This window comes from Oncorhynchus kisutch, unplaced genomic scaffold, assembly GCF_002021735.2.
Source record: "Oncorhynchus kisutch isolate 150728-3 unplaced genomic scaffold, Okis_V2 Okis01b-Okis20b_hom, whole genome shotgun sequence".
Taxonomy (NCBI): Eukaryota; Metazoa; Chordata; class Actinopteri; order Salmoniformes; family Salmonidae; genus Oncorhynchus; species Oncorhynchus kisutch.
In genome coordinates this window covers 8,014,404-8,302,761 of record NW_022261978.1, presented here as the reverse complement: position 1 = coordinate 8,302,761, position 288,358 = coordinate 8,014,404, and the positions used below count along the sequence as shown (strand labels likewise).

At 43.2% G+C, this 288,358-nt stretch overlaps 6 protein-coding genes and 2 long non-coding RNA genes across 15 annotated transcripts; 5 read left to right on the top strand and 3 right to left on the bottom strand.

Moving 5' to 3' along the window:
• Positions 1-17,155: 17,155 nt before the first annotated feature.
• Positions 17,156-99,412, top strand: LOC109877622 (myosin heavy chain, fast skeletal muscle). Of its 3 annotated transcripts, none has more exons than XM_031811339.1 (41): positions 17,156-17,195; positions 17,726-17,771; positions 17,905-18,132; positions 18,847-18,993; positions 19,202-19,358; positions 19,641-19,668; positions 19,933-20,041; positions 20,193-20,285; positions 20,736-20,796; positions 20,952-21,050; positions 21,628-21,731; positions 22,121-22,259; positions 22,516-22,634; positions 22,782-22,931; positions 23,026-23,196; positions 24,588-24,891; positions 25,228-25,292; positions 25,379-25,466; positions 25,583-25,700; positions 25,841-25,964; positions 26,355-26,491; positions 26,951-27,206; positions 27,385-27,627; positions 27,969-28,145; positions 28,240-28,385; positions 28,557-28,647; positions 29,040-29,429; positions 29,517-29,643; positions 29,831-29,949; positions 32,149-32,345; positions 32,481-32,664; positions 32,801-32,966; positions 33,151-33,275; positions 33,455-33,763; positions 33,983-34,186; positions 34,344-34,469; positions 34,608-34,778; positions 36,461-36,565; positions 36,668-36,763; positions 37,175-37,306; positions 37,780-37,906. In XM_031811339.1, exons 3-41 carry the CDS (start codon positions 17,917-17,919, stop codon positions 37,798-37,800), a joined length of 5,814 nt encoding a protein of 1,937 aa, XP_031667199.1. In that variant the 5' UTR covers positions 17,156-17,195; positions 17,726-17,771; positions 17,905-17,916; the 3' UTR covers positions 37,801-37,906. The 3 variants fall into 3 exon arrangements, with proteins under 3 accessions (XP_031667199.1, XP_031667196.1, XP_031667197.1); XM_031811336.1 differs by lacking the exons at positions 18,847-18,993; positions 19,202-19,358; positions 19,641-19,668; ... (33 more) ...; positions 37,175-37,306; positions 37,780-37,906 and adding exons at positions 82,243-82,389; positions 82,636-82,792; positions 83,307-83,334; ... (33 more) ...; positions 98,513-98,644; positions 99,392-99,412 and having other exon boundaries at positions 17,165-17,195; XM_031811337.1 differs by lacking the exons at positions 17,156-17,195; positions 17,726-17,771; positions 17,905-18,132; ... (36 more) ...; positions 37,175-37,306; positions 37,780-37,906 and adding exons at positions 81,641-81,868; positions 82,243-82,389; positions 82,636-82,792; ... (34 more) ...; positions 98,513-98,644; positions 99,392-99,412.
• Positions 99,413-143,190: 43,778 nt separating this feature from the next.
• On the bottom strand, positions 143,191-147,806 carry LOC116358922 (uncharacterized). The gene is made up of 2 exons (XR_004206533.1): positions 147,753-147,806; positions 143,191-143,300 (listed from the first exon to the last, which is right to left on the bottom strand). It is a non-coding gene; the product is annotated as an uncharacterized LOC116358922 (long non-coding RNA).
• On the top strand, positions 147,085-226,886 carry LOC109877501 (myosin heavy chain, fast skeletal muscle-like). Of its 4 annotated transcripts, XM_031811333.1 has the most exons (41): positions 206,457-206,478; positions 206,900-206,944; positions 207,078-207,305; positions 207,623-207,769; positions 207,980-208,136; positions 209,092-209,119; positions 209,373-209,481; positions 209,648-209,740; positions 209,913-209,973; positions 210,142-210,240; positions 210,577-210,680; positions 211,925-212,063; positions 213,428-213,546; positions 214,241-214,390; positions 214,485-214,655; positions 214,875-215,178; positions 215,537-215,601; positions 215,695-215,782; positions 215,899-216,016; positions 217,002-217,125; positions 217,590-217,726; positions 218,033-218,288; positions 218,489-218,731; positions 219,064-219,240; positions 219,335-219,480; positions 219,660-219,750; positions 220,059-220,448; positions 220,570-220,696; positions 220,885-221,003; positions 221,160-221,356; positions 221,500-221,683; positions 221,794-221,959; positions 222,273-222,397; positions 222,550-222,858; positions 223,074-223,277; positions 223,419-223,544; positions 223,673-223,843; positions 224,833-224,937; positions 225,034-225,129; positions 225,500-225,631; positions 226,754-226,774. In XM_031811333.1, the coding sequence occupies exons 3-41, from the start codon at positions 207,090-207,092 to the stop codon at positions 226,772-226,774; spliced, it is 5,814 nt and encodes a 1,937-aa protein (XP_031667193.1). In that variant the 5' UTR covers positions 206,457-206,478; positions 206,900-206,944; positions 207,078-207,089. The 4 variants fall into 4 exon arrangements, with proteins under 4 accessions (XP_031667194.1, XP_031667195.1, XP_031667193.1 ...); XM_031811334.1 differs by lacking the exons at positions 206,457-206,478; positions 206,900-206,944; positions 207,078-207,305; positions 207,623-207,769; positions 207,980-208,136 and adding exons at positions 147,085-147,312; positions 147,639-147,785; positions 147,994-148,150; XM_031811335.1 differs by lacking the exons at positions 206,457-206,478; positions 206,900-206,944; positions 207,078-207,305; ... (36 more) ...; positions 225,500-225,631; positions 226,754-226,774 and adding exons at positions 147,097-147,312; positions 147,639-147,785; positions 147,994-148,150; ... (34 more) ...; positions 166,038-166,169; positions 166,682-166,814.
• Positions 226,887-230,260: 3,374 nt separating this feature from the next.
• On the bottom strand, positions 230,261-241,326 carry LOC109876455 (zinc finger protein 883-like). 2 transcript variants are annotated; one of them, XM_020468872.2, is made up of 4 exons: positions 240,941-241,326; positions 237,948-238,654; positions 237,702-237,827; positions 232,094-234,222 (listed from the first exon to the last, which is right to left on the bottom strand). In XM_020468872.2, the coding sequence occupies exons 2-4, from the start codon at positions 238,582-238,584 to the stop codon at positions 232,952-232,954; spliced, it is 2,034 nt and encodes a 677-aa protein (XP_020324461.2). In that variant the 5' UTR covers positions 238,585-238,654; positions 240,941-241,326; the 3' UTR covers positions 232,094-232,951. The 2 variants fall into 2 exon arrangements, with proteins under 2 accessions (XP_031667040.1, XP_020324461.2); XM_031811180.1 differs by having other exon boundaries at positions 230,261-234,222; positions 237,702-238,654; positions 240,941-241,323.
• Positions 239,281-240,945, top strand: LOC109876456 (uncharacterized). Its single transcript, XR_002253010.2, has 3 exons — positions 239,281-239,671; positions 240,338-240,400; positions 240,514-240,945. It is a non-coding gene; the product is annotated as an uncharacterized LOC109876456 (long non-coding RNA).
• Positions 241,327-246,085: 4,759 nt separating the features above from the next.
• On the bottom strand, positions 246,086-250,357 carry LOC109876453 (zinc finger protein 2-like). Of its 2 annotated transcripts, none has more exons than XM_031811181.1 (2): positions 250,338-250,357; positions 246,086-249,137 (listed from the first exon to the last, which is right to left on the bottom strand). In XM_031811181.1, the coding sequence occupies exon 2, from the start codon at positions 249,025-249,027 to the stop codon at positions 247,192-247,194; it is 1,836 nt and encodes a 611-aa protein (XP_031667041.1). In that variant the 5' UTR covers positions 249,028-249,137; positions 250,338-250,357; the 3' UTR covers positions 246,086-247,191. The 2 variants fall into 2 exon arrangements, with proteins under 2 accessions (XP_031667041.1, XP_020324459.1); XM_020468870.2 differs by lacking the exon at positions 250,338-250,357 and adding an exon at positions 249,574-249,721.
• On the top strand, positions 249,680-268,717 carry LOC116358887 (gastrula zinc finger protein XlCGF17.1-like). Its single transcript, XM_031811182.1, has 4 exons — positions 249,680-249,788; positions 251,056-251,242; positions 252,020-252,133; positions 266,086-268,717. Exons 2-4 carry the CDS (start codon positions 251,110-251,112, stop codon positions 266,952-266,954), a joined length of 1,116 nt encoding a protein of 371 aa, XP_031667042.1. The 5' UTR covers positions 249,680-249,788; positions 251,056-251,109; the 3' UTR covers positions 266,955-268,717.
• Positions 268,718-273,320: 4,603 nt separating this feature from the next.
• On the top strand, positions 273,321-285,873 carry LOC116358994 (zinc finger protein 135-like). The gene is made up of 3 exons (XM_031811579.1): positions 273,321-273,555; positions 276,203-277,311; positions 281,542-285,873. Exons 2-3 carry the CDS (start codon positions 276,273-276,275, stop codon positions 282,927-282,929), a joined length of 2,427 nt encoding a protein of 808 aa, XP_031667439.1. The 5' UTR covers positions 273,321-273,555; positions 276,203-276,272; the 3' UTR covers positions 282,930-285,873.
• Positions 285,874-288,358: the final 2,485 nt, after the last annotated feature.

The following is a 288,358-nucleotide window of genomic DNA, read 5'->3' as shown; positions in this document are numbered from 1 at the left end:
ATGTGAGAAACTCCACAAATACAGGTGTACCAAGCTTGTAGTGTCATACCCAAGAAGACTCAAGGCTGTAATCGCTGCCAAAGGTGCTTCAACAAAGTACTGAGTAAAAGGTCTGAATACTTATGTAAATGTGATATTTCAGTTGTTGTTTTTTTAAATGTGAAAAACTTTTCTAAAATCCAGTTTTTGCTTTGTCATTATGGGGTATTGTGTGTAGATTGATGAAGAAAAACATGATTTAATACATTTGTAATAAGGCTGTAATGTTACAAAATGTGAAAAAGTGAAGGGGTCTGAATACTTTCTGAATGCACTGCATTATCTGTTTGATATGCATGCATATAATTAAATTGGACATTCTCCTTTATAATATGCCAGTGTTTGTTTTGTATCCAATGCCAAAATTATGTTATGGCCTTGGAAGCTTCTGATAGGCTAATTGACATCATTTGAGTCCATTGGAGATGTCCCTGTGGATGTATTTCAAGGCCTACCTTCAAACTCAGTGCCTCTTTGCTTGACATCATGGGAAAATCCAAAAGAAATCAGCCAAGATCTCATAAAAACAATTGTAGACGTCCACAAGTCTGGTTCATACTTGGGAGCAATTTCCAAACACCTGAAGGTACCACATTCATCTGTACAAACAATAGTACGCAATAATGAACACCATGAGACCATGCAGCCGTCATACCGCTCAGGAAGGAGACGTGTTCTGTCTCCTAGTGATGAATTACTTTGGAAAGTGCAAATCAATCCCAGAACAACAGCAAAGGACCTTGTCAAGATGCTGGAGGAAACAGGTACAAATTATCTTTATCCACAGTAAAACAAGTATCTCCACAGTAAAACTAGTCCTAAATGAACAGAACCTGAAAGGCCGCTCAGCAAGGAAGAAGCCACTGCTCCAAAACCGCCTTCAAAAAGCCAGTCTACGGTTTGCAACTGCACATAGGGACAAAGATTATACTTTTTCGAGAAATGTCCTCTGGTCTGATGAAACAAAAATAGAACTGTTTGGCCATAATTACCTTTGTTATGTTTGGAGGAAAAAGGGGGAGGCTTGCAAGCCTGAAGAACACCATCCCAACCGTGAAGCACGGGGGTGGCAGCATCATGTTGGGGGGGGTGCTTTGCTGAAGGAGGGACTGGTGCACTTCACAAAGTAGATTAAATCATGAGGATGATTTATGTGGATATATTAAAGCAACATCTCAAGACATCAGTCAGGAAGTTGAAGCTTGGTCGCAAATGAGTCTTCCAAATGGACAATGACCCCAAGCATACTTCCAAAGTTGTGGCAAAATGGCTTAAGGAAAACAAAGTCAAGGTATTGGAGTGGCCATCACAAAGCCCTGACCTCAATCCGATAGAGAATGTGTGGGCAGAACTGAAAAAGCGTGTGTGAGCAAGGAGGCCTACAGATCTGACTCAGTTACACCAGCTCTGTCAGGAGGAAGGGGCCAAAATTCACCCAACTTAATATGGGAAGCTTGTGGAAGGCTACCCGAAACGTTTGACAGAAGTTAAACAATTTAAAAGCAATGCTACCAAATACTAATTGAGTGTGTGTAAACTTCTGACCCACTGGGAATGTGATGAAAGAAATAAAAGCTGAAAGAAATAATTCTCTCTACTATTATTCTGACATTTCACATTCTTAAAATAAAGTGGTGATCCTAACTGACCTAAGACAGGGAATTTTTACTGGGATTAAATGTCAGGAATTGGATGAACAAACGTACAGTCAATAACACAATAGAATAATCTGTATACAGTGTGTGCAAATGAAGTAAGGAGGTAAGGCAATAAATAGGCCAATAGTGGCGAAGTAATTACAATTTAGCAATTTACACTGGAGTGATATACAGTGCCTTGCGAAAGTATTCGGCCCCCTTGAACTTTGCGACCTTTTGCCACATTTCAGGCTTCAAACACAAAGATATAAAACTGTATTTTTTTGTGAAGAATCAACAACAAGTGGGACACAATCATGAAGTGGAACGACATTTATTGGATATTTCAAACTTTTTTTAACAAATCAAAAACTGAAAAATTGGGCGTGCAATTCAGCCCCTTTACTTTCAGTGCAGCAAACTCTCTCCAGAAGTTCAGTGAGGATCTCTGAATAATCCAATGTTGACCTAAATGACTAATGATGATAAATACAATCCACCTGTGTGTAATCAAGTCTCCGTATAAATGCACCTGCACTGTGATAGTCTCAGAGGTCCGTTAAAAGCGCAGAGAGCATCATGAAGAACAAGGAACACACCAGGCAGGTCCGAGATACTGTTGTGAAGAAGTTTAAAGCCGGAATTGGATACAAAAAGATTTCCCAAGCTTTAAACATCCCAAGGAGCACTGTGCAAGCGATAATATTGAAATGGAAGGAGTATCAGACCACTGCAAATCTACCAAGACCTGGCCATCCCTCTAAACTTTCAGCTCATACAAGGAGAAGACTGATCAGAGATGCAGCCAAGAGGCCCATGATCACTCTGGATGAACTGCAGAGATCTACAGCTGAGGTGGGAGACTCTGTCCATAGGACAACAATCAGTCGTATATTGCACAAATCTGGCCTTTATGGAAGAGTGGCAAGAAGAAAGCCATTTCTTAAAGATATCCATAAAAAGTGTTGTTTAAAGTTTGCCACAAGCCACCTGGGAGACACACCAAACATGTGGAAGAAGGTGCTCTGGTCAGATGAAACCAAAATTGAACTTTTTGTCAACAATGCAAAACGTTATGTTTGGCGTAAAAGCAACACAGCTCATCACCCTGACCACACCATCCCCACTGTCAAACATGGTGGTGGCAGCATCATGGTTTGGGCCTGCTTTTCTTCAGCAGGGACAGGGAAGATGGTTAAAATTGATGGGAAGATGGATGGAGCCAAATACAGGACCATTCTGGAAGAAAACCTGATGGAGTCTGCAAAAGACCTGAGACTGGGACGGAGATTTGTCTTCCAACAAGACAATGATCCAAAACATAAAGCAAAATCTACAATGGAATGGTTCAAAAATAAACATATCCCGGTGTTAGAATGGCCAAGTCAAAGTCCAGACCTGAATCCAATCGAGAATCTGTGGAAAGAACTGAAAACTGCTGTTCACATATGCTCTCCATCCAACCTCACTGAGCTCGAGCTGTTTTGCAAGGAGGAATGGGAAAAAATTTCAGTCTCTCGATGTGCAAAACTGATAGAGACATACCCCAAGCGACTTACAGCTGTAATAGCAGCAAAAGGTGGCGCTACAAAGTATTAACTTAAGGGGGCTGAATAATTTTGCACGCCCAATTTTTCTGTTTTTGATTTGTTAAAAAAGTTTGAAATATCCAATAAATGTCGTTCCACTTCATGATTGTGTCCCACTTGTTGTTGATTCTTCACAAAAAAATACAGTTTTATATCTTTATGTTTGAAGCCTGAAATGTGGCAAAAGGTCGCAAAGTTCAAGGGGGCCGAATACTTTCGCAAGGCACTGTATGTGCAGATGAGGATGTGCAAGTAGAAATACTGGTGTGCAAAAGAGCAGAAAAAACAAAAACAAATATGGGGATGAGGTAGGTAGTTGGTTGGATGGGCTATTTACAGATGGGCTGTGTACAGCTGCAGCGATCAGTAAGCTGCTCTGACAGCTGATGCTTAAAGTGAGTGAGGGAGATATAAGTCTCCAACTTCAGTGCTTTTTGCAATTCGTTCCAGTCATTGGCAGCAGAGAAGTGGAAGGAAAGGCGGCCAAAAGTGGTTTTGGCTTTGCGGATGACCAGTGAAATATACCTGCTGGAGCGTGTGCTACGGGTGGGTGTTGCTATGGTGACCAGTGAGCTGTGATAAGGCGGAGCTTTACCTAGCAAAGACTTATAGATGACCTGGAGCCAGTGGGTTTGGCGACGAATATGTAGCTGGGTTTTTATAGCCGAGAATTCAGAGGTCAAAACAGCAAGTGCGGTAGGTAGAGAGGGAGAAGGGGGCTAGAGAGAGAGAGGGAGGAAACAGCAGGCCCCAGACAAGGTAACACATATAGTGAACCGGTCAGCGTTCCATAGCAGGCAGAACAGTAGAAAATGGATCAGCAGCACGACCAGGTGGACTGGGAACAGTGACTGCTGTAGTCCTGAGGCATGGTCCTAGGGCTCAGGTCCTCCAGGAGGGGAGAGAGTGAGAGGAGAATTAGAGGGGGCATACCTAAGATCACACAGGACACAGTTTATATCTTATTTACCATGAGCAGTGAGTAGACTAGCTATATCGAGCTAGTTCAACAAATAGAGGCCAAGTCCTTGAGTGCATGCATCCTCCAAAGACAGATAATGGCTTGATTAGAGGAATGTGATCAGAGAGATGGTTGATGAAAAGTGTAGTGACGATCTTGTAGAGGGCTAGTCTGGGAACCACCCTGAGTCATGCAGCCCCTGGACTTCTCCTCCTTCACAATGTGTAGCACCCACTTGGGTGATTCTTCAGCAGCTCTGGGCGCCAGAAAGTTCTCCACACACAGTTCAGATTCAGGGTAATAGCCAGTCATCCTCAGTATGAGCCCTCTGCCTCAGCACTGCATCCCTGTACTGCATCTCCCATTCCTCTCAAGCTTCAAATTATGTCCTCCCCTCCCTACGTGCCATCTTCCAGCACCCCCGCTCCGGTGCCCATGAAGTTGGGAGGTGCTGCACATAGGGAGGCTGTAGGAGGGGCCATCACGTACACCATCTGTGGCCGCAGAGGGCACACTGCCAGTCGGTGCCATGTCGGTCCCTCTGGGAGTTGAGGCAACAGGCAGGGCACTCTGGCGTCACCCCAGGTGAGTCTGCACCACACTCATCCAGAGTCCTCTGTTGACCACCTGTTTGTATCTGTTTGTTTCCCTGAGTTTTCCCCGCATTCCCAGCATTAGGCGCTTGTCGATATAGGTGCAGCTGGGAATTTTATCGACAGAGTGTTAGCCCTTAGTTTAGGGATCCCCATTATTCCTGTGGTTAGACCTTTCCCTGTTCATGCTCTGGATAGTCAACCATTAGGGTCCGGGCTAATCAGGGAAGCTACCATTTCCCTGGCCATGAGACGCAGGGCGTTCACAAGGAGAAGATCAGTCTCTTCCTCGTTGACTGTCCTGCGTTTCCCGTGGTACTAGGCCCTCCCTGGTTAGCTCGTCATGACCCCACCATTTCATGGCAACAAGAGGGCTCTCACAGGGTGGTCGCGAGAGTGCTCTGGGAGGTGTGTAGGTGTTTCCGTTGGTGCTACCACGGTGGATAGTCCAGACCAGGTCTCCACCATGTGCATATGGTTGCAGTGGTCGGCTGAGGCGGACAAGGTTTTTGGGCAGCCTTAGCTGCTCTGTTTAGCTCTGTTTACTTCGGCTCCCGGGCTAGCCCATCCGCATCCCTCTTTAGCGTTCATAGTGGAGGTGGACGCATCCGAGGCTGGGATAGGAGCCGTGCTCTCAGGGCGCTCGGGTACGCCACCGAAACTCCGACCTGTGCTTTCTTCTCGAAGAAGCTTAGCCCGGCGGAGCTTAACTATGATGTGGGGGACCGGGAGCTGTTGGCTGTGGTTAAAGCGTTGAAGGCGTGGAGACATTGCCTTGAGGGGGCTAAACACCCTTTCCTCATCTCGACTGACCACTGCAACCTGAGGACATCCGGGCAGCGAGGAGACTGAATACTCGTCTCGGCAAGGTGGGCCATGTTCTTTAGCTATTTTGTGTCCTACAGACCAGGTTCCCAGAATATGAAGGCAGACGCACGATCCTGGTCGTTGCAGATAGTTTCTCTAAGTCCTGTCGTCTCCTCCCTCTGCCCGGTCTTCCTACGGCCCTACAGACTGCGGAAGCCCTGTTTACTCACGTCTTCTGGCACTACAGGGTGCCTGAGGATATAGTGTCTGATCGGGGTCCCCAGTTCACATCGTGAGTCTGGAAGGCGTTCATGGAACGTCTGGGGGTTTCGGTCAGCCTCACCTCAGGTTTTCACCCCAAGAGTACCGGGCAGGTAGAGAGAGTCAACCAGGATGTGGGTAGGTTTCTGCAGTTCTATTGCCAGGACCGGCCGAGGGAGTGGGCGGCGTTCGTGCCCTGGGCCAAGATGGCGCAGAACTCGCTTTGCCACTCCTCCACTAACCTCTCCCCTTTCAGTGCGTATTGGGGTACCAGCCAGTTCTGGCGACGTGGCATCAGGGTCAGACCGAGGCTCCTGTGATGGACGACTGGTTCAGGCGCGTGGAGAAGACATGGGAGGCCGCCCATGTTCACCATCAGCAAGCCGCGCTTCGCCAAAAGACCAGCGCGGACTGTCACCGCAGTGAGACCTCGGTGATCGCACCAGGGGACTGGGTCTGGCTCTCGACCCGAAACCGGCAACTCCGCCTGCCCTGCTTGAAGCTGGGTCTGCAGTTTGTGGGGTCAATCAAAGTCCTGAGGAGGGTGAACGAGGTGTGTCACAGATTACAGCTTCCCTCTGAATACCTTATTAACCCCTCGTTCCATGTGTCTCTCCTCAGGCCGGTGGTGGCTGGTCCGCCCCAGGAAACTGAGGTGCGGGACGTTCCTCCTCCCCCTCTGGACATCGAGGGGGCCCCGGCGTACTTCGTTCGTTCCATCCTAGATTCGAGGCATCGGGCAGGGGACCTTCAGTAGTACCTCGTGGAGTGGGAGGGGTATGGTCCGGAGGAGAGGTGCTGGGTCCCGGTTGCGGATGTGTTGGACCCCAAACTGCTGTGGGAGTTTCACCGTCGCCGGCCGGATCACCCTGCGCCTTGCCCTCCAGACTTTTGTTCCTGTTCCGTGTTTTGGGCACGTTTATGTACTTAATGCTAATTAATTACTTAAAAATCATACAATGTGATTTGCTGGATTTTTGTTTTAGATTCCGTCTCTCACAGCTGAAGTGTACCTATGATAAGAATTATAGACCTCTACATGCTTTGTAAGTAGGAAAACCTGCAAAATTGGCAGTGTATCAAATACTTGTTCTCCCCACTGTATGTGCTTTAGTTTTGGACCGGAATAAAAAGTGTGCCTGTTACCACACTCTGCCCTCCTGCACGTGACTTTGCCTCCCGTACACACCCGCAACAAAAAACACTTGAAAATAACGAAATACCCACTGTATGCTTTTCCAACAGTCTAGAAAAATTACTGCTTTTCCTTCACTCTGCGGTCCAACTCATCCCACATATTTCAGGAACTTGCACCAGCATTCAATTCAAAAAGAAAATGTACATTTCATTCTATGTATAACATTATTCAGTGTTTAAATTAATAAATCCGTGTCGACTACACCATTTCCCCCATGTGAATAGGGCAACGTAAATATCTTTGCTAACACTCTGCAGTCACCACCAGACTAGCTAGCTATGTAAACAACCCATTATGCGAACCATTGGTGTATTAAAAGGAGCAGAGAGCATGTGACGCAGTGGCAGCAGCAGGACTTTCTCACAGAGGGTGGCTTGGTTGTTGGGTCGTGGTGCTTGCAATAATTCAATAATATATTATTAGACAAGCAGTAGCAAGTCCATACCCGTTTAGGAAAAAAGCATTTAATGTATTCGGTAATGTTACACTTATCCACATTTACCAGAGGGTTCAAATTGCAATGAGTTAGATGCCAGATATCTTTGTCAGCATAGGTCTACCAAACACATAACGGAGGCTTCACAGTTTTATGAGAAGGCTATAAATAGAATCCACAGTGGCGGGAGAGGTTGGAATGAAGGCCCAACAGTCAGCCAACACAGACTAGATACATGGTGTCAGAAGGCAGGTTTTGGAGCAGTGAGCAGTTACTCACTCTGTAAGCTAACATTAGTTGCAGGCTAGGTGGGATACAGCTTTGAGTTTTAATATTTTGCATTTTAGCTAACCCTAACCCTTTTCCTAACCTTAACCTAATTCTCCTAACCTGCTGTGTAAATTCTAAAAATTAAAATTCTGACATAGAGCTGTATACCATCTAGTCCAAACCAAAGAGAAAGGTCCAGGACCATGGAGTGCGAGGGGAAGTTGATTAGACACATTGGTCCCACACTAATGTCACTTCAATGTGATTTTGAACATATTTAGTGTTCAACATGTAAAAATGAAGTGGATTATGAACAGGTTCTGAAAGAGGAAACATTAACTACTGGAGAAAGGAAGGTTAGCTAGAAAATCACAGTCTGTTTGCCACATTAGTGTAAACTAGAAAAAATGTCACATTTAATCCATAGACGGGTCCTTTGGAGGAAGGATTGTTGACATATATTGGACATTTATATCTTAAAGCACAATTGAGAAATAAACCATTTAAGTTGGAACATTTGTGACATTTAACGACCCCGTTTATAAATCAGGTATGTGGTTCTCGTTAACGGCTGAACAGAACATGACGAGAGGAGCTGAGTGTGTTGTGCACCTCCATACAAGTTAATTTGCTGAGTTTCATTGAAATTGTTGACATATTGGCTTAGATGTGATGGTATAAAGATGTTTTATTTAACATTGATCAATTGAACCGGTGGCCACGAGCTTCTTAATGTTTTGTAACACTGTACCTAATGAACACAACCCTGATTCTGATCCAACAAGTTGACTACAACATTATTTATATAATTGCGATACTAAAGTTGACTGTTATTATGACTGTTTGACATGTTATGACTTTTTGGTTCATAAATTGATGGGAGTAAAAAGCAGAGGCTCCTATCATCAGGTATTCAGTCATCCCAGATATAACAGCTGCCATAGATGTCAAGGCTATTACCAAGTCAGCAGTTAAACTAGACAACTTCCCATTCAACACCTTCTATTCAACTCATTCACAGGCAGACAAGAACACTTCCCATTTCCCCCATGATTTAAATCAGTCTTCCAATTGTGCGACTGGATGTGAAGGGTTTAACTTCTAAACAGTGATCCTTGGTGGGGTCATCTAGTGGATTAGACTGTCACTTGTCCTGACTCTTCCAAAAGGCTTGGCTAGGACGAGTCCCCTGCTCTCTCAGAAAGGCTTGTGTTCCAACAGCTGCAGCTGAAGGGAGGGTGTGGGATTTCCAGTTTTATTGATTTCTCTGTTATGGACTTTTCTTATATTCTCCTTGACTGGTTATTATTACGATCTCTGTTGTGTTTACATTTTAAAGTCTAAAATATAGCTGTCCAAAAAGAAGCAGGTATTTGACTGGTCTGTTTAATGGACATATCAGTTATATGTCTGTTTCATATATGGTCATATCCTCTGGTGCACAGCTCAAATGGCAGATCTGCCAATGAACCAGCACCAAATGACCTTAGATATATTGCTGTGGAAGCTGGATGTATTTCTGATACACCCATTTCTGAACATGGCCATATTGGGATTGTAAATGATCTGTTGCTTTGGTACGTTTCTTGTAACTTTGCCATGGACTGTATGGGAGTTTCAAGAACAGCTCAGCAGGTATCATGAAGCAATGCCAGAGGGTCATAAAGCAATCCCAACTGACTTCAGGCTGCATGTATTTCTCACACACAGTTTCATATCATGGCCATGGTTGGAGGTCATTGAGAGGGGGTAATAATTTGAATAGTTTGGACTAAAGATCTATGTAAAGATCAGTACAGCTTGCTGAGAACACAACAGCTCCCCATTTGATCCAAGTGTTTCTCCTTGTAAATGCATTAGATTCATATTACATTTAGTCCTCCATTGACTTCACACTGCATGCTGAAAGGTGAAGACCTCATACCTTTACTGTGGACCACAGAGAGATCTGATACAGGCCAGCACATTATTTTGACCTTATTAGTCAACCATAAGGTTCTCACATTGCTGACACCGTAATAGATTTACAGCGAGATATGTGACCTGGAAAATAAGATCTCAATTAACCGAGCCAAGACTGGTGGTTTTGTGGATACATGCCACAAGCATCTGACCTTTCATGTCCAGATTTAGATTTTTACTGTCTGTGACATTTTAATGGATTGATTCATGTAGAAAGAAATGCTGACTTGAGCCAAGGCTCTGGGGTGTCTCAGCCAAGCTCCTGTCTGTAGTGATAAAACAACCTTGCAAGCATAGACTGATCGTTTAAAGCACCCTTAAAATGTATTGGATCAACAGTAAGTATTTGATTCCCCCATGGGCCAATATGTACAAACAGTTTTATAATGACAGTTTACTCAACTGCTTAATGACATCTGGCAGTTAATACCAGAGGCCAGCAACTCTTGTCCTGGACAGCCCATCCACATGGTTTGCAGGCTCTTGTTCTGGACAGCCCATCCACATGGTTTGCAGGCTCTTGTTCTGGACAGCCCATCCACATGGTTTGCAGGCTCTTGTTCTGGACAGCCCATCCACATGGTTTGCAGGCTCTTGTTCCACCCAAAGCACGAACTCAGCAGGTTCAGCTAAATCAACTTGTTGTGAAGGGTCATCCCACTGGGCACACCACATCATTTAAACATGCATAATTGGGTAAAATTTGGTTGAGATGTTAATCAATGAGATTACAACCTATATCCGCCTATTCAAAAAGTCATCCAAAAGATAGTTGAATTTCCAATGTGTGATCATTATGCTTAAAGCATAACCAAATTCCAATTAAAAATATATATCTGGTTTATGGTTTAATGGTTTAATGGTTTAATGGTTTAATGTCACCCAAATGTCTATCACTGCACTTTCAATCAAAGTTCTCTGAGGGTCACTTCTGGCCAGAGCTAATTTGAAGCTCATGCCGGGTATACACGACAGGTCATATATCATGCAAGATCTTTGCACATTAAAATAACTTAATCTCATAAACATTTAGTTTGCATGGTGCTAATGTTCTCTCCACCCACAAACATGGCAAGAAAATATCTTGTCTAATAACAGTGGCATCAGTGCCAGAATTAGGCTGCGTTGGCAGAAATATCAAACAATAAATCTTGGCTGCAATGAAGATGAGAGCACAGTCCAAGAAATGAAAAGCCCTAGATGGGATCCTTCCAGATGGCCAGCTCCCTGCTCAGCTAGTGTATCCAGTAGCTCTCCCCCTTTGGAGCTTCTTGTGTCTCGTCCCGGGGAGACTGGGGTTGGTTGTTTGTCAGAGTGCTAATTATTCCCAATCTAAACGGGGCTGGAATATATTTAAGGTTTGAATGTGTGAATTCTCTGAGCTTTCGTAGCATTAAGATAATCTTTAGAACCTTCTTACGATGTCTCTTTCGTAGCATTAAGATATTCTTTAGAACCTTCTTACGATGTCTCTTTCGTAGCATTAAGATAATCTTTACAACCTTCTTACGATGTCTCTTTCGTAGCCAAGGTGTTTCCCAGAGCCTTTGTTAGTAACGTGTCTCTTAAAAACCAAATGGTCTAACGATGCAACGTTTTCTCTAAGTGCTTGTTTGGGAAACACTTGGCTCGTGTTTGGCTCGTAAAATAACGATGCATTTGGTGCGATCATCGCAATGCTTAAGTTACATCACAACTGGGAAACGAGGCCCTGGTCAATTCATGTGAGCATGACAAAACATTGATGTGAGGGGAATTTATGTTTTTTTGGTAAATGTTCGAACTATGAGAGAATCCATGAATTATGTTTGTTGAAAAGAAGAAAAGGAGAGCTATATTTCAAACCTATTTTCTTACTTCCTAGGTCAAGCCATGGGGGGTATACAGTATTGTATAGAGTATACTGCCAGTATACATTAAATGCCAAGATTAAAATGTCATATGCTTTTCTAAAAAGCATAAAATTCTGCATTTTGTTAGAAATATTGTTCATTCAAAGAAACACTTTGCTATTGCTAAGATTCTGTTTGCTCTATTGCATCACTTCCTCTTACCAAAAGAATAACCCCATATTGTATGACATCATCAGTATTGTGTAATAATACTGCCCCTGTGATGGGGCTGGTTGTCACAAGTGGACAGAGTGTGTTTGATGACTCATAACTCCATGTTGGAATGAGATATAAGGATAAAAAGGGTTCCCATTTCAACCTAAGACATTGGTTTCCTCATAAGATATTGTCACGTTGGTATGAAGGATCGGGAGACAGGCGCAGGAATGCGTAATAGTTTTTTTATTTATTTCCCAAATGACAGCGTGCCGTGTTTAAGTTACAGGGACAAAGACCAAACAAACACGTATACAAAACACAGGGTTGAGACCGTAATAAAAGAGCAAGGATACATCGAATAAATACACCGGGACGAGACCAGTAACACACACGCACACAATGATTCCACACGGGACGAAAACCGTAATCATCTGCACAATCCACAATGGCACGAAAGCAAACACAACATAGCACAGGTACTCACACGCACCAACGGACATTGTGACAATAATCGACAGGACACTGGTGAACAAAGGGCACATTTATACAATTACTAATCACTGGGAATAGGAACCAGGTGTGTGTAAGGACAGTTCTGGAGGGATCCGTGACAGATATACTGGTGATGCGAAATACACACCAGAGTAAAAAGTGACAACCAACCCCAGTCCCCCCTACTAATGTGCTGGGTGGACACAGCACCCCAAACACACAGACATTGGTTTCCTCATAAGATATACTGGTGATGAGAAATACACACCATAGTAAAAAGTGACAACCAACCCCGGTCCCCCCTATTAATGTGCTGGGTGGACACAGCACCCCAAACACACAGGGTGTATTCAGGTGGTGACAATGTAATGTAAATGTAAAGGAATCTGTTACTTTATTGTAACTAATCCCTATTCATTTTATAACAGTTTTACTGAAGCCAGTTCAGCTGCTAAGCAGTTAACTTCAGAGAGTAATAAATGTTTGAGGCAGTTATATCGCTGTCAGCAATATGAGTGGATAAGATTATTGAAATACTGTACTAGTGATGTGTCATAAGAATCCTACTGGACCGTTTTAGCCAACTGAAATGTGAGACAAATAAAAGCGCCTCGAGAATCTTTTTAATAGATCATACTGTAGATAAATAACACATTAGATTTAACGGTTTTATAAGCTGTTATTTAAAGCCTAAATGTGTCCGTTCAAGCTTTCAAATATTAAATATTTGAAATATTAGTTTTTTTAAATTTCCCAAATTACACCGTGCCGTGTAAAGGCATGGGGACGAAGACCAAGCAAACACGTATATAAAAAACACAGTGTTGAGAACCAAAACAAAAGAGAGAGGAGTACCTCAATGACACACAATGATTCTACACGGGACGAGACCCATAACACACACACAATGATTCTACACGGGACGAGACCCGTAACACACACACAATGATTCTACATGGGACGAGACCCGTAACACACACACAATGATTCTACATGGGACGAGACCCATAACACACACACAATGATTCTACATGGGACGAGACCCGTAACACACACACAATGATTCTACATGGGACGAGACCCGTAACACACACACAATGATTCTACATGGGACGAGACCCATAACACACACACAATGATTCTACATGGGACGAGACCCATAACACACACACAATGATTCTACATGGGACGAGACCCGTAACACACACACAATGATTCTACATGGGACGAGACCTATAACACACACACAATGATTCTACATGGGACGAGACCCGTAACACACACACAATGATTCTACATGGGACGAGACCTATAACACACACACAATGATTCTACATGGGACGAGACCCGTAACACACACACAATGATTCTACATGGGACGAGACCCATAACACACACACAATGATTCTACACGGGGCGAGACCTATAACACACACACAATGATTCTACATGGGACGAGACCCGTAACACACACACAATGATTCTACATGGGACGAGACCTATAACACACACACAATGATTCTACATGGGACGAGACCCGTAACACACACACAATGATTCAACATGGGACGAGACCCGCAACACACACACAATGATTCTACACGGGGCGAGACCCATAACACACACACAATGATTCTACACGGGGCGAGACCTATAACACACACACAATGATTCTACATGGGACGAGACCCGTAACACACACACAATGATTCTACATGGGACGAGACCCGTAACACACACACAATGATTCTACACGGGGCGAGACCCGTAACACACACACAATGATTCTACACGGGGCGAGACCCATAACACACACACAATGATTCTACATGGGACGAGACCCGTAACACACACACAATGATTCTACATGGGACGAGACCCGTAACACACACACAATGATTCTACATGGGACGAGACCCGTAACACACACACAATGATTCTACATGGGACGAGACCCGTAACACACACACAATGATTCTACATGGGACGAGACCCATAACACACACACAATGATTCTACACGGGGCGAGACCTATAACACACACACAATGATTCTACATGGGACGAGACCCGTAACACACACACAATGATTCTACATGGGACGAGACCTATAACACACACACAATGATTCTACATGGGACGAGACCCGTAACACACACACAATGATTCAACATGGGACGAGACCCGCAACACACACACAATGATTCTACACGGGGCGAGACCCATAACACACACACAATGATTCTACACGGGGCGAGACCTATAACACACACACAATGATTCTACATGGGACGAGACCCGTAACACACACACAATGATTCTACATGGGACGAGACCCGTAACACACACACAATGATTCTACACGGGGCGAGACCCGTAACACACACACAATGATTCTACACGGGGCGAGACCCATAACACACACACAATGATTCTACATGGGACGAGACCCGTAACACACACACAATGATTCTACATGGGACGAGACCCGTAACACACACACAATGATTCTACATGGGACGAGACCCATAACACACACACAATGATTCTACACGGGGCGAGACCTATAACACACACACAATGATTCTACATGGGACGAGACCCGTAACACACACACAATGATTCTACATGGGACGAGACCTATAACACACACACAATGATTCTACATGGGACGAGACCCGTAACACACACACAATGATTCAACATGGGACGAGACCCGCAACACACACACAATGATTCTACACGGGGCGAGACCCATAACACACACACAATGATTCTACACGGGGCGAGACCTATAACACACACACAATGATTCTACATGGGACGAGACCCGTAACACACACACAATGATTCTACATGGGACGAGACCCGTAACACACACACAATGATTCTACACGGGGCGAGACCCGTAACACACACACAATGATTCTACACGGGGCGAGACCCATAACACACACACAATGATTCTACATGGGACGAGACCCGTAACACACACACAATGATTCTACATGGGGCGAGACCCATAACACACACACAATGATTCTACATGGGACGAGACCCGTAACACACACACAATGATTCTACACAAGACGAGACCCGTAACACACACACAATGATACCACACGGGGCGAGACCCGTAACACACACACAATGATACCACACGGGACGAGACCCGTAACACACACACAATGATTCCACATGGGACGAGACCCGTAATCATCTGCACAATCCACTATGGCACAAAAGCCAACACAACATAGCACAGGTACTCATGATTCTACACGGGTGAGACCCGTAACAATAATCGACCGGACAATGGTGAACAAAGGGCACATTTATACAATTACTAATCACTGGGAATAGGAACCAGGGCTGCGTAATGACAGTTCTGGAGGGATCCGTGACAGATATACTGGTGATGAGAAATACACACCATAGTAAAAAGAGACAACCAACCCCAGTCCCCCCTACTAATGTGCTGGGTGGACACAGCACCCCAAACACAGAGGGTGTATTCAGGTGGTGACAATGTAATGTAAAGGAATCGGTTACTTTATTGTAACTATTCCCTATTCATTTTCTGACAGTTTTACTTAGCTCAGCTGCTAAGCAGTTAACTTCAGAGTGTAATAAATGTTTGAGGCAGCTATATCGCTGTCAGCAATATGAGTGGATAAGATGATTGAAATACTGGTATGGTGTTATGTAAGTCATAAGAATCCTACTGGACCGTTTTAGCCAACTGAAATGTGAGACAAATAAAAGCGTCTCGAGAATCTTTTTAATAGATCATACTGTAGATAAATAACACATTAGATTTAACGGTTTTATAAGCTGTTATTGAAAGCCTGAATGTGTCCCTTCAAGCTTTCAAATATTAATTTCATGTGGTTCCACAGGGGTGATAAATCAAATTAAGCAACGCACGAGGTAAAGGCCAACTCCGTCACAAGCATGAGGTGAGGAGACAGTTCAGATGTGTTTACAAGCATGAGGTGAGGAGACAGTTCAGATGTGTTTACAAGCATGAGGTGAGGAGACAGTTCAGATGTGTTTACAAGCATGAGGTGAGGAGACAGTTCAGATGTGTTTACAAGCATGAGGTGAGGAGACAGTTCAGATGTGTTTACAAGCATGAGGTGAGGAGACAGTTCAGATGTGTTTACAAGCATGAGGTGAGGAGACAGTTCAGATGTGTTTACAAGCATGAGGTGAGGAGACAGTTCAGATGTGTTTACAAGCATGAGGTGAGGAGACAGTTCAGATGTGTTTACAAGCATGAGGTGAGGAGACAGTTCAGATGTGTTTACAAGCATGAGGTGAGGAGACAGTTCAGATGTGTTTACAAGCATGAGGTGAGGAGACAGTTCAGATGTGTTTACAAGATAAACAATATAAATAACAGGTGAACATATATATTAAGTTGTTGATGAGGATTAATGCCACTAAAATGGAACTAAATCAGGTCAGATTAGATTTAATGAAAAGTATCTTAGTTGTAGTGGGGCAACGTGGACTCAGTCCATTACAGTATATGAGGTTCAGTAGAAGCAACATGGACTCAGTCCATTACAGTATATGAGGTTCAGTAGAAGTAACATTGGGATGAATCAAACTTTTGATATTGTCATAATTATTAATAATGACATCTCTCATTTATGTAAATTCAGTGAAATCCAATTCAGAGACAAATATGACATTAAAAAGTAATGTAATGGAAGTGTGGTGCTCCTGGAAGTGGGAGGTGCTAGTGAGACACAGACACACAGAAGTCTCTCATCCAATTCATGTCCTTTCCCAGAGTGGTCCATAATTAACTTTTGCCTGGTTGGCACTTCCAACCAGATATAAGGAGGCTGAGGCCCCAGCATCCATAAGTCAGATACCTTCTTCCTCTGTGGTAAGACTCTCTCCACCTCCTTAGATTTGTATATTTGTCTCCTCGTTGTACTCAGCAACTGAGGCAGTGGCTAACTGCACTGTTTGAATTGACTTCTGCATGTCTCTTAAGATTTTACAATATGCAATCAAGTGTAATCCAGTAAAAAGGGCTTTATAAATACTTAATATTTAATTAATTGATTGAGTGCCATTGGTTAAAAAAAGAAAGTATTTAATGAGTTTTCCTTTAAATGTATACTACTTCAAATCTGTCAGTTCCTTTTATGTCCAAAAGTTTTGCTCCTGCACTTGTTTGTAAATTAAGGGAGAGGTCTAGAATTTAACAGGGTTTTCAGGGGTATTTATTTCAATATATGACAATGTGTAGTAAAGTGCCACTAGGAAAATAAAAGTTGGCAGCTGCACCTGAAGTTGAATTTGATATGGTTTTAATTATATAGTTAAATGTAAGTTTTTTTTTTGACGTTTGGGCATTAAAATGGTAAGGCTTTAGACTTGTGCTTTTTCACAACACCTTATGTTTCACAGGGTCCTCCAAGAAGTACACATTCATCTGTAGGAGGGGAAAAAGAAGGTGAGACATGGTTTGAGTCTCCACATAAAAAGTGATGAGAATATTCTGAGAGAGATACTACTCACCTAACTCTGTTGACTGGGGAGGAAGCACCACAGAGTCAATCACGTTTCTTGTTTTATCTCTTTCCTAGTCATCCGTCACCATGAGTACGGACGCTGAGATGCAAATCTACGGCAAGGCTGCCATATACCTCCGTAAGCCTGAGAGGGAAAGGATTGAGGCACAAACTGCACCCTTTGATTCAAAGAACTCCTGCTATGTGACAGACAAGGCGGAGCTGTACCTTAAGGGTCTGGTCACTGCCAGGGCCGACGGGAAGTGTACTGTAACAGTCATTAAACCTGACGGCACTAAGGAGGTAAGTCTGATCTGAAAAGTAGTCAAGTTCAAGTTTGTGTAATTACTCTGTTTCATGAAAAATCATCAAAATTATCAAAAACAATAGACAATATGCCATCAGTAACAACAGATAGATTGACATGTATTTGTTTTGGTAAGCAGAATATTACCTTCAAACACATCATGTTTAAAACTGCTATTTAAAATTGGCATGAAACATTCATTCATGTCCACTTTGATCAAATCAAACTTTATTTTTCACATGCGCTGAATACAACAAGTGTTCACCTTGGCGTGAAATGCATACTTCCAAGCCCTTAACCAACAGTGCAGTTCAAGAAGAACTAAGAAAATATTTCCCAACTAAACTAAAGTAAAACAATTAATAAAAAGTAACACAGTAAAATAACAATAACAAGGCTATATAAGGGGGGAACCGGTAACGAGTCAATGTGCGGGAGTACAGGTTATTCGAGGTAATTTGTACATGTAGGTAGGGGTGAAGTGACTATGAATAGATAATAAACAGCGAGTAGCAGCAGAGTACAAGACAAATTGGGGGGAATAGACCGGTTGCCATTTGATTAATTGTTCAGCAGTCTTATGGGGTAGAAACTGTTAAGGGCTTTCCTCTGACACTTCCTATTATATAGGTCCAGGATGGCAGGAATCTTGGCCCCAGTGATGTACTGGGCCGTGATCTGTGTGTAATCTATATTCCCGACTATTTCAGGAAGGAAAAGAGTTCAAAGATGCAGACATCTATGAGATGAACCCCCCTAAGTACGACAAGATTGAGGACATGGCCATGATGACCTACCTGAATGAAGCCTCTGTGTTGTATAACCTCAAAGAGCGTTATGCAGCATGGATGATCTATGTAAGAAACCTGCACATACAAACTCACACATACATGAACAAAAGAAATTCACACATAGAGCACATAAATGAACGGTAGAAACCAAAACATATTGTATCAATACAGTAGACCCACATCAGTATACCAAAGTACACCCACATCCTCACATAAATCCAGGTAAAAGTCCATCTGACTTTACTAATACCCTAATTTAATTACTTTCATCCAGACCTACTCTGGGCTCTTCTGTGCCACGGTGAACCCCTACAAGTGGCTCCCTGTGTACGACGCAGAAGTTGTCAACGCCTACAGAGGGAAGAAGAGGATGGAGGCTCCACCCCATATCTTCTCTGTCTCTGACAACGCCTTTCAGTTCATGATGATTGGTACGAGCTCTCATGGATGGATGGATGGTTGGTTGGATGGATAGTTGGATGGATGTCCATTAAGTGCTGGATGAATGAACGGATGCATCAATGGAAATTGAAATATGCTTCAGAGAGGTATCTCCTATTTTCTAGTTTAGGTAATAACAGTTTGCTGGGAATATCTGATTTCACTACCCTTGAATGGAAAATGTTCCAAATAGAAATTCACGATGATGCTATGAATTAAATAATGTCCCCATGTGTTTTGAGTATGATAAGCAATATGTGTTTTGGTTCCAGATAAGGAGAACCAGTCCGTCCTGATTACGTAAGTTGTTTACTAAAATGTCACTTGAGAAAGTGTTTCTATTGTAATAAGTTGTGTCACTTGGTGTGATGAAATACATGACATTATGAATGGATTAGAGCATCAGGCTCTGTGTAATAACGAGTCGATGAGAAGGATTATTTGTTAAAGACTTATGTCAGAACACAGGTTAACAGTGTATTTTTCTATGCTATTTCTTAGTGAAAGCCAATCTGACACTCAAACATGTAACTAAAACCCCTCTTTCTCTGTCATATAAACCAGTGGAGAATCCGGTGCAGGAAAGACTGTCAACACCAAGCGTGTCATCCAGTACTTTGCCACCATTGCAGTGTCTGGGGCCAAGAAGGAAGCAGAACCTGGCAAAATGCAGGTAAGCTGTTCTTGTTTGCCTTTTTAACACATTTCAGTTTGGTTGGCTGTGTAAACTGTTTTTCCAGTGGTGAATCATGTTTCAAGCAATTGAGAAAAACAAACTTTACCAGCTTACCAGTTTTTGAGCAACTTGTGTTTGTCTCAATCAGGGGTCTCTTGAGGATCAGATCATTGCAGCTAACCCTCTGCTGGAGTCTTACGGTAATGCCAAGACAGTGAGGAACGACAACTCGTCTCGCTTTGTAAGTATGAAGGGCATACTGTGGAAGTTACCTTATATTGGAAAAATATAATTCAGATGTTCCCTTCTATTATACAGATATTAGATGTTATTTTTATCTCTGGTTTTGTTGCTGAAAATTTGAAATTCAAACTTGTGGCGTTTTTAACGTTTTAAAATGTGAATTTTTCTATTTAAAGTTTCAGACTTCATTCGCTGTAATATTATTGTTCCATCAACCCCTACAAAACAATGTCCATTATTTATAATCCACATTATAATTCACATTTACTGTTGCTGCAGGATTCCCCCCCCCCCCCCCCCCCTGCTGTAGCAAACTGGATCATACATCCTACAACTGTATCAATAGACCCAACATCTGTCCAACAAACTAACATTTACAGGGGTCTATCAAAGTAAAATGTTAAGATTAATTTGTTGACCTATTTATAACCCCCATAATCTTCAACAGGGTAAATTCATCAGGATTCACTTCCAAGGTGGCAAACTGGCTAAAGCTGACATTGAGACCTGTGAGTTGGTTTTGATTGTTTCTCAATGCTTTCCTAAATTCACACAGATAATTTTGGGAGATCAAATTGAAATGTATCTCATGTTCTCTTTCTTGCTCTCTCTCTCTCATTCTCGCTCTACTCTTCCTCTGTGTGTCATTCACTCTCTCTCTCAGACCTGCTGGAGAAGTCCAGAGTGTCCTTCCAGCTGCCCGATGAGAGAGGCTACCACATCTTCTTCCAGATGATGACAGGCCACAAACCTGAGCTAGTTGGTACGACAAAGTAGAGGTCCAGAGGAAATTATTCCCACCCCCCATCTATGGAATATATAAAAAATATGAATAATCCACACTAATAATAATATTACAATGATTACATCCAAGGTAACAAGGCATGGGACAGGTCTTTGGGAAATATCTATCAAGTAATGCACTGTGATCACACTAGTCTCAGTCTCCTCTTTTGATGCTATTTATTATATACTACATGTATCCTTGAGTCCATATTTTGAGTAAAGGAGGGAGAGATACAGTTTAATGTTTGTATTTAACCTTTATTTAACTAGGCAAGTCAGTTAAGAATAAATTCTTATTCACAATGTCAGCCTACCCAGGCCAAACACTAACCCCGGACGACGGTGGGCCAATTGTGTGCCGCCCTACGGGACTCCCAATCACGGCTGGTTGTGATAAAGCCTGGAATCGAACCAGGGTCTGTAGTGACGCCTCTAGCACCGAGATGCAGTACCTTAAACCGCTGCGCCACTCAGGAGCCCCCCAAAATACTGTAAAGGTGGGACAGCAGAATTCTAACATATTTAACTGACAAGCTGTTCTCTGTTGTCCACAGAAATGGCGCTCATCACCACTAACCCCTACGACTTCCCCATGTGCAGTCAGGGACAGATCACTGTGGCCAGCATCAACGACAATGAAGAGTTGGATGCCACAGATGTGAGTCAAACAAAGGATTAACCAAACTCTAGATATGGAATGGATAGGACCACCATACACACTGAATGTACTATGAAATTCCAACTTGGTGGCAGCTGGGAATGTTCATGTATGTTTAAGTTTGATTCTAAATGCCTTGTGTTAGTTAGGCATGTACCTCAAAGAACTCTTCATGCCTTCCACTATAGAGCACCACTAAGTGTCCTGTGGAACTGTGCTGCCATCTACTAATGTGTTTGCCAAGCGTAATCATGTGTAACAGAGAAGCCAGTCAAATCTATCTATCCAATTTATTCTGCAGTGAGCAGCAGTGAACAGCACAGAACTGTAGTGTAACTGAGCAAACTACCGTTCAGTTCATCTCTGTTGTACTTCCTCTTTAATGTCAGGATGCCATTACAGTCCTGGGCTTCAGTAACGATGAGAAGGTTGGGATCTACAAGCTGACAGGAGCTGTATTGCACCATGGAAACTTGAAATTCAAGCAGAAGCAGCGTGAGGAGCAGGCCGAGCCAGACGGCACAGAGGGTGAGTCCCACTCATAGATATACAATATGTAAAGCATTAGTCCCATTCCCCAACATAGAAATAGAACACCTAGGACAGACAGTGCCACATGAACGTCAGCTAGGAGATCATTTTTGGAGAACAAATTCTAACCTCCAAAATGTGGGTGAATCAAAACCTAACCTACAAAGAAGTTAACAAAACTATTTTGTCAGTGTGAAATCACAAACAAGTGATCTTGTGTCCCTGAGTCTGTTGTTGTTGGTTCTCTCTCCAGTGGCTGATAAAATTGCCTACCTGCTGGGTCTGAACTCAGCTGAGATGTTGAAAGCTCTGTGCTACCCCAGAGTGAAGGTCGGCAACGAGTATGTGACCAAGGGACAAACTGTGCCTCAGGTAAGGCGGCCAAACAAATCTACCATTTTCTGAGCACAGGAATTATTTTGGGGACGAGTGCATTGCTTTTGTTTTTCCCAAGCTTGTATCACCTTATCACTAGACATGTTCAATATCTCATGTATTAATGAGGTATTATCATTGCAGGTTAATAACTCAGTCAGTGCTCTGGCTAAGTCCATCTATGAGAGGATGTTCTTGTGGATGGTCATCCGTATCAATGAGATGTTGGACACCAAGAATCCAAGGCAGTTCTATATCGGTGTGCTCGACATTGCCGGGTTTGAGATCTTTGATGTGAGTATGAGACCAGAACAAGACAATTAGTTGTGATTGAGAGGGATTACAGTCTTGTATGATGAAATGATCCCTTTTAAAATTCCATAAACAGTACAACAGCATGGAGCAGCTGTGCATCAACTTCACCAATGAGAAACTGCAACAGTTTTTCAACCACACCATGTTCGTCCTGGAGCAAGAGGAGTACAAGAAGGAGGGAATCATCTGGGCCTTCATTGACTTCGGCATGGACTTGGCTGCCTGCATTGAGCTTATTGAGAAGGTAAGCTGTCTGTGAGGATTTTAATGGACCATTATAATGGACCATAACAGCAAAGCTCATATGGAGCGTTGTGTGAAATATTATCACAGTGGTACAACGTATACAGTATTAAAATCACTGGGGAAGCTAATCGAGTCAAAAAAATCCATATTACAACCTGTGTTGTGATAATTGCGTTGTTTGCTCTATAACCTGTTAGTTTATATGCCTTGCCACTGTGATATATAGGCCTAAGACCGAGACAATAAGAAGACACAGTGGCAGAATAAATTCAACCACATCTTTGTTTCATCACAAAACTGGAGGGCAACATCTGTCTTGTGGAGTCCACAAAGCATAATGAATGTAACAAACAGTTACATGACCTACAACATGGTCAGTCAAGTACATTTTTCTGCCATTTTCAGACCACTAAACATCTATTGATTTAGAAACACGGGGAGATACCGCAAATTGCGAAGAAAACAGGAGTTGCCTCCCTCCAATATTCCAGCGCCATTTCAACATCATCAAATCACCCATGCTTAGTCTAATACAGTGAAAACTAAAAGATTCCAAAAACGATTTTAGTCCAATCAACGTAAACTAAATATCATATGGCTGTCCATGGTACTAATTTATGTGTTTGTGTGAGTAAGTAGAAAATACATGGTAAAAAAACATCATTGGCCATTAAGGGGAATTAAGTAAAATTATGAGTATAAGTCCCTATCTCCATCCATGGCTAATTTAGGAACGGGCCCATTTTAGGTAGCTATTTTCAAATCCCTATCTCCATCAAAAGGAAAGGACCCATTTTAGCTAGGTATCCTCCAGGGGAAAACAACACAATGAGATGCAACAATTGAAGTTTTTTACTTTCTGTCAATGACGTTAGTCTTGATTTGATGTGAAGCCAAATCCAAACTGGCTTCACTTGACACGGTTTTTGGTGCACCAGGACCATTCACAGATGAGCTCACTCAGTTTAGCTCAACTCTGATTCGCTGTAATTGTACACGAAAAAAATATCAAGGGAAGCCAAATGATCGCTGGCTTCTCTTGCATTCAATGATACAATATCATACTCGTTTTGACCAGACAGCATCAGATAGAAGGGCTACACATACAGAGGGGGGTAGTTTTGCTCACTCAGATGCTTTACCCGGAGAGATACATTCAGCCTCTTGCTAAAAGTGACAAAATCGACTTTATTTTATATGTAAATTTTGGGGGGAAGCCTGGCCATTAATATACGCCACTGACAAGTTATATGACTGTTGAGAACTCAATATGTTTCCTATTATGTGTCCCTAAATTATTATAATCCTATAATAGCATGTTCGCTAAATGAATAAATGTGATCCTAAATGGAAATATCACTAATTTGATATACATCTCTTTTCGTAAAGCCATTGGGCATCTTCTCCATCCTTGAAGAGGAGTGCATGTTCCCCAAGTCTTCAGACACCACCTTCAAGGACAAGCTGTACGCCCAGCATCTTGGCAAAACAAATGCGTTTGAGAAACCCAAGCCTGCCAAAGGCAAGGCAGAGGCCCACTTCTCCCTGGTGCACTACGCCGGAACTGTGGACTACAACATCACTGGATGGCTGGAGAAGAACAAGGACCCCCTGAACGACTCAGTTTGTCAGCTGTACCAGAAGTCCTCTGTCAAAATTTTGGCTGCCCTGTATCCCCCTCCCCCTCCTGAGGGTAAGACTGGCATCACGTCACAATATTTAACTAAATACTAGTTATAACTCAGCCCCAAATGTTCTTTAAAGTCTTTCAATGTATGACAATTTCTCAGGGTTTATCACTGGGTTGATTTACTAATACACTTGGTTAATTTAATCATACAATAGATGTTATTTTAAACAATCTCATTGGCAGCATTTGCCTCTAGCTAAGTGTGAAGTTTAATTAGTGTGCATGCTGAAGACAAGACCACTCTAGATTTCTTACATACTCTTATAATTTTTCAATTATTCCACCCGCTCTAGGAAATGTACTTTTCTAGTTATCTTTTACTTTCCCCCATTTTAACAGATAAAGCCAAGAAAGGAGGCAAGAAGAAGGGTGGTTCCATGCAGACTGTGTCCTCCCAGTTCAGGGTGAGCTTTTGAAATGTGTAGATTCAGTCCTTCAAAAGGTGCATTGATTATCATAAATGAGAACATGGTTTGTAACCCCCTTACAGGAGAACTTACATAAGCTGATGACCAACTTGAGGAGCACTCATCCTCACTTTGTGCGCTGCCTGATCCCCAACGAGTCAAAGACTCCAGGTACAAGAAATATTGACTTAAATATGTCATCTTATCAGTCCAGTATCAGTAACCTTAACGATTCCAATCTATAACCTGTTTATTAGTATTAAAAGAGACTTGTTTTGATTTACCAGGTCTGATGGAGAACTTCCTGGTTATCCACCAACTCAGGTGTAATGGTGTACTGGAGGGTATCAGGATCTGCAGAAAGGGATTCCCCAGCAGAATCATCTATGCTGACTTCAAGCAAAGGTACACACACACACACAAGCACACACACACCACAGAAAGATCTGCTCCGAGGGTTTTCCCAGGATCAGAATAGGCTTACCTTTTACGAAATATAACCAACCTATTACAACTTGACATGTTAAAAATGTCTCCTCATTCAGGTACAAAGTACTGAATGCCAGTGTCATCCCTGAGGGCCAGTTCATGGACAACAAGAAAGCTTCTGAGAAGCTGCTTGGGTCCATTGATGTGAATCACGAGGATTACAAGTTTGGACACACCAAGGTCAGTCAAAACCCCTCAGTAAAAGCTGACAACAAAACACAACTTCAATGATAATTTAAATCTTTACCATATAAAATCTCTCCAGTTGATCTATCCATCCTTTGTTCTTTCTTCTTCAGTTGTTCATTGTTCTGTTTATTCATCACAACTATAGAAGAGAAACTAAACTCATTATAATTTGCATTGTGATAGAGTGGTATAGTTACAGGTATATGTATCTGTACATGATTAATCTACAACTGTACAATAACTAACATCTTAGAAACAACCCATCCCATGGTTTGTTTGTAACCGTTGCAAAGTTAATGTTGTTTAAATCAATCTAGTGGTTTGACCCTTTCTATCTGTCACCATCTATGGTTCCATTGACCATGTTAACCTGTGTCTCAGGTGTTCTTCAAAGCCGGTCTGCTGGGTGTCCTGGAGGAGATGAGAGATGAGAAGCTGGCCACTCTGGTCGGCATGGTCCAGGCTCTCAGCCGTGGATTCCTCATGAGGAGAGAGTTCACCAAGATGATGGAGAGGAGGTGAGGAATAGTAGACATCTTGGCAAAGCTTTCTGTCAACCACCTGTATCTAATGCATTATGATTACATACTGTATATGCTGTGAGTTGTTCAGAATGAGAAAGTACATCTTATAATGGTCTACTAAAGCTTTTGGGTTCATTAATTTAGTCCAGAAAGGGATGTAAAAAAGGGATGTAGCAACTAAAGGATTCTAGCTTTATAGTTGCAGTTTGGGATTTGGCTGTTCAATTGTCATTTACATTTGTGGAATTTACCCATTCATTCTTGAAGTATATAAAATGCTTATTGAGCTTAGAACGCACGAACTGTCAGTACTTGCATCTAGAGAGCTGTCTATGAATTTAAGAGGGGTTACATTTCCCAAGCCCCATTCCCCCATTTTGTTGTTCTTCGAGTCACAGAGTGTAGCTTTAATCATGTCACTCACCGTGACACTCTATTCTTTCTGTCGACCAGAGAATCAGTTTACGCCATCCAGTACAACATCCGCTCATTCATGAATGTCAAAACCTGGCCATGGATGAAGTTGTATTTCAAGATCAAGCCCCTGCTGCAGAGCGCTGAGACTGAGAAGGAGCTGGCCAACATGAAGGAGAATTATGAGAAGATGACGACAGACCTGGCCAAGGCTCTGGCCACAAAGAAGCAAATGGAGGAGAAGTTGGTAGCCCTGACACAAGAGAAGAACGACCTGGCGCTCCAAGTCGCATCTGTGGGTGAAAAAACAACCTTCATTACTGTCAAATTTACATTCACATAAATACACATACATATGAACACACCTTTCTATTGCCAATATTATATACTTTACATATCTCGTGAATTTAGATTGATTTACTCTCAATACACAAAGTGAGGCCTCTGATTTTTTCCCCTTGTTCTGAAACCAGGAAGGAGAGAGTCTGAACGATGCTGAGGAAAGGTGTGAGGGGCTCATCAAGAGCAAGATCCAGCTGGAGGCCAAACTCAAAGAGACGACCGAGAGGCTGGAGGATGAGGAGGAGATCAATGCTGAGTTGACTGCCAAGAAGAGGAAGCTGGAGGATGAGTGCTCTGAGCTGAAGAAGGACATTGATGACCTGGAGCTCACCCTGGCCAAAGTGGAGAAGGAGAAGCACGCCACTGAAAACAAGGTCTTGGGTCTTACAGTCTAACCAAACAATAATCAACTCAAAACATAGCTAAACAGAAATGGAATTCATGTTGTATTGTGGGTGCAGGAAATATTAAGACACAACGGAGGAATTTCAGTTGCGGGGAACTCCCAACATTCATTGCATGTTCTGCTACCCCTCATTTATGACTTCCACTCAGTACACTGGCATGGTGAACACTGACATCTAGTGTTGAATATATAGTACAGTAATTGTTGATGCTGTGCGAATCTAAATGAAATGAATGCAATATTTAACCAATTAAATCTCCCCTTTATGGTGGTGTGACCAAAGACTAATTTTGATGTTGCCGTTTTCAGGTTAAAAACCTGACAGAGGAGATGGCGTCTATGGATGAGAGTGTTGCCAAGCTGACCAAGGAGAAGAAAGCCCTCCAAGAGGCCCACCAGCAGACACTGGATGACCTGCAGGCAGAGGAGGACAAAGTCAACACTCTGACCAAGGCCAAGACCAAGCTGGAACAGCAAGTGGACGACGTGAGTGGAGTTTGACATTTTGGCCATGATAGTATGTAAGATGATATTATCTTCAGTTGTTTAGATTTTAATAATATGTGTTTTTATCTTCTAGCTTGAGGGTTCTCTGGAGCAAGAGAAGAAGCTCCGTATGGACCTTGAGAGAGCCAAGAGAAAGCTGGAGGGAGATCTGAAACTGGCCCAGGAGTCCATAATGGACCTGGAGAATGACAAGCAGCAAGCTGATGAGAAAATCAAGAAGTAAACACAAACAAATGACTACAGTATTACCTGCTATAATGGTTGTTCTTGACTAATTCTTGTAATTATGAATTAGCATTTACATGTGATTCTTAAAAGCAAAGTGAATACTCTCCCTTTACACTATCGAACCAAAACCAACTCTGCAATCAACGTGTTTGTGATTCTTAGGAAGGAGTTTGAGACCACCCAGCTCCTCAGCAAGATTGAGGATGAGCAGTCTCTGGGAGCTCAGCTGCAGAAGAAGATCAAGGAACTCCAGGTCCAGTACAGGATATAAGCTTCAGTACAGAAAAGCACAGACTTTAATCATTTCCTTTAAAATAAATTACACTTTTTCTGGCAGCAGACAGTTTTCCAGGTGGCTTCTGATGGCTCAGTAGGTTGGAAGATGGTGTTTCTTGTTGGTGCTTCTTACCATCCCCACTCAGCCCTCAATGACAATATACATGTTAAAATGGCTTATATCCATCTAGAGTCCTTTACCTTTGAGGGTTTGGCTCCTGCATGGGACACTGTCTACTGAATGTATTAGTGTAACTGGGTTTTTATTACACATTTATACAAAATATACATACTATTATTATTTTGTGAGATTCAATTGTTTCAACTGTATTGTAGTGTTCATCCCCCTGCTCCTGCCCCCTGTTCTAGGCCCGTATTGAGGAGCTGGAGGAGGAAATTGAGGCTGAGCGTGCTGCCAGGGCTAAGGTTGAGAAACAGAGGGCCGATCTCTCCAGGGAACTTGAGGAGATCAGCGAGAGGCTGGAAGAGGCCGGAGGTGCCACTGCTGCTCAGATTGAGATGAACAAGAAGCGTGAGGCTGAGTTCCAGAAGCTGCGTCGTGATCTTGAAGAGTCCACCCTGCAGCATGAGGCCACAGCCGCCGCTCTGCGCAAGAAGCAGGCCGACAGTGTGGCTGAGCTCGGGGAGCAGATCGACAACCTGCAGCGCGTCAAGCAGAAGCTGGAGAAGGAGAAGAGCGAATACAAGATGGAGATTGATGACCTCTCCAGCAACATGGAGGCCGTCGCCAAGGCTAAGGTCAGTAGTGATGTTTTGAATTCAAGTGAACTGAAGTTGACAGGAGTCACAAATATAAAGAAATAATGGAACATGTTTCACTAACAGGGCAATCTGGAGAAGATGTGCCGTACTCTTGAGGACCAGCTGAGTGAGCTCAAGACTAAGAATGATGAGAATGTTCGCCAGGTCAACGACATCAGCGGACAGAGGGCCAGACTCCTGACAGAAAATGGTACCTTCAACAATGATCAACAAGCCAATGCTTTCCTTCAGTAGAACACAACATGTATTAGGGGCGATATCCACAGAGTTTCTACTGTACTATTCACCACCTAACATTGCCCTATGATACCTCAGAATCCATTTTCAATCTTAGAAAACAGAGATCCTATTAACAAGATGTTCCTCTGTCCCTGCAGGTGAGTTTGGCCGCCAGCTGGAGGAGAAGGAAGCCCTGGTGTCTCAGCTGACCAGAGGAAAACAGGCCTTCACCCAGCAGGTGGAGGAGCTGAAGAGGGCGATTGAGGAGGAGGTCAAGGTAAGGGACCCAAGATGGAGAGTTTAGAGCCATATCTTTACATAGACAGTGACAACACCACCCTCAGACTCTTCTACTGTCTCTCCACCCTCAGACTCTCCTACTGTTTCTCCACCCTCAGATACTCCTACTGTCTCTCCACCCTCAGAGACTTCTACTGTCTCTCCACCCTCAGACTCCTACTATCTCTCCACCCTCATAGACTCCTACTGTCTCTCCACCCTCAGAGACTCCTACTGTCTCTCCACCCTCAGATACTCCTACTGTCTCTCCACCCTCAGATACTCCTACTATCCCTCCACCCTCAGAGACTTCTACTGTCTCTCCACCCTCAGAGACTCCTACTGTCTCTACACCCTCAGAGACTCCTACTGTCTCTCCACCCTCAGAGACTCCTACTGTCTCTCCACCCTCAGAGACTCCTACTGTCTCTCCACCCTCAGAGACTCCTACTGTCTCTCCAACCTCAGAGACTCCTACTGTCTCTCCACCCTAAGAGACTAGTGTAACTAGGAGGACTATCTGTACATATTGGTGGCACAGATGCTGTTTCATGATTTCCTACACTTAAATTACCCTTGCCTTACGATTGCGTCTGAAGCTGGGCTTGCAGCAAGGCTATCCTCACCACAAGGCGATCATTCTCCTGTATATTATGAGTACAGCGACTGCAATTTTTTTATTTCACCTTTATTTAACCAGGTAGGCTAGTTGAGAACAAGTTCTCATTTACAACTGCGACCTGGCCAAGATAAAACATAGCAGTGTGAACAGATAACAACACAGAGTTACACATGGAGTAAACAATTAACAAGTCAATAACACAGTAGAGAGAAAAAAAAAAGGAGAGTCTATATACATTGTGTGCAAAAGGCATGAGGAGGTAGGCGAATAATTACAATTTTGCAGATTAACACTGGAGTGATAAATGATCAGATGGTCATGTACAGGTAGAGATACTGGTGTGCAAATACGCAGAAAAGTAAATAAATATAAACAGTATGGGGATGATGTAGGTAAATTGGGTGGGCTATTTACCGATAGACTATATACAGCTGCAGCGATCGGTTAGCTGCTCAGATAGCAGATGTTTGAAGTTGGTGAGGGAGATAAAAGTCTCCAACTTCAGCGATTTTTGCAATTCGTTCCAGTCACAGGCAGCAGAGAACTGGAACGAAAGGCGGCCAAATGAGGTGTTGGCTTTAGGGATGATCAGTGAGATACACCTGCTGGAGCGCGTGCTATGGGTGCCATCGTGACCAGTGAACTGAGATAAGGCGGAGCTTTACCTAGCATGGACTTGTAGCTGACCTGGAGCCAGTGGGTCTGGCGACGAATATGTAGCGAGGGCCAGCCGACTAGAGCATACAGGTCGCAGTGGTGGGTGGTATAAGGTGCTTTAGTAACGGATGGCACTGTGATAAACTGCATCCAGTTTGCTGAGTAGAGTGTTGGAAGCAATTTTGTAGATGACATCGCCGAAGTTGAGGATCGGTAGGATAGTTAGTTTTACCAGGGTAAGTTTGGCGGCGTGAGTGAAGGAGGCTTTGTTGCGGAATAGAAAGCCGACTCTAGATTTGATTTTAGATTGGAGATGTTTGAAGTCTGGAAGGAGAGTTTACAGTCTAGCCAGACACCTAGGTACTTATAGATGTCCACATATTCTAGGTCGGAACCATCCAGGGTGGTGATGCTAGTCGGGCATGCGGGTGCAGGCAGCGATCGGTTGAAAAGCATGCATTTGGTTTTACTAGCGTTTAAGAGCAGCTGGAGGCCACGGAAGGAGTGTTGTATGGCGTTGAAACTCGTTTGGAGGTTAGATAGCACAGTGTCCAAGGAAGGGACGGAAGTATACAGAATGGTGTCGTCTGCGTAGAGGTGGATCAGGGAATCGCACGCAGCAAGAGCAACATCATTGATATATACAGAGAAAAGAGTTAGAAGGCATAATGTTAATGTTAATGCTGGTGGAGGTCGTGTAGAACCATGTCCAGATAAAGTGTCAGGGGTGAAAAAGTTGAATGTAAAAAGTTGAATGAGGGAAAAAATGTAAATACAAAACGGTAATTAAAAAGTAAAACCGGAATTTTGGCAGGTAGCAAAGTAACGTTAGCAACAAACTGCACAGCTTCACGTAAACAAGTCCACATCATTTGTTTGACTATCTCACTCATCTCTCCTTGTCTTTCATTCTCACAGGCTAAAAACGCATTGGCCCACGGTGTTCAGTCTGCCCGCCATGACTGTGACCTCCTGAGGGAGCAGTTTGAGGAGGAGCAGGAGGCCAAGGCAGAGCTGCAACGCGGCATGTCCAAGGCCAACAGTGAGGTGGCTCAGTGGAGGACTAAGTATGAAACTGATGCCATCCAGCGCACAGAGGAGCTGGAGGAGGCCAAGTGAGTCGCACGCAACAGAAAAACTCAAATATGGTGTGGATGGTGAGGGTGGTAGGGGGCTCTGAGAAAATGTTACATCAATATGTATTGTAACATTTCTTTCACACCATAAAACCGACCTCTGTTGTCCTATAGGAAGAAGCTGGCCCAGCGTCTGCAGGATGCTGAGGAGACCATTGAGGCAACAAACTCCAAGTGCGCCTCCCTGGAGAAGACCAAGCAGAGGCTGCAGGGAGAGGTGGAGGACCTCATGATTGATGTTGAGAGAGCCAACGCATTGGCCGCCAACCTTGACAAGAAGCAAAGGAACTTTGACAAGGTGAAAATGAATAAACCTTACCCTAGGCTGATATTTACTGTTTGAAATATGATGAATTGTAGTATAATTGTAGCATATTTCTGATTCAAAACTCTTCATCAATGACTTCTGATGAAAATCCCATTGATTCTCCTAGGTTCTGGCAGAGTGGAAGCAGAAGTATGAGGAGGGCCAGGCTGAGCTGGAAGGAGCTCAGAAGGAGGCTCGCTCTATGAGCACTGAACTCTTCAAGATGAAGAACTCCTACGAGGAAGCTCTGGATCATCTGGAGACTCTGAAGAGAGAGAACAAGAACCTGCAACGTGAGCATTTGACAGCAATTCTATTTGGCTCATGTTTCATTAGCAATATTAATTGCTGTTAATAAATTCACTGTTAATATGATTCAATGTCAACTTCAGTGCATTGGCGATATCCACTGAAAATCTCCCAAGTCTAAACTGCTCCTGTGTGTGTGTGTGTGTGTGTGTGTGTGTGTGTCTGCAGAGGAGATTTCTGACCTGACTGAGCAGATCGGAGAGACTGGCAAGAGCATCCATGAGCTGGAGAAGGCCAAGAAGACCGTGGAGACAGAGAAGTCTGAGATCCAGACCGCTCTGGAGGAGGCTGAGGTACAAACTACAGCTGTTTGATGGGGAAAGCAGTGTTACACTAGCCAACACCAGCTACAGTCCAGTGATCCCTATATTGGAGCTTATTGTAGTCATATATATATATATATTTACATCCTTGTGTTATATACATACAAATGTATTTAACACAATTCACATGACTGCTTCTGTTTGTCCAGGGAACACTGGAGCACGAGGAATCCAAGATTCTGCGTGTGCAGCTGGAGCTGAACCAGATCAAGGGTGAGGTGGACAGGAAGATCGCTGAGAAGGATGAGGAGATGGAGCAGATCAAGAGGAACAGCCAGAGGGTGGTTGACTCCATGCAGAGCACCCTGGACTCTGAGGTCAGGAGCAGGAATGACGCCCTGAGGGTGAAGAAGAAGATGGAGGGAGACCTGAACGAGATGGAGATCCAGCTGAGCCACTCCAACAGGCAGGCCGCTGAGGCCCAGAAACAGCTGAGGAATGTCCAGGGACAGCTCAAGGTAAAGGGACTGGGACATCAGGTTCAAAAACCTGAACATGGAGAGGGATTTGTTTTTGAATCTGTGGAAAATAATACAACAGAGGATTTGAATAGTGGTTTATGTACTAAAGGTAGCGATACTGGGGAAATTCTTACCAGTGAACATTTCTATCACTGATCGATCCTATCACCCCTACTTCCACAAGTCCTAATGAACGTATGTCATTGTGAACCCCAGGATGCCCAATTGCACCTTGATGACGCCGTCCGTGTCGCAGAAGACATGAAGGAGCAGGCAGCCATGGTGGAGCGCAGAAACGGTCTGATGGTGGCTGAAATCGAGGAGCTGAGAGTTGCTCTGGAGCAGACAGAGAGAGGCCGCAAAGTGGCTGAGACTGAGCTGGTAGACGCCAGCGAGCGTGTTGGACTGCTGCACTCCCAGGTATGGGTCAAAAGCCATTTCTAATGAAACTCAACCAAGCATACAGTTTAAACACACCTGTAATTGGACCGTGCTTGCCTTAGATTTTCATAATTTCAGTCTTGTGACTTGCAAGTTCTCTTGAGAGTAAAACAAATCATCTTGTTTCCTCCTTCAGAACACCAGCCTTCTGAACACCAAGAAGAAGCTGGAGACTGACCTGGTGCAGGTGCAGGGAGAGGTGGACGACATTGTCCAGGAGGCCAGGAATGCAGAGGAGAAGGCCAAGAAGGCAATCACTGACGTGAGTCCTTGAATTACATCAACTTGATTTGTCCCCAAGTGCCACTGGTAGCTGGGCTGGATAAGAACCACAAAGATCTCAGAGGGACCTTATGATTGGTGCCAATTGGTGCATAAATTAAACAAACTACTATTCCAGGCGGCCATGATGGCTGAGGAGCTGAAGAAGGAGCAGGACACCAGTTCTCACCTGGAGAGGATGAAGAAGAACCTGGAGGTCACAGTCAAGGACCTGCAGCACCGCCTGGATGAGGCTGAGAATCTGGCCATGAAGGGAGGCAAGAAGCAGCTCCAGAAACTGGAGTCCAGGGTGAGATACCTGCAGGGTGGATTAGGGTGGATTGAAAGACTGATTGCTGGACATTTATTTGATCATATAAAAATAAACAGGAACATTGTTTAATGACTTGTTCTCACAATAACCCACCTAGATCAGGGGTTCCCAAACTTCTTTGCATCGGGGACCACCCCTTTTGTGATAGCGAATTCATCAGGGACCCCCTTCATAATATCAGAACACAACCCCTACTTTAAAGTGTGATAAAAATAGCATCCACTCAGATTTCCTATGACTTCTTCAGTACATGACTGGACTAACCAAGTCTCGGGCCCTGGGAAATAACCTTTTTCGGTCCCCCCTCTTTGCATCAGAGAGAAAATGTTGCCATTTTGAAGGTCATTTACTGTCACTCTACACATTTTGCCTTTGGACAAAGAGAAAATGTTGCAGTTTAAAACTTCAATTACAGTGAATTTAAGTTCATAACAAAACAAATTATAATAATTGTACACTTATTTAGTGGAGTTGATGCAGGACCTTTAAATACATTTTAATGTATTAATCTAGTTGCTTCATTCAGGCTTAATTGTCTCAGCAGACTTCTTCTAATCTGCCATTTCATTCAAAATAATAATAATAATTCACAATAAATATCAACACAGAATATAATATACATTCATCGGTTTAATGTCATAGTAATAATTTCTCTGTTGTTACTTCTCAGTCACTTGCCGTTGCTAGGGAAGCTAGCGTTGCTATGCGGGGCTACCCGCTAGCAGGCTAATGGCTGAATTAGCTTGTTGGCTATCGGACGTTAATAAGTTCATAAAACCTAAAAACACAACATAACATCTCAACAAACATATGTATATACTCAAGAAACATTACCGTCTTGAATATAGTGATTTTACACTCGCTTACCTTCAAAATAAAGAAAAACATGTATTTATGTCGGTGCTTCTGTCTTGCTGTTGGCTCACTTGGCAAACTACTCTCAACTGCCAAAGCGCGAGCTCCATAATAGAAGCAATGTCACAACTGTAATATTTGTGTTTTGGAGAAATGACCAGGCAGGAGACGGGAGTACAGTTAGTTTTCGTTTAGTCAAAACCCCTCGTGCTCTACAGTTCCCGGCACCCCAGTGCGCATGTGCATTTCCTATTAGGTGTAGTAACGTAACACTGCCGTAATGCATTACTGCTTAGTAACAGCACAGTAACTAATATAAACAGATGTAGATCCCAGATACTACACCAACATTAAAACATGCGACTGGCGGCCTCTAGTTGCCGTACTGGTACTGCACCATACACCACAAAACTCATGAAAACATGGTTGAAAGTCATATTTCAAAAACAAGAAGAATTGAGTTGTGAGCCTCCCAGACCCGTTATTTAATCTAAGAGTTAATAACATAAATTGTGGATGAATAATATTATATTGTACAGTATTGCACCCTCTAATCTGTTCTTGCTATAAATCTGTTCTTGCTATAAATATACATAAACAATTTGAAATGTAAATTCCACTTTGTGAACCACTGACCTAGATAATGAAAAGTTGTTGTTATTATTACAGCCCCCTTCAATTAACATTTTAAAAGAGTACATGGGAACAGATTACAATTGTGCCCCTTGACTGGGTAGAAGACTATACCTCTTATACAAATATTTGTTACGATTTCACGACCTACGTTTATTTCTTCCACAAAGGTGCGTGAGCTCGAGACTGAGGTGGAGGCTGAGCAGAGAAGAGGTGTAGATGCAGTCAAGGGAGTCCGCAAGTATGAGCGCAGAGTCAAGGAGCTCACTTACCAGGTAAGAGATAGAGAAAGTGTATTCTTCACACACTTGACACTAACACAGACAGGTTTGTGTATAAAACTATTGTGACACTGATTCTTTGCTCTTCTCCCACAGACTGAGGAGGATAAGAAGAATGTTAACAGACTTCAGGACCTGGTAGATAAGCTGCAGATGAAAGTGAAGGCCTACAAGAGGCATTCTGAGGAATCGGTGAGTCACAGACTCTGAGAGCATACATTCGAAAATGTAGATTTTCTCTACAAAACGTAATGTGCATATGGTTTAGTTGAAGTGTTGCTACAGCACGCCAGTCAACAATGACAATTGATAGTGCAAGTACATGCTGGAGAAATTATACACATTTGTGAGTGTCCCCTATGCCAATGTGTTACCAACTTAAAGGAGAGGGGGTTGAATATTAATTTGCTGGTCGAGTGGTAGTGCTGGAGGCAGTGGCTTGTTCCCGTTCTGCCACTCACTTTCTCTGCAGTATCATATATCTCCCTGTATACATTGCTATCCTAAATCTGCTAATATGTGTTTTGTTGAAAATAGTATTTATATTTGCTACCTGAAGCTTCAAACGCTAATGTTCTGCTCTCCCTCCCTTTCCTCACCCAGGAGGAAGCAGCAAACCAGCACATGTCTAAGTTCAGGAAGGTTCAGCATGAGCTGGAGGAGGCTGAGGAGCGTGCTGACATCGCTGAGACTCAGGTCAACAAGCTCAGAGCCAAGACCCGTGATTCTGGAAAGGTACAGAACTGCTGCTAAACCTATACCTGACACATGTTCAAATCTGACCACATCATCACCACCTATGAATCAGTCTTCACAGAGGTCAATACTGATCTTTAACACTCACTCAAGAAGCACATTTCAGGGGAAAAATAATAAATATATATTTCAAGTTGGTAGTTCAAAATTGAAAATCCAAGCTGAGCACAGAGCATTAAATGCTCGATCCAAATATTTATCATGTTCATTGTTAACATTGATCCATTATATTCTATCCAAGTCTATCCATATATTTATCATTTTCATTATTATTACTGATCCATTATATTCTATCCATATATTTATCATGTTCATTATTATTACTGATCCATTATATTCTATCCATATATTTATCATGTTCATTATTATTACTGATCCATTATATTCTATCCATATATTTATCATGTTCATTATTATTACTGATCCATTATATTATTTATTTCTTCTTACAGGGAAAAGAAGTTGCTGAATAAACAAGACCAAAGTATTGAAGATCAAAGTCTTACCATTTTCCTGTGATGCATAAAATATGATTTTCATGGTGAAATGTTGAACATTGATTAAAAACATGTGGATCTACATACACTTCCTTTGTGACTGTGGATTTATTACTCAGCAAACAGCTTTTTAATACCATACAAATATTGTACTTTAAATACAGGAGCAATCTGGTATTCCAACAGCAAAAGTGGTCACCCCGAAAAAGCAGTCCGTTTTTATGGTAAATAGATGAGGGATGAGACTGGAGAAATGTAACCACTCTCAAATTCAGGATCCTTGGGACTTCCCTACCCTAAACACTAAACACTAACCCTGGCCTTGACCCCTACCATTACCCTGACCTTGACCCCAGCCCTAAACCCTGACCCCTACCTTTACCCTTAACCTCAACTTAAAGGGATACTTCAGAATTTTGACAATTAAGCACTTTGTCTACTTCCCCAGAGTCAAATGACTCATGGATACCATTCATATGTCTATACATCCAGTATAAAGGAACTTAGAGTTTCGCAAGACAATGCTAACTTGCGTTAGCGCAATGACTGGAAGTCTATGGTATCTACAAGTATGCAATTTATTGATATCTCCAAACTCTGTAGTATAACTATTCTCCAATAGAGGGCACTAAACACCAAGGTTAGAAGAAGCTATATGACGGGCCTTTTTTTGCCTGCCACTGCAAGGTGTCTGAAAGAGGTGTCTGAAAGAGATCCTGGAGGGGAATTAAAGGAGGAGCCTAAAGCATTGTGGAATGGGAGGAGCCTAAAGCATTGAGGAATGGGAGGAGCCTAAATCATTGCCAAAACAAACAGTTAATAATAACCACAGTTAACCTCTCTGTGCTGATCAGCATGTAGTGAGGGTTTTCCCTGACAGTTGGTTGGTTAGCATATTTATAGACAACGTGTGTGAGTGTTTTAGGAAGCTGGGGATCATGGCTATACTCAGCAAGGGCTTCCCCTAGGCTGGCTGACAGTATTTATGGTCTACCGGGGTGTGTGTGTGTGTGCTCTTTAAGAAACAGACGGGATCACCACTGTACATATGTGTACGTAGAAGGAAATTGAATTATTTTCCCACCCACTTTTTTAAAACCTTAATTAGCATGAGCAGTGCAAACGGGTAATAATTATTTATAATTATAATATATTAAACTTCTATAGCGATTTTTCAACAGAAAAAAATCTTAAGGTGCTTCAAGAGCAATAAACAAACAACCAATATATCATCATGAGTAGCTTAGCTATAGATAGCTAGGTCAACCAATTTATCATCATGAGTAGCTTAGCTATAGATAGCTAGGTCAATCAATACATAATCATGAGTAGCTTAGCTATAGATAGCTAGGTCAACCAATACATAATCATGAATAGCTTAGCTATAGATAGCTAGGTCAACCAATCATGAGTAGCTTAGCTATAGCTAGGTAGGTCAACCAATACATCATAATGGGTAGCTTTGCTATAGCTAGCTAGGTCAACTAATACATCAACATGAGTATCCTAGCTATAGCTAGCTAGGTCAACCAATAGAGGCCAAGTATTTTCGTGCATGCATGGAGAGGGACAGTTCCTGGCTTGATCAGAGGAAGGTGGTCAGAGAGATGGTTGATGAAGATGGGAGTCTAGTGACGATCTTGTAGAGGGCTACTCTGTGAACCAGCCTGAGTCATGTAGCCACTGGAATTCTCCTCCTTTGCAATGTGTAGCACCCACTTGGGTGATTCCTCAGCAGCTCTGGGTGCCAGAAAGCTCTCCACATATACAGTTCAGAGTAGTAGCCAGTCGTCCTCACTGAACCATCTGCCTCAGCAGCTCTGGGAGCCAGAAAGCTCTCCACATATACAGTTCAGAGTAGTAGCCAGTCGTCCTCACTGAACCATCTGCCTCAGCAGCTCTGGGAGCCAGAAAGCTCTCCACATATACAGTTCAGAGTAGTAACCAGTCGTCCTCACTGAACCATCTGCCACAGCAGCTCTGGGCGCCAGAAAGCTCTCCACATATACAGTTCAGAGTAGTAGCCAGTCATCCTCACTGAGCCCTCTGCCTCAGCAGCTCTGGGAGCCAGAAAGCTCTCCACATATACAGTTCAGAGTAGTAGCCAGTCGTCCTCAGTGAGCCCTCTGCCTCAGCCCTGCATTCCTACTGGATCTCCTATTCCTCTCAAGCTTCAGGTGACTCCTCAAATGAAGGAACCAGCAGCCAGGTGAAACAAGAAGCTGGTACTGTGTCCAGATGCATCATTCAAACAAAAACATAAGCCAGCTAGCTAGCAATGAAGAGTTACCCTGCCAGACAATCTGCAAACCTGTGGGTGAAAACCACCAGATATATGCAATAAAAACGACATGTTACCAAAAACAAAATACCTAAACATATAACTATTAAAAACACTTCAACATCCTGAGTGGTGTAGCGGTCTAAGGTGCTGCTCAGTCCAAGAGGTGTCACTGTAGTCCCTGGCTCAAATCCAGGCTGCATCACATCTGGCTGTGATTGGGAGTCCCATAGGACGGTGCACAATTGGCCCAGTGTTGTCTGGGCTAGGCTGTCATTGCAAATAAGAATGTGTTCTTTAACTGACTTGCCTAGTTAAATTAAGGTTACGCATGTAAATATTTACAGAGATTGTGCAATTCAATGAGAAAACATATATTTCATGATATGCATAACATTACTCAGTGTTTAAATTCACGAATCAGTGATGACGACACAATTCAGCACAGATATGGGGAAACCAGTAGCTCCGCTCACACCCTGCAGCCAGGTTTTCACACCAGTAGACTAGCCAGGTTTTCACACCAGTAGACTAGCCAGGTTTTCACACCAGTAGACTAGCCAGGTTTTCACACCAGTAGACTAGCCAGGTTTTCACACCAGTAGACTAGCCAGGTTTTCACACCAGTAGACTAGCTCGCTACGTAAGCAACGCCTCCTGCGGACATGTGATGATGGTTACAAGGCAGTGCATATTTAAATTGGTTAAGATAATATTTTTAATACGTTATGGTGTATTAAAAGGAGCAGTGTGTGACACAGTGGCGGCAGCAGGAATATTTCCCTGAGGGTGGCTTGGTCACTGAGTAGGAGTGCTTGCAATAACAAGTCCATACCACGTTTAGAAGATTTTTTTTTTAATGTAATGTTACACTTATCCACGTTTACCAGAGGGTTCAAATTGCAATGAGTTAGATGCCAGATATCTTTGTCAGCATTGATCTACCAAACACATAACTGGGGCTTCGCAGTTTTATGAGAAGGCTATATAGAGGTTGGAATGAAGGCCCAACAGTCAGCCAACACAGACTAGATACATGGTGTCAGAAGGCAGTCATGGAGCAGTGAGCAGTTACCAACTCTGTCAGATTACTTTAGTTGCAGGTTTTGTGAAATCTGTGGTTCTGAAACACAATGGCCACCCTCCATGCTGACTACAATGAAGACACATGCCAGATCTCACAATGCCTGGATTGATGTTCATTAACATGTCAGCTAACCACATCATATGGTGTAGCAATCTGACATGGCACACAACCAATTAGAGACTCTGGAATCATTATTCTATATGACCTAAAGAGAAAGGTCCAGGACCATGGAGTGCGAGGGGAAGTTGATCAGACACATTGGTTCCACACTAATGTCACTTCAATGTGATTTTGAACATATTTAGTGTTCAACATGTAAATAGGAAGTGGATTATGAACAGGTTCTGAAAGAGGAAACATTAACTACTGGAGAAAGGAAGGTTAGCTAGAGAATCACAGTATGTTTGCCATATTAGTGTAGCTATTAGAAAGCTATTGGGGTGGTTCCTCACCAAATTGGAACAACAAAATACAGATTTGGGAATTTTCAAATAATTTAATCCATAGACGGGTCCGTTGGAGGAAGGATTGTTGACATATATTGGACATTTATATCTTAAAACATAATTAATTAATTAAAGTTGGAACATTTGTGACTTTTAACAACCCTGTTCTAAACATTGATCATTGGTGGTGTCATCTAGTGGATTGGGCTGTCACTTGTCCTGACTCTTCTGAAAGCCTTGGCTAGGATGAGTCCCCTGCTCCCCCAGAGACGGTTGTGTTCCAACAGATGCAGCTGAAGGGAGGTTGTGGGATTCCCAGTATTTGACTGGTCTATTTAATGGCCATATCAGGTATAAGTCTGTTTTGTATATGGTCATATCCTCTGGTGCACAGCTCAAATGGCAGCAGATCTGCCAATAAAGCAAAGCCAAATTACCTGAGATATATTGCTGTGGAAGCTGGATGTATTTCGGACACACCCGTTTTTGAACATGGCCATATTGGGATTGTAAATAACGTGTTGCTTTGGCACTCTTCTTGTAACTTTACCATCGACTGTATGGGATCAAATTGGAGTTTCAAGATCAGTTCAGCAGATGAGGTTTGATACCGTCTTTATGACGCAGGGTCATGAATCAATCCCAAACTACTTCAGGCTGCATGTATTTCTGACACCCGGTTTAGAACAAGGCCATGTTAGGAGAAGGTCGCTGGCAGGGGGTAATACTTGTGGAGTTGATGTGTAGAGCTTTCTGTAAAACACAACAGCTCCCCATTTGATCCAAGTGTTTCTCCTTGTAAATGTATTAGATTAATATTACATTTATCCCTCCATTGACTTCACACTGCATGCTGAAAGGTGAAGACGACATACCTATACTGAGATATCTGATACAGGCCATCACATTATTTTGACCTTATTAGTCGACCATGATGTCCTCACATTGCTGACACCATAATAAATTTACAGCGAGATATGTGACCCTAGGAAATAAGATCTGAATTATCCGAGCCAAGCTTGGTTGTTTTGTGGATCCGTGGCACAGCATGTGACATTTCATTTCCAGATTTAGATTTTTACTGGCTGTGACATTTGAATGGATTGAATCATGAAAATAATTCTGATGTGAGCCAAGGCACTGGGGTGTCTCAGGTCAAACTCCTGTCTGTGGTGATAAAACTACTTTGTGAGTCGTGTCAAGCACCCTTAAAATGTATTGGATCAAGAGTTACTATCCAATCCTTCCAATAAAATATGTAAACAAGGTATAATACGTTTTATAATGACAGTTTACTCAACTGCTTAATGACATCTGAAACAAACTCCATCATGGCCACATAGTGAGTAGTGTGTCTGCCAACATTTTGGAGAACATTTGTGAGCAAGTTGGTAAATCTTCATGTATTTTTCAGTAGTGTCACTACCGAACATCTAATATATGAAAGAAATATGTAAAGTATGGTTTTGGGACTAAAATGTATGTTTTCTGTCCAGATAAAAGATAACCAGCCACATGTTAGCCAAGGGGATTTTTTAAAACAAAATGATAGTAGTTAAACACATAAATGACAACTTAATGTATTTTGATATTTTTTTTTACAAATGTTTTATGCCTCCCTGCCTTGTTGTCAATGATGTAACCCACATTGCCTTCAGAAAGTATTACCTGTTTCCACATTTTGAACGTTACAGCCGTATTCTAAAATGTATTAAATCGTTTTTTTTCCCTTCATCAATCTACACACAACACCCCAAAATGACAAAGCAAAAAAACTGTATTTTTTTAAATTGTAGAAAAATGTACACAATATTACAAACTGAAATATCACATTTATGTAAGTATTCAGACCGTTTACTCAGTACTTTGTTGAAGCACTTTTGGCAGTGATTACAGCCTCGAGTCTTCTTGGGTATGATTCTACAAGCTTAGCACATCTGTATTTGGGGAGTTTCTCCCATTCTTCTCCAGAGATCCTCACAAACTCTGTCAGATTGGATGGGGAGCGTCGCTGCACAGCTATTTTCAGGTCTCTCCAAAGATCTTTGCTCGGGTTCAAGTCCGGGCTCTTGCTGGGCCTCTCAAAGGCATTCAGAGACTTGTCCCGAAGCAACTCCTGCATTGTCTTAGCTGTGTGCTTAGGGCCGTTGTCCTGTTGGAAGGTGAATCTTTGCTCCAGTCTGACATCCTGAGCACTCTAGAGCAGGTTTTCATCTCTCTGTACTTTGCTCCGTTCATCTTTTCCTCGATCCCGACTAGTCTCCCAGTCCCTGCTGCTGAAAAACATCCCCACAGCATGATGGTGCCACCACCATGCTTCACCGTAGGGATGGTGCCAGGCTTCATCCAGACGTGACTCTTGACATTCAGGCCAAAGAGTTCAATCTTGGTTTCATCAGACCAGAGAATCTTGTTTCTCATGGTCTGAGAGTCTTTAGGTGCCTTTTGGCAAACTCCAAGCGGGCTGTCATGTGCCTTTTACTGAGGAGTGGCTTCCTTCTGGCCACTCTAGCATAAATGCTTGAGTGCTGCAGAGATGGTTTTCTTTCTGGAAGGTTCTCCCATCTCCACAGAGGAACACTAGAGCTCTGTCAGAGTGACCATCCCAGGGCGGCCAGCTCTAGGAAGAGTTTCGGTGGTTCCAAACTTCTTCCATTTAAGAATGATGGAGGCCAATGTGTTCTTGGGGACCTTTAATGCTGCTTTTTTTACCCTTCCCCAGATCTGTGCCTCAACAGAAACCTGTCAAGAAACTACGGACAGTTCCTTCGACCTCATGGCTTGGTTTTTGCTCTGTCATGCATTGTCAACGCTGGGACCTTATATAGACAGATGTGTGCCTTTCCAAATCATGTCCAATCAATTGAATTGGCCACAGGTGGACTCCAATCAAGTTGTAGAAACATCTCAAGGATGATCAATGGAAACAGGATGCAGCTGAGCTCAATTCAGAGTCTCATAGCGAAGGCTCAGAATTTTTTTTAGGCCTTGGCTCGGGTGACTGAGGCCCTTGATGATCTTCTTGGCCTTTCTGTGACACCGGGTACTGTAGATGTCCCGGAGGGCATGCAGTGTGCCTCCGGTGATGCGTTGGGTGGACTGCACCACCCTCTGGAGAGCCCTGTGCTTCCGGGCGGTGCAATTGCATTACCAAGTTGTAATATAGCCCAACAGAATAATCTCGATGGTGCAACTGTAGAAGTTTGTGAGGTTCTTAGGAACCAAGCCGAATTTTGGTGTCGCGGTAGAGGGACCATTTCCGATCCTCAGCGATGTGCATGTCAATTTGGAGGCGTGCTCTCTCTGCTGTCTCCTGTAGAGGTTATTTTCCAATTGCCACTCTGCCAGGGCGCTCACCTTGTCCCTGTACTCTTGTTGTTATTGGTATCAGGCCTACAACTGTTGTGTCGTATAGCAAACTTGATGATTGAGTTGGAGTCGTTCGTATCCACACAGTCATGTGAGGGTACAGGAGGGTGATGAGACCTCACCGTTGTGGTTTCCCTGTGTTGAGGATCAAAGTGGTGGAGGTTATTGCTTGCTACCTTCATCAGCTGGGGTTGGCCAATCAGGAAGTCTAGGACCCAGTTGCACAGGAAGGGGTTCAGACATATGACCTAATGGCGATTCCGCGGATCTGTTGGCGCGGTATGCAAATTGTAGTGGGTCTTGGGTGTCAGGTAAGGTGTAGGTGATATGATCTAGCCTCTCAAAGAACTTCATGATGACAGAATTGCTATGTGGTGATAGTCATTTAGTTCAGTTACTTTCGCTTTCTTGGACACAGGAACAATGGTGGACATCTTGAAGCAAGTGTGGACAACAGACTGGGATAGTATGTAAACTGAAATAAAAAATTTCACAAGGCTTTAAAAGAGAAATAATTTCAGTTCGCTTCCTGAATTGACCTGGATTGACCCCAGCCCAGATCTCAATACAGTGCTCACTGCATTGTGAGAAGACCATGGCTGTAAAGTCAGTTGAGGTCTTTGGGGAAAAATGCACAGTTGTCTAGTTGGGTATGACAGCTGTACATATTCCTCTGACACTGATCTAAGGTCAGTATTATCCGGGAGGGTAACGTCTGCCCAGAGAAAGTTTGGAGCTAAACATGTCCCTCGAATACAAAAACACAGGTCATATATCATGCAAGATCTTTGCACATTAAAATGACTTGAATGTCTGCATGGTGCTAATGTTCCCTCCACCCACAAACATGGCAAGTAAATATATTGTCTAATAACAGTGGTATCAGTGCCAGAATTAGGCTGTGTTGGCAGATATACCAAACAATAAATCTTGGCTGCAGTGAAGACGAGACCACAGTCCAAGAAATGAAAAGGCCTTGATGGGATCCTTCCAGATGGTCACCCTGCTCAACTAGTGTATCCAGCAGATATGGGGCTTCTTGTACTGATGTGCTGGGTGGACACGGACCCTGAACAAACAGGGTGTATTCAGTGAGGTGAAATGTTCTGAACATTGCTGATAGAAATGTATTGAATAGAGACAACATGATTTCCATGTATTTGATGCCATTCCATTTGCTCCGTTCCAGCCATTATTATGAGCCTTCCTCCCCTCAGCAGCCTCCCCTGATGCAAAGGAATGTGTTACTGTATTGTAACTAATCATTTTATATCAGTTTTATTGAAGCCAGCTCAGCTGTGAAGCGATTAACTTCAGAGTGTAATAAATGTTTGAGGCAGTTATATCGCTGTCAGCAATATAAGTGGATAAGATGATTGAAATACTGGTATGCTGTTAAGTCATAACAATCCTACTGGACCGTTTTAGCCAACTGAAATGTGAGACAAATAAAAGCCCCTCCAGAATTCATTAGATCATACTGTAGATAAATACACATTAGATTGAAAAGTGTTACTGAAAGCCTAAATGTTTCTGAGTTTATAAATATAAATTTATTATGGTTCCACCAGGATGATAAATCAAACTAAGCAAAGCACGAGGTAACGGATAACTCTGTCACAAGCATGAGGTGAGGAGACAGTTCAGATGTGTTTACAAGCATGAGGTGAGGAGACAGTTCAGATGTGTTTACAAGCATGAGGTGAGGAGACAGTTCAGATGTGTTTACAAGCATGAGGTGAGGAGACAGTTCAGATGTGTTTACAAGCATGAGGTGAGGAGACAGTTCAGATGTGTTTACAAGCATGAGGTGAGGAGACAGTTCAGATGTGTTTACAAGCATGAGGTGAGGAGACAGTTCAGATGTGTTTACAAGCATGAGGTGAGGAGACAGTTCAGATGTGTTTACAAGCATGAGGTGAGGAGACAGTTCAGATGTGTTTACAAGCATGAGGTGAGGAGACAGTTCAGATGTGTTTACAAGCATGAGGTGAGGAGACAGTTCAGATGTGTTTACAAGCATGAGGTGAGGAGACAGTTCAGATGTGTTTACAAGCATGAGGTGAGGAGACAGTTCAGATGTGTTTACAAGCATGAGGTGAGGAGACAGTTCAGATGTGTTTACAAGCATGAGGTGAGGAGACAGTTCAGATGTGTTTACAAGCATGAGGTGAGGAGACAGTTCAGATGTGTTTACAAGCATGAGGTGAGGAGACAGTTCAGATGTGTTTACAAGCATGAGGTGAGGAGACAGTTCAGATGTGTTTACAAGCATGAGGTGAGGAGACAGTTCAGATGTGTTTACAAGCATGAGGTGAGGAGACAGTTCAGATGTGTTTACAAGCATGAGGTGAGGAGACAGTTCAGATGTGTTTACAAGATAAACAATATAAATAACAGGTGAACATATATATTAAGTTGTTGATGAGGATTAATGCCACTAAAATGGAAATAAATCAGGTCAGATTAGACTTAATGAAAAGTATTTCAGGGTATTGGGGCAACATGGATTCCATTACAGTATGAGGTTCAATGGCTGTAACATTATACTCAATTTGATGAAACATCTTTTGATGTTGTCATAATGATTAGTAACGACATCTCTCATGTATGTAAATTCAGTTAAATTAAATTCAGAGACAAATATGACATTAAAAAGTAATGTCATGGGAGTGTGGTGCTCCTGAAAGTGGGAGGTGCTAGCGAGACACAGAAATAAACAGGTATCTCATCCAATTCATGTCCTTTCCCAGAGTGGTCCATAATTAACTTTTGTTGGTTGGCACTTCCAACAAGATATTTTTTATTTATTTCACCTTTATTTAACCAGGTAGGCAAGTTGAGACCAAGTTCTCATTTACAATTGCGACCTGGCCAAGATAAAGCAAAGCAGTTCGACACATACAATAACACAGAGTTACACATGGAGTAAAACAAACATACAGTCAATAATACAGTAGAAAAAATAAGTCTATATACAATGTGAGCAAATGAGGTGAGAAGGGAGGTAAAGGCAAAAAAAAGGCCATAGTGGCAAAGTAAATACAATATAGCAAGTAAAACACTGGAATGGTAGATTTGCAGTGGAAGAATGTGCAAGGTAGAGATGGAAATAATCGGGTGCAAAGGAGCAAAAATAAATAAATACAGTAGGGGGAGAGGTAGTTGTTTGGGCTAAATTATAGATGAGCTATGTACAGGTGCAGTAATCTGTGAGCTGCTCTGACAGATGGTGCTTAAAGCTAGTGAGGAAGATAAGTGTTTCCAGTTTCAGAGATTTTTGTAGTTCGTTCCAGTCATTGGCAGCAGAGAACTGGAAGGGGAGGCGGCCAAAGAAAGAATTGGTTTTGGGGGTGACCAGAGAGACATACCTGCTGGAGCGAGTGCTACAGGTGGGTGATGCTATGGTGACCAGCGAGCTGAGATAACGGGGGACTTTACCTAGCTGGGTCTTGTAGATGACATGGAGCCAGTGGGTTTGGCGACGAGTATGAAGCGAGGGCCAGCCAACGAGAGTGTACAGGTCGCAATGCTGGGTTGTATATGGGGCTTTGGTGATAAAACGGATGGCACTGTGATAGACTGCATCCAATTGATTGAGTAGAGTGTAAATGACATCGACAAAGTCGAGGATCGGTAGGATGGTCAGTTCTACGAGGGTATGTTTGGCAGCATGAGTGGAGGATGCTTTGTTGCGAAATAGGAAGCCAATTCTAGATTTAACTTTGGATTGGAGATATTTGTTGTGAGTCTGGAAGGAGAGTTTACAGTCTAACCAGACTTTGTAGTTGCCCACATATTCTAAGTCAGAACCGTCCAGATTAGTGATGTTGGATGGGCGGGCAGGTGCAGGCAGCGATCAGTTGAAGAGCATGCATTTAGTTTTACTTGTATTTAAGAGCCATTGGAGGTCACGGAAGGACAGTTGTATGGCATTGAAGCTCGTCTGGAAGGTTATTAACACAGTGTCCAAAGAAGGGCCAGAAGTATACAGAATGGTGTCGTCTGCGTAGAGGTGGATCAGAGACACCAGCAGCAAGAGCGACATCATTGATGTATACAGAGAAGAGAGTCGGTCCAAGAATTGAACCCTGTGGCACCCCCATAGAGACTGCCAGAGGCCCGGACAACAGGCCCGATTTGACACACTGAACTCTATCAGAGAAGTAGTTGGTGAACCAGGCGAGGCAATCATTTGAGAAACCAAGGCTACCGAGTCTGCCGATGAGGATGTGGGGATTGACAGAGTCGAAAGCCTTGGCTAGGTCAATGAATATGGCTGCACAGTAATGTTTCTTAACGATGGGGGTTAAGATATCGTTTAGGACCTTGAGCGTGACTGAGGTGCACCCATGACCAGCTCTGAAACCAGATTGCATAGCGGAGAAGGTATGGTGGGATTCGAAATGGTCGGTAATCTGATTGTTGACTTGGCTTTCGAAGACCTTAGAAAGGCAGGGTAGGATAGATATAGGTCTGTAGCAGTTTGGGTCAAGAGTGTCCCCCCTTTGAAGAGGGGGATGACCGCAGCTGCTTTCCAATTTTTGGGAATCTCAGACAACACGAAAGAGAGGTTGAACAGGCTAGTAATAGGGGTGGCAACAATTTTGGCAGATAATTTTAGAAAGAAAGGGTCCAGATGGTCTAGCCCGGCTGATTTCTAGGGGTCCAAATTTTGCAGCTCTTTCAGAACATCAGCTGACTGGATTTGGGAGAAGGAGAAATGGGGAAGGCTTGGGCGACTTGCTGTGGGGGGTGCAGTGCTGTTGACCAGGGTAGGGGTAGCCAGGTGGAAAGCATGGCCAGCCGTAGAAAAATGCTTATTGAAATTCTCAATTATAGTGTATTTATCGGTGGTGACAGTGTTTCCTATCTTCAGTGCAGTGGGCAGCTGGGAGCAGGTGTTCTTATTCTCCATGGACTTTACAGTGTCCCAGAACCTTTTTGAGTTTGTGTTGCAGGAAGCAAATTTCTGCTTGAAAAAGCTAGCCTTGGCTTTTCTAACTGCCTGTGTATATTGGTTTCTAGCTTCCCTTAAAAGTTGCATATCACGGTGGCTGTTCGATGCTAATGCAGAATGTCATAGGATGTTTTTGTGTTGGTTAAGGGCAGTCTGGACAGAACCAAGGGCTATATCTGTTCCTGGTTCTACATTTATTGAATGGGGCATGCTTATTTAAGATGTTGAGGAAGGCATTTAAAAAAAATAACCAGGCATCCTGTACTGACGGGATGAGATCAATATCCTTCCAGGTTACCCCGGCCAGGTCGATTAGAAAGGCCTGCTCGCTGAAGAGTTTCAGGGAGCGTTTGACAGTGATGAGTGGAGGTCGTTTGACTGCTGACCCATTACGGATGCAGGCAATGAGGCAGTGATCGCTGAGATTTGGACATTTTCACTTAGGGGTGTACTCACTTTTGTTGCCAGCGGTTTAGACATTAATGGCTGTGTGTTGAGTTATTTTGAGGGTTATTCAAGCTGTACACACTACTTTACATTGTAGCAAAGTGTCATTTCTTCAGTGTTGTCACATGAAAAGATATACTCAGATATTTACACAAATGTGAGGGGCGTTTTGTGATATACTGTATATATAAATATGTTGATGAGGATTAATGACACTAAAATGGAACGAAATAAAGTCAGATTAGATTTTCATGAAATTATTTTAGGATAGTGGGGCAACATGGATTCCAGTACAGTATTTGAGGTTCAGTGGTTGTAACAATATAATCAATTTAATGAATCAAACTTTTGATATTGTCATAATTATTAATAATAGTGAGACACAGACACACAGAGGTCTCTCATCCAATTCATGTCCTTTCCCAGAGTGGTCCATAATTAACTTTTGCCTGGTTGGCACTTCCAACCAGATATAAGGAGGCTGAGGCCCCAGCATCCATAAGTCAGATACCTTCTTCCTCTGTGGTAAGACTCTCTCCACCTCCTTAGATTTGTACATTTGTCTCATCTTTGCACTCAGCAACTGAAGCAGTAGCTAACTGCACTGTTTGATGTGACTTCTGCATGTCTCTTGTAAGAATTGACAATATGCAATCAAGTGGCGTTGGTTGAATATGTAAAAAAATATATACAAATGACTTAATATTTTTTACTTTAAATCAGGAACTTTCATTTACGGTCAAAAGTGCACTTGTTTGTAAATTGAGTTGGTGTTCTAGAATGTATCTGGGTTTCAGGGGAATTTATTTGAATTCTTGACAGAATGTGTAGTAAAGTGAGTTGCCACTAGGAAAATTAAAGTTACCAGTTGCACCTGTAGTTAAATTTGACATGTAATGATTGAGTTAAATGTTTTCTAGCCCTTTAGGGGTTCAATGATAAAGCTTTAGACTTGTATGTTTTCACAACACTCTCATGTTTCACAGGGTTGTCAGGGATTTCCTCCTCTTCTTCTGAAGAGGAGAGGCGAAAAGGATCAGAGGACCAATATGCGGCGTGGTAAGTGTCCATGGTTCTTTTAATACATAAATGTGCACATGAACAACTGACTACAAAAACAAGAAACGTGTGAAAACCTAAACAGTCCTATCTGGTGCAAACACAGAGACAGGAACAATCACCCACAAACACACAGTGAAACCCAGGCTACCTAAGTATGATTCTCAATCAGAGACAACTAATGACACCTGTCTCTAATTGAGAACCATACTAGGCCGAAACATAGAAATACCCAAATCATAGAAAAAACAAACATAGACTGCCCACCCCAACTCACGCCCTGACCATACTAAATAATGACAAAACAAAGGAAATAAAGGTCAGAACGTGACAAGGGTCCTCCAAGAAGTACACATTCATCTTTAGGAGGGGAAAAAGAAGGTGAGACATGGTTTGAGTCTCCACATAAAAAGTGATGAAAATATTCTGAGAGGGATACTACTCACCTAACTCTGTTGACTGGGGAGGAAGCACCACAGAGTCAATCATGTTTCTTGTTTCATCTCTTTCCTAGTTATCCGTCACCATGAGTACGGACGCGGAGATGCAAATCTACGGCAAGGCTGCCATATACCTCCGTAAGCCTGAGAAGGAGCGGATGGAGGCACAAGCCGCACCCTTTGATTCAAAGAACGCCTGCTATGTGGCAGACAAGGTGGAGCTGAACCTTAAGGGTTTGTCACTCCCAGGGCCGTCGGGAAGTGTACTGTAACAGTCACGAAACCTGAAGGCACTAAGGAGGTAAGACGGACCTGAAAAGTTTCAAGTTTGTGCAATTACTCTAATTCTTGAAAAACCATTGAAATGATCCAAACAATGTCAAAGGCAATTAGAAATCACTAACAAGAAATATATAAAGAAGCATTTCATTGTTTTTTGTAGACATTATATAACCTTCAAACACATCATTGTTATTGCTGCTATTTAAAATGACATGGAATGTTGACTCGACAAGAATCACCAGTTATGTGTCTGTGGGTGATAACTAAGTAGTTGGATTAAATGTGGATATGCATTTTGTATATGATTAAACTTGCATTTATTGAGCAAAAAACATTCAGTCATGTCCACTTTGATCTGTGTTGTAATCTAGATTTCTGACTGTTTCAGAAAGGAAAAGAGTTCAAAGATGCAGACATCTATGAGATGAACCCCCCTAAGTACGACAAGATTGAGGACATGGCCATGATGACCTACCTGAATGAAGCCTCTGTGTTGTATAACCTCAAAGAGCGTTATGCAGCATGGATGATCTATGTAAGAAACCAGCACATACAAACACACACACACACACATAGACAAATTCACACATACAGTACAACACATAAATTAATGGTAGATTCCAAAACAGTTTACCAAAGTACACCCACATTCTCACATAAATCCAGATAAAAGTCCATCTGACTTTGTTAATCTCCTAAATGAATTAATGGGGGCAGCAGCAGGGACAGGACACAGACCTACAGCCGGTGCTACAGTGGGTAGAGTCGCAGCTGAGGCCACGATGGGACGAGGTGGCAGCGCTCTCACTCGTGACCAAAGGGTTGTGGTCAAAGTTTGAGAGTCCGCGGCTGGCTGATGGCGTTCTACAGCGGGCTTGGAATGAGTCAGCTATGAGAGAGGAGAGGTGGTAGGTGGTGGTCCCAATAGCACTGCGGGAGGCTGTGCTTCAGAGCACTAATGGGGGGGTGGGGACTGGACACTTTGGGGTCACGTAAACACTGCGCCGCCTCCATCAGGGCTTTTACTGGGGGCAGAACAAGAGGGATGTTGGAGGACTTTTGCCGCAGCTGTGACAACTGCACAGCGAGAAAGAGCCCCCCAGGCCGCACTCATGCTCAGCTCCAACAGTTCCCAGTTGGGGCTCCCATGGAGAGGGTGGGAGTGCATGTAGTTGGGCCGTTCCTCACCACAGACAGTGGAAACCGCTGGGTGCTCATGGCCATGGACTATTTCACAAAATGGCACGAGGCCTATGCTCTGCCTGACCAGGAGGCAGAGACCATCGCCGATTTCCCTGACAGCGGGGATGTTCAGCAGGTTTGGAGCTGCGGAGTTCCTCCACAGCGACCAAGGCAGAAACTTTGAGTCCCGTGTGTTCGCCACCATGTGTGAAAGGCTGGGTGTGCACAAGACCCGCACTACTCCTCTCCATCCTCAACGTGATGGCCTTGTGGAGCGCTTCAACAAAACGCTTGGACAGCAGCTGGCCATTGTCTCTGCCAAACACCAGCATGACTGGGACAAGCACCTGCCTATGGTCCTCATGGCATGCCGCTCCGCTGTCCAAGACTCCACCTCCTGCACGCCTCCTCATGCTGGAGAGAGAGATCCGCACCCCTGCGGAGATGGCGTTTGGTCAGCCCCGGGATAGTCCTCCTGTTTCCCCGGGGCCGGAGTATGCCCGGAGATTTCCAGGACTGCCTGGAGAAGGCCCACACCTTTGCAGGAGAGCAGCTGGTGAATGCAGTTGTGAGGCAGAANGAAGGCTCAGAATTTTTTTTAGGCCTTGGCTCGGGTGACTGAGGCCCTTGATGATCTTCTTGGCCTTTCTGTGACACCGGGTACTGTAGATGTCCCGGAGGGCATGCAGTGTGCCTCCGGTGATGCGTTGGGTGGACTGCACCACCCTCTGGAGAGCCCTGTGCTTCCGGGCGGTGCAATTGCATTACCAAGGTGTAATATAGCCCAACAGAATAATCTCGATGGTGCAACTGTAGAAGTTTGTGAGGTTCTTAGGAACCAAGCCGAATTTTGGTGTCGCGGTAGAGGGACCATTTCCGATCCTCAGCGATGTGCATGTCAATTTGGAGGCGTGCTCTCTCTGCTGTCTCCTGTAGAGGTTATTTTCCAATTGCCACTCTGCCAGGGCGCTCACCTTGTCCCTGTACTCTTGTTGTTATTGGTATCAGGCCTACAACTGTTGTGTCGTATAGCAAACTTGATGATTGAGTTGGAGTCGTTCGTATCCACACAGTCATGTGAGGGTACAGGAGGGTGATGAGACCTCACCGTTGTGGTTTCCCTGTGTTGAGGATCAAAGTGGTGGAGGTTATTGCTTGCTACCTTCATCAGCTGGGGTTGGCCAATCAGGAAGTCTAGGACCCAGTTGCACAGGAAGGGGTTCAGACATATGACCTAATGGCGATTCCGCGGATCTGTTGGCGCGGTATGCAAATTGTAGTGGGTCTTGGGTGTCAGGTAAGGTGTAGGTGATATGATCTAGCCTCTCAAAGAACTTCATGATGACAGAATTGCTATGTGGTGATAGTCATTTAGTTCAGTTACTTTCGCTTTCTTGGACACAGGAACAATGGTGGACATCTTAAGGCAAGTGTGGACAACAGACTGGGATAGGGAAAGTTTAAAAATGTCTGTAAACAATCCAATGTATAAATCATAAATCAAAATGTGTCAATTTTGCAAGAAAATATTGTAATTTCACATAACTATACCACAAGGTAGCTACTCTACCTACTTCATTCATGACAAGAAAACTAACTGGAACTAGCTAGCTAGCCAAGTTACTAGTTAGTTAATTCACTGAGTAGCCAGCTAGTTAACCTATATTAAGCAGTAAAACAAAATACGCCTAAATGTTTTAAAACAAAACGTTAGCTGTCACCTTGAGGGTTGATAAAGGGTAAAAATGTTATTCCCTGAAGGAAATTTCGTTATTTGTTAACTAGCTAGGCTACCAGTTAGCTTTACCCCTCTATCAAGCCTAGCTAGCTAGCTAGCCCTTATCTACCATATCAAAATGCATATCAAGATCCTGATATGAACCTCAGCCAAGAGAATATGCATTGTACATGTGCTGAGAGAATATACAATGTAGACCTTTTTGATTTCATATTTGTCAAATTATTGAGCATGTGCTGAAAACTCAGAAATGCATCAGAAATTGTCCTTATTTCAGCATATCAAGATCCGGATATGAACCAGGAGATGCTCTGTGCTGAGAAAACACAGCTATGCTATGTATACAGTCAGTATCTTTCAACATGAAGAGAGGAAATAGGATATCACATATCTCAGGATATTGAATGAGTCCATATCCGGCCATAGGAAATGTCCATGTGTGATATTCTGAGTATTCCCAGTATTATACATGTTTAAAAGACATCTGTACACCAGAATTTGTCAGGATTCGTTGCAAATCCACAAAACTACAGTTAAACATTGGAAATGGTCTGTATTCTCTACAATATCAAAAATGGGTCATGTAAAGATATCCCCAAAATATGGACCCTTTTCGCCAAGTGGCGCAAAATTTTAGCAACCAGAAAATGGCAGAGCGATTTCTACATTGGCCGCTTGCCCCAGTCTGCCATTGTTCGTGGTGCTCGAGGAGGAGACGACCACGCCATTTAGTGATGCCGATGCAAAAGAGGGAGGGTGCAGTTTTCCCATCTAGAAGCCGGTCTAGCTTTTTGTTGTCAAATAGAACGTCTCCATTTTTGAGGGAGATTTTGTATTGGATCAAAACATTTTTGAGGTGAAAGAATATTGCGAAACACTATAATTTCACTATTACTGCACATAAATTATCGAACCAGGGACCCTCTGCACACAGTCAACAGTCACCCACGAAGCATCGTTACCCATCGCTCCACAAATGTCACATCCGTTACATAGGCAGAAGCTCAAAACAGGAAGGACCTGTGCAACAGACTATTCAACACTAGTCTGACCAATTGGAATCCATGCTTCTAGATTGTTTTGATCACACAGACTGGGATATTGTTCCGGGTAGCCTCAGAGTAATATCAACGATATATCGACAGGATAGAGTGACTGAGTTTATCAGGAAATGTATAGGAGATATGATACCCACCGTGACTATTAAACCTACCCACACCAGAAACCGTGGATAGATGGCAGCATTCACGCACAACTGAAAGTGTGAACCATCGCATTTAACCATGGCAAGGTGACTGTGAATATGGCCGAATACAAACAATGTAGTTATTCCCTCCTCAATGCAATCAAACAGGCAAAACGTCAGTACAGAGACAAAGTGGAGTCAGACACAAGACGTATGTGGTGGGGTCCATAGACAATCACGGACTACAAAGGGAAAACCAGCCACGTGAGGATAACACAGTGCCACCGGCCAGCTACCAAGGACTGTGGGCTCTCCTTCTCCGTGGCCAACGTGAGTAAGACATTTAAGCGTGTTAACCCTCAAGGCTGCCGGCCCAGAAGGCATCCATAGACGCGTCCTCAGAGCATGTGCAGGCCAGCTGGCTGGAGTGTTTACAGACATGTTCAATCTCTCCCTCTCCTTGTCGGCTATCGCATCTTTTAACATTGTTCCTGTACCCAATAAAGCAAAGGTAACTGAACTAAGCACTCACTTCTGTCATCATGAAGTGCTTTGAGAGACTAGTCAAGGATCATATCACCTCTACCTTACCTGACACGCTAGACCCACTTCAATTTGCTTACCGCCCCAATAGATCCACAGACGATGCCATCGCCTTCACACTGCCCTATCCCATCTGGACAAGAGGAATACCTGTGTAAGAATTCTGAAATGGTCCACCCACACAAACAGTGTGGTGAAGAAGATGCAACAGCGCCTCTTCAACCTCAGTAGGCTGAAGAATTTGGCGTGGCACATAAAACCCTCACAAACTTTTACAGATGCACAATTGAGAGCATCCTGTCAGGCTGTATTAGCACCTGGTATGGCAACTGCACCACCCGCAGCCGCAGGCTGCTGCCCGAAATACATAGACTTGAAATCACTGGCCACTTTAATAATAGAACACTAGTCACTTTAATAATGTTTACTTATTTTGCATTACTCATCTCATATGTATATACTGTATTCTGTTCTATTCTACTGTATCTTAGTCTATGCATTACTCATCTCATATGTATATACTGTATTCTGTTCTATTCTACTGTATCTTAGTCTATGCATTACTCATCTCATATGTATCTACTGTATTCTGTTCTATTCTACTGTATCTTAGTCTATGCATTACTCATCTCATATGTATATACTGTATTCTGTTCTATTCTACTGTATCTTAGTCTATGCATTACTCATCTCATATGTATATACTGTATTCTGTTCTATTCTACTGTATCTTAGTCTATGCATTACTCATCTCATATGTATATACTGTATTCCATTCTATTCTACTGTATCTTAGTCTATGCATTACTCATCTCATATGTATATACTGTATTCTGTTCTATTCTACTGTATCTTAGTCTATGCATTACTCATCTCATATGTATCTACTGTATTCTGTTCTATTCTACTGTATCTTAGTCTATGCATTACTCATCTCATATGTATCTACTGTATTCTGTTCTATTCTACTGTATCTTAGTCTATGCATTACTCATCTCATATGTATATACTGTATTCTGTTCTATTCTACTGTATCTTAGTCTATGCATTACTCATCTCATATGTATATACTGTATTCTGTTCTATTCTACTGTATCTTAGTCTATGCATTACTCATCTCATATGTATATACTGTATTCTGTTCTATTCTACTGTATCTTAGTCTATGCATTACTCATCTCATATGTATATACTGTATTCTGTTCTATTCTACTGTATCTTAGTCTATGCATTACTCATCTCATATGTATATACTGTATTCTGTTCTATTCTACTGTATCTTAGTCTATGCATTACTCATCTCATATGTATATACTGTATTCTGTTCTATTCTACTGTATCTTAGTCTATGCATTACTCATCTCATATGTATATACTGTATTCTGTTCTATTCTACTGTATCTTAGTCTATGCATTACTCATCTCATATGTATATACTGTATTCTGTTCTATTCTACTGTATCTTAGTCTATGCATTACTCATCTCATATGTATATACTGTATTCTATTCTATTCTAGTGTATTCTATTCTACTGTATTCTAATCTATTCTACTGTATTTTAGTCTATGCCACTCTGACATTGCTCGTCCAAATATTTGTATATTCTTAATTCCATTCCTTTACTTTAGATTTATGTGTATTGTTGTGAAATTGTTAGATATTACTGCACTGTTGGAGCAAGAAACGCAAGCATTTCACTACACCCGCAATAACATCTGCTAAACATGTGTATGTGACCAATAGAATTTGATTCGATTTGAAATGGCCGATTCCATTTTATAGGGTTACAGAGGTATTCATTCTGACCAATGGGCCATGGTGGCAGCAGAAATCCTAAACCAGCCAGTTCTATAGAAAACATCCTAATACTTCCTTCATTTTTACAACTGATCATAATCAAGTCGAGTATGTTAGTGCTGAAGTGGAAGAAACACAATTCAGTTAATTCAAGAAGTATGTCAACTGAAACAAAAAATGTTCACAAGGCTTTAAAAGATAAATAATTTCAGTTCGCTTCCTGAATTGACCTGGATTGACCCCAGCCCAGATCTCAATACAGTGCTCACTGCATTGTGAGAAGACCATGGCTGTAAAGTCAGTTGAGGTCTTTGGGGAAAAATGCACAGTTGTCTAGTTGGGTATGACAGCTGTACATATTCCTCTGACACTGATCTAAGGTCAGTATTATCCGGGAGGGTAACGTCTGCCCAGAGAAAGTTTGGAGCTAAACATGTCCCTCGAATACAAAAACACAGGTCATATATCATGCAAGATCTTTGCACATTAAAATGACTTGAATGTCTGCATGGTGCTAATGTTCCCTCCACCCACAAACATGGCAAGTAAATATATTGTCTAATAACAGTGGTATCAGTGCCAGAATTAGGCTGTGTTGGCAGATATACCAAACAATAAATCTTGGCTGCAGTGAAGACGAGACCACAGTCCAAGAAATGAAAAGGCCTTGATGGGATCCTTCCAGATGGTCACCCTGCTCAACTAGTGTATCCAGCAGATATGGGGCTTCTTGTACTGATGTGCTGGGTGGACACGGACCCTGAACAAACAGGGTGTATTCAGTGAGGTGAAATGTTCTGAACATTGCTGATAGAAATGTATTGAATAGAGACAACATGATTTCCATGTATTTGATGCCATTCCATTTGCTCCGTTCCAGCCATTATTATGAGCCTTCCTCCCCTCAGCAGCCTCCCCTGATGCAAAGGAATGTGTTACTGTATTGTAACTAATCATTTTATATCAGTTTTATTGAAGCCAGCTCAGCTGTGAAGCGATTAACTTCAGAGTGTAATAAATGTTTGAGGCAGCTATATCGCTGTCAGCAATATAAGTGGATAAGATGATTGAAATACTGGTATGCTGTTAAGTCATAACAATCCTACTGGACCGTTTTAGCCAACTGAAATGTGAGACAAATAAAAGCCCCTCCAGAATTCATTAGATCATACTGTAGATAAATACACATTAGATTGAAAAGTGTTACTGAAAGCCTAAATGTTTCTGAGTTTATAAATATAAATTTATTATGGTTCCACCAGGATGATAAATCAAACTAAGCAAAGCACGAGGTAACGGATAACTCTGTCACAAGCATGAGGTGAGGAGACAGTTCAGATGTGTTTACAAGCATGAGGTGAGGAGACAGTTCAGATGTGTTTACAAGCATGAGGTGAGGAGACAGTTCAGATGTGTTTACAAGCATGAGGTGAGGAGACAGTTCAGATGTGTTTACAAGCATGAGGTGAGGAGACAGTTGTTGATGAGGATTAATGCCACTAAAATGGAACTAAATCAGGTCAGATTAGACTTAATGAAAAGTATTTCAGGGTATTGGGGCAACATGGATTCCATTACAGTATGAGGTTCAATGGCTGTAACATTATACTCAATTTGATGAAACATCTTTTGATGTTGTCATAATGATTAGTAACGACATCTCTCATGTATGTAAATTCAGTTAAATTAAATTCAGAGACAAATATGACATTAAAAAGTAATGTCATGGGAGTGTGGTGCTCCTGAAAGTGGGAGGTGCTAGCGAGACACAGAAATAAACAGGTATCTCATCCAATTCATGTCCTTTCCCAGAGTGGTCCATAATTAACTTTTGTTGGTTGGCACTTCCAACAAGATATTTTTTATTTATTTCACCTTTATTTAACCAGGTAGGCAAGTTGAGACCAAGTTCTCATTTACAATTGCGACCTGGCCAAGATAAAGCAAAGCAGTTCGACACATACAATAACACAGAGTTACACATGGAGTAAAACAAACATACAGTCAATAATACAGTAGAAAAAATAAGTCTATATACAATGTGAGCAAATGAGGTGAGAAGGGAGGTAAAGGCAAAAAAAAGGCCATAGTGGCAAAGTAAATACAATATAGCAAGTAAAACACTGGAATGGTAGATTTGCAGTGGAAGAATGTGCAAGGTAGAGATGGAAATAATCGGGTGCAAAGGAGCAAAAATAAATAAATACAGTAGGGGGAGAGGTAGTTGTTTGGGCTAAATTATAGATGAGCTATGTACAGGTGCAGTAATCTGTGAGCTGCTCTGACAGATGGTGCTTAAAGCTAGTGATGAAGATAAGTGTTTCCAGTTTCAGAGATTTTTGTAGTTCGTTCCAGTCAATGGCAGCAGAGAACTGGAAGGGGAGGCGGCCAAAGAAAGAATTGGTTTTGGGGGTGACCAGAGAGACATACCTGCTGGAGCGCGTGCTACAGGTGGGTGATGCTATGGTGACCAGCGAGCTGAGATAACGGGGGACTTTACCTAGCTGGGTCTTGTAGATGACATGGAGCCAGTGGGTTTGGCGACGAGTATGAAGCGAGGTCCAGCCAACGAGAGTGTACAGGTCGCAATGCTGGGTAGTATATGGGGCTTTGGTGATAAAACGGATGGCACTGTGATAGACTGCATCCAATTGATTGAGTAGAGTGTAAATGACATCGACAAAGTCGAGGATCGGTAGGATGGTCAGTTCTACGAGGGTATGTTTGGCAGCATGAGTGGAGGATGCTTTGTTGCGAAATAGGAAGCCAATTCTAGATTTAACTTTGGATTGGAGATATTTGTTGTGAGTCTGGAAGGAGAGTTTACAGTCTAACCAGACTTTGTAGTTGCCCACATATTCTAAGTCAGAACCGTCCAGATTAGTGATGTTGGATGGGCGGGCAGGTGCAGGCAGCGATCAGTTGAAGAGCATGCATTTAGTTTTACTTGTATTTAAGAGCCATTGGAGGTCACGGAAGGACAGTTGTATGGCATTGAAGCTCGTCTGGAAGGTTATTAACACAGTGTCCAAAGAAGGGCCAGAAGTATACAGAATGGTGTCGTCTGCGTAGAGGTGGATCAGAGACACCAGCAGCAAGAGCGACATCATTGATGTATACAGAGAAGAGAGTCGGTCCAAGAATTGAACCCTGTGGCACCCCCATAGAGACTGCCAGAGGCCCGGACAACAGGCCCGATTTGACACACTGAACTCTATCAGAGAAGTAGTTGGTGAACCAGGCGAGGAAATCATTAGAGAAACCAAGGCTACCGAGTCTGCCGATGAGGATGTGGGGATTGACAGAGTCGAAAGCCTTGGCTAGGTCAATGAATATGGCTGCACAGTAATGTTTCTTAACGATGGGGGTTAAGATATCGTTTAGGACCTTGAGCGTGACTGAGGTGCACCCATGACCAGCTCTGAAACCAGATTGCATAGCGGAGAAGGTATGGTGGGATTCGAAATGGTCGGTAATCTGATTGTTGACTTGGCTTTCGAAGACCTTAGAAAGGCAGGGTAGGATAGATATAGGTCTGTAGCAGTTTGGGTCAAGAGTGTCCCCCCTTTGAAGAGGGGGATGACCGCAGCTGCTTTCCAATTTTTGGGAATCTCAGACAACACGAAAGAGAGGTTGAACAGGCTAGTAATAGGGGTGGCAACAATTTTGGCAGATAATTTTAGAAAGAAAGGGTCCAGATGGTCTAGCCCGGCTGATTTCTAGGGGTCCAAATTTTGCAGCTCTTTCAGAACATCAGCTGACTGGATTTGGGAGAAGGAGAAATGGGGAAGGCTTGGGCGACTTGCTGTGGGGGGTGCAGTGCTGTTGACCAGGGTAGGGGTAGCCAGGTGGAAAGCATGGCCAGCCGTAGAAAAATGCTTATTGAAATTCTCAATTATAGTGTATTTATCGGTGGTGACAGTGTTTCCTATCTTCAGTGCAGTGGGCAGCTGGGAGCAGGTGTTCTTATTCTCCATGGACTTTACAGTGTCCCAGAACCTTTTTGAGTTTGTGTTGCAGGAAGCAAATTTCTGCTTGAAAAAGCTAGCCTTGGCTTTTCTAACTGCCTGTGTATATTGGTTTCTAGCTTCCCTTAAAAGTTGCATATCACGGTGGCTGTTCGATGCTAATGCAGAACGTCATAGGATGTTTTTGTGTTGGTTAAGGGCAGTCTGGACAGAACCAAGGGCTATATCTGTTCCTGGTTCTACATTTATTGAATGGGGCATGCTTATTTAAGATGTTGAGGAAGGCATTTAAAAAAAATAACCAGGCATCCTGTACTGACGGGATGAGATCAATATCCTTCCAGGTTACCCCGGCCAGGTCGATTAGAAAGGCCTGCTCGCTGAAGAGTTTCAGGGAGCGTTTGACAGTGATGAGTGGAGGTCGTTTGACTGCTGACCCATTACGGATGCAGGCAATGAGGCAGTGATCGCTGAGATTTGGACATTTTCACTTAGGGGTGTACTCACTTTTGTTGCCAGCGGTTTAGACATTAATGGCTGTGTGTTGAGTTACTTTGAGGGTTATTCAAGCTGTACACACTACTTTACATTGTAGCAAAGTGTCATTTCTTCAGTGTTGTCACATGAAAAGATATACTCAGATATTTACACAAATGTGAGGGGCGTACTCACTTTTGTGATATACTGTATATATAAATATGTTGATGAGGATTAATGACACTAAAATGGAACGAAATAAAGTCAGATTAGATTTTCATGAAATTATTTTAGGATAGTGGGGCAACATGGATTCCAGTACAGTATTTGAGGTTCAGTGGTTGTAACAATATAATCAATTTAATGAATCAAACTTTTGATATTGTCATAATTATTAATAATAGTGAGACACAGACACACAGAGGTCTCTCATCCAATTCATGTCCTTTCCCAGAGTGGTCCATAATTAACTTTTGCCTGGTTGGCACTTCCAACCAGATATAAGGAGGCTGAGGCCCCAGCATCCATAAGTCAGATACCTTCTTCCTCTGTGGTAAGACTCTCTCCACCTCCTTAGATTTGTACATTTGTCTCATCTTTGCACTCAGCAACTGAGGCAGTAGCTAACTGCACTGTTTAATGTGACTTCTGCATGTCTCTTGTAAGAATTGACAATATGCAATCAAGTGGCGTTGGTTGAATATGTAAAAAAATATATACAAATGACTTAATATTTTTTACTTTAAATCAGGAACTTTCATTTACGGTCAAAAGTGCACTTGTTTGTAAATTGAGTTGGTGTTCTAGAATGTATCTGGGTTTCAGGGGAATTTATTTGAATTCTTGACAGAATGTGTAGTAAAGTGAGTTGCCACTAGGAAAATTAAAGTTACCAGTTGCACCTGTAGTTAAATTTGACATGTAATGATTGAGTTAAATGTTTTCTAGCCCTTTAGGGGTTCAATGATAAAGCTTTAGACTTGTATGTTTTCACAACACTCTCATGTTTCACAGGGTTGTCAGGGATTTCCTCCTCTTCTTCTGAAGAGGAGAGGCGAAAAGGATCAGAGGACCAATATGCGGCGTGGTAAGTGTCCATGGTTCTTTTAATACATAAATGTGCACATGAACAACTGACTACAAAAACAAGAAACGTGTGAAAACCTAAACAGTCCTATCTGGTGCAAACACAGAGACAGGAACAATCACCCACAAACACACAGTGAAACCCAGGCTACCTAAGTATGATTCTCAATCAGAGACAACTAATGACACCTGTCTCTAATTGAGAACCATACTAGGCCGAAACATAGAAATACCCAAATCATAGAAAAAACAAACATAGACTGCCCACCCCAACTCACGCCCTGACCATACTAAATAATGACAAAACAAAGGAAATAAAGGTCAGAACGTGACAAGGGTCCTCCAAGAAGTACACATTCATCTTTAGGAGGGGAAAAAGAAGGTGAGACATGGTTTGAGTCTCCACATAAAAAGTGATGAAAATATTCTGAGAGGGATACTACTCACCTAACTCTGTTGACTGGGGAGGAAGCACCACAGAGTCAATCATGTTTCTTGTTTCATCTCTTTCCTAGTTATCCGTCACCATGAGTACGGACGCGGAGATGCAAATCTACGGCAAGGCTGCCATATACCTCCGTAAGCCTGAGAAGGAGCGGATGGAGGCACAAGCCGCACCCTTTGATTCAAAGAACGCCTGCTATGTGGCAGACAAGGTGGAGCTGAACCTTAAGGGTTTGTCACTGCCAGGGCCGTCGGGAAGTGTACTGTAACAGTCACGAAACCTGAAGGCACTAAGGAGGTAAGACGGACCTGAAAAGTTTCAAGTTTGTGCAATTACTCTAATTCTTGAAAAACCATTGAAATGATCCAAACAATGTCAAAGGCAATTAGAAATCACTAACAAGAAATATATAAAGAAGCATTTCATTGTTTTTTGTAGACATTATATAACCTTCAAACACATCATTGTTATTGCTGCTATTTAAAATGACATGGAATGTTGACTCGACAAGAATCACCAGTTATGTGTCTGTGGGTGATAACTAAGTAGTTGGATTAAATGTGGATATGCATTTTGTATATGATTAAACTTGCATTTATTGAGCAAAAAACATTCAGTCATGTCCACTTTGATCTGTGTTGTAATCTAGATTTCTGACTGTTTCAGAAAGGAAAAGAGTTCAAAGATGCAGACATCTATGAGATGAACCCCCCTAAGTACGACAAGATTGAGGACATGGCCATGATGACCTACCTGAATGAAGCCTCTGTGTTGTATAACCTCAAAGAGCGTTATGCAGCATGGATGATCTATGTAAGAAACCAGCACATACAAACACACATACACACACATAGACAAATTCACACATACAGTACAACACATAAATTAATGGTAGATTCCAAAACAGTTTACCAAAGTACACCCACATTCTCACATAAATCCAGATAAAAGTCCATCTGACTTTGTTAATCTCCTAAATGAATTAATGGGGGCAGCAGCAGGGACAGGACACAGACCTACAGCCGGTGCTACAGTGGGTAGAGTCGCAGCTGAGGCCACGATGGGACGAGGTGGCAGCGCTCTCACTCGTGACCAAAGGGTTGTGGTCAAAGTTTGAGAGTCTGCGGCTGGCTGATGGCGTTCTACAGCGGGCTTGGAATGAGTCAGCTATGAGAGAGGAGAGGTGGTAGGTGGTGGTCCCAATAGCACTGCGGGAGGCTGTGCTTCAGAGCACTAATGGGGGGGTGGGGACTGGACACTTTGGGGTCACGTAAACACTGCGCCGCCTCCATCAGGGCTTTTACTGGGGGCAGAACAAGAGGGATGTTGGAGGACTTTTGCCGCAGCTGTGACAACTGCACAGTGAGAAAGAGCCCCCCAGGCCGCACTCATGCTCAGCTCCAACAGTTCCCAGTTGGGGCTCCCATGGAGAGGGTGGGAGTGCATGTAGTTGGGCCGTTCCTCACCACAGACAGTGGAAACCGCTGGGTGCTCATGGCCATGGACTATTTCACAAAATGGCACGAGGCCTATGCTCTGCCTGACCAGGAGGCAGAGACCATCGCCGATTTCCCTGACAGCGGGGATGTTCAGCAGGTTTGGAGCTGCGGAGTTCATCCACAGCGACCAAGGCAGAAACTTTGAGTCCCGTGTGTTCGCCACCATGTGTGAAAGGCTGGGTGTGCACAAGACCCGCACTACTCCTCTCCATCCTCAACGTGATGGCCTTGTGGAGCGCTTCAACAAAACGCTTGGACAGCAGCTGGCCATTGTCTCTGCCAAACACCAGCATGACTGGGACAAGCACCTGCCTATGGTCCTCATGGCATGCCGCTCCGCTGTCCAAGACTCCACCTCCTGCACGCCTCCTCATGCTGGAGAGAGAGATCCGCACCCCTGCGGAGATGGCGTTTGGTCAGCCCCGGGATAGTCCTCCTGTTTCCCCGGGGCCGGAGTATGCCCGGAGATTTCCAGGACTGCCTGGAGAAGGCCCACACCTTTGCAGGAGAGCAGCTGGTGAATGCAGTTGTGAGGCAGAAGAGGAACTATGACGTGTACACCCGGGGAAGGCACTTTGTGGCTGGGGAGCTGGTCTGGGTCTACAGCCCCTTGAGAAAGAAAGACAGAAGCCCCAAGTTGGACAGCCACTGGGTCAGGCCCTGCAGCATCCTGGAGAGGGTAGGGGAGGTTGTTTATCGGCTGCAGCTTTCTCCTATGGGGAGAGAGGTGGCACTCCACTGGGACCTGAAGCCCCATACAGAGGGTTCTCTTCTCCCCAAATACCAGGGACGCCCACAATGCCCCTCTCTGGCAATTCCCCTCTCTGGCAATTCTCTGGCAAGTTTATATGAGTATCTTTCATTTATTTGGCGTGGGCTATGACCAAACAGTAGCCTGTGAGGAGTTGGGTTAATAAACCGTGAATTCGTATACTTAATCAACTGTCTGGACAATTGCTCCTTTAACAATCTAGCCAGTCCATTACAATATATATTGCATGCCCTAATGAACATGACATAACTCATAGGCCTTATTTAGGTCAGTGCTATCTGGGATCCTTGGGACGTCCCTACCCTAAACCTTAACCCTGACCTTGACCCCTACCCTTACCCTGACCCTGAATTAAAGGCAAACTTCAGGATTTTGGCAATGAAGCCTTTTATCTACTTCCCCAGAGTAAGATGACTCATGGATACCATTTATGTCTCTGCATTTAGTATAAACTCTAGTTAGCCAAGGCTAACTAGTGTTAGTGCAATGACTAGAAGTCTATGGTATCTATTAGTATGCAATTTATTGCAAATCTCCAAACAACTCTATTCTCCAATAGAGGGCACTAAATACCAAGGTTAGAAGAAGGCCTTTTTTGCCTGCCACTGCAAAGTTTCTGGAGGTGCCTGAAAGAGATCCTGGAGCGGATTCGGAGGAGCCTAAAGCATTGCCTTAACAAATAATAACCACCCTGACTGTCTGTGAGTCAGCATGTAGTGAGGGCTTTCCCTGACGTTTTTTATTTTTATTTTTTACCTTTATTTGACTAGGCAAGTCAGTTAAGAACAAATTCTTATTTTCAATGACGGCCTTCATAGTTTTAATGTCTTCACTATTATTCTACAATGTAGAAAATTGTAAACAAATAACGTAAAACAGTTCAATGAGTCCAAACTTTTGACTGGTACTGTATATTTGTTGATATGCTTAAGATTACTCAGTGTTTATTAACTTAATTAATCAGTGATGACTACACCATTCACCACAGATAGGGGAAACCATACACGTATCTTTGCTATCTTTGTGAAGTATCTTTGCTAACACCCTACAGTCAGGTTTTCACACCAGTAGACTACAATACCTTAGTGATGATGGTTACAAGGTGGTGGAATTTTACATTTGGTAAGATCATATTTTTAATACGTTACCATTGGTGTATTGAAAGGAGTAGATAGCATGAGACGCAGTGGCAACACCAATACTTTTTCACAGAGGGTGGCTTGGTTGTTGGGTCGTGGTGCTTGAAATAATTCAATTATTAGACAAGCAGTAGCAAGTCCATACCCGTTTAGGAAAAAAGCATTTCATGTATTCGGTAATGTTGCACTTATCCACATTTACCAGAGGGTTCAAATTGCAATGAGTTAGATGCTAGATAGCTATTTCAGCATTGGCCTACCAAACACATAACTGGGGCTTCACAGTTTTATGAGAAGGCTATAAATAGAATCCACAGTGGCGGGAGAGGTTGGAATGAAGGCCCAACAGTCAGCCAACACAGACTAGATACATGGTGTCAGAAGGCAGTCATGGAGCAGTGAGCAGTTACCTACTCTGTCAGATTACTTTAGTTGCAGGTTTTGGCAAGTTGATCAGACACATTGGTTCCACACTGATGTAATTTCAATGTTGTGAATTTGAACAGACTTAGTGTTCAACAAGTAAATAGGAAGAGGGAAGTGGATTATGAACAGGTTCTGAAAGAGGAAACATTAAGTACTTGAGAAAGGAAGGTTATCTAAAAAGTCAGTCTGTGTCACACATTATTGTATTAGAGAAGCTATTAGGGTGATTCCTGAAGAAACTAGAGCAACAAAAAAACGTTATTTTGTGGATTTTCACCTCATTTAATCCATAGAAGGGTCCTTTGGAGGAAAGATTGTTGACATATATGTTACATTGTTTCCTTTCCATTCTCTAAGATGGTCAACATGCGATTTCCAAATTCGCTCCAATTCAGAGTTCCAAATGTCACTTCAATGTTGAGATTTTGAACAAATGTAGTGTTCATCATGTAAATAGGAAGAGGGAAGTGGATTATGAACAGGTTCTGAAAGAGGAAACTATGACTACTTGAGGAAGGAAGGTTAGCTAGAAAGTCAGTCTGTGTGCCACATTATTATAGCTATTAGAAAGCTGTTGGGGTGATTCCTCACCAAACTACAACAACAAAATACAGATTTGGGAGTTTTCAAATCATTGAAGGGTCCTTTGGAGGAAGGATTGTTGACATATATTTGACATTTATATCTTAAAGCATAATTGAGAAATAATGAATAAAAGTTCGAAAATTCTGACTTTTTATTTTAACAGGCAATTCAGTTAGGAACAAATTCTTATTTACAATGACGGCCTACCCTGACTAAACCCTATGAGTATCCCAATCACGTCCGGTTGTGATACAGCCTGGAATCTAACCAGGGTCTGTAGTGACACCTCTAGCACTGAGATGCAGTGCTGTAGAGCGCTGCGCCACTCGGGGGGCCCCCACAACAGGTTTTAACGACCCTGTTCTAAACATTGATCATTGGTGGGGTCATCTAGTGGATTGGGCTGTCACTTGTCCTGACTCTTCTGAAAGCCTTGGCTAGGATGAGTCCCCTGCTCCCCCAGAGACGGTTGTGTTCCAGCAGATGCAGCTGAAGGGAGGTTGTGGGATTCCCAGTATTTGACTGGTCTATTTAATGGCCATATCGGGTATAAGTCTGTTTTGTATATGGTCATATCCTCTGGTGCACAGCTCAAATGGCAATATATCTGCCAATAAAGCAAAGCCAAATTACCTGAGATATATTGCTGTGGAAGCTGGATGTATTTCGGACACACCCATTTTTGAACATGGCCATATTGGGATTGTAAATAACGTGTTGCTTTGGCACTCTTCTTGTAACGTCACCATCGACTGCATGGGATCAAATTGGAGTTTCAAGATCAGTTCAGCAGATGAGGTTTGATACCATCTCTATGATGGAGGGTCATAAAGCAATCATAAACTACTTCAGGCTGCATGTATTTCTGACACCCAGTTTTGGAACATGGCCACGGTTGGAGAAGGTCACTGGCAGGGGGTAATCATTTATGAGTTGTTTGTCTAAAGATCTGTAAAACACAATAGCTCTCCATTTGATCCAAGTGTTTCTTATTGTAAATGCATTAGATTAATATTACATTTAGCCCTCCATTGACTTCACTCTGCATGCTGAAAGGTGAACACCTCATACCTTTACTGTGGACCAGAGAGAGATCTGATACAGGCCAGCACATTATTTTGACCTTATTAGTCGACCAGAAGGTCCTCACATTGCTGACACCGTAATAGATTTATAGTGAGATATGTGACCTGGAAAATAAGATCTCAATTAACCGAGCCAAGATTGGTGGTTTTGTGGATCCATGGCACAAGTATCTGACCTTTCATATCCAGATTTAGATTTTTACTGGCTGTGACATTTGAATGGATTGAATCATGAAAATAATTCTGATGTGAGCCAAGGCTCTGGGGTGTCTCAGGTCAAACTCCTGTCTGTGGTGATAAAACTACTTTGCGAGCACAGACAGTCATTTAAAGCACCCTTAACATGTATTGGATCAAGAGTTACTCTCCAACTATCCAGGGCCCTGATAAAATACTTCAAATATGTACAATACAGTTTTATAATGACAGTTTACTCAACTGCTTAATGACATCTGGAATTTAATAACAGTATATCAGGGGCCTTCAACTCCTGCTCTGGACAGCCCATCCACATGGTGTGCAGGCTCTTGTTCTGGACAGCCCATCCACATGGTGTGCAGGCTCTTGTTCTGGACAGCCCATCCACATGGTGTGCAGGCTCTTGTTCTGGACAGCCCATCCACATGGTGTGCAGGCTCTTGTTCTGGACAGCCCATCCACATGGTGTGCAGGCTCTTGTTCTGGACAGCCCATCCACATGGTGTGCAGGCTCTTGTTCTGGACAGCCTATCCACATGGTGTGCAGGCTCTTGTTCTGGACAGCCCATCCACATGGTTTGCAGGCTCTTGTTCTGGACAGCCCATCCACATGGTGTGCAGGCTCTTGTTCTGGACAGCCCATCCACATGGTGTGCAGGCTCTTGTTCTGGACAGCCCATCCACATGGTGTGCAGGCTCTTGTTCTGGACAGCCCATCCACATGGTTTGCAGGCTCTTGTTCTGGACAGCCCATCCACATGGTGTGCAGGCTCTTGTTCTGGACAGCCCATCCACATGGTGTGCAGGCTCTTGTTCTGGACAGCCCATCCACATGGTTTGCAGGCTCTTGTTCTGGACAGCCCATCCACATGGTTTGCAGGCTCTTGTTCTGGACAGCCCATCCACATGGTGTGCAGGCTCTTGTTCTGGACAGCCCATCCACATGGTTTGCAGGCTCTTGTTCTGGACAGCCCATCCACATGGTGTGCAGGCTCTTGTTCTGGACAGCCCATCCACATGGTGTGCAGGCTCTTGTTCTGGACAGCCCATCCACATGGTGTGCAGGCTCTTGTTCTGGACAGCCCATCCACATGGTGTGCAGGCTCTTGTTCTGGACAGCCCATCCACATGGTTTGCAGGCTCTTGTTCTGGACAGCCCATCCACATGGTGTGCAGGCTCTTGTTCTGGACAGCCCATCCACATGGTTTGCAGGCTCTTGTTCTGGACAGCCCATCCACATGGTGTGCAGGCTCTTGTTCTGGACAGCCCATCCACATGGTTTGCAGGCTCTTGTTCTGGACAGCCCATCCACATGGTGTGCAGGCTCTTGTTCTGGACAGCCCATCCACATGGTGTGCAGGCTCTTGTTCTGGACAGCCCATCCACATGGTTTGCAGGCTCTTGTTCTGGACAGCCCATCCACATGGTGTGCAGGCTCTTGTTCTGGACAGCCCATCCACATGGTGTGCAGGCTCTTGTTCTGGACAGCCCATCCACATGGTGTGCAGGCTCTTGTTCTGGACAGCCCATCCACATGGTGTGCAGGCTCTTGTTCTGGACAGCCCATCCACATGGTGTGCAGGCTCTTGTTCTGGACAGCCCATCCACATGGTGTGCAGGCTCTTGTTCTGGACAGCCCATCCACATGGTGTGCAGGCTCTTGTTCTGGACAGCCCATCCACATGGTGTGCAGGCTCTTGTTCCACCCCAGCACAAACACAGCAGTTCCAGCTGAATCAATCTGTTGTGAAGGGTCATGCCACTCCCACAGGAATGTTATAATATTACATTGAAAGACACTAATCTTATTAATAGTTTTGTTTATTTAGTAACATATATATTTTTTAAATGCTGTCCCCTATTGATGTCACTACTGAAACAAACATTAAAAGACTGTCGAATGAATGTGCCTTAAGCCCCCCCACCCCCCCCACAAAAGGTGATGGGATTGGACCCCTCTCCAGCATGGCCACATCGTGTGTAGTCTGTCTGACAACATTTTGGAGAACATTTGTGAGCAAGTTGGTAAATCTTCATCTATTTTTAAGAAGTGTCACCACCGAACATCTAATATATAAAAAAAATATTTCAAGATTGGTTTTGGGACTAAAATGTATGTTTTCTGGGATGTTTAACTGTCCAAATGAAAGATAGCCAGCCGCATTTTAGCGAAATGTAAAGTGTCTGTGTGTAGCTGGTGAGATGAGTCAGGCGCAGGACAGCAGATATGAGTAATGAAAGCAATTTTACTCAAATATATCATAATACACTTCGCAGAAATAGAGCTCCAGCTGGAGTAGGAACCCCTGGCATCCGGCAGCAGTCCCATCGTACTCCCTCGGGAGCGCGAGCCGAATCCTGCTGGGACCAGGTGAAGGAGGGGTGGACAGTGGGACCTGCTTTAGTGGGGCTGGTGGGGGCGCTGGACGACCTCCTCCTCTCTCTCAACGATCCATCGTCTGCAGCACGCGATCCATGGCGATGCCCAGACGTTGCAACATGGTTGCGTGCTGCTGGACGCGCTCCTCTACCGCCACAGGGAGGGTGTCTGCTCCTGCTGACTCCATTCGGTGGTAAGTAATTTTGTAAAACGTCGGTGTGTAGCTGGTGAGATGAGTCAGGCGCAGGGCAGCAGATATGAGTAATGAAAGCAATTTTCTCAAATATATCATAATACACGTCATAGAAATACAAGGCCACACATACGGACCGCAATACAACAAACAATTACTCACAAACAAACATGGGGGAACAGAGGGTTAAATAATGAACAAGTAATTGGGGGATTGAAACCAGGTGTGTAAGACAAAGACAAAACAAATGGAAAATGAAAGTGGATCGGCGATGGCTAGAAGGCCAGTGACGTCGACCGCCGAAACGCCGCCCGAACAAGGAGAGGGACCGACTTCGGCGGTAGTCGTGACAGTACCACCCCATCCCCCCTTGTTGCGTGGGTCCAGCAGCGCGCCGACACCGGCACCGACCTCGAGACTGACCTCGACACCGACCCGGAGGACGAGGCGCAGGGCGATCTGGATGGAGATGGTGGAACTCCCGCAGCAACGAAGGGTCTCGGTCAGCCTCAGACTTAGAAAACCTATCCACAACGACCAGGATCGTGGTGTTGCCCTGTAAGGGAGGAAGATCCATCAAGAAGTCCACCAACAGGTGCGACCACGGTTGTAACTTCCCTCCGGGCAGGTGCCTGGGAGACTAGCACTGGGCCTTACACCGAGCAGGAGGAAACATAAACCCTCATGTCCTTGGCCAAGGTGGACTGACCAGTACTTCCCACTAAGGCAACGCACCGTCCGACCGATGCCAGGATGACCAGAGGAGGGTGACGTGTGGGCCCAATAGATCAAACAGTCGCGGACAACAGACGACACTGGGGCGGAGTGGGTTCTGTGCGTAACGCCCGCTTGATGTCCGCGTCCAGCTCCCACACCACCGGTGCCACCAGGATAGAAGCCGGAAGTATGGGAGTGTGATCCATGGACCGCTCCTCTGTGTCATACATCCGGGACAGTGCGTCCGCCTTAGCGTTCTGGGAACCTGGTCTGTAGGACAGAGTGAAAACAAAACGGTAAAGAATATGGCCCACCTTGCCTGGCGAGGGTTCAGTCTCCTCGCCGCCCGGATTTACTCCAGATTGTGGTAGTCAGTCCAGATGAGGAAAGGGTGTTTAGCCCCCTCAAGACAATGTCTCCACTTCTTCAGAGCCTTGACAACAGCCAACAGCTCCCGGTCCCCCACATCATAGTTTCGCTCCGCTGGGCTGAGCTTCTTCGAGAAGAAAGCACAGGGGTGAAGCTTTGGTGGCGTGCTCGAGCGCTGAGAGAGCAGGCTCCTATCCCAGCCTCGGACTAGCCACCTCCACTATGAACACTAAAGAGGGATCCGGATGAGCCAGCACGGGAGCCGAGGTAAACAGAGCCTTCAGGTGACCAACAGCCCTGTCCGCCTCAGCCGACCACTGCAGTCGCACCGGTCCCACCTTCAGCAGTGAGGTAATGGGAGCCTAGAAACCACTGCACTTCCTTTACCGTAGTGGGAGTCGGCCAATTACGCACAGCTGAAATGTGGTCACTCTCCATCTCCACCCTGACGTGGAAATGTGGTACCCTAGGAAGGAGACGGACTGTTGGAAGAACAGACATTTCTCAGCCTTGACGTACAGGACATGCTCCAACAGTCGACCAAGCACCTTATGCACCAGGGATACATGCTCGGCGCAAGTAGCGGAGTATATCACAATGTCATCAATATACACCACTACACCCTGCTCGTGCAGGTCCCGGAAAATCTCGTCAACAAAGGCCTGGAAGACTGATGGAGCATTCATCGACCCGTACGGCATGACGAGGTACTCATTGTGCGCTGAGGTGGTACTAAATGCCGCCTTCCACTTGTCCCCCTCCCTGATACGCACCAGGTTGTAAGCGCTCCTGAGATTCCATTTTGTGAAGAAGCGCGCCCCGTGCATTGACTCGATCGCACTGGAGCAGGAGAATCAATAAGGAAGAGACTGATTCTCTCATTGTGATCCTCCTGCGTAACCATGCTTAGTGGAGCGGTGGCCTCCCTAATCAGCCCTGACCCTAATGGTCTACTATCTAGGGCGTGCACATGGAAGGGCATATCTACAGGAACAATGGGAATCCCTAAACTATGAGCAAATGCAAGGTCAATAAAATTCCCAGCTGCGCCTGAATCTACAAGCGCCTTATGCTGGGAATGCGGCGAAAACTCAGGAAATTTAATAAACACATACATGTGAGCAACAGGGGGCTCTGGGTGAGCCTGGTGCCGACTCATCTGGGGTGACACGATAGTGCCCTGCCTGCTGCCTCGACTCCTTGAGGAACCCCACCAGCGCCGACCAGCAGTGTGCCCTCTGCGGCCACAGATGGTGCAGGAATGGCCCCTCCTCCGGTCGCCCTACATGCAGCACCTCCCAACTGCATGGGCGTCAGAGCGGAGGTGCTGGTGGATGGAACTGACAGGCCTCGATTCGGACATTACTTGGGTAGCCAGCAGGTTGTACAGCCGGATGGACAGGTCCACCAGCTGGTCCAACGTGAGGATGGTGTCTCGGCAGGCCAACTCCCGACGGACGTCCTCATCCAGACTGCACCGGTAGTGATCGATCAGGGCCCTGTCGTTCCATCCCGCGCTGGCGGCCAGGGTCCGGAAGTCCAAAGCAAAATCCTGTTCGCTCCTCGTCCCCTGCCTCAGGTGGAACAGACGTTCACCCGCCACTCGACCCTCAGGTGTGTGGTTGAAAACTGCCCGAAAGTGGCGGGTGAACTCTGCGTAATGGTCCAAAGCCGCGTCTGCTTCCCTCCATATGGTGTTGGCCCACTCCAGGGCTTTGCCTGAGAGGCAGGAGACAAGAGCGGACACGCTCTCACGTCCCGAAGGAGCCGACTGGACGGTCGCCAGGTAGAGCTCCAGCTGGAGTAGGAACCCCTGGCATCTGGCAGCAGTCCCATCATACGCCCTCGGGAGCGCGAGCCGAAGGAGTGGACAGTGGGACCTGCTGTACTGGGGCTGGTGGAGGCGCTGGACGACCTCCTCCTCTCTCCCAATGATCCTGCAGCACCCGATCCATGGCGATGCCCAGACGTTGCAACATGGTCGCGTGCTGCTGGACGCGCTCCTCTACCGCCACAGGGAGGGTGTCTGCTCCTGCTGACTCCATTCGGTGGTAAGTAATTCTGTAAAGCGTCTGTGTGTAGCTGGTGAGATGAGTCAGGCGTAGGGCAGCAGATATGAGTAATGAAAGCAATTTATCTCAAATATATCATAATACACATTGTAAAAATACAAGGCCGCACATACAGACCGCAATACAACAAACAATTACTCACAAACAAACATCAGGGAACAGAGGGTTAAATAATGAACAAGTAATTGGGGGATTGAAGCCAGGTGTGTAAGACAAAGACAAAAAAATGGAAAATGAAAGTGGGTCGGCGATGGCTAGAAGGATGGTGACGTCGACCGCCGCCCGAACAAAGAGAGGGACCGATTTCGGCGGATGTGGTGACACCAAGGGGATTCTTTATAAATTGATAGTAGTTGCTCACTTAGCATTAGAAAACAATATAAATGAAAGCATAATGCATTTATATTGTTTTGCATATGTTTTATGACTCCACTGCCTTGTTGTCACTGATGTAACCTACAGTTCCTTCGGGAAGTATTCAGACCTCTTGACTTTAAAAAAAATGTTACCTTACAGGCTTTTTCTAAAATTGATTAAATTGTTATTAACCTTCATCAATCTACACACAATACCACATAATGACAAAGCAAAAATGTTTTTTTTTAAACGAATACAATATAAAAATCTGAAATATCAAATGTACATAAGTATTCAGACCCTTTACTCAGTACTTTGTTGAAGCACCTTTGGCAGTGATTACAGTCTCGAGTCATCTTGGGTATGATTCTACAAGCTTAGCACACCTATATTTTGGGAATTTCTCCCATTCTTCTCTAGAGATCCTTGCAAGCTCTGTCAGGTTGGATGGGGAGTGTCGCTGCACAGCTATTTTCAGGTCTCTCCAGAGATGTTCGATCTGGTTCAAGTCCGGGCTCTGGCTGGGCCACTCAAGGACATTCAGAGACTTGTCCCGAAGACACTCCTGTGTTGCTTGACTGTGTGCTCAGGGTCATTGTCCTGTTGGAATGTGAACCTTTGCAACAGTCTGAGGTCCTGAGTGCTCTGGAGCAGGTTTTCATCAAGGATCTCTCTGTATTTTGCCATCACTATGCTTCACCGTAGGGATGGTGCCAGGTTTCCTCCAGACATGATGCTTGGCATTCAGGCCAAATAGTTCAATCCTGGTTTCGTCAGACATGAGAATCTTGTTTCTCATGGTCTAAGAGTCCTTTAGGTGTCTTTTGGCAAACTCCAAGCAGGCTGTCATGTGTCTTTTACTGAGGAGTGGCTTCTGTCTGGCCACTCTACCATAAAGGCCTGATTTGTGAAGTGCTGCAGAGATGGGTGTCCTATTGGAATGTTCTCCCATCTCCACAGAGGACCTCTGCCAACTCTAAGAAGTGTCTTAGTGGTTCCAAAACACTTCCATTTAAGAAGTCTCGGATTGTGTCGAGGCACAGATCTGGGAAACGGTACCAAAATATGTCTGCAGCATTTAAGCATTTAAGGTCCCCAAGAACACAGTGGCCTCCATCATTATTAAATGGAAGACAATTTAATCAATTTTAGAATAAGGCTGTAACGTAAAGGCACTGTATAATCAAAGACAGAAAAGGTTAATGATAATATTAAGAAAATGTTTTGATTAGCAATAATTTACTTTAAAGCAGGTACGTGTAAAGGTCTATTGTGTAACACCAGTGACGGTAACACTGGTGTCGCGTAAAACTATTTCAACCTCTTTTCGCCCAATCTAAAACACAGCCAGAATTTTGTTGAATTCCCAAAGTGTTATCACTATGCATCAAAAAGCACAACCAAATTCCAATGGAAAACAATGTATGTTTTGGTTTTGTTGTCTTCTTAAATCAAATCAAATGAAAATGCAGCGAAATGCTTTTGTTCCTAGCTCCAGCAGTGCAGTAAATAATTGTGGTCCTAGCAGTGAAGTAAATGATTGTGTTCCTAGCTCCAGCAGTGCAGTAAATGATTGTGTTCCTAGCTCCAGCAGTGCAGTAAATGATTGCGTTCCTAGCTCCAGCAGTGCAGTAAATGATTGTGTTCCTAGCAGTGAAGTAAATGATTGTGTTCCTAGCTCCAGCAGTGCAGTAAATGATTGTGTTCCTAGCTCCAGCAGTGCAGTAAATGATTGTGTTCCTAGCTCCAGCAGTGCAGTAAATGATTGTGTTTCTAGCTCCAGCAGTGCAGTAAATGATTGTGTTCCTAGCTCCAGCAGTGCAGTAAATGATTGTGTTCCTAGCTCAAGCAGTGCAGTAAATGCTTGTGTTCCTAGCTCCAGCAGTGCAGTAAATGATTGTGTTCCTAGCTCCAGCAGTGCAGTAAATGATTGTGTTCCTAGCTCCAGCAGTGCAGTAAATGATTGTGTTCCTAGCTCCAGCAGTGCAGTAAATGATTGGGTTCCTAGCAGTGAAGTAAATTATTATGTTCCTAGCTCCAGCAGTGCAGTAAATGATTGTGTTCCTAGCTCCAGCAGTGCAGTAAATGATTGTGTTCCTAGCAGTGAAGTAAATGATTGTGTTCCTAGCTCCAGCAGTGCAGTAAATGATTGTGTTCCTAGCTCCAGCAGTGCAGTAAATGATTGTGTTCCTAGCTCCAGCAGTGCAGTAAATGTTTATGTTCCTAGCTCCAGCAGTGCAGTAAATGATTGTGTTTGTCGCTCCAGCAGTGCAGTAAATGATTGTGTTCCTAGCTCCAGCAATGCAGTAAATTATTGTGTTCCTAGCTCCAGCAGTGCAGTAAATGATTGTGTTCCTAGCTCCAGCAGTGCAGTAAATGATTGTGTTCCTAGCTCCAGCAGTGCAGTAAATGATTGTGTTCCTAGCTCCAGCAGTGCAGTAAATGATTGTGTTCCTAGCTCCAGCAGTGCAGTAAATGATTGTGTTCCTAGCTCCAGCAGTGCAGTAAATGATTGTGTTCCTAGCTCCAGCAGTGCAGTAAATGATTGTGTTCCTAGCTCCAGCAGTGCAGTAAATGATTGTGTTCCTAGCTCCAGCAGTGCAGTAAATGATTGTGTTCCTAGCTCCAGCAGTGCAGTAAATGATTGTGTTCCTAGCTCCAGCAGTGCAGTAAATGATTGTGTTCCTAGCTCCAGCAGTGCAGTAAATGATTGTGTTCCTAGCTCCAGCAGTGCAGTAAATGATTGTGTTCCTAGCTCCAGCAGTGCAGTAAATGATTGCGTTTCTAGCTCCAGCAGTGCATGTGCACAATTTAAGTTTGGTTCCTGAATTGACCTGATTGACCCCAGCCCAGATCTCGATACTGCATTGTGAGTAGACCATGGCTGTAAAGTCAGTTGAGGTCTTTGGGGAAAAATGCACAGTTGTCTAGTTGGGTATGACAGCTGTACATATTCCTCTGACACTGATCTAAGGTCAGTTTTATCCCAGAGGGTAACTTCTGGCCAGAGCAAGTTTGGAGCGGAACATGTCCCTCGAATACAAAAACACAGGTCATATATCATGCAAGATCTTTGCACATTAAAATGACTTGAATGTCTGCATGGTGCTAATGTTCCCTCCACCCACAAACATGGCAAGTAAATATATTGTCTAATAACAGTGGTATTGGTGCCAGAATTAGGCTGTGTTGGCAGATATACCTAACAATAAACCTTGGCTGCAGTGAAGATCACAGTCCAAGAAATGAAAAGGCCTTGATGGGATCCTTCCAGATGGTCACCCTACTCAACTAGTGTATCCAGCAGGTATGGGGCTTCTTGTACTGATGTGCTGGGTGGACACTGACCCTGAACAAACAGGGTGTATTCAGTGAGGTGAAATGTTCTGAACATTGCTGATAGAAATGTATTAAATAGAGCTGACATAATTCCTTGTTCTATCTGACAGACAGTCATATCTGTTCTTCACAATACATTTCTATCTGAATGTTCCGTAATGATTCACCCTATTAAAGATGAATTTGGCTGCACCATATTAGACACAAATAACATTGAAACAATCATTTGAATGCAAAGGTAAACGTATTAAACGTGTTGTAAATGTAAAGGAATGACTTTATTGTAACTATTCATCTTATATCAGTTTTATTGAAGCCAGTTCAGCTGCTAAGTGGTTAACTTCAGAGTGTAATAAATGTTTTAGACAGCTATATCGCTGTCAGCAATATGAGTGGATAAGATGATTGAAATACTGTACTGGTGTTATGTAAGTCATAAGAATCCTACTGGACCGTTTTAGCCAACTGAAATGTGAGACAAATAAAAGCGTCTCGAGAATATTTTTAATAGATCATACTGTAGATAAATAACACATTAGATTTAACGGTTTTATAAGCTGTTATTGAAAGCCTAAATGTTTCTGTTCTAGATTTAAATATGAATTTAATATGGTTCCACCAGGGTGATAAATCAAAGTGAGCAAAGCACGAGGTAACGACCATCTACATCACAAGCATGAGGTGAGGAGACAGTTCAGATGTGTTTACAAGCTAAACAATATCAATAACAGGTGAACATATATATATAGTTGTTGATGAGGATTAATGCCACTAAAATGGAACTAAATCAGGTCAGATTAGACTTAATGAAAAGTATTTTAGTTGTAGTGGGGCAACATGGACTCACTCCATTACAGTATATGAGGTTCAGTAGAAGCAACATGGACTCAGTCCATTACAGTATATGAGGTTCAGTAGAAGTAACATGGACTCAGTCCATTACAGTATATGAGGTTCAGTAGAAGTAACATTGGGATGAATCAAACTTTTGATATTGTCATAATTATTAATAATGACATCTATCATTTACGTAAATTCAGCAAAATTCAATTCAGAGACAAATATGACATTAAAAAGTCATGTAATGGGAGTGTGGTGCTCCTGGAAGTGGGAGGTGCTAGTGAGACACAGACACACAGAAGTCTCTCATCCAATCCATGTCCTTTCCCAGAGGGGTCCATAATTAACTTTTGCTTGGTTGGCACTTCCAACCAGATATAAGGAGGCTGAGGCCCCAGCATCCATAAGTCAGATACCTTCTTCCTCTGTGGTAAGACCTCTCCACCTCCTTAGATTTGTTTATTTGTCTCATCTTTGCACTCAGCAACTGAGGCAGTAGCTAACTGCACTGTTTTAATTGACTTCTGCATTTCTCTTGTAAGATTTGACAATATGCAATCAAGTGGTATTGGTTTAATTAGTAAAAAATAAATAAAAATGACATCATATTTTTTACCTTATTAAATCTGTAACTTTCATTTACAGTCAAAAGTGGTGCTCCTGCACTTGAAAGGGTGTTCTAGAATGTATCTGGGTTTTCAGGGGAATTTATTTGAATTCTTGACAGAATGTGTAGTAAAGTGAGTTGCCAATAGAAAAATGAAGGTTGTCAGTTGCACCTGTAGTTGAATTTGACATGTAATGAGTTAGTTAAATGTTTTCTAGCCCTTCAGGGGATTAATGATAAGGCTTTAGACTTGTATGTTTTCACAAAAGTCTCATGTTTCACAGGGTCCTCCAAGAAGTACACATTCATCTGTAGGAGGGGAAAAATAAGGTGAGACATGGTTTGAGTCTCCACATAAAAAGTGATGAGATTATTCTGTGAGATACCGCTCAGGAGGAAGCATCACAGAGTCAATCATGTTTCTTGTTTCATATCTTTCCTAGTTATCCGTCACCATGAGTACGGACGCGGAGATGCAAATCTACGGCAAGGCTGCCATATACCTTCGTAAGTCTGAGAAGGAGCGGATGGAGGCACAAGCCGCACCCTTTGATTCAAAGAACGCCTGCTATGTGGCAGACAAGGTGGAGCTGTACCTTAAGGGTCTGGTCACTGCCAGGGCCGACGGGAAGTGTACTGTAACAGTCACGAAACCTGACGGCACAAAGGATGTAAGTCTGATCTGAAAAGTATTCAAGTTTGTGCAATTACACAATTTTTTGAAAACTCATTGAAATGATCCAAACAATGTCTACAGGCATTAAGAAATCACTAACAAAAAATATATACAGAAGCATTTCATAGTTTTTTGTAGACATTATATAACCTTCAAACACATTGTTATTGCTGCTATTTAAAATGACATGGAATGTCTTATGTTGACTCGACAAGAATCACCAGTTATGTGTCAGTGGGTGATAACTAAGTAGTTGGATTAAATGTGGATCTATATTTTTTAAATGATTCGACGTGTATTTAATGAGCAAAAAGCATTTTGTCATGTCCAGTTTGATCTGTATATAATCTAGATTTCTGACTGTTTCAGGAAGGAAAAGAGTTCAAAGATGCAGATATCTATGAGATGAACCCCCCTAAGTACGACAAGATTGAGGACATGGCCATGATGACCTACCTGAATGAAGCCTCTGTGTTGTATAACCTCAAAGAGCGTTATGCAGCATGGATGATCTATGTAAGAAACCTGCACATACAAACACACACATACATGAACATAATAAATACACACATACAGTACTACACACACATGAAGATAATAAATACACACATACAGTACTACATAAGTGAACGGTAGAAACCAAAACATATCAATACAGTAGACCCACATCAGTAAACCAAAGTACACCCACATCCTCACATAATTCCAGGTAAAAGTACATCTGATTTGTTAATCTCCTAATGTAATTATGCATTCATCCAGACCTACTCTGGGCTCTTCTGTGCCACGGTGAACCCCTACAAGTGGCTCCCCGTGTACGACGCAGAGGTTGTCAACGCCTACAGAGGGAAGAAGAGAGTGGAGGCTCCACCCCATATCTTCTCTGTCTCTGACAATGCCTTTCAGTTCATGATGATTGGTACGAGCTCTCATGGATGGATACATGGTTGGATGGAGGGACAGATGATTGGATGGATGAAGGGAGGGAGGGATGGATAGACAGATGATTGGAGGGAGGGAGGGAGGGAGGGGAGGGAGGGAGGGAGGGAGGGAGGGAGGGAGGGAGGGAGGGAGGGAGGGAGGGAGGGAGGGAGGGAGGGAGGGAGGGAGGGAGGGAGGGAGGGAGGGAGGGAGGGAGGGAGGGAGGGAGGGAGGGAGGGAGGGATGATTGGATGGATGGATGTCCATAAATGGGTATGGATCTCAAAGTCATAAGTGCTTATAGATGGATGGATGGATCAATAGAAGTTCAAATATGCTTCAGAGAGGTATCTACTGTTTTCTAGTCTAGGTTAGAACAGTTTGCTGGGAAAATCTGATCTCACTACCCTTGAATGGAAAATGCTCCAAAGTGAAATTCATGATGATGCTATGAATTACATAATGTCCCCATGTCTTTTGAGTATGATAAGCAATGTGTTTTTTGGTTCCAGATAAGGAGAACCAGTCTGTCCTGATTACGTAAGTTGTTTACTAAAATGTCACTTGAGAAAGTGTTTCTATTGTAATAAGTTGTGTCACTTGGTGTGATGAAATACATGACAATATGGATGGATTAGAGCATCAGGTTATGTGTAATAACGAGTCGATGAGAAGGATTATTTGTTAAAGACTTATGTCAGAACACAGGTTAACAGTGTATTTTTCTATGCTATTTCTTAGTGAAAGCCAATCTGACACTCAAACATGTAACTAAAACCCCTCTTTCTCTGTCATATAAACCAGCGGAGAATCCGGTGCAGGAAAGACTGTCAACACCAAGCGTGTCATCCAGTACTTTGCCACCATTGCAGTGTCTGGGGCCAAGAAGGAAGCAGAACCTGGCAAAATGCAGGTAGGTTATTCTTATGTTTGCCTTTTTAACACATTTCAGTTTGGTTGGTTGTGTAAACTGTTTTTCCAGTGGTGAATCCTGTTTCAAGCAATTGAGAAAAACGAACTTTACCAGCTTATCAGTTTCTGAGCAACTTGTGTTTGTCTCAATCAGGGGTCTCTTGAGGATCAGATCATTGCAGCTAACCCTCTGCTGGAGTCTTACGGTAATGCCAAGACTGTGAGGAACGACAACTCGTCTCGCTTTGTAAGTATGAAGGGCATAAACTTTTTCGGGAATTTTTTTATTCTGTAATTCCCTATTGTTATACACATTTAAGATATATATATAAGATATATATATATATATATATATATATATATATATATATGTCATTGCTGAAAATGTGAAATTCAAACTTGTCGTGTTTTCAAGGTTCTAAAGTTTAAAATTTCCTCTTTAAAATGTCAGACTTGATTTGCTGTATTATTTTTTGCTTCATCAAACCCTACAAAAAATAATAAATAAAATAATCAAATCCATTATTTATAATCCACATTTCCTGTTGCTGCAGGATTATTTCCCCTGCTGTAGCAAACTGGATCCTACATCAATAACCTACATCTGTATCAATAGATCCAACATCTGTCCAACAAACTGTAACTTTTAAAGGGGTCTATCAAAGTCAAATGTTAGATTAATTTGTTGGCCTATTTCTAACCCCCATGCTCTACTACAGGGTAAATTCATCAGGATTCACTTCCAAGCTGGTAAACTGGCTAAAGCTGACATTGAGACCTGTGAGTTGGTTTTGATTGTTTCTCAATGCTTTTCTAAACTCACAGAGATACATTTAAATGTAAAGATATCCAACAAATGATCTAATTTTCTCTTTCTCTCTCTACTCTTTCTTTGTGTCATTCTCTCTCTCTCTCTCTCTCTCTCTCTCTCTCTCTCTCTCCCTCAGACCTGCTGGAGAAGTCCAGAGTGTCCTTCCAGCTGCCCGATGAGAGAGGCTACCACATCTTCTTCCAGATGATGACAGGCCACAAACCTGAGCTAGTTGGTACGACAAAGTAGAGGTCCAGAGGAAATTATCCCCACCCCCCATCTGTGGAATATATAAAAAAATATTCATAGTCCACACTAATAATACTATTACAATGAGTACATCCAAGGTAACAAGGCATCTAGACATGGGACAGGTCTTTGGGAAATATCTATCAAGTAATGCACTGTGATGCACTAGTCCACAAGTCTCAGTCTCCTCTTTTTATGCTATTCATTATATACTACATGTATCATTAAGTCCATCTATTGAGTAAAGAAGGGATAGATAATGTAAAGTAGGAGAGCAGAATTCTAAGAGATTTAACTGACAAGCTGTTCTCCGTTTTCCACAGAATTGGCGCTTCTCACCACCAACCCCTACGACTTTCCCATGTGCAGTCAGGGTCAGATCACTGTGGCCAGCATCAACGACAATGAAGAGTTGGATGCCACAGATGTGAGTCAAACAAAGGGTTAACCAAACTCTAGATATGGAATGGATAGGACCACCATACACACTGAATGTACTGTGAAATTCCAAGTTTGATAGTTTGATACTAAATGCCTTGTTAGTTAGTGCCTCAAGGAACTATTCATGCCTTCCACAAGAGAGCACCACTAAGTGCCCTCTGGAACTGTGCTGCCATCTTCTAATGTGTTTGCCAAGCGCAATCATGTGGAACAGAGAAGCCAGTCAAATCTATCCATCCCATTTGTTCTGCAGTGAGCAGCACAGGACTGTAGTGTAACTGAGCAAACTTCCGTTCAGTTCATCACTGTTGTACTTCCTCTTTAATGCTAGGATGCCATTACAATCCTGGGCTTCACTAATGAAGAGAAGCTTGGCATCTACAAGCTGACAGGAGCTGTGTTGCACCATGGAAACTTGAAATTCAAGCAGAAGCAGCGTGAGGAGCAGGCCGAGCCAGACGGCACAGAGGGTGAGTCCCACTCATAGATATACAATATGTAAAGCATTAGTCCCATTCCCCAACATAGAAATAGAACACCTAGGACAGACAGTGCCACATGAACGTCAGGCAGGAGATCATTTTTAGAGGACAAATTCCAACCTCCACAAATGTGGGTGAAACAAAACCTAACCCACAAAGAAGTTACCCAAACTATTTTGTCAGTGTGAAATCAGAAACAAGTGATCTTGTGTCCCTGAGTCTGTTGTTGTTGGTTCTCTCTCCAGTGGCTGATAAAATCGCCTACTTGCTGGGCCTGAACTCAGCTGAGATGTTGAAGGCTTTGTGCTACCCAAGAGTGAAGGTCGGCAACGAGTATGTGACCAAGGGACAGACTGTGCCTCAGGTAAGGTGGCCAAACACAGAATCTACCATTTTCTGAGCACAGGAATTAAAATATCTTATTTTGGGGACGAGTGCATTGCTTTTGTTTTTCCCAAGCTTGTATCACCTTATCACTAGACATGGTCAATATCTCATGTATTAATATGAGGTATTATCATTGCAGGTTAATAACTCAGTCAGTGCTCTGGCCAAGTCCATCTATGAGAGGATGTTCTTGTGGATGGTCATCCGTATCAATGAGATGTTGGACACCAAGAATCCAAGACAGTTCTATATCGGTGTGCTTGACATTGCCGGGTTTGAGATCTTTGATGTGAGTATGAGACCAGAACAAGACAATTAGTTGTGATTGAGAGGGATTACAGTCTTGTATGATGAAATGATCCCTTTTAAAATTCCATCAACAGTACAACAGCATGGAGCAGCTGTGCATCAACTTCACCAATGAGAAACTGCAACAGTTTTTCAACCACACCATGTTCGTCCTGGAGCAAGAGGAGTACAAGAAGGAGGGAATCATCTGGGCCTTCATTGACTTCGGCATGGACTTGGCTGCCTGCATTGAGCTTATTGAGAAGGTAAGATGTCTGTGAGGATTATAATGGACAGTAACAGTAAAGCTCATATGGAGCGCTGTGTGTTGTTTAAATCACTGGGAAAGCCAAAACAGTCAAAACAAATCCATATTACAACCTGTGTTGTGATAATTGCGTTGTTTGCTCTATAACCTGTTAGTTTATATGCCTTGCCACCGTGATATATAGGTCTAAGACCGAGACAAAAAGAAGACAAGGCGGCAGAATAAATTCAACCACATCTTTGTTTCATCACAAAACCGGAGAGCAACATCTGTCTTGTGGAGTCCACAAAGCATAATGAATGTAACAACAGTTACATGACCTACAACATGGTCAGTCAAGTACATTTTTCTGCCATTTTCGAACCACTAAATATCTATTGACTTAGAACCACGGAGAGTTACTGCAATTCACAAAGATAACAGGAGCTGCCTCCCTCCACTATTCCAGCGCCATTTCAATTTCAACATTTCAACATCATCAAATCACCTATGCTTAGTCTACAGTGAAAACGAAATTATTCCAAAAACGATTTTAGTCCAATCAACGTAAGCTAAATGTGTTTGTCCATGTTACTAACGTGTGTGTTTGTGTGAGTAAGTAGAAAAACATGTTGACTCACCCTACTTGCAGAGAAACGCCAATACCATCCTCCTCTCTTTCATGTTGCAGAAACTTAAAAGATTTTAAAAATTGTTCTAAGCTACCTGGCTAAAATGCTTGCTTGCTATTCTAACTAGTCTAATACAGTGACAATTTAAAGATTCCAAAAACAAGTTTATTCCAATCAACGTCAGCTAAATATCACGTGGCTGTCCATGGTACTAATTTATGTGAGTAGAAAAAACATGTTGACTAACTCTACTTGTAGAGAAACGCCATCCTCCTGTCTTTCATGTTGCTGAAAGTCTCTGTCATACAGTACCACCTTTACATTTTTGTTGTCCTTGGCTACCTGGCTAAAACCATTGCTCGCTATTCTAACTTCCTTTCCTGGGCAACGATTAGCCAGCTAGTTAACATTAGCCTTCTACATCTAGCTACATGTTGAACTTCCATACTCTCAGACCAAAAGAACAATGTATGAACTTATGGTTGGATCAGAATTGCTGTTAGAATCATTGGCAAGGACGGCGAAATAAGTAATACTAAGAGGACAAATCCCTGTCTCTATCCATGACTAATTTAGGAAAGGGCCCATTTTAGCTAGCAAGCTATCCACCGGAGGACAACAACAATGAGATGCAACAATTTATGATGTTTGGATTGATGTGAAGCCAAATTCAAACTGGCTTCATTTCACACATTTTTTGGTGCACCAGGACCATTCACAGATTAGCTCACTCAGTTTAGCTCAACTCTGATTCACTGTTATTGTATAAAATAAATATCAACTGAGGCCAAATGTTCGTCATCTTCTTCCCATGTATTCAGTGTTACAATATCATATTAGTTTTGACAGCATCAGATAGAAGAGCTACACATACAGAGAAAGAGGGGCGAAGTTTTGCTCGCTCGCATTCTTTACCTGGAGAGATACATTCAGCCTCTTGCTAAGCAAGACGAAAGATATAAAATAATGACATTTTTGGGGGGGAAGCCTGGCTTCCTTTGGCACCCATTAATATACGCCACTGACATGTTATCTGACTGTTGAGAACTCAATATGTTTCCTATTATGTGTCCCTAAATTATTATAATCCTATAATAGCATGTTCGCTAAATGAATAAATGTGATCCTAAATGGAAATATCACTAATTTGATATACATCTCTTTTCGTAAAGCCATTGGGCATCTTCTCCATCCTTGAAGAGGAGTGCATGTTCCCCAAGTCTTCAGACACCACCTTCAAGGACAAGCTGTACGCCCAGCATCTTGGCAAAACGAAGGCGTTTGAGAAGCCCAAGCCTGCCAAAGGCAAGGCAGAGGCCCACTTCTCCCTGGTGCATTACGCCGGAACTGTGGACTACAACATCACTGGATGGCTGGAGAAGAACAAGGACCCCCTGAACGACTCAGTTTGTCAACTGTACCAGAAGTCCGCAGTCAAAATTCTGGCTGCCCTGTATCCTGCTCCACCACCTGAGGGTAAGACTGGCATCACATCAAAATATTTAAATAAGCACTACTTATAACTTAGACCGAATGTTCTTTAAAATCTTTGAATGTATAGCAATTTCTCAGGATATTTTCACCAGGTTAATTCAAATCACACATTAGGTGTTATTCTACACAATCTCATTGGCAGCATTTGCCTCTAGATACCTGTGAAGTTAACCAGAGATTCTCTGGTTTATAATTAGTGTGTTTGCTGAAGACAAGACCACTCTAGATTTCTTACATACTCTTATTATTATTCTATTTATTCCACCCGCTCTAGGAAATGTACTTTTCTAGTTATCTTTTACTTTTCCCCATTTTAACAGATAAAGCCAAGAAAGGAGGCAAGAAGAAGGGTGGTTCCATGCAGACTGTGTCCTCCCAGTTCAGGGTGAGCTTTTGAAATGTGTATATTCAGTCCTTCAAAAGGTGCATTGATTATCATAAATGATGTCTGAGAAAACGGTTTGTAACCCCCTTACAGGAGAACTTACATAAGCTGATGACCAACTTGAGGAGCACTCATCCTCACTTTGTGCGCTGCCTGATCCCCAACGAGTCAAAGACTCCAGGTACAGGAAATATTGATTTGAAATGTAATCTTATCAGTATAGTATCAGTAACCTTAACGATCCCAATCTATAATCTGTTTATGAGTATTAAAAGAGACTTGTTTTGTTTTACCAGGTCTGATGGAGAACTTCCTGGTTATCCACCAGCTCAGGTGTAATGGTGTACTGGAGGGTATCAGGATCTGCAGAAAGGGCTTCCCCAGCAGAATCATCTATGCTGACTTCAAGCAGAGGTACACACGCACAAGCACACACACACACACACACACACACGCACACACACCACATGAAATATCTGCTCCAAGGGTTTTCCCAGCATCAGAATAGGCTTACCTTTTACGAAATATAACCAACCTATTACAACTTGACATGTTAAAAATGTCTCCTCATTCAGGTACAAAGTACTGAATGCCAGCGTCATCCCTGAGGGCCAGTTCATGGACAACAAGAAGGCTTCTGAGAAGCTGCTTGGGTCCATTGATGTGAATCACGAGGATTACAAGTTTGGACACACCAAGGTCAGTCAAAAACCCCCAATAAAAGCTGACAACAAAACACAACTTGAATAATAATTTAAACCCGTACCGTATAAAATCTCTCCAGGTGATCTATCCATCCTTTTGTTCTTTCTTCTTCATTTAACTAATGGAAAAGGTGAAAAAACATTTTAGTGTTTTTTTTTCTTCAGTCATTCATCACAAGTATAGACGAGAAACTAAACTCATTATCATGTGCATTGTGTTATAGTGGTATGGCTGCAGTTATCTGTATCTGTGTAGATTTTTCATTTACAACTGTACAATAAGTAACAACTTAGACACAACCTCTCCCATGGTTTGTTTGTAACAGTTGCAAAGCTTATGTTGTTTAAATCAATCTAGTGGTGTTGTTCCCCTCTTTTGATTCAACCATTTCTATCTGACACCATCTGTGGTTCCATTGACCATGTTAACCTGTGTCTCAGGTGTTCTTCAAAGCCGGTCTGCTGGGTGTCCTGGAGGAGATGAGAGATGAGAAGCTGGCCTCTCTGGTCGGCATGGTCCAGGCTCTCAGCCGTGGATTCCTCATGAGGAGAGAGTTCAGCAAGATGATGGAGAGGAGGTGAGGAATAGTAGACATCTTGGCAAAGCTTTCTGTCAACCACCTGTATCTAATGCATTATGATTACATACTGTATATGCTGTGAGTTGTTCAGAATGAGAAAGTACATCTTATAATGGTCTACTAAAGATTTTGGGTTCATTAATTTAGTCCAGAAATGGATGTAGCAACTAAGGATTCTAGCTTTATAGCTGCAGTTTCGGGTTTGGCTGTTCAATTTGCTTTTACATTTGTGGTATTTATCCATTAATTCTGGAAGAAAATAAAATGTCTCATGAGCTTAGCATGACTGTCAGTCATTGCATCTAGGGCACTCACTATGAATTTAATAGGGGTTACATTTCCCTAGCCCCATTCCTCAGCTGTAAACAAACAGTGGTGTGGGGCCCCATTTTGTTGTTCTTCGAGTCACAGAATGTAGCTTTAAGCATGTCACTCACCATGACACTCTGTCCTTTCTGTCGACCAGAGAATCAGTTTACGCCATCCAGTACAACATCCGCTCATTCATGAATGTCAAAACCTGGCCATGGATGAAGTTGTACTTCAAGATCAAGCCCCTGCTGCAGAGCGCTGAGACTGAGAAGGAGCTGGCCAACATGAAGGAGAACTATGAGAAGATGACGACAGACCTGGCAAAGGCTCTGGCCACAAAGAAGCAAATGGAGGAGAAGTTGGTATCCCTGACGCAGGAGAAGAACGACCTGGCGCTCCAAGTAGCATCTGTGAGACAGCAACAAGCTTCATAAGGGCACATCCACACACACAAATACACACACAGACATACATACAAACCCACAAACACATATGAACACACTGTGAAGGTTTAACACGTTTTTATTGCCAATATTATATATTTCATGAATTTCTATTGATTTAATCTGACCTTCAATACACAAAGTGAGGCCTCTGATTTTTTTTTCTGCTGTTCTGAAACCAGGAAGGAGAGAGTCTGAACGATGCTGAGGAAAGGTGTGAGGGGCTCATCAAGAGCAAGATCCAGCAGGAGGCCAAACTCAAAGAGACGACCGAGAGGCTGGAGGATGAGGAGGAGATCAATGCTGAGTTGACTGCCAAGAAGAGGAAGCTGGAGGATGAGTGCTCTGAGCTGAAGAAGGACATTGATGACCTGGAGCTCACCCTGGCCAAAGTGGAGAAGGAGAAGCACGCCACTGAAAACAAGGTCTTGTGTCTTACAGTCTAACCAAACAATAATCCAAACATTAAACAACTCAAAACATAGCTTAACAGAAATGGAATTCAAGTTGTATTGTGGGTGCAGGAAATATTAAGACACAACAGTAGAACTTCAGCACTCCCCACATTCATTGTATGTTCTGCTCGACATCATTTTTTACTTCAATTCAGTACACTGGCATGGTAAACACTGCCATCTAGTGTTGAATCTATAGTACAGTAATTGTTGACACATTTCTAATTTAAAGTAAATGAATGCAAAGGTATATTAAACTTAAAGTGACCAAAGAGAAAATTTGCCGTTTTCAGGTTAAAAACCTGACAGAGGAGATGGCGTCTATGGATGAGAGTGTTGCCAAGCTGACCAAGGAGAAGAAAGCCCTCCAAGAGGCCCACCAGCAGACACTGGATGACCTGCAGGCAGAGGAGGACAAAGTCAACACTCTGACCAAGGCCAAGACCAAGCTGGAACAGCAAGTGGACGACGTGAGTGGAGTTTGACATTTTGGCCATGATAGTATGTAAGATGATATTATCTTCAGTTGTTTAGATTTTAACAATATATGTGTTTTCATCTTCTAGCTTGAGGGTTCTCTGGAGCAAGAGAAGAAGCTCCGTATGGACCTTGAGAGATCCAAGAGAAAGCTGGAGGGAGATCTGAAACTGGCCCAGGAGTCCATAATGGACCTGGAGAATGACAAGCAGCAAGCTGATGAGAAAATAAAGAAGTAAACACAAACAAATGACTACAGTATTATCTGCTATAATGGTTGTTTTTGACTAACTATTGTAATTATGAATTATTATTTGCATGTGATTCTTAAAAGCAAAGTGAATACTCTCCCTTTACACTATCGAACCAAAACCAACTCTGCAATCAACGTGTTTGTGTTTATTAGGAAGGAGTTTGAGACCACCCAGCTCCTCAGCAAGGTTGAGGATGAGCAGTCTCTGGGAGCTCAGCTGCAGAAGAAGATCAAGGAACTCCAGGTCCAGTACAGGATATAAGCTCCAGTACAGAAAAGCACAGACTTGAATCAAGTCTTGAAAAACATTATTCTGGTAGCAAACATTTTTCCAGGTGGCTTCTGACAGCTGAGTAGGTTGGAAGATGGTGTTTCTTAACATTGTGGTTTTGGTTCCTTAATGAGACACTGTCTACTGAATATATTAGTGTAACTGGCTTCATATTAAACACATTTATGTTAAATATATATACTATTATTATTTTGTGAGGTTCAATTGTTTCAACTGTATTGTAGTGTTCATCCCCCTGCTCCTGTCCCCTGTTCTAGGCCCGTATTGAGGAGCTGGAGGAGGAAATTGAGGCTGAGCGTGCTGCCAGGGCTAAGGTTGAGAAGCAGAGGGCCGATCTCTCCAGGGAACTTGAGGAGATCAGCGAGAGGCTGGAGGAGGCCGGAGGCGCCACTGCTGCTCAGATTGAGATGAACAAGAAGCGTGAGGCTGAGTTTCAGAAGCTGCGTCGTGATCTTGAAGAGTCCACCCTGCAGCATGAGGCCACAGCCGCCGCTCTGCGCAAGAAGCAGGCCGACAGTGTGGCTGAGCTCGGGGAGCAGATCGACAACCTGCAGCGCGTCAAGCAGAAGCTGGAGAAGGAGAAGAGCGAGTACAAGATGGAGATTGATGACCTCTCCAGCAACATGGAGGCCGTCGCCAAGGCAAAGGTGAGTAGTGATGTTTTGATCAAGCAGTGTTGAGGAGGGTCAACTACATCACCATTCAAGTGAACTGAAGTTGACAGGAGTCCCACATATAAAGTAATGATGGAACGTGTTTCACTAACAGGGCAATCTGGAGAAGATGTGCCGTACTCTTGAGGACCAGCTGAGTGAGCTCAAGACTAAGAATGATGAGAATGTTCGCCAGGTCAACGACATCAGCGGACAGAGGGCCAGACTCCTGACAGAAAATGGTACCATCAACAATGAACAATAAGCCAATGCTTTCCTTTAGTAGAAAACAAAATGTGTTGTGGGCACAATCCACACAGTTGCTACTGTACTATTCACTGCCCTATTGCCTACAATACCTCAAAATACATTTTCAATCTTAGAGAACAGAGACCCTATTTACAAGATGTCCCTCTGTCCCTGCAGGTGAGTTTGGCCGCCAGCTTGAGGAGAAGGAAGCCCTGGTGTCTCAGCTGACCAGAGGCAAACAGGCCTTCACCCAGCAGGTGGAGGAGCTGAAGAGGGCGATTGAGGAGGAGGTCAAGGTAAGGGACCCAAAATGGACTCCATGTCCACAGAGTTTAGAGCTTTTTCTTCATATAGACTGTGACTAAGCAAACCTCTGAGACTCCTACTATCTCACCATCCTCTGAGACTCCTACTGTCTCACCATCCTCAGAGACTCCTACTGTCTCTCCAACCTCAGACTCCTCTCTCCACCCTCAGAGACTCCTATTGTCTCTCCACCCTCAGAGACTCCTATTGTCTCTCCACCCTCAGAGACTTCGACCATAATTTGTTTGACTATCTCACTAATCTCTCCTTGTCTTTCATTCTCACAGGCTAAAAACGCACTGGCCCACGGTGTTCAGTCTGCCCGCCATGACTGTGACCTCCTGAGGGAGCAGTTTGAGGAGGAGCAGGAGGCCAAGGCAGAGCTGCAACGCGGCATGTCCAAGGCCAACAGTGAGGTGGCTCAGTGGAGGACTAAGTATGAAACTGATGCCATCCAGCGCACAGAGGAGCTGGAGGAGGCCAAGTGAGTCGCACACAACAGAAAAACTCAGATATGGTGTGGATGGTGAGGGTGGTAGGGGGCTCTGAGAAAATGTTACATCAATATGTATTGTAACATTTCTTTCACACTATCAAACCACCCTCTGTTGTCCAACAGGAAGAAGCTGGCCCAGCGTCTGCAGGATGCTGAGGAGACCATTGAGGCGACCAACTCCAAGTGCGCCTCCCTGGAGAAGACCAAGCAGAGGCTGCAGGGAGAGGTGGAGGACCTCATGATTGATGTTGAGAGAGCCAACGCATTGGCCGCCAACCTCGACAAGAAGCAGAGGAACTTTGACAAGGTGAAAATGAATAAAGCTACATTTTTTTATCAAGTTTATAATTGTTGCATATTTCTAATTTAAAACTATTAAACTCCACATCAATGACTTCTAATGAAAACTCCACGGATTCCCCTAGGTTCTGGCAGAGTGGAAGCAGAAGTATGAGGAGGGCCAGGCTGAGCTGGAAGGAGCTCAGAAGGAGGCTCGCTCTATGAGCACTGAACTCTTCAAGATGAAGAACTCCTACGAGGAAGCTCTGGATCATCTGGAGACTCTGAAGAGAGAGAACAAGAACCTGCAACGTGAGCATTTGACAGCGATTCTATTTGGCTCATGTTTCATTAGCAATATGAATTGCTGTTAATTAATTCACTGTTATTATGATTCAATATCAACTTCAGTACATTGACATATCCACTTAAAATCCCCCAAGTCTAAACTTCTTGTGTGTGTGTGTGTGTGTGTGTGTGCAGAGGAGATCTCTGACCTGACTGAGCAGATTGGAGAGACTGGCAAGAGCATCCATGAGCTGGAGAAGGCCAAGAAGACCGTGGAGACAGAGAAGTCTGAGATCCAGACCGCTCTGGAGGAGGCTGAGGTACAAACTACAGCTGTTTGTTGGGAAAAGCAGTGTTAACTAACCAATGCCAGCTACAGTGAAAGGCCCTGTGTATTGGTGTTTATTGTAGTCATATATATTTAATTCCTACATCCAAATATATTGAACACAATTGGCCTGACTGCTTCTGTTTGTCCAGGGCACACTGGAGCACGAGGAATCCAAGATTCTGCGTGTGCAGCTGGAGCTGAACCAGATCAAGGGTGAGGTGGACAGAAAGATCGCAGAGAAGGATGAGGAGATGGAGCAGATCAAGAGGAACAGCCAGAGGGTGGTTGACTCCATGCAGAGCACCCTGGACTCTGAGGTCAGGAGCAGGAATGATGCCCTGAGGGTGAAGAAGAAGATGGAGGGAGACCTGAACGAGATGGAGATCCAGCTGAGCCACTCCAACAGGCAGGCCGCTGAGGCCCAGAAACAGCTGAGGAACGTCCAGGGACAGCTCAAGGTAAAGGGACTGGGACATCAGGTTCAAACACCTGAACATGGCTAGGGATTTGTTTGTGAAACACCCCTACTTCCACAAGTCCTAATGAACGTATGTCATTGTGAACCACAGGATGCCCAATTGCACCTTGATGACGCCGTCCGTGTTGCAGAAGACATGAAGGAGCAGGCAGCTATGGTGGAGCGCAGAAACGGTCTGATGGTGGCTGAAATCGAGGAGCTGAGAGTTGCTCTGGAGCAGACAGAGAGAGGCCGCAAAGTGGCTGAGACTGAGCTGGTAGACGCCAGCGAGCGTGTTGGACTGCTGCACTCCCAGGTATGGGTCAAAAGCCATTTCTAATGAACCTCAAACAAACAAACAGTTTAAACACACCTGGAAATTGACCGTGCTTGCCTTAGATTTTCATAATTTCAGTCTTGTGACTTGCAAGTTTTCTTGAGAGTCAAACAAATCGTCTTCCTCCTTCAGAACACCAGCCTTCTGAACACCAAGAAGAAGCTGGAGACTGACCTGGTGCAGGTGCAGGGAGAGGTGGACGACATCGTCCAGGAGGCCAGGAATGCAGAGGAGAAGGCCAAGAAGGCAATTACTGATGTGAGTCCTTGAATTACATCAACTTGATTTGTCCCCATGTGCCAATGGTAGCTGGGCTGGTTAAGAACAACAAAGATCTGCAAGGGACATTATGATTGGTGCATAAATTAAACACACTACTATTCCAGGCGGCCATGATGGCTGAGGAGCTGAAGAAGGAGCAGGACACCAGTTCTCACCTGGAGAGGATGAAGAAGAACCTGGAGGTCACAGTCAAGGACCTGCAGCACCGCCTGGATGAGGCTGAGAATCTGGCCATGAAGGGAGGCAAGAAGCAGCTCCAGAAACTGGAGTCCAGGGTGAGATACCTGCAGGGTGGATTAGGGTGGATTGAAAGACTGATTGCTGGAAATGTATTTGATCATGTTAAAATACACAGGAGCATTTTGTAATGACTTTTTATCTCAATAACCCATCTAGATCAGGGGTTCCCAAACTGTTTTGTGGCAAGGACCACTTTTGTGTTAGCGAATTCATCAGAGACCCCCCTCATAATATATCAGAACACAACTCCTACTTTAATTAAAGTGAATTTATGATCACAACAAAACCAATTATAACAATTTTACATTTATTTAGTGGAGTTGACCAAAACCTTTAAATAAACGCAAACGTATTCATCTAGTTGCTTCCTTCAGCCTTAAACTGTTGTCTCAGCAGACTTCTTCTAATCTGCCATTTCATTCATAATAATAATAATAATAATAATTACCAACAAATATCAACACACAATATAATATACATTAATCGAATTGATGTCATAGTAATAATTTCTCTCTCCATTGTTACTGCTCATTCACTGGCCGTTGCTAGGGAAGCTAGCGTTGCTAATGCGGGGCTAGCAGCTAGCAGGCTAATGTCTGAATTAGCTTTTAGGCTAGCGGAGTATAATAAATTCATAAAACCTGAAATTACAACATAACATCTCAAACATATATACACACTCCTGAAACAGTACCGTTTGAATATGGTGATTTTTACACTCGCTTACCTTCAAAATAAAGACATAAAAATGTATTTATGTCGGTGCTTCTGTCTTGCTGTTGGCTCACTTGGCAAACTACTCTCAACTGCCAGAGCGCGAGCTCCATAATAGAAGCAATGTCACAACATTAAAACATGCGAGTGGCGGCCTCTAGTCGCCGTACTGGTACTGCACCATACACCGCTAAACTCATGAAAACATGGATAAATAGTCCTATTTCAAATACAAGAAGAATTTGGGTTGAGAGCCTCCCAGACCCGTTGTTTATCTAAGAGTTAATAACATACATTGTGGATAAATAATATTACATTGTACTGTATTGCACCCTCTCAACTTTTTTTCCCGGGCTGTTTAATCTACTATAAATATTCATAAATAAATTCAAATGTAAATTTCACTTTGGGAACCACTGACCCAGATAATGAAAAGGTGACGTTATTATTACAGACCACTTGAATTAAAATAATGAAATGACTTGACTGAGTAGAAGACTCTGTTTTACAAAACGTCAGATTTCACCACCTCAAACAAATGCCTAAATGTATTTCTTCCACAAAGGTGCGTGAGCTCGAGACTGAGGTGGAGGCCGAGCAGAGAAGAGGTGTAGACGCAGTCAAGGGAGTCCGCAAGTATGAGCGCAGAGTCAAGGAGCTCACTTACCAGGTAAGAGAAAGTGTCAAGTTTGTGAAGAATGAACTAACACAGACAGGTTTGTGTATATAACTATGGGATATTGATTCTTTGCTCTTCTCCCACAGACTGAGGAGGATAAGAAGAACGTTAACAGACTTCAGGACCTGGTAGATAAGCTGCAGATGAAAGTGAAGGCCTACAAGAGGCATTCTGAGGAATCGGTGAGTCACAGACTTAGTCAAATACTCTGATTTTTTACGCTACAAAACGTAACATCCATGTGGTTTAGTTGAAGTGTTGCTACAGCACACCTGTCATCAATGACTCAATTGATGTTACAAGTAATTGCTTAAGAAATGATCAACATTTCTGAGTGTTTGCTGCGCTGGGGGCTGGTCTAGTGATCGTGCTGGAGGCAGCAGATTGATCCCCCGTTCTGCCACTCACTTCCTCTGCTGTATCATCCAGCTTCCTGTATACATTGTTATTCTAAAGCTGTCTTTTTTTGTATTTCGTTTTTTTAAAACAGATTATTAATTTGCTTCCTGGTTTCAAACTTTAAATGCTGATGTTCTGCTCTCCCTCTCTTTTCCTCACCCAGGAGGAAGCAGCAAACCAGCACATGTCTAAGTTCAGGAAGGTTCAGCATGAGCTGGAGGAGGCTGAGGAGCGTGCTGACATTGCTGAGACTCAGGTCAACAAGCTCAGAGCCAAGACCCGTGACTCTGGAAAGGTACAGAACTGCTGCTAGACCTGTACCTGACTCATGTTCAGATATGACCACATCAACACCACCTATGATTCAGTCTTCTCAGAGGTCAATACAGACCTTTTACACTCAACTGTATTGAAGATCCCTAAGAAGAACATTTCAGGAAGGGCTAAACAATCTAATGAGAGTAATTCAGTTAGTACTTCAACATCAAATATCCAAGCTGAGTACTGAGCACTAAAGACTTGATCCATTATATTCTATCCATATATTTATCATATTCATTGTTATTACTGATCCATTATATTCTATCCAAGTCTATCCGTATATTTATCATGTTCATTATTATTACTGATCCATTATATTCTATCCATATATTTATCATATTCATTATTATTACTGATCCATTATATTCTATCCATATATTTATCATGTTCATTATTATTACTGATCCATTATATTCTATCCATATATTTATCATGTTCATTATTATTACTGATCCATTATATTCTATCCATATATTTATCATGTTCATTATTGTTACTGATCCATTATATTCTATCCATATATTTATCATGTTCATTATTATTACTGATCCATTATATTCTATCCATATATTTATCATGTTCATTATTGTTACTGATCCATTATATTCTATCCATATATTTATCATGTTCATTATTATTACTGATCCATTATATTCTATCCATATATTTATCATGTTCATTATTATTACTGATCCATTATATTATTTATTTCTTCTTACAGGGAAAAGAAGTTGCTGAATAAACAAGACCAAAGTATTGAAGATCAAAGTCTTACCATTTTCCTGTGATGCATAAAATATGATTTTCATGGTGAAATGTTGAGCATTGATTAAAAACATGTGGATCTACATACACTTCCTTTGTGACTGTGGATTTATTACTCAACAAACAGCTTTTCAAACCATAATAATATTGTACTTTAATTAAAGGAGCAATCTGGGATTCCTACAACAACAAAGTGGTACCACAACAAAGCAGACACCCCAACAAAGCAGACACCCCAACAAATTTTGGTAAACATCTGAGGGATGAGGATGGAGAAATGTAACCACTATCAAATTCTTAGACTGAGCTATGTATGTAAGGACTGACCATTGTAGTGGAGATTTCCGTACAGAGAAAGACTTGGACAATTATTCAAACAATCATCTTTATTCAACATCGATTAATTATTGCAATAATGAAACCGTCGACCGCACACTCCAAGTTGTGTTGCCGAGAGCATAGCTGATAATGAAAAAAACTGAGATCTTATATAGGCCCTAAATGCTCAGTCAGTCATTTGTACCGTTCCCATAAGCCACCTTGGTATATCTCCTGGTTATCTGCACGGGATGTTATTTAACTTCCAACCCGGTTTTTATTTATTTTACCTTTATTTAACCAGGTAGGCAAGTTGAGAACAAGTTCTCATTTACAATTGCGACCTGGCCAAGATAAAGCAAAGCAGTTCGACAGATAAAACGACACAGAGTTACACATGGAGTAAAAACAAACATACAGTCAATAATGCAGTATAAACAAGTCTATATACAATGTGAGCAAATGAGGTGAGAAGGGAGGTAAAGGCAAAAAAAAGGCCATGATGGCAAAGTAAATACAATATAGCAAGTAAAATACTGGAATGGTAGTTTTGCAATGGAAGAATGTGCAAAGTAGAAATAAAAAAATAATGGGGTGCAAAGGAGCAAAATAAATAAATAAATAAAAATTAAATACAGTTGGGAAAGAGGTAGTTGTTTGGGCTAAATTATAGGTGGGCTATGTACAGGTGCAGTAATCTGTGAGCTGCTCTGACAGTTGGTGCTTAAAGCTAGTGAGGGAGATAAGTGTTTCCAGTTTCAGAGATTTTTGTAGTTCGTTCCAGTCATTGGCAGCAGAGAACTGGAAGGAGAGGCGGCCAAAGAAAGAATTGGTCTTGGGGGTGACTAGAGAGATATACCTGCTGGAGCGTGTGCTACAGGTGGGAGATGCTATGGTGACCAGCGAGCTGAGATAAGGGGGGACTTTACCTAGCAGGGTCTTGTAGATGACATGGAGCCAGTGGGTTTGGCGACGAGTATGAAGCGAGGGCCAGCCAACGAGAGCGTACAGGTCGCAATGGTGGGTAGTATATGGGGCTTTGGTGATAAAACGGATTGCACTGTGATAGACTGCATCCAATTTGTTGAGTAGGGTATTGGAGGCTATTTTGTAAATGACATCGCCAAAGTCGAGGATTGGTAGGATGGTCAGTTTTACAAGGGTATGTTTGGCAGCATGAGTGAAGGATGCTTTGTTGCGAAATAGGAAGCCAATTCTAGATTTAACTTTGGATTGGAGATGTTTGATATGGGTCTGGAAGGAGAGTTTACAGTCTAACCAGACACCTAAGTATTTGTAGTTGTCCACGTATTCTAAGTCAGAGCCGTCCAGAGTAGTGATGTTGGACAGGCGGGTAGGTGCAGGTAGCGATCGGTTGAAGAGCATGCATTTAGTTTTACTTGTATTTAAGAGCAATTGGAGGCCACGGAAGGAGAGTTGTATGGCATTGAAGCTTGCCTGGAGGGTTGTTAACACAGTGTCCAAAGAAGGGCCGGAAGTATACAGAATGGTGTCGTCTGCGTAGAGGTGGATCAGGGACTCACCAGCAGCAAGAGCGACCTCATTGATGTATACAGAGAAGAGAGTCGGTCCAAGAATTGAACCCTGTGGCACCCCCATAGAGACTGCCAGAGGTCCGGACAGCAGACCCTCCGACTTGACACACTGAACTCTATCAGAGAAGTAGTTGGTGAACCAGGCGAGGCAATCATTTGAGAAACCAAGGCTGTCGAGTCTGCCGATGAGGATATGGTGATTGACAGAGTCGAAAGCCTTGGCCAGATCAATGAATACGGCAATGAAACAGTAATGTTTCTTATCGATGGCGGTTAAGATATCGTTTAGGACCTTGAGCGTGGCTGAGGTGCACCCATGACCAGCTCTGAAACCAGATTGCATAGCAGAGAAGGTATGGTGAGATTCGAAATGGTCGGTAATCTGTTTGTTGACTTGGCTTTCGAAGACCTTAGAAAGGCACGGTAGGATAGATATAGGTCTGTAGCAGTTTGGGTCAAGAGTGTCCCCCCCTTTGAAGAGGGGGATGACCGCAGCTGCTTTCCAATCTTTGGGAATCTCAGACGACACGAAAGAGAGGTTGAAAAGGCTAGTAATAGGGGTGGCAACAATTTCGGCAGATAATTTTAGAAAGAAAGGGTCCAGATTGTCTAGCCCGGCTGATTTGTAGGGGTCCAGATTTTGCAGCTCTTTCAGAACATCAGCTGAATGGATTTGGGAGAAGGAGAAATGGGGAAGGCTTGGGCGAGTTGCTGTTGGGGGTGCAGTGCTGTTGTCCGGGGTAGGAGTAGCCAGGTGGAAAGCATGGCCAGCCGTAGAAAAATGCTTATTGAAATTCTCAATTATGGTGGATTTATCAGTGGTGACAGTGTTTCCTATCTTCAGTGCAGTGGGCAGCTGGGAGGAGGTGTTCTTATTCTCCATGGACTTTACAGTGTCCCAGAACTTTTTTGAGTTAGTGTTGCAGGAAGCAAATTTCTGCTTGAAAAAGCTAGCCTTGGCTTTTCTAACTGCCTGTGTATAATGATTTCTAGCTTCCCTGAACAGCTGCATATCACGGGGGCTGTTCGATGCTAATGCAGAACGCCATAGGATGTTTTTGTGTTGGTTAAGGGCAGTCAGGTCTGGGGAGAACCAAGGGCTATATCTGTTCCTGGTTCTAAATTTCTTGAATGGGGCATGTTTATTTAAGATGGTTAGGAAGGCATTTTAAAAAAATATCCAGGCATCCTCTACTGACGGGATGAGATCAATATCCTTCCAGGATACCCCGGCCAGGTCGATTAGAAAGGCCTGCTCGCAGAAGTGTTTCAGGGAGCGTTTTACAGTGATGAGTGGAGGTCGTTTGACCGCTGACCCATTACGGATGCAGGCAATGAGGCAGTGATCGCTGAGATCTTGGTTGAAGACAGCAGAGGTGTATTTAGAGGGGAAGTTGGTTAGGATGATATCTATGAGGGTGCCCGTGTTTAAGGTTTTGGGGAGGTACCTGGTAGGTTCATTGATTATTTGTGTGAGATTGAGGGCATCAAGTTTAGATTGTAGGATGGCTGGGGTGTTAAGCATGTTCCAGTTTAGGTCGCCTAGCAGCACGAACTCTGAAGATAGATGGGGGGCAATCAGTTCACATATGGTGTCCAGAGCACAGCTGGGGGCAGAGGGTGGTCTATAGCAGGCGGCAGCGGTGAGAGACTTGTTTTTAGAGAGGTGGATTTTTAAAAGTAGAAGTTCAAATTGTTTGGGTACAGACCTGGATAGTAGGACAGAACTCTGCAGGCTATCTTTGCAGTAGATTGCAACACCGCCCCCTTTGGCAGTTCTATCTTGTCTGAAAATGTTGTAGTTTGGAATTAAAACTTCAGAATTTTTGGTGGTCTTCCTAAGCCAGGATTCAGACACAGCTAGAACATCCGGGTTGGCAGAGTGTGCTAAAGCAGTGAATAGAACAAACTTAGGGAGGAGGCTTCTAATGTTAACATGTATGAAACCAAGGCTATTACGGTTACAGAAGTCGTCAAAAGAGAGCGCCTGGGGAATAGGAGTGGAGCTAGGCACTGCAGGGCCTGGATTCACCTCTACATCGCCAGAGGAACATAGGAGGAGTAGAATAAGGGTACGGCTAAAAGCTATGAGAATTGGTCGTCTAGAACGTCTGGAACATAGAGTAAAAGGAGGTTTCTGGGGGCGATAAAATAGCATCAAGGTATAATGTACAGACAAATGTATGGTAGGATGTGAATACAGTGGAGGTAAACCTAGGTATTGAGTGATGAAGAGAGAGATATTGTCTCTAGAAACATCGTTGAAACCAGGAGATGTCATTGCATGTGTGGGTGGTGGAACTAATAGGTTGGATAAGGTATAGTGAGCAGGACTAGAGGCTCTACAGTGAAATAAGCCAATAAACACTAACCAGAACAGAAATGGACAAGACATATTGACATTAAGGATAGGCATGCTTAGTCGAGTGATTTAGACAGCTAGCCAGGGCATCGGTAGCAAGCTAGCATAGGATGGAGGTCTGTTAGCCACCCCTTACGTTCCGTCAGTAGATTAGTGGGGTTCCGTGTGGTAGAGGGGATTAATCCAAATCACACAACAACAACAAAAATAAAAACAATAGATATAGTTATAGAGGCCCAAGAAGAAAAGATAATAATAATTTAAAAATAAATAATTAAAAAATAATAATAATTAAAAAATTGTCCGATTGTCTATTCAGATAGCAGCCGGTAAGACAGCTAACGGTTAGCAGGCCGCAGATGGGCGTTCAGGTAACGTCGCGACGGAGGAGCCGGCCGAATAACTCCTTCGGGTAGATAACGTCGGCAGTCCAGTTGTGAAGGCCCGGTGGGGCTCCGCGAAGGCAGTAAAACGGGTCCGGATAGGTGACTGCAGCCCAGGTGTGATTGATGGAACTCAGGAGTGATTGACGGAGCTTGCTAGCTCCGGAATAATTTATGTTTGCACCGGAATCGACGAAGGCCGATGGTCACACGGATAGCAGCTAGCTAGCTATGAGATCCGGGTATGAATGTCCAGGGACATGGAGAGAAAAATTGGTCCGGTATGTTCCGTTCCGAGCCGCGCTGCGCCGTACAGAACTGGCGATAGATTTTCGAGCTAAAGGATAGCTGATGACCACAAACCGTGGTTAGCTGAATATTAACGATTTGCCAGTAAAGGAGCTAACTAGCTTCTGAACTAGCTTCTGGATTAGCTTCTGGCTAGTTTCAGGCTAGCTTCTTGGAGTTTCTGGCTAGCTTCTTGGAGGATTACAGATCTGAGGTAAATAATACTTTTTTATAAATATACATTGGTGAGGCGGGTTGCAGGAGAGTGTTTTGAAGATGAGTTGATGGAAAATAAAAATAAAATGTATGTGAAAAAGTTGTAAATATATATATATACAGGACACGACAAGACGAGGACAAAAGACGTCTGAACTGCTATGCCACCTTGGAGATAATGAAGTTTAGTTTCCCAGATGCCAGGAAGATGAGACAATGAGGCATTGCTATAAACTCTTCCAGGCTCTCTCTATCTCAGGTCACACACACCACATCTTGTCTATAGAATGCCAGCATTTAGGTGTTTATCACCATTATCAGCTCAAGCAAAACCCATTCCTTAACCAGAGGCCCAGACTAACTGCAGGAAGCTAGAGTGGACACCATAAAAACTCAGTATTAGCGGGCCAGTCTTAATCTTAGTTAAATATAGAACTGTTTACTATTAATATCAAACAAATCAAGTAAGTATGTCATTTTTCCCTGACACTATCCATAACATAAAAGTTATAGTTTTAACTCTTTACACTAAGTGGAAATGTAGGGATATTCTCAGAACAACGTTCTCAGAAAACAACAAACCAGATTTTTGCATTTGAAGTTTGTCACAGATTATGCAAATATGAATCTGTTGTGGACACACTGCATAAACATAAATGGTGATAGAGCATCTGACCAAATTACTGAAGATTTAATTCTGGGTTTTACTGATATTATATCCATATAAATGAGAAAATAAATCCCACATGTGATGTTGTTTTATCATTAGACAGTTTGCATTTGCAAAGAAGCTTTTCAGCAGATATACACTGCTGTAATGATTCGTGTTTTTATGGTAATAAAATTTCATTTAATTTCTAAGAGAAAGTATAGTAATACACATTATAAACACAATAATACACTAAATAAACACAGTAAACACTTATAAACACAGTAATTATAAACACAGTAAACACATTATAAACACAGTAATTATAAACACAGTAAACACATTATAAACACAGTAATTATAAACACAGTAAACACATTATAAACACAGTAATTATAAACACAGTAAACACATTATAAACACAGTAATTATAAACACAGTAAACACATTATAAACACAGTAAACACATTATAAACACAGTAATACACTAAATAAACACAGTAAACACTTATAAACACAGTAATTATAAACACAGTAAACACATTATAAACACAGTAAACACATTATAAACACAATAATACACTAAATAAACACAGTAAACACTTATAAACACAGTAATTATAAACACAGTAAACACATTATAAACACAGTAATTATAAACACAGTAAACACATTATAAACACAGTAATTATAAACACAGTAAACACATTATAAACACAGTAAACACATTATAAACACAGTAATTATAAACACAGTAATATATTATAAACACAGTAATATATTATAAACACAGTAAACACATTATAAACACAGTAATATATTATAAACACAGTAAACACATTATAAACACAGTAAACACATTATAAACACAGTAAACACATTATAAACACAGTAAACACATTATAAACACAGTAATTATAAACACAGTAATTATAAACACAGTAAACACATTATAAACACAGTAAACACATTATAAACACAGTAATATATTGTTAGATTTCTTCCGGTGCCGCAGAAATGATTTTGTTTTCCACTGCAAAATGTTTTGAATATGTTTTGTTGCCTGAATGAACATGACCTGCCACATGGGCCTTTCTATTTATATCAAAACGCCAAACAACATTTGGTATAACAACTTTCCACTAGAGGGCGCTGAACACCAAGGGTAGAAGGTTAGTGGAGGTGCCTGAAAGAGATCCTGGCTGGGAATCAGAGGAGTCTAAAGCATCGTCAAAACAGTAGTGAGGGCTTTCCCTGACAGTTGGTTGGCGAGCATATTTATAGACAACATGCGTGAGTGTTTTAGGAAACTGGGGATCAACGGCTGTACTCGGCAAGGGCTTCCCCTGGGCTGGCTGGCAGGAAGTATTTATGGATTACTGTGGTGTGTGTGCTCTGTAGAGGGATCACTGCAGTAGATACGTGTGTGTAGAAGGAAACACAATGGAACATCTTTCAAAAGGTTTACCTTAACTGTATGGTTATTGCCTTTTAACTGTGTCCCATGCCTGCCAGAAATGATTGCCTTTCAGAGCTGAATGACCTTTATTACATTACATGGAAATGGAATTGATTGTTTGAAATTTATGTTACATATGCAGTTATATTTTATAATGCCAGGATGTCATTCAGGCTTTTCATCTAGTAAGAATTCCCTGCACACTATTGAGAAAGAGAATAGTCTTTTCAGACTCAAAATATTGGCACATTGAACCATGTCACAGACTGTAGTATAAAACTCTGTGGATGGAGCTGAAACAATGATGTGACATCTGTTCTGCCATCTTGATGCACGTTCCCCATAGCCTTCATTAGATCATGCCTTCTCAGTATGGAAGAGCCTAGTGTGTTGGTATTTGCTACTTGATGCATGTTGTATATATGAATATACTGGTGGTATGGTAAGTACATAACTAATACATTGAGTGTACAAAACATTAGGAACACCTGCTCTTTCCACAACAGACTGACCAGGTGAAAGCTATAATCCCTTATTGATGTCACTTATGTCAATCAATCACATGTATTTATAAAGCCCTTTTTACCTCAGACGATGTCACAAAGTGCTGTACAGAAACCCAGCCTGAAACCCCAAACAGCAAGCAATGCAGATGTTCAAAGGTTCATAGATGACCAAAGATATCCACTTCAAACAGTGTAGATGAAGGGGAGGAGACAGGTTAAAGAATCATTTTTAAGCCTTCAGACAATTGAGACATGGAATGTGCCAAGACAACACAGGAGTGGCTTCGGTACAAGTCTCAATGTCCTTGAGTGACCCAGCCAGAGCCCGGACTTGAACCCAATCGAACATCTCTGGAGAGACCTGAAAATAGCTGTGCAGCCACACTCCCCATCCAAACTAACAGAGTTTGAGAGGATCTGCAGAGAGGAATGGGAGAAACTCCCCCAATACAGGTGTTCCATGAAGACTCGAGGCTGTAATCACAGCCAAAAGTGCTTCAACAAAGTACTGAGTAAAGGGTCTGAATACTTGTGTAAATGAGATATTTCCATGTTTTTGTTGAAATTTGAAAATATTTCTAAAAACACGTTTTTGATTTTTCATTATGGGGTAGTGTGTGTAGATTGATGAGGTGGGAAAAAATGTAATCCATTAAAGAATAAGGCTGTGACGTAACAAAATATGGAAAAAGTCAAGGGGTCTGAATACTATCAGACTGCACTGTACCGAGGCTCAAACCCAGGAAGTCTCTCACAAACACATGACCTCCTGAAGCATCTTAACCAGTCGCGCCACCAAAAAGCTAACCTATTCAGCAGCACAAGTGGAGACGCTGCAGGCTGAGGTTCACAGATCCCCATCTGCTACACAATCAATAACCAGTTTAGGAAAAAGCATTTGAATGTTTCGGTAATGCTATACTTTTCCAGATTTACCAAAGGGTTCAAATTGCAATGAGTTAGATGCTAAATAGCTTTGTCAGCATAGTGGAGGCTTCACACATAGCCGAGGCGTCACACTTTTATGAGAAGGCTATAAATAGAATCCACAGTGGCGGGAGAGGTTGGAATGAAGGCCCAACAGTCAGCCAACACAGACTAGATACATGGTGTCAGAAGGCAGTCATGGAGCAGTGAGCAGTTACCTACTCTGTCAGATTACTTTAGTTGTAGGTTTTGTGAAATCTGTGGTTCTGAAACACAATGGCCACCCTTCATGCTGACAACATTGAAGACACATGCCAGTTCTCAGAACGCCTAGATTGATGTTCATTAACATATCAGCTAACCACATCATATGGTGTAGCAATCTGACATGGCACACAACCAATAAGAGACTCTGGAATCATGATTCTATGTGACCTAAAGAGAAAGGTCCTGCCCCAAGGCCTTGGAGTGTGAGGGCAAGTTGATCAGACAAATTGGTTCCACACTGATGTCACTTCAATGTTGTGAATTTGAACAGATTTAGTGTTCAACAAGTAAATAGGAAGAGGGAAGTGGATTATGAACAGGTTCTGAAAGAGGAAACATTAAGTACTGGAGAAAGGAAGGTTATCTAGAAAGTTAGTCTGTGTGACACATGATTGTATTAGAGGAGCTATTAGGGTGATTCCTGAAGAAACTAGAGCAACAAAAAAAACGTTATTTTGTGGATTTTCACCTCATTTAATCCATAGAAGGGTCCTTTGGAGGAAAGATTGTTGACATATATGTTACATTGTTTCCTTTCCATTCTCTAAGATGGTCAACATGCGATTTCCAAATTCGCATCTTTGAGAAATAATTACTTGAAGTTGGAACATTTAACGACCCCGTTTATAAATCAGGTATGTGGTTCTGGGTAATGGCTGAACGGAACATGGCGAGAGTAGGGGAGGGTGTTGTGTACCTCCATGCAAGTTGATTTGCTAATTTGGGGCGGCAGGGTAGCCTAGTGGTTAGAGTGTTGGACTAGTAACCGGAAGGTTGCAAGTTCAAACCCCCGAGCTGACAAGGTACAAATCTGTCGTTCTGCCCCCGAACAGGCAGTTAACCCACTGTTCCTAGGCCGTCATTGAAAATAAGAATTTGTTCTTAACTGACTTGCCTAGTTAAATAAAGGTAAAATAAAAAATATGTTTCTTTGAAATTGTTGTCATATTGGCTTAGATGTGATGGTAGAAATATTTTAATTTAACATTGCACACTGATCAATGCCTAAGAAGCCGGTGCGTTATTGAGATGATCGCGATGTTAAAGTGTACCGTTGTTATGACTGTTTGACATAGTAGGACTTGTTGGTACATGGCCCTGTTCCTGGTATAAATTGCAGAACTATAAAGCAGAAGCTCCTATCATCAGGTCTTCAGTCATCCCAGATATAACAGCTGCCATAGAGGTCTAGCCTATTACCAAATCAGCAGTTAAAGGTAGACTGCCCTTAAAAACCAACTTCTCGTTTGGAAAACGGCCTATGATGCATGATATGAGTCAGAAAAATTTACTCTAGTGTCAACATTGACTACAAAGTGTGAATAGGATCATTTTGGTCATAAAAACGAAGTTTGGTAAGTGACTGAGTAACAACGGGTACATGAAGGTTTGGTTAGGATTACAATTATGGCAACAATTCATACAAACTAGGGTTGTGCAGATCTCATCTCAGTATTACTAATCGTATTCGTTTTATCACACTTGATACTTATAATCGTATTTACTCGTGATCAGAAACCCGGACGTGCGCCTTAAATGCTGGTAAATCACCTCACAGCGCATGTCCGAGCACATCCTTATGTTCCTTCACCTCACAGCGCATGTCAGAGCACATCCTTATGTTCCTTCACCTCAGAGCGCATGTCAGAGCACATCCTTATGTTCCTTCACCTCACAGCGCATGTCAGAGCACATCCTTATGTTCCTTCACCTCACAGCGCATGTCAGAGCACATCCTTATGTTCCTTCACCTCACAGCGCATGTCAGAGCACATCCTTATGTTCCTTCAAACACGTTGTCTATGGTTTACTTACTTAGTCCTATTCAATGATAAACTAAATAGGCTAATACATCGCCTAATGTATGGCTGCTTACCACTGCCTGCATGCATTCCAGACACAGAGGTTATTGTGAATTCTCTTGCCCCATGTATTGTTTCACTTTGGAGGGGAGCAAAACCTTTCCCTCCGGACATTTACGCCACAACATTTATACAACCCAAATAAATATACTGTAATTTTTTTTAATGATCTGTTTCTCGGTAAACATGCCTCGGCGAGAATAAACAATAATAGCAAGCAAGCATGGGTTTGGATCACGACATAACGTAACGTAACATAACTGACGTCATAACAGACGTCGGCAATGGAATAATTATACGGACAAAGTACAAAGTAGACGTACTAAACCAGGGTTTCCCAAACTCGGTCCTGGTAGACAGGCCGAGAAAAAAAAAAACATAAACGCTCAGCAAAGTCAATCAGGAAATAACTAGATTTAACAACATCTGAATAGCTATGGATTCTGATTCATACACGATGTTTGGAGAGACTTATAAACGTGAATGAAACAGAGCCGAGCGTGTGACTGGGGAATGAGAGCAGAGGGAGAGCGGCTTGTTCTAATCCAATCGTTGCAGCAGGCTCAACCGATGCCCCGCCCCATTTCTTTTCAAACAGAAGAACTAGCCAATAGTTGTTAAGAGCACACAGCACTTCACACTATTTGAGTTAAAGAGAGATACGTGCATCCCATCCCCTAGGGGGCAGTGGAGGCGGGGCCAAGCAATGAAGCTCTGGTCTGCATTAGAGGTCTGTGGTGTGCACAACTGGGAGGGATTACTGAGCTAATCTGCTGAACATTATGAATAGGTTCTGAAAGAGGAAACATTAACTACTGGAAGAAGGAAGATTATCTCGAAAGTCAGTCGGTGTGCCACATTATTGTATTAGAGAAGCTATTAGGGTGATTCCTGAAGAAACTAGAGCAACAAAAAAACATTATTTTATGGATTTTCACCTCATTTAATCCATAGAAGGGTCTGTTGAAGGAAGGATTGTTGACATATATTTTACATTTGTTTAACTTTTTTTTCAAGGGGGGTTAATAAATGTTTTGTTTTGTTGAGGGGGGTTAATAAATGTTTTTTTTGTTTGAGGGGGGTTAATAAATGTTAGTTTTTTTGAGGGGGGTTAATAAATGTTAGTTTTTTTGAGGGGGGTTAATAAATGTTTTGTTTCACAAATATTTTGTTCCACCAGCAGGGCTTTTATTTTGTATCTTTCTTTTGACATCCCCTTTTAGAGTTTTCTGTATTATTATGGACTGTTACAAAAGATACTCGTATCATAATGATATTTGGAAAACTCTCCATATCCTTTAAGATACCGTTTCGTCCGAGGACTCGGTACCCCCTTATTCTACAGTATTAATTGAAGAATGGTTTCATCCACATGGAACTGTTAGACTTGAAAGTTATCCGAAGACTTTGTTTGGAATATCTACATGAATTCAGCAATAGCATGCTTCTCATATTACTCTGTAGGCTACTCAGTCTGAGAAGTGCTTCTCATATTACTCTGTAGGCTACTCAGTCTGAGAAGTGTTCCATCCTCCTGAATCTCACATCTGCATGTAGTTATTGTACTCTGCTTGTAGTTATTGTACTCTGCTTGTAGTTATTGTACTCTGCTTGTAGTTATTGTACTCTGCTTGAGGTTATTGTACTCTGCTTGTAGTTATTGTACTCTGCATGTAGTTATTGTACTCTGCTTGTAGTTATTGAACTCTGCTTGTAGTTATTCTACTCTGCTTGTAGTTATTGGACTCTGCTTGTAGTTATTGTACTCTGCATGTAGTTATTGTACTCTACTTGTAGTTATTGTACTCTGCATGTAGTTATTGTAGTTATTGTACTCTGCTTGAGGTTATTGTACTCTGCTTGTAGTTATTGTACTCTGCATGTAGTTATTGTACTCTGCTTGTAGTTATTGTACTCTGCTTGTAGTTATTGTACTCTGCATGTAGTTATTGTACTCTACTTGTAGTTATTGTACTCTGCATGTAGTTATTGTACTCTGCTTGTAGTTATTGTAGTTATTGTACTCTGCTTGTAGTTATTGTACTATGCTTGTAGTTATTGTACTCTGCATGTAGTTATTGTACTCTGCTTGTAGTTATTGTACTCTGCATGTAGTTATTGTAGTTATTGTACTCTGCTTGTAGTTATTGTACTCTGCTTGTAGTTATTGTACTCTGCATGTAGTTATTGTACTCTGGTTGTAGTTATTGTACTCTGCATGTAGTTATTGTAGTTATTGTACTCTGCTTGTAGTTATTGTAGTTATTGTACTCTGCATGTAGTTATTGTAGTTATTGTACTCTGCTTGTAGTTATTGTACTCTGCTTGTAGTTATTGTAGTTATTGTACTCTGCATGTAGTTATTGTACTCTGCATGTAGTTATTGTAGTTATTGTACTCTGCATGTAGTTATTGTAGTTATTGTACTCTGCTTGTAGTTATTGTACTCTGCTTGTAGTTATTGTACTCTGCATGTAGTTATTGTACTCTGCATGTAGTTATTGTAGTTATTGTACTCTGCTTGTAGTTATTGTACTCTGCTTGTAGTTATTGTACTCTGCTTGTAGTTATTGTACTCTGCATGTAGTTATTGTACTCTGCATGTAGTTATTGTACTCTGCTTGTAGTTATTGTACTCTGCTTGTAGTTATTGTACTCTGCTTGTAGTTATTCAAATCAAATCAAATCAAATTTATTTATATAGCCCTTCGTACATCAGCTGATATCTCAAAGTGCTGTACAGAAACCCAGCCTAAAACCCCAAACAGCAAGCAATGCAGGTGTAGAAGCACGGTGGCTAGGAAAAACTCCCTAGAAAGGCCAATACCTAGGAAGAAACCTAGAGAGGAACCAGGCTATGTGGGGTGGCCAGTCCTCTTCTGGCTGTGCCGGGTGGAGATTATAACAGAACATGGCCAAGATGTTCAAATGTTCATAAATGACCAGCATGGTCGAATAATAATAAGGCAGAACAGTTGAAACTGGAGCAGCAAGCACAGTCAGGTGGAAGTTGAAACTGGAGCAGCAGCATGGCCAGGTGGACTGGGGACAGCAAGGAGTCATCATGTCAGGTAGTCCTGGGGCATGGTCCTAGGGCTCAGGTCAGTTGAAACTGGAACAGCAGCATGGCCAGGTGGACTGGGGACAGCAAGGAGTCATCATGTCAGGTAGTCCTGGGGCATGGTCCTAGGGCTCAGGTCCTCCGAGAGAGAGAAAGAAAGAGAGAAGGAGAGAATTAGAGAACGCACACTTAGATTCACACAGGACACCGAATAGGACAGGAGAAGTACTCCAGATATAACAAACTGACCCCAGCCCCCCGACACATAAACTACTGCAGCATAAATACTGGAGGCTGAGACAGGAGGGGTCAGGAGTCATTATTGTACTCTGCATGTAGTTATTGTACTCTGCTTGTAGTTATTGTACTCTGCTTGTAGTTATTGTACTCTGCTTGTAGTTATTGGACTCTGCTTGTAGTTATTGTAGTTATTGTACTCTTCATGTAGTTATTGTACTCTGCTTGTAGTTATTGTAGTTATTGTACTCTGCATGTAGTTATTGTACTCTGCTTGTAGTTATTGTACTCTGCATGTAGTTATTGTACTCTGCTTGTAGTTATTGTACTCTACATGTAGTTATTGTACTCTGCTTGTAGTTATTGTACTTTGCATGTAGTTGTTGTACTCTGCTTGCTGGACCCATGAAGCAAACTGTGTCACATCCCAGATGGAATGTCATGTTGTCCATGTTCTTCACCCCTCCTGCCACCTGACTACACATGAGAGCAGCTCCTACATCTCAGCAACGCACTCGACAGCTTTCATCTGTGCAGGGGCCACATTGACTCTGTACCGGTACCCCTTGTATATAGCCTTTCTACTGTTATTTTATTGTTTTTTTTTTATTATTTGATATTTTTCTATTTATTTTTTATTTGAGTTTTTATTTATTTTCTACTTCAGTTTATTTGAGTAAATACTTGCTTAAGACTTATTTTTCTTAAAACTGCATTGTTGGATAAGGGCTTGTGAGTCAGCATTTCACTGGCTACACCTGTTGTATTCGGTGCATGTGACAAATAAAATTTGATTTGACTTGACATCGGGTACTTTGTATTAGGCGCACAGGGAGCAAGGAGACACTGCCTGGGATCTGTCTGTTGATGAGCTGGAAGCGTTCATTTCAATCCTTTATGGTCATTTCAATCCTGTAAATCCGTGGAGCATTAGGGGGGAAAGAGATTATTTATGGGATACCTTTCTTTGGAGAAACCATGGTATGGGATCGCTTCAGAGAGATCATGCATTACCTCCATTTTGATGACGAAGAAACGACAACGCGATGGCCGGAAACAGACATATTCGCCATGGTATCCAACATATAGATAGATGACTATTTTTGTCTGCTGTCATATCGACACATATTCATTGTAATGCCATTATTGCTTTTGTGCTGAAGTTCACTGAGCACCTATAATCATGTTTAGGCTACTGATGTTTTCATAGTTGTAACAAAGGCACTCCACTAATAAAATAAATTGAACATTTTAATTTTAGTTTTACATATATCCCTCAGTAGCCTAACATAAACTAATGAAAATGCTATTGTGTTATTTGAAAAATACATATTTTTCATATTCTTATGTTACCGTCATAAACACAAACAAATTATATTTTTGTGATAATATATCTGAAATGTATTAATTACACTGTTAGAATGTTGCAGTCAGAATGGGGGAGGTTCCCTCAAGATCTAGTGGTTCTGGTGTTAAACTGGACAACCTTCTATTCAACTCCTATTCAACACCTGTTAAACACCTTCTATTCAGGACCATCTATTCAACTCCTTCTATTCAACACCTTCTATTCAACTCCTTCTGTTCAACACCTTCTATTCAACTCCTTCTATTCAACTCCTTCTATTCAACACCTTCAGTTCAACTCCTTCTGTTCAACACCTTCTATTCAACTCCTTCGGTTCAACTCCTTCTGTTCAACACCTTCTGTTCAACTCCTTCTGTTCAACTCCTTCTGTTCATCACCTTCTATTCAACTTATTCACAAGCAGACAGGAACACTTTCCATTTTTTTTAAATTGTTCTTACAGTAGAGTGACTGGAAGTGACGTGTTTCACTTCTAAACATTGATCATTGGTGGGCTTGACTAGGACGAGTCCCCTGCTCCCCCAGAGACACTTGTGTTCCAACAGCTGCAGCTGAAAGGAGGTTGTGGGATTCCCAGTTTATTGATGTTCTCTGTTACGGACTTTACTTCTCTTGTCCTTGACTGTGTCTTCCTGCAATCTCTGTTGTTTTTACATTTGAAAGTCTAAGAATAAAGCTGTCCAAAAGAAGCAGGTATTTGACTGGTTTATTTAATGGCCATATCAGTTATAATTCTGTTTCATATATGGTCACATCCTCTGGTGTACGGCTCAAATTGCATCAGATCTACCAATAAACCAATGACAAATTACCTTAGATATATTGCTGTGGAAGCTGGATGTATTTCTGACACACTCATTTCTGAACATGGCCATGTTGGGATTGTAAATGATCTGTTGCTTTGGTACACTTGTGACTCTGCCATCGACTGTATGGGATCAAATGTTAGTTTCATGAACTGCTCAGCAGGTTTGATACCATCTCTATGACGCAGGGTCATAAACTAATCCTAAACGACTTTAGGCTGCATGTATTTCTGACATCTATGGTTCGAGAAGGTCACTGACGGGGTAATAATGTGGACTACTTGTTTGTCCAAAGATCTGTACAGCTTGTTGAAAAACACAACAGCTCCCCATTTAATCCAAGTGTTTCTCCTTGTAAATGTATTAGGTTCCTATTACATGCATCCCTCCATTGACTTCACACTGCATGCTGAAAGGTGAAGACCTCATACCTTTACTGTGGACCACAGAGAGATCTGATACAGGCCAGTACATTATTTTGATCACCCTAGTCATAGACTGTTCTCTCTATTGCCGCAAGGCAAGCTGTACCGGAGCACCAAGTCTAGGTCCAAACGGCTTCTTAACAGCTTCTACCCCCAAGCCATAAGACTCCTGAACAGCAAATCAAATGGCTACCCAGACCCCTCTTTTACGCTGCTGCTACTCTCTGTTTGTTATCTATGCATAGTCACTTTAACTCTACCTACATGTAAATAATACCTCAATTACCTCAACTAACCGGTGCCCCCGCACATTGACTCTGTACTGGTAGCCCCCTGTATATAGCCTCCACATTGACTCTGTACTGGTAGCCCCCTGTATATAGCCTCCACATTGACTCTGCACTGGTAGCCCCCTGTATATAGCCTCCAAATTGACTCTGCACTGGTAGCCCCCTGTATATAACCTCCACATTGACTCTGTACTGGTACCCCCTGTATATAACCTCCACATTGACTCTGCACTGGTAGCCCCTGTATATAGCCTCCACATTGACTCTGTACTGGTAGCCCCCTGTATATAGCCTCCACAGTGACTCTGTACTGGTAGCCCCTGTATATAGCCTCCACAGTGACTCTGTACTGGTAGCCCCTGTATATAGCCTCCACATTGACTCTGTACTGGTAGCCCCTGTATATAGCCTCCACAGTGACTCTGTACTGGTAGCCCCCTGTATATAACCTCCACATTGACTCTGTACTGGTAGCCCCTGTATATAGCCTCCACATTGACTCTGCACTGGTAGCCCCCTGTATATAACCTCCACATTGACTCTGCACTGGTAGCCCCCTGTATATAACCTCCACATTGACTCTGTACTGGTACCCCCTGTATATAACCTCCACATTGACTCTGTACTGGTAGCCCCTGTATATAGCCTCCACATTGACTCTGTACTGGTAGCCCCCTGTATATAACCTCCACATTGACTCTGTACTGGTAGCCCCCTGTATATAACCTCCACATTGACTCTGTACTGGTAGCCCCCTGTATATAGCCTCCACATTGACTGTACTGGTAGCCCCCTGTATATAGCCTCCACATTGACTCTGCACTGGTACCCCCTGTATATAGCCTCCACATTGACTCTGTACTGGTAGCCCCCTGTATATAACCTCCACATTGACTTTGTACTGGTAGCCCCCTGTATATAGCCTCCACATTGACTCTGTACTGGTAGCCCCCTGTATATAGCCTCCACATTGACTCTGTACTGGTAGCCCCCTGTATATAGCCTCCACATTGACTCTGCACTGGTAGCCCCCTGTATATAGCCTCCACATTGACTCTGTACTGGTAGCCCCCTGTATATAGCCTCCACATTGACTCTGCACTGGTAGCTCCCTGTATATAGCCTCCACATTGACTCTGTACTGGTAGCCCCTGTATATAGCCTCCACATTGACTCTGTACTGTACTGACTCTGTACTGGTAGCCCCCTGTATATAGCCTCCACATTGACTCTGTACTGGTAGCCCCCTGTATATAGCCTCACTATTGCTATTGTTATTTTACCGATGCGGTTTAATTATTTGTTACTTTGATTTATTCATTTTTTTAAACTGATCTATTTCTTACTTAGCATGTTTTTTATTCTTCATTTCTTAAAACATTGTTGTTTAAGGGCTTTTAAGTAAGCATTTCACTGTTGTATTCGGTGCATGTGACAAATACAATTTGCTTAGATTAGTCGACCATGAGGTCCTCACATTGCTGACACGGTAATAGATTTATAGCGAGATATGTGACCTGGAAAATAAGATCTGAATTAACCGAGCCAAGACTGGTGGTTTTGTGGATCCATGCAACAGCATCTGACATTTCATATCCAGATTTAGATTTTTACTGGCTGTGACATTTTAATGGATTGAATCATGAAAATAATTCTGATGTGAGCCAAGGCTCTGGGGTGTCTCAGGCAAGGCTCTGGGGTGTCTCAGGCAAGGCTCTGGGGTGTCTCAGGCAAAGCTCTGGGGTGTCTCAGGCAAGGCTCTGGGGTGTCTCAGGCAAGGCTCTGGGGTGTCTCAGGCAAGGCTCTGGGGTGTCTCAGGCAAGGCTCTGGGGTGTCTCAGGCAAGGCTCTGGGGTGTCTCAGGCAAGGCTCTGGGGTGTCTCAGGCAAGGCTCTGGGGTGTCTCAGGCAAGGCTCTGGGGTGTCTCAGGCAAGGCTCTGGGGTGTCTCAGGCAAGGCTCTGGGTTGTCTCAGGCAAAACTACTTTGTGAGGACAGACAGTCATTTTTACGGAACAAATGAATTGGATCAAGAGTTACTATCCGATCCTCCCAAGGTCCTGCTAAAATACGACATATGTACAATAATTTTATAAGGACAGTTTACTCAACTTCTTATTGATATCTGTCAGTTAATACCAGTATATCAGGGGGCCTGTAACTCCTGTTCTGGACAGCCCATCCACATGGTGTGTCAGTTCCAAGTTTTAATGTCACGTGCACAAGTACAGTGAAATACCGTTCTTGCAGCTCTAAACACAACGATACTGTAACGGCTGTCTTGGGTGGAAGACGGAGAGGACCAAAGCGCAGCGTGGTTGGTGTTCATCTTTTTAATAAACAACTGAACACTTCAAAAATACAAAACAACAACGTGAACCGAAACTGTTCTATCTGGTGCAGACACACAAAGACTGAAAATAACCACAAAACACAAAGGAAAACAGGCTGCCTAAATATGGTTCTCAATCAGGGACAACGATAGACAGGTGCCTCTGATTGAGAACCATATCAGGCCAAACACAGAAATAGAAAATATAGAAAAACTAACATAGACTGCCCACCCCAACTCACACCCTGACCATACTAAATAAAGACAAAACAAAGGAATAAAGGTCAGAACGTGACAGATACATTCATCAATATACAAATAAGAAATAAGAACACGACCAAGTAAAACAGCATAATATATACAGGGTCAGTTCCAGTACCATATGTACATTGTGCAGAGATACTGGAGTGAAAGAGGTTGATATGCATAATGGTAAGTTGACAAGGCATCAGGATTCAGTATATGATAACAAACACAGGAGCAGCAGCGTATATGAGGATTGTATGTGAGTGGGTGTGTGTAGAGTCAGTATAAATGTATGTGCATATTATGTGTGTGTAGAGTCAGTATAAATGTATGTGTATATTATGTGTGTGAAGGCAAATTATGGAGTGAGTGTGTGTGTGTGTGTGGGGCCCTGTGCCTGTGCATAAGGACAGTGCAAAAAAAGCAGCCAGTCAAGATGCTCTCAATGGTGCAGCTGTAGAACTTTTGTAGGAATTCAGAGCCAGTGCCAAACCTTTTCAACCTTATGAGGTAGAAGAGACACGAGTGTGCTCGTGTGTGTGGACCATTTTTTAAATCCTTAGCGATTTGTTCCCCCGAGGAACTTGAAAATATCAACCCGCTCCACTGCTCGCCCCACGTTTTCTGTAGTCCGCGATCAGCTCCTTGGTGTTACTCACGTTGCGGGAGAGGCTGTTGTCCTGTTTCCATTGATCATCCTTGAGATGTTTCTACAACTTGATTGGAGTCCATCTGTGGTAAATTCAATTGATTGAACATTATTTGGAAATGCACACACCTGTCTATATAAGGTCCTAAAGTTGACAGTACAGAGCAAAAACCAAGCCATGAGGATGAAGGAATTGTCTGTAGAGAGACAGGATTGTGTCGAGGTACAGATCTGGGGAAAGGTACAAAAAAAGCATTGAAGATCCCCAAGAGCACAGTGGCCTCCATCATTCTTAAATGGAAGAAGAACCACCAAGACTATTCCTAGAGCTGGCCGCCCGGCCAAACTGAGCAATTGGGGGAGAAGGGCCTTGGTCAGGGAGGTGACCAAGAATGCACCCTGGAATACCGTAGGGCCCCGGGGCTTTGCTCTGAGAATGCACCCTGGAATACCGTAGGGCCACGGGGATTTGCTCTGAGAATGCACCCTGGAATACCGTAGGGCCCCGTGGCTTTGCTCTGAGAATGCACCCTGGAATACCATAGGGCCCCGGGGCTTTGCTCTGAGAATGCACCCTGGAATACCGTAGGGCCCCGGGGCTTTGCTCTGAGAATGCACCCTGGAATACCGTAGGGCCCCGGGGCTTTGCTCTGAGAATGCACCCTGGAATACCGTAGGGCCCCGGAGCTTTGCTCTGAGAATGCACCCTGGAATACCGTAGGGCCCCGGGGCTTTGCTCTGAGAATGCACCCTGGAATACCGTAGGGCCCCGGGGCTTTGCTCTGAGAATGCACCCTGGAATACCGTAGGGCCCCGGGGCTTTGCTCTGAGAATGCATCCTGGAATACCGTAGGGCCCTGGGGCTTTGCTCTGAGAATGCACCCTGGAATACTGTAGGGCTCCGGGGCTTTGCGGGTGTTGACCTGATTGAAGACCTTACACACGTTGGCCTCAGAGAGTGATCACCCTATCCTCTGGGTCAGTGGAGGCCCTCACACCCTGCACCATGTTCTTATTGTCGAAGCGTAAAATGCATTAAGTTCGTCCAACAGAAAAGTACAAAGATCTTTTATAGCCAAGATACACCCCCCCCCCCCCAACTTACATGACGTATCACAGATCTTAGGAACTGTTCACAAATAAATAATTTTTCTTGAGAAAGGAGTATCCCTTAGCCAGATAACATTCGCTATTAATTATTGTTGAGTTTGGTCCCTCAGACGAGGTTCTAATCTCATTCCTGGTACTTCATAGTACAAAAACACCAACTCATCCAATGGCTTAAATCAATTATCAACTCCAGATACTCCCATCTCAAGTAAAAACCCCTCTTGAACCCACTCCTGGTCAAGCTCACTGAAGGGAGTGAGCCTCTAGGTCATTCACTATCCCAGGATAAGTGTAAGATCAGAGATGACATCCAATGGTTCCAGACACTGCCATACACCTCCCCCCAATGGGAAAAGGAGGGAGTGACTGGCACATAGACATTGTGGAGACAAGTAATTGGTTCCCCATTAATCACGCCATCCCTTCCCATGGTTTAAGAATAGGTAAAGACACATTCACATATGAAGACAATGTTCCATTCTGTCCTCTTCCGTTTCTGATATTCTGCATAGCACCAGGGACATGTGAAAGACAAGCCTGACCTCTCCCCTTTCTAGGTCCCAGGTGACTGAGCCCCAGCTGAGGGAAAAGTGCAACTGCCAACACTATAGTCCAATATATGCATGGTCACTAGATGTGCCAAGCTCATAGGTATGTCTCTATGAGCTTGGCACATCTAGCCAATGGGATTTTGGCCCATTCTTCAAGCCAAAACTGCTGCGGCGCTTTGAAGCTGGATGGGTTCCGCTGGTGTAGAGCAATCTTTAAGTCATATCACAGATTCTCAATTGGATTGAGGTCTGGGCTTTGACTAGGCCATTCCAAGACATTTAAATGTTTCCCATTCAACCACTTAAATGTTTCTTTAGCAGTATGCTTAGGGTTATTGTCCTGCTGGAAGGTGAACCTCCTTCCCAGTCTCAAATCTCTGGAAGACTGAAACAGGTTTCCCTCAATAATTTCCCCGTATTTAGCGCCATCAGTCATTCCTTCAATTCTGACCAGTTTCCCAGTCCCTGCCAACGAAAAACATCTCCATAGCATGATGCTGCCACCAGCATGCTTCACTGTGGGGGTGATGAAAGGTGTTGGGTTTGTGCCAGACATAGCGTTTTCCTTGATGGCCAAAAAGCTCAATTTTAGTCTCATCTGACCAAAGTACCTTCTTCCATATGTTTGGGGAGTCTCCCACATGCCTTTTGGTGAACACCAAACGTGGTTGCTTATTTTTTTCTTTAAGCAATATATTTTTTTCTGGCCACACTTCAGTAAAGCCCCTCTCTATGGAGTGTACGGCTTAAAGTGGTCCTATGGACAGATACTCCAATCTGTGGAGCTTTGCAGCTCCTTCAGGGTTATATTTGGTCTCTTTGTTGCCTCTCTGATTAATGCCCTTCTTGCCTGGTCGGTGAGTTTTGGTGGGCGGCCCTCTCTTGGCAGGTTTGTTGTGGTGCCATATTCTTTCCGTTTTTTAATAATGGATTTAATGGTGCTTCGTGGGATGTTCAAAGTTTCGGGTATTTTTTTATAACCCAACCCTGATCTGTACTTCTACACAACTTTGTCCCTGGCCTGTTTAGAGAGCTCCTTGGTCTTTAAAGTGCCACTTGCTTGGTGGTGCCCCTTGCTTAGTGGTGTTGCAGACTCTGGGGCCTTTCAGAACAGGTGTATATATACTGAGATCATGTGACAGATCATGTGACACTTAGATTGCACACAGGTGGACTTTAACTAATTCTGTGACTTCTAAAGATAATTGGTTCCACCATATCTTATTTTCAAGCTTCATAGCAAAGGGGGTGAATACATGGTATGCACGCACCACTTTTCCATTTGAAAGGTAAAAAAAAAAATGTAAATACGTTTTTTTTTTTTTCACTTCACCAAATTGGACTATTTTGTGTACGTACGTCCAGTACATAAAATCCATTTAAATGACAGGTTGTAATGCAACAAAATAGGAAAAACACCTGTTCCTGTCCTTACCCGTAGCCTAAGGGTTGTCTGCAAAAACCCTGTGTGCTTGTCTTGTTCCACCCCAGCACTAAGACAACGGGTTCAGCTTGGGTTTTTCCAGACTGAAAGGATTTAGTAGCCTCAAAAAGTTATTATTCTGTAAGTTGGCCTTCACACACTGATCTTTTTAAACATACATTTTCATTTTTTTGTATTATTTGGAAAGAATTCCTTACAGTAATTGTCATTAAGAATGAGACAGAAAAGAAAACATCTGCTTAAAATATTTAGCTTCCTCTTTTAAAATATAATTTGCAGATTCAATTACTAATGCTTTTCTGCACATTTTTTTTGGTAGCGTTCCTGTGTTGGAGATTCAGGAAAAATGAGGTGCATTTTCCTCCATATTCCATCCAGTCTGCTTTATTTTTGTAATATATTACATTAGATCGTTCTTGAATAAGTTCCTCCAGTTCTTTTTGTTTTTCCTCTAACTTATTTTGTATCTCTGTGGTTTTTGATACAAAAATATTTCATGTAGTGGAGAGGGGGACCAAAGTAACATGGTGGCAAAATGAACACCCATTTTCCTCAGAAGCTAGAATGGCGTAGCAAAGTCAGTACCTCCCTGTCACGTTCTGACCATAGTTCTTGTGTGTTTTCCATGTTTTAGTGTTGGTCAGGATGTGAGCTGGGTAGGCATTCTATGTTGTGTGTCTAGTTTGTCTCTTTCTATGTTTGGCCTGATATGGTTCTCAATCAGAGGCAGGTGTTAGTCATTGTCTCTGATTGGGAACCATATTTAGGTAGCCTGTTTTGGCATTGTGGATTGCGGGTGATTGTCTATGTGTAGTGTCAGCACGATTATTCATTAGTGTCATGGTTTTTGTTGTGTTCCGTTTTTCCATTAAAATGATGAACACATCCCACGCCACATCTTGGTCCTCCTCTCTATCTCCAGACGACGATCGTGATAGCCTTAAAGCATTGAGGAATCGGCGGAGCCTAAAGCATTGGGGAATGGGAGGAGCCTAAAACAGTGGGAATGGGAGGAGCCTAAAGTATTGGGAATGGGAGGAGCCTAAAACATTGGGAATGGGAGGAGCCTAAAGCATTGGGGAATAGGAGGAGCCTAAAGCATTGGGAATGGGAGGAGCCTAAAGCATTGGGAATGGGAGGAGCCAAACGAAACATTTAAAATAACCACAGTTAACCTCTCCACCCTGACTGTCTGTGAGTCAGCATGTAGTGAGGGCTTTCCCTGACAGTTGGTTGGCTAGCATATTTATAGACAACGTGTGTGAGTGTTATAGGAAACTGGGGATCACGGCTGTACTCAGCAAGGGCTTCCCCTGGGCTGTCTGGCAGTATGTATGGACCACCATGGTGTGTGTTATCTTTAGGAAACAGGCAGGGGATCTCCACAACAGAAATACAATGAAACATCTTTAAAGATGTGTATATCTCAATTAGCATGAGCAGTTCAACCTTAATACAAATGGATTAAAGTTATATAACATGAATCTCTCCAGGCGCTTCATAAGCAAGAAGGAGAGGAGAGATCTCCACACACAAAGTTCATAGTGCTAGCCAGTCATCATCACTGAGCCCTCTGCCTCAGCGGCTCTGGACACCAGAAAGCTCTCCACGTTATTCAGTTCAGAGTAGTAGTGTCGTCCTCACTGAGCCCTCTGCCTCAGCAGCTCTGGGTGCCAGAAAGCTCTCCACGTATACAGTTCAGAGTAGTAGTGTCGTCCTCACTGAGCCCTCTGCCTCAGCAGTTCTGGGTGCCAGAAAGCTCTCCACATATACAGTTCAGAGTAGCAACCAGTCGTCCTCACTGAGCCCTCTGCCTCAGCACTGAACCCTCTGCCTCAGCAGCTCTGGGCACCAGAAAGCTCTCCACATAAACAGTTCAGAGTAGTAGCCAGTCTTCCTCACTGAGCCCTCTGCCTCAGCAGCTCTGGGCGCCAGAAAGCTCTCCACATATACAGTTCAGAGTAGCAACCAGTCGTCCTCCCTGAGCCCTCTGCCTCAGCACTGAACCCTCTGCCTCAGCAGCTCTGGGTGCCAGAAAGCTCTCCACATATACAGTTCAGAGTAGCAACCAGTTGTCCTCACTGAGCCCTCTGCCTCAGCACTGCATTCCTACTGGATCTCCTATTCCTCTCAAGCTTCAGGTGACTCCTCAAATGAAGGAACCAGCAGCCAGGTGAAACAAGAAGATGGTACTGTGTCCAGATGCATCATTCAAACAAAAACAATAGCCAGCAGCAGAACTCGGCGGTCACCTTCTGTGAGCTTGTATGGCTTACCACTTCACGGCTGAGCCGTTGTTGCTCCTCGATGTTTCCACTTCACAATAACAGCACTTACAGTTGCAAGGCAGGAATTTGACGGTGCCACGTTGAAAGTCACTGAGCTTTTCAGTAAGGCCATTCCACTGCCAATGTTTGTCTATGGAGATTACATGGCTGTGTGCTCGATTTTATACACCTGTCATCAACTGGTGTGGCTGAAATAGCCGAATCCTCTAATTTGAAGCAGTGCCCACATACAGTACCAGTCAAACGTTTGGACACACCTACTCAAGGGTTTTTCTTTATTTTGCTATTTTCTACGTTGTAGAATGTAGAACAGTGAAGATCAAAACTATGAAATAACAGATATGGAATCATGTAGAAAGCAAAAAAAGTATTAAACAAATCAAAATATATTTTATATTTGAGATCCTTCAAAGTAGCCACCCTTTGTCTTGATGACAGCTTTGCACACTCTTGACATTCTCTCAACCAGCTTAATGAGGTAGTCACCTGGAATGCAGCAAACGGAAGTGGATTATGAATAGGTGTCACACCCTGATCTGTTTTACCTGTCTTTGTGCTTGTCTCCACCCACCTCCAGGTGTCGCCCATCCTCCCCATTATCCCCTGTGTATTTATACCTGTGTTCTTTGTTTGTCTGTTGCCAGTTTGTTTTGTTTGTGAAACCAACCAGCGTTTGTTCCCCTGCCTGTTTCTTGCTCCTGTTTTCAAATCCTTCCCTGTTTTGACCATTCTGCCTGCTCTGACCCTGAGCCTGCCTGCCGTTCTGTACCCCACCTCTCTGGATAATTGACCCCTGACCCTGAGCCTGCCTGCCGTTCTGTACCCCACCTCTCTGGATAATTGACCCCTGACCCTGAGCCTGCCTGCCGTTCTGTACCCCACCTCTCTGGATAATTGACCCCTGACCCTGAGCCTGCCTGCCGTTCTGTACCCCACCTCTCTGGATAATTGACCCCTGACCCTGAGCCTGCCTGCCGTTCTGTACCCCACCTCTGTGGATTATTGACCCCTGCCTGCTATTCACCTGTCGTTTGCCCACCAGGTTTAAGAAATAAACATTTGACCGAAAGGTAGCTCAGGACTGAGAGATAGCTCAGGCTGGTTGATGACTCTGGCAGCTTCTGGCTGACTGGTGGCTCTGGCGGATCCTGGCGGCTCTGGCGGCTCTGGGGGATCCTGGCTGACTGGCGGCTCTGGGGGATCCTGGCTGACTGGCGGCTCTGGGAGATCCTGGCTGACTGGCGGCTCTGGGAGATCCTGGCTGACTGGTGGCTCTGGCAGATCCTGGCAGAATGGCGGCTCATGACAGGCGGGAGACTCTGGCGGCTCTGGACAGGCGGGAGACTCTGGCGGCTCTGGACAGGCGGGAGACTCTGGCGGCTCTGGACAGGCGGGAGACTCTGGCGGCTCTGGACAGGCGGGAGACTCTGGCGGCTCTGGACAGGCGGGAGACTCTGGCGGCTCTGGACAGGCGGGAGACTCTGGCGGCTCTGGACAGGCGGGAGACTCTGGCGGCTCTGGACAGGCGGGAGACTCTGGCGGCTCTGGAGAGGGGAGAGGAGGAAGGCTCTGGCAGTGCTGGACAGACAAGGCACACTGTAGGCCTAGACTTACCTAGACAACTAAACTGAACACAACCCCATAAATCTAATAAACCCATAGACAAGACGAAACACAATAAATCACCCATGTCACACCCTGGCCTAACCAAAATAATAAAGAAAAGAAAGATAACTACGGCCAGGGCGGGACACTGTATGCCACATTATTGTAGCTATTAGGGTGACTCTTCCACTTCACAATAACAGCACTTACAGTTGCAAGGCAGGAATTTGACGGTGCCACGTTGAAAGTCACTGAGCTTTTCAGTAAGGCCATTCCACTGCCAATGTTTGTCTATGGAGATTACATGGCTGTGTGCTCGATTTTATACACCTGTCATCAACTGGTGTGGCTGAAATAGCCGAATCCTCTAATTTGAAGCAGTGCCCACATACAGTACCAGTCAAACGTTTGGACACACCTACTCAAGGGTTTTTCTTTATTTTGCTATTTTCTACGTTGTAGAATGTAGAACAGTGAAGATCAAAACTATGAAATAACAGATATGGAATCATGTAGAAAGCAAAAAAAGTATTAAACAAATCAAAATATATTTTATATTTGAGATCCTTCAAAGTAGCCACCCTTTGTCTTGATGACAGCTTTGCACACTCTTGACATTCTCTCAACCAGCTTAATGAGGTAGTCACCTGGAATGCAGCAAACGGAAGTGGATTATGAATAGGTGTCACACCCTGATCTGTTTTACCTGTCTTTGTGCTTGTCTCCACCCACCTCCAGGTGTCGCCCATCCTCCCCATTATCCCCTGTGTATTTATACCTGTGTTCTTTGTTTGTCTGTTGCCAGTTTGTTTTGTTTGTGAAACCAACCAGCGTTTGTTCCCCTGCCTGTTTCTTGCTCCTGTTTTCAAATCCTTCCCTGTTTTGACCATTCTGCCTGCCCTGACCCTGAGCCTGCCTGCCGTTCTGTACCCCACCTCTCTGGATAATTGACCCCTGACCCTGACTGCCGTTCTGTACCCCACCTCTCTGGATAATTGACCCCTGACCCTGAGCCTGCCTGCCGTTCTGTACCCCACCTCTCTGGATAATTGACCCCTGACCCTGAGCCTGCCTGCCGTTCTGTACCCCACCTCTGTGGATTATTGACCCCTGCCTGCTATTCACCTGTCGTTTGCCCACCAGGTTTAAGAAATAAACATTTGTTTCTTCGACACTGTCTGAACCTGAAACCTGAAACATGATAATAGACTCAGAAAGAGGAAGCGTTAACTACTTGAGAAACGAAGGATAGCTAGAAAGTCACAGTCTGTATGTAACGGGATTCTTCCGTCAAAGGAGAGGACCAAAATGCAGCGTGGTAAGTGTCCATGGTTTTTTAATAGGAAAACTCAAACATGAACAAAACTACAAAACAAGATACGTGAAAACCCGAAACAGTCCCATGTGGCACAAACACTGACACAGGAAACAACCACCCACAAAATACCCAAAGAATATGGCTGCCTAAATATGGTTCCCAATCAGAAACAACGATAAACACCTGCCTCTGATTGAGAACCACTCTAGGCAACCATAGACTTACCTAGACAACTAAACTGAACACAACCCCATAAATGTAATAAACCCATAGACAAGACGAAACACAATAAATCACCCATGTCACACCCTGGCCTAACCAAAATAATAAAGAAAACAAAGATAGCTACGATAGATAACTACGGCCAGGGCGTGACAGTACCCCCCCCCCCCAAAGGTGCGGTCTCCCGGCCGCACACCTAAACCCATAGGGGAGGGTCTGGGTAGCTCAGGACTGAGGGGTAGCTCAGGACCGAGAGGTAGCTCAGGACCGAAAGGTAGCTCAGGACTGAGAGATAGCTCAGGCTGGTTGATGACTCTGGCAGCTTCTGGCTGAATGGCGGCTCAGGCAGATCCTGGCTGACTGGCGGCTCTGGCAGATCCTGGCTGACTGGCGGCTCTGGCAGATCCTGGCTGACTGGCGGCTCTGGCGGATCCTGGCGGCTCTGGCGGCTCTGGGGGATCCTGGCTGACTGGCGGCTCTGGGGGATCCTGGCTGACTGGCGGCTCTGGGAGATCCTGGCTGACTGGCGGCTCTGGGAGATCCTGGCTGACTGGTGGCTCTGGCAGATCCTGGCAGAATGGCGGCTCATGACAGGCGGGAGACTCTGGCGGCTCTGGACAGGCAGGAGACTCTGGCGGCTCTGGACAGGCGGGAGACTCTGGCGGCTCTGGACAGGCGGGAGACTCTGGCGGCTCTGGACAGGCGGGAGACTCTGGCGGCTCTGGACAGGCGGGAGACTCTGGCGGCTCTGGACAGGCGGGAGACTCTGGCGGCTCTGGACAGGCGGGAGACTCTGGCGGCTCTGGACAGGCGGGAGACTCTGGCGGCTCTGGACAGGCGGGAGACTCTGGCGGCTCTGGACAGGCGGGAGACTCTGGCGGCTCTGGAGAGGGGAGAGGAGGAAGGCTCTGGCAGTGCTGGACAGACAAGGCACACTGTAGGCCTAGACTTACCTAGACAACTAAACTGAACACAACCCCATAAATCTAATAAACCCATAGACAAGACGAAACACAATAAATCACCCATGTCACACCCTGGCCTAACCAAAATAATAAAGAAAACAAAGATAGCTACGATAGATAACTACGGCCAGGGCGTGACAGTACCCCCCCCCCCCCCCCCCCAAAGGTGCGGACTCCCGGCAGATCCTGGCTGACTGGCGGCTCTGGCGGATCCTGGCGGCTCTGGCGGCTCTGGGGGATCCTGGCTGACTGGCGGCTCTGGGAGATCCTGGCTGACTGGCGGCTCTGGGAGATCCTGGCTGACTGGTGGCTCTGGCAGATCCTGGCAGAATGGCGGCTCATGACAGGCGGGAGACTCTGGCGGCTCTGGACAGGCGGGAGACTCTGGCGGCTCTGGACAGGCGGGAGACTCTGGCGGCTCTGGACAGGCGGGAGACTCTGGCGGCTCTGGACAGGCGGGAGACTCTGGCGGCTCTGGAGAGGGGAGAGGAGGAAGGCTCTGGCAGTGCTGGACAGACAAGGCACACTGTAGGCCTAGACTTACCTAGACAACTAAACTGAACACAACCCCATAAATCTAATAAACCCATAGACAAGACGAAACACAATAAATCACCCATGTCACACCCTGGCCTAACCAAAATAATAAAGAAAACAAAGATAACTACGGCCAGGGCGGGACACTGTATGCCACATTATTGTAGCTATTAGGGTGACTCTTCACCAAACTAGAAATGCCTTGATTTGGGGGGGATAACTACGGCCAGGGCGGGACACTGTATGCCACATTATTGTAGCTATTAGGGTGACTCTTCACCAAACTAGAAAAAAATGCCTTGATTTGGGGGGGATTTCACAACATTTAATCCATAGAAGGGTCCTTTGGAGTTTGGTTTGATTGTTGACATACTGTATATTTCACATTTGTATCTTAAAGCATATTTGAGAAATAACATTGTGACCTTAATGACCCTGTTAAAAATCTGGTATGTGGTTCTCGTTAACGGCTGAACAGAACATGATGAGAGGCGGGCAGTGTTTTGTGTAACTCCATACAGGTTAATTTGCTAAATTTCATTGGAATTGTCGACATATTGGCTTAGATGTGATGGTAGAAATATTTTTTATTGAACACTGAGCATTGATCAACGCTTCATAAGCAGCCGGAGGCCGCCAGCTTCTTAATGTTTTGTTACACTGTACCTAATGAACACAGCCCTGATTCTGATCCAACAAGTTGAGTAAAACATTATTGAGATGATTTCAATATTAAAGTTGACTGTTATTATGACTGTTTGATATTGTATATATTTTTGGTACATGGCCCTGTCCGTGGGATAAATTGCAGGACTATGAAGCAGAGGTTCCTACTACAGAGGTCTTTTCAACACCTTCTATTCAACTCATTCACATTGTTAGCAGTTGATGTTACTCTTCAATAACACAGACCCCAAAGCAAATCAGGGGAAGAAAAATAGGTTTATTCAAAGAGGACAAATCATAGATGCTGAGAAGTACATGTTCATTCTCCCCTGTCCTCAGTGATTCTCTCCTCAGTGATTCTCTCCTCAGTGATTCCCTCCTCAATGATTCTCTCTTCAGTGATTCTCTCCTCAGTGATTCTCTCCTCAGTGATTCTCTCCTCAGTGATTCCCTCCTCAATGATTCTCTCCTCAGTGATTCCCTCCTCAATGATTCTCTCCTCAGTGATTCTCTCCTCAGAACAAAGGGACAGAGTGTAATGTATAACCTCCAACCCTAGCCTGTGGTTGACCAATTAGAATTCCTTGCAGTAAAATTGGGCCAATGTCCAAATAACAAGTATCCTGTTTCAGGCTTAATATATAGACCATTCAAACCAATGGAAACTTTCCACATGTAGCAATGTGTCTAGGACTGACATTCCTACACAGAGTTTGAACTGAAAAACAACTATTTCCATTGATCATAAATTCCCTATTGACCTCTAGTCCTCTGCGTTGTGTATTATCTTACAATCTTCTTACAACATGCAGACAGACACACAATACTGGCCCAGCGTCGTCTGGGTTTGGCCGGTGTAGGCCGTCATTGTAAATAAGATTTTGTTCTAAACTGACTTGCCTTGTTAAATGAAGGTTACACACAGACAGGAACACTTTCCATTTTCCCCATGATTTAAATCAGTCTTCCAATTTGGGGACTAAATGTGAAGTGTTCCCACTTCTAAACATCAATTATTGGTGGGGCCATCTAGTGGAGTCTGTATGGTCATATCCTCTGCTGAAAACGGCAGCAAATCTGCCAAATATGCAAAGCCAAATGACCTGAGATATATTGCTGTGGAAGCTGGATGTATTTCTGACATGGCCATATTGGGCTTGTAAATGATCTGTGGCTTTAGTTCTCTTCGACTGTTTTGGGATCAAATTTGAGTTTCAAGAACAGCTCAGCAGGTTTGATACCATCTCTATGACACAGGGTCATAAAGCATGAAGAAATCCCAAACTACTTTAGGCTGCCAGTTCTGGATCACGGTCATGGTTGGAGAAGGTCACTGGCAGGGGATAATAATTGTGGACTTGTTTGTCCAAAGATCTGTAAAGCTTTCTGAAAAACACAACAGCTCCCCATTTGATCCAAGTGTTTCTCCTTGTAAATGTATTAGATTAATATTACATGCATCCCTCCATTGACTTCACACTGCATGCTGAAAGGTGAACACCTCATACCTTTACTGTGGACTACAGAGAGATCTGATACAGGCCAGCACAGTATTGTGACCTTATTAATCGACCATGAGGTCATCACATTGCTGACACCGTAATAGATTTACAGCGAGATATGTAATATGGAAAATAAAATCTGAATTAACCGAGCCAAGATTGGATGTTTTGTGGGTCCATGCCTCAGCATGTGACATACCACATCCAGATTTAGATTTTTTTGTGGCTTTGACATTTTAATGGATTGAATCATGTAAAAGAAATGTTGACGTGAGCCAAGGCTCTGGGGCGTCTCAGGCAAAACTACTTTAGCAGGTCGTTTTAAGGAGCAAAATACATTGCAGCAACAGTTACTATCCGATCCCCCCAAGGCCCTGCTAAAATACACATGTACAATCACAGTTTTATAATGACAGTTTCCTCAACTGCTTAATGACATCTGTCAGTTAATAACAGTATATCAGGGGGCTTCATCTCCTGTTCTGGACAGCCCATCCACATGGGGTACAGGCTTTTATTCCAGACCAGCTCTAACACAGTGGGTTCAGCTAAATCAAATTATCATAACCTTCAATTTATCCCTTAATTACTTGAAATCAGGTTGGGATTCCTATGAATTGGGAGCCATCAGCCAATGAAGAAGAATATAATTGACTGCTCTAAAATGGAGATAGCCTCAATGGCACTGCCCATGATGTCACAGCTACTATAATGGCACAGATACGAATGTGAGTCCTCTATCTATCTGTTGTTAACACATGTATCTGCCCTCTCATTGGCTAAAATGGTCCCGCCTAATCTCGTCTCCTCCCACCTGCCTTCCATCTTTGAGGACATGTATTTCCATTGTTAGAGTGGTCACTCGAATATCTTGTCAATATAATACACAATCTTTGGCAAAATCAACTTGTTGTGAAGGGTCATGCCACTAGTTAAATGAAGGTTACACACAGACAGGAACATTTTCAATTTTTCCCATGATTTAAATCAGTCTTCCAATTTGGCTACTGAATGTGAAGTTTTCCACTTCTAAACATGGATCATTGGTGGGTCTAACTTGTCATATCCTCTCTCTCAAATGGCAGCAAATCTGTCAATAAAGCAAAGCCAAATGACCTTAGATATATAATGCTGTGGAAACTGGATGTATTTCTGACACACATTCGTTTCTGAACATGGCCATATAAACAGGACTCCCAATTGCTCCTAATTACGCCCCTATCCTCCAAACCTGTTACCACTCCCCTATCCTCCAAACCTGTTACCACTCCCCTATCCTCCAAACCTGTTCCCACTCCCCTATCCTCCAAACCTGTTCCCACTCCCCTATCCTCCAAACCTGTTCCCACTCCCCTATCCTCCAGACCTGTTACCACTCCCCTATCCTCCAAACCTGTTACCACTCCCCTATCCTCCAAACCTGTTGTCACTCCCCTATCCTCCAAACCTGTTACCACTCCCCTATCCTCCAGACCTGTTCCCACTCCCCTATCCTCACACTTCATTTCCATATAGAAGTGGTTCACTGCACTCAGTTAGGATAAATGTCACACTAAATGTCACTGCACTTCTAATAAAGTCCCAACACCAGTTGCAAACACTTCAAAACAGATTGTATTTGTCACATCTGCCAAATACAACAGGTGTAGTAGACCTTACAGTGAAATGCTTATTTACAAGCCCTTAACCAACAATGCAGTTTTAAGAAAATACCCCCCAAAAAGTATGAGATAAGAAAAACAAATAATTAAAGAGCAGCAGTAAATAACAATAGCGGAGCTATATACCGGTACAGAGTCAATGTGGAGGCTATATACAGGGGGCTACCAGTACAGAGTCAATGTGGAGGTTATATACAGGGGGTACTGGTACAGAGTCAATGTGGAGGCTATATACAGGGGGTACTGGTACAGAGTCAATGTGGAGGTTATATACAGGGGGTACTGGTACAGAGTCAATGTGGAGGCTATATACAGGGGGTACCAGTACAGAGTCAATGTGGAGGCTATATACAGGGGGTACCAGTACAGAGTCAATGTGGAGGCTATATACAGGGGGTACCGGTACAGAGTCAATGTGGAGGTTATATACAGGGGGCTACCAGTACAGAGTCAATGTGTCAATGTGGAGGCTATATACAGGGGGTACCGGTACAGAGTCAATGAGGAGGCTATATACGGGGGTACCGGTACAGAGTCAATGTGTCAATGTGGAGGCTATATACAGGGGGTACCGGTACAGAGTCAATGTGTCAATGTGGAGGCTATATACAGGGGATACCGGTACAGAGTCAATGAGGAGGCTATATACAGGGGGTACCGGTACAGAGTCAATGAGGAGGCTATATACAGGGGGTACCGGTACAGAGTCAATGTGTCAATGTGGAGGCTATATACAGGGGGTACCGGTACAGAGTCAATGAGGAGGCTATATACAGGGGGTACCGGTACAGAGTCAATGTGTCAATGTGGAGGCTATATACAGGGGATACCAGTACAGAGTCAATGTGGAGGCTATATACAGGGGGTACCGGTACAGAGTCAATGTGTCAATGTGGAGGCTATATACAGGGGGTACCGGTACAGAGTCAATGTGGAGGCTATATACAGGGGGTACCGGTACAGAGTCAATGTGGAGGCTATATACAGGGGGTACCGGTACAGAGTCAATGTGTCAATGTGGAGGCTATATACAGGGGGTATCGGTACAGAGTCAATTAGGAGGCTATATACAGGGGGTACCAATACAGAGTCAATGTGTCAATGTGGAGGCTATATACAGGGGGTACCGGTACAGAGTCAATGTGTCAATGTGGAGGCTATATACAGGGGGTACCGGTACAGAGTCAATGTGTCAATGTGGAGGCTATATACAGGGGATACCAGTACAGAGTCAATGTGGAGGCTATATACAGGGGGTACCGGTACAGAGTCAATGTGTCAATGTGGAGGCTATATACAGGGGGTACCGGTACAGAGTCAATGTGGAGGCTATATACAGGGGGTACCGGTACAGAGTCAATGTGGAGGCTATATACAGGGGGTACCGGTACAGAGTCAATGTGTCAATGTGGAGGCTATATACAGGGGGTACCGGTACAGAGTCAATGTGTCAATGTGGAGGCTATATACAGGGGGTACCGGTACAGAGTCAATGTGGAGGCTATATACAGGGGGTACCAATACAGAGTCAATGTGTCAATGTGGAGGCTATATACAGGGGGTACCGGTACAGAGTCAATGTGTCAATGTGGAGGCTATATACAGGGGGTACCAATACAGAGTCAATGTGTCAATGTGGAGGCTATATACAGGGGGTACCGGTACAGAGTCAATGTGAAGGCTATATACAGGGGGTACCGGTACAGAGTCAATGTGGAGGCTATATACAGGGGGTACCGGTACAGAGTCAATGTGTCAATGTGGAGGCTATATACAGGGGGTACCGGTACAGAGTCAATGTGGAGGCTATATACAGGGGGTACCAATACAGAGTCAATGTGTCAATGTGGAGGCTATATACAGGGGGTATCGGTACAGAGTCAATTAGGAGGCTATATACAGGGGGTACCAATACAGAGTCAATGTGTCAATGTGGAGGCTATATACAGGGGGTACCGGTACAGAGTCAATGTGTCAATGTGGAGGCTATATACAGGGGGTACCGGTACAGAGTCAATGTGTCAATGTGGAGGCTATATACAGGGGATACCAGTACAGAGTCAATGTGGAGGCTATATACAGGGGGTACCGGTACAGAGTCAATGTGTCAATGTGGAGGCTATATACAGGGGGTACCGGTACAGAGTCAATGTGGAGGCTATATACAGGGGGTACCGGTACAGAGTCAATGTGGAGGCTATATACAGGGGGTACCGGTACAGAGTCAATGTGTCAATGTGGAGGCTATATACAGGGGGTATCGGTACAGAGTCAATTAGGAGGCTATATACAGGGGGTACCAATACAGAGTCAATGTGTCAATGTGGAGGCTATATACAGGGGGTACCGGTACAGAGTCAATGTGTCAATGTGGAGGCTATATACAGGGGGTACCGGTACAGAGTCAATGTGTCAATGTGGAGGCTATATACAGGGGATACCAGTACAGAGTCAATGTGGAGGCTATATACAGGGGGTACCGGTACAGAGTCAATGTGTCAATGTGGAGGCTATATACAGGGGGTACCGGTACAGAGTCAATGTGGAGGCTATATACAGGGGGTACCGGTACAGAGTCAATGTGGAGGCTATATACAGGGGGTACCGGTACAGAGTCAATGTGTCAATGTGGAGGCTATATACAGGGGGTACCGGTACAGAGTCAATGTGTCAATGTGGAGGCTATATACAGGGGGTACCGGTACAGAGTCAATGTGGAGGCTATATACAGGGGGTACCAATACAGAGTCAATGTGTCAATGTGGAGGCTATATACAGGGGGTACCGGTACAGAGTCAATGTGTCAATGTGGAGGCTATATACAGGGGGTACCAATACAGAGTCAATGTGTCAATGTGGAGGCTATATACAGGGGGTACCGGTACAGAGTCAATGTGGAGGCTATATACAGGGGGTACCGGTACAGAGTCAATGTGGAGGCTATATACAGGGGGTACCGGTACAGAGTCAATGTGTCAATGTGGAGGCTATATACATGGGGTACCGGTACAGAGTCAATGTGGAGGCTATATACAAGGGGTACCGGTACAGAGTCAATGTGTCAATGTGGAGGCTATATACAGGGGGTACCGGTACAGAGTCAATGTGGAGGCTATATACAGGGGGTACCAATACAGAGTCAATGTGTCAATGTGGAGGCTATATACAGGGGGTATCGGTACAGAGTTAATTAGGAGGCTATATACAGGGGGTACCAATACAGAGTCAATGTGTCAATGTGGAGGCTATATACAGGGGGTACCGGTACAGAGTCAATGTGTCAATGTGGAGGCTATATACAGGGGGTACCGGTACAGAGTCAATGTGTCAATGTGGAGGCTATATACAGGGGATACCAGTACAGAGTCAATGTGGAGGCTATATACAGGGGGTACCGGTACAGAGTCAATGTGTCAATGTGGAGGCTATATACAGGGGGTACCGGTACAGAGTCAATGTGGAGGCTATATACAGGGGGTACCGGTACAGAGTCAATGTGGAGGCTATATACAGGGGGTACCGGTACAGAGTCAATGTGTCAATGTGGAGGCTATATACAGGGGGTATCGGTACAGAGTCAATTAGGAGGCTATATACAGGGGGTACCAATACAGAGTCAATGTGTCAATGTGGAGGCTATATACAGGGGGTACCGGTACAGAGTCAATGTGTCAATGTGGAGGCTATATACAGGGGGTACCGGTACAGAGTCAATGTGTCAATGTGGAGGCTATATACAGGGGATACCAGTACAGAGTCAATGTGGAGGCTATATACAGGGGGTACCGGTACAGAGTCAATGTGTCAATGTGGAGGCTATATACAGGGGGTACCGGTACAGAGTCAATGTGGAGGCTATATACAGGGGGTACCGGTACAGAGTCAATGTGGAGGCTATATACAGGGGGTACCGGTACAGAGTCAATGTGGAGGCTATATACAGGGGGTACCGGTACAGAGTCAATGTGTCAATGTGGAGGCTATATACAGGGGGTACCAATACAGAGTCAATGTGTCAATGTGGAGGCTATATACAGGGGGTACCGGTACAGAGTCAATGTGTCAATGTGGAGGCTATATACAGGGGGTACCAATACAGAGTCAATGTGTCAATGTGGAGGCTATATACAGGGGGTACCGGTACAGAGTCAATGTGTCAATGTGGAGGCTATATACAGGGGGTACCGGTACAGAGTCAATGTGGAGGCTATATACAGGGGGTACCGGTACAGAGTCAATGTGTCAATGTGGAGGCTATATACATGGGGTACCGGTACAGAGTCAATGTGGAGGCTATATACAGGGGGTACCGGTACAGAGTCAATGTGTCAATGTGGAGGCTATATACAGGGGGTACCGGTACAGAGTCAATGTGGAGGCTATATACAGGGGGTACCAATACAGAGTCAATGTGTCAATGTGGAGGCTATATACAGGGGGTACCGGTACAGAGTCAATGTGTCAATGTGGAGGCTATATACAGGGGGTATCGGTACAGAGTCAATTAGGAGGCTATATACAGGGGGTACCAATACAGAGTCAATGTGTCAATGTGGAGGCTATATACAGGGGGTACCGGTACAGAGTCAATGTGTCAATGTGGAGGCTATATACAGGGGGTACCAATACAGAGTCAATGTGTCAATGTGGAGGCTATATACAGGGGGTACCGGTACAGAGTCAATGTGTCAATGTGGAGGCTATATACAGGGGGTACCGGTACAGAGTCAATGTGGAGGCTATATACAGGGGGTACCGGTACAGAGTCAATGTGTCAATGTGGAGGCTATATACAGGGGGTACCGGTACAGAGTCAATGTGGAGGCTATATACAGGGGGTACCAATACAGAGTCAATGTGTCAATGTGGAGGCTATATACAGGGGATATCGGTACAGAGTCAATTAGGAGGCTATATACAGGGGGTACCAATACAGAGTCAATGTGTCAATGTGGAGGATATATACAGGGGGTACCGGTACAGAGTCAATGTGTCAATGTGGAGGCTATATACAGGGGGTACCGGTACAGAGTCAATGTGTCAATGTGGAGGCTATATACAGGGGGTACCGGTACAGAGTCAATGTGGAGGCTATATACAGGGGGTACCGGTACAGAGTCAATGTGTCAATGTGGAGGCTATATACAGGGGGTACCGGTACAGAGTCAATGTGTCAATGTGGAGGCTATATACAGGGGGTATCGGTACAGAGTCAATTAGGAGGCTATATACAGGGTGTACCGGCTATATACAGGGGGCACGGGTATTAAGGTAATTTGTACATGCAGGTAGGGTTATTAAAGTGGCTATGCATAGATAATAACAGAGAGTAGCAGCAGCGTGGGGGTTGGGGGGGTGTAAATAGTCTGGGTAGCCATTTTATTTGCTGTTCAGGAGTCTTATGGCTTGGGGGTAGAAGCTGTTTAGAAGCCTCTTGGACCTCGACTTGGCACTCCGGTACCGCTTGTTGTGCGGTAGCAGGGAGAACACACCTTGACTAGGGTGGCTGGGGTCTTTGACAATTTTTAGGGCCTTCCTCTGACACCGCCTGGTGTAGAGGTCCTGGATGGCAGTAAGCTTGGCCCCGGTGATGTACTGGGCCGTACGCATTACCCTCTGTAGTGCCTTGCGGTCAGAGGCAGAGCAGTTGCCATATCAGGCAGTGACGCAACCCGTCAGGATGCTCTCGATGGTGCAGCTGTAAAACCTTTTGAGGATCTGAGGACCCATGACAAATCTTTTCAGTCTCCTGAGGGGGAATAGGTTTTGTTGTGCCCTCTTCACCACTTGGTGTGCTTGGACCATGTTAGTTTATTGGTGATGTGGACGCCAAGGAACTTGAAGCTCTCAACTTGCTCTACTACAACCCCGTCGATGAGAATGGCGGTGTGCTCGGTCCTCCTTTTCCTGTGGTCCACAATCATCTCCTTAGTCTTGATCACGTTGAGGGAGAGGATGTTGTCCACTCTGACCTCCTCCCTATTGGCTGTCACATCGTTGTCGGTGACCAGGCCTACCACTGTTGTGTCATCTGCAAACTTAATGATGGTGTTGGAGTTGTGCCTGGTCGTGCAGTCCTGAGTGCACAGGGAGTACAGGAGGAGACTGAGCACGCACCCCTGAGGGGCCCCTGCATTGAGGATCAGCGTGGCGGATGTGTTGTTACCTACCCTTACTACCTGGGGGCGGCCCGTCAGGAAGTCTAGGATCCAGCTACAGAGGGAGGTATTTAGTCCCAGGGTCCTTAGCTTAGTGATGAGCTTTTGCGGGCACAATGGTGTCGAACGCTGAGTTGTAGTCAATGAATATCATTCTCACATAGGTGTTCCTTTTGTACAGGTGTGAAAGGGTAGTATGGAGTGCAATAGAGATTGCATAATGGGGCATGCTATTAGTGTGCTATACAAATTGGAATAGGTTTAGGATTTCTGGGGTAATGATGTTGATATGAGCCATGACCAGCCTTTCAAAGCATTTCATGTCTGCAGACGTGAGTGCTACCGGTCGGTAGTCATTTAGGCAGGTTATCTTAGTGTTCTTGGGCACAGGGACTATGGTGGTCTGCTTGAAACGTGTTGGTATTACAGACTCAGACAGGGAGAGGTTGAAAATGTCAGTGAAGACACTTGCCAGTTGGTCAGCGCATACTCGGAGTACACGTCCTGGTAATCCATCTGGCCCAGCGGCCTTGTGAATGTTGACCTGTTTTAAGGTCTTACTCACGTTGGCTGCGGAGAGCGTGATCGCAAAGTCATCCGGAATAGCTGATGCTCTCATGCATGTTTCAGTGTTACTTGCCTAGAAGCGAGCATAGAAGTAATTTAGCTCATCTGGTAGGCTTGTGTCACTAGGCAGCTCGCGGCTGTGCTTTCCTTTGTAGTCTAATAGTTTGCAAGCCCTGCCACATCCGATGAGCATCGGAGCCGGTGTACTACGATTCAATCTTAGTCCTGTATTGATGCTTTTCCTGTTTGATGGTTCGTCGGGGGGCATAGTGGGATTTCTTAAAAGCTTCTGGGTTAGAGTCCCGCTCCTTGAAAGTGGCAGCTCTACCCTTTTGCTCAGTGCGAATGTTGCCTGTAATCCGTGGCTTCTGGTTGGGGTATGTACGTACAGTCACAGTGGGAACGACGTCCTTGGCACACTTATTGATAAAGCCAGTGACTGATGTGGTGTACTCCTCAATGCCATCTGAAGAATCCCAGAACATATTCCAGTCTGTGCTAGCAAAACAGTCCTGTAGTTTAGCATCTGCTTCATCTGACCACTTTTTTATAGACCGAGTCACTGGTGCTTCCTGCTTGAATTTTGGCTTGTAAGCAGGAATCAGGAAGATAGAGTTAACGTCAGATTTGCCAAATGGAGGGCAAGGGAGAGCTTTGTCCTTGTCTCTGTGTGTGGAGTAAAGGGGGTCTAGAATTTTTTTCCCCTCTGGGAAATGCCAATAGAAATTCTGTAAAACTGATTGAAATTTCCCTGCATTTTAAGTCACTGGCCACTAGGAGCACCGCCTCTGGATGAGCATTTCCTGTTTGCTTATGGCGGAATACAGCTCATTTAGTGCGGTTTTAGTGCCAACTTCACTCTGTGGTGGTATGTAGACAGCTACATGTACAAAACATACAGATGAAAACTCTCTAGGTAGATAGTGTGGTCTGGAGCTTATCGTGAGATACTCTACCTCAGGCGAGCAAAACCTTGAGGCTTCTTTAGATATTGTGCACCAGCTGTTGTTTACATAAATGCATAGTCCCCCGCCCCGCATAGGCCCCTGCCCCGTAAGTTTCCTTGATAAGTCACACTGCAAAAGGGCAGACAATATATCACCTTAAAACACATCATTTTTATTGCTGCTATTTAAAAATGAAATGGAATGTTGACTCTACAAGAATCACCAGTTATGTGTGAGTGGGTGATAACTAAGTAGTTGGATTAAATGTGGATACAGTGCCTTGCGAAAGTATTCGGCCCCCTTGAACTTTGCGACCTTTTGCCACATTTCAGGCTTCAAACATAAAGATATAAAACTGTATTTTTGTGTGAAGAATCAACAACAAGTGGGACACAATCATGAAGTGGAACGACATTTATTGGATATTTCAAACTTTTTTAACAAATCAAAAACTGAAAAATTGGGCGTGCAAAATTATTCAGCCCCTTTACTTTCAGTGCAGCAAACTCTCTCCAGAAGTTCAGTGAGGATCTCTGAATGATCCAATGTTGACCTAAATGACTAATGATGATAAATATAATCCACCTGTGTGTAATCAAGTCTCCGTATAAATGCACCTGCACTGTGATAGTCTCAGAGGTCCGTTAAAAGCACAGAGAGCATCATGAAGAACAAGGAACACACCAGGCAGGTCCGAGATACTGTTGTGAAGAAGTTTAAAGCCGGATTTGGATAAAAAAAAGATTTCCCAAGCTTTAAACATCCCAAGGAGCACTGTGCAAGCGATAATATTGAAATGGAAGGAGTATCAGACCACTGCAAATCTACCAAGACCTGGCCGTCCCTCTAAACTTTCAGCTCATACAAGGAGAAGACTGATCAGAGATGCAGCCAAGAGGCCCATGATCACTCTGGTTGAACTGCAGAGATCTACAGCTGAGGTGGGAGACTCTGGACTGCGCAAAAATGCAAATGCTTTCCGTTCGAGTTATATTAGGTTTTATTTTCATCGCTGTTTTGTGGGTGACAATCAGTCGTATATTGCACAAATCTGGCCTTTATGGAAGAGTGGCAAGAAGAAAGCCATTTCTTAAAGACATCCATAAAAAGTGTCGTTTAAAGTTTGCCACAAGCCACCTGGGAGACACACCAAACATGTGGAAGAAGGTGCTCTGGTCAGATGAAACCAAAATTGAACTTTTTGGCAACAATGCAAAATGTTATGTTTGGCGTAAAAGCAACACAGCTCATCACTCTGAACACACCAACCCCACTGTCAAACATGGTGGTGGCAGCATCATGGTTTGGGCCTGCTTTTCTTCAGCAGGGACAGGGAAGATGGTTAAAATTGATGGGAAGATGGATGGAGCCAAATACAGGACCATTCTGGAAGAAAACCTGATGGAGTCTGCAAAAGACCTGAGACTGGGACGGAGATTTGTCTTCCAACAAGACAATGATCCAAAACATAAAGCAAAATCTACAATGGAATGGTTCAAAAATAAACATATCCAGGTGTTAGAATGGCCAAGTCAAAGTCCAGACCTGAATCCAATCGAGAATCTGTGGAAAGAACTGAAAACTGCTGTTCACAAATGCTCTCCATCCAACCTCACTGAGCTCGAGCTGTTTTGCAAGGAGAAATGGGGAAAAATGTAGTGTGTGTCGATGTGCAAAACTGATAGAGACATACCCCAAGCGACTTACAGCTGTAATCGCAGCAAAAGGTGGCGCTACAAAGTATTAACTTAAGGGGGCTGAATAATTTTGCACGCCCAATTCTTCAGTTTTTGATTTGTTAAAAAAGTTTGAAATATTCAATAAATGTCGTTCCACTTCATGATTGTGTCCCACTTGTTGTTGATTCTTCACAAAAAAATACAGTTTTATATCTTTATGTTTGAAGCCTGAAATGTGGCAAAAGGTCGCAAAGTTCAAGGGGGCCGAATACTTTTGGCCATGTCCACTTTGATCTGTGTGTAATCTAGATTTCTGACTGTTTCAGGAAGGAAAAGAGTTCAAAGATGCAGACATCTATGAGATGAACCCCCCTAAGTACGACAAGATTGAGGACATGGCCATGATGACCTACCTGAATGAAGCCTCTGTGTTGTATAACCTCAAAGTCACAATGCAAAAGGGTAGACTATTGGCCTAACCCACTAAATTGACAAGCTATTGTCTCATGGGAAGTGGTTTGTCTAACATTTTAAAATGCAACGATACAGTGCTCACTGCATTGTGAGAAGACCATGGCTGTAAAGTCAGATGAGGTCTTTGTGGCCAAATGCACAGTTGTCTAGTTGGGTATGACAGCTGCACATATCACAGAGGGTAACTTCTGCCCAGAGCAAGTTTGGAGCTTAGAGAAACATCTCCCTCAAATACAAAAACACAGGTCATATATCATACAAGATCTTTGCACATTAAAATAACTTAATGTCATAAACGCTTAGTTTGCATGGTGCTAATTTTCTCTCCACCCACAAACACGGGCAAGAAAACATCTTGTCTAATAACAGTGGTATCAGTGCCAGAATTAGGCTGTGTTGGCAGATATACCAAACAATAAACCTTGGCTGTAGTGAAGACGAGAGCACAGTCCAAGAAATGAAAAGGCCTAGATGGTCACCCTGCTCAACTAGTGTATCCAGCAGATATGGGGCTTCTTGTACTGATGTGCTGTGTGGACACTGGGCATAAAGAATGAATTAATATTAATATACAATAGTAGATAAGGTAATCCAAGCAAAATTATATCCTACCAAACTCTATTCTTATGTTGGGAACATTATATAAAATTATATCCTACCTACCTCCCCCTGCTCTTCATTAAGTACCTGTGTGTTATCAGAGTTCAACCTCCCCTGCTCTTCATTAAGTACCTGTGTGTTATCAGAGTTCAACCTCCCCTGGTCTTCATTAAGTACCTGTGTGTTATCAGAGTTCAACCTCCCCCTGCTCTTCATTAAGTACCTGTGTGTTATCAGAGTTCAACCTCCCCCTGCTCTTCATTAAGTACCTGTGTGTTATCAGAGTTCAACCTCCCCTGGTCTTCATTAAGTACCTGTGTGTTATCAGAGTTCAACCTCCCCCTGGTCTTCATTAAGTACCTGTGTGTTATCAGAGTTCAACCTCCCCCTGCTCTTCATTAAGTACCTGTGTGTTATCAGAGTTCAACCTCCCCTGGTCTTCATTAAGTACCTGTGTGTTATCAGAGTTCAACCTCCCCCTGCTCTTCCTGGACTTCCATTGGAATTGTTTGTGTCGTTTTGTTCCTAACTTATTAGGTTCCAGAACTGTAGAGTATGTCATATCTGTATCTACTCACGGTTTAATAACTGCCCTCTCTGATATCTGTGTTAGAATAGGCAGCCTTCTATAAAACACATGCTTTCTTAGATGACCTCTTGTATTCCTATCTTTACACTGTATAAATAAGGGCTCCGCTCTGCACATTACAGACTACAGGTCCCTTAATAACACATCATTCCAATAAGGTTTGTTGTTCAGCTTGTAAACATTCCTAACTTGGGGGTGTATTCTCAATTCACATCATTTTTTGACCATTTCAGAATATAGGATATAACAAAATGTTTCATACCCCACGTCTAAATCAAGTTGTGTTTCTCCACACTGTCTTCTGATGAGTTCTCTCAGTGTTCTGCCATTTCAGACCAGAGGAAATCATTAGGCACATTTCTTTTCTTACATTTAGGCCTTTTGCAGGATATGTATATTTTGCCCTGAGAGAAGTTCAGTAATTCGCTCAGAAACTTCATGGCCAAACAGAAAAGGTCATACATAAAGGTCATCGTTGAAGCCAGCTCAGCTGCTAAGAAGTTAACTTCAGAGTGTAATAAACGTTCGAGGCAGTTATATCGCTGTCAGCAATATGAGTGGATAAGATTATTGAAATACTGTACTGGTGATATGTGTCATAAGAATCCTACTGGACCCTTTTAGCCAACTGAAATGTGAGACAAATAAAAGTGCCTCTAGAATCTTCAATTGGAACATGGGTCATTCCACATGATCAAATCAAATTTTATTGGTCACGCACTTTAAGCAGATATTATTGCGGGTGTAGCGAAATTCTTGTGTTTCTAGCTACACCAAGATTTGACTATTCAATGTTCAATGTTCGCTTTGAACAAAAAATATTTCAAAAGGGAACAGATTCATCATATTTAAACGAGAGTTCAGTTCACGTTGGCCTTAAAATGAATCACATGACATAAATAATAATCTTCCAACATGTATTTGTCAAAACAACCAAATAACTTGCAATGATACAATTATGATGAAAACTTGGAGGCATTTTGGGGTTAAGGAGGTTAAAGTCTTCCTAGAAGTCACAGAGGGTGCACAGAGGGACATTCCTAAATGCATTTTGGGGTTAAGGAGGTTAAAATCTTCCTAGAAGTCACAGAGGGTGCACAGAGGGACATTCCTAAATGCATTTTGGGGTTAAGGAGGTTAAAATCTTCCTAGAAGTCACAGAGGGTGCACAGAGGGACATTCCTAAATGCATTTTGGGATTAAGGAGGTTAAAATCTTCCTAGAAGTCACAGAGGGTGCACAGAGGGACATTCCTAAATGCATTTTGCCACTTTAGCAAGTATTTATTTATATTAGAAATCAGAGCATTTCATTTAATATAACAGGCTTCTATAAAGCAATATTTGTATACAATTTCTACATAAAATGTCAAAGGGATGTGAAAGGGACTCATTTCGTGGAACGACTATCAAACTGAAGATAAATACACTACATGACCAAAAGTATGTGGACACCTGCTCGTCGGGCATCTCATTCTAAAATCATGGGCATTAATATGGAATTGGCCTCCCCTTTGCTGCTATAACAGCCTCCACTCCTCTGATAAGGCTTTCTACTAGAACATTGCTGTGTGGACTTGCATCCATTCAGCCACAAGCAACGTGGACTCAGTCCATTACAGTATATGAGGTTCAGTGGAAGTGGAAGTTACATTGGGAAGAATCAAACTTTTGTTATCGTCATAATTAATAATAATGACATCTATAATTTACGTAAACTCAGTGAAATTCAATTCAGAGACAAATATGACATTAAAAAGTCATGTCATGGGAGTGTGGTGCTCCTGGAAGTGGGAGGTGCTAGTGAGACACAGAAATAAACAGGTCTCTCATCCAATTCATGTCCTTTCCCAGAGTGGTCCATAATTAACTTTTGCTTGGTTGGCACTTCCAACCAGATATAAGGAGGCTGAGGCCCCAGCATCCATGAGTCAGATACCTTCTTCCTCTGTGGTAAGACCTCTACATCTCCTTAGATTTTTACATTTGTCTCATCTTTGTACTCAGCAACTGAGGCAGTAGCTAACTGCACTGTTTGAAATGACTTCTGCATTGTCTCTTGTAAGATTTGACAATATGCAATCAAGTGGCATTTCTAAAAAAATATATATATATTTGTATTATGTGTTATACTTTAAATGTGTTTTATTTAAAATCTATAACTTTCAGTGGTGCTCCTGCACTTGAAAGGGTGTTCTAGAATGTAACTGGGTTTTATGGGAATTTATTTGAATTCTTGACAGAACGTGTAGTAAAGTGAGTTGCCACTAGGAAAATGAAAGTTACCAGTTGCACCTGTAGGTGAATTTGACATGTAATGTTTGAGTTAAATGTTTTCTAGCCCTTTAGGGGTTCAAAGATAAGGCTTTAGACTTGTGGGTTTTCACAACACTCTCATGTTTCACAGGGTCCTCCAAGAAGTATACATTCATCTGTAGGAGGGGAAAAAGAAGGTGAGACATGGTTTGAGATTATTCTGTGAGATACCGCTCACCTAACTCTGTTGACTGGGGAGGAAGCACCACAGAGTCAATCACGTTTCTTATTTCATCTCTTTCCTAGTTATCCGTCACCATGAGTACGGACGCGGAGATGCAAATCTACGGCAAGGCTGCCATATACCTCCGTAAGCCTGAGAGGGAGAGGATTGAGGCACAAGCCGCACCCTTTGATTCAAAGAACGCCTGCTATGTGACAGACAAGGTGGAGCTGTACCTTAAGGGTTTAGTCACTGCCAGGGCAGAAGGGAAATGTACTGTGACAGTTACGAGACCTGACGGAAGTAAGGAGGTAAGCCTGATCTGAAAAGTAGTCAAGTTTAATTTTGTGAATTTACTCTATTTCTTAAAAAATCTCTGAAAATCCAAACAATGTCTATAAGGCAATAAGAAATCAGTTACAAAAAAAATTGATTTAGAAGCATTACATTTTGTTTGATATAGAATGTTGATTAGTCAAGAATCTCCAGTTATGTGTCAGTTATGGGGGATAACTAAGTAGTTGGATGAAATGTGGATATGCATTTTTTAAATGATTAAACTTGTATTTAATGAGCAAAAAGCATTCAGTCATGTCCACTTTGATCTGTGTGTAATCTAGATTTCTGACTGTTTCAGGAAGGAAAAGAGTTCAAAGATGCAGACATCTATGAGATGAACCCCCCTAAGTACGACAAGATTGAGGACATGGCCATGATGACCTACCTGAATGAAGCCTCTGTGTTGTATAACCTCAAAGAGCGTTATGCAGCATGGATGATCTATGTAAGAAACCTGCACATACAAACACACATACATGAACATAATAAATACACACATACAGTACTACACATAAATGAATGGTAGAAACCAAAACATATCAATACAGTAGACCCACATCAGTTTACCAAAGTACACCCACATCCTCACATAAATCCAGGTAAATGTCAATCTGACTTTGTTAATCTCCTAAATTAATTATGCTTTCATCCAGACCTACTCTGGGCTCTTCTGTGCCACGGTGAACCCCTACAAGTGGCTCCCTGTGTACGACGAAGAGGTTGTCAACGCCTACAGAGGGAAGAAGAGGATGGAGGCTCCACCCCATATCTTCTCCGTCTCTGACAACGCCTTTCAGTTCATGATGATTGGTATGAGCTCTCATGGATGGATGGATGGATGGATGGATGGATGTATTGTTTGGTTGGATGGATGGATGGATGGTTGGTTGGTTGATTGGTTGGATGGACGGATGGATGGTTGGTTGGATGTATTGTTTGGTTGGATGGACGGATGGTTGGATGGACGGATGGATGGATGGATGGACGGATGGTTGATTGGTTGGTTGGTTGGTTGGATGGATGGACGGATGGATGGTTGGTTGGATGTATTGTTTGGTTGGATGGACGGATGGATGGATGGACGGATGGATGTATTGTTTGGTTGGATGGACGGATGGTTGGATGGATGGACGGATGGTTGATTGGTTGGTTGGTTGGTTGGTTGGATGGATGGACGGATGGATGGTTGGTTGGATGTATTGTTTGGTTGGATGGACGGATGGATGGATGGATGGATGTATTGTTTGGTTGGATGGACGGATGGTTGGATGGACGGATGGATGGACGGATGGTTGATTGGTTGGTTGGTTGGTTGGATGGACGGATGGATGGTTGGTTGGATGTATTGTTTGGTTGGATGGATGGATGGATGGTTGGTTGGTTGATTGGTTGGTTGGATGGACGGATGGATGGTTGGTTGGATGTATTGTTTGGTTGGATGGACGGATGGATGTATTGTTTGGTTGGATGGACGGATGGTTGGTTGGTTGATTGGTTGGTTGGTTGGTTGGTTGGTTGGATGGACGAATAGATGGTTGGTTGGTTGGATGTATTGTTTGGTTGGATGGATGGCTGGATGGATGGATGGATGTATTGTTTGGTTGGATGGACGGACGGACGGACGGACGTATGTATGGATGGATGGTTGGTTGGATGGGCGGATGGATGGATAGATGTCCATAAGTGCATATGGAAAGATGGATGGATCTGTCAATGGAAATTAAAAACTGCCTCAGACAGGTATCTACTGTTTTCTAACAGTTTCTAACAATATCTGATTTTCAGTAAGCTATCACTTCAATGGAACATTTTCAAAAATGAAATTCATGATGATGCTATCAATTAAATAATGTCCCCATAATGTTTCTTGAGTATGATAAGTAATATGATTTTTTGGTTCCAGATAAGGAGAACCAGTCCATCCTGATTACGTAAGTTGTTTACTAAAATTTCACTTTGTTTCACGAGTCGATGAGAATGATTATTTGTTAAAGACTTATGTCAGAACACAGGTTAACAGTGTATTTTTCTATGCTATTTCTTAGTGAAAGCCAATCTGACACTCAAACATGTAACTAAAACCCCTCTTTCTCTGTCATATAAACCAGCGGAGAATCCGGTGCAGGAAAGACTGTCAACACCAAGCGTGTCATCCAGTACTTTGCCACCATTGCAGTGTCTGGTGGCAAGAAGGAAGCAGACCCCAACAAAATGCAGGTAGGTTGTTCTTATGTTTGCCTTTTTAACACATTTCAGTTTGGTTTTCTGAGCAAACTTTTTTCCATCAGTGAATCATGTTTCAAGAAAAGTCATTGAGAAAAACAAACTTTACCACTTTTCCAGTTTCTGAGAAACTTGTGTTTGTCTCAATCAGGGGTCTCTTGAGGATCAGATCATTGCAGCTAACCCTCTGCTGGAGGCTTACGGTAATGCCAAGACAGTGAGGAACGACAACTCGTCTCGCTTTGTAAGTATGAAGGGCATACTGTGGAAGTTACCTTATATTGGAAAAAAATGTATTTCAGTAGTTCCCTTTTGTTAAATCAATAGATGTCCAACAAACTGTAAAATTGAAAGGGTTTATCAAAGTAAAATGTTAGAATTATTTGTTATTTGTTGACCTATCTCAACCCCCCATGCTCTACTACAGGGTAAATTTATCAGGATTCACTTCCAAGCTGGCAAACTGGCTAAAGCTGACATTGAGACCTGTGAGTTGGCTTTGATTATTTCTCAATGCTTTCCTAAGTTCACAGATAAAATGTAATTATATAATCTCCATTTTATCTCTCTCCTTCTCTCTCAGACCTGCTGGAGAAGTCCAGAGTGTCCTTCCAGCTGCCCGATGAGAGAGGCTACCACATCTTCTTCCAGATGATGACAGGTCACAAACCTGAGATAGTTGGTACGACAAAGTAGAGTTTCAGGAGAAATTATTTCCACCCCCATCTGTGGAACTTGTTAAAAATATTCATAGTCCACACTAATAATACTATTACAATGAGTACATCCAAGGTAACAAGGCATCTAGACATGGGTCAGGTCTCTGGGAAATATCTATCAAGTAATGCACTGTGATGCACTAGTAATACTACATGTATCCTTGAGTCCATCTATTGAGTAAAGGAGGGAGAGATACTGTAAAGTAGAACAGCAGAATTCTAAGAGATTTAACTGACAAGCTGTTCTCCGCTGTCCACAGAAATGTCGCTCATCACTACCAACCCCTACGACTTCCCCATGTGTAGCCAGGGACAGATCGCTGTGGCCAGCATTGACGACAATGAAGAGCTGGATGCCACAGACGTGAGTTAAACAAAGGGTTAACAAAACTCTAGATAGGACCACCATACACACTGAATGCGGTGTGAAAATACAACTTGGTAGCGGCTGGGAATTGTCATGATTTAATCTACATTGACAATGTAGTCATTTAGGAGACGCCCTTATCCAGAGCAACTTAGTGAGTAAGTGCATACATATTCATACTGGTCCCTCATGGGATTTGAACCTACAACCCTGGGGTAGCAAGTGTCCTGCTCTACCAACTGAGCTACATGGGACGAATTACTTGTGTTAGTTAGGCATGTGCCTCAAGCCACTCTTCATAACTTCACATTTCGTCATGTAAGGCTTCCACAAGAGAGCTAAGTGCCTTGTGGAACTGTGTAAAACTCCTTTTGTGTTTCCATCACTAATGTGTTGGCACAGAGTCATATCTATTCATCACATTCGTTCTGGAGTGAGCCGAGAACTGTAGTGTAACTGAGCAAACTACCGTTCAGTTCATCACTATTGTACTTCGTCTTTAATGTCAGGATGCCATAACAATCCTGGGCTTCACTAATGATGAGAAGATTGGCATCTACAAGCTGACAGGAGCTGTAGTGCACCATGGAAACTTGAAATTCAAGCAGAAGCAGCGTGAGGAGCAGGCCGAGCCAGACGGCACAGAGGGTGAGTCCCACTCATAGATATACAATATGTAGAGCATTAGTCCTATTCCCAGTCCCCAACATAGAAATAGAACACCTAGGACAGACAGTGCCACATGAAAGTCAGGCAGAAAATAATTTTTGGGGAATAATTACCACCTTCAGTTATGATTTGAGAAAACAATTTGTCAATGTGACATCAGAAACAAGTGATCTTGTGTCCCTGAGTCTGTTGTTGTTGGTTCTCTCTTCAGTGGCTGATAAAATTGGCTACCTGCTGGGCCTGAACTCAGCTGAGATGTTGAAGGCTATGTGCTACCCCAGAGTGAAGGTCGGCAATGAGTATGTGACCAAGGGACAGACTGTGGCTCAGGTAAGGCAGCCAAACATGGAATCTACCTTTTTCTGAGAGAGTGATTATTTTGGGGATGAGTGCATTGCTTTAATTGAATAGTGATGTTTTCTCCCAAGCTTGTATCACCTTATCACTGGACATGGTCAATATCTAATGTATTAATATGAGGTATTATCATTGCAGGTTAATAACTCAGTCATGGCTCTGGCCAAGTCCATCTATGAGAGGATGTTCTTGTGGATGGTCATCCGTATCAATGAGATGTTGGACACCAAGAATCCAAGACAGTTCTATATCGGTGTGCTTGACATTGCCGGGTTTGAGATCTTTGATGTGAGTATGAGACCAGAACAAGACAATTAGTTGTGATTGAGATGGATTACAAACTTGTATGATGAAATGATCCCTTTTAAAATTCCATCAACAGTACAACAGCATGGAGCAGCTGTGCATCAACTTCACCAATGAGAAACTGCAACAGTTTTTCAACCACACCATGTTCGTCCTGGAGCAAGAGGAGTACAAGAAGGAGGGAATCGTCTGGGCCTTCATTGACTTCGGCATGGACTTGGCTGCCTGCATTGAGCTTATTGAGAAGGTAAGATGTCTGTGAGGATTATAATGGACCATTATAATGGGCCATAACAGCAAAGCGCTTAGCGACCGTTATTATCACAGTGGTACATTGCATCTGACTGTTGAGATCTCAATATGTTTCCTGTTTTGTGCCCCAAAATGAATATAATCCTATCATAGCATGTTTGCTAAAATAATAAATATGATCTTAAATCATGCTAATTTGATATACATCTCTTTTCGTAAAGCCATTGGGCATCTTCTCCATCCTTGAAGAGGAGTGCATGTTCCCCAAGTCTTCAGACACTACCTTCAAGGACAAGCTGTACTCCCAGCATCTTGGCAAAACGAAGTCGTTTGAGAAGCCCAAGCCTGCCAAAGGCAAGCAAGAGGCCCACTTCTCCCTGGTGCACTACGCCGGCACTGTGGACTACAACATCACTGGCTGGCTGGAGAAGAACAAGGACCCCCTGAACGACTCAGTTTGTCAGTTGTACGGGAAGTCCCCAGTCAAAATTCTGGCTGCCCTGTATCCCCCTCCCCCTCCTGAGGGTAAGACTAGCATCACATCACAATATTTAACTAAATACTAGTTATAACTCAGAACCAAATGTTCTTTAAAGTCTTTGAATGTATCACAATTTCTTAGGGTTTATCACTGGGTTGATTTACTAATACACTTGGTTAATTTAATCATACAATAGATGTTATTCTACACAACCTCATTGGCAGCATTTACCTGTAGATATGTGTGAAGTTAACCAAAGATTCTCTGGTTTATACAGTGGGGCAAAAAAAAAATTTGTCAGCCACCAATTGTGCAAGTTCTCCCACTTAAAAAGATAAGAGAGTCCTGTAATTTTCATCATAGGTACAACTATGACAGACAAAATGAGGGAAAAAATCCAGAAAATCACATTGTATGAGGGTATATAACAAAGTATTGAGATAAACTTTTGTTATTGACCAAATACTTATTTTCCACCATAATTTGCAAATAAATTCAGAGATTCTCTGGATTATAATTAGTGTGTTTGCTGAAGACAAGACCACTCTAGATTTCTTACATATTCGTATTATTATTCTATTTATTCCACCCGCTCTAGGAAATGTACTTTTCTAGTTATCTTTTACTTTTTCCAATTTTAACAGATAAAGCCAAGAAAGGAGGCAAGAAGAAGGGTGGTTCCATGCAGACTGTGTCCTCCCAGTTCAGGGTGAGCTTTTGAAATGTGCATATTCAGTCCTTTAAAAGGTGCATTGATTATCATAAATGATGTCTGAGAAAATGGTTTGTAACCCTCTTACAGGAGAACTTACATAAGCTGATGACCAACTTGAGGAGCACTCATCCTCACTTTGTGCGCTGCCTGATCCCCAACGAGTCAAAGACTCCAGGTACAAGAAATATTGAGTTAAATATGTTATCATATCAGTACAGTATCAGTGATCTTAACGATCCCAATCTTTAACCTGTTTATTAGTATTAAAAGAGACTTGTTTTGATTTACCAGGTCTGATGGAGAACTTCCTGGTTATTCACCAGCTCAGGTGTAATGGTGTACTGGAGGGTATCAGGATCTGCAGAAAGGGCTTCCCCAGCAGAATCATCTATGCTGACTTCAAGCAGAGGTACATTCACACAAACACAGACACAGACACACACACACAGAGAGAGAGAGAAAAATTATTGGCACTCTTGATTAAGATGAGCAGAAAAGACTATCAAATAACACTGATACTGAGCTATATTCTACGGTCAAACATTTGTGACAATTTTATTATTTCATACTCAGAGAAAGAGATTTTGTTTAACAATTCTTATTTTAATTCAAGATAGGGTTCATCATGATTGGCACCCCTGTTTTCAGTACGAGGACAATGGTCTTTTTCTAGAATGTTGTATGAGATTGTAGATCACAATGGGAGGGATGTTGGACCCTCCTTCCAGAATCCTTCCAGATCCTTGATATCCATCGTCTGCACTCATGGACTGCCCTCTTCAATTCAAACCACAGGTTTTCAATGGGCTTCAAGTCTGGAGACTGAGATGGCCATAGTAAAATATTAATTTTAGATTTTGATGTGTGCTTGGGGTTATTGTCTTGCTGTAATACCCACCCGTTGCCACGTTTCAGCCTCCTGGCTGAGGCAACCAGGTTTTTGGCTAAAATGTCATGGTACTGGGTAAAGTTCATGATGCTGTTGACCTTAACGAGCCCCCCAGGTCAGTTGACGTAAAAACTCCACCACCATATATTATTGGGTTTATTTCCTTCATACACATATTTCTTCCGAAGCCAAAAAGCACTTTTACCACAATATATTATTATTACAATATAGCTCAGTATTTGAATTATTGTATTATTATACAGTCTATTTTGCACATCTTTATCAAGGGTGCCATTTTACCCCTTTTTCTCCCCAATTTCGTGGTGTCCAATTGTTTTTAGTATCTACTATCTTGTCTCATCGCTACAACTCCCGTACGGGCTCGGGATTGACGAAGGTTGAAAGTCATGCGTCCTCCGATACACAACCCAACCAAGCCGCACTGCTTCTTAACACAGGGCGCATCCAACCCGGAAGCCAGCCGCACCAATGTGTCGTAGGAAACACCGTGCACCTGGCAACTGCCCGCCACAGGAGTCACTGGTGCGCGATGAGACAAGGACATCCCTACCGGCCAAGCCATCCCTAACCCGGACGACGATAGGCCAATTGTGCATCGCCCCACGGACCTCCCGGTCGCGGCCTGTTACGACAGAGCCTGGGCGCGAACCCAGGATCTCTGATGGCACAGAATCCCTAGCCACTGCGCCACCCGGGAGGCCCCCAATTTGGCATATTTTAAAACTGTCTTCTCATTCAGGTACAAAGTACTGAATGCCAGTGTCATCCCTGAGGGCCAGTTCATGGACAACAAGAAGGCTTCCGAGAAGCTGCTTGGGTCCATTGATGTGAATCACGAGGATTACAAGTTTGGACACACCAAGGTCAGTCAAAAACCCCCAGAAAAATCTGACAACAAAACACAACTGGAATAATAATTTAAACCCGTACCATATAAAATCTCTCCAGGTGATCTATCCATCCTTTTGTTCTTTCTTCTTCATTTAACTAAATGGAAAATGTGGAAAAACATTGTAGTGTTTTTCTTCAAAGTCATACATCACAAGTATAGAAGAGAAACTAAAGTCATCATCATGTGCATTGTGTTACAGTGTTATGGCTGCAGTTATCTGTATCTGTGTACATTATTAATCTACAACTGTACAATAACTAACAACTTGGAAACAACCTATCCCATGGTTTGTTTGTAACCATAGCAAAGTTAATGTTGTTTAAATCAATCTAGTGGTTTGACCATTTCTATCTGTCACCATCTGTGGTTCCATTGACCATGTTAACCTGTGTCTCAGGTGTTCTTCAAAGCCGGTCTGCTGGGTATCCTGGAGGAGATGAGAGATGAGAAGCTGGCTGCTCTGGTTGGCATGGTCCAGGCTCTCAGCCGTGGATTCCTCATGAGGAGAGAGTTTAGCAAGATGATGGAGAGGAGGTGAGGAATAGTAGACATCTTGGCAAAGCTTTCTGTCAACCACCTGTATCTAATGCATTATGATTACATACTGTATATGCTGTGAGTTGTTCAGAATGAGAAAGTACATCTTATAATGGTCTACTACAGCTTTTGGGTTAATTCTTTTAGTCCAGAAATGGATGTAGCAACTAAGGATTCTAGCTTTATAGCTGCAGTTTGGGATTTGGCTGTTCAATTGTCATTTAATGTGTGATATTAACCCATTCATTTTTTAAGAATATAAAAATATCTCATGAGTTTAGCATAATCTGTCAGTCCTTGCATTTAGAGCACTGTCTTTGAATTTAAGAGGGGTTACATTTCCCCTCTAGCCCCTTTCAGCTGTAAACAGACAGTGGTGGGGGTTCCATTTAGTTATTCTTCGATTCCCGTAATGATAATCTGTCAGTCCTTGCCCCCTTCCTCAGCTGTAAACAGACAGTGGTGGGGGTTCCATTTAGTTATTCTTCGATTCCCGTAATGATAATCTGTCAGTCCTTGCCCCCTTCCTCAGCTGTAAACAGACAGTGGTGGGGGTTCCATTTAGTTATTCTTCGATTCCCGTAATGATAATCTGTCAGTCCTTGCCCCCTTCCTCAGCTGTAAACAGACAGTGGTGGGGGTTCCATTTAGTTATTCTTCGATTCCCGTAATGATAATCTGTCAGTCCTTGCCCCCTTCCTCAGCTGTAAACAGACAGTGGTGGGGGTTCCATTTAGTTATTCTTCGATTCCCGTAATGATAATCTGTCAGTCCTTGCTCCCTTCCTCAGCTGTAAACAGACAGTGGTGGGGGTTCCATTTAGTTATTCTTCGATTCCCAGAATGTATCTTTATGAAACATCACACTGGTCATTTCAACCCCCAAATTAAATGTGATGACGTTGAAACAACCTGGATTTTTAAAAAAGTTATCAATATAAGGGAATTTTGTATTTTTTTTTCACTCAACTTTGAACCTAAATCCAATAACATGGTGACATTTTTGTTGATTTCACATTGAATTCACGTTAGACCAAATGTAAAATAAAAAATGGATGTTGAACTGACGTCTGTCCCTTCTGGGACGTCACTCACGATGCCACTATATCCTTTCTGTTGAACAGAGAGTCTATCTTCGCCATCCAGTACAACATCCGCTCATTCATGAATGTCAAAACCTGGCCATGGATGAAGTTGTACTTCAAGATCAAGCCCCTGCTGCAGAGCGCTGAGACTGAGAAGGAGCTGGCCAACATGAAGGAGAACTATGAGAAGATGAAGACAGACCTGGCCAAGGCTCTGTCCACAAAGAAGCAAATGGAGGAGAAGTTGGTGGCCCTGACGCAGGAGAAGAATGACCTGTCACTCCAAGTAGCATCTGTGAGTGAACAACTACCCTCGTATGGGCACATTTACATACACATGAATACACACACATACACACGCATATATGAACACACTAAAGTATGTGGTTAACTGACACATTTTTATTGCCAATATTATATTCTTTATAAAATTCATTAATTTCTTTTGATTTGCTCGACATTCAATACACAAAGTGAGGCCTCTGATTTTGTTTCTGTTGTTCTAAAACCAGGAAGGAGAGAGTCTGAACGATGCTGAGGAAAGGTGTGAGGGGCTCATCAAGAGCAAGATCCAGCAGGAGGCCAAACTCAAAGAGACGACCGAGAGGCTGGAGGATGAGGAGGAGATCAATGCTGAGTTGACTGCCAAGAAGAGGAAGCTGGAGGATGAGTGCTCTGAGCTGAAGAAGGACATTGATGACCTGGAGCTCACCCTGGCCAAAGTGGAGAAGGAGAAGCACGCCACTGAAAACAAGGTCTTGTGTCTTACTATAGACAGTCTAACCAAACAATAATCCAAACATTAAACAACTCAAAACATATCTTAACAGAAATGGAATTCAAGTTGTATTGTGGGTGCAGGAAATATTAAGACACAATAGTAGAATTTCAGTTGTGGGGAACTTCCAACATTCATTGTATGTTCTGATCCCCCTCATTTATGACTTCCACTCAGTACACTGGCATGGTGAACACTGACATCAGTGTTGAATCTACAGTATAGTAGTTGTTGATTAATTTCTAATCTAAATTAAATGAATGTAATATTTAACAAACTAAATCTCTCCTTTATGGTGAAGTATAATTATGTTGTGGAAATGTACAGGTTAAAAACCTGACAGAGGAGATGGCGTCTATGGATGAGAGTGTTGCCAAGCTGACCAAGGAGAAGAAATCCCTCCAAGAGGCCCACCAGCAGACACTGGATGACCTGCAGGCAGAGGAGGACAAAGTCAACACTCTGACCAAGGCCAAGACCAAGCTGGAACAGCAAGTGGACGACGTGAGTGGAGTTTGACATTTTGGCCATGATAGTATGTAAGATGATATTATATTCAGTTGTTTAGATTTTAACAATATATGTGTTTTCATCTTCTAGCTTGAGGGTTCTCTGGAGCAAGAGAAGAAGCTCCGTATGGACCTTGAGAGATCCAAGAGAAAGCTGGAGGGAGATCTGAAACTGGCCCAGGAGTCCATAATGGACCTGGAGAATGACAAGCAGCAAGCTGATGAGAAAATCAAGAAGTAAACACAAACAAATGATGACAGTATTACCTGCTATAGTGGTTGTTCTTAACTCATTCCTGTAATTATGAATTAGCACTTGCTTGTGATTCTTAAAAGCAAAGTAAATGGTGTGATACTCTCCCTTTGCACTAGTGGTCACCAACCGTTCGATCGCGATCGACTTGTCTATCTCCAAGGCATTTCTAGTCGATCGCCAAACATTTCTGTAAAAAAACTATGATAAAGCCTTCTGTCCCTATTTTTTTATATTTTTGTCTCGGGCTGTTGGTGGCAGGTGCAGCCATTTCAGCTGCCCTGTGGGCCGGGTAGGCAAACTGTTGCCATTTAATGTGTCTGAAGGTACAACAACTGCCTTCCTGGTGGGCCTGGAGAGAAAATCAAGTGCACTATGCTACCGCTGGCCAATCAGATTGCTCAAATGAACAAGTCTGCAGTAACGTAGAAGAACGCTACGGCAAAATTGATACTGTGAGATTACAAAACCACGACTGGAGAGAGACTGTCAACGAATACAGCAAAGAGCTGCTGTTTCTATGAGAGAGTTCGTGTTTAAGTTCTTACTCAGCCCTGTCAACACTTTGTTTTCAACACTTTTATAAGCCATAAAATGCGCGTTCTTCTTATTTCCACTCAGCGCTACAACAAGCAGAGCAACAGTAACGAATGAATTGGAAAGTGTATCTACAGGCGTTGTTGTTATTATTAGCGGCTTGGGTCCTTTGTAATATCAATGAATATTTCCCTTTCTCTGTTCAAAGGAGTAACAACATGCATTTGTGTACGAGGCAGAAATAATGCGATAATAATAAGCGCGACACGAGTTTCGCCATCAGCTGGAAGACGGTGTCCCTTTATGGTCAGTGTCAGTGGAGGAAAGGGAGAGCAGAGGGATGTTGAGAGACGGATTTTCAATCTGCTGCTCTCTCCCTCTACTGAGACAGACCCTCAATCTGCTGCTCTCTCCCTCTGCTGAGACTGACCCTCAATCTGCTGCTCTCTCCCTCTGCTGAGACTGACCCTCAATCTGCTGCTCTCTCCCTCTGCTGAGACTGACCCTCAATCTGCTGCTCTCTCCCTCTACTGAGACTGACCCTCAATCTGCTGCTCTCTCCCTCTGCTGAGACTGACCCTCAATCTGCTGCTCTCTCCCTCTGCTGAGACGGACCATCAGATGCAGGCACCATCAGCCCAGTAAAATCAAATAATTTAAATGTCATCACTCAGCTGTGCCTCACAAGTAGTACAACAATGGATCTATTACCGGTGTGATCATATAGCCTACCTCAAAAAAAATGTATGATCTGAACAACAATGCATTGGCAGGTAAATTCAAGCAAAGCCAGAATGCAGTGATAATTGCTACAGTACTGTTTTAAATAGGTTAATGTTGCATAGGCTTACATTTTGAAAGTTATTTTAATAAAAAAATCAGAGCGGTAGATCTCGGCATGCATTTTGACTCAGAAAATGTTGGTGACCACTGCTTTACACTATTGAAACAAAACCAACTCTGCAATTGACCTGTTTGTGTTTCTTAGGAAGGAGTTTGAGACCACCCAGCTCCTCAGCAAGGTTGAGGATGAGCAGTCTCTGGGAGCTCAGCTGCAGAAGAAGATCAAGGAACTCCAGGTCCAGTACAGGATATAAGCTCCAGTACAGAAAAGCACAGACTTGAATCATTTCCTGAAAACCATTATTCTGGTAGCACACATTTTTCCAGGTGGCTTCTGACAGCTGAGTAGGTTGGAAGATGGTGTTTCTTAACATTGTGGTTTTGGTTCCTGCATGAGACACTGTCTACTGAATATATTAGTGTAACTGGCTTCGTATTAAACACATTTATGCAAAATATACATACTATTATTATTTTGTGGAGTTCAATTGTTTCAACTGTATTGTAGTGTTCATCCCCCTGCTCCTGTCCCCTGTTCTAGGCCCGTATTGAGGAGCTGGAGGAGGAAATTGAGGCTGAGCGTGGAGCCAGGGCTAAGGTTGAGAAGCAGAGGGCCGATCTCTCCAGGGAACTTGAGGAGATCAGCGAGAGGCTGGAGGAGGCCGGAGGCGCCACTGCTGCTCAGATTGAGATGAACAAGAAGCGTGAGGCTGAGTTCCAGAAGCTGCGTCGTGATCTTGAAGAGTCCACCCTGCAGCATGAGGCCACAGCCGCCGCTCTGCGCAAGAAGCAGGCCGACAGTGTGGCTGAGCTCGGGGAGCAGATCGACAACCTGCAGCGCGTCAAGCAGAAGCTGGAGAAGGAGAAGAGCGAGTACAAGATGGAGATTGATGACCTCTCCAGCAACATGGAGGCCGTCGCCAAGGCAAAGGTGAGTAGTGATGTTTTGATCAAGCAGTGTTGAGGAGGGTCAACTACATCACCATTCAACTGAACTGAAGTTGACAGGAGTCCCACATATAAAGTAATGATGGAACGTGTTTCACTAACAGGGCAATCTGGAGAAGATGTGCCGTACTCTTGAGGACCAGCTGAGTGAGCTCAAGACTAAGAATGATGAGAATGTTCGCCAGGTCAACGACATCAGCGGACAGAGGGCCAGACTCCTGACAGAAAATGGTACCATCAACAATGAACAATAAGCCAATGCTTTCCTTTAGTAGAAAACAAAATGTGTTGTGGGCACAATCCACACAGTTGCTACTGTAATATTCACTGCCCTATTGCCTACAATACCTCAAAATACATTTTCAATCTTAGAGAACAGAGACCCTATTTACAAGATGGCCCTCTGTCCCTGCAGGTGAGTTTGGCCGCCAGCTTGAGGAGAAGGAAGCCCTGGTGTCTCAGCTGACCAGAGGCAAACAGGCCTTTACCCAGCAGGTGGAGGAGCTGAAGAGGGCGATTGAGGAGGAGGTCAAGGTAAGGGACCCAAAATGGACTCCATGTCCACAGAGGTTAGAGCTTTTTCTTCATATAGACTGTGACTAAGCAACCCTCTGAGACTCCTACCATCTCACCACATTCAGAGACTCCTATTGTCTCTCCAACCTCAGACTCCTCTCTCCACCCTCAGAGACTCCTATTGTCTCTCCACCCTCAGAGACTTCGACCATAATTTGTTTGACTATCTCACTAATCTCTCCTTGTCTTTCATTCTCACAGGCTAAAAACGCACTGGCCCACGGTGTTCAGTCTGCCCGCCATGACTGTGACCTCCTGAGGGAGCAGTTTGAGGAGGAGCAGGAGGCCAAGGCAGAGCTGCAACGCGGCATGTCCAAGGCCAACAGTGAGGTGGCTCAGTGGAGGACTAAGTATGAAACTGATGCTATCCAGCGCACAGAGGAGCTGGAGGAGGCCAAGTGAGTCGCACGCAACAGAAAAACTCAGATATGGTGTGGATGGTGAGGGTGGTAGGGGGCTCTGAGAAAATGTGACATCAATATATATTGTAACATTTCTTTCACACCATCAAACCACCCTCTGTTGTCCAACAGGAAGAAGCTGGCCCAGCGTCTGCAGGATGCTGAGGAGACCATTGAGGCGACCAACTCCAAGTGCGCCTCCCTGGAGAAGACCAAGCAGAGGCTGCAGGGAGAGGTGGAGGACCTCATGATTGATGTTGAGAGAGCCAACGCATTGGCCGCCAACCTCGACAAGAAGCAGAGGAACTTTGACAAGGTGAAAATGAATAAAGCTACATTTTTTTATCAAGTTTATAATTGTTGCATATTTCTAATTTAAAACTATTAAACTCCACATCAATGACTTCTAATGAAAACTCCACGGATTCCCCTAGGTTCTGGCAGAGTGGAAGCAGAAGTATGAGGAGGGCCAGGCTGAGCTGGAAGGAGCTCAGAAGGAGGCTCGCTCTATGAGCACTGAACTCTTCAAGATGAAGAACTCCTACGAGGAAGCTCTGGATCATCTGGAGACTCTGAAGAGAGAGAACAAGAACCTGCAACGTGAGCATTTGACAGCGATTCTATTTGGCTCATGTTTCATTAGCAATATGAATTGCTGTTAATTAATTCACTGTTATTATGATTCAATATCAACTTCAGTACATTGACATATCCACTTAAAATCCCCCAAGTCTAAACTTCTTGTGTGTGTGTGTGTGTGTGTGTGTGTGTGTGTGTGCAGAGGAGATCTCTGACCTGACTGAGCAGATTGGAGAGACTGGCAAGAGCATCCATGAGCTGGAGAAGGCCAAGAAGACCGTGGAGACAGAGAAGTCTGAGATCCAGACCGCTCTGGAGGAGGCTGAGGTACAAACTACAGCTGTTTGTTGGGAAAAGCAGTGTTAACTAACCAATGCCAGCTACAGTGAAAGGCCCTGTGTATTGGTGTTTATTGTAGTCATATATATTTAATTCCTACATCCAAATATATTGAACACAATTGGCCTGACTGCTTCTGTTTGACCAGGGCACACTGGAGCACGAGGAATCCAAGATTCTGCGTGTGCAGCTGGAGCTGAACCAGATCAAGGGTGAGGTGGACAGGAAGATCGCAGAGAAGGATGAGGAGATGGAGCAGATCAAGAGGAACAGCCAGAGGGTGGTTGACTCCATGCAGAGCACCCTGGACTCTGAGGTCAGGAGCAGGAATGATGCCCTGAGGGTGAAGAAGAAGATGGAGGGAGACCTGAACGAGATGGAGATCCAGCTGAGCCACTCCAACAGGCAGGCCGCTGAGGCCCAGAAACAGCTGAGGAATGTCCAGGGACAGCTCAAGGTAAAGTGACTGGGACATCAGGCTCAAAAACCTGAACATGGCTAGGGATTTGTTTGTGAAACACCCCTACTTCCACAAGTCCTAATGAACGTATGTCATTGTGAACCACAGGATGCCCAATTGCACCTTGATGACGCCGTCCGTGTTGCAGAAGACATGAAGGAGCAGGCAGCTATGGTGGAGCGCAGAAACGGTCTGATGGTGGCTGAAATCGAGGAGCTGAGAGTTGCTCTGGAGCAGACAGAGAGAGGCCGCAAAGTGGCTGAGACTGAGCTGGTAGATGCCAGCGAGCGTGTTGGACTGCTGCACTCCCAGGTATGGGTCAAAAGCCATTTCTAATGAAACTCAACCAAACAAACAGTTTAAACACACCTGGAAATTGACAGTGCTTGCCTTAGATTTTCATAATTTCAGTCTTGTGACTTGCAAGTTCTCTTGAGAGTCAAACAAATCGTCTTCCTCCTTCAGAACACCAGCCTTCTGAACACCAAGAAGAAGCTGGAGACTGACCTGGTGCAGGTGCAGGGAGAGGTGGACGACATCGTCCAGGAGGCCAGGAATGCAGAGGAGAAGGCCAAGAAGGCAATCACTGATGTGAGTCCTTGAATTACATCAACTTGATTTGTCCCCATGTGCCAATGGTAGCTGGGCTGGTTAAGAACAACAAAGATCTGCAAGGGACATTATGATTGGTGCATAAATTAAACACACTACTATTCCAGGCGGCCATGATGGCTGAGGAGCTGAAGAAGGAGCAGGACACCAGTTCTCACCTGGAGAGAATGAAGAAGAACCTGGAGGTCACAGTCAAGGACCTGCAGCACCGCCTGGATGAGGCTGAGAATCTGGCCATGAAGGGAGGCAAGAAGCAGCTCCAGAAACTGGAGTCCAGGGTGAGATACCTGCAGGGTGGATTAGGGTGGATTGAAAGACTGATTGCTGGAAATGTATTTGATCATGTTAAAATAGACAGGAGCATTTTGTAATGACTTTTTATCTCAATAACCCATCTAGATCAGGGGTTCCCAAACTGTTTTGTGGCAAGGACCACTTTTGTGATAGCGAATTCATCAGAGACCCCCCTCATAATATCAGAACACAACTCCTACTTTAATTAAAGTGCGATAAAAATAGCATCCACTCAGATTTACTATGACTTCTGCAGTGCATGACTGGACTGATCAATTCTCATGCCCTCAAGTCCCCCCTCTTTGCATCAGAGAGAAAATGTTGCAGTTTTAAAGCTTACATTACAGTGAATTTATGATCACAACAAAACCAATTATAATAATTTTACATTTATTTAGTGGAGTTGGCCAAAACCTGTAAATAAACGCAAACGTATTAATCTAGTTGCTTCCTTCAGGCTTAAACTGTTGTCTCAGCAGACTTCTTCTAATCTGCCATTTCATTCATAATAATAATAATAATAATAATAATAATAATTCCCAACAAATATCAACACACAATATAATATACATTAATCGAATTGATGTCATAGTAATAATTTCTCTCTCCATTGTTACTGCTCATTCACTGGCCGTTGCTAGGGAAGCTAGCGTTGCTATGCGGGGCTAGCAGGCTAATGTCTGAATTAGCTTTTAGGCTAGCGGAGTATAATAAGTTCATAAAACCTGAAATTACAACATAACATCTCAAACATATATACACACTCCTGAAACAGTACCGTTTGAATATGGTGATTTTTACACTCGCTTACCTTCAAAATAAAGACATAAAAATGTATTTATGTCGGTGCTTCTGTCTTGCTGTTGGCTCACTTGGCAAACTACTCTCAACTGCCAGAGCGCGAGCTCCATAATAGAAGCAATGTCACAACATTTAAACATGCGAGTGGCGGCCTCTAGTCGCCGTACTGGTACTGCACCATACACCGCTAAACTCATGAAAACATGGATAAATAGTCCTATTTCAAATACAAGAAGAATTTGGGTTGAGAGCCTCCCAGACCCGTTGTTTATCTAAGAGTGAATAACATACATTGTGGATAAATAATATTACATTGTACTGTATTGCACCCTCTCAACTTTTTGCCAAGATCCCGGGCTGTTTAATCTGTTCTTGCTATAAATATTCATAAACAAATTTAAATGTAAATTTCACTTTGGGAACCACTGACCCAGATAATGAAAAGTTGATTTTATTATTACAGACCACTTGAATTAAAATAATGAAATGACTTGACTGAGTAGAAGACTCTGTTTTACAAAACGTCTGACCACCTCAAACAAATACCTAAATGTATTTCTTCCACAAAGGTGCGTGAGCTTGAGACTGAGGTGGAGGCCGAGCAGAGAAGAGGTGTAGACGCAGTCAAGGGAGTCCGGAAGTATGAGCGCAGAGTCAAGGAGCTCACTTACCAGGTAAGAGAAAGTGTCAAGTTTGTGAAGAATGAACTAACACAGACAGGTTTGTGTATATAACTATGGGATATTGATTCTTTGATCTTCTCCCACAGACTGAGGAGGATAAGAAGAACGTTGGCAGACTTCAGGACCTGGTAGATAAGCTGCAGATGAAAGTGAAGGCCTACAAGAGGCATTCTGAGGAAGCGGTGAGTCACAGACTTAGTCAAATACTCTGCAAATTTTTTTTTTTATCCCCCTACAAAACGTAATGTCCATGTGGTTTAGTTGAAGTGTTGCTACAGCACACCTGTCATCAATGACTCAATTGATGTTACAAGTAATTGCTTAAGAAATGATCAACATTTCTGAGTGTTTGCTGCGCTGGGGGCTGGTCTAGTGATCGTGCTGGAGGCAGCAGATTGATCCCCCGTTCTGCCACTCACTTCCTCTGCTGTATCATCCAGCTTCCTGTATACATTGTTATTCTAAAGCTGTCTTTTTTTGTATTTCGTTTTTTTAAAACAGATTATTAATTTGCTTCCTGGTTTCAAACTTTAAATGCTGATGTTCTGCTCTCCCTCCCTTTCCTCACCCAGGAGGAAGCAGCAAACCAGCACATGTCTAAGTTCAGGAAGGTTCAGCATGAGCTGGAGGAGGCTGAGGAGCGTGCTGACATCGCTGAGACTCAGGTCAACAAGCTCAGAGCCAAGACCCGTGATTCTGGAAAGGTACAGAACTGCTGCTAGACCTGTACCTGACTCATGTTCAGATATGACCACATCAACACCACCTATGATTCAGTCTTCTCAGAGGTCAATACAGACCTTTTACACTCAACTGTATTGAAGATCCCTAAGAAGAACGTTTCAGGAAGGGCTAAACAATCTAATGAGAGTTATTCAGTTGGTACTTCAACATCAAATATCCGAGCTGAGCACTGAGCACTAAAGACTTGATCCATTATATTCTATCCATCTATCCATATTCCATCCATATATTTATCATATTCATTGTTATTACTGATCCATTATATTCTATCCATATATTTATCATGTTGATTGTTATTACTGATCCATTATATTCTATCCATATATTTATCATGTTCATTATTATTACTGATCCATTATATTCTATCCATTTATCATATTCATTATTATTACTGATCCATTATATTCTATCCATATATTTATCATGTTCATTATTATTACTGATCCATTATATTATTTCTTTCTTCTTACAGGGAAAAGAAGTTGCTGAATAAACAAGACCAAAGTATTGAAGATCAAAGTCTTACCATTTTCCTGTGTTGCATAAAATATGATTTTCATGGTGAAATGTTGAGCATTGATTAAAAACATGTGGATCTACATACACTTCCTTTGTGACTGTGGATTTGTTACTCAGCAAACAGCTTTCTAATATCATAAAATATTGTACTTTAAATAATGGAGCAATCTGGGATTCCAACAACAAGGAGGTAACATTTTTTGGTAAACATCTGTGGGATGAGAAATTTAAACACAATCCAATTCTCAGACTGAGCTATGGATGTAAGGACTGATCATCCATAACATCAAAATTATAGCTTTAACTCTTTACACTCAGTGGAATTTTTGTGATATTGTCAGAACAAAGTTCTCAGGAAAACAACGAACCAGAGTTTTGCACTTGAATTTTTTCACAGATTATGCAAATATGAATCTGTTGTGGACACACTGCATAAACATGAATGGTGATAGAGCATCTGACCAAATTAGATGGTGATAGACCATCAGGTCAGATGGTGGTCAGATGGTGATAGACCATCAGGTCAGATGGTGGTCAGATGGTGATAGACCATCAGGTCAGATGGTGGTCAGATGGGTCAGATGGTGATAGACCATCAGGTCAGATGGTGGTCAGATGGTGATAGAGAATCAGGTCAGATGGTGGTCAGATGGTGATAGAGCATCTGACCAAATTACTGAAGATTTTAGTCCTGGGTTTTACTGATATTATGTCCATATAAATTAGAAAATAAATTACAAATGTGATGTTTTATCATTTTTCAATAGGGCAGATATAATTTCTAAGGGATATTTTGGTAATACACATTACAAACACGCTTTTTCACATTATAAACAAACTAATATACCATCTACACAGTCATACACATCTACACAGTAATACACAACAGTTTGTACAACGCTACTCAAACCAGAGCATACCGGACCAGAGCATCCATATCCCCGGATTCCTACCGCAAGCTCTGGACCTTTTCCCCTGGATCATCGCAGCTAGCTAGCTGCTACTCGAGTGACTACTCCTGGCTAACGTCTGTCCCGAAGCAAGCACCAATTAGCCTGGAGCTAAGGCCCATTCTCCCGGCTAGCTGAAGCGGCCCATCAGCCACTCCTGTGCTACAATACCCGGACCCCTTCTACTGCCGGTACGGGGCACGGAACCCCGCCGATCCTTCCTGACTGGATTATGACGTAATCTGCTCGAGGGGGTACTCAACTGGCGCCTACATTGTGACATCCTCTGAATGCCCATCTGCTAGCCTCCTAGCCATGGCCCGCTAGCTGCTAGCCGCGGCCTGCTAGCTGTCTAGATCATATTGGACTGTTAGCTGAATAGATCCTTCGGCCAATTTCTTGAGTCACTATACCTATTTTGACAATTGGACTTGGACCCCTCTGCTACTCGGAACCCTACTAATCCATCACAACTGGTCTATCGACGTCACCGCACGCGGGGGCTAAAACAGACTTTCCTCCGTCGAGACGTCCCTCTAAGGCCCTTCTGCTAGTTTGCTAGCCCCGGCCTGCTAGCTGTCTGAATCGCCGTGTTCCCAGCCCAAACACTCACTGGACCTCTATGATCACCCGGCTACGCATGCCTCGCCCTAATATCAATATGCCTTGTCCATTACTGTCCTGGTTAGTGATTATTGTCTTATTTCACCGTAGAGCCTCTAGCCCTGCTCAATTTGCCTTAACCAACCATTTAGTTCCACCTCCCACATATGCGGTGACATCACATGGTTTAAACGTCTCTAGAGACAATATCTCTCTCATCATTACTCAATGCCTAGGTTTACCTCCAATGTACTCACATACCTTTATCTGTACATTATGCCTTGAATCTATTCTATCGTGCCCAGAAACCTGCTCCTTTTACTCTCTGTTCTGAACGTAATAGACAACCAGTTCTGATAGCCTTTAGCCGTACCCTTATCTTACTCCTCCTCTGTTCCTCTGATGATGTAGAGGTTAATCCAGGCCCTGAAGTGCCTACCTCCAATCCTACTCCACAGGTGCTCTCATTTGTTGACTTCTGGAACCTTAAAGGCCTAGGTTTCATGCATGTTAACATTAGAAGCCTCTTCTCTAAATTTGTTTTATTCACTGCTTTAACACACTCTGCCGAGCCGTGTCTGAATCCTGGCTTTGGAAGACCACAAAAAAAACGAAATTTCCATCCTAACTAACATTTTCTGACAATATATAACTGCCAAAGGGGGCAGAGTTGCAATCTACTGCAGAGATAGCCTGCAGAGTTCTGTCTTACCATCCAGGTCTTTACCCAAACAATTCGAGCTTCTACTATAAAAATCCACCTTTCCAGAAACAAGTCCATCACCGTTGCCGCTTGCTATAGACCACCTTCTGCCCCCAGGTGTGCCCAGGACACCATATGTGAATTGATTGCCCCCCATCTATCTTCAGAGATCGTGCTGCTAGGTGAGCTAAACTGGAACATGCTTAACACCCCAGCCATTCTACAATCTAAGCTTGATGCCCTCAATCTCACACAAAGTATCAATGAACCCACCAGGTACAACCCCAAATCCGTAAACACGGGCACCCTCATAGATATCATCCTAATCAACTTGCCCTCCAAATACACCTCTGCTGTTTTCAACCAAGAGCTCAGCTATCACTGACTCATTGCCTGCATCCGTAATGGGTCTGCGGTCAAACGACCACCCCTAATCACTGTCAAACACTACTTAAAACACTTCAGCGAGCAGGCCTTTCTAATCAACCAGGCCCGGGTATCCTGGAAGGATATTAACCTCATCCCATCAGTAGAGGATGCCTGGGTATTCTATAAAAGTGCCTTCCTCACCATCTTAAATAAGCATGCCCCATTCAATAAATTTAGAACCAGAAACAGATATAGCCCTTGGTTCTCTCCAGACCTGATTGCCCTTGACCAGCACAAAAACATCCTGTGGCGTTCTGCATTAGCATCGAATAGCCCCCGTGACATACAACTTCTCAGGGAAGTTAGAAACCAATATACACAGGCAGTTAGGAAAGCTAAGGATATCTTTTTCAAGTTGAAATTTGCATTCTGTAGCACAAACTCAAAAACTTTCTGGGACACTGTCAAGTCCATGGAGAATAAGAGCACCTCCTCCCAGCTGCCCACTGTACTGAGGCTAGGAAACACTGTCACCACCGATAAATCCACTATAATTGAGAATTTCAATAAGCATTTTTCTACAGCTGGCCATGCTTTCCACCTGGCTACCCCTACCCCGATCAACAGCCCTCCACTCCCAACAGCAACTTGCCCAAGCCTCCCCCATTTCTCCTTCACCCAAATCCAGATTGCTGATGTTCTGAAAGAGCTGCAAAATCTGGACCCCTACAAATCAGCCAGGCTAGACAATCTGGACCCTCGCTTTATAAAATGATCTGCCGAAATTGTTGCAACCCCTATCACTAGCCTGTTCAACCTCTCTTTCGTATCGTCTGAGATTCTCAAAGACTGGAAAGCTGCCGCGGTCATCCCCTCTTCAAAGGGGGAGACTCTCTAGACCCAAACTGCTACAGACCTATATATATCCTGCCCTGCCTTTCTAAGGTCTTCGAAAGCCAAGTTAACAAACAGATTACCGACCATTTCGAATCCCACCGTACCTTCTCCGCTATGCAATCTTGTTTCAGAGCTGGTCATGGGTGCACCTCAGCCACGCTCAAGGTCCTAAACGATATCATAACCGAGATCGAAAAGAGACTTTACTGTGTAGCCATATTCATCGACCTGGCCAAGGCTTTTGACTCTGTCAATCACCACATTCTTATCGGCAGACTCAACAGCCTTGGTTTCTCAAATGATTGCCTCGCCTGGTTCACCAAATACTACTCTGATAGAGTTCAGTGTGTCAAATCGGAGGGCCTGTTGTCCGGATCTCTGGCAGTCTCTTATGGGGGTGCCACAGGGTTCAATTCTCGGGCCGACTCTTTTCCCTGTATACATCAATGATGTCGCTCTTGCTGCTGGTGATTCTCTGATCCACGTCTATGCAGACGACAGACACCATTCTGTATACCCCTGGCCCTTCTTTGGACACTGTGTTAACTAACCTCCAGACAAGCTTCAATGCCATACAACTCTCCTTCCGTGGCCTCCAACTGCTCTTAAATGCAAGTAAAACTAAACGCATGCTTTTCATCCGATCGCTGCCCGCTCCTGCCCACCCGTCCAGCATCACTACTCTGGATGGTTCTGACTTAGAATATGTGGACAACTATAAATACCTAGGTGTCTGGTTAGACTGTAAACTCTCCTTCCAGACCCACATTAAGCATCTCAAATCCAAAATTAAATCTAGAATTGGCTTCCTATTTCGCAACAAAGCATCCTTCACTCATGCTGCCAAATATATCCTCGTAAAACTGACCATCCTACCGATCCTCGACTTTGTTGATGTCATTTACGCTCTACTCAACAAATTGGATGCAGTCTATCACAGTGCCATCCGTTTTGTCACCAAAGCCCCATATACTACCCACCACTGCAACCTGCTCGCTATCGTTGGCTGGCGTTCGCTTCATACTTGTCGCCAAACCCACTGGCTCCAGATCATCTACAAGTCTCTGCTAGGTAAAGCCCTTCCTTATCTCAGCTCACTGGTCACCATAGCTCACCCACCCGTAGCACGCGCTGCAGCAGGTATGGTCGCCCCCAAAGCCAATTGTTCCTTTGGTTGCCTTTCCTTTCAGTTCTCTGCTGCCAATGACTGGAACGAACTGCAAAAATCACTGAAGCTGGAGACTCATATCTCCTTCACTAGCTTTAAGCACCAGCTGTCAGAGCAGCTCACAGATCACTGCACCTGTACATAGCCCATCCAACTACCACATCCACATACTGTATTTATTTATTTATCTTGCTCCTTTGCACCCCAGTATCTCTACTTGCACATTCATATATACATATAAATATATTCTGCACATCTACCATTCCAGTGTTTAATTCCTATATTGTAATTACTTCGCCACCATGGCCTATTTATTGCCTTACCTCCGTTATCCTACCTCTCTCTCTGTCGGAGGACCTGAGCCCTAGGACCATGCCTCAGAACAACCTGGCCTGATGACTCCTTGCTGTCCCCAGTCCACCTGGCCGTGCTGCTGCTCCAGTTTCCTGTGACTATGGGACCCTGACCTGTTCAGCAGACGTGCTACCTGTCACAGACCTGCTGTTTTCAACTATCTAGAGACAGCAGGAGCGGTAGAAATACTCTGAATGATCGGCTATGAAAAGCCAACTGACATTTACTCCTGATGTGCTGACCTGTTGCACCCTCAAAAACCACTGGGATTATTATTATTTGACCCTGCTGGTCATCTATGAACATTTGAACATCTTGGCCATGTTCTGTTATAATCGCCACCCGTCACAGCCAGAAGAGGACTGGCCACCCTTCATAGCCTGGTTCCTCTCTAGGTTTCTTCCTAGGTTCCTGCCTTTCTAGGGAGTTTTTCCTAGACACCGTGCTTCTACATCCGCATTGCTTGCTGTTTTCAGTTTTAGGCTGGGTTTCTGTACAGCATTTTGTGACATCAGCTGATCTAAGAAGGGCTTTATAAATACATTTTATTGATTCAATTTGGTTGACTTACATGGTAATACACATCTTTATCTTGACCAGGTCGCAGTTGTAAATGAGAACTTGTTCTCAACTGGCCACCTGGTTAAATAAATGTGATTTTTTTTAAAAATACATTGAAATATTTTCCATTGGGTTTCCTTCTACATACACACGTATCTACTGCCGTGATCCCCTGCCTGTTTCCTAAAGCGCACACACCGTAGTCCATAACTACTCCCTGCCAGCCCAGGGGAAGCCCTTCCTGACTACTGCCGTGATCCCACCTTTCCTAAAACACACACACGTTGTCTACACATATGCAATCCAACCAACTGTCAGGGAAAGCCCTCACTACATGCTGACTCGGTCAAGGTGGAGAGGTTAACTGTGGTTATTATTACTGTTTGTTTTAGCAACGCTTTAGGCTCCTCCGATTCCCCTCCAGGATCTCTTTCAGGCACCTCCACTAACCTTTTCAGTGGTAGGCAACAAAAGCCCACTTGCCCAAAAGCCCACTCTTCTAACCTTGGTGTTTATCGCCCTCTGGTGGAGAGTAGTTACAATACATGTTTGGAGATTTGATATAAATAGCAAGGCCCATGAGGTGGGTCATGTTCATTAAAACATTTTGCACTGGAAAATAAAAACATCTGCAAATCTTAAAACATCATGGAAATATATAGAAAACATTTGTAGTTAAATAATTTCTGGACAAAAATATAATCATGATGTACCTTTGTTTTATCGCCTTTACCTGGTTGTAATCTGGTTAGTTACAGCTGTCCCCCACCCACTCAACAACGTTTTAGGCTCTCTGCTGTGTCTCTCCTCCATCAGTTGTCAGTACGTCATGTCCCACTTCTCATCCGTGTGATGGCTCTTTGCAGTGATGTATAACAGCGTGTTAATAGACGTCCAACAGGCTGTTGTTAACGCCACGTATGGTGATTGTAGAGCTTGTGCTTTGTACTTGCAGAGCAGAGTCGTTGTATAATTTCTCCGTCGGGACCGTCACGTTTTTTCTACATGGCATCTTGTAGTCTGGTTCTAGATATGCCATTAGGGTATTAAAGCAGAGGGCTGCAGATGAAGGAACCGGAGGTGTGGACTCTGTAGGGTTTGGCTTGGAGTCTCAGGTAGACTTCACCGTCAGACTGTGGTAGTCCAGCCGCTGTGATGATGGCAATAAACCCCAGAAGACCGTTGACGAAACCTAAGTAAAAATGAGAAAGAAGGTGGAGGATGGATGTGACACAAAATGAGGAGGAATGACTGTTTTGGTCAGGTTTAAAGTAGGGTGGTAGTGGTGATTAAGGAGAGTGAGGACAGGTGTGGAGGCTGATTAGCAGTTGGTAGCAGGAGCTTGTTTGAGGAGTTACGGTCAAGGCAACGAGTTAAGTGTTGCAAAAGTAGTTGAGGCTGATTGGCAATGGTTAGCAGCTGGAGCTTGTTGAGCTTGCTAGGGAGCTGTGTTCAAGGCAACTAGTTAAGTGTTACATTCAAGTCGGGTCTTTTCAAATGAATTTTTGTGCATACATTTTGTATTAAAACAAATAAAAGAATAATAATTCTAAATGTTGAAGATCCCAAATTGGTTTATTAAAAGTTTAAATGTCACACCACTATTACAAAGGCATAAGTCTCATATGTGCATCAGTAACTTTTTCACACATCATTCTCTGTTACCTTAGTGGAGGAATAACCATCATGATGTCATCACAACTGTCATTGTCAGTCACATGGGCTACAGACAGGAAGTCACATGGGCTACAGACAGGAAGTCACATGGGCTACAGACAGGAAGTCAGACCCACCCTCTAGGAGAGAAAGAACATTTAGAGCTTTCTCAGATTCACAACATCTTGTTTAGAGCTTCATTCATTCTTTAAAATGAAAATTCATCTTTCATTCATAGAAGTAGCTTGACATTCTGAGAGGAGACAATGTTGAACAGGGGTCCTGCAGGCCTGTAACAACAGTAAATGTAATAACACTGGTAAATGTAATAACACTGGTAAATGTAATAACACTGGTAAATGTAATAACACTGGTCAATGTAATAACACTGGTCAATGTAATAACACTGGTAAATGTAATAACACTGGTAAATGTAATAACACTGGTAAATGTAATAACACTGGTCAATGTAATAACACTGGTAAATGTAATAACACTGGTAAATGTAATAACACTGGTAAATGTAATAACACTGGTAAATGTAATAACACTGGTCAATGTAATAACACTGGTCAATGTAATAACACTGGTAAATGTAATAACACTGGTAAATGTAATAACACTGGTCAATGTAATAACACTGGTAAATGTAATAACACTGGTAAATGTAATAACACTGGTAAATGTAATAACACAGGTAAATGTAATAACTTTTCTATTTGTAATGTAATAACACTGGTAAATGTAATAACACTGGTCAATGTAATAACACTGGTAAATGTAATAACACTGGTAAATGTAATAACACTGGTAAATGTAATAACACTGGTAAATGTAATAACACTGGTCAATGTAATAACACTGGTAAATGTAATAACACTGGTAAATGTAATAACACTGGTAAATGTAATAACACCGGTAAATGTAATAACACTGGTAAATGTAATAACACTGGTAAATGTAATAACACTGGTCAATGTAATAACACTGGTAAATGTAATAACACTGGTAAATGTAATAACACTGGTAAATGTAATAACACTGGTCAATGTAATAACACTGGTAAATGTAATAACACTGGTAAATGTAATAACACTGGTAAATGTAATAACACAGGTAAATGTAATAACACTGGTAAATGTAATAACTTTTCTATTTGTAATGTAATAACACTGGTAAATGTAATAACACTGGTAAATATAATAACACTGGTAAATGTAATAACTTTTCTATTTGTAATGTAATAACACTGGTAAATGTAATAACACTGGTAAATATAATAACACTGGTAAATGTAATAACACTGGTAAATATAATAACACTGGTAAATGTAATAACACTGGTAAATGTAATAACTTTTCTATTTGTGATGTAACAAAAATAGGTCAATATAAATAACGTGCCGGTAAACGTAATGACTTTTTCTGCTAATAACCGGTGGTTATTACATTAACTGGCGTTTACATTTTTCATGAATAATGTAATAAGTTCAGCCAATGAGTTTAGCTCAATTTGGTACACATACCACCACCTACTTTTACAACACAAACAGGCTCATGCACATCATACAGGAATACTCATACATAGAGACACTCACAAGCATGCACTGAAATGCACACACACACACACGCACGCACGCACACACACACACACACACACACACACACACACACACACACACACACACACACACACACACACACACACACACACACACACACACACACACACACACACACACACACACACACACACACACACACACAGAGTAGCAGGACTGAGACCAGACTCCTCTATAGCTCCAGTACTGAGACCAGACTCCTCTACAGCTCCAGTACTGAGACCAGACTCCTCTACAGCTCCAGGACTGAGACCAGACGCCTCTGCAGCTCTAGTACTGAGACCAGACTCCTCTACAGCTCCAGTACTGAGAACAGACTCCTCTACAGCTCCAGTACTGAGACCAGACTCCTCTGCAGCTTCAGGAATGAGACCAGACTCCTCTACAGCTCTAGTACTGAGACCAGACTCCTCTGCAGCTCTAGTACTGAGACCAGACTCCTCTACAGCTCCAGTACTGAGAACAGACTCCTCTACAGCTCCAGTACTGAGACCAGACTCCTCTGCAGCTCCAGGAATGAGACCAGACTCCTCTACAGCTCCAGTACTGAGACCAGACTCCTCTGCAGCTCCAGGACTGAGACCAGACTCCTCTGCAGCTCCAGGACTGAGACCAGACTCCTCTACAGCTCCAGGACTGAGACCAGACGCCTCTGCAGCTCCAGGACTGAGACCAGACTCCTCTGCAGCTCCAGGACTGAGACCAAACTCCTCTGCAGCTCCAGGACTGAGACCAGACTCCTCTGCAGCTCCAGGACTGAGACCAGACGCCTCTACAGCTCCAGGACTGAGACCAGATGCCTCTACAGCTCCAGTACAGTCATCTTGATTTATATTTGAAGCATCATTTTATCCTTTGCTTGTTTGTAGAGAGAGAAAAAGAGCGAGAGACACATTGTCACTGACTGAATAATACCCCAGTTGGCAACATCTGGCTTAGTGAAGCCTGTTTCTAGTTGTTAACTAGTTTTCTAGTTGTTTATATTTCAACAAACCAGAATACAACCAGGTAAAGGTGATAAAACAAGGAACAGTATACAATGTCCAAGACGTGTTCTGGTAAACAATCAGAAACATTGTGGAGACGGGATAAAGTCAGCAGGATGAGGATTCATTAGCAGATCTCTGGTCATAAAAGGTACATAGGGATTATTTTCTGTCCAGAAAGCCCAAGGGCTGATATGAAAACCACACAGCAACAAAAACAATATACAATATATAAGTACAAACAAAAAAAAGTTTGTTAAAACATAATAAAAACTACTAACTATAATGTTCCAATTATCGAACACTGTGGCACGCCACAGGATAACTTGGCCCTGGTAGATGCACTGTCACGACTCCCGCCGGATTCGGTCCCTCACCTTGTTCGGGCGGCGTTCGGCGGTCGACGTCACCGGTCTTCTAGCCAACACCCCCCCATGTCTGTGTGTGGTATTGTTCGTTCGTTACGTGTGTGACGCTTCAGGCTGGTTTTGCGTGGTTTTGTTATTTGTACCTGTTTGTGTAGCTTGTGCGCATTCGCTTTTTCCCCTTGGGCCGGAGTGTTGTGACGCAGTTGTGTGCTTTTTCCCCTTGGGCCGGAGTTTTGTGATGCAGTTGTGTGCTTTTTCCCCTTGGGCCGGAGTTTTGTGATGCAGTTGTGTGCTTTTTCCCCTTGGGCCGGAGTTTTGTGACCTCAGTTGCGTGCTTTTTCCCCTTGGGCCGGAGTGTTGTGATGCAGTTGCGTGCTTTTTCCCTTGGGCCGGAGTGTTGTGACGCAGTTGCGTGCTTTTTCCCTTGGGCCGGAGTGTTGTGACGCAGAAGCGTCTGGCTGTTTTCCTCTGCCTGAATAAAGTGTGCCTGTTCACTCATCTCTGCTCTCCTGCACCTGACTTCCTTCGTCCTGTTGCGCCCACTCTGACATGCACAGTCATTTGCATAAACAAATTGTTCTCTGTCATAAACATAACTACATAGCCAATGATATGTATAATCATGAAAACCGTAATAATGCAATTTAGAAAAGTAATATTTCATGATATCGGCGGATGCGTTAGATTGAGACATGCAGCCCATGCAAAAAAAATGAAAAAGTAACTCTAGCTTAAATTGATGGATTTTGATGGATATTTATTTTATGTTAGATTTCCGCAGAAATTGTAGGCGAAGGGTTAATGTTTTGTTTTCCAGTGCTAAATGTTATGAATATGTTTTTGTTGCTTGCCTTAATGAACATGAGCCGCCTCATGGGCCTTGCTAATTATTGCAAATCTCCAAACAACATTTAGTATAACTCTTCTCCAATAGAGGGCGCTAAACGCCCAGACTAGAAAACGCTACACAAGGGGTTTTCTTTTGCCTGCCACTGCAAAGTTTAGTGGAGGTGCCTGAAAGAGATCCTGGCGGGGAATCAGAGGAGTCTAAAGCATCGAGGAATCGGAGGAGCCTAAAGCATTTGGGAATTGGAGGAGCCTAAAGCATTGAGGAATCAGAGGAGCGTAAAGCATTTGGGAATCATAGGAGTCTAAAGCATTGAGGAATTGGAGGAGCCCAAAGCATTTGGGAATCAGAGGAGTCTAAATCATTGTCAAAACAAACAGTTAATAATACCACAGTTAACCACTCCACCCTGAATGTCTGTGAGTCAGCATGTAGAGAGTGTTTTCCCTGACAGTTGGTTGGCGAGCATATTTACAGACAACATGCGCGGCTGTACTCAACAAGGGCTTTCCCTGGGCTGTCTGGCAGGAAGTATTTATAGATTACTGTGGTGTGTGTGCTCTGTAGGGGGATCAAAGAGATCCACTTCAAGTGACAGCAATAATCCCTTGTTGATGTCACTTGTTAAATCCACTTCAAAACAGTGTAGATGAAGGGGAGGAGACAGGTTAAAGAAGGATTTTAAGCCTTGAGACATGGCTTGTGTATGTGTGCCATTCAGAGGGTGAATGGACAAGACAAAATATTGAAGTGCCTTTCAACGGGGTCTGGTAGTAGGTGCCAGGAACACCGGTTTGTGTCAAGAACGGCAAACACTGCTTGGTTTTTCATGCTCAACAGTTTCCTGTGTGTATCAAGAATGGCCCACCAACCAAAGGACATCCAACCAACTTGGCACAACTGTGGGAAACATTGGAGTCAAAATGGGCCAGCATTCCATTGGGACACTTTCTCCACCTTGTAGAGTCCAGGCCCTGATGAATTGAGACTGTTCTGAGGGCAAAAGGGGGGTGCAACTCAATATTAGGAAGGTGTTCTTAATGTTTTGTACACTCAGTGTACAGTCAACTTCAAAATTATTGGCACCCTTCATGAGGATTTGTACAATAAACAAAACAAATACTGAGCAAATATTGTATTATTCTAAAAATAATGGGAACATTTGAGTATATATTGTAATGGTTGCGGAACCGTTTAAACAGCCTTAGTGTTTCACTATAATCACATTGTCCAGGGGACCAAGGCTTGTTGTTCTGTAACCTTACTAGGTGTGTGCATGAACATGAAAGTATGAGTGTGTGGGCCGTGTTGAGTGTGCAGACGGTGTTGAGTGTGCAGACGGTGTTGAGTGTGCAGATGGTGTTGAGTGTGCAGACGGTGTTGAGTGTGCAGACGGTGTTGAGTGTGCAGATGGTGTTGAGTGTGCAGATGGTGTTGAGTGTGCAGATGGTAATGAGTGTGCAGACGGTGTTGAGTGTGCAGATGGTATTGAGTGTGCAGATGGTAATGAGTGTGCAGACGGTGTTGAGTGTGCAGACGGTGTTGAGTGTGCAGACGGTGTTGAGTGTGCAGAGGGTGTTGAGTGTGCAGACGGTGTTGAGTGTGCAGACGGTGTTGAGTGTGCAGACGGTGTTAAGTGTGCAGATGGTGTTGAGTGTGCAGATGGTAATGAGTGTGCAGATGGTGTTGAGTGTGCAGACGGTGTTGAGTGTGCAGACGGTGTTGAGTGTGCAGACGGTAATGAGTGTGCAGATGGTATTGAGTGTGCAGACGGTGTTGAGTGTGCAGATGGTGTTGAGTGTGCAGATGGTGTTGAGTGTGCAGATGGTGTTGAGTGTGCAGATGGTGTTGAGTGTGCAGATGGTGATGAGTGTGCAGACGGTGTTGAGTGTGCAGATGGTGTTGGGTGTTGAGTGTGCAGATGGTGTTGAGTGTGCAGATGGTATTGAGTGTGCAGATGGTGTTGGGTATTGAGTGTGCAGATGGTGTTGGGTGTTGAGTGTGCAGATGGTGTTGAGTGTGCATATGGTGTTGGGTGTTGAGTGTGCGGACGGTGTTGAGTGTGCAGACGGTGTTGAGTGTGCAGACGGTGTTGGGTGTTGAGTGTGCAGATGGTATTGAGTGTGCAGATGGTATTGAGTGTGCAGATGGTGTTGGGTATTGAGTGTGCAGATGGTGTTGGGTGTTGAGTGTGCAGATGGTGTTGAGTGTGCATATGGTGTTGGGTGTTGAGTGTGCGGACGGTGTTGAGTGTGCAGACGGTGTTGAGTGTGCAGACGGTGTTGGGTGTTGAGTGTGCAGATGGTATTGAGTGTGCAGATGGTGTTGGGTGTTGAGTGTGCAGATGGTGTTGAGTGTTGAGTGTGCAGACGGTGTTGGGTATTGAGTGTGCAGATGGTTTTGGGTGTTGAGTGTGCAGATGGTGTTGAGTGTGCAGATGGTATTGAGTGTGCAGATGGTGTTGGGTGTTGAGTGTGCAGATGGTGTTGAGTGTGCAGATGGTATTGAGTGTGCAGATGGTGTTGGGTGTTGAGTGTGCAGATGGTGTTGAGTGTGTGTGTGGGGAGACAATGGATTTGCTTACCGGCTCTGGTGTGACTCCGTGCTCAGGCCAGCTCAAGCTGGTTCATGTTCAGTTGGTGACAAACAATAAATGATAATATGGAACACTGTAAAAGGAGACAAAATAAAAACCCTGCTGGTGGGAGATGGTTCAGCTGATTAGCTCAGTAATCCCTCCCAGCTGTGCACAGACCTCTAATGCAGACCAGAGCTTCCTCTGGAAGTGACATTAAATTGTAGATTTGGTGACCCGAAGACGGATATTTCTTTGCTTTCCGAACCACCGTCCTCACTTTGTGTGTGGGAATAACATTCACTTGTGCAACAGAATATTTGTATTAATTGTGCTGTCAATGTTCACTTGAACCAAGTGTAAAGGACGTCATGCTGCTTGCTTAGCGATCACCACTTCCACCTTATTCGGAACATACCGAGGCTCAAACTCAGGACCTCTATCTCACAAACTCAGGACCTCTATCTCACAAACACATGACCTCTATCTCACAAACACATGACCTCTATCTCACAAACTCAGGACCTCTATCTCACAAACACATGACCTCCCTCTCACAAACACATGACCTCCTGAAGAGTCTTGACCAGTCGCACCACCAAAAAACTAACTGTTCAGCAGCACAAGTGGAGACACTGCAGGCTGAGGACTGAGTTTCAGCTCCCCATCTGCTACACAAGCAATAACCAGTTTAGGAAAAAGCATTTTAATGTATTCGGTAATGTTACACTTATCCAGATTTACCAGAGGGTTCAAATTGCATTGAGTTAGAGGCTAGATCACTTCGTCAGCAGAGCGGAGGCGTCCCACTTTTATTGGATGGCTATAAATATAATCCACAGTGGTGGGAGAGGTTGGAATGAAGGCCCAACAGTCAGCCAACACAGACTAGATACATGGTGTCAGAAGGCAGTCATGGAGCAGTGAGCAGTTACCTACTCTGTCAGATTACTTTAGTTGCAGGTTTTGTGAAACCTGTGGTTCTGAAACACAATGGCCACCCTCCATGCTGACAACAATGAAGACACATACAAGTAGGCCAGCAGCATACCACCCTGCATACCACTGCTGGCTTGCTTCTGAAGCACAGCAGGGTTGGTCCTGGTCAGTCCCTGGATGGGAGACCAGATGCTGTTGGAAGTGGTGTTGGAGGGCCAGTAGGAGGCACTCTTTCCTCTGGTCTAAAAATATATATCCCAATACCCAGGGCAGTGATTGAGGACACTGTCCTGTGTAGGGTGCCTTCTTTTGGATGGGACGTTAAACGGGTGTCCTGACTCTCTGAGGTCATTAAAGATCCAATGCACTTATCGTAAGAGTAGGGGTGTTAACCCCGGTGTCCTGGCTAAATTCCCAATCTGGCCCTCAAACCATCACGGTCACCTAATAATCCCCAGTTTACAATTGGCTCATTCATCCCCCTCCTCTCCCCTGTAACTATTCCCCAGGTAGTTGCTGTAAATGAGAACGTGATCTCAGTCAATTTACCTGGTAAAATAACAGATAAATAAAATTAAAGTTAAAAAGTTCTCAGAACGCCTGTATTTGATGTTTATTAACATATCAGCTAACCATATCATATGGTGTAGCAATCTGACATGGCACACAACCAATAAGAGACTCTGGAATCATGATTCTATGTGACCTAAAGAGAAAGGTCCTGTCACAGGACCTTGGAGTGTGAGGGCAAGTTGATCAGACACATTGGTTCCACTAGAATGGAAGGTTAGCTAGAAAGGAAGGTTAGCTAGAATGGAAGGTTAGCTAGAATGGAAGGTTAGCTAGAATGGAAGGTTAGCTAGGAAGGAAGGTTAGCTAGAATGGAAGGTTAGCTAGAAAGGAAGGTTAGCTAGAATGGAAGGTTAGCTAGAATGGAAGGTTAGCTAGAATGGAAGGTTAGCTAGAAAGGAAAGTTAGCTAGAATGGAAGGTTAGCTAGGAAGGAAGGTTAGCTAGAAAGGAAAGTTAGCTAGAATGGAAGGTTAGCTAGAAAGGAAAGTTAGCTAGAATGGAAGGTTAGCTAGAAAGGAAAGTTAGCTAGAATGGAAGGTTAGCTAGGAAGGAAGGTTAGCTAGAAAAGAAGATTAGCTAGAAAGGAAAGTTAGCTAGAATGGAAGGTTAGCTAGAAAGTCACAGTCTCTATGCCTCATTATTGTAGCTATTAAAAAGCTATTGGTGTGATTCCTCAAGAAACTAAAACAAAAACATACCATTCTTTTGGGGATTTTTATCAATTTAATCCATAGAAGGGTCCTTTGAATGAAGGATTGTTGACATGTATTTGACATGAGTTAAATAGTGTTAGTGGTATCAATTGCAGAACTATAAAGCAGAAGCTCTTATCAGGTCTTCAGTCATCCCAGATAAAACAGCTGCCATAGAGATCAAGGCTATTACCGAATCAGCAGTTAAAGGTAGACTGCCCTTTAAAACCAACTTCTCCTTTGGGAAACGGACTATGATGCATGATATGAGTCAGAAACATTTACTTTAGTGTCAAAATTTACTACAAAGTGTGAATAGGATAATTTTAGTCATAAAAACAGAGTTTGGTAAGTGACTGAGTAACAACGGGTACATGAAGGTTGCGATTACAGTTATGTCAACAATTTATGCCCCCGTTCCCATATTACCTAGGGGTGTGCAGATCTCATCATACTAGCATGAGTAATCGTATCCGTTTAATCACGCTTGATACTTGGAATCGTATTTATTTGTGATCGGAAAACTCAGAAGTGCACGTTAAAAATGCTGCTATATTAACTGCAATACACTGGTCTCAAAATATATTCGCATAACTAGGCAACACAGAACCATTGCGGACTCACGGTAAAAAATTAGAGGCTTTTTATGATATTAAAACGTGTCCCAGTCCAACTTGCCCAACTCTGCCCACTGGGGCGTGGCTTACGGAGCGCTGTCTGAAAGAAGCTCTCGTGTCGTCCTATTCCACCGGATCGAGTTATCTAATCACACCGGTAAAGCCTATACAGTACCTCACAGAAAATACTTATGTTCCTTCACTCATTCACATGCATTGATCAAAGGTAAACAAACCCGACTGATGAAAACGATTTACTTACTTAATCCTATTAAATTATCAACTAAAGGGGCTAATACATAGTCTAACGCATGGCTGGCTTCTACTGCCTGCATGTATTTCAGACACAGATGTAGATAAAGGGGCTAATACATAGTCTAACGCATGGCTGGCTTCAACTGCCTGCATGTATTTCAGACACAGATGTAGATAAAGTGGCTAATACATAGTCTAACGCATGGCTGGCGTCTACTGCCTGCATGTATTTCAGACACAGATTTAGATAAAGGGGCTAATTCACTTGCCCCATATAGTTTCTCTAAAAAAGTAAGGGGTCTTGACAGCTGCCCTGATTCTTCCTAGATTGTGTTGTAGAGGCTTCCATTAAACACCCTCTGTGTTCTGTTAGACAAGTAACTCTTTATCCACACTATAGCAGGGGGAGTAAAGCCACAACACACACGTTTTTCCATCAGCAGACCATGATCGATAATGTCAAAAGCCGCACAGAAGTCTAACGAAACAACTCCCACAGTCTTTTTGTCATCAATTTATCTCAGCCAATTAGTCATTTGTGTAAGTGCCGTTCTTTTTGAATGTCCTTTGTCAATTTGTTTACTGTAAAATAGCATTGAATCTGGTCAAACACAATTTTTCCCAAAAGTTTAAAGGTTGGTGACAGGCTGATTGATTGGCTATTTGAGCAAGTAAAGGGGACTTTACTATTCTTGGGATGCAAAAAAATATTTTGCTTCCTTCCAGGCCTGAGGGTACACAATTTCTAATAGGCTTAGATTGAAGATAGGAGTGGCAATATCATCCGGTGTTATCCTCAGTCATTTCCCCTCCAAGTTGTCCGACCCCGGTGGCTTGTCATTGTTGATAGACAGCAATCATTTTTTCACCTCTTCCACACTCACTTTACAGAATAAAAAATTACAATGCTTCTTTCATAATTTGATCAGATATACTTGGATGTGTAGTGTCAGCGTGTGTTGCTGGCATGTAATGCAAAGTATTTGGCAATATCAGTGGGTTTTGTGATGAATGAGCTATCTGATTCAATGAAGGATGGAACCGAGTTTGTGTTTTTGATAAAACATTTATTTAAAGTGCCCCAAAGTGAAGTTTATTTTTGTTCAGTTAGGTCACATGATTCCTCAGTTTGCCAATCAGTTGTGCAGCCAGACCTATTTGCCATCCCATTCAACCATACAATTCCTTTTCAATCCGCGGGTATTTAACAGTCCTTTTCTTAATGGTTGCATGCTTATTAGTAACTGGAATTAGACATGTCATAAGTGTCAAGTGCAGCGTCTGTTTGCTCCTCATTAAAACGGCACAGACTAACACATATTTTCTACATCAACAACTTAGGAATCACTGCAAAACGGATTGTATGACCTCTTATACACTATATTAGACCCAGCCTTTGGAACTTTGGTTTTCCTAGATACTTATCACAACTCAGGATAAGTCCCAGATACAGACAGAAGAGGCGGATAGTTTGATTCTCAGATCATTTCTCAGATATCACAGGGGGCAGGCAAAAAGCAGGAGAATAGCAGGCAGAGGATTGTAATCCAGGTCAGAGTCAAGCAGGTACAGGATGGCAGGCAGGGTCAGGATGGCAGGCAGGGTCAGGATGGCAGGCAGGCAGGGTCAGGATGGCAGGCAGGGTCAGGATGGCAGGCAGGCAGGGTCAGGATGGCAGGCAGGGTCAGGATGGCAGGCAGGCAGGGTCAGGATGGCAGGCAGGGTCAGGATGGCAGGCAGGCAGGGTCAGGATGGCAGGCAGGGTCAGGATGGCAGGCAGGCAGGGTCAGGATGGCAGGCCGGCAGGGTCAGGATGGCAGGCAGGGTCAGGATGGCAGGTAGGGTCAGGATGGCAGGCAGGCAGGGTCAGGATGGCAGGCAGGCAGGGTCAGGGTGGCAGGCAGGCAGGGTCAGGATGGCAGGCAGGCAGGGTCAGGATGGCAGGCAGGGTCAGGATGGCAGGCAGGCAGGGTCAGGATGGCAGGCAGGCAGGGTCAGGATGGCAGGCAGGGTCAGGATGGCAGGCAGGCAGGGTCAGGATGGCAGGCAGGCAGGGTCAGGATGGCAGGCAGGCAGGGTCAGGATGGCAGGCAGGGTCAGGATGGCAGGCAGGCAGGGTCAGGATGGCAGGCAGGCAGGGTCAGGATGGCAGGCAGGCAGGGTCAGGATGGCAGGCAGGCAGGGTCAGGATGGCAGGCAGGCAGGGTCAGGATGGCAGGCAGGCAGGGTCAGGATGGCAGGCAGGGTCAAGATGGCAGGCAGGCAGGGTCAGGATGGCAGGCAGGGGCAGGATGACAGGCAGGCAGGGTCAGGATGGCAGGCAGGGGCAGGATGGCAGGCAGGCAGGGTCAGGATGGCAGGCAGGCTGGGTCAGGATGGCAGGCAGGGGCAGGATGGCAGGCAGGGGCAGGATGGCAGGCAGAAAGGGCAGAACCGGAAAACAAAAAGTAAAGCACACGCAAAACCAAGAAACACGCTGGGACGACCAGACAATACAAGACAAAACTGGAAAGAGACAAACAGAAAACACAGGTATAAATACACAGGGGATCATTGGGAAAATGGGAGACACCTGGTGGGGGTGGAGACAAGTACAAGACAGGTGAAACAGATCAGGGTGTGACAGCTACTTTATTGTGATCACTACATCAGATGGATCTGTATACCGCTTTAAAGCACATTTCTGAAGCATTAGTAAAGATGTTATCAGTAAATGTTGATGATTTCGTTCCTGTGCTGTTTGTAACCCCCCCAGGTAGGTTGACTGATAACCTGAACCAGGTTCACAGGTTACAGCTGGAAGCTTTTTCTTGAGTGGGCAGTTTGATGAAAACCAGTCACTACTTAAATCACCTATTATCAATCGTATCACACGTCACCAGCAATGGAATAATTATATGGGCAGACAAAGTAGGCCTACTAAACAACCATAAGGCCTCCGCAATGTCGACAGGAAATAGCTAGAATGAACAACAATGTTTAGCTCCGGATTTCGGTTCATACACCATGTCTGGAGGAAGGGACACTTGTGCCCCGAGACGAGTGACTGAGTGAAGCAGAGTCGTGCCTGTGTCTGTCTGGGGAAATGAGAGCGGCTTCTTCTTCTTTAAGTTTTATCTGCAAATCGCAACAAACTGACAGGTGAATACACTGCTACCTACTGGTTTGTCTGCTATTATAAATTGGGTGGTTTGAGTCCTAAATTCCGATTGGCTGAAAGCCATGGTATATCAGACTGTGTACCACGAGTATGACAAAACATTTAATTTTACTACTCTAATCACGTTGGTAACCAGTTTATAATAGCAGTAAGGTACCTCTGGGGTTTGTGATATATGGCCAATATACCACGGCTCAGGGCTGTGACCAGGCGCTTCGCATTCGCATCCGTTTCAACCGATCGCTGCCTGCACCCGCATGCCCGACTAGCATCACCACCCTGGATGGTTCCGACCTTGAATATGTGGACATCTATAAGTACCTAGGTGTCTGGCTAGACTGTAAACTCTCCTTCTAGACTCATATCAAACATCTCCAATCGAAAATCAAATCAAGAGTCGGCTTTCTATTCCGCAACAAAGCCTCCTTCACTCACGCCGCCAAACTTACCCTAGTAAAACTGACTATCCTACCGATCCTCGACTTTGGCGACGTCATCTACAAAATTGCTTCCAACACTCTACTCAGCAAACTGGATGCAGTTTATCACAGTGCTATCCGTTTTGTCACTAAAGCACCTTATACCACCCACCACTGCGACTTGTATGCTCTAGTCGGCTGGCCCTCGCTACATATTCGTCGCCAGACCCACTGGCTCCAGGTCATCTACATGTCCATGCTAGGTAAAGCTCTGCCTTATCTCAGTTCACTGGTCACGATGGCAACACCCATCCGTAGCACACGCTCCAGCAGGTGTATCTCACTGATCATCCCTAAAGCCAACACCTCATTTGGCCGCCTTTCGTTCCAGTTCTCTGCTGCCTGTGACTGGAACGAATTGCAAAAATCGCTGAAGTTGGAGACTTTTATCTCCCTCACCAACTTCAAACATCTGCTATCTGAGCAGCTAACCGATCGCTGCAGCTGTACATAGTCTATTGGTAAATAGCCCACCCATTTTCACCTACCTCATCCCCATACTGTTTTTATTTATTTACTTTTCTGCTCTTTTGCACACCAATATCTCTACCTGTACATGACCATCTGATCATTTATCACTCCAGTGTTAATCTGCAAAATTGTAATTATTCGCCTACCTCCTCATGCCTTTTTGCACACAATGTATATAGACTCCCCTTTTTTTTCTACTGTGTTATTGACTTGTTAATTGTTTACTCCATGTGTAACTCTGTGTTGTCTGTTCACACTGCTATGCTTTATCTTGGCCAGGTCGCAGTTGCAAATGAGAACTTGTTCTCAACTAGCCTACCTGGTTAAATAAAGGTGAAATAAAAAAAGATAATACAAAATTGCATCGTGCATTAGAACAGCGCATAGCCGTGGTGTTTTGGCCATATACACCACACTTCCCATGGCCTTATTGCTTAGTTATCATTTCTATGAGCCGGAATCCAACAACCCGGAATTTCAATAACCTTTTCTTTGTAACCCCGACAACAGCATCATTACTTCTAACCACCTTCTGACTTTCCAGATCTTAAACTATACAAAACGGATGCACAGTCCCAACATAGTACTACACTTCTTGATTGCACCTCCTCTATCCATTGCAATTCAACATTTGGGGCGGCAGGGTAGCCTAGTGGTTAGAGCATTGGACTAGTAATCAAAAGGTTGCAAGTTCAAATCCCCGAGCTGACAATCTGTTGTTCTGCCTCTGAACAGGCAGTTAACCCACTGTTCCTAGGCCGTCATTGAAAATAAGAATTTGTTCTTAACTGACTTGCCTAGTAAAATACAATTTATGGCAATAACTTCTGTTGATTAAACAGAAATTAAATGTTGCGTCTGTTGCATAGGGATAAATACACCAGCGCCTGTCTTCCCAGTTATGGGATCCTTTAAACCATCTGTATACACTGCAAGACAAGAATACAACTGATTACTAATATATTGATCCACTTGTAATATACACTAGGAGTCAGGAAGCAACTAAATGGAGTGCATTTAATAATAAATTAAACAAAACGAAGCACGTAGTGTACCGACAGAAACAGAATCAATAACACCTGTGAAAAGAACCAAAGGGAGTGACAGATATAGGGGAGGTAATCAGGAAGGTGATGGAGTCCAGGTGACTCTCATGAGGCGCAGGTGCGCTTAACGATGGTGACAGACGTGAGTAAAAATGAGTAAACTGTCGACAACGAGCGCCAGAGAGGAGCGGGAGTAGACGTGACACCACTATTGTTCCTATATTATCTTCTTCACGCCACTGTTTTCTTTTCTGCAATCAGGGTAAGAGGAACATGTGGTCTGGTATAAAATACAGGGAGCAAGGAGACACTGCCTGGGATCTGTCTGTTGATGAGTTAGAAGCGTTCATTTAAATCGCCTTTGAATTCTCAGAAGGCAGCCTGAACTACGCCCCCTTCTTTCTCTGTCTTTTCTTCATGCAAATTAAAGGGATTTGGGCCTGTTCTCGAGAAAGCAATATATCCTTCGCGTCCATCCCTCGCAACCATCCCTTCTATCGCGCCTTTAGGTAGTTAATCCGTTCACCTTCTCTGTGTCTCACACATTTGGACTAATCAGCCCCCAGCACCAGGCTGTCTCTCCGTCTCCTCCCTACAGGTGCTCCCGCCTGTCCTGAGCTGCCAGAGTCTCCCGTCTGTCCTGAGCTGCCAGTGCCGCCCGCCAGTCAGGAGCTGCCAGAGCCGCCGGTCAGTCAGGAGCTGCCAGAGCCGCCGGTCAGTCAGGAGCTGCCAGAGCCGCCGGTCAGTCAAGGAGCTGCCAGAGTCTCCCGTCTGTCCTGAGCTGCCAGTGCCGCCCGCCAGTCAGGAGCTGCCAGAGCCGCCGGTCAGTCAGAGCTGCCAGAGCCGCCGGTCAGTCAAGGAGCTGCCAGAGCCGTCAGTTACTCCGGTGCTGCCGGAATCGCCCTTCACTTCCGGAGCTGCCGGAGTCTTCTGTCCATTCGGGACCCGTTGCTAAGGTCCCCAGTCCGAGGTCGGCGGCGAGGGTTGCCCTGATTGAGAACCATACTTAGGCAGCCTGTTTTCACCCTTGAGTTGTGGGTGATTATTTTCTGTTTCGTATCTGTACCAGACAGAACTGTTACGGTTTCATTTCGTTCTCTTGTTGGTTTTGTATTTTAGTGTTCTATTAGAGTTCTATTAAAGAAAATGAACACTTACCACGCTGCACATTGGTCCTCACCTTCTTCCACCACAGACAACCGTGACACATTGGCATGACAGAGAAACTACTCCTGGTAAGACGAGGGGCGGGGGGGGGGGTGTTTCTATTTGTCAATAACAGCTGGTGCGCAATGTCTAATATTAAAGAATTCTTGAGGTATTGAGTACCTCATGAAAAGCTGTAGACCACACTATCTACCAAGAGAGGTCTCATCTATAGTATTCGTAGCCATCTATTTACCACCACAAACCGATGCTGGCACTAAGACCGCACTCAACGAGCTGTACAAAGACATAAACAAGAAAATGCTCATCCAGAAGGGGCGCTCCTAGTGGTCGGGGACTTGATTGCAGGCAAACTTAAATCCATTGTACCTCATTTCTACCAGAATGTCACATGTGCAACAAGAGGGTAAAAAAACTCTCGACCCCCTTTACTCCACACACAGAGACGCATACAAAGCTCTCCCTCGCCCTCCATTTGGCAAATTTGACAATAATAATATCCTCCTGATTCCTGCTTACAAGTAAAAACTAAAGCAGGAAGTACCAGTGACTTGCTCAATATGGAAGTGGTGAGATGACGCGGATGGTACGCTAAAGGACTGTTTTGCTAGCACAGACTGGAATATGTTCCGGGATTCACCCAATGGCATTGAGGAGTACACCAACTCAGTCACCGGCTTCATCAAAAAGTGCATCGACGACGTCATCCCTATTGTAACCGTACGTACATATTCCAACCAGAAGCCATGGATTACAGGCAACATCCACATCGAGCTAAAGGCTAGAGCTGCCGCTTTCAAGGAGCGGGACACTAATCCGGACGCTTATAAGAAATCCCGCTACAGCCTCAGACGAACCATCAAACAGGCAAAGCGTCAATACAGGATTAATATTGAATCCTGCTACACTGGCTCTGATGCTTATCGGATGTGGCAGGTCTTGAAAACTATTACGGACTACAAAGGAAATCACAGCCACGAGCTGCCCATTAACGCGAGCCTACCAGACGAGCTAAATGCCTTTTATGCTCACTTCGATGCAAGCAACACTGAAGCATCAATGAGAGCAATAGGTTCGGACGACTGTGTGATCACCCTCTACATAGCCAATGTGAGCAAGACCCTTAAATAGGTCAACATTTACAAAGCCACGGGGCCAGACAGGTTACCAGGACGTGTACACAAAGCATGTGTGGACCAACTGGCAAGTGTCTTCACTGACATTTTCAACCTTTCCCTGAACAAGTCTGTAATACTTACATGTTTCAAGCAGACCTCCATAGTTCCTGTGCCCAAAGAAGTGAAGGTAACCTGCCTAAATTATTACCTCCCTGTGGCAGTCATGCTGGTACATAGCCATGAAGTGCTTTAAAAGGCTGGTCATGGCTTACATCAACACCATCATCCCGGAAACCCTAGACCCACTCCAATTCGCATACCGCCCCAACAGATCCACAGACAACGCAATCTCTATCACACTCCACTCTGCCCTTTCCCACCCGGACAAAAGGAACACCTATGTGAGAATGCTGTTTATTGACTACAGCTCAGCGTTCAACACCATAGTGCCCATCACTAAGCTAAGGACCCTGGGACTAAACACCTCCCTCTGCAACTGGATCCTGAACTTTCTGACAGGCCGTCCCCAGGTGGTAAGGGTAGGCAATAACACATCTGCCATGCTGATCCTCAAAATCATCCCCTCCTGTACTCCCTGTTCACCCACGACTGCGTGGCCAAACACAACTCCAACACCATCATTAAGTTTGCTGACTACAGAACAGTGCTAGGCCTGATCACCGACAACGATGAGACAGCCTATAGGTAGGAGGTCAGAGACAACAACCTCTCCCTCAATGTGAGCAAGACAAAGGAACTAGTCGCGGACAACAGGAAAAGGCAGACTGAACTGGCCCCCATTCACATCGACGGGGCTGTAGTGAAGCGGGTCAAGAGTTTCAAGTTTCTTGGTGTCCACATCACCAGCGAACTATCATGGTCCAAACACACCAAGACAGTCGTGAAGAGGGCACGACAACACCTTTTCGCCCTCAGGAGACTGAAAAGATTCGGCATGGGTCCCCCAGATCCTCAAAAAGTTCTACAGCTGCACCATCAAGAGCATCCTGACCGGTTGCATCACTGCCTGGTATGGAAACTGCGCGGCATCTGACGATAAGGCGCTACAGAGGGTAGTGCGTACCGCCCAGTACATCACTGGGGCCAAGATTCCTGCCATCCAGGAGCAATATACTAGGCGGTGTCAGAGGAATGCCCAAAAATGGTCAAAGACTCCAGTTAACCTGGAGCAACCTGGAATATTTACATTGACACCCCCTCCCTCCATTTGTTACGAAGCACTGTCTATTATCTGTGAATAGTCACTTTACTCATACCTACATGTACAAATGACCTTTACTAACCTGTACCCCCACTTTGACTCGGTACCGGTACCCCCTGTATACATTGTTATTTTATGGTCTTACTTTTTCTTATTTTCTACTTTAGTGTATTTAGTTAATATTTTCTTAATTCTTTCTTGAACTGCATTGTTGGTTAATTAAGGGCTTAGGTTCCAGGAGCTATATACAATACATTTTTATTTGATTCCCACTGTGAAGCATGGAGGAGGAGGTGTGATGGTGTGGGTGTGGGTGTGCTTTACTGGTGACACTGTCTGTGATATATTTAGAATTGAAGGCACACTTTTCCAGCATGGCTACCACAGCATTCTGCAGCGATACTCCATCCCATCAGGTTTGCACTTAATGGGATTATCATTTGTTAATCAGCAGGACAATGAACCAACACACCTCCGGGCTGTTTAAGGGCTATTTGACCAAGGAGAGTGATGGCGAGCTGCATGGCAGACATCGGGTGGATTGGGTTGCCAGTTGTCCTGCCTCTTCCAAAAGGCTTGGTTAGGACTAGTCCTCTGCTACCCCAGAGATGCCTGTGTTACAACAACTGCATCTGAAGGGAGGGTGTGGTATTCCCAGTTGTATTGATGTTCTCTCTTTTGGACTTTACTTTTCTTATCCTTGCAGGAAGACACAGTCCATCTCTGTTTGTTTTTTTTACATTTGAAAGTCTAAAAATAAAGCTGTTCAAAAGAAGCAGGTATTTGACTGGTCCGTTTGCTAATGGCCATATCAGCTTTATATCTGTTGTGTATATGGTCGAATCCTCTGGTGCACAGCTCAAATGGCAGCAGATCTGCTGATAAATCAATGACAAATTACTTTAGATAAATTGCTGTGGAAGCTGGATGTATTTCTGACACACCCGTTTCTGAACATGAACATGTTGGGTTTGTAAGTTACAGTTGAAGTTGGAAGTTTACATACACATACATAAGGTATTTTTTCGCTATGTCATTATGGGAAATTCTGTGAAGATTGATGAGGAATTTACTTGATTTTATTCATTTTAGAATAAGACTGTAACGTAACAAAATGTGGAAAAAGGGAAGGGGTCTGAATACTTTCCGAAGGCACTGTATTGCTGTGGAAGCTGGATGTATTTCTGATTCGCCTGTTTCTGAACATGGACATATTGGGCTTGTAAATGATCTGTTGCTTTAGTTTGCTTCCTGTAACTCTGCCATCGACTGTATGGGATCAACTTGGAGTTTCATGAACAGCTCAGCAGGTTTGATACCATCTCTATGAGGCAGGGTCATAAAGCAATCCCAAACTACTTTAGGCTGCATGTATTTCTGACACCCAGTTTTGGAACATGGTCATGTTTGGAGAAGGTCACTGGGCAGGGGGGGGTAATAACTGTGGACTTGTTCGTCCAAAGATCTGTAAAGCTTGCTGAAAAACACAACAGCTCCCCATTTGATCCAAGTGTTTATCCTTGTAAATGTATTAGATTAATATTCCATTGACATTACACTGCATGCTGAAAGAGGGAGCACAGAGAGATCCGATACAGGCCAGCACATTATTTTCACCTTATTAGTCGACCATGAAGTCCTCACATGCTGACACCGTCATAGATTTACAGAGAGATATGTGACCTGGAAAATAAGATCTGAATTAACTGAGCCAAGATTGGATGTTTTGTAGGTCCATGCCACAGCATGTGACATTTCAAATCCAGATATAGACTTTAGTGGCTTTGACATTTTAATGGATTGAATCATATAAAAAAGAAATGCTGACGTGATCCAAGACTCTGGGGCGTCTCAGGCCAACTACTTTGCAGGTCGTTTTACAGAACAAAATGTATTGGATCAGCAGTTACTATCCGATCCCCCCAAAGCCCTGCTAAAATACAAATGTACAATAACCATTTTACAATGACAGTTTACTTTGCTTAATAACATTTGACAGTTTATAATAGTATATCAGGGGCCTGCAACTCCTGTTCTGGACAGCCCATCCGCATGGAGTGCAGGCTTTTATTCCATACCAGCACTAACACAGTGGTTTCAGCGAAATCAAATGATCAAAACCTTCAATTTAGCCCTTAATTACATGAAATCAGGTTGGGATTCCTATGAGTTGGGAGCTATCAGCCAATGAAGAAGAATAGAATTGACCACTCTAAAATGGAGATAGCCTCAATGGCACTGCCCATGCGGTCACAGACACTATAATGGCAAAGATACAAATATGAGTCTTCTATCTATCTGTTGTTAACACGCATATCTGCCATTTCATTGGATAAAATGGTCCCACCTAATCTTACCTCCTCCCACCTGCCTTCCATCTTTGAAGACATGTATTTCCATTGTTAGAGTGGTCACTCACATATCTTGTGAATGTAAACATTCTTTGGCTAAATCAACTGTTTGGAAGGGTCATGCCACTCCTACAGGACTCCCAATTGCTCCTAATGACGTCCCTATCCTCCAAACCTGTTACCACTCGCCTATCCTCCAAACCTGTTACCACTCCCCTATCCTCCAAACCTGTTCCCACTCCCCTATCCTCCAAACCTGTTCCCACTCCCCTATCCTCCAAACCTGTTCCCACTCCCCTATCCTCCAAACCTGTTACCACTCCCCTATCCTCTAAACCTGTTCCCACTCCCCTATCCTCCAAACCTGTTCCCACTCCCCTATCCTCCAAACCTGTTACCACTCCCCTATCCTCCAAACCTGTTACCACTCCCCTATCCTCTAAACCTGTTACCACTCCCCTATCCTCCAAACCTGTTACCACTCCCCTATCCACCAAACCTGTTACCACTCCCCTATCCTCTAAACCTGTTCCCACTCCCCTATCCTCTAAACCTGTTCCCACTCCCCTATCCTCCAAACCTGTTACCACTCCCCTATCCTCCAAACCTGTTACCACTCCCCTATCCTCCAAACCTGTTCCCACTCCCCTATCCTCCAAACCTGTTACCACTCCCCTGTCCTCCAAACCTGTTACCACTCCCCTATCCTCCAAACCTGTTACCACTCCCCTATCCTCCAAACCTGTTACCACTCCCCTATCCTCCAAACCTGTTACCACTCCCCTATCCTCCAAACCTGTTACCACTCCCCTATCCTCCAAACCTGTTACGACTCCCCTATCCTCCAAACCTGTTACCACTCCCCTATCCTCCAAACCTGTTACCACTCCCCTATCCTCCTAACCTGTTACCACTCCCCTATCCTCCAAACCTGTTACCACTCCCCTATCCTCCAAACCTGTTACCACTACCCTATCCTCCAAACCTGTTACCACTCCCCTATCCTCCAAACCTGATACCACTCCCTTATCCTCCTAACCTGTTACCACTCCCCTATCCTCCAAACCTGTTACCACTCCCCTATCCTCCAAACCTGTTCCCACTCCCCTATCCTCCAAACCTGTTCCCACTCCCCTATCCTCCAAACCTGTTCCCACTCCCCTATCCTCCAAACCTGTTACCACTCCCCTATCCTCCAAACCTGTTACCACTCCCCTATCCTCTAAACCTGTTACCACTCCCCTATCCTCCAAACCTGTTCCCACTCCCCTATCCTCCAAACCTGTTACCACTCCCCTATCCTCCAAACCTGTTACCACTCCCCTATCCTCTAACCTGTTACCACTCCCCTATCCTCCAAACCTGTTACCACTCCCCTATCCACCAAACCTGTTACCACTCCCCTATCCTCTAAACCTGTTCCCACTCCCCTATCCTCTAAACCTGTTCCCACTCCCCTATCCTCCAAACCTGTTACCACTCCCCTATCCTCCAAACCTGTTCCCACTCCCCTATCCTCCAAACCTGTTACCACTCCCCTATCCTCCAAACCTGTTACCACTCCCCTATCCTCCAAACCTGTTACCACTCCCCTATCCTCCAAACCTGTTACCACTCCCCTATCCTCCAAACCTGTTACCACTCCCCTATCCTCCAAACCTGTTACGACTCCCCTATCCTCCAAACCTGTTACCACTCCCCTATCCTCTAACCTGTTACCACTCCCCTATCCTCCAAACCTGTTACCACTCCCCTATCCTCCAAACCTGTTACCACTCCCCTATCCTCCAAACCTGTTACCACTCCCCTATCCTCCAAACCTGTTCCCACTCCCCAATCACCTCTCCTCTGCCTTTTTACACCCCTTTCATTTCCACATAGAAGTGGTTCACTGCACTCAGTTAGGATAAATGTCACACTAAATGTCACTGCACTTCTGATAAAGTCCCAACATCATTTGTACACGTGGTACATTTCCTTGTGAAATCACACTGCAAAAGGGGAAACTATCAGCCTAACCCACTAAATGACAAGCTAATGTCTCATAGGCAGTTGTTTGTCTAAAGTTTTAAACTACAATTTTATGTTTCTGCATTTCCACAACCTAACCTTCCTATCGGCCTTTACAAGCCCCAACTCCAAGTCCTAAACCTTAATCAAACCCTCATGTGCTCTGTGTTCCTGTTCCGCTGTGTAATAAATACTGAACCTGGATTCTTAATCTCAATCTCCTCATTGCATTCTGACCAATGAAAGCATCTTATTTGGGGGGATTTGCCTGTATTGTATTGTTAGGTATTACTGCACTGATAGGAACATAAGTGTTTCGCTGCACCTGTGATAACATATGTAAAATATGTGCTACGTGACCAATACCATTTGATTTACAACTAATCATGATCTCTATTTAGCCCTTAATTACTTGAAAGCAGGTCCAGTATGTTAGTGCTGGAGTGGAAGAAATACAATTCAGTTCAATCAGGAAGTAAACCAATTTCAAATACTTCACAATGCTTTCAAATAGACATTTCAGTTCACCTCCTGAATTGACTTGAAATGACCCCTGATCTGCATTGTGAGAAGGTCCATGGATGTAAAGTCAGATGATTGTGGCCAAATGCACAGTTGTCTAGTTGGGTATGACAGCTGCACATATCACAGAGGGTAACTTCTGCCCAGAGCAAGTTTGGAGCTTAGAGAAACATCTCCCTCAAATACAAAAACACAGGTCATAGATCATGCAAGATCTTTGCACATTAAAATAACTTCATGTCATAAACGTTTAGTCTGCATGGTGCTAATGTTCTATCCACCCACAAACATGGCAAGTAAATATCTTATCTAATAAGTGTCATCGGTGCCAGAATTAGGCAGCGTTGGCAGATATACCAAACAATAAACCTTGGCTGTAGTGAAGATGAGAGCACAGTCCAAGAAATGAAAAGGCCTTAATGGGATCCTTCCAGATGGTCACCCTGCTCAACTAGTGTATCCAGCAGATATGGGGCTTCTTGTACTGATGTGCTGTGTGGACACTGGGCTTAAAGAATGAATTAATATGAATATATACCAGCAGATAAGGTAATCCAAGTAATAACAATAACCCTAGAGAGGGAACAAATGAATGAAACGGAAATGGCGTTTAAACCCATTCTGACACAAAGAGAAGAGTCAGGTGTGAGAGACAGAGACCTACACAATCTATACATACATGCACTTTGCTATATGTTCCCAGCCCATGTCCCCAGTTATATATAGGAGCAAACTTGTGGACACCTAAAAAATAATGTCCTTCTCTGTTATGGACATGTTCATTTTATTACACCTTTTAGAACCCCACCTTCCTGCTGAATAGTTCAGAACAGGACACACACACGTCTGATGCACCTTGGAATACGAGGCATAACCAATATCTTTCAGTGTTTTTGTTTTTCCTATGACTCCCCCAGGGGGTCTTACTAATCACCCCAAACAACCCAAAAGTACCCAAAATAACCCCAAACAGGTACCCAATAGAACCCAACAGGTACCCAACAGAACCAAAGAGAACCCAACAGGTACCCAACATAACCCAACAGAACCCAACAGAACCCAAACAGGAACCCAACAGAACCCAACAGAACCCAACAGAACCACAAACACCCCACTGTAAGAGACTCATAGTAACCCAACATCTATAACCGCACTTCATCCAATTTCTTCACCTTGACGTGAAGGGTCACAGCCGCCGAGTGATTTAAGTGTGATCGCGGGTGGGTACGTTCCTTCAAAAGTCATCAAGTTAACATTCAGTACCGTACCACACAAACCGGTCTCTTTTTTAAAAGATTTGAGAATGGGATTCACTATGGACTTACACCAAGCAGATGGCAGTATACTGTACTCCAAAACAAATTAGGAGCCAGCCATGTAGAACTTCAGTTATTTCAGGGATTTTAGGACTTCATTAGACAGTTCGTCAATCATTTAGCTACGGTTTACAGATAAATGTATTTATCCTTTATTTAACCAGAGAAAGTCACATTGAGATTGACAGTGAGCCATGGACTAGAAAGCAGCATTCATATAGTAAACACATGAAACACAACACGATGCCTTCGGGAAGTATTCAGACCCCTTGACTTTTTCCACATTTTGTTACGCTACATCCTTATTCTAAAATGGATTAAATAACTGTTTTTCCTTAGCAATCTGCACACAATGCCCCATAATGAAATACAGGTTTAGACATTTTTGCAAATGTATTAAAAATAAAACAGAAATACTTTATTTACTTAAGCATTCAGACCCGTCGCTATGAGACTCAAAATTGAGCTCAGGTGCATCCTGTTTGCGTTGATCATTCATTGGAGTCCACCTGTGGTAATTTCAATTGATTGGACATGATTTGGAAAAGCACACACCTGTTAATATAAGGTCCCACAGTTGACAGTGCATGTCAGAACAAGAACCAAGCCATGAGGTCGAAGGAGTTATCCGTAGAGCTCAGACAGGATCGTGTCGAAGCACAGATCTGGGGAAGGTTACCAAAACATTTCAGCAGCATTGAAGGTCCCCAAGAACACAGGGGCCTCCATCATTCTTAAATGGAAGAAGTTTGGAACCACCAAGACTCTTCCTAGAGCTGACCGCCTGCCCAAACTGAGCAATCGGGGTAGAAGGGCATTGGTCAGGAAGTTGACCAAGAACCCGATGGTCACTCTGACAGAGCTCTAGAGTTCCTCTGTGGAGATGGGATATCTTTCCAGAAGGACAACCATCTCTGCAGCACTCCACAACATCAGGCCTTTATTGTAGAGTGGCCAGACGGAAGCCACTCCTCAGTAAAAGGCACATGACAGCCCACTTGGAGTTTGCCAAAAGGCACCTAAAGACTCTCAGACCATGAGAAACAAGATTCTCTGGTCTGATGAAACCAAGATTGAAGTTCATTAAGTACCTGTGTGTTATCAGAGTTCGACCTCCCCCTGCTCTTCATTAAGTACCTATGTGTTATCAGAGTTCAACCCCCCTTCAACCTCCCCCTGCTCTTCATTAAGTACCTGTGTGTTATCAGAGTTCAACCTCCCCCTGCTCTTCATTAAGTACCTGTGTGTTATCAGAGTTCAACCCCCCCTGCTCATCATTAAGTACCTGTGTGTTATCAGAGTTCAACCTCCCCTGCTCTTCATTAAGTACCTGTGTGTTATCAGAGTTCAACCTCCCCCTGCTCTTCATCAAGTACCTGTGTGTTATCAGAGTTCAACCTCCCCCTGCTCTTCATTAAGTACCTGTGTGTTATCAGCGTTCAACCTCCCCCTGCTCTTCATTAAGTACCTGTGTGTTATCAGAGTTCAACCTCCCCCTGCTCTTCATCAAGTACCTGTGTGTTATCAGAGTTCAACCTCCCCCTGCTCTTCATTAAGTACCTGTGTGTTATCAGCGTTCAACCCCCCTTCAACCACCCCTGATCTCCACCTGCTCTTCCCGGATTTCCAATGGTGTTCCAAATGTGTTTGCTGTTTTTGGTGGGGTGTCCTTTTAATTTATGTCCGCTTACAGCGTGTGCACCGGTGTTGTACCTTTAGGAGTGTTTTACGCCTGTGTTCGGCGTTACCCTCTTTTGTTCGCTGTTGTTGGAATGGAATAAATGGTTTTCCGAATCCTCTGCTCTCTGCGCATGACTCCACACTCATCACTCTTCTAATCCTGACAAAAAAGGCTTGTTGTTCAGCTGACTTTGAGTAATATTATATTTTCAAATGATTTCCCCCCCATTTCATTTAGCAGATGCTCTTATCCAGAGGGATTTACAGTAGTGAGTGCATACATTGTCATATGTTTGTACTGGTCCCTCTAGAGGAATTGAACCCACAGCCCTGGCATTGTAAGTGCCATGCTCTACCAACTGAGTCACACTGGACCAAATTATAACACCAAATGTTTCATACCACACGTGTAAAGTTTCAATGAGTTCTACCAGTGTTCTTGGTGCCGTTTCAGACCAGAGGAAATAATTTGCCATGTTTCTTTTCTTACTTGTATCCCTTTGCAGGGGATGTGTTGCCCCGAGTGATGCTCTGTGGTCTCTCAGAAACTTCATGGCCAACAGAAAAGGTCATAAATAAAGGTCATCGTTGAAGCCAGCTCAGCTGCTAAGCAGTTAACTTCAGAGTGTAATAAACGTTTGAGGCAGTTATATCGCTGTCAGCAATATGAGTGGATAAGATTATTGAAATACTGTACTGGTGATATGTGTCATAAGAATCCTACTGGACCGTTTTAGCCAACTGAAATGTGAGACAAATAAAAGTGCCTTCAGAATCTTCATTAGGAACATGGGACCTTCCACATAATGAGCCCCTTTTGGGTAGTGAAACATGGGTCATTCCACATAATGAGCCCCTTTTGGGTAGTGAAACATGTGTCATTCCACATAATGAGCCCCTTTTGGGTAGTGAAACATGGGTCCTTCCACATAATGAGCCCCTTTTGGGTCGTGGAACATGGGTAATTCCACATAATGAGCCCCTTTTGGGTAGTGAAACTTGGAATGAAAACGTTTTTTTTCACCTAATTTTAACATTCCATCAGAAAGAGAACAAGTTCAACTTAATAAAACACATGTTTTCCCATCTCAAGACGTTCAACTAAATAAATACTATAATAAGTGCATATTAAGTGCCAAATAAGGTATCAGGGTGGACCGTAACAGGGTCATCTGAAATCAGCCATGATGTAAGGCGTGCGTGTAAGGCGATAGAGAAGTCAGGCGCAGGAGAGCAAAGACTAAATCATCGTGAACAAAACAATAATCATAATGGGACAAAACCCAGGACATAACGTGCACAAGCACTTACAAAAAACAATACCGGACAAGGACATGTGGGGAACAGAGGGTTAAATACACAACATGTAATTAATGGAATTGTGGGAAGACAAGACAAAACAAATGGAAAATGAAAGGTGGATCCGCGATGGCTAGAAGACCAGTGACGTCGACCGCCAAACGTCGCCTGAACAAGGAGAGGAACCGACTTCGGAGGAAGTCGTGACACATGAGTCCCCTCGTGACAAGCTTGCGGAGTGCAACAGGGAAGGGCAATTGAAAGCAAGCTTCACAAAAAAAAAATTATTGGGAAAACATTTCAAGCCTGTCTATCTATGGGTAACAGGTTTGACATGTTATTCTCGACCCGCTCAGTTTTCCACCACAAAATGGCCAAAAAAGAGTAGAACCTGCTTTTACACCTAGATTTGACTGTTAGATAATCAATGTTTCATCATATTAAAATTAGAGTTCAGTTCACTTTGACCTTAAAATCAATCACATGACATAAATAACAATCTTCCAACATGTATTTGTCAAAACAACCAAATAACTTGTAATGATACAATTATGATGAAAACTTGGAGACATTTTGGGGTTAAAGTCTTCCTAGAAGTCACAGAGTTGCACATAGGGACAGCATGAACTTTGTCACTTTAGCAAATCAGAGCACTTCATTTAACATAACAGGCTTTTAAAAAGCAATATTGGTGCACGATGCATACTTAAAATATCAAAGATATGCTAAATATCAAATAGATGCTAATGGGACTCATTAAGTGAAACAACTATCAAACTGTAAATAAATACACCACATGATCAAAAGTGTATGAACACCTGCTCGTAGCACATCTCATTCCAAAATTATGGGCATTAATATGAAGTTAGTCTCCACTTTACTACTATAACAGCCTCCACTCTTCTGGGAAGGCTTTCCAATAGATGTTGGAACATTGCTGCTATAACAGCCCCCACACTTCTGGGAAGGCTTTCCAATAGATGTTGGAACATTGCTGCTATAACAGCCTCCTCTCTTCTGGGAAGGCTTTCCAATAGATGTTGGAACATTGCTGCTATAACAGCCTCCACTCTTCTGGGAAGGCTTTCCACTAGATGTTGGAACATTGCTGCTATAACAGCCTCCACTCTTCTGGGAAGGCTTTCCACTAGATGTTGGAACATTGCTGCTATAACAGCCTCCACTCTTCTGGGAAGGCTTTCCACTAGATGTTGGAACATTGCTGCTATAACAGCCTCCACTCTTCTGGGAAGGCTTTCCAATAGATGTTGGAACATTGCTGCAGGGAACTTACTTCAATTCAGCCACAAGAGCATTAGTGAGGTCGGCAGTGATGTTCAAACACCCAAAGGTGCTTGATGGAGTTGAGGTCAGGGCTCTATGCAGGCCAGTCAAGTTCTTCCACACCGATCTTGACAAACCATTTCTGTATGGGGCTCGCTTTGTGCACAGGGGCATTGTCATGCTGAAACAGGAAATGGCCTTCCCCAAACTGTTGCCACAACGTTGGGAGTACAGAATCATCTAGAATGTCGTTGTATCCTGTATCCTTAAGTTTTCCCTTCACTGGAACTAAGGGGCCCGAACCATGAAAAGATCCCCAGACCATTATTTCTCCTCCACCAAACCTTACAGTTGGCACTACGCATTCAGGCAGGTAGCGTTCCTGCCAAACACAGATTCGTCCGTCAGACTGCCAGATGGTGAAGTGTGATTCATCACTCCAGGGAATGCATTTCCACTGCTCCAATGGCGGCGAGCTTTACACCACTCCAGTTGGCATTGGGCATGGTGATCTTAGGCTTGTGTGCTGCTGCTCGGCCATGAATACCCATTTCATGAAGCTTCCGACGAACAGTTCTTGTGGCTACCCTGCCGCCTAAATCTATTCATTTTAAGGGGAGTTTACATACTTGTATGTATGTATGTATGTATAGTTTAACTACACATTAGAATTTGCAGTTTTTTGAGGTGTAGTTAAAAGCCTCAATGTTTCTGTTCTAGCTTCATATTATTCATTTAATATGGTTCCATCAGGGTGATAAGTCATACTAAGCAAAGCACGAGGTAACGGCCAACTCCGTCACAAGCATGAGGTGAGGAGACAGTTCAGCTTACAAGCTAAATCATAGTGTTTACAAGCTAAATCATAGAAATAATATGTGTACCAGATGTGTGTACCAGAACTCAGGAAATGTGTACCAGAACTCAGGATAAGACCCAGATGCAGACAGCAAGAATCACAGATGTTTACTGACCAAACGGGGCAGGCAAAAATAGGCCAAGGGCAGGCAGAGGTTCGTAATCGGGTCAGAGTCAGGCAGGTACGGAACGGCAGGCATGCTCGGGGCAGGCAGAATGGCCAGAACCGGGGAAACTACGAAACTTGAGCGAACAGGAAGATGGGAAAGCGCGCTGACAAGACAAACTGGCAAAGACAAACAGAGAACACAGGTATAAATGCACAGGTGATAATGGGGGAAGATGGGTGACAGCTGGAGGGGGGTGGAGACAAGCACAAAGACAGGTGAAACCGATCAGGGTGTGACAAGGTGAACATACAGTACCAGTCAAAAGTTTGGACAACCTACTCATTCTAGGGTTTTTCTTTATTTTTAGTATTTTCTACATTGTAGAATAATAGTGAAGACATCAAAACAATAATAAACAATAGTTATTTGTAGGTAATCATGTAGTAACCATAAAAGTGTTAAAGAAATCTAAATAGATTTTAGATTCTTCAACGTAGCCACCCTTTGCCTTGATGACAGCTTTGCACACTCTTGGCATTCTCTCAACCAGCTTCACCTGGAATGCTTTTCCAACAGTCTTGAAGGAGTTTCCACATATGCTGAGCACTTATTGACTGCTTTTCCTTCACTCTGCGGTCCAACTCATCCCAACCCATCTCAATTGGGTTCTGGTCGGGTGATTGTGGAGGCCAGGTCATCTGATGCAGCACTCCATCAGTCTCCTTGGTCAAATAGCCCTTACACAGCCTGGAGGTGTGTTGGGTCATTGTCCTGTTGAAAAACAAATGATAGTCCCACTAAGCGCAAACTAGATGGGATGGCATATAGCTGAAGAGAAAGGGAAGGGAAAGGGATTACCTAGTCAGTTGTACAACTGAATGCATTCAACTGAAATGTGTCTTCCACATTTAACCCTACCCCTCTGAATCAGAGAGGTGCGGAGGATTGCCTTAATCGACATCCACATCTTTGGCGCCTGGGGAACTGCCTTGCTCAGGGGAAGAATTACGTATTTTTACCTTGTCAGCACGCGGATTCGATCCAGCAACCTTTCGGTTACTGGCCCAATACAGGAATGCTGTGGTAGCCATGCTGGTTAAGTGAGCCTTGAATTCTCAATAAATCACTGACAGTGTCACCAGCAAGCCCCCCCACACCATCACACCATCACACCTCCTCCTCCATGCTTCATGGTGGGAACCACACGTGCAGAGATCATCCGTTCACCTACTCTGTGTCTCACAAAGACATGGTGGCTGAAACCAAAAATCTCAAATTTGAACTCATCAGACCAAAGGACAGATTTCTACTGGTCTAATGTCCATTGATCGTGTTTCTTGGCCCAAGCAAGTGTCTTCTTCTTATTGGAGTCCTGTAGTAGTGGTTTATAAGCAACAATTGGAACATGAAGGCCTGATTCACACAGTCTCCTCTGAACAGTTAATGTTGAGAAGCGTCTGTTACTTGAACTGTGAAACATTTATTTGGGCTGCAATCTGAGGCTGGTAACTCTAATTAATTTATTCTCTGCAGCAGAGGTAACTCTGGGTCTTCCTTTCTTGTTGCGGTCCTCATGAGAGCCAGTTTCATCACAACACTTGATGGTTTTTGCGACAGAAATGTTCTGCATTGACTGACCTTCATGTCTTAAAGTAATGATGGACTGTCATTTCTCTTTGATTATTTGAGCTGCTCTTGCCACAATATGGACTTGGTCTTTTACCAAATAGGGCTATCTTCTGTATACCACCCCTACCTTGTCACAACACAACTGTTCGGCTCAAACATATTAAGAAGGAAATAAATTCCACAAATGAACTTTTAACAAGGCACACCTGTTAATTCAAATGCATTCCAGGTGACTACCTCATGAAGCTGGTTGAGAGAATGCCAAGAGTGTGCAAAGCTGTCATCAAGGCAAAGGGTGGCTAACACTTCTTTGGTTACTACATGATTCCATATGCGTTAATTCATAGTTTGGATGTCTTCACTATCAATCAATTATTCAAATTGATTTATAAAGCCATTATTTTTACATCAGCCAATGTCACAAAGTACTATACAGAAATCCAGCTTAAACCCCCAAACAGCAATGCAGATATGGAAGCACGGTAGCTAGGAAAAACTCCCTAGAAAGGCAGGAACCTAGGAAGAAACCTAGAGAGGAACCAGGCTCTGAGGGGTGGCCAGTCCTCTTCTGGCTGTGCCGGGTGGAGATTATAACAGAACATGGCCAAGATGTTCAAACGTTCATAGATGACCATCAGGGTCAAATAATAATAATCACAGTGGTTGTAGAGGGTGCAACAGGTCAGCACCTCAGGAGTAAATGTCAGTTGGCTTTTCATAGCGGATCATTCAGCGTTAGAGACAGCAGGTGTGGTAGAGAGAGAGAGACCAATTACTCTACAATGTAGAAAATATAAAAAATAAAGAAAAACGCTTGAATGAGTTGGTGTGTCAAAACTTTTAACTGGTACTGTATATATACAGTTGTTGATGAGGATTAATGCCACTAAACTGGAACTAAATAAGGTCAGATTAGATTTAATGAAAACTATTTCAGGATATTGGGGCAACATGGACTCCACTACAGTATGTGAGGGTCAGTAACATTGGAATCAATTAGATTAATCAAACTTTTGATATTGTCATAACTATTAGGTATGAAATCTCTCATTTATGTTAATATAGTGAAATTAAATTCTTAGAAAAACATGTCATTTAAAAGTAATGTAATGGGAGAGTGGTGCTCCTGGAAGTGGGAGGTGCTAGTGATACACAGAAATAAACAGCTCTCTCATCCAATACATGTCCTTTCCCAGAGTGGTCCATAATTAACTTTTGCTTGGTTGGCACTTCCAACCAGATATAAGGAGGCTGAGGCCCCAGCATCCATAAGTCAGATACCTTCTTCCTCTGTGGTAAGACCTCTACATCTCCTTAGAGTTGTACATTTGTCTCATCTTTGTACTCAGCAACGGAGGCAGTAGCTAACTGCACTGTTTGAATTGACTTCTGTAAGATTTTACAATATTAAATCAAGTGGCATTAAAAATAATGTTGCTTTTATTATGTGTTTTACTTCAAATCTGTGACTTTCATCTACAGTCAAAAGTGGTGCTCCTGCACTTGAAAGGGTGTTCTAGAATGTAACTGGGTTTTCAGGGGAATTTATTTGAATTCCTGACAGAATGTCTGGATGTGTAGTAAATGAAAGTTACCAGTTGCACCTGTAGTTGAATTTGACATGTAATGATTGAGTTAAATGTTTTCTATACCTTTAGGGGTTCAATGATGAAGCTTTAGACTTGTGTGTTTTCACAACACTCTCATGTGTCACAGGGTCCTCTAAGAAGTACACATTCATCTGTAGGAGGGGAAAAGAAGGTGAGACATGGTTTGACTCTTCACATAAAAAGTGATGAGAATATTTGGTTAGAGATACCGCTCACCTAACTCTGTTGACTGGGGAAGAAGCACCACAGAGTCAATCATGTTTCTTGTTTCATCTCTTTCCTAGTTATCCGTCACCATGAGTACGGACGCAGAGATGCAAGCCTACGGCAAGGCTGCCATATACCTCCGTAAGTCTGAGAAGGAGCGGATGGAGGCACAAGCCACACCCTTTGATTCAAAGAACGCCTGCTATGTGACAGACAAGGTGGAGCTGTACCTTAAGGGTCTGGTCACTGCCAGGGCCGACGGGAAGTGTACTGTAACAGTCACGAAACCTGACGGCAGTAAGGAGGTAAGTCTGATCTGAAAAGTATTCAAGTTCAAGTTTGTGCACTCTAATTCTTGAAAAGTCAACTAAATGCCAAAACAAACTTCCAATGTTTTTGTAAGCAGAATATAAACTTCAAAGACATCAATTTTGTAATGTAATGTAATTTCTCATGATGACTAGTCAAGAATCTCCAGTTATGTGTCAGTGGGTGATAACAAAGTAGTTGGATTAATGTGGATATGCATTTTTTAAATGATTAAACTTGTATTTAATGAGCAAAAAGCATTCAGTCATGTCCACTTTGATCTGTGTGTAATCTAGATTTCTGACTGTTTCAGGAAGGAAAAGAGTTCAAAGATGCAGACATCTATGAGATGAACCCCCCTAAGTACGATAAGATTGAGGACATGGCCATGATGACCTACCTGAATGAAGCCTCTGTGTTGTATAACCTCAAAGAGCGTTATGCAGCATGGATGATCTACGTAAGAAACCTGCACATATAAACACACACATACATGAACATAATAAATACACACATACAGTACTACACATAATTAAATGGTAGAAACCAAAACATATCTATACAGTAGACCCACATCAGTTTACCAAAGTACACCCACATTCTCACATAAATCCAGGTAAATGTCAATCTGACTTTGTTAATCTCCTAAATTAATTATTCTTTCATCCAGACCTACTCTGGGCTCTTCTGTGCCACGGTGAACCCCTACAAGTGGCTCCCTGTGTACGATGAAGAGGTTGTCAACGCCTACAGAGGGAAGAAGAGAGTAGAGGCTCCACCCCATATCTTCTCCGTCTCTGACAACGCCTTTCAGTTCATGATGATTGGTACGAAATCTCATGGATGGATGGATGGATGGTTGGATCAATCAAACACATTTATTTATAAAGCCCTTTTTACATAAGCAGATGTCAGAAAGTGCTTATACAGAAACCCAGCCTGAAACCCAAGACAACCTAAGAAAAAAGAGAGGAACCATGCTCTGAGGGGTGGCCAGTCCTTTTCTGGCTGGAGATTATAAGAGTATATGGCCATTAAGGCCATACAAGATGTTCAAATGTTCATAGATGACATGCAGGGTCAAATAATTATCACAGTGGCTGTAGAGTGTGCAATAGGTCAGCACCTCAGGAGTAAATGTCAGTTGGCTTTTCATAGCCAAGCATTCAGAGGTCGAGACAGCAGGTGCGGTAGAGAGAGAGGGAGAGTCAAAAAACAGCATGTAGCGCGTCAGATGAACAGATCAGGGTTCCATAGCCGCAGGCAGAACAGTTGAAACTGGAGCAGCAGCACGACCAGGTGGACTGGGGACAGCAAGGAGTCATCAAGCCAGATAGTCCCGAGGCACGGTCCTAGGGCTCAGGTCCTCCTCCTCCTCCTCCTCCTCCTCCTCCTCCTCCTCCGAGAGAGAGAGAGAGAGAGAGAGAGAATTCTTAAGTTCATACAGGAACCCAGCTAAGACAGGAGAATTTCACCGGACTTAAAGGTCGAGACCGAGTCGTCGTCTCTCACATGGATAGACAATCCATAAAAATTGAGCTCTATGGATGTCCATAAGTGTATATAGATCTCAAAGTCCATACGTACTAATGGATGGATGGATGGACGGATGGATAGTTGGGTGTAAAATCAAATCAAATCCAATTCAAATATGCTTCAGAGTTTTCTCATCTAGATTAGAACAATTTGCTAGAAAATGTTCCAAAATTAAATTCATGCGCATGCAATAATGTACCCATAATGTTGCTTGAGTATGATAAGCAATATGTTTTTTGGTTCCAGATAAGGAGAACCAGTCCGTCCTGATTACGTAAGTTGTTTACTAAAATGTCACTTGAGGAAGCATTTCTATTGTGGTGTCACTTGGTGTGATGAAATACATGACATTATGGATGGATTAGAGCATCAGGTTACGTGTAATAACGAGTCGATGAAAGGGAACATTTGTTAATGATTTACTTATGTTAGAAAACAGGTATTTTTCAATGCTATTTCTTAGTGAAAGCCAATCTGACACTCAAACATGTAACTAAAATCTCCTCTTTCTCTGTCATATAAACCAGTGGAGAATCCGGTGCAGGAAAGACTGTCAACACCAAGCGTGTCATCCAGTACTTTGCCACCATTGCAGTGTCTGGTGGCAAGAAGGAAGCAGACCCCAGCAAAATGCAGGTAAGTTGTTCTTATGTTTGCCTTTTAATCACATTTCAGTTTGGTTTTCTGAGCAAACTTTTTTTCCAGCTGTGAATCATGTTTCAAGACATTTGTTCAAGTCATAGAGAAAAACAAACTTGACCACTTTTCCCGTTTCTGAGAAACTTGTGTTTGTCTCAATCAGGGGTCTCTTGAGGATCAGATCATTGCAGCTAACCCTCTGCTGGAGTCTTACGGTAATGCCAAGACAGTGAGGAATGACAACTCGTCTCGCTTTGTAAGTATGAAGGACATACTGTGGAAGTTACCTTATATTGGAAACATGTATTTCAGTAGTTCCCTATTGTTATATCAATAGATGTCCAACAAACTGTAAATTTAAAGGGTCTATCAAAGTAAAATGTTGATTTATTTGTTGACCTATTTCAACCCCCCATGCTCTACTACAGGGTAAATTCATCAGGATTCACTTCCAAGCTGGTAAACTGGCTAAAGCTGACATTGAAACCTGTGAGTTGGTTTTGATTGTTTCTCAATGTTTTCCTAAATTCACACAGATTATTTTTAGGAGATCATATCATCAGATTTGATTTCATCTTATGTTTTTTTCTCTCCCTTTCTCTCTCTCTCTCTCTCTCTCTCTCTCTCTCACTTGCACTCTCTCTTCCTCTCCCTCAGACCTGCTGGAGAAGTCCAGAGTGTCCTTCCAGCTGCCCGATGAGAGAGGCTACCACATCTTCTTCCAGATGATGACAGGCCACAAACCTGAGCTAGTTGGTACGACAAAGTAGAGTTTTAGGGGAAATTATTCCCACCCCCATCTATGGAATATATAAAAAATATTAATAGTCCACACTAATAATAATATTACAATGATTACATCCAAGGTAACAAGGCATCTAGACATGGGTCAGGTCTCTGGGAAATATCTATCAAGTAATACACTGTGATGCACAAGTCCACAAGTCTCATTCTCCTCTTTTGATGCTATTCATTATATACTACATGTATCATTGAGTCCATCTATTGAGTAAAGAAGGGATAGATAATGTAAAGTTAGAACAGCAGAATTCTAAGAGATTTAACTGACAAGCTGTTCTCTGTTGTCCACAGAATTGGCGCTCCTCACCACCAACCCCTACGACTTCCCCATGTGTAGCCAGGGACAGATCGCTGTGGCCAGCATTAATGACAATGACGAGCTGGATGCCACAGATGTGAGTCAAACAAAGGGTTAACCAAACTCTAGATATGGAATGGATAGGACCACTATACACACTGAATGTACTGTGAAATTCCAACTTGCTAATTTTCATGTATTTTTTGTTTGATTCTAAATGCCTTGTGTTAGTCTAGTGACTCCCCATCCCGAATGCGGGAGCGTAATCATCGCCTGACACTAATTAGCATAACGCAACGGACATAAATATCCCTAGAAAATATTCCTATTCATGAAAATCACAAATTAAATATATTGAGACACAGCTTAGCCTTTTGTTAATCACCCTGTCATCTCAGATTTTCAAAATATGCTTTACAGCCAAAGCAAGACAAGCATTTGTGTAAGTTTATCGATAGCCTAGCATAGCATTTTGTCCAGCTAGCAGCAGGTAACTTGGTCACGGAAATCAGAAAAGCAATCAAATTAAATAGTTTACCTTTGATGAGTTTCGGATGTTTTCACTCAGGAGACTCCCAGTTAGATAGCAAATGTTCCTTTTTTCCAAAATATTATTTTTGTAGGTGAAATAACTCCATTTGTTCTTCACCTTTGGCTGAGAAATCGCCCGGAAATTGCAGTCACGAAAACGGCGAAAAATATTCAAAATTAGCTCCATAATATCAACAGAAACATGGCAAACGCTGTTTATAATCAATCCTCAAGGTGTTTTTCAAATATCTATTTGATAATATATCCATCGGGACAATTAGTTTTTCAGTAGGACCGATTGGAGTAATGGCTACCTCTGTATTTTACGCGAGAATCTCTCTGGGAGCATCAGGTGACCACTTACGCAATGTAGCCGCTTACAGGTATTCTTCAACATAAATGCGTAAAACTAAGTCACTTTAGACACCTTCGGGAATATGGAGAAAGAGTTATCTGGTTGATAGCATCTTGTCCTGACAAAATATCCCGTTTATTACGGGAACGTTTTCTTTCTCCAGAAATGAAAATACTGCCCCCTAGTCACATTAAGCATGAACGTAAAGGAACTCCTCATTCCTTCACACTTCGCCTTGAGGCACATACATGTAAGACATCCACAAGAGAGCACCACTAAGTGTCCTGTGGAACTGTGTAAAACTCATTTTGTGCTTCCATCTACTAATGTGTTGGTCAAGAGTCAAATCAAATCTATCCATCCCATTCGTTCTGGAGTGAGCAGCACAGAACTGTAGCGTAACTGACCGAACTACCGTTCAGTTCATCACTGTTGTACTTCCTCTTTAATGCCAGGAAGCCATTACAATCCTGGGCTTCACTAATGATGAGAAGCTTGGCATCTACAAGCTGACAGGAGCTGTAGTGCACCATGGAAACTTGAAATTCAAGCAGAAGCAGCGTGAGGAGCAGGCCGAGCCAGACGGCACAGAGGGTGAGTCCCACTCACAGACACTCAGACTCAGACTCATACACACGGCAATAGTTCACAATCTATATAGTTAGCTCTACGATATAACTCCTATCTCACTCTTGTGGAAATATTCTGTCTCAGAGACAGACCTCCTTTGTACTTTGCCATTGGCCACAAATACAGTTGCACAAAGATCATTCTGACCCATAACACATGAATCACTGCTACTAGGGCACTTTAGTATATTCATATCATATTTCTACCATTAAATTTGTCCTTGTCTTATACTGTCGCCAGTGGCATGTTAGTGACACATCAGTATCTCAATTTCTAGTCTAAATTACTAAATAACATTTCAAAGTGTGCAGACCCCCACAATCAACCTAATAACCCCAAATAAACCATTTTGGACAATCCTAAATCAGTTACAGGTAACGGTTGACCACCCCTCCTCCCTCCCGGCACTCATTCTTCTGGCGTCTCTTTGTTTTCTTCTTAAGATAGCGTTGCAGTTTATCCTCACGATGGTACACATGGAACTCATGCCTGTCAATGTGGATGGCCCTTGATTATGTCCCGATTTCAATATCCCCAAGCAGACGAAACTCTCACCTGAGAATCACAACTGTTCAAACCATTTCAAATGTCAAAGAGAATTACAACTGTTCGCAAATTGGCTTATGCTCCCCCTATCATATCTTCAACATCATGGCAGAGTTACAAGGTCAGGGAGTCAGAGAACAGCAGACCAAATCTGGTGAAATGTGTATTGAAGTCAAACAACAACAGCAATACACTACTTACTAGCATTTACCAGCATTTACATATTATACTGAAATCTCACCCAGTGTCTCTAGCCTTTAAGTGATCAGGCCTCACCAGAAAGTCAGAGCAAAGGTCATTCAACACCATTAAGTGAGTGTTCTTTCCCCTTTCAGAAGAACACGAGTTATCAGTTTCCTTCAACTAGGACATCTTTCCGAGTAGGAAAACCCTCTCAATCACTACTGCTAATACACATGGATCACTCTCAAACAATGTTCTGCTTTTACCCCTATTGTAAGGTTGAGAAACAAAACAAACATGATAACTTTCTCCTTATTGGAAGGCATTGTTTTCATTTTAGTCTAACAATGTTACTCTTAATAAATAAGGATTTGTTTACATTGAGTGTTCGTCTTTAGTGGAGAATTTCCATTACAAAAGTCATGCAGGAGAGTTTTTGGAAACCAAATTCCAAACTCCAGAAATGATTTGAAATTATGAATATGGGAGAAAATCAAAACCTAACTCACAAAAAAGTTATCCAAACTATTTTGTCAGTGTGACATCAGAAACAAGCGATCTAGTGTCACTGAGTCTGTTGTTGTTGGTTCTCTCTCCAGTGGCTGATAAAATCGCCTACCTGCTGGGCCTGAACTCAGCTGAGATGTTGAAGGCTCTGTGCTACCCCAGAGTGAAGGTCGGCAACGAGTATGTGACCAAGGGACAGACTGTGGCTCAGGTAAGACTGCCAAACACAGCATCTAACATTTTCTGAGCACCGTAATTATTTTGGGGATGAGTGCATTGCTTTTTTAAAATTGCGATGCTGTTTATCCCAAGGTCTTATCACCAGACATTGTCAGGACCCGGTTACGAACTCAGGTCTCCGGTGTGAGAAACAGTCACTTAGTAAACTAAGCCACTAATAGTGGTCAGAACCCAGAAGATGAGGCAGACACAGCAGTACTACAGACGGTGATTTAATAAAGAAAAAAGGAAAAGATCTTCAGGCAAAAATATAAATCCGCAACGTCAAAAGTAATTCCAAGAGAAAAAAAATGTATATCCTCCAAGACACAAGGAAATTCCACAAAGTGGTAAGAACAACAGGGGAAAAACCTCAAAAGAATAATAAAGAATAAACAAGAACAAAACCAGAGTACCTCAAGAAAATCTAACTAGCGAAACAAAAGTTCACAGCATGGCTGGGTGTGAAACAAGCACAGAGCAAAGTACTGAGGAACACGAAGGGTTTAAATACATTCAAGGGAAATGAGGCACAGGTGCAACTAATAACTAGAACAAGGGAAAAACAAAAAGGGTCAAAAGAGCACAATGGGGGCATCTAGTGACCAAAACCTGAACAATCCTGGCCAAATCCTGACAGACATGGTCAATAGCTAATGTATTAATTTGAGGTATTATCATTGCAGGTTAATAACTCAGTCAGTGCTCTGGCCAAGTCCATCTATGAGAGGATGTTCTTGTGGATGGTCATCCGTATCAATGAGATGTTGGACACCAAGAATCCAAGACAGTTCTATATCGGTGTGCTTGACATTGCCGGGTTTGAGATCTTTGATGTGAGTATGAGACCAGAACAAGACAATTAGTTCTGATTGAGATGGATTACAGTCTTGTATGATGAAATGATCCCTTTTAAAATTCAATCAACAGTACAACAGCATGGAGCAGCTGTGCATCAACTTCACCAATGAGAAACTGCAACAGTTTTTCAACCACACCATGTTCGTCCTGGAGCAAGAGGAGTACAAGAAGGAGGGAATTGTCTGGGCCTTCATTGACTTCGGCATGGACTTGGCTGCCTGCATTGAGCTTATTGAGAAGGTAAGCTGTCTGTGAGGATTGTAATGGACCGCAAAAGCAAAGATCATAGTGAGCCCTGTGTGAGACATGATCACAGTGGTACAACGTATCTGACTGTTGAGAACTCAATATGTTTCCTATTATGTGATCTGTAATCTGCAAATAGAATGTTTACTAAAGGAATGAATGTGATCCTAAATGGAAATATCACTAATTTGATATACATCTATTTTCATGAAGCCATTGGGCATCTTCTCCATCCTTGAAGAGGAGTGCATGTTCCCCAAGTCTTCAGACACTACCTTCAAGGACAAGCTGTACGCCCAGCATCTTGGCAAAACAAAGGCGTTTGAGAAGCCCAAGCCTGCCAAAGGCAAGGCAGAGGCCCACTTCTCCCTGGTGCACTACGCCGGTACTGTGGACTACAACATCACTGGATGGCTGGAGAAGAACAAGGACCCCCTGAACGACTCAGTTTGTCAGTTGTACGGGAAGTCAGGAGTCAAAATTCTGGCTGCCCTGTATCCACCTCCCCCTCCTGAGGGTAAGACTGGCATCACGTCACAATATTTAATTAAGCGTTAGTTACAACTCAGACCCAAATGTTCTTTAAAGTCTTAGAATGTATCACCATTTCTCAACGTTTATTACTAGGTTGATTTACTCATAGACTTGGTTAATTTAATCATGTAGTAGGTCTTATTTAACATAATCTCACTGGCAGCATTTGCTTCTAGATAAGTGTGAAGTTAATCAGATATGATCTGGTTTATAATTAGTGTGCTTGCTGAAGACAAGACCACTCTAGATTTCTTACATAATCTTCTAATTATTATATTCATTCCACCCCCTCTAGGAAATGTACTTTTCTAGTTATCTTTTACTTTTTCCAATTTTAACAGATAAAGCCAAGAAAGGAGGCAAGAAGAAGGGTGGTTCCATGCAGACTGTGTCCTCCCAGTTCAGGGTGAGCTTTTGAAATGTGTATATTCAGTCCTTTAAAAGGTGCATTGATTATCATAAATGATGTCTGAGAAAATGGTTTGTAACCCTCTTACAGGAGAACTTACATAAGCTGATGACCAACTTGAGGAGCACTCATCCTCACTTTGTGCGCTGCCTGATCCCCAACGAGTCAAAGACTCCAGGTACAAGAAATATTGAGTTAAATATGTCATCTTATCAGTACAGTATCAGTAACCTTAACAATCCCAATCTTTAATCTGTTTATTAGTATTAAAAGACACTTGTTTTGTTTTACCAGGTCTGATGGAGAACTTCCTGGTTATCCACCAGCTCAGGTGTAATGGTGTACTGGAGGGGATCAGGATCTGCAGAAAGGGATTCCCCAGCAGAATCATCTATGCTGACTTCAAGCAGAGGTACATACGCACAAGCGCACGCACGCACACACACACACACACACACACACACACACACACACACACACACACACACACACACACACACACACACACACACACACACACACACACACACACACACACACACACACACACACACACACACAGAGAGAGAGAGAGAAATAATTGGCACTCTTGATAAAGATGAGCAGAAAAGACTGAATCAAATAACACTGATACTGAGCTATATTGTACGGTCAAACATTTGTGACAATTTTATTATTTCATACTCAGAGAAAGAGATTTTGTTCAACAATTCATATTTAATTTCAAGATAGGGTTCATCATGATTGGAACCCCTGTTTTCAATACGAGGACACTGAGTATTTTTCTAGAATGTTGTATGAGATTGTAGATCACAATGGGAGGGATGTTGGACCCTCCTTCCAGATCCTTGATATCCATCGTCTGCACTCATGGACGGCCCTCTTCAATACAAACCACAGGTTTTCAATGGGGTTCAAGTCTGGAGAGTGAGATAGCCATAGTAAAATGTTGATTATGTGGTTGATGAACCATTCCTTGTGGATTTTGATGTGTGCTTGGGGTTATTGTCTTGCTGTAATACCCACCCGGGCCACGTTTCAGCCTCCTGGCTGAGGCAACCAGGTTTTTGGCTAAAATGTCATGGTACTGGGTTAAAGTTCATGATGCCATTGACCTTAACGAGGCCCCCAGGTCAGTTGACGTTAAGTAGCCCCATAACATCAGAGATCCACCACCATATTTTACAGGTTTGGGTTTATTTCCTTCATATACATATTTGTTTTAATCCAAAAAGCTTTTAGACCAATAACAACAATATAGCTCAGTATTTGTGTTATTCATGTTAGACAGTCTATTTTGCTCATCTTTATCAAGGGTGCCGATCATTATGAACCTCACTGTATAACCAACCAACCAATTACAACTTGGCATATTTTAAAACTGTCTTCTCATTCAGGTACAAAGTACTGAATGCCAGTGTCATCCCTGAGGGCCAGTTCATGGACAACAAGAAGGCTTCTGAGAAGCTGCTTGGGTCCATTGATGTGAATCACGAGGATTACAAGTTTGGACACACCAAAGTCAGTCAAAACCCCCAGTAAAAGCTGACTGGAGAGATTTTATATGGTCCGGGTTTAAATTATCATTGAAGTTGTGTTTTGACCACTATGTTGTCAACTGTGTTTAAAATGTTAAACCCGTACAGTATAACATCTCTTCAGTTGATCTATCCATCCTTTGTTCTTTCTTCTTCAGTTAACTAATGGAAAAGGTGGAAAAACATTGTTCTGTTTATTCATCACAAGTATAGAAGAGAAACTAAAGGCATCATCATGTGCATTGTGTTATAGTGGTATGGCTGCAGTTATCTGTATCTGTGTACATTATTAATCTACAACTAACAATTTAGAAACAACTTATCCCATGGTTTGTTTATAACAGTTGCAAAGCTTATGTTTAAATCAATCTAGTGGTGTTGTTCCCCTCTTTCCATTCTATCTGTCTCCATCTGTGGTTCCATTGACCATGTTAACCTGTGTCTCAGGTGTTCTTCAAAGCCGGTCTGCTGGGTGTCCTGGAGGAGATGAGAGATGAGAAACTGGCCGCTCTGGTCGGCATGGTCCAGGCTCTCAGCCGTGGATTCCTCATGAGGAGAGAATTCAGCAAGATGATGGAGAGGAGGTGAGGAATAGTAGACATCTTGGCAAAGCTTTCTGTCAACCACCTGTTCAACTGTCATTTAAATGTATGGTATTTACCCATTCATTCTTGAAGTATATAAAATGCTTATTGAGCTTAACATGACTGACCTGTCAGTCCTTGCATCTACACGATGTCTATGAATTTAATAGGGGTTACATTTTCCAAGCCCAATTCCTCAGCTGTAAACAAACAGTGGTGTGGGGTCCATTTTGTTGTTCTTCGAGTCACCGAGTGTAGCTTTAAGCATGTCACTCACCATGCTACTGTATCCTTTCTGTTGAACAGAGAGTCTGTCTTCGCCATCCAGTACAACATCCGCTCATTCATGAATGTCAAAACCTGGCCATGGATGAAGTTGTACTTCAAGATCAAGCCCCTGCTGCAGAGCGCTGAGACTGAGAAGGAGCTGGCCAACATGAAGGAGAACTATGAGAAGATGAAGACAGATCTGGCCAAGGCTCTGTCCACGAAGAAGCAAATGGAGGAGAAGTTGGTGGCCCTGACGCAGGAGAAGAACGACCTGTCACTCCAAGTCGCATCTGTGAGTGAACAACTACCCTCGTATGGGCACATTTAAATACACATGAATACACACACACTGTAAAGTATGTTGCAAACTCACATATTTTTATTGTATATATTTCATGAATGTCTATTAATTTGCTCTGACCTTTTTGACTAAAGTGTATATTTTGATACAGGAAGTTTGGTCGCTGATATTTTCTCCTGTTCTGAAACCAGGAAGGAGAGAGTCTGAACGATGCTGAGGAAAGGTGTGAGGGGCTCATCAAGAGCAAGATCCAGCAGGAGGCCAAACTCAAAGAGACGACCGAGAGGCTGGAGGATGAGGAGGAGATCAATGCTGAGTTGACTGCCAAGAAGAGGAAGCTGGAGGATGAGTGCTCTGAGCTGAAGAAGGACATTGATGACCTGGAGCTCACCCTGGCCAAAGTGGAGAAGGAGAAGCACGCCACTGAAAACAAGGTCTTGTGTCTTACAGTCTAACCAAGCAATAATCAACTCAAAACATAGTTTAACAGAAATGGAATTCAAGTTGTATTGTGGGTGCAGGAAATATTATGACACAATAGTAGAATTTCAGTTGTGGGGTACTTCCAACATTCATTGCATGTTCTGATCCCCCTCATTTATGACATCCATTCAGTACACTGGCATGGTGAACACTGACATCTAGTGTTGAATCTATAGTACAGTCATTGTTGATGCAGTTCTAATCTAAATGCCACAAATGCCATATATAACAAACTAAATCTCCCCTTTATGGTGAAGTGTAATTATGTTGTCGCTATTTACAGGTTAAAAACCTGACAGAGGAGATGGCGTCTATGGATGAGAGTGTTGCCAAGCTGACCAAGGAGAAGAAAGCCCTCCAAGAGGCCCACCAGCAGACACTGGATGACCTGCAGGCAGAGGAGGACAAAGTCAACACTCTGACCAAGGCCAAGACCAAGCTGGAACAGCAAGTGGATGACGTGAGTGGAGTTTGACATTTTGGCCATGATAGTATGTAAGATGATATTATCTTCAGTTGTTTAGATTTTAATAATATGTGTTTTTATCTTCTAGCTTGAGGGTTCTCTGGAGCAAGAGAAGAAGCTCCGTATGGACCTTGAGAGATCCAAGAGAAAGCTGGAGGGAGATCTGAAACTGGCCCAGGAGTCCATAATGGACCTGGAGAATGACAAGCAGCAAGCTGATGAGAAAATCAAGAAGTAAACACAAACAAATGAGAACAGTATTACCTGCTATAATGGTTGTTTTTGGCCAATTCTTGTAATTATGAATTAGCATTTACAAGTGATTCTTAATAGCAAAGTGAATGGTATGATCCTCTGCCTTTACACTATCGAACCAAAACCAACTCTGCAATCAATGTGTTTGTGTTTATTAGGAAGGAGTTTGAGACCACCCAGCTCCTCAGCAAGGTTGAGGATGAGCAGTCTCTGGGAGCTCAGCTGCAGAAGAAGATCAAGGAACTCCAGGTCCAGTACAGGATATAAGCTCCAGTACAGAAAAGCACAGACTTGAATCATTTCCTGAAAACCCTTATTCTGGTAACACACATTTTTCCAGGTGGCTTCTGACAGCTGAGTAGGTTGGAAGATGGTGTTTCTTAACATTGTGGTTTTGGTTCCCGCATGGGACACTACTGTCTACTGAATATATTAGTGTAACTGGCTTCGTATTAAACACATTTATACAAAATATACATACTATTATTACTTTGTGAGGTTCAGTTGTTTCAACTGTATTGTAGTGTTCATCCCCCTGCTCCTGCCCCCTGTTCTAGGCCCGTATTGAGGAGCTGGAGGAGGAAATTGAGGCTGAGCGTGCTGCCAGGGCTAAGGTTGAGAAGCAGAGGGCCGATCTCTCCAGGGAACTTGAGGAGATCAGCGAGAGGCTGGAGGAGGCCGGAGGCGCCACTGCTGCTCAGATTGAGATGAACAAGAAGCGTGAGGCTGAGTTCCAGAAGCTGCGTCGTGATCTTGAAGAGTCCACCCTGCAGCATGAGGCCACAGCCGCCGCTCTGCGCAAGAAGCAGGCCGACAGTGTGGCTGAGCTCGGGGAGCAGATCGACAATCTGCAGCGCGTCAAGCAGAAGCTGGAGAAGGAAAAGAGCGAGTACAAGATGGAGATTGATGACCTCTCCAGCAACATGGAGGCCGTCGCCAAGGCTAAGGTGAGTAGTGATGTTTTGATCAAGCAGTATTGAGGAAGGTCAACTACATCACCATTCAAGTGAACTGAAGTTGACAGGAGTCACATATATAAAGTAATGATGGAACATGTTTCACTAACAGGGAAATCTGGAGAAGATGTGCCGTACTCTTGAGGACCAGCTGAGTGAGCTAAAGACTAAGAATGATGAGAATGTTCGCCAGGTCAACGACATCAGCGGACAGAGAGCCAGACTCCTGACAGAAAATGGTACCATCAACAATGAACAACAACCCAATCCTTTCCTTCAGTAGAACAGAATAACGTGTTGGGGGCTATATGCACATAATTTAGACTGTACTATTCACCACCTAACATTGCCCTATGATACCTCAAAATGCATTTTCAATCTTAGAAAACAGGGACCCTATTAACAAGATGTTCCTCTGTCCCTGCAGGTGAGTTTGGCCGCCAGCTGGAGGAGAAGGAAGCCCTGGTGTCTCAGCTGACCAGAGGAAAACAGGCCTTCACCCAGCAGGTGGAGGAGCTGAAGAGGGCGATTGAGGAGGAGGTCAAGGTAAGGGACCCAAGATGGAGAGTTTAGAGCCATATCTTTACATAGACAGTGACTACACCACCCTCAGATACTCCTACTGTCTCTCCACCCTCAGAGACTTCTACTGTCATTTGTTTGACTCTCGCTCTAATCTGTCTTTGTCTTTCTCTCTCACAGGCTAAAAACGCACTGGCCCACGGTGTTCAGTCTGCCCGCCATGACTGTGACCTCCTGAGGGAGCAGTTTGAGGAGGAGCAGGAGGCCAAGGCAGAGCTGCAACGCGGCATGTCCAAGGCCAACAGTGAGGTGGCTCAGTGGAGGACTAAGTATGAAACTGATGCTATCCAGCGCACAGAGGAGCTGGAGGAGGCCAAGTGAGTCGCACGCAACAGAAACACTCAGATATGGTGTGGATGGTGAGGGTGGTAGGGGGCTCTGAGAAAATGTTACATCAATATGTATTGTTTGTGAAAGTAAAAAAAGTTACACCATAAAACCACCGTCTGTTGTCCAACAGGAAGAAGCTGGCCCAGCGTCTGCAGGATGCTGAAGAGACCATTGAGGCGACCAACTCCAAGTGCGCCTCCCTGGAGAAGACCAAGCAGAGGCTGCAGGGAGAGGTGGAGGACCTCATGATTGATGTTGAGAGAGCCAACGCATTGGCTGCCAACCTCGACAAGAAGCAGAGGAACTTTGACAAGGTGAAAATGAATAAACCTATATTTTTTATCAATTGTATAATTCTTTCTTATTTCTAATTTTAAAACTCTTCATCTATGACTTCTCATGAAAATTCCATGGATTCTCCTAGGTTCTGGCAGAGTGGAAGCAGAAGTATGAGGAGGGCCAGGCTGAGCTGGAAGGAGCTCAGAAGGAGGCTCGCTCTATGAGCACTGAACTCTTCAAGATGAAGAACTCCTACGAGGAGGCCCTGGATCATCTGGAGACTCTGAAGAGAGAGAACAAGAACCTGCAACGTGAGCATTTGACAGCGATTCTATTTGGCTTATGTTTTACTAGTGTTTTAAAAATGGAAGGAACTGCAATCATCAAAACGACTATTACACCATTTCAGAAATGTCATGTACAGTATCATTTGTATATATCGTTTTACTTGTAATCGCTATTTATTTTAACAACAGTAGGAAGTTGAGCGCAATTACATTTATAAGACCATATGAAGTGTTGTTAATTAATTCATGGTTATTATGATTCAATATCGACTTCAGTACATTGGTGATATCCACTTAAAATCTCCCAAGTCTAAACTTCTCATGTGTGTGTGTGCAGAGGAGATCTCTGACCTTACTGAGCAGATTGGAGAGACTGGCAAGAGCATCCATGAGCTGGAGAAGGCCAAGAAGACCGTGGAGACAGAGAAGTCTGAGATCCAGACCGCTCTGGAGGAGGCTGAGGTACAAACTACAGCTGTTTGATGGGGAAAGTACTGTTACACTAGCCAACACCAGCTACAGGATAATGATCCCTGTATTGTAGTCATATATATTTAATTCCTACATCCAAATGTATTGAACACAATTGGCCTGACTGCCTCTTGTTTGTCCAGGGAACACTGGAGCACGAGGAATCCAAGATTCTGCGTGTGCAGCTGGAGTTGAACCAGATCAAGGGTGAGGTGGACAGGAAGATCGCTGAGAAGGACGAGGAGATGGAGCAGATCAAGAGGAACAGCCAGAGGGTGGTTGACTCCATGCAGAGCACCCTGGACTCTGAGGTCAGGAGCAGGAATGATGCCCTAAGGGTGAAGAAGAAGATGGAGGGAGACCTGAACGAGATGGAGATCCAGCTGAGCCACTCCAACAGGATGGCCGCTGAGGCCCAGAAACAGCTTAGGAACGTCCAGGGACAGCTCAAGGTAAAGGGAGATCAAGCTCCAAAATCTGAACATGGAGAGGGATTTGTTTGTGAATCTGTAGAAAAGAATAGAACAGAGGAATTGAATAGAGTGAACTATGTGCTGTAGACAGGTAGCGATATTGGGGAAATTCTTCCCAGTGAACATTTCTATCACCCATCCTACCACCTCTACTTCCACAAGTTCTAATGAACGTATGTCATTGTGAACCCCAGGATGCCCAAGTGCACCTTGATGACGCCGTCCGTGTCGCAGAAGACATGAAGGAGCAGGCAGCCATGGTGGAGCGCAGAAACGGTCTGATGGTGGCTGAAATCGAGGAGCTGAGAGTTGCTCTGGAGCAGACAGAGAGAGGCCGCAAAGTGGCTGAGACTGAGCTGGTAGACGCCAGCGAGCGTGTTGGACTGCTGCACTCCCAGGTATGGGTCAAAAGCAATTTCCAACCAAGCATACTGTTTAAACACACCTTGAATTCAACATTGCTTGCATTGAGAGTTTAATAATTTCAATCTTGTAAATTCTCTTTAGAGCTAAACAAATTGTCTTGTTTCCTCCTTCAGAACACCAGCCTTCTGAACACCAAGAAGAAGCTGGAGACTGACCTGGTGCAGGTGCAGGGAGAGGTGGACGATATCGTCCAGGAGGCCAGGAATGCAGAGGAGAAGGCCAAGAAGGCAATCACTGACGTGAGTCCTTGAATTACATCAACTTCATTTTTCCCTAATGGCCAATGGTAGCTGGGCTGGTTAAGAACAAAAAAGATCTGCGAGGGACATTATGATTGGTGCATAAATTAAACAAACTACTATTCCAGGCGGCCATGATGGCTGAGGAGCTGAAGAAGGAGCAGGACACCAGTTCTCACCTGGAGAGGATGAAGAAGAACCTGGAGATCACAGTCAAGGACCTGCAGCACCGCCTGGATGAGGCTGAGAATCTGGCCATGAAGGGAGGCAAGAAGCAGCTCCAGAAACTGGAGTCCAGGGTGAGATACCAGCAGGGTGGATTAGGGTGGATTGAAAGACTGATTGCTGGAAATGTATCTGATAATGTAAATACACAGGAGAATTATGTAATGACTTTCTCTCATTAACCCTCCTAGATCAGGAGTTCCCAAATGTCTTTGCATCAGGGACCCCTTCATAATATCAGAACCCAACTCTTACTTTAGAGGGAGATATAAACATTATCCACACAGTTTTACTATGACTTCAGCAGTGCATGGTCGGACTAATCAGGTCTTGGCTGCTGGGAAAGAACATAAAAACATTACTCTCTAGAAAATTGTGCTTTTCCACTCACTTACCTTAAAAATATATTTATGTCGGTGCTTCTGTCTTGCTGTGGACTCACTTGGCAAACTTCGCAATCCCCCATAACAGAAGCAAACTCATAACATTAAAAGAGGCGTGTGGCGGCCTCTATTGGCCATACTGGTACTGCAACATGCACTGCTAAATGCACGACAAAATCGGTCAAATCAAACAAGAGTCCTATATATTATAACTACAAGAATAATTTAGTTAAAAAATATATATATAATTGTTGGAATAGTGGACCTACCAATATCCCTGTTAGTCTCCCATGCCCATGTTGTACATCTAGGGGTTAAGAACATAACTGGTGGATTAATAATATTACATTGTATTGTATTCTAATCTTTATTAATAATATTACATTGTATTGTATTCTAATCTTGTTAATAATATTACATTGTATTGTATTCTAATCTTGTTAATAATATTACATTGTATTGTATTGGACCTTCTAATCTTGTTCCACAGATCCTCGGTAGTTTCATCTGTTGTTGCTAGCAATATTCATGAACAAATTTAAGTGTAAATTCCACTTTGGGAACCACTTGGAAAAATACATAGTGAAAGACAACAATTGTGCCTCCTTGACATCCTCCTGTTTTACAAAGATTTGTTTCACCACCTCAAACAAATGCCTAAATGTATTTCTTCCACAAAGGTGCGTGAGCTCGAGACTGAGGTGGAGGCTGAGCAGAGAAGAGGTGCAGACGCAGTCAAGGGAGTCCGGAAGTATGAGCGCAGAGTCAAGGAGCTCACTTACCAGGTAAGAGAAAGTGCATTCTTTACACTCTTGGCACTTACAATGACAGGTTTGTGTATAAAACTCTTGGGGCATTGATTATTTGATCTTCTCTCACAGACTGAGGAGGATAAGAAGAACGTTGGCAGACTTCAGGACCTGGTAGATAAGCTGCAGATGAAAGTGAAGGCCTACAAGAGGCATGCTGAGGAAGCGGTGAGTCACTGACAAAACTTCATGTCCATACAACTTAGTTTGACGTGTTGCTACAGCAACAACACATCAGTCAACAATGACAATTGACACTGCAAGTAAATGCTGATGAAATGATGCACATTTCTAAATGCCTCCTATTCGTTACCAACTTATAGGAGAGGGGTTGAATATTAATTAGCTGCACCAGGGGCTGGTCTAGTGATCGTGCTGGAGGCAGTGGTTTGATCCCCTGTTCTGCCACTCACTTCCTCTGCTGTATCCTCTAGCTCCCTGTATACATTGTTATCCTAAAAACAGAACATTAATTTGCTACCTGAAGCTTCAAACTTTAAATGCTGATGTTCTGCTCTCCCTCCCTTTCCTCACCCAGGAGGAAGCAGCAAACCAGCACATGTCTAAGTTCAGGAAGGTTCAGCATGAGCTGGAGGAGGCTGAGGAGCGTGCTGACATCGCTGAGACTCAGGTCAACAAGCTCAGAGCCAAGACCCGTGACTCTGGAAAGGTACAGAACTGCTACTAAACCTGTACCTGACTCATGTTCAGATATGAACACATCAACACCACCTATGATTCAGTCTTCTCAGAGGTCAATACAGACCTTTTACACTCAACTGTATTGAAGATCCCTAAGAAGAACATTTCAGGAAGGGCTAAACAATCTTAATGAGAGTTATTCAGTTAGTACTTCAACATCAAATATCCAAGCTGAATACTGAGCACTAAAGACTTGATCCATTATATTCTATCCATATATTTATCATGTTCATTATTATTACTGATCCATTATATTCTATCCATATATTTATCATGTTCATTATTGTTACTGATCCATTATATTCTATCCATATATTTATCATGTTCATTATTATTACTGATCCATTATATTCTATCCATATATTTATCACGTTCATTATTATTACTGATCCATTATATTCTATCCATATATTTATCACGTTCATTATTATTACTGATCCATTATATTCTATCCATATATTTATCATGTTCATTATTATTACTGATCCATTATATTCTATCCATATATTTATCATGTTCATTATTATTACTGATCCATTATATTCTATCCATATATTTATCATGTTCATTATTATTACTGATCCATTATATTCTATCCATATATTTATCATGTTCATTATTATTACTGATCCATTATATTCTATCCATATATTTATCATGTTCATTATTATTACTGATCCATTATATTCTATCCATATATTTATCATGTTCATTATTATTACTGATCCATTATATTCTATCCATATATTTATCATGTTCATTATTATTACTGATCCATTATATTCTATCCATATATTTATCATGTTCATTATTATTACTGATCCATTATATTCTATCCATATATTTATCATGTTCATTATTATTACTGATCCATTATATTCTATCCATATATTTATCATGTTCATTATTATTACTGATCCATTATATTCTATCCATATATTTATCATGTTCATTATTATTACTGATCCATTATATTCTATCCATATATTTATCATGTTCATTATTATTACTGATCCATTATATTCTATCCATATATTTATCATGTTCATTATTATTACTGATCAATTATATTATTTATTTCTTCTTACAGGGAAAAGAAGTTGCTGAATAAACAAGACCAAAGTATTGAAGATCAAAGTCTTACCATTTTCCTGTGATGCATAAAATATGATTTTCATGGTGAAATGTTGAGCATTGATTAAAAACATGTGGATCTACATACACTTCCTTTGTGACTGTGGACTTATTACTCAGCAAACAGCTTTTTAAACCATAATAATATTGTACTTTAAATAATGGAGCAATCTGGGATTTGAACAACAATAGTGGTCACCCCGAAAAAGCAGTCAGTTTTTTAGGTAAACAGATGAGGGATGAGCCTGGAGAAATGTCACCACTTTCAAATTCTCAGACTGAGCTTCGTCACACTTATAGATTTCAATGTAGTTCAGCCAGCCTCTGCAGTTAAGCTGCTTCTTTCTACAAGGTTGCTGGTAGATTGCCGTTGGAAATAATGACTCTAGTGTGTAAAAATCTGACACTGGCTAAATATGCAATTATTAAAATATCAATCGAGCCTTACCACCAGGAGTTGATTTTGCACTTGTATTTATTATGGATGCCCATTAGTTCCTGTCAAGGCAGCAGCTACTCTTCCTGGGGTTTATTATGGATGCCCATTAGTTCCTGTCAAGGCAGCAGCTACTCTTCCTGGGGTTAATTATGGATGCCCATTAGTTCCTGTCAAGGCAGTAGCTACTCTTCCTGGGGTTAATTATGGATGCCCATTAGTTCCTGCCAAGGCAGCAGCTACTCTTCCTGGGGTTTATTATGGATGCCCATTAGTTCCTGCCAAGGCAGCAGCTACTCTTCCTGGGGTTTATTATGGATGCCCATTAGTTCCTGCCAAGGCAGCAGCTACTCTTCCTGGGGTTTATTATGGATGCCCATTCGTTCCTGCCAAGGCAGCAGCTACTCTTCCTGGGGTTATTATGGATGCCATTAGAATTTCCTGCCAAGGCAGCAGCTACTCTTCCTGGGGTTTATTATGGATGCCCATTAGTTCTGTCAAGGCAGCAGCTACTCTTCCTGGGTTTATATGGATGCCCAGTAGTTCCTGCCCAAGGCAGCAGCTACTCTTCCTGGGGTTTATTATGGATGCCATTAGTTCCTGCCAAGGCAGCAGCTACTCTTCCTGGGGTTTATTATGGATGCCCATTAGTTCTGCCAAGGCTAGCAGCTACTCTTCCGGGGTTTATATGGATGCCCATTAGTTCCTGCAAGGCAAGGCATGCAGGCTACTCTTCCTGGGGTTATTATGGATGCCCATTAGTTCCTGTCAAGCAAGCAGCTACTCTTCCATGGGGTTTAATTATGGATGCCCATTAGTTCCTGTCCAAGGCAGCAGCTACTCTTCCTGGGGTTAATTATGGATGCCATTAGTTCCTGCCAAGGCAGCAGCTACTCTTCCTGGGGTTATTATGGATGCCCCATTAGTTCCTGCCAAGGCAGCAGCTACTCCTTCCTGGGGTTATTATGGATGCCATTAGTTCCTGCCAAGGCAGCAGCTACTCTTCCTGGGGTTTATTATGGATGCCCATTAGTTCCTGCCAAGGCAGCAGCTACTCTTCTGGGGTTAATTATGGATGCCCATTAGTTCCTGCCAAGGCAGCAGCTACTCTTCTGGGGTTTATTATGGATGCCCATTAGTTCCTGCCAAGGCAGCAGCTACTCTTCCTGGGGTTTATTATGGATGCCCATTAGTTCCTGCCAAGGCAGCAGCTACTCTTCCTGGGGTTTATTATGGATGCCCATTAGTTCCTGCCAAGGCAGCAGCTACTCTTCCTGGGGTTTATTATGGATGCCCATTAGTTCCTGCCAAGGCAGCAGCTACTCTTCCCAGGGTCTGGTAAAATGAAGACAGTTATACAATTTTAAAAACATTACAATACATTCATTACAGATTTCACAACACACTAAGTGTGCCCTCAGACCCCTACCACATATCTCCGACACAAAATCTGTTATCATGTGTGTGTATCTACACCTGCATTGCTTGCTGTTTGGGGGTTTAGGCTGGGTTTCTGTACAGCACTTTGAGAGATCAGCTGATGTACGAAGGGCTATATAAATACATTTGATTTGATTTGTATGCATGTGTCTGTCTGTGCCTTTGTGTTGCTTCACAGTCCCTGCTGTTCCTCACTTAACCTTTATTTAACTAGGCAAGTCAGCTTAGAACAAATTCTTCTTTACAATAACGGCCTACCCCGGCCAAACCTTAACCCGGACGACGCTGGGCCAATTGTGCGCCGCCCTATAGGACTCCCAATCACGGCCAGTTGTGATTCAGCCTGGAATCGAACCAGGGTCTGCAGTGACGCCTCTAGCACTGAGATGCAGTGCCTTAGACCGCTGAGCCACTCGGGAGCCCCATAAGGTGTATTTTCATCTGTTTTTAAATCTGATTCGACTGCTTGCATCAGTTACCTGATGTGGAACAGAGTTCCATGTAGTTATGGCTCTATATAGTATGGTGCGCCTCCCATAGTCTGTTCTGGACTTGGGGATTATGAAGGGACCTCTGGTGGCATGTCTTGGGGGGTATGTATGTGTGTCTGAGCTGTGTGCTAGTCGTTTAAACAGACAGCTAGGCGCTTTCAACATGTCAATACCTCTCACAAAAACAAGTAGTGATGAAGTCAATCTCTCCTCCACTTTGAGCCAGGAGAGATTGACAAGCATAGTATTAATGTTTGCTCTCTTGGTACATCCAAGGGCCAGCCGTGTTGCCCTGTTCTGAGCCAATTGCAATTTTCCTATGTCCCTCTTTGTGGCTGAACAGTCGTCCAGGTGCGACAAAACTAGAGCTTGTAGGACCTACCTTGTTGACAGTGTTGTTAAGAAGGTAGAAACTAGGGCCTGTAGGACCTACCTTATTGACAGTGTTGTTAAGAAGGTAGAAACTAGGGCCTGTAGGACCTGCCTTATTGACAGTGTTGTTAAGAAGGTAGAGCAACACTTTATTATGGACAGACCTCTCCCCATCTTAGCTGCTGTTGTATCAATATGTTTTGACCATGACAGTTTTACAACCCAGAGTTACTGCAAGCAGTTTAGTCACCTCAAATTGCTAAATTTCCACATTATTTATTGCAAGATTTAGTTGAGGTTTAGGGTATAGTGAATGATTTGTCCCAAATACATTGATTTTAGATTATTTTTTAATTAAAATTAAAGTAATATTATTTTATTTGTTATATTTAGGACAAACGTATTCAATATTTAAAAATATTATTAATTAAAATTAATATTATTTTATTTTGTTATATTTAGGACAAACGTATTCCTCGCCACCCATTCTGAAACTAACTGAAGTTCTTTGTTAATGAACGGGAACGTCAGACAAACAGTGAATACAGGTCATATCTGCATACAGTCGATATCAATGCAACATTTGAAGTGTAAACCAATATTAGCTATGAGAGTAGCAGCGTCAACCATCACAATCATCAGATTAGGATTAACACACACTTACAAATCAACAAAGACGTAGTTTAAGAAAGACAATATAACATTGATTTCCTCACACGATAGGTTATAGGTTACAATCCTTCGTATGAACTGCCAACTTTATTGTGCATATTATTAGTTCATTGTGGAAATAAATTAAGATATGCAAGATGTTTTAATATATATGCATATTTTTTTAAATAACTGTATATAACGAGGGGAGTGCGTTGGAAATGATTTTGTCAGTTAATCAGTTTCTGTCCTGTAGGTGGCACTGTGTGCTCTTTATAAAGGATGGGTGGGCCATGTCCTAAACACACGCTATATCAAGTTTATTTGTCGCGCGTGCATAGCATACAGCAGGTGTAAACGGTACAGTGAAACGGTTACTTGCAACAGGAAGTGTCCAGATAAAAAAATATTTTAAATATTTTGTAATTGTTAGATGACGCTTACCCGACACATTTATCTAAATTGATGGGTCATGTGAAAGAAATGCTAAACCACTCCTCAGCCACATCTAGCTAAGTGGATGGGTCACTTTTGTCTAGACATGTACACATGTTTATGAAATACAATAGAAGGCCATAATCACCCCCAGACACACCTGGCTAAGTGGATGGGTCACTTTTGTCTAGACATGTACACATGTTTATGAAATACAATAAATGGCCATAATCACCCCCAGACACACCTGGGGGTCGGTAAATAATCCTGCTGAAGTGGAGTCTTTTGTTCAGACATGTATCTAGCTGTGGTATGAATCGGCAGGTAGCTAAAGCTAACAAACTAGGTTCAATGTTCGCTAGCTAACATTAGGCTATACCTAGCAATGAAAATGGTTTTCTGATTCGAATAATGTGACTACACAGATCATACACGTAGCGTTAGCTAGAGAGCCAGCAAGCTATCGTTCGCTAGCTAACATTAGGCTATACCTAGCAATGAAAATGTTTTTCTGATTCGAATAATGTGACTACACAGATCATACACGTAACGTTAGCTAGAGAGCCAGCAAGCTATCGTTCGCTAGCTAACATTAGGCTATACCTAGCAATGCAAATGGTTTTCTGATTCGAATAATGTGACTACACAGATCATACACGTAACGTTAGCTAGAGAGCCAGCAAGCTATCGTTCGCTAGCTAACATTAGGCTATACCTAGCAATGAAAATGGTTTTCTGATTCGAATAATGTGACTACACAGATCATACACGTAGCTAGCTAGAGAGCCAGCAAGCTATCGTTCGTTAGCTAACATTAGGCTATACCTAGCAATGAAAATGGTTTTCTGATTAGAATAATGTGACTACACAGATCATACACGTAACGTTAGCTAGAGAGCCAGCAAGCTGTCGTTCGCTAACTAACTAACGGTACGCAATAAAGCGACTTTCTGACCAAATTAGAAACTTGTATCTGAAAATTGAGCGAGACTCTTAGATGAACGCTTCACAGCAGACTGGAACCATTTCACTCCCTTTTATTTGTAAATACTTCTTGTTTGGCCAGCGTTGTCAAGTCCCTCTGGTTCGCTCTGACCGTGGCGTGTGCAGAAAGTAGCCCATCACTTTTTCCAACTGATTTGTCGATAGCGCCTGCTAAATTCAGGGCATTAATGTTCGTTTGAGAAAAGTAGCAAAACATTTGTAGTCCTCGATGGCTAACGTTATATCTTTCAAAAACGGCACGGTAGAAAGGACTATCAACACATACTGAGCAGTTCATGTTATAGACAGAAGCATGCTTCATGGCAGACCAATCCACACTCATCTCCCGGCATGTCCAGCCCATCCATTATCTCAGCCAATCATGGCTAGCGGGAAGGTTCCTGACTTTTTCCGTGGTTAAACCAACTAGGCTCGTAATTTAACAATTTGATTCATATTTATGAATGGAATACAAGTTTGTTATTAAGGCACATGAAAGTTCACATGTTCCAGAAGGCATTTCTGCCCAAAAACACATTTTGATAAATAAATTAAATGCACTCACACAAAATGGGCATTATAATAATTTTCACAATTTCAGAGTGTTATTTCGACCTCATAGTGTAAAATTACAAAGACTGACAGGGGCTTTAAGGCTAGGATTTGTGGAGAAGAAGCTGATCCTATATAGATCTGTAGCTATGGGAAACTCCACCACAGGAATAGGAGAGCAGAGGTTAGGTCTCCCTGTCAGATACTGAATGTATGTACACAACCCTGTAATTTCAGGCAGTTTAAAGCCACAATCCTGGCTTTGTGTTTCAGTCCAATGGCAGCTGTGGGACGGGGCTAAGCAAACGTAACCTTAAGTAGAAAGCTACGGACCCTCTGCTCCCAACCCATGTGTGTGTGTCTGCAACAACAACAACAATAATAATAATAATAATTTGATGTTTATATTGTCCTTATTTCACACATGTACAAGTGTGTCTTATATACAAATGTGGTCATTTGTTTTTTGCATATCCCAACTCCCCCTGAGACGCCATCGGAGAGTGGAGTCGGGGTCAGGGTCAGCCATTATCAACGGCAACCCAGGAGCAATTAGGGTTAGGTGCCTTGCTCAATGGCACAGCAACAATTTTTTTTGCCTCGTCGGCTCGAGGATTAGAACAAGTGACTTTTCGGTTACAGGCCCTAAGCTCTAACCGCTAGGCTACCTGGCAACATGTGTGCTTATGTCCCTTTCTCTCTCTAGAGGTAGATTATAAGCAAAAAGACAAATCCCTTGAGTCTAAAAGTTAAACAATGGACAATAAAGTCTCTTCATAGAGCTTCGATCATTCTAAGGCTGTTCAGCATAGAGTGCATCGGCAGGATGTCCATGTCCTTTCTTATGTTTCAACATGGCTACTAAATACGTGAACCTCTCCCCGCATATATCACAGCTGTAAGGCTTCTCTCCAGTGTGAGTGCGTTTGTGTACAGCCAATGCGTCGGTTCGGGAAAACCTCTTCCCACACTGATCACAAGCATGAGGCTTCTCTCCAGTATGAGTTCTCTTGTGTGCAGCCAGGTTTTGTGACCGACTGAAGCTCTTCCCGCAGAAAGAACAGTGGTAAGGTTTCTCCCCAGTGTGAGTTCGCTGGTGATTCACCAGAGTACGAGACAGCGAAAACCTCCTCCCACAGTGATTGCAGACATAAGGCATCTCTCCAGTATGCACACGCTGGTGTGTTATTAAACGGCGTCGGAATATGAAGCTGCTGCCGCAGTCGGAGCAGTGGTACGGTTTCACTCCTCGGTGTATCTTCATGTGAATTCTGAAGTCGTCAGGATGGTTGAAGGTCTTTCCACACAGGTCGCAGACAATAGACTTCTCTTTACTGTGCCTTTTCTGGTGATTCTTCAGATACACCGGATGAGAGAAACAATTCCCACACTCAGAGCAGCGGTAAGGTCTCTCTCCCCGGTTGTGCGTCAGCTGGTGAAATTTAAGATTACCTTTTGTAGTAAAACACGCCCCGCATTCAGAGCAGCGGAAGGGCCTTTCGGCGGAGGGCTTGTGTTTATGTTCATGTGCTTTCAGTAAACTGAAATGAATGAACCGCATTCCGCAGTCAGAACATTGGAACGGTTTCTCTTCGGTGTGCATTTTCATATGGAAATTAAAGGTTGCCAAAATACAAAATGTCTTCTCGCAGAAGGAACATTGGTAAGACCTTTCTACGGCAGGCTTGTGTGTTTGCTTGTGTGCTTTTAAAGTGGAGTTTTGTGCAAAACTTTTCCCGCAGTCAGAGCAGTGGTGAATTTTTTCACCTGTATGTGTTTTCTGGTGCATTTTAAGATTACCTTTTAGACTGAAACTTTTTCCACACTGTGAGCAGCGGTAAGGTTTCTCTCCTGTATGGATTCTCTGGTGCATTTTAAGTTGCGCTGAACCAGCTAAAATCTTCCCACACTGAGTGCAGCAGTAGTGATGTTTCTTCCCTGTAAGTCTCTGCGGTTGTTTGTTGGCGTGTTCTGATTCGGTGAGACTCCAGTCTGGGTCATCAGCATCATGATGATGTTGTTCTTGGGGTTCCCCAGAGGATCCACAATAGCCACGTCTTTTTCCTGGGTGAACAAGGAAAAACAATCAAAACATTGAATACAGTTTGTCCTAGAGAAGTTACATCATTCTGAGGTATCGTTAAAACCATTCATCAGATAATCAAATTCCCTAGACTGCACTGTAATTTAGGATTTAACAAAAAAATCGTCCACATGCATAACCAGTCCTTGAGAAGTATTGTTATCAAATAGTTAATGGGATTTTGAATAACGGTTATTGGCCGGCTAAAGGAACTCGGTTACCGTAAAAAAAAGGTTTAAATAGCAAAACAAAGATATATATACACACGGTACCAGTCAAAAGTTTGGACACACGTACTCAAAAGGTTTTTCTTTATTTTTTACTATTTTCTATATTGTAGAATAATTGTGAAAACATAACATTTATGAACACATGTGGAATCATTCCAAAAAAAGTGTCATTTTAGATTCTTCAAAGTAGCCACACTTTGCCTTAATGACAGCTTTGCACACTCAACCAACTTCACGAGGAATGCTTTTGCAACAGTCTTGAAGGAGTTCCCACATACGCTGAGCACTTGTTTGGCTGCTTTTCCTTCACTCTGCAGTCCAACTCATCCCAAACCATCTCAAAGGTGTTGAGGTTGGGGGATTGTGGAGGCCAGGTTATCTGATGCAGCACTCCATCAGTCTCCTTGGTCAAATAGCCCTTACACAGCCTGGAGGTGTGTTTTGGGTCATTGTCCTGTTGAAAAACAAATGATGGTCCCACTAAGCGCAAAGCAGATGGGACGGCGTATCACTGCAGAATGCTGTGGTAGCCATAATGATTAGGTGTGCCTTGAATTCTCAATAAAAAATCACCAACAGTGTCACAAGCAAAGCACCCCCACACCATGACACCTCCTCCTCCATGCTTCACATGGCAACCACACATGCAGAGATCATCCGTTCACCTACTCTGTGTCTCACAAATGGTTGGAACCAAAAATCTCAAATTTGGACTCATCAGACCAAAGGACAGATTTACACCGGTCTAATGTCCATTGATTGTGTTTCTTGGCCAAAGCAAGTCTCTTCTTCTTATTGGGGTCCTTTAGTAGTGGTTTCTTTGCAGCAATTCGACCATGAAGGCCTGATTCACGCGGTCTCCTCTGAACAGTTGATGTTGAGATGTGTCTGTTACTCCGTGAAGCATTTATTTGGGCTGCTATCTGAAGTGCAGTTAACTCTAATGAACTTATCCTCTGCAGCAGAGGTAACTCTGGGTCTTCCTTTCCTGTGGTGGTCCTCATCAGAGCCATTTTCCACATAGTTTTTACGACTGCACTAGAATAAATTTTGAAAGTTCTTTCAATTTTCTGGATTAACTGACCTTCATGTCTTAAAGTAATGATGGACTGTCGTTTCTCTCTGCTTATTTGAGCTGTTGTCGTCATAATATGGACTTGGTCAATTACCAAATAGGCCTATCTTCTATATACCACCCCTACGCTGTCACAACACAACTGATTGGCAAAAATGCGTTAAGGAATATAATTCCACAAATTAACTATTAACAGACACACCTGTTAATTGAAATGCATTCCAGGTGACTACCTCATGAAGCTGGTTGAGAGAATGCCAAGTGTGCAAAGCCGTCATCAATATTTGTTTAACACATTTTAGGTTACTACATAATTCCATGTGTGTTATTTCATAGTTTCGATGTCTTCACTATTATTCTACAATGTAGAAAACAGTAAAAATAAAGAAAACCCTTGAATGAGTCGGTGTTCTAAAACTTTTGACTGGTACTGTATATATTTTTTAAGTATAATAATACGTTTTAATGTATGTGCATTGAGTGTGGGAAATGTGCTTTACAAAACATAATTATGATTTTTTTTTTAATGATGGGAAGGACTCATAAAACCTGAATAAAGGATACATCTCGTAATAATATACAAGGTCAAGCACTTATCATGTTTAGTCTTCACATGATAAACACGTGGACTCAGACCTTTGTGTTTCAAGTGGGTGTCAAGTAAAAGTAGACGATGGCAGACAACAGGATTCTTAGTGAGAGGGCTGTTGTTGTTGAACGTTTGCTTGACTTACACACCACCGTTCAAAAGTTTAAGGTCACTTAGAAATGTCCTTGTTTTTGAAAGAAAAGCAATTTTTTGGTCCATTAAAATAACATCAAATTGATCAGAAATACAGTGTAGACATTGTTAATGTTGTAAATGACTATTGTAGCTGGAAATTGATGATTTTTAATGGAATATCTACATAGGCATACAGAGGCCCATTATCAGCAACCATCACTCCTGTGTTCCAATGGCACGTTGTGTTAGCTAATCCTAGTTTATCATTTTAAAAGACTAAAAGACTGATCATTAGAAAACCCTTTTGCAATTACGTTAGCACAGCTGACAACTGTTGTCCTGATTAAAGAAGCAATAAAACTGTCCTTCTTTAGACTAGTTGAGTATCTGGAGCATCAGCATTTGTGGGTTCAATTACAGGCTCAAAATGGCCAGAAACAAAGAACTTTCTTCTGAAACTCGTCAGTCTATTCTTGTTCTGAGAAATGAAGGCTATTCCATTCGAGGAATTGCCAAGAAACTGAAGTTCTCGTACACTGCTCTGTCCTACTCCCTTCACAAAACAGCGCAAACGGTCTCTAACCAGAATAGAAAGGGGAGTGGGAGGCCCGGGTGCACAACTGAGCAAGAGGACAAGTACATTAGTGTCTAGTTTGAGAAAATGATGCCTCACAAATCCTCAACTGGCAGCTTCATTAAATACTACCCGCAAAAACACCAGTCTCAACGTCACCAGTGAAGAGGCGACTCCGGGATTGCTGGCCTTCTAGTGTTTTTACAGTCGTTTTACAGAATTTGGCAGTACGTCCAACCAGGTTCACAACCACAGATTATGTGTAACAATGCCAGACCAGGCCCTCCACATCCAGATTCTTCACCTGCAGGATCGTCTGAGACTAGCCACCCAGACAACTTATGAAACTGAGTATTTCTGTCTGTAATAAAGACTTTTTATGGGGAAAAAACTAACTCTGATTGGCTGGGGCTGTTGCATTTTATATTTTTGATCAGTATTCAATAACATTCTCAGTAACGGTCGCAGAAATATATTTTTCTTGTTACAACTGTGATATGTTGTTTATCTACATTAGTTGAATGCACTGACTAGATTTGCTCTGGATAAGAGCTCCTGCTGAATTACCAAAATGTAAAAGTAAAAACAAAACACATTCAAAGCATGCTGGGTATTATTCTAATGTTCTCGGCCTTCAGCCACAACTGTCAGATACACCGTTATATGTTAATTGTATCAAAACCATTGGCAACCATGTTGCGCTCCTCTATGTTTAACAATGATTCTACAATGAAAAAAGGTGTTGATGCAACTTACAAATGTTGATATCAGAGGCCGCTGGACTGCACTGTCATGTTAGAAAACAACAACTCAACTTCACAATGGAACCAAAACAGAACGTATCCTGCTGCACTTACTTTGATGAATCACGTCTCCTTCCTCCTCCTCATCTCCTTCCTCCTCCTTGTCTCCTCCTCCAGCAGTTCCTCTCAACCCTGATGTTTTCCTGCAGTCGACCAGCCGCACAGACACCCTCTTCAGACCCTGCAGTAAGGCATTACCAGGAGAGGACAGAGAGGGGGCCCCACTCACTCTCTTCAGACCCAGCAGTAAGGCATTACCAGGAGAGGACAGAGAGGGGGACCCACTCACCCTCTTCAGACCCAGCAGTAAGGCATTACCAGGAGAGGACAGAGAGGGGGCCCCACTCACTCTCTTCAGACCCAGCAGTAAGGCATTACCAGGAGAGGACAGAGAGGGGGACCCACTCACTCTCTTCTCCTTCTGTTCTGGTGTGTGTCTCTCTGGAGCTGATTCCGCCTCCAGCCCTTTGCTAGGCAACAAATCCCTGTCCTCCTCATCCCATTCTTCATCGCAGTCTGCAACGTCGTCATCAAAGGATTGGTTGTGAGTCATGGGTTCCCCCTCCAGCCTTTTGCTAGGTAACCAATCCATGTCCTTCTGGTTCTCGTCTTCATCACAGTCTACAGCGTCATCATCAATGGATTTGCTGGGACTCAAAGGTGCACCGATACCCTCCTCCTGTATCTTCCTGATGTCCTCTTTCAGTTGGAGTAACCAAGACATTCCCTGCTCCTCCGATTCCATTGAATCTGCATTTTCCCGAAGTTCCTCCAGGATTTTACGGCACAATGAGTGATGGTGATTCTTTCCTTGAACATCAGAGCCATCCTTGCCACCTATTCCACTGCGTTCGCACAGGCAGCGTAAATTGTCGTTGGTTAAAGTGTATAAACTCTGTTCCATTTCATCCATCAATGTTTCCCTCTCTCCACTCATATTGTCCTGCTCACGTGGCAACAACAGCAATGAAGTCAATGTCAAGACTGATATAGTTCAGTTAGATGACCTGTAATGAAAATGAAAGATTAGAACACATTAACGATTGCATCTGTCATTTCACCTTAAAATGTTGTTTCTTTTTACTTTGAGTGTTAAATTAGTTTAGGAATATTCAGGCATGTTTAAATTAAATATTCACGTTGGTATAGTCACAAAATGACATGAAAAGGCTATGTATGTCAAGATGACATGGTGGTTTACATCTATTGTGTTTGGCCTTAGTTTGATTAATACCTAGGAACTAAGATGACATCATACAGGGAGATCTGTGGAAGGGAGCCATTTCAATTACGATGGGCATGGGGTCCCTACTTGCAGATCTTCACAGGGGAACCCAGACAGTGGGAGAGCAGGGATACATGTTCCCTGGTTTCAGATACACCAGGGGAGGCAGATGTCTGATGCAGTTTCATTCTTCTCTGCTGTGTTGTTGGCACTAGTGTTGGAGTAGTGTTGGGCTAGTGTTGGGGTGGTGTTGGGCTAGTGTTGGGGTGGTGTTGGGCTAGTGTTGGGGTGGTGTTGGGCTAGTGTTGGGGTGGTGTTGGGCTAGTGTTGGGGTGGTGTTGGGCTAGTGTTGGGGTAGTGTTGGAGTAGTGTTGGGCTAGTGTTGGGGTGGTGTTGGGGTGGGTGGAAGACGTGGGGCCTAAACGGGTTACTTTGTGTTCAGACTGCCGCTGCCTTGGTCACGCTGAGAGAAGGGAAGTCTAGAGCACAACCAGACTTGTTAAATCGAGCTGTTGATGGCGCTTAATAGGGTGGAAGGCTTCTCTGTCAAATGGCACCTCCTGTTCTCTGTTACTGTGGATATTTGAAAGGTCCATTGGATTTACTCATATGTTCATCACAGACAACATGCAGCGTGTAGCTACAGCTTTCAATACCAGTGTTGTCCTGAATACAGCTGCTGGTATCGACGCAGCTCTGTCTTTTGAGGCTAAAGCAGTCTGGACTGGTTGAAGCCGAGTGGGAAGGATTATTTTGGAAGTGTTTCAGTCTGCCGTGAATCATCATTATCCATACACCGGTAAGAGTCTACAGTTAAAATGCTAAGACAGATACATAATTGTACATTTGTTATTGTCTCAACTGTATCAAAACTGTTTTTAAAATTATTGTTAGCTAAATAGCTAGCTAGATAGACAGTTGTATACAGATACTGTTTTGGCTAGCTAGCTAAACTGACCAGTTGCATTCTGCTGTTAATGTTGATTGTTGATGTGCTAAGCCGCGCATTACATTATGATAATATTTTAATTGTCTGTCATATTCAACGAGCTGGCTACCGAAAATAGCCACTGTGGTGCGAATGCTAATCGATTATCAAGCTAATCAAACCCCATTTTAAGTGATTAGGTACACATGCTAAGTTGGCTAGTTAGCAAGCTACGATAAAATGATAGCTAAATAGCTAGCTATTGGATTGTAGATTTCAAGGTCTTTTTTTCCATGTTCAACTAGCTGGCCAGCTAGATGAATACAACTTACATTTAGCCAGCTGGTAATTATGAAGCTAAACGTTTGATAAAACTAGCTAGTAATCTTGTGTCTGCATTGCCATTGTTTGACAGGAAGCAGGTTAAGTGTGTACAGGATGCTTTATTACAACTGTAGAGGTCAACAGGAAATACAAATCTATAAGAGATTAATTCATTGATGTTTCAACACCTTTTTTCTGGAATTTGTCTTTCAGCATAAACGTGCTCTCCACCATCAGTACAAGGAGATGATCAAGGCTGAACAGGAAACACTTCAGGTATTTTGTCTTTGAGTTTATTTCTTGGACTTGGGGGGTCAATCAGTGTTATTTCTGGTATGCAAGGTTTGAATGTCTTGTCTATTTTATAGTCTGCTTTTCGTCCTTTACAGCTTTAATTGTCTGGAGCCTGGTGTTGTTGTGGCCAAGGAGCTTCCACTCAGATGGAACCAGGTTTCAGCTGCTGTGCAACGTTGACGTCCTTCCTACCAGAGATGTGAAAAAGTCCCCTGGACTAGACACAACCCGGCAAACATATTGAGAAGATCAGGACTTTTGCAATTAAAATAGCATGGACATTACATGTCCTGCACCAAAAGGGCAGGACAGAAATATGCTCACAGGCTAGATTGGTTAATCTTATGATATGGACAAAGCAAAGTTACTCCAGAGTTTATGATATAGGCCTAGGACTAGATAGTGTGTTTTAAGTTATTATCAAACCAAAGCCATAAACAGTAGCTAATCGTTCACAGGGTTGGTGGTGTACAAAACATCAAACTGGCTGCAGTGGAAGTGCTAGTAACCTTTGCTACCTACCACGTACAGTAGAAAGGCTAGCTAGCTAGATAACAGGCCAGCGCGTCTCTGTCCAACCTGAACAAGAAGTACACCTCGTGACTTTCGCTTGATGTTCCTTCGATAACGTTGTTCTGAGATCAGTTTTAAGCTGTATTTTGGAGATTGAATGTAGAAATTCCCACTATGTTGGAAGACTGATCTAGTTCGGGTTAGCTGATCATTCTTTGCTTGGTTCCAATGTATGCTATGCCGTCATCACACACAGATCAGACCAGTCGAGTATCGATATATCAATGGTAAACTTCTTCTTCGATGAGGTTTAACGGCGATTGGCATCCAATATGTTGCATTACCGCAACTTACTAGACTGGTGTACAACTCCTTTATACTTTGCTTGATTTAAAAATAAAAATAAATTAATAAGATTTTCAAATACCCTACCATCTAACACTACACTCACGAACAAATCTACAAATGAATAAAATATTCATATTTCTCTCGCACGGGATATTTCTGATCCCCAGCGCCATGGGGACACAATTACCACATACCACTACTTTCCCCAATGCTACCAATTCCTTTGTCTCATGCCCATCTGCACACTTCTCATACCTAGGAACCTCCCTCTTACACACTTCTGCCACATGCCCATAAGCTTGACACCTGTAACAACATAATGTATTCGGTATAAAAGCTTGCACATATTAATTTATATGTCCTATCATTACTTTGTCGGACAAAGACTCAACATCAAAACTCAAAAGAACAGACAATGACTCTTCTGTTTCACCACTCTCGCCACCCTGTCTGTCTCGCAGCAAACAACGAGCATCACAAACACCGGGAATCTTCCTCTTCAGTTGGTAAACTTTACATTTACTGCTATCCCAGTAATCACTCCTTTCAATGGCACCCTTATCTTGAGAGCAAAACAATTCGGGCGCCTTCTCCCTCTGACCAGCAGAAACATAAACAAATATCACAAGACCACTTTTGGTTACCCTCACCAATTTCAAGGCACCCAGCTCTGTTTTCACCCACCCTGAAACCACAAATGGATCAGCAAAAAGGCAAGGGTCCACTTTCTCCAAAAACTTCACTCCTACTGTCATAGACTCATCTTCATCCTGACTCTCGGTTCAAGCCTCAGGCGCCTGAGAACTTCACCACACCCACCACCTCCGATACGTCAACCTCATTCACTTCCAATTCTCATCCTGTCTTCAGCTCCATCTGCTTACACTTTCTACCATTCTTCTTTTAAAAACCATCTCCCCTTTTCCGCCATTTTTAACCGACTCAAGCTCACCATCTTCCTCCCTCTGTTTTAGACCTCCTCTGCCTCTCTTTTCCCCTGCATTCCTCCTCATTAATTCCAAGTAAATGTAAAGTTACACTGTTACATATACGTCCCCTTATGATAATACTGCACTTCTCCTGACATACATCTTGTTTTTGCTTTCTCAAGTGACGCCATTTAACCGGCTGTCACAATCTCCGTACAATCAGCACAAATCCCTCAGGATGTAGCGCTCAACAGCGCATCCCACTTATTATGCAGCTGCCTAGTCTTGAAGATATTCTTTATCAAAAGCTATTGCGACACTTTCCAATTTTGACTTCCTTCTACCAGCTCTGTATGTGATCGACCATTAGCTGGGACCGCTCTCTCTTTCTCCCCACCAATGGTAAACTCTATGGCTGATGATGCTTCGTGTAATCTCACTTCAGGCGACATTTTTGCTGCATTTAGGATGTTTTCAGGCAAATATAAAGTGTGAAAAAAAAAAATTTGAAGTTCAGAAGAGCTTTTTCTGTTTTTCATTAACATTACGAGGCTTAGTTGTCTAAGGATTACCACGTACTTCTTAACATGAAAAAAGGCGTGCATAGGTAAAAATAAATAATAATAATAATCAAAACACAAAACAATTCAACTTTATAGCATACATTAATTGATAAACCCATACGGAAAAAAATCTACATTGGAATATATTTAAATGAAATTGAATTAAACATAAAATGTCAATATATTATTTTGTACGTATGGGAAAGTCTATGAAATAAGATCAGGAGCACTAACCCCCTTCAACGTGTCCTCTAAACCAGTGCATTGAATATTAATTTAGAGATCTGGAACCTCTTCACTAGGTGTTTTCTATTGAACCTTTATTTAGAGATCTGGAACCTCTTCACTAGGTGTTTTCTATTGAACTTCTATTTAGAGATCTGGAACCGACCACTAGGTGTTTTCTGTCAGGTGGATGGATTATCTTGGCAAAGGAGAAATGCTCACTAACAGGGATGTAACAAAAAAGTTGTGAACAACATTTTGGAGAAATAAGCTTTTTGTGCCTGGAACATTTCTGGGATCTTTTATTTCAGCTCATGAAACATGGGACCAACACTTTACATGTTGCGTTTATATTTCCGTTCAGTATACTTGCACCACAAAGTTCTTGTTGATAGTACGGATGTTTTCATTGGGTGAAGATTGGTGACCACAGGAAGTATTCAAACCTGATTGACTGGGGGCGTTGCTATAGTATCTCCTTAATTGTGCAACCATTCTACTTCCCACAAATCTAAAAGTATTGGATTGGTGGAGACATGGGCTAGCGGGAGTTTTCAAATTAGCAGTGGCGATTAGCAGTGGCGATTTTAGCATGTACATCTTGGTGGGGCACTACACAATACAATACAACACAAAACAATACATTAATTGCACTATCACCAACTTCAAACATCTGCTATCTGAGCAGCTAACCGATCGCTGCAGCTGTACATAGTCTATCGGTAAATAGCCCACCCATTTTTACCTACCTCATCCCCATACTATTTTTATTTATTTACTTTTCTGCTCTTTTGCACACCAATATCTCTACCTGTACATGACCATCTGATCATTTATCACTCCAGTGTTAATCTGCAAAATTGTAATTATTCGCCTACCTCCTCATGCCTTTTGCACACAATGTATATAGACTCCCCTTTTTTTCTACTGTGTTATTGACTTGTTAATTGTTTACTCCATGTGTAACTCTGTGTTGTCTGTTCACACTGCTATGCTTTATCTTGGCCAGGTCGCAGTTGCAAATGAGAACTTGTGAACAACAAATGGATAAGAGGTAATCCGTAATTTCAATTAAGACATTACTGAGTGAGCTAGGACAGACGTAGTCAATATAACTATTTGTTCAGCACTTTTGAAATGTACAGCGACAGAATTCAGAACATGGGCCGTTCTTACAGTGTCCTCCCTGTACACCAAGTCAGAACCGTAGGATAAATAAAGGGGGCATATAAGCAGACAATGAAAGCTCTTACAATATTCAATGATTACATTTCTCAAAAACAGGTTATAGGCTACATGTGCACCACCAAGTCAGAACAGTAGGCGAAATTAAGGTGACGATAGACCAAATTATGGTGAGGCACATGGGCTACTAACAGCTTACTACACTACATACACTTAGTATTACTTTCTTAGCTACAGTATACATATATCCCTGGCATATTACATCATTTATGCAGCAGCATACAATACATTTTTGGACTCACCTTGTTGTGCTGTGCTCACTTGAACAGGAAGGTGGCGCAGCGGCCTTTCGTGGGCAGATTTTTTCATCAAACTTTGTAATCAAAGTTGCCATTCTCTGGGTTTATGGTGCTTTCAAGACAACTGGGAACTCGAAGAAAGAAAAAAAGGTTGAATCATGATGACATCAGAGATCTTCAGGTCATAGCACTTGAAAGAGCCCCGAGTTCCCAATTTACAATTCCGAGTTGATGAAAGTTCAAAACGCATTTCCCCAGTCGTAGCTCGTTTTTCCTGAGTTCCCAGTTGTCTTGAGCTAACTAAATTTAGATTTTGCATTTCTGAGTTAACAGTTGTTTTGAGCGTGGCATAAATTATGCTTCATTGACAGCATGGCCAATGTTGAATGTTTATAATTTTAAACTAGGAAAAGAGACCCTTAATCTTAGACTTGGGACCCCACAGCCACTCCACTGAATAGCAGGCTAATGATTGCTTTGTAATGCTTGCAATTAGCCACTTATTCCTTCCAAACCACTCATTGTTGAATTTGCGATTTCCAACTTGTTGTGTAATGTTTATGTCCAATAGCCGATGAGAACCGATACGTTTTATCTATAATTTCTCTTCATTATTTCTCTTCGTATGACAAGGATAAAAAAAAGATTTTTAGTCAGCCACCAATTGTGCAAGTTCTCCCACTTAAAAAGATTAGAGAGGCCTGTAATTTTCATCATTTCATCACTGCTCTAGAGGAGATCTGCATGGAGGAATGGGCCAAAATACCAGCAACAGTGTGTGAAAACCTTGTGAAGACTTACAGAAAACATTTGACCTCTGTCATTGCCAACAAAGGGTACATAACAAAGTATTGAAATAAACTTTTGTTATTGACCAAATACTTATTTTCCACCATCATTTGCAAATTAATTAATAAAAAATCCTACAATGTGATTTTCTGGATTTATTTTCTCATTTTGTCTGTCAAAGTTGAAGTGTACCTATGATGAAAATTACAGGCCTTTCTCATCATTTTAAGTGGGAGAACATGCACAATTGGTGGGGAGATATTGTTTCCTCAGAGTTTATTCACATGACAAATAAGTAAGTAGGCTACATTTACTTTGTTAGTCGCAGCCTTTAGATAAAGATTAGGGGGTTTCTGGGAAATAATTCCAGGATCTCAAGTCCGATGAGCTCAAATACCAGACCAATCAAACGTTGATTTAGATATAAAAACTTGATTTAAGTAGTGACAAATAAGCGTCTCGTGTAGGCTAATCTTACTTCGGAAAGATCCTGGATAAGATTTTACCGGATCTATAAATCAAGAACACGTTCAACAACAACAGCGCTTTCACTAAGAATCCTGTTGTCTGCCATCGTCTACTTTTACCTGACACCCACTTTGAACAGGAACCTCTCAGAGTCCTGATGTTTTTTCGGGTGAAGACATGTATCCTTTATTCCAGTTTCACGAGTCGTTTCATAATTCTTTAATAACAATAATTATATTTTGTAGAGCACATTTCCCACACTCAATGCACTTTATATATTAGATTATATATATATATATATATTTTTTTTTAAGCGTACTAAACAATTAAGGTGATAAGCTGACATTGTTGAGAAGATAATGGGTTGAATTTATTGATCAATTGAATACATGAATACATACCTACTATTGTCAAAACATTCTACATTATAACAATTGAATTGATAATGGGAGTACATGAAAGATACAACTCTCAACACCCCCCCCCCCCCCCCCCCCCCCCCCCACTCACTCACCCAAACATCCCCCACTCCACACACACAGTTCACTATGACATGTTCTATGACGTTGAAACAGGTCAGTATGATGTTGTTTGGCCCATAGAGCCAGTTTCCGAGACAACGCTTAATACTAGTTCAGAGCAGGCCAGCCCCAGAAGAGACCCTTCTTATCAACTGTAAGCCAGAATGTCCTCTGTGTCGTCTTCTCTGTGTTATTCTCCAACCGCATTGTCAGACCTCTGACAAGCAGAGCTTCTGTTGTCTTTACAGGTCTGTAGGTATGATATCTGATTGGAGGTTAGCTTTACAGTAATGCTATTGGTCAACAACTCAGATTTTGAATTCAAACAAGTCTGACATTATAAAAGGTCTTACATTCACTGCCTCTCTCTTTTTTGGTTCCTGAAATGCTGTGGTGAGATACTCTCTCAATTTATTTCTCTCTCATGAGCCATGGTTTCTTCGTCTCCCTCGTTCTCTCTCTGACCATGCATAGAAGGATGTCTTGTAACACTAACTATAGTCTCTTGCATATTGCCATTAATCTTATGGAGTCAAATAATTAATTTAATGGGCTTTTTTTGCTGTCTTATTACGAGTAGCATGTAAGGTACACATGCATATATGATAAATATAACCCCACTACACTAGCCCTAAACTAAAAAACAAGCTCAATGGAGAATCTCTATTCAATTATTTTTTAAATGATACTCTGTGTCCGGGAAACTACCCCATAGTGTCCACGGTGTTGAGCAGTGTTTCTCAAACCTCTCCTTGGACACCCCCAGACGTTTCACAACTTTGTTGTATTCCTGAACTAGATCACCTGGTTCACCTAGTCAAGGGCTTTAGGATTAGTTGACCAGTTGAATCAGGTGTACTAGTTCTGGAATAGATCAAAATCCACGAAACGTCCCTGAGGAGAGGTTTGACAACCACTGGTGCAGAAAACAGGTCAATAAGGGGGTTTAGTAGCAGAAGGTGCTGTGTGTAGCGGGTAGCCAGTGTTCACATAGAACACTGGTGATGTGGTTTCAGAACTTGGTGTGGCTGAGGAGTCCGGCAGCTGAGTTTTGGACCATTTAGAACTTACAGAAGGTACCGGAACAGATGTCGGAGAGGAGAGGGTTGGAAGAGGACACATTCCTCCTCTGGCGTGGGCTTTCTGGTGACTTTTTAGGTGCCCCGACTGAGCGAAGCTCTTCTCGCATAGATTACAACCGTAGGGCTTCTCTCCCGTGTGTGTTCGTTGATGATTGGCCAGGGTGGCTGATTGAGTGAATCTTTCACTACACTGATCGCAGCCATACGGCTTGGCTCCTGTGTGTGTGCGCTGGTGGCTCGTCAGTTGCCCAGACTGAACAAAACTCTTCCCGCACAGATCACAGCTGTAGGGTTTCTCTCCAGTGTGTGTTTTGCGGTGGCTCGCCAGGGCTCCGGCCCGCGTGAAGCTCTTGCCACATTCATCACAGAGGTGAGGCTTCTCTCCAGTGTGAGTCCTCTGGTGGCGTCTCAGGTGGCTAGAGGTAATGAACCTCTTCTCACACTGATCGCAGGCGTAGGGCTTCTCTCCTGTGTGTGTCCTCTGGTGGATTGTCAGAGATCCCGACTGAGCGAACCTCTCGCCACACTGATCACAGCTGTAAGGCTTCTCCCCAGTATGAGTTCTCTGATGATTTGACAGGGTGCCGGATTCAGAGAAGCACTTGCCACACTGCTCGCAACAGTAAGGCTTCTCACCGGTGTGGGATCTTTGATGGGAGTTTAAGTGGGCCCAGTTAATGAAGCTCTTTCCACATTCGCAGATGAAAGGTTTCTCTCCGCTGTGGGTTTTCTGGTGGAGTCTCAGGGCGCTCGAGTGGGAGAAATTCTTCCCGCAGTCCGAGCAGTGGTAGGGCTTCTCTCCCGTGTGGACTCTCTGGTGGGATTTCAAGTGTGCCGACGTGACGAAACGTTTTGGACAATCCAAACAAGAGAATGGCAGCTCGCCGGTGTGCCTTCGCATGCGGTGTAGCTTCAGGGCGTTCGATTGGCCAAACCTCTTCCCACAGTCGGAGCAGCGGTAGGGCTTTTCACCGGTGTGCGTTCGCATGTGTGATATCAGATAAGATGAGCAGTAGAAACTGTTCTCGCACTGCGTACAGTGGTAAGGCTTCTCTCCGGTGTGCGTGTGCTGATGGACAGTCAAATGACTTTTGTGACTGAAGCTTTTGCCACAGTCTGAGCAGCAGTGGGGTTTTTTCACCGTGCGTTTCGGCTGGCGTTTTTTAACACTCTTCTCTGCTGCCTCAATCAAATCTTCTTCCTCCTCCTCTTCTTCTCCTCCTTTCACCGTTCCACTCAGCCCCAGTGTTTTCCTGCTTTCGAGTCCAAGTGAAGCACTACCCGGGGATTCTTGGAAGGGGGACAGGTGAGGGTTGTTCTGGTAACTATAAAGATTCCCTCCATCCTCTTTACGTTCTGCGCCGCAGCTTCCTTGTGCTCCGTCGTCCACATGCACTGATGCTGATTGTCTGGAGGCCACACCCCCAGCATCCTGTATCCTTTTGATGTCCTCTTTCAGTTGGAGTAACCATGACATTCCCCGATCCTCAGACTTCATTAAATCCTCATTTTCCCATGTTTCCTCCATGATTTTACGCCGTAGTGCTCGTTGATTCTTTCCTTTCATTTCGGATCCATCCTTGCCACCTATTCCACTGCATTCACAAAGGGAGCGTAAATTGTCCTCTGTTAAAGTCCATAAACTCTCTTCAATTTCATCCATCAACGTTTCTCTTTCACGATTCATATTGTCCTGCTCACGAGGTATCAGAAATGATGAAGTTGTTGAACACCTGAAATTCGTTCAGTGCTCTCTAGTAAGCTACTCCAAGGTCTTTCACTCGTTCTCCTCTGTACCTGAAGAATAAAATAATTTGATACTACTTTAATAAATACTTTGTCAAGGGCTCAACTGCAGGTGATTGTTAAACAAGATACCCCTCAGAAGTGTGTTGATCTTATAGGTGTTCGGCTGTAGCTAAGCAATATAGCCTAGTAGCTCAACTACTGTACTCCATCTCGCCCTTTGAAAGGCCAGGCTGGTGGAATTATTGCTGTATTGCAAACAGATTCCTATCCAATCCTCTCAGTTATAGCTACATAGCTAAGTGCATAAGGAGCTGTGTGTTAATTCGGGATTCAGTGTAGGGTTCGAGCTAGATATCGGTTATAAACGTTGGTAGCTATAGTTAACCGGACCCATTGTCGGTAGTTATAGCTAGCTGGCTAACGTTAGCTGGATAGCTAGCAATTATCTCTACGACTATATTGCGTGGCATTAAAATATTATCACCTTATTTTCGCTTTGTGGTTCTTCTGTGCGTCCAGATAACTTGAGCAACAAGACAACTTTTTTTCGTTTTACATTGTATATTTAGAGAAAAATACAGTTGCAGTCGTGGGGAATCAACGATAAGGCAACAACTTCCTGTTTGTCTGCGCTCTCAGGCCAGAGCAATCGAATGTCGACGTAGATCTCCAGTCATAACATCCGCTAGGGAAGTCGAGGTGAGTAACAGCTCGCTGGCTAGTTAACAAATTTTGTTTTAACGGGCAATTAAATGTACGCAGCTATATTGAAAAGGTGCTCACCCAAGCTAGCACTATATACCAGAACGCTAGGTGGCTAATGCTACGAAAAGGACGGGTCAGTTTCGGCGAGAGCTATCTCAGTTAGCTAATATTGTGTAGCATCACCACTATCCATCTTCTCTCCTTGTGTCTATGATAATACAATCACATGTAAACTAGAGTGTAACGGTCAAAAACCTGCATTTGTAACACAATTAATTGAAGTGAGCCGATCTACGCCCCCTGTTTAAAGAGGTGAGGTCATCTGGTAAATAACTAGCACTAAGTAATTGCACAACAAGTTCTCATCAGGGGTGGAGCATGAGAATTCAAAGATATGCTGCAACAATTTATTTTCGTTTTTTGTTCATTCTCAAAATGCACAATAATGACCCCCAGCTTACAATTGCCTCATTCATCTCCTCTCCCCTGTAACTATTCCTCAGGACGTTGCTGTAAATGAGAATGTGTTCTCAGTCAACTTACCTGGTAAAATAAAAATAGCTTTTTGTAGTATGCCTATAAGACAATGACCAAGGTTAGTGACAGTTGCTGACAATCAACAAACAAGACATCCTAATGTGATTTATCACCTGCCTCTAACAGTGAAATGCTTACTTACAGGGTCCTATAAAAATAGAAGTAGTGACACAAGGAATGAATACAGTGAATAACATTAACATGGCTATATACAGGGAGTACCAGTACCAAGTTGATGTGCAGGGATACCATGTAAAATGACTAGGCATCCAGATACATAATACTGAGCTGTAGCAGCAGCTTATGTGGTGAGTGTGTGTATAGTCGGTGAAAGAGCGTTAGTTAAAAAAAATAAAAACCGGTCAATGCAAGTAGTCCTTATTAGCAGCCTTGACAGTGTCCAGGGCGTGTCCACAGAAGACCGGTTCTAGGTGGAATAAGAGCATTGCTATAAAAACAACTGATTTAAATGAATGCCATCACCAACCTACACCATCAAGGGGAGCCCCTGACTGAACTCATGGCCAAACATTTATACCTGATGCCACGCCCTTAATTAACAATAAGGCACACCTGTGTTAACAGGCCATGAGCACATGCCTGTTAAACCAGGGTTTCCCAAACTGGGTCCTGGCCCTCCCCGGGTGCAGGTTTTGGTTCTGTCCTAGCACAAATACTTGAATCAGCCTCATATCATTGTGTGCATGTGTCACTGAACCCACAGATAACCATGGATCTACACTAGAATACACAATTACAAGCCCAAAAGGATTCTGAAATGGATTTTGTCGAGAACGCGGGGTCTGAGTCGGAATCAGACTACCTTCCTAGTCCCACTGCCCCAGAACCTGAACCCAATGTGACTGTGAAGGAAGAGGAAGAGGAGGGACATAGTGACATGGCTGACCCAGGTGAGTCCATGTTGCGTGAAGTTGGCCCTAGACGCTGATCTTTGGTCAGTTTTGTATTTCTCCCACCAATGAGAGAGGCTTGGGGGAGATTAGGCAAATCCTAGATCTGCACCTATTGGAGATAGTGGTTAGTAGTGTAACAAATATAAAGCAGTGAACAAAATGATTATGAATAGAATACTATGAAAAAAAAGAGTTGGATCCGGGACTGATCAAAGATAACAGTAGAGGCAACTAGAGGTAGATGTTGACTTAGGGAGAATCCCAACTAGAGGTAGGCCTAACCAGAGCATTATGTTGCCTTAGGGAGAAACCCAGCTAGAGGTAGGCCTAACCAGAGCATTATGTTGCCTTAGGGAGAATCCCAACTAGAGGTAGGCCTAACCAGAGCATTATGTTGCCTCAGGGAGAAACCCAGCTAGAGGTAGGCCTAACCAGAGCATTATGTTGCCTTAGGGAGAATCCCAACTAGAGGTAGACCTAACCAGAGCATTATGTTGACTTAGGGAGAATCTCAATTGCATTTCCTTGATTCCTCGCATCCTCTCTCCTTCTGAAAAATTATCAGATGTAAAGGTCAGAGGGGAGGGACCTCTGACCTCATCCAATGGGTTTTGAGAAAGAAGCAAGGAGAGAGGACAAGGAATCAAGCAAATTAAACTGAGATTCTCCCTTACTTATTCCCTTCAGTTCCTAGAGGAACACAGGGCCCCAACGGTGCATGTCCAGCATTACAGTATCAGCTGGCAATTAATTATATTGGTTTGGTTATTTCAGACCACCTCTCAGGTCTCACCGTGGCAGAAAGACCCAGATTTAATATGATTATCAAAGAAGAGGAGGAGGAAGATGATGAAGCAGAAGCAGAGGAAGATGAAATGGTTTACTCGGGTAAGTCCAGAGGCCTGTTCAGAGGATGTAAGTTCGAATCAGGTAGAAATCTATGGTGTCAAACAGAAATGATTGCCTGTCAGATTGAATAAGCAGGGCTATTCAACTCTTACCCTACGAGGTCCGGAGCCTGCTGGTCTTCTGCTCTACCGGATAATTCAGCAGCCCTGGTTAGAGGTGAAAAATGAAAACAAGCAGTGGAACTGGCTTCGAGGTCCAGAGTTGACCTTGAGGGAAGGGAATCACGTCAACTCCTTTCATTCCATTTCTATCTGCAACGTTCAGATTGTTTCATGTCACTGAATCCACCCGTTGTAGGTGGGCCTGTGAGGTGTCGGGAGAAAGTTAGTGTCATAATAATGTTGATATCACAACAACATCATGATCTGTCTGATACAGTGTGATTTGTTAGATAGGTGCTCTTTGGCAGAGCGGTTAGATAGGTGCTCTTTGGCAGAGCGGTTAGATAGGTGCTCTTTGGCAGAGCGGTTAGATAGGTGCTCTGTGGTAGAGCGGTTAGATAGGTGCTCTGTGGTAGAGCGGTTAGATAGGTGCTCTTTGGTAGAGCGGTAAGATAGGTGCTCTTTGGTAGAGCGGTAAGATAGGTGCACTTTGGTAGAGCGGTAAGATAGGTGCTCTTTGGTAGAGCGGTTAGATAGGTGCTCTTTGGTAGAGCGGTAAGATAGGTGCTCTTTGGTAGAGCGGTAAGATAGGTGCTCTTTGGTAGAGCGGTTAGATAGGTGCTCTTTGGTAGAGCGGTTAGATAGGTGCTCTTTGGTAGAGCGGTTAGATAGGTGCTCTTTGGTAGAGCGGTAAGATAGGTGCTCTTTGGTAGAGTGGTTAGATAGGTGCTCTTTGGTAGAGCGGTTAGATAGGTGCTCTTTGGTAGAGCGGTTAGATAGGTGCTCTTTGGTAGAGCGGTTAGATAGGTGCTCTTTGGTAGAGCGGTTAGATAGGTGCTCTTTGGCAGAGCGGTTAGATAGGTGCTCTTTGGCAGAGCGGTTAGATAGGTGCTCTTTGGTAGAGCGGTAAGATAGGTGCTCTTTGGCAGAGCGGTTAGATAGGTGCTCTTTGGCAGAGCGGTTAGATAGGTGCTCTTTGGCAGAGCGGTTAGATAGGTGCTCTTTGGCAGAGCGGTTAGATAGGTGCTCTTTGGCAGAGCGGTTAGATAGGTCATCAAAGAAACAAGGACCAAGACACTCTTCATATCATTAAAATGCATTTATTGTTATGGCATGTTCAATAGAACAAAGATTTAAAAGCTCGGCGTGTTTCGGCAGCATGGCCATCGTCAGGGACGATGACAGCACAGGAGGTTGGTGCCACCTTAAGTGGGGAGGATGGGCTCGTGGTAATGGCTGGAGCAGAATTAGTGGGATGGTATCAAATAAATCAAACACATGGTTTCTATGTGTTTGATGCCATTCCATTGGCTCCGTTCCACCGTTCCAGCCATTATTATGAGCCGTCCTCCCCTCAGCAGCCTCCACTGAATGACAGTGTGATTTCTCAGTTGTATTTTCCCTTATATTTTCCATACAATGTTCGTTGAAATACAAACGGCAAGGTGCTGTCTGCAATAAATAATAAAAAACTGGTGGTAGGTTAAGAGTGTTGATCTAAGACCAGGTGCTCCCGGTCCACATAATCTTATTCATTATGATCTAAAAGGCAAAAATTATCCTAGATCAGCGCTGGTACACTGAGACGCTTTGTGAATGCGGACGCTGGTCTGTGATTATCAGGCAGTTTGATGGATTTGGTTTTGGGCTGGAATCCTAACAGGATACTTGGCCATTTAACTAAAACTAGCTTGCAAATTATCAAGCTTAGTTACTTGAGCGAATTAATCTGCAGAAAAACTGGTGAAGACACAGAACGAGAGATTTGCTCTTCAGAAAAAGAGAGAAACTCCTGTGCAGAGCAGTGCGTCTAGATCTAGGTGCTAATTTTGGCGGAAACAACTGGTATTCTAAATCAATTCTAAAACTACACAGTAAAACAAGACAGACATGCCTGCCCTCTGTTCTAGTGTGGGATTGTTACACTTTTTTGAGAGAGATTTGCTCTGTCTCATTGTTAACCATGGCACTTTGACATAAATTTTTTGGCTTGTATTGTTTATTCTGGTTTATTTTTTAGCCAGTTATGTGAATTTAGAACAAAGTCTTATTTACAATGACTGTCTGTGTGTTTGTCTGCAGCTGGAACGTAATACGCCCCTCTAGTGATGTCACAATGCCAGAATTTTGTATCACGATACTCAATACGGAAATGATACTCGATACGAAACGATACCGAAACCACAGCAAAAACATTTTTTACAATATGTTTAACTGTTGTTCGAAATTGAATTTATATATATTTTTTTAAAGCACCATGTTTAATAACAGAATAATCTTTAATTGTCCTTCTGCAAAACCATATGAGACTCAGAGCATACTATATAATTGTACAATTAAAGCTAAACTGTTTTAACATGTAATTTCATACATATCAGGCTTATTTTGCTCATCTATGGTCATAATATTGGGTCAAATTACATTAATCAGCTAAATAATTGTATGTAAAATGTAATAGTTTAGTTCCAAAACAAAAAATAAAAACCCTTTGACGCTCTTGTCTTGCCCTAGTCCACACACCGGAGAAATAGAATGGATTCTATGGTCCACACAGCATACTACGATTCCCAGAATGAATTTCACCTCCCATGGTGCAATGCTCTGCCAAGGGCTGCTGGCTGGCTAGCAACACGACTAGCAGACCCAGGCGAGCAAGCTACGTAGCTAGTTGAAATATATAGCTGTCATAGCTAAGTTATGAGTGCATTGGTGGGTGATATAATATACTAGCCTTAACAATATAATACTGACAAAAGCACATACAATGCCTTCAGAAAGTATTCAGACCCCTTGACTTTTTCCAAAATTTGTTAGGTTACAGCCTTATTCTAAAATGTATTCAACTGTTTTCCCCCTCATCAATCAACACACAATACCTCATAATGACAAAGCAAAAACAGTTTACATTTTTTTGAAATTAAAATAATATCACATTTACATAATTATTCAAACCCTTTACTCAGTACTTTGTTGGAGCACCTTTTGCAGCGTTTTACAGCCTTAAGTGTTCTTGGGTATGACGCTACAAGCACCCCTGTATTTGGGCAGTTTCTCCCATTCTTCTCTGCAGATCTTCTCAAGCTCTCAGGTTGGATGGGGAGCATTGCTGCACAGCTATTTTCAGGTCAATCCAGAGTTGTTCGATCGGTTTTCAAGTCCGGACTCTGGGCCATTCAAGGACATTTAGAGACTTGTCCCGAAGCCACTCCTCTGTTGTCTTGGCTGTGTGCTTAGGGTCGTTGTCCTGTTGGAAGGTGAAACTTCGCCCCAGTTTGAGGTCCTGAGCACTCTGGAGCTGGTTTTCATTAACCTGTCTAGGACTGGGGAACCCCTCGCCAACAGCCAATGAAATTGCAGGGCAACAAATACAAATCAACAGAAATCTCATAAATCTAATTCCTCAAACATACAAGTATTTGACACCATTTTAGAGAGGAGTCACAAAAAGCACAAATAGAGATAAAATTAATCACTAACCTTTGATGATCTTTATCAGATGACACTCATAGGATTTCATGTTACATTATTGTGTATGTTTTGTTCGATAAAGTGCATATTTATATCAAACAATCTCATTTTACATTGGTTCAGTTGTTCTAAAACATGCGGTGATTGTGCAGAGAGCCACATGAATTCACAGAAAAACTCATTATAAATGTTGATGAAAATTCAAGTGTTATGCATGGAACTTTAGATACACTTCTCCTTAATGCAACCACTGTGTCAGATTTCAAAAGAACTTTACGGAAAAAGCATAATCTGAATACGGTGCTCAGAGCCCAAACCAGCCAAAATAAAAATGTAAAAATGCCATGTTGCGCAGTCAACATTAGTCAAAAATAGCATTATAAATATTCACTTACCTTTGATGATCTTCTTCAGAATGCACTCCCAGGAATCGCAGTTCCACAATAAATGTTTCTTTTGTTCGATAATGTCCATCATTTATGCCCAAATAGCTTCTTTTGTTAGAGCGTTTGGTAAACAAATCCAAATGCCCGTTCAGGTCCAGTCGGACGAAAAGTTCAAAAAGTTATATTACAGGTCGAAGAAACTTGTCAAACTAAGGACAAGTAAGGATGTTTTTATCATAAATGTTCAATAATGTTCCAACCAGAGAATTCCATTGTCTGTCGAAAAGCAATGGAATGAGAGATACCTCTCATGTGACTGAGAACGAGGTTGCTGCCAGACCCCTTAGTCAAACAACTCTCATCCGGCCCCCCTTCCCTGTAGAAGCCTGAAACAACGTTCTAAAGACGGTTGACATCTAGTGGAAGCCTTAGGAAGTGCAAAATAACCCATATCCCACTGTGTATTCGACAGGGGCTGAGATCAAAAACTACAAACCTCAGATTTCCCACTTCCTGTTTGGATTTTTTCTCAGGTTTTTGCCTGCCATATGAGTTCTGTTATACTCACATACATCATTCAAACAGTATTAGAAACTTCAGTGTTTTCTATCCAATATGAATAATAATATGCATATATTAGCATCTGGGACAGAGTAGGAGGCAGTTTACTCTGGGCACGCTATTCAACAAAAGTGAAAATGCTGCCCCCTATTCCAAAGAATTTAAGGATCTCTCTGTACTTAGCACCGTTCATCTTTACATCTATCCTGACTAGTCTCCAGTCTCTGCCACTGAAAAACATCCCCATAGCATGATGCTGCCACCACCATGCTTCACCGTAGGGATGGTGCCAGGTTTCCTCCAGACGTGATGCTTGGCATTCAGGCCAAAGAGTTCAATCTTGGTTTCATCAGAAGAGAGAATCTTGTTTCTCGTGGTCTGAGAGGCTTTGTGCCTTTTGGCAAACACCAAGCGAGCTGTCATGTGCCTTTTACTGAGGAGTGGCTTCCGTCTGGCCACTCTACCATAAAGGCCTGGTTGGTGGAGTGCTGCAGAGATAGTTTTCCTTCTGGAAGGTTCCCCCATCTCCACAGAGGAACTATAGAACTCTGTCAGAGTGGCCCCTCTCCCCCGATTGCTCAGTTTGGCCAGGTGGCCGGCTCTAGGAAGAGTCTTGGTGGGTCCAAACTTCTTCCATTTAAGAATGATGGAGGCCACTGTGTTCTTGGGGACCTTTATTTCTGCAGACATTTTTTGGCACCCTTCCCCAGATCTGTGCCTCGACACAATCCTGTCTCGGAGCTCTACGGACAATTCCGTTGACCTCATGGTTTGGTTTTTACTCTGACATGCACTGTCAACTGTGGGACATTATATAGACCGGTGTGTGCCTTTCCAAATAATTTCCAATCCATCGAATTTACCACAGGTGGACTCCAATCAAGTTGTAGAAACATCTCAAGGTTGATCAATGGAAACAGGATGCACCTGAGCTCAATTTCGAGTCTCATAGCAAAGGGTCTGAATACTTATGTAAATAATGTATGTAAATAATGTTTTTTATTTTTAATACATTTGCAAAAATGTGTAAAACTCTGTTTTCTCTTTGTCACTATGGGGCATTGTGTGTAGATTGCTGAGGTTTTTATTTATTTAATCAATTTTAGGATAAGGCTGTAACATAACAAAATGTGGAAAAAGTCAAGGGGTCTTGTTGCTACATTTGATGTATTGTCTATGCCCAATAATGTTTGTACCATGTTTTGTGCTGCTACCACCTTGTGCTGTTGTCATGTTGTGTTGCTGTCATGTTGTGTTGCTGCCATGTTGTGTTGTGTTGTTGTCATGTTGTGTTGCTGCCATGCTGTGTTGTTGTCTTAGGTCTCTCTTTATGTAGTGTTCTGGCGTCATGATGTGTGTTTTGTCCTATATATATATTTAATCCCAGCCTAGGTCCCTACAGGAGGCCTTTTGGTAGGCTGTTTATGTAAATAAACATGTGTTATAAACTGACTTGCCTAGTTAAATAAAGGTAACATAAATAAATATTGCTGACTTGAATGTACCCCCCAAAAATATCCACTGGCACTCAGCCAACCAAGGAAGGTGAATTTAATGTAGACCTACCTGTTACACCTGACCCTTGTTACATTTAGCCCCGGTCTTATCTATGGATTCAACTCCATTGGCGAGCGCTAACGTGCATAAACCATACCACTGCTAAAAACCATAGTTCTAAAAATGGTCCATTTTAGGCCTACTCATTTTTGGGCTTTGAGAAATTGTAGCCTAGTAACACTAGAAAGCTCAGTGATTCTCCTCTTAACAGTGGCCATCAAAACTGCTTTCAAAAGTGTTTTCCCGTGACTGCATTAAGAATGTTCTACACTAACCACGTTTCCCATACACATGTTTTATGCGCGTAAAGTCCTATTCATACGGTATGAAAGTCAGTCACGACAGCTCTGATGGAAACTGGAAGTTTTGGTACATTTTTACTAATGCAGACAGATCATTTGTTCGTTCGACATGGTGGGATCTTTGTCGGTAAAGTTAATTATGCGAGAAATGGTAGTGGAAACGCCTTTTATGCGCAAATATTTATATAATAACCATCATATCGATTGTAAACTTGGAGTCACGTGATGATATATGGTGTGTGATCCTCTCACTATGACTCGGGAAACCATGCAATTTATTAGGCTAGGTAAGTTAGGAACAGGGTGGTGAAAGTGCACGGTGATGAGCTTGATGCTCCTTTCCAATAAATATAGACAAATACAAATATTCTAGCTCTTATCCATAATAATGTATTATTGTAGACTACCCTACTCACACAGTTTATCCGCACTGTATCAGGCTGTTGGCTAGAGCGCACATGCCAATACCAGAGTAGACACATCTGCTATTTAACGCAACAGTTTTTATTATTATCTACATGTTTCTCTCTTAAACAAGTGGATTATTTACAGTGCCCTCCACTAATATTGGCACTCTGGGTAAATATGAGCAAAAAGGGCTTTGAGAAACATTTATTTGCTGTTTATCCTCTTGGTCTTTCATTCAAAATATCCACAAAAATCAAACCTTTTTAATTGAAGTAAAATAATAAAAATTCAAATGTGAAATTAATATTTTGCTCTGAAACGTGTGCCACAATTATTGGCACCCCTAGAGATTCTTATGAGTAAAATCTAACTGACGTATATTCCCATTCATATGCTACATTTAAGATAACCTGAGTGATTAGGAACACTTAAGAGGTAAGCCACGACTTCCTGTTTCACTGGGGTATAAATATGTGGTGACACACAGGCCAAGTTCACATAGTCATCCACCACTATGTGAAAGATCCGAGAATACAGTAATGATGTGCGACAAAAGGTTGTCATGCTGAACAAATCAGGAAATGGCTATTAGAAAATAGCTCAACGGTTGAAAATGACCATTTCCACTATCAGGGTGATAATTAAGAAGTTTAAAGCAACTGGAGATGTTAACAAATCGGCCTGGAAGAGGACGTGTTTCTATATTGACCCCACACACAGTGAGGAGGATGGTTCGAGTGGCCCAAAAATGTCCAAGGATCACAGCTGGAGAATTGCAGACCTTAATTGGGTCTTGGGGTCAGAAAGTCTCCAAAACTACGATCAGACACCACCTACATAACCACAAGTTGTTTGGGAGAGTTGCCATTAAAAAAAGCCTTTGCTGTCATCAAACAACAAACTCAAGCACCTACAATTTGCCAAAGTTAATGGAACTTTCAATGGGACCAAAATAGATGAGCTTTCTGGGAACAAACACCAGATGTGGGTTTGGCGTAGACAGAAAGATATCCATTCAGAAAAGTACCTCATCCCTACTGTGAAGTATGTTGTGGGCTGTTTTTCTTCCAAAGGCCCAGGACAACTTGTTAGGATACATGATATCATGGACTCCATGTACCAGCGGATATTAGATCAAAACCTAATTGCCTCTGCTAGGAAGCTTAAACTGGGCCGTGGTTGGATCTTCCAGCAGGACAATGATCCAAAGCACAACTCAAAATCAACACAAATGGTTCACTGACAACAAAATCAAGGTCTTACCAAAGCCATCCCAGTCTCCTGACCTAAATAAACCCCATAGAAAACCTGAGGGATGAGCTAAAGAGGAGAGTCCACGAGCGTACACCTCGACTCTGAAGGATCTGGAGAGATTCTAAATGGAGGAATGGTCTCAGATCTCTTGCCATGTGTTCTTAAACCTTATTACGCATTCTAGGAGAAGACTCAGAGCTGGTATCTTTGCACAGGGAGGTTGCACTAAGTATTGATTGAAATGGTGCCAATAATTGTGACACACATATTTGAGAACATTTGTTTGATGATAAGAATTGTATTTTTTCTTTCAATTATTTTACTTTAAAGGTTGGATTTTTGTGAGTATTTTGATTGAAAGACCAAGAGGATAAACAATAAAAACATTTTCACAGCCCGTTTTTCTCATATTTACCAAGGGTGCCAATATTAGTGGAGGACACTGCATCTCAAGCCTTTCCTACTTGTATTTTATTTTATTTTAACAATTATAGATCTAACATTGGAATATATCTACAACTTTTAAAAAAATGTACAAAAATTATAACAACTTACCACAAAATCGTTTTTGTTTAAATATCTAAAAGTTGTGATGACAGAGGGCACTTTTTGTTGAGCAAGAGCAGTGGGAAAATAATTTGGTGACATCTTATGGTCTTAATGTGAATTACAGGGGGCGGGGGCCAGTTACCCCAGGTGGCCAGTTGTCCCCTGGTACGCAAGGGTCTCAGCTCCAACTGGCTCTCATTTGGATCATAGGTGGGACCCAGCCCAATTCAACCCAGGGTCATTTTGGAACTAAACCTCCCTTGCACTGCGCTGTTTTGTAACACCTTTTGCTGAGATGTTTTGTTGGGCTGGCCCTCATCTGCTCTGTAAACAAAGTATTCCCATAGTTTGAGTCCGGTGTCAGTTTTGTCAACAAGTTGTGGGCGTGGAGATACCGGTTTGATGTTTTTGTTAGAAGAAGCCATGCTGTTGGCATTCTCTCTCTCTCTCCGCTTCTCAAAAGTAGCTTGCGTGGTGTTAGATGATTCCCCATCGCGTGCGCAATTAACCTAGCTAGCTACTGAGGCCGTGAGAAGATTCAGACAAATTACTAGACTCAACCCTCTCAATCAGTACACACGTGAGACACATGGCAGAAGTAGCGAAAGGTCCAAAAATTCTAGTACCGAACCATTTTTCATATAGTACAGAAGTTTCTGTACACCGTACAACATTACCCCCCTCTAGGAACAATAAAGTAATAATCTGTGCATAGCCGTGATTGAGTGTCAAAACTCCCGGGACCTCACATGTATGACTCCCCACTGGAGACCAGGGTTTAATCCCCTTTCACTGTTCTCCCCACCTGAGACCAGAGTTGAATCCCCTTTCACTGTTCTCCCCAATGGAGACCAGGGTTTAATCCCCTTTCACTGTTCTCCCCACCTGAGACCAGAGTTGAATCCCCTTTCACTGTTCTCCCCAATGGAGACCAGGTTTTAATCCCCTTTCACTGTTCTCCCCACTGGAGACCAGGGTTTAATCCCCTTTCACTGTTCTCCCCACTGCAGACCAGGGTTTAATCCCCTTTAACTGTTCTCCCCACTGGAGACCAGGGTTTAATCCCCTTTCACTGTTCTCCCCACTGGAGACCAGGGTTTAATCCCCTTTCACTGTTCTCCCCACCTGAGACCAGAGTTTAATCCCCTTTCACTGTTCTCCCCAATGGAGACCAGGTTTTAATCCCCTTTCACTGTTCTCCCCACTCAAGACCAGGGTTTAATCCACTTTCACTGTTCTCCCCACTGGAGACCAGGGTTTAATCCCCTTTCACTGTTCTCTCCACTGGAGACCAGGGTTTAATCCCCTTTAACTGTTCTCCCCACTGGAGACCAGGGTTTAATCCCCTTTCACTGTTCTCCCCACTGCAGACCAGGGTTTAATCCACTTTCACTGTTCTCCCCACTGGAGACCAGGGTTTAATCCCCTTTCACTGTTCTCTCCACTGGAGACCAGGGTTTAATCCCCTTTCACTCTTCTCCCCACTGCAGACCAGGGTTTAATCCCCTTTAACTGTTCTCCCCACTGGAGACCAGGGTTTAATCCCCTTTCACTGTTCTCCCCACTGCAGACCAGGGTTTAATCCCCTTTAACTGTTCTCCCCAATGGAGACCAGGGTTTAATCCCCTTTCACTGTTCTCCCCACTCGAGACCAGGGTTTAATCCCCTTTCACTGTTCTCCCCACTGCAGACCAGGGTTTAATCCCCTTTAACTGTTCTCCCCAATGGAGACCAGGTTTTAATCCCCTTTCACTGTTCTCCTCACTGCAGACCAGGGTTTAATCCCCTTTCACTGTTCTCCCCACTCGAGACCAGGGTTTAATCCCCTTTCACTGTTCTCCCCACCGCAGACCAGGGTTTAATCCCCTTTCACTGTTCTCCCCACCTGAGACCAGAGTTTAATCCCCTTTCACTGTTCTCCCCACTGGAGACCAGGGTTTAATCCCCTTTCACTGTTCTCCCCACCCGAGACCAGAGTTTAATCCCCTTTCACTGTTCTCCCCAATGGAGACCAGGTTTGAATCCCCTTTCACTGTTCTCCCCAATGGAGACCAGGTTTTAATCCCCTTTCACTGTTCTCCCCACTCAAGACCAGGGTTTAATCCACTTTCACTGTTCTCCCCACTGGAGACCAGGGTTTAATCCCCTTTCACTGTTCTCTCCACTGGAGACCAGGGTTTAATCCCCTTTCACTGTTCTCCCCACTGCAGACCAGGGTTTAATCCCCTTTCACTGTTCTCCCCACTCGAGACCAGGGTTTAATCCCCTTTCACTGTTCTCCCCACTGCAGACCAGGGTTTAATCCCCTTTCACTGTTCTCCTCACCTGAGACCAGAGTTTAATCCCCTTTCACTGTTCTCCCCAATGGAGACCAGGTTTTAATCCCCTTTCACTGTTCTCCCCACTCAAGACCAGGGTTTAATCCACTTTCACTGTTCTCCCCACTGGAGACCAGGGTTTAATCCCCTTTCACTGTTCTCTCCACTGGAGACCAGGGTTTAATCCCCTTTCACTGTTCTCCCCACTGCAGACCAGGGTTTGATCCCCTTTAACTGTTCTCCCCACTGGAGACCAGGGTTTAATCCCCTTTCACTGTTCTCCCCACTGCAGACCAGGGTTTAATCCCCTTTAACTGTTCTCCCCAATGGAGACCAGGGTTTAATCCCCTTTCACTGTTCTCCCCACTCGATACCAGGGTTTAATCCCCTTTCACTGTTCTCCCCACTGCAGACCAGGGTTTAATCCCCTTTAACTGTTCTCCCCAATGGAGACCAGGGTTTAATCCCCTTTCACTGTTCTCCTCACTGCAGACCAGGGTTTAATCCCCTTTCACTGTTCTCCCCACTCGAGACCAGGGTTTAATCCCCTTTCACTGTTCTCCCCACTGCAGACCAGGGTTTAATCCCCTTTCACTGTTCTCCCCACTGGAGACCAGGGTTTAATCCCCTTTCACTGTTCTCCCCACCTGAGACCAGAGTTTAATCCCCTTTCACTGTTCTCCCCAATGGAAACCAGGGTTTAATTCCCTTTCACTGTTCTCCCCACTCGAGACCAGGGTTTAATCCCCTTTCACTGTTCTCCTCACTGCAGACCAGGGTTTAATCCCCTTTAACTGTTCTCCCCAATGGAGACCAGGGTTTAATCCCCTTTCACTGTTTTCCTCACTGCAGACCAGGGTTTAATCCCCTTTCACTGTTCTCCCCACTCGAGACCAGGGTTTAATCCCCTTTCACTGTTCTCCCCACTGCAGACCAGAGTTTAATCCCCTTTAACTGTTCTCCCCACTGGAGACCAGGGTTTAATCCCCTTTCACTGTTCTCCCCACTGCAGACCAGGGTTTAATCCACTTTCACTGTTCTCCCCACTGGAGACCAGGGTTTAATCCCCTTTCACTGTTCTCTCCACTGGAGACCAGGGTTTAATCCCCTTTCACTCTTCTCCCCACTGCAGACCAGGGTTTAATCCCCTTTCACTGTTCTCCCCACCTGAGACCAGAGTTTAATCCCCTTTCACTGTTCTCCCCACTGGAGACCAGGGTTTAATCCCCTTTCACTGTTCTCCCCACCCGAGACCAGAGTTTAATCCCCTTTCACTGTTCTCCCCAATGGAGACCAGGTTTGAATCCCCTTTCACTGTTCTCCCCAATGGAGACCAGGTTTTAATCCCCTTTCACTGTTCTCCCCACTCAAGACCAGGGTTTAATCCACTTTCACTGTTCTCCCCACTGGAGACCAGGGTTTAATCCCCTTTCACTGTTCTCTCCACTGGAGACCAGGGTTTAATCCCCTTTCACTGTTCTCCCCACTGCAGACCAGGGTTTAATCCCCTTTCACTGTTCTCCCCACTCGAGACCAGGGTTTAATCCCCTTTCACTGTTCTCCCCACTGCAGACCAGGGTTTAATCCCCTTTAACTGTTCTCCCCAATGGAGACCAGGGTTTAATCCCCTTTCACTGTTCTCCCCACTCGATACCAGGGTTTAATCCCCTTTCACTGTTCTCCCCACTGCAGACCAGGGTTTAATCCCCTTTAACTGTTCTCCCCAATGGAGACCAGGGTTTAATCCCCTTTCACTGTTCTCCTCACTGCAGACCAGGGTTTAATCCCCTTTCACTGTTCTCCCCACTCGAGACCAGGGTTTAATCCCCTTTCACTGTTCTCCCCACTGCAGACCAGGGTTTAATCCCCTTTCACTGTTCTCCCCACTGGAGACCAGGGTTTAATCCCCTTTCACTGTTCTCCCCACCTGAGACCAGAGTTTAATCCCCTTTCACTGTTCTCCCCAATGGAAACCAGGGTTTAATTCCCTTTCACTGTTCTCCCCACTCGAGACCAGGGTTTAATCCCCTTTCACTGTTCTCCTCACTGCAGACCAGGGTTTAATCCCCTTTAACTGTTCTCCCCAATGGAGACCAGGGTTTAATCCCCTTTCACTGTTTTCCTCACTGCAGACCAGGGTTTAATCCCCTTTCACTGTTCTCCCCACTCGAGACCAGGGTTTAATCCCCTTTCACTGTTCTCCCCACTGCAGACCAGAGTTTAATCCCCTTTAACTGTTCTCCCCACTGGAGACCAGGGTTTAATCCCCTTTCACTGTTCTCCCCACTGCAGACCAGGGTTTAATCCACTTTCACTGTTCTCCCCACTGGAGACCAGGGTTTAATCCCCTTTCACTGTTCTCTCCACTGGAGACCAGGGTTTAATCCCCTTTCACTCTTCTCCCCACTGCAGACCAGGGTTTAATCCCCTTTAACTGTTCTCCCCACTGGAGACCAGGGTTTAATCCCCTTTCACTGTTCTCCCCACTGCAGACCAGGGTTTAATCCCCTTTCACTGTTCTCCCCAATGGAGACCAGGGTTTAATCCCCTTTCACTGTTCTCCCCACTGCAGACCAGGCTTTAATCCCCTTTCACTGTTCTCCCCACTGGAGACCAGGGTTTAATCCCCTTTCACTGTTCTCCCCACCTGAGACCAGAGTTTAATCCCCTTTCACTGTTCTCCCCAATGGAGACCAGGTTTTAATCCCCTTTCACTGTTCTCCCCACTCAAGACCAGGGTTTAATCCACTTTCACTGTTCTCCCCACTGGAGACCAGGGTTTAATCCCCTTTCACTGTTCTCTCCACTGGAGACCAGGGTTTAATCCCCTTTCACTGTTCTCCCCACTCGAGACCAGGGTTTAATCCCCTTTCACTGTTCTCCCCACTGCAGACCAGGGTTTAATCCCCACCCGCTACAATCCTTTCTCAGTGTTCTGCCCAGGTGCTTGTCTGTCTCCTCTTGCTGAACGGTCTTCAATAAAAATGAAGTATTAACCTATTTGTCTGTCTTATTCAATCTGTATAGGAGACAGGATAAAGTTGGACCCAGACTATCTTCCAGAAGTGACCGTGGCAACAGGGCAACCACAGAACCAGAAGAAGAAGGCTGCGAAGAAACTTCATCCATGTCCTGACTGTGGGAAGACATTTGACAGACCATCACACCTAGAGAGACATGAGAATACCCACACCAGAATCAAGAAGCTGGCCCCCGACTACACTTGTTCTTACTGTGGCAAGATCTTTGCTAAACCGTCAAAGCTGGCTCGGCATGAGCGAGGACATACTGGAGAGAAACCGTACTCTTGCTGCAAGTGCGGGAAGTGCTTCGCTGAGCCGGGGCACAGGAAGAGCCACGAGCTGACGCACAATGAAGAGAGACCGTACACCTGCGCTGACTGCGGGATAGGCTTCTTCAACCAGTCCAAGCTGCAACGGCACCAACGCACACACACGGGTGAGAAACCGTACTGCTGCACCGAATGTGGGAAGACCTTTGCTCGGTCAGGAGGCCTAAAGACTCACTGGCTAAGCCACACGGGAGAGAGACCATACCTCTGCTCTGACTGTGGGAAAAGCTTCTTCAGCTCTGGGGACCTGAAAGTCCACCACTTGACCCATACCGGAGAGAAACCACACTGCTGCTCCGTGTGCGGGAAGGGTTTCGCGCAGAGGGGGAATATGCGGGCTCATGAACGGTCTCACTCGGGGGAAAGGCCTTACAGCTGTGCCGACTGCGGGGCCAACTTCGCCCATTCTAACTATTTAAAGATACACCGGCGCATTCACACGGGCGAGAGACCCTTCCCATGCCCTGTCTGCGGCAAGAGGTTTATTCTATCCGGGCACCTCGGGAGACACCAGAAAACACACATACCCAAAAACAACACTTAGAAGAACGCACATATCCAAACACACAGGGGACACACTCATGAGCTTACTGAAGTATATTTTATTTGCATATAATCATGAACTACAATGAAACGGATGAAGAACAAAAAATAAAAGACATGGTAAAAGTCCTGAGAGAGCGAGGGTAAGGGATACTCCCCCGTGAAGCTCCGCCCTCAACACTTCTCTCTCCATACTGTGTCCCAAATGACACCCTGTTCCCTATATGGTGCACTACCTGGTCAAAGGTCAAACCTATATAGAGCAGAGGGTGCCCATTGTCCTGTTCCACTGTTTTAATCTAAACATTGTATAGAATTTATTTGGCAGGTTGTTGTGTGTGTGTGTGTGTGTGTGTGTGTGTGTGTGTGTGTGTGTGTGTGTGTGTGTGTGTGTGTGTGTGTGTGTGTGTGTGTGTGTGTATATAGATATATATATATATATGTGTGTGTGTCTTTGTCCTGAACTTTTTTGGTGGTTTTCATAATGTGAGAGCTCTGGTGAGTAAGGTTTCTATTGTAGTTAGTTACCTGTCTTACCTGACTTTTTCCACATTTTGTTACGTTACAGCCTTATTCTAAAATGTATTAAATTGCCCCCCCCCCTCAATCTATACACAATACCCCATAATGACAAAGCAAAAAGGCCTGTCTCACAGTCCCTGCTGCTGAAAAACATCCCCACAGCTTGATGCTGCCACCACCATGCTTCACTGTAGAAATGGTGCCAGGTTTCCTCCAGACGCTTGGTTTCATCAGACCAGATAACCTTGTTTTTCATGGTCTGAGAGTCCTTTAGGTGCCTTTTGGCAAACTCCAAGTGGGCTGTCATGTAGCTTTAACTGAGGAGTGGCTTCTGTCTGGCCACTCTAACATACTGGTCTAGTGCTGCAGAGATAGTTGTCCTTCTGGATGGTTCTGCACAGAACTTTGGAGCTCTGTCAGAGTGATCATTGGGTTCTTGGTCACCTCCCTGACCAAAGCCCCTTTCCCCCTCAGTTTGCCTGGGGCGGCCAGCTCTAGGAAGAGTCTGGGTGGTTCCAAACTTCTTCCATTTAAGAATGATGGAGGCCACTGTGTTCTTAGGGACATTCAATGCTGCAGGCATGTTTTTGGTACCCTTCCCCAGATCTGTGCCTCAACACAATCCTGTCTCGGAGCTCAATGTACAATTTCTAAAACCTCATGGTTTGGTTTTTGCTCTGACATGCACTATCAACTGTGGGACATTATATAGATAGGTGTGTGCCTTTCCAAATCATGTCCAATCATTTGAGTTTACCACAGGTGTACTCCAATCAAGTTGTAGAAACATCTCCAGGATGATCAATGGAAACAGGATTTACCTGTGCTCAATTTCAAGTCTCATAGCAAAGGGTCTGAATAAGGTATTTCAATGACTTTTTTTTCAGATTGTGCAAAAAATGTATAAACACTGTTTTTTTGCTTTGTCATTATGGGGTATATTGTATGTAGATTGGTGAGGGAAAACATGACATTTAATCCATTTTAGAATAAGGCTGTAACGTAACAGAATCTGCAGAAAGGGAAAGGGTCTGAATACTTTCTGAATGCGCCGTATATTCTGAAAGTAACGCATTGCCAACTATAGTTATTGTTACTCATATACAAAGTGTAATTAGTTATGATACCGTGTTACTGAGTCAAGTAATCATATTATTGTTCCACATTATGTTACTGACAAGTTAACCCACGATCCTGGTGAAATGGACGTCAATATGCCTGAATTAAACGTTTCCAAGAGGAGCTGGCTGTCTGGCTGGTTAAATTGCGACAATGGAAGTTTGGTTTAGAAAGTATTGATTTATGCAGATAGAAAGTGAATGGATTTCTGGAGGAATAAGACAATTTAATTCAAATGTGACCCTCGTCGTAATTCATACTCATTAGTACATTTTCATATTAGAATATTTAAAAAAATGTACTTCCGGTTTCATGAAGAGGGGAAAAAAATTGTCTGACAACATTAGTTAGATATGCACATAATTGACCGGCTTGGCAACAAACACCATTATGACATCAGGGTCTGTGTCCACAAGGCATCTCAGAAAAGGTCCTAGGAATCCTGTTAAAACCTATTAAGACTATTAAAACTCCCAGCTCAGAGGACGTTTTAGGATGATGTTAGAACACTGCCCAGACAAACTGAGCTCAGAGTAAAATCAACTCATACAGTGGGGCAAAAAAAGTATTTAGTCAGTCACCAATTGTGCAAGTTCTCCCACTTAAAAAGATGAGAGAGGCCTGTAATTTTCATCATAGGTACACTTCAACTATGTCAGACAAAACTGTACACTGTACATTTCTGCATATTGCGTCTTTAACATAAACCTTAGATGCCTTAAATTGCCCAATTTGTAGGCATATATTATTTTTAATAATGTGATTGTGCTCCAAAGGGATTACTCTGAATAAATAACATGATGTAGGTCATTCAATAATCAAAAGAAAAACATGTTTAATTAGCCTAGTGGTTATAAATATTTAGACATATCATGTGAAATGTACAAAAACAAAGAAATAGGCCTTGTGAAATCATTGTATAAAGAGCGAGAAATACTGTTGCATGTAGGTCTAGATTATTTCTGGATTGATCATATAGAAATATCAAAACATCCTTTGAACAACTCCAAACCAATTGCATGTGGTGCAGGAACCACTGACCCACTGCCTTTTTCTATTACCATGACACCTGCTGGCAACTCTTAACTGGTCAGGACAGCTCATGAGGTCTCCTAAATATCTGTCCACTAGGTGGAACTCATGACGAAAGAGGCTTCATGCATGGATTAGATTTTCACCCATAAAAGTAGGAGTAAAATGTCTCTATTCTCAGCACTTATGACACATGTTCTACTCTGATACACATTGTGGATACGGTCCCATGATTTGGCACTGCACTGTGTATTGCCTTTTGATGTTCTTTCAGTAATTTAAAACTCTTCCCACACCAAGAGCAGTTGTAAAGCTTCTCTGCTGAATTAGCTGATGTTTCTTTAGGTCTTTAGTATGACTGAAGCGCTCCCCACACTGGGAGCAGTGAAAAGGCTTCTCTCCTATGTGACTTCTCTGGTGAGCCGTTAAAGACACGCTCCGGAACCTTGGCGACAACATAAGTATTTATTAAACCTCCCGCTATGGGCTGGATGTGTCAATGTGTAGTTCATCCACGCGTGATCTATGAGCATAATTACTGTCCTAGTTTAATAGGAACCGTTTTCTCCGCATTTACCCCACGTGGACCAGCCCCCTAGCAATTCAAGTTCCAGCCAATGCGCTTCAGTCCCTCGCCATTTGAGTAACAGCTAGCAAAATGCACACACAGCAAAGCGAGAGAGCGAAATGACTTGGTGCACATATGTAACGTAGTATGACATTTTTGGGGACCACTTTTGGCTCAAGAGCTACTTTCATAACTATTGGCTAAAGTTAGAACATATCTAAGTTTCATACATCACTGAAACTAACCACATGCAGAGAACAATGGTAAGGCTTGTCTCCTGTGGGAGTTGGCTGGTGAGTCTTTGGTTTATGTAACAGGCTGAAGCTCTTCCAACACTGACAGCAGTGGTAAGGCTTCTTTGTGAGTAAGCGTGTGTCTATTTAAGGTTTGTAAAAGAGAAACTGATCCCACAAACAGCAGTGGAAAGGCTTCTCTCCTGTAAGAGTAAGCTTGTGTCTATTTCATTTTCTTGGTGTCTGAAAAATCTTCCCACATTGACCTCACGGGTAGGGTTGCCAACTGGCCCTTATTAGCCGGGATGTCCCGTATATTGGGCTAAATTGGGTTGTCCCATACGGGACCTCCCTTGTCCCGTGTATTCATCCAATCACAGTATAGCGTAAACGCACCAATTCCTGTAAGTCATTTTTGTTGGTTGTTCGGTCGGTTTGGCAGACTAAGGAAATCTGGATAAATCTGAAAAAAAGAAAAGACTGTGCAGCTCCAACAAACAACGGGAAGCAAAAAAATACCTGTGTGAAGCCCGTCAGTGGTGACTCGACGAAGGTTTTCTGTACTTTATGCCGTCGGGAATTCTCAATTGGCCGTGGAAGGGAGAATGACCTAACTCAGCATGCATCCACAGAAATGCTAAAGAAGGCCACACTAGCTAAAGGTGCTACAGTAGTGCATTCTTCGTGGCGTCTACTGCGGAAAATGACAAAATCGCGGCAAGTGAAGCCTCTTGCATTTGAATTTATTTATAAAAAAAAAAAATTGCTGTAAAGGTTGAAATTGTGATTTCTTTGATCATTTATTTTGAGGTTTATTCACATACGTTTACATAATGATACAGTTTTAGTAAAGTTATAGAATAAATGGAATATAAAAATGTTTTGCATTTCCAATTGAAAAGAATATGAATATACACTGTCCCTTATTTGGTAGTGAGAAAGTTGGCAACCCTACTCACGGGTGGGTCTTCTTTCTTTCGAGACTGTTTTTGTGTGAATTACTGACAATTGATAATGGAAGTCAAGCCTTTGGTCACCCTAACAAATAGTTAGAGACCATAAACTCACATTTAAAAGTTGAAAATGAAACTCCTTTATCGTCAGTTGTTTGACTGCGTAAAGGATACGCCAGGAAAAAAAACATCTGTAATATAAACTTCCGCCCGCGTTCTAAAACCGGAAGTGAAATAATTTGTGCGGCCATCAGTGAGATAACTATGTAGCTATAGCAACGCAACGTTTTCCCAAGAAATAAAATATATAAAGCAATTGAGAGTGAAATATACTTGATACATTGTTCACCCAAGCATTACTGCCACTACCAGAACGCTAGATAACAACATAGCTTTACTCTATGAAAAGGACAGCTTTAAGTGTAGGTGTGGGGCTTTTGTTTTGCTTGCTGCGGTGCTAAACTAGTCTCGGAAAATCCTAGACACGGGGCAACAACACGAACAGTGAGGGGATTTGATTAATGCCCAGGGTGAACCAGGTTAGCGTTGAGCGCATTCGCTTTGGAACCGGGCTGTCTCCCGGGAGTGCGCCGGGTGGCCCGTTTTGGCCGAGGGTGAAGTCTGCTCAAAACAATAGTGCCGTAGGTTAAGCAAGTGGAGTAATGAGTAGGATTCTGGGGTTTCACTTGCAAAAGTGATTACTTTTGATAAAAGTCTTTGTCTGTCTTCTCAATGAAAACAGGTTTGAAAATTCAAACACATTTAATGGAAAAAAATATGTATGTTTCTGAACGATGCTTTGTTGACAACATGCGGCACAGATTACTGTTCAATTGAGGGTGCTCCTCTCAAAACGCTTTTGCCCCACGGGCCATGCCATAGCTGTGCCAACTTTACTTAAATAAACAACATTCAAACACAACTCCAGAGCATGACTCTTCTTTCACCACCATCATGTTTATTTTATAATAGCTACAGTGTTAATAACATGATATCAATTTTAAAAAGGTTGTCACCCTATTCAATATACAATATTTAAACTGAAATTCTTCTTTCACTACCACTATTTATTACCAGACATCCAGGGTTTATTACAGGATATTCAATGATTATAACATGTTACTCTTGCATCTTCAAAGTATTTGGGGCTCTTTGTTGTGAGTTCCCCAGCGTTTCTTCAGAGCTGATGACTGCCTGAAACTCTCCCCACATTGGGAGCAGTGGAAATGCTTCTTCAGAGTTGATAACTGACTAAAAGCATAGCCATACTGGGAGCATTGGTTGGCTGGCATTATAAATAAGAATTAGTTCATAACTGACTTGCCTAGTTAAATAAAGGTTGGTATAGTTCTTTCTTTTGTGTGTCTGTTGGTGTGATTTGAGGTGATTTTGAGATTTGAGGTGATTTTGAGATTTGAGGTTGGTGTGAATGTTCTATTGCCATACTGGCTGGAAAGGTTCTTATACCTTACTTGCTAGCTAGCCAACTTCGGCTAATTTACAGTCACGTCAAACAGTGCAGCTCAATCTTGCTTACTCACAGTGCTAGGGCTAATTTGGGCTCCAGATGTCCAGCCTGTTAAGATTATGCACCTAATAAGTAAAAAATAAAATTAAAATTAAAAAGTGTCTGAGCTTGACCAATATGTTTTTCTGAAAGTCAAACGTCCTTTTTCAGATAACACACACACACATATACATATTCTATGACGTCCAAAAGGAACCATATGGGAGGAATGATCCGATTTATTGATTTTAACAGATAAATGCATGTTGATTAGTGATTTTTGGGTAGTCAGTATGATTTTATCCATATCAATTTTGGGATATTTATTTTCATCTAGTCTGTGGCAAAAACACACATTTTTGCATGTAGTTCGTCATAAAACCCGAAGTAGAAGCTTTTAATCATGGTTATAGCTATCGGTACTCGACTGCTCTGGTTTGTGTGTGATGAAGTTGGAAGTAACATTAGACAAGGAAGAGTTAGTCATCTAGATAAGTCTTCAAGCGTAGCTGGATATTCTACTTTACTTTCAAACTCCAACGGGAAACTGACATTAGAACAACGTTGTCAAAGGAACATCAAACGAAAGTCAGGAGATATAACGTTACTTCTTTCCCACGTGGACAGAAACGTGCTAGCTAGCTACTGTAGCCTTTCACCTGAATCAGGTAGGTAGCAAAGATTACGGTCCAGTCATACTAGAGCCGAGTTTATGTTTTTGTACACCACATTATTAACCCCTTGTACGATTAGCTAATATTCATTTGCTTTCATTTGATAATAACTTAATTCCCGGTTTGTGAGGTGGCGACAAACACCCGAAAAGTATTGTTGAACGTTGCTAGCTAACGTAGATAACTATCCAAGTAACTTTAGAATAATGGAAAATTCTCTATTTAAAATTTTACGATGAACCGAATAACTTTCATTTTCATGTCGACATTACATTGTTGAACGTTTTATGTTATGAAATCTGCCAAAAGCATAAAGGTTGGTTTACTACAGTCCGTCTATCGACATGTCTGTGTAGACCATTGCCGTAGCAACATCATGAACATTCTATTGTCGTCCGACATCAAACTTGTCGTAAACACAAAACTACAGCCCCTGCATGACATCATCAGCCCTGTGCTCCAAATAACATACTTTCTCTATTTTAACACCAATAAAACCATCCGTTTAAAAACACATTGAGGAAATGTCAGCCAGGTTCGTTACTTGGTAGCTAGTTTAAATAATGACCAGAGTATATCCAAAGACTTGTATAACTAATTAAGTGATAATGCCAGAGATGCCGGTGTTTGGAGGATATATATATATCGAGGGCTGGCAAATCATGCCAATACATCCTCCAAAAACTGGCTTTGTTGTACCTTTTTTTAATAGACTTTTCTTTATATATATCCATAAAAATGATATCAGCTGATTCATGATTTCGACTGGCTGAGAAAAGCTACTGTCTCATCCAGACTCCCTACACATTGGAACATATTGAAACAATGTTGCAAATGTCAGAGAGACAGACAGCAGGGTTTATACAAATCTCTGCTGTTGAAAACTAGATTGTATATAGACTTGTTTATACTGCATTATTGACTGTATGTTTGTTTTTACTCCATGTGTAACTCTGTGTCGTTTTATCTGTCGAACTGCTATGCTTTATCTTGGCCAGGTCGCAATTGTAAATGAGAACCTGTTCTCAACTTGCCTACCTGGTTAAATAAAGGTGAAATAAAAATAAATAAATAAAAGATGTTAGTCTAAAAGAAATGTGAGATGATGTCTAGATGCTTTTTGTAGTGGATCAAGTTTATAAACTGCCTGGCTGGGCTGATGAGACAGTGGATTGCACAGTCAGCTGGAACAGAGTAAATAGCAGCAAAGACAGCGGTTGCAACTACAAAAAAAATATTTCAAATTTGGACTCATCAGACCAAAGGACATATTTCTACTGGTCTAATGTTCATTGCTCGTGTTTCTTGGCCCAAGCAAGTCTCTTCTTATTATTTGTGTCCTTTAGTAGTGGTTTCTTTGCAGCAATTCGACCATGAAGGCCTGATTCACACGGTCTCCTCTGAACAGTTAATATTGAGATGTGTCTGTTACTTGAACTCTGTGAAGCATTTATTTGGGCTGCAATTTCTGAGGCTGGTAACTCTAATGAACTTATCCTCAGCAGCAGTGCTAACTCTGGGTCTTCCTTTCCTGTGGCGGTCCTCATGAGAGCCAGTTTCATCATAGCGCTTCATGGTTTTTGCGACTGCAAAAAAAAAAAAAAGTTCTTGACATTTTCCGGGATTGACTGACCTTCGTGTCTTAAAGTAATGATGGACTGTCATTTCTCTTTGCTTATTTGAGCTCTTCTTGCCATTATATAGACTTGGTCTTTTACCAAATCTGTATACCCACCCCTACCTTGTCACAGCAGAACGGATTGGCTCAAACGCATAAAGAAGGAAAGAAATTCCACAAATTAACTTTTAACAAGGCACACGTGTTAATTGAAATGCATTCCAGGTGACTGCCTTGATGACAGCTTTGCACACTATTGACATTCTCTCAACCAGTTTCATGAGGTAATTGGTGGCTACTTTGAAGAATCTCAAATATTACATCTATTTTGATTTGTTTAACACTTTTTTTTGGTTACTACATGATTCCATATGTGTTATTACATAGTTTTGAAATCTTTACTATTATTCTACAGTGTAGAAAATAGTAAAAATAAAGAAAAACTGTTGAATGAGGAGGTGTGTCCAAACGTTTTGATTGGTACAGTATATGGATGATGTATAAAGGCACATTTAACAGTTAGGCTGTTGATTATAGACCCAATGAAGTTGGGGTTTCCTCACTTTCCTTAGACCATTAAGGAAACGGCTGTTTTCTCGTCTCCTAACTGCACTGCATTGTTCTCAACACCAAAATGCTGGTTAACTTTGCTATTATGCACATAGCAACATGGTCTAGGAAAAGGCGCCAATTCAACAGCGCACTGATGTGATTCAGAACCGTGGGGAGTGACCTCATTTGTTTTAAAATAACATTTTTTTATTAGTGTTGTTCTGACAATATACAATTACATTAGCACATATCTTAGACTGATGGACTGGACCATCCCCACGGCCTCCACAATGGATCAGTCCACTCAGACAGGAGCCAATCAGAAAGGTGTCTTACACCATGATTATTATATATTTTTTGCTACTGCTCAACTAAAGAAATCTCTGTTGACCAACAGCCAAACAATGGACCAGTCGACTAAATGGGGTCAGCACTAATGTGTTCTAATCTTTCATTTTATTTTCATTACAGGTCATCTAACTGAACTATATCAGTCTTGACATTGACTTCATTGCTGTTGTTGCTTCGTGAGCAGGACAATATGAGTGGAGAGAGGGAAACGTTGATGGATGAAATGGAACAGAGTTTATACACTTTAACCAAGGACAATTTACGCTGCCTGTGTGAACGCAGTGGAATAGGTGGCAAGGATGGCTCTGATGTTCAAGGAAAGAATCACCATCACTCTTTGTGCCGTAAAATCCTGGAGGAACTTTGGGAAAATGCAGATTCAATGGAATCGGAGGAGCAGGGAATGTCTTGGTTACTCCAACTGAAAGAGGACATCAGGAAGATACAGGAGGAGGGTATCGGTGCACCTTTGAGTCCCAGCCAATCCATTGATGATGATGCTGTAGACTGTGATGAAGACGAGAACCAGAAGGACATGGATTGGTTACCTAGCAAAAGGCTGGAGGGGGAACCCATGAGTCCCAGCCAATCCTTTGATGACAACGCTGCAGACTGCGATGAAGAATGGGATGAGGAGGACAGGGATTTGTTGCCTAGCAAAGGCCTGGAGGCAGAACCAGCACCAGAGAGACACACACCAGAGCAGAGGGAGAAGAGAGTGAGTGGGTCCCCCTCTCTGTCCTCTCCTGGTAATGCCTTACTGCTGGGTCTGAAGAGAGTGAGTGGGGCCCCCTCTCTGTCCTCTCCTGGTAATGCCTTACTGCTGGGTCTGAAGAGAGTGAGTGGGTCCCCCTCTCTGTCCTCTCCTGGTAATGCCTTACTGCTGGGTCTGAAGAGAGTGAGTGGGTCCCCCTCTCTGTCCTCTCCTGGTAATGCCTTACTGCTGGGTCTGAAGAGAGTGAGTGGGTCCCCCTCTCTGTCCTCTCCTGGTAATGCCTTACTACAGGGTCTGAAGAGAGTGAGTGGGGCCCCCTCTCTGTCCTCTCCTGGTAATGCCTTACTGCTGGGTCTGAAGAGGGTGTCTGTGCGGCTGGTCGACTGCAGGAAAACACCAGGGTTGAGAGGAACTGCTGGAGGAGGAGACAAGGAGGAGGAAGGAGATGAGGAGGAGGAAGGAGATGAGGAGGAGGAAGGAGACAAGGAGGAGGAAGGAGACGTGATTCATCAAAGTAAGTGCAGCAGGATACGTTCTGTTTTGGTTCCATTGTGAAGTTGAGTTGTTGTTTTCTAACATGACAGTGCAGTCCAGGGGCCTCTGATATCAACGTTTGTAAGTTGCATCAATACCTTTGTGTGTAACATTGTAGAATCATTAAGAGGACAGTGACATACCAAATCCAATCAAATGTATTTTTCACACGTGCCGAATACAACCGGTATTACTGTGAAATGCTTGCTTAAAATGCAAAGGTTTTAATTTAATGCCTTAATTTTAGAATCGTAAAACATAGAGGACAGCGACATGTAATGCACTCCCCCTGCCCTCTAACATCGCTCCATTACCTCTCTGACATCACTCCATTACCTCTCTCTCTAACATCACTCCATTACCTCTCTCTAACACCACTCCATTACCTCTCTCTCTAACACCACTCCATTACCTCTCTCTCTAACACCACTCCATTACCTCTCTCTCTAACACCACTCCATTACCTCTCTCTCTAACATCACTCCATTACCTCTCTGACATCACTCCATTACCTCTCTCTCTAACATCACTCCATTACCTCTCTCTCTAACACCACTCCATTACCTCTCTCTCTAACATCACTCCATTACATCTCTCTCTAACATCACTCCATTACCTCTCTGACATCACTCCATTACCTCTCTCTCTAACATCGCTCCATTACCTCTCTCTCTGACACCACCCCATTACCTCTCTCTCTGACACCACTCCATTACCTCTCTCTCTAACACCACTCCATTACCTCTATCTGACATCACTCCATTACCTCTCTCTCTAACATCACTCCATTACCTCTATCTGACATCACTCCATTACCTCTCTCTCTAACATCACTCCATTACCTCTATCTGACATCACTCCATTACCTCTCTCTCTAACATCACTCCATTACCTCTCTATCTGACATCACTCCATTACCTCTCTCTGACATAGCTCCATTGCCTCTATCTGACATAGCTCCATTACCTCTATCTGACATCACTCCATTACCTCTCTCTGACATCGCTCCATTACCTCTCTAACATCACTCCATTACCTCTCTCTCACATCACTCCATTACCTCTCTCTCACATCACTCCATTACCCTGCCATCTAACATTGCTCCATTACCTCTCTAACATCACTCCATTACATCTCTATCTGACATCACTCCATTACCTCTCTCTCTAACATCACTCCATTACCTCTATCTGACATCCCTCCATTATCTCTCTGACATCACTCCATTACCTCTCTGCCTCTGCCCCATCTCTCTGTCTATCCTCTCTCACATCACTCCATTACCTCTCTCTTTGCCTTTGCCCCATCTCTCTGTCTATCCTCCCTCACTTTTGCTCCATTGTCTCCTACTTTTTACATCTCTACCGTGACTCGGTCTGCCCTCCCTTTCTGCCAGGACTACTGTTCAGAGAGATTGACTTCATCACTACTTGTTTTTGTAAGAATTGTTGACGTGCTGAATGCACCGAGGTGTCTGTTTTTAAACTAGTAGCACAGAGCTCGGACATCCCATGCATACCCCTCGACATGCCACTCGAGGTCTCTTCACAGTCCCTAAGTCCAGAACAGACTATGGGAGCCGCACAGTCCTACTATTTAAAGCTGCAAAATGTTTCATCGAAATGTACAGCTGTGTGTCATCCGCATAGCAGTGAAAGTTGACATTGTGTTTCCGAATGACATCACCAAGAAGTAGAATATATAGTGAAAAAAATAGTGGTCCTAAAACAGAACCTTGAGGAACAACCAAACGTACAAATCTTTCTGACAACCAAGCAAGAACTTGTCCATGTTAGACCAATTAGGGTTTCCAATCTCTCCAAAATAATCTGGTGATCGGTGTCAAAAGCGGCAGTAAGGTCTAGGAGCACGAGGACAGATGCAGAGCCTTGTACACGCTCCCTTCTTTTCACTCAGTCATTTAGGTTAGTATTATAGAGTAACTACAATGTTGTTGATCCGATCCAATTCACACATCCCTATTCATACCTACTGCCTCTGATCTGGCGGACTCACTAAACACAAATGCATCGTTTGTAAATTATGTCTGACTGTTGGAGTGTGCCCCTGGCTATCTGTAAATAAAATAAAAACATTGTGACGTCTGGTTTGCTTAATATAAGGAATTTTAAATTACTCATACTTTTACTCTTGATACTTAAGTATATTTTAAAACAAAATACTTTTTGACTTTTACTCCAGTAGTATTTTACTGGGTGACTTTTACTTGAGTCATTTTCTATTAAGGTATCTTTACTTTTTTCTTTTTTACTTTTTCCACCACTGATATTTGTAGTGACTGGGTATATTGATACACCATCCAAAGTGTAATTAATAACTTCACCAGGCTCAAAAGGATATTCAATTACTGGTATTATTTATTTATTTTTTATTCCTAAACTTATTTAGGCTTCCCATAACAAATTGGTTGAATACTTATTGTTTGAATACTTACATTTTAAGCTTTTCACTTTAAATGAATTTGTAGAACTCTAAAACTCTGTAGAACTCTAGAACTCTTTGTAGAATTTGTAGAACTCTAGAACTCTAACAAGATAATTCCACTTTAACATTATGGGGTATTGTATGTAAATTAATTCTGTAACACAAACCATATGGAAAAGATAAAGGGTGTGAATACTTCCTGAAGGTATTCAGACCGCTCAACTTCTTCCAATTTTGTTAGGTTACAGCCTTATTCTGAAATTGATTAAATCATTTTTTCCCTCATCAATCTACACACAATACCTCATAATGACAAGGCAAAACAACTTCTTAGAAATGTTTGCTAATTTATATATATATATATATATATTTGAAACCACATTTACATAGGTATTCAGACCCTTTATTCAGTACTTTGTTGAAGCACCTTTGGCAGTGATTACAGCCTCTAGTCTTCTTGGGTATGACACTACAAGCTTGGCACACCTGTATTTTGGGAGTTTCTCCCATTCTTCTCTGCTTGAGGTTGGATAGGGAGCGCTGCTGCACAGCTTTTTTCAGGTCTCTCCAGAGATGTTAGATTGGGTCCAAGTCCGGGCTCTGGCTGGGCCACTCAAGGACATTCAGAAAATTATCCCGAATCCACTCCTGCATTGTCTTGGCTGTGTGCTTAGGGTCATTGTCCTGTTGGAAGGTGAACTTTCACCCCAGTCTGAGGTCCTGAGCGCTCTGGAGTAGGTTGTCATCAGGATCTCTCTGTACTTTGCCTCGATCCTGACTAGTCTCCCAGGCCCTGCCGCTGAAAAACATTCCCACAGCATGATGCTGCCACCACTATGCTTTACCGTGGGATTGGTGCCAGGTTTCCTCCAGACGTGGCACATGGCATTCAGGCCAAAGAGTTTCATCAGACCAGATAATCTTGTTTCTCATGGTCTGACAGTCTTTAGGTGCCTTTTGGCAAACTCCAAGCGAGCTGTCATGTGCCTTTTTACTGAGGAGTGCTGCGGAGATGGTTGTCCTTCTGGAATGTTCTCCCATTTCCACAGAGGAACTCTAGAGCTCTGTCAGTGACCATTGGGTTCTTGGTCACCTCCCTGACCAAGGCGCTTCTGCCCCGATTACTCAGTTTGGTCGGGCGGTCAGCTCTAAGTGTTGGTGGTTCCAAACTTCTTCTATTTAAGAATGATGGAGGCCACTGTGTTCTTGGGGACCTTCAATGCTGCAGACATTTTTTGGTACCCTTTCCCAAATCTGTGCCTCGACACAATCCTGTCTCGAGAGCTCTACGAACAATTCCTTCGACCTCATAGCTTGGTTTTTGCTCTGACATGCACTGTCAACCATGGGACCTTATGTAGACCGATGTGTGCCTTTCCAAATCATGTTCAATCAATTGGATTTACCACAAGTTGACTCCCAAGTTGTAGAAACAGCTCAAGGATGATCAATGGAAACAGGATGCACCTGAGCTCAATTTCAAGTCTCATAGCGAAGGGTCTGAATACTTAGGTACATTTTTATTTTTAATAAATGTGCAAAAATGTCAACCTGCTTTCGCTTGGTCATTATGGGGTATTGTGTGTAGATTGCTGAGGATTGTTTATTTATTGAATCCATTTTAGAAAAATGCTGTACCGTAACAAAATGTGGAAAAAGTAAAGTGGTCTGAATATTTCCAGAAGGCATTGTAATACCTCAATATGATGTCACTTCTGTTTGGACAAACTGTATTCACTGTTTTTTGATTGTCTCTTTCACACAGGAGAGAGACGTGGCAACCGTGGATCTTCTGGGGAGCCTCAACAACAACCTCATCATGCTGACGACCCAGACTGGAGTCTCGCCACATCAAAACACTTCCACAAACAACCACAGAGACATGCAGGGAAGAAACCTCACCACTGCTCTGACTGCGGAAAGAGTTTCAGTGTTTTATCAGGCTTGAAAATCCATCGAAGCATCCACACTGAAAATAAACCATTCCAATGCTCCAAGTGTGGGAAAGGTTTTGCAAACAACCACTATCGAAAAATACATGAGAAAACAGTACATGAGCCTCCCGCAGAAAGGTCTTACCACTGCTCTGACTGCGGGAAGAGCTACAGTTTTTTATCAACCTTCAAAAACCATCAAAGAAAACACACAGGAGAGAAACCATTCCAATGCTCCAAGTGCAAGAAAAGTTTTGCTCAGAAATCCACTCTGAAAGCACACGAGCAAACACACATTCCTGCCGCAGAAAGGCCTTACCAATGCTCCTACTGCGAGAAGAAGTTTTGTATTTCGGCGTCCTTTAATTTCCATATGAGAATGCATACTGAAGAAAAACCATTCCAATGTTCCGTCTGCGGAATGCGGTTCATTCAAGCCTATTTACTGAAATCACACAAGTTTAAACACAAGCCCATTGAAGAAAAGCCCTTCAGCTGCTCAGAATGTGGTGCGGGTTTTGCCACGAAAGGTAGTCTCAAATTTCACCAGCTGATGCACAACCCAAGAGAGAGACCTTACCGCTGTTCTGAGTGTGGTCATTGTTTCTCTCATCTGATATATCTGAAGAAACACCAGAAGAGACACAGTAAAGAGAAGTCTATTGTCTGTGAGCTGTGCGGGAAGACCTTCAACCATCCAAGCAACTTCAGAACGCACATGAAGATACACCGAGGAGTGAAACCGTACCACTGCTCCGACTGTGGCAGGAGCTTCATATTCCGCCAAGGTTTAACAAAACACCAGCGTGTGCACACCGGCGAGCTGCCTTACGTCTGCGATCAATGTGGGAGGAGGTTTTCTCAGTCCAATTCTTTGGTGACTCACCAGCGAACCCACACCGGGGAGAAACCTTACCCATGCTTTGTCTGTGGGAAGAGCTTCAGTCGGTCACAAAACCTGGCTGCACACAAGAGAACTCATACTGGAGAGAAGCCTTATGCTTGTGATCAGTGCGGGAAGAGGTTTTCCCGAACCGACGCACTGGCTGTACACAAGCGCACTCACACTGGAGAGAAGCCTTACAGCTGTGATATATGCAGGGAGACATTCACCTATTTAGTAGCCATGCTGAAACATAAGAATGGACATGGACGTCCTGCAGGTGATGTACTCTGTGCTGAATGTCCTCAGGACGATTCCAGCTCTATCTATGAATAGAGAATAACTTTGTTTAACCTACAGAATACATCAATTTTTTGTTTTGCTTACAATCTAACCCCCAGAGAGAGAGAGACACAAACACTCACACACGCAGACAAACCCAGAGGGCGGCAGGTAGCCTAGCGGTTAAGAGCGTTTGACCGGTAACCGAAAGATCGCTCATTCGAATCCCTGAGTCGGCAAAGGTTAGAAGGAAGAAAATCTGCTGTTCTGCCCTTGAGCCACTTAGCCCCCATCAACTGCTCCCTGGGCACACATGACGTGGATTAAGGCAGCCCGCCGCACCTCTGTGATTCAGAGGGTTTAGATGCGTAAGGTTGAAGGCATTTAGTGGTGCAACTGGCTAGTTATCCCTAATTTCCTTTCCACCCAGAGGAATTGGGAGCACAGAGTGGTTACTATGAGTTTTGAGAGTAGTTACTCTGGTCTTTGAGAGTGGTTACTGTGGTTTTTGAAAGCAAGGATTGTGGCTTTAAATAGTCTGAAATCATAATGTTGTGTTGTATACATACACACCTGACAGGTTCCTCTCCCCCAAATCCTATCTTTTAGCATTAGTGGGGAAAATGCAAAACTGACACAAGATCAGCATCTAGGGGCAACTTCACCCTACACTTGCCCCTTCCCTGGGGGCTGTTCCAGATAGCAGATTCATTGAGGTACTGTCCTAAATATTCTCAACTATCATAATTTTTTGGGACAAATATAGACTTGAAATTGGCATAGTAGTGGTAGTACATATACAGGAAGGAGTGGCTTCCGTCTGGCCACTCTACCATAAAGGGGTGCTGCAGAGATGGTTGTCCTTCTGGAAGGTTCTCCCATCGCCACAGAGGAACTCTGGAGCTCTGTCAGTGTGACCATCAGGTTCTTGGTCACTTCCGAGACCAAGGCCCTTCTGCCCCAACCTCAGTTTGTTCGGGCAGCCAGCTCTAGGAAGTGTCTTGGTGGTTCCAAACTTCTTCCATTTAAGAATGATGGAGGCCACTGTGTTCTTGGGGACCTTCAATGCTGCAGTCATTTTTTGGTACCGTTCCCCAGATCTGTGCCTCAACACAATCCTGTCTCGGAGCTCTACGGACAATTCCTTCAACCTCATGGCTCGGATTTTGCTCTGACATACACTGTCAACTGCAGGACCTTATATAGACAGTTATGTTCCTTTCCAAATTATGTCCAATCAATTGAATTTACCACAGGTGGACTCCATTCAAGTTGTAGAAACATCTCAAGGATGATCAATGGAAACAGGATGCACCTGAGCTCAATTTTGAGTCTCAGTGGGTCTGAATACTTATGTAAATAAGGTATATCTGTTTTTTATATTTTTTTATATAAGTTTGCAAAGATTTGTAAAACCTGTTTTTGCTTTGTGATTATGGGGTATTGTGTGTAAATTGATGAGGAAAATATTTTATTTAATCGATTTTAGAATAAGGCTGTGACGTAACAAATGTGGAAAAATCAAGGGGTCTGAATACTTTCCTGAATGCACTGTACATTCCCACACAAACAATGCAAGCACATGGCAAAAGCTGGCTCCTAATTACTGATTACAATTATTTGACGAGCAAGCTTTTTTGTGTTTTTATGTTGCTTAAACATACCTAGTATTACATTAACATTATGGACATTGTGAGTGAAATCATTTCAAATACTTTATCTGGGCTTGATTGAGTTTGACTGACGTATGTATAGTTGTAAAATAAGATAAGGACTGCAAGGGATTACGGATGTGTAAGTAGGTGGCAAGCTTGGCTCCACTGTTCAAGGATAGAATCACCACGCTCATTGCGCTGTAAAATCCTGGAGGAATTTGGGTAAAATGCAGATTCATTGGAATCGGAGGAGCAGGGAATGTGTTGTTTCCATAGCGATTACCACAATCTGGTTTGCATTGAACTGATCTGTACTTAACTCCCTGTGACGTCAACTAGTCAAAATGTAAAACCAGTTGTTTAACAAATACAAAATAGGGCCTTCAAAAAGTTGGTGCTGACTTATCAGCTCAGTATTCGGTACTAACACATTTACTTGGATCTACTCCAATTCTGAACAGTGTTCCACATCATGGAAACGGATTATTGTTTTAGATGACATTACCTTCTTATTTAAATCACTGGTATATTCAAACTATCAAATTGTACAATAACAATTGGAAATAGTCAAAAACGTATCTTCTATCTGCCCCAAATTTTCCCACTGTGTTCCTTACAGCCTGTTTGAGTTCAGTACCACTCACTTTCACTGGAGGCGTATCTATTTATCCACAGGAAGCTTATCTTTAACCCAAACACCAGATGGCAGCCTCTAGTTTAATATCAGTCCCAAGGCTCAGTCCCTCTGTCATGTGACCTTGTATTGAAACATTTACTTCTTCAAATAACTAAGATATTGCATTATTAGAGTGCTATTTGAAAGCCGCTAATATTACCATTCACTTTGTTACTTTCACTAGTCTCCATATCTGTTTCCTTCAACTAGGAGCCTCCCTTTCTTCCCAATAGGAAAGACCCTCTCAATCACTACTGCTAATGCACATAGATCACACTCAAACTATGTTCTGCTTTTACACCTCATTTACACCTCATACACCTCATTAAATGTCTTATTTTGAGATTGATCTGTAATGTACCCGAAATGATAAAATACACCAGCCAATTCAGAAGGGGAGATGTAAACTTTGGAGGGAGCTTCCTTTTTAAGGTAGCTCTCGAGACTAGAGTTTCTTTCTGGGATCAACAGTTATTATAATGGAATCTGCCTCTCATACTCATCAGTGCCAATGGAAGCACCTTTACCCATGTCAGGCATGTTTCACCAATTTGTTTAATAAATGTTATTTTCAGAGTTTGGTTCAACGTTGTTAGTCATGTACATCCCCACCACCTGTGAAATGTTCTGCAAACACATTAAAAACCCTACTGTACATAAATATCTATTTACAAGCGCCATCATCCCTCCTTTTGACACATGGTCTTGACTATGTGGCAAGAAATTGGAAAGTACAATGTGGCATGGATAGTCTCCTCCAGTGGTCCATCCATACACGCCAGGCGTCCTTCTCTGTTGCCTGCAAAGCAATGATGTCATCAGTGGAAGCAGGAACTGCTGCCATCTGTAGGAGGGAAATAGAAGATGAAGCAGCCATTTTGGCTGTGCAGTCAGCCTTAACGTTCCCCAGAGAAAGGTTATCGTTAGAGGAAGAATGTGCCCGACTTGATTATAGAAACAGAGGACGGCAGCTGGACAGACTGTAAGAGACGAAACAAGATTACTGTGTCCAATCTGTTTTCTAGACGAGGTCAAAACCCCTCTATTCTTCCACAATGTTACAAAAATAATGCACTATACCAAATGCATATCTACTGTCAGTGTAAATGTTAACAGAGCTCTCTCTACTGTCAGTGTAAATGTTAACAGAGCTCTCTCTACTGTCAGTGTAAATGTTAACAGCTCTCTACTGTCAGTGTAAATGTTAACAGAGCTCTCTACTGTCAGTGTAAATGTTAATAGAGCTCTCTCTACTGTCAGTGTAAATGTTAGCAGAGCTCTTATCTACTGTCAGTGTAAATGTTAACAGAGCTGTCCTTGGCCAAAATACACAAGCTCTAGTCAAGCCAAATAGTTCTGCTGCCTATGCAATCGACCAAAGAAATGAAGTCTGGATTGTCTAACGAGTCCAACCTATGGCTACAATCAACTAATGTCATGGTCTTCACCGGCATCTGCTGTAGGGAGAAGAGTTGAAGGGTTAAGAATTGTACATGGTTTCAGAGTAACATATGGGACATGGTTACAGGATAGTCTTGCAGGTTTTTGCTTGTGTAATAATTGTGTGCAAAGCATGAGGCACATGTACGGTCAGAGGAGACATTGCCACAATATCAGAACTTGGCAAAAACAGTCCAGACCAACTTCACTCGTCTCCATCTTTGTCCCATAAACACAGTCCTACAGCGGTTGAACTAATGAATTGCCTGTAATCTATCTTTGGAGAGGGCGTGACCCTCAGAAGTAATGTCATGACCCAAATATTTAACGGCGTTCCAGCATAATTTGCATTTTGATAGATTACGAAAATAGATTACAGACAATTAAAGCTTTCCCTAAACCTGTTATGCCCCCTCCAAAAATTGATTACAGACAATTAAAGCGTTCCCTAAACCTGTTATGCCCCCTCCAAAAATAGATTACAGACAATTAAAGCGTTCCCTAAACCTGTTATGCCCTCTCCAAATATATATTAGATGCTTTCCCTCTCCCCTCCCAGGTCACCCAATCAGTTGCTTCCATCACTTTCTTCATCCAAACACCCACATCTTTCCATTGTGTTCCAGGAGCTTTTGATAAGCTACAATGGGGAACAGAGCCAGGGACTTCATACAGACTCGTCTTAGTATCCGTCAGCTCCAGCTGCTATGAAGTCGCCTCCTTATATCCCATTCATGGTTATCTCGACCTCCCCTTTTTGTATTGACCATTCTGTTGGTATTCAGGGTCCACTTCGCATGAGGGAACCGCAGCAGTACAATGTAGGTATTCAGACACTTTTATTTGATTTATTTCACCTTTATTTAACCAGGTAGGCAAGTTGAGAACAAGTTCTCATTTACAATTGCGACCTGGCCAAGATAAAGCAAAGCAGTTCGACACATCCAACAACACAGAGTTACACATGGAGTAAAACAAACATACAGTCAATAATACAGTATAAACGAGTCTATATACGATGTGAGCAAATGAGGTGAGATAAGGGAGGTAAAGGAAAAAAAAAAGGCCATGGTGGCAAAGTAAATACAATATAGCAAGTAAAACACTGGAATGGTAGATTTGCAGTGGAAGAACACTTCCCAGTGAGCATACAAGGGGGAAGGGAGCGATTGCTCTCTCAGCTGTCCCTCAACATGTTGGTCATTCAGGTGCCAAGCATAGTGTTAGGTTCGAATTTTTAGAGTAAGTAACCGCCGCACCACATTGAAAAAAATGTAAAGTTCATTTTAGGTTCGGTAACCCCTATACTAATTCCTCGTGAGCCCTCCACCCTTTCATCCATTTTTAGAAATCTATTTCCGAATAAGACGACATCAAATGTTTCATGAGATCAAAAAAACAAAACAAGGCTTTCTGAGTTTTAAAGGAGTGTTTGGCCATATAATTTGTTAACTTTAGAATACAAGTAATATATTGAAATGTTATGTTTAATTCAAATTTATTTCAATATATTCCAATGTATAACTTTTCCGTATGGGTTTATCAATGAATGTATGCTATAAGGTAGAATTGAGAAATATATGTTAGTGTTTTGATTACATTTTCTTTAACCTATGCACGCCTTTTTTCATGTTGAAAAGTACGTCGTAAGCCTTAGACAACTAAGTATCGTAATGTTAATACACTCACAGAAAAAGCTCATCTGAACTTCA

What these genes read in the sequence shown, in the direction of transcription:
- LOC109876453 (XM_031811181.1), bottom strand. Translation starts at nt 249,027, where the DNA reads ATGAATCGTGAAAGAGAAACGTTGATGGATGAAATTGAAGAGAGTTTA.
- LOC116358994 (XM_031811579.1), top strand. Translation starts at nt 276,273, where the DNA reads ATGAGTGGAGAGAGGGAAACGTTGATGGATGAAATGGAACAGAGTTTA. An exon ending in AGGAGACGTGATTCATCAAA is followed by an intron (nt 277,312 to 281,541) that starts GTAAGTGCAGCA and finishes TCTTTCACACAG; the next exon opens with GAGAGAGACGTGGCAACCGT.
- LOC109876455 (XM_031811180.1), bottom strand. Translation starts at nt 238,584, where the DNA reads ATGAGTGGAGAGAGGGAAACATTGATGGATGAAATGGAACAGAGTTTA. An exon ending in AGGAGACGTGATTCATCAAA is followed by an intron (nt 234,223 to 237,701) that starts GTAAGTGCAGCA and finishes TTGTTCACCCAG; the next exon opens with GAAAAAGACGTGGCTATTGT.
- LOC116358887 (XM_031811182.1), top strand. Translation starts at nt 251,110, where the DNA reads ATGGATTTTGTCGAGAACGCGGGGTCTGAGTCGGAATCAGACTACCTT. An exon ending in TAGTGACATGGCTGACCCAG is followed by an intron (nt 251,243 to 252,019) that starts GTGAGTCCATGT and finishes TGGTTATTTCAG; the next exon opens with ACCACCTCTCAGGTCTCACC. An exon ending in AGATGAAATGGTTTACTCGG is followed by an intron (nt 252,134 to 266,085) that starts GTAAGTCCAGAG and finishes CAATCTGTATAG; the next exon opens with GAGACAGGATAAAGTTGGAC.
- LOC109877501 (XM_031811332.1), top strand. Translation starts at nt 207,090, where the DNA reads ATGAGTACGGACGCAGAGATGCAAGCCTACGGCAAGGCTGCCATATAC. An exon ending in TGGAACAGCAAGTGGATGAC is followed by an intron (nt 219,241 to 219,334) that starts GTGAGTGGAGTT and finishes TTTATCTTCTAG; the next exon opens with CTTGAGGGTTCTCTGGAGCA. An exon ending in GAGGAGCTGGAGGAGGCCAA is followed by an intron (nt 221,357 to 221,499) that starts GTGAGTCGCACG and finishes GTTGTCCAACAG; the next exon opens with GAAGAAGCTGGCCCAGCGTC.
- LOC109877622 (XM_031811336.1), top strand. Translation starts at nt 17,917, where the DNA reads ATGAGTACGGACGCTGAGATGCAAATCTACGGCAAGGCTGCCATATAC. An exon ending in TATGCTGACTTCAAGCAGAG is followed by an intron (nt 89,537 to 89,697) that starts GTACACACGCAC and finishes CTCCTCATTCAG; the next exon opens with GTACAAAGTACTGAATGCCA. An exon ending in CCAAGAAGGCAATTACTGAT is followed by an intron (nt 96,294 to 96,421) that starts GTGAGTCCTTGA and finishes CTACTATTCCAG; the next exon opens with GCGGCCATGATGGCTGAGGA.